Here is a 211,150-nt window from a genome sequence, read left to right on the forward strand (position 1 = left end):
AGATTGCGTGTGGGTGTGAATAGGTATGGGAAAATGGGAGTTGTACGAAAAAGAAGTTAAAAAAATTAAAAGTTACATAAAGTTCACAAAACGTCTTACGACATGAAAAGAATAACGTTGTATAAAATAATATATAAATATATATATACACATACACTATAGTTTGAAAATTGGTATACTCCTACTAAGTTATTGGTCCCGCTCTTCCATAACCAGTAACAGCCTGTGAATGTCCCATTGCTGGGCTAAGGCCTTCTCTCCCTTTTTGAGGAGAAGGTTTTGGAGCTTATTCCACCACGCTGCTCCAATGCGAGTTGGTGGAATACACATGTGGCAGAATTTCAGTGAAATTAGACACATGCAGGTTTCCTCACGATGTTTTCCTTCACCGACAAGCACGAGGTAAATTATAGTCACTGGTTAAGCACATGAAAATTCAGTGGTGCTTGCCCGGGTTTGAACCCATGATCTTACTCCACGGTAAGTAACTCATGAGTATTTCTGCAACGCACCTGAAAGCCCTTCGGAGTTACAGGTGTCCATGGACATCATCATCATCATGGTTCATCATCAATATTATATTGAATTGCGTTAAAAATTATCATATAATAAATAAAAATATCTAAAATCTAATTATAGAAACGAATACATAAAAAAGTAAAATAAAAAAAATATGACAATCGCATTAGAGAAACAGTTCCTTAACTACCTATATCGTAAATAAAAAAAGATAAGGTCGCAAATTGTGCTCAGTGCTTTGCTGAAAGTACTTCGATACACTTGTATATCTTGAAATGACGGGAGCACCTCAACTCGTGTTCAACAACGGCCGCACGTGCCCTGTCATCGGCTTGGGGACTTGGAAAGTGAGTAAAAAGTTTTTATATCGAAGCTAGGGGTGATAATATGTTAACATATACCGTTGTGTGAAAACTAAACATAATTGTTAGCTTTTATGGCAATAGTCGGTAATTAAATTAAAGAATAGGAAAACGGATAACCGGCAACGATTACGCTTCGATTCGATTGCGATAAAGGGACCATTTGTTAGTAGAATTGTCCCTTATTTAAAAAAAGACAGCGTGAGTAGCATCTTTCATGCGTTATACATAAAAATGCAATAATATTAGAGGAATCGAGAATTTAGTTGATTAATATTGACGATATTTTTTATATAATTTTTATATTATATATAGTATAGGCCCAGTGGTAGGAACGCGTGAATCTTAACCGATGATCGTGGGCTCAAACCCGGGCACCACTGAAGTTTTTCATGTGCTTAATTTGTGATTATAATTCATCTCGTGCTTGACGGTGTAGGAAAACTTCGGAAGAGGAAACCAGCATGTGTATAATTTCACTGATCAGCATGTGTATAATTCTGGCACATGTGTATACCACCAACCCGCATTGGAGCAGCGTAATGGAATAAGCTCGAAATCTTCTCCTCGAAAATGGAGAGGATACCTTAGCCCAGCAGTGGGACATTTACAGGCTGTTACCGTACCGTATAAATCTAATTGTAACACAGTGAATAATAAACACCGTGGTTCTCGAAGGCTAACTGCATGCGGAATTACTGAATAAATAATCAATAATGCCGTCATTAAAATGACGCAAAATAGTTCTCATATATTATTAATATTAGTAGCTAGCTGTCTGTTAGCTTAAAATAAAGATTTTATCTTAATTTTTTTAATAAATAAGGTATAAACATTCTCCAATTAATCTATTCGCCCACAGTAACTACTACTTCAGTACTAAGGGAATATAATATTATGCATACAGCACACGACCTGCGTACTTTACATGTATTAATTGGGTCCTGTCAACGGCTTCTATGTATGAGTGATGGCTCATCGTTCATTCATTACACGTTTTTATTCATTTATTAAGCCTTTACTTACAAAAATATAAAAGAACAGATATATATATAGTATGCAAAGGCGGCCTTATCACTTACAGTGATCTCTTCCAAGCAACCTCTGTGAAGAGAAACATATTTTTTGTTTTTTAGCCAGAAACATTAATTGGGCGTAGTGTGCGATCAACTTATAATTAAAAATTTATTAAATACTTGGAAATTTGATGAATATATGTAACATACATACTCTTATACATAAATATATAAAAACAGATACATACTTATATAACAAATAAATAACTACACACGCAACTCTTAAAAATGTGTACGTATTCAGCTTGATGATTTCTCGAGGCGGGGATTTAATAATAATAATAAACCGGGACATTATTCACACACGGCCATCTGATCCCAAACTAACCAGAGCTTGTACTATGGAAACCAGACAACTGATATACTACATATACTACTTTTCTTTTGTAAATACATACTTATATAGATAATTACACCCAGACTCAGAACAAACAGACATGTTCATGGACACAAATGGCTGTCCTGGGTGGAAATCGAACCCACAACCTTCGTCGTGAAAGGTACCAAATGGTTTGACTGCTTTTTTCCATGTATTTTTTTAGTACAACTCAGAGGAATCAGCAATTTATGATCTTGCTTAGAGCGCAAATTGATTGTGTATTTGAGCCAAGAAACACAAACGGCTCTTTGAGGTAAGTTGGAGTTTGAGGATGGTAGAGTATGGTATAAAGCGAAGAAAGGACATGTACATTTCGACGCAACTGTACACACTTTAGTGTTTTACGCTGGGAAATGTGATCTTACGTAATCCAAATATGAAGCGACTACACATGTTCTGCAAGCGCTTTAGTTTATTTAACAGTTCCTCAGAAATATTTAAATAAACGGAGTCGGCAAGGCGAGTTTGATTTTATACGGCAAAAACTTTTTACAACGCCTGAGAGAGCCAATGGTGGAGAAAAATTTTCGACTCACTTCTGCTACTTGAGGAACCCAAGAGAGCGACTTATCTATTACAACCACAAATGTTTAACCGTTGGGAGCAGTGGAAGCGCAATACCACTAAGAAGGATGGGATTCGGGACTGATTTTGTGCCATTGCTGGGAGCTGCTGATAATAGCAGCCTGCGATTTGCTCGGATTTATTAAAAGTCCATATGAAACCATACTGCAATTTTATAAATTTCGGAATTTAATGTTTGGATAGCATTAGCGACGTTGTTAATTGGTGTCGTTACGTATAACTGTAGATCATCGGCATAAAGATGATAGTAACAGAAAAGAAGTGATGAGACGGAATTAATAAAAAAACAAAATAGCAACGCTGACAGAACCTTGTGGTACCCCAGATTGTAGAAAACAATAAGAGGACAACATATTGTCAAAACTTACGTACTGTTGCCTATTACATAAGTATGAACGAAACCAATCAACGGTATCTGGTGATAAATTAAGCGCACGCAACAGTATGAGACAGACGTCTTGGAAACATGGCCCGTTATTTGTTTTTTTACTTATATTAACTGCCTATATACATTTGCAGTGGAAATGGGCAGGTCATATAATAAGAGGTACTGAGAAATGGAACAAAACTTTGGTTTTCTGGTATCCCAGAAACGCTAAAAGGAAACGCGAAAGACCGTTTCAAAGGTGGGAAGATGAAATTAAAGCAACAGCAGGGAATACATGGACCAGGACCGCACTAAATGAAATAGAATGGAAAGGATTGGAGGAGGCCTTTGCCAAATGTGGCTAACAGACTAAGTTGTCGATGTCAATTCACCAGAGTGATAATTTCAATAATGTAAAATGTAGCAAAAATGTGTCTGAATAAAGGCTTATTTATTTATTTATTATTATATACATACATTTGCATTTTAAAAAATATTATACATCCCTTATTTCGTCAATTCGCCACCAACCTTGGGAACTAAGTTGTTATGTTTTGTGCCTGTAATTACACTAGCTCACTCACCCATCAAACCAGAACACAATAATACCAAGTACTGCTGTTTTGCGGTAGAATATCTGTATTTTGAGAAGCTTTAATTATAATAATAATTTCCTCGCGGCCAACCTCAAGAGAGATTAACCAACTGCGCAGGAGAAATTATAGTACACAAGTGTGCGCACAAACACAGGTGCATTCTCTATTCCCTAGCTCTCATAATCCGATGGGGCGGCAATCGAACACGATCGGAAATACTTCAGGCTATAAGTATTATAATAAAATACTTAAATGATCATTCAATTCAGATTCATATTGACTATTATGTAAGATAGATGGTCGTTCGTTTATTCGTTGTTTTCTGTAATACGAATCAATTTACACAAAAATTGGTAAATTATATTTGACATTGAAACAAATTATCACACCTGAACATTCATAAATTCCTAAACAAATGACTGAATCGTTGTTTTTTTTTTAACGTTTATCTGTCAAAAATTTTGTGTTAAATGCAGAAGTTGCGATAGAGTTATTAATGGCTGTTTGGTGCAATCTTATATTCCAAGAATACTGAAAAGTGTTGAACACAGTTTTGTGTTGATAGGACATAAATAGTACCATGTTGTCATTGTTAATCAACTAAAAATATAAATATTGACAAAATATAATAATATAAATATGTATTTTTTTATTTAACTATCCACTTTTACTTGTTAATTCTGACAGTTATGCGACATAGACCTTACACACACGTGTGACATTCTGTCAATATTCTAATCAAAGGTATTAAGATTAAGCCATAAACAATTAACTAGTTTTTAAATGTTTTGACATAATCCACTAAATTTTTATTAATTTTTCATATCGTTATATTTTAATGAAAACAACCCTTTACCCAGTGGCGTAGCTATCATGGGCAAGAAGTTGAACCAGGTGGAGGGCCCTCACCAAAGTGGCATTATATGACATAGATCAAATTTCTGACTATTGTTTTTTATATTAAAACAACGAAAAAAGGTTGTCTAATGTTTCTATACTTTGATGGTATTTGGACGATGAACGAAACACTGCACCGGGGCCTTTAGGGTCCGTTCACACAGACCGGCTCGGAGAGCATCGGCCTGCTTTTTTCTTTTCACACAGACCGGGTCGTATACGCTTGGAATTGGCCGGAGCGGAGCCGCCAACTATTTCACATCGACCGGCTGGAAGAGATCTGAAAGCGGGTGCGAGCGAGAAAGAGCACGCAAGCGGAGCCGGTCGGCTCCTTTTATTACTTCACACGAAGCGCGTTCAGGCATTTTTAATGACAAAAAAGGTGCAAATGCAAAAATAAACTTTACTACAATCACTCAAAACACTGTTTCCAACGTGATAAAAATCTGCTCTCCTCTCCGAGCCGGTCTGTGTGAACGGACCCTTAACCACCTGTAGCCTTTTCCAAGCAAAAGATGAGTAAACCCAAATAAGCAACTTTGACACCGATATCATTGGTCACCGATATCAATTGACGCGATATCATTGGTGGATATCTTGAATAATATATGATATTCACTATGGATTCGCGAAAAAATTGCGTTTTCAATGTCCGCGAAGTTGTTATCGGAACTTTGAAAGTTAAATTAATGTGGTTATAACTAGTTAAGTGGAATAGTGTTGAATTATAAATAAAGGTAAATTAATCAAGAACTGTTTATATTGCGTAATACAGCAAAGCAATTAGAAAAACGCATGCAATTTATAAATCTATGGTTAGTCCACCTTTACTCCTACTCCGATTAGAATAGGGTATAGCTACGTTACCCTTATCCTGCGATAGATTCGTTAAATGATTATTTTCAAAGTAACTTTCTTTATCCTACATAAAAACTAACCAACAGGTATTATTTATCTCCTTCAATAAGATAATTTGTGAATATGTAATATTCATGGATTATATAATTGAAGAAAATAAAAGATAAATCCCGTCAGATAATTTGTTTTTATCACTAAAGTTAGTGTTTAAAATAGTTTTTATTTATGATAACATCGATAAGATAACAAAAAATATAGTGAATGTCATTCTGCAAAACGTAAATTATTATCTGTATCGGATTGCAAACGATTACGTCGTCAAATTTTAAATTTTCAAGGTCGTGAACATGAAACTTTTGCATCTAAGTTTCACGTTTGGACTTCTGTCTCTTTTATTGAAGATTTCCATTTAAGTTCCTACTGGAGGCCTTGGACCGGTTGCAGCGACGTGCAGTACGCATTATTGGCGACGTAAAGGTCACAAACACCCTTGAACCTTTACAATTGCGTCGCGAGATAGCAGCACTGAGCGCTTTCTATCGACTGTATCACGGCGAGTGCTCTGAGGAATTATTCTCTCTAATTCCTGCTTCCCCCTTCCTTCTTAAGTCCACGCGAGCTGGTTCTCGATGTCACCGCCTAACTGTGACATCAATTCCATCGCGCACAAAGAAATTTGGCAACTCCTTTCTTTGTCGCACTACCAAAAAATGGAATTCCTTACCAGCTCACGTGTTCCCCTCCTCTTACAACCCGGGTTCCTTCAAATGAGGCGTGAAGAGGCATCTTGCGGGCCGGCAAGGCGGGGACGGCTAGTACAGAACATTCTTCCCGATTGTACTGGCCGTCGTCGCGTTTGGACTCTACTACCACTTACCATCAGGTGGAGTAGAGTCATTTGCCACCCGGCGCATATAAAAAAAAAAGTTCAAGCTTAACAAGCACTTTTGAATTTTCATATGCTTTATATGTGTTTATAATTCATCTTGTGACCTTGTGTTTATGTAGGAATTAAACAGGAAAACAATACAATACGAGTTTGTTCAATATCATGGCGCCTATCATTTAAATGCTAGTTTATTAAAATTGTATATTATTAGTGTAATGTTTTAATTGTTACACTTAATTTAATTGTATAAGCCGAGATGGCCCAGTGGTAAGAATGCGTGAATCTTAACCGATGATCGTGGGTTAAAACCCGGGCAAGCACCATGTGTCTAATTTCACTGAAATTCTGCCACATATCTGGAATACAAATGGGGAGGGAGAGGAGGCCTTTAGCCCAGCAGTGGGACATTCACAGGCTATTACGGAACGGTTTTAATTGTTTGTTCACGGCCTAATTGGCCTATGGGTTTGTAAAGTGCGACTGAGTAGTCGACAACGTCGCCAGGCTAATCTAGTACAAACTGCTCCTAAATGTTATAAATTGTATTTCCTTTTCATGTAGTCCAAGGCCGGTGAAGTGACGCAAGCAGTTAAAGACGCGATCGACGCCGGTTACAGACATATTGACTGCGCCCATATTTACGGTAATGAAAAGGAAGTCGGTGAGGCTTTAAAAGCGAAGTTTGAAGAAGGTGTTATTAAGCGGTAAGTTTTATTAGACTTCTATTTATTTGTTGCTTTGAATATACATATCAAGCAGGTCGTATTTTTTTCTTTCTGATATTTGTAGATAAGCATTCATAAAATTCGATCAAGTGTAATTTCTTGCGTAATCGTTTTAATTAATTATATATACTTATACCTACCACAAAATGAATCGTACAATAGAATTAACGGTGGACGCTAGGCCGTCTTTAACCTATTGGAGGCTCTGGGCATATTCGGACAATATGACCGTGGCTTTGAAAGTTTTTTTCAGTAATAAGTATGGGTTATCGATTTGTAATCTCGCAGGGACGAAAGGACCCCTATCTAAGGCCCTGGGCACGTACCCAGAGTGCCCAATGGGAAAAAGGGGCTTGGGTGGATGACACACTTATATTACACCGAATTATTCCAGTGCCTCACGATGGAAGTTGTTCAATTCGATTTCATTTTCTTTGCTTAATACAACTGATATACAATAATCCAATATTTGCGTAAGAATATAGTCGAGTATGTGTGACGTAACTGGCAAGATTTAAATGTCTACGCGAATGAATATTTGACTATACTAAAAGTTATCTTATATTAAGCTAATCAACTTAAGATAAGTTGTGTCTAAAAAGTTGTCTCTTAAAAAATTATATATAGTTGGCAGTCAGTTTTAAATACTCCTTCTTGTTCTTCGCGAGGCGAAAAAGTTCGGCAGCACTCGCGATTCCCTTCCATTCACGGATGTTGCACAGCCAAGACTTTTTTCTGCGCCCAACAGCTCTCCTTCCGGCAACTTTTCCCATCATAATCAGTTGCAAAAGTTCATATCTTTCATGCCTTAGCACGTGTCCGAGATATGCAACTTTTCTCTTCTTGACAGTCTCCAAAAGTTGCCGTTTTTGGTTGACGCGTCGCAGAACTTCCACGTTCGAGACCTTTTGAGTCCAACTAATGGCCAACATACGTCTATAAGCCCACATCTCGAAAGCTTCTTTTGAAGTGTTCTTTAATTATCCACGCCTCGCATCCGTAAAGAAGTATAGGCCAGATGTAACAATGTAGGAGTCCTATGCGCACAGGGATCTTAAGTCTGCGATTGCAGAGTACTTTTTTCAACGTGCAGAAGGCACTTCGAGCTATTTTGATGCGAGTCTTTACCTCCTGTTCACAGCTCCAGGTGTCATTAACCCATGTCCCCAGATATTTGTACTTGCGCACCCTCTCAATTTTTTGGCCTGCTACAATGATAGCAATGTCATCGAAGCTATGTTTAGATAACACCATGATCTTCGTTTTTGATAGGTTCATCCTCAGACCAGCGTTTTCACTGCACTCATTAACATGGCTCATAATTAATTGCAGCTCTTCAGGAGATGATGCTATTAGGACTGTATCGTCAGCGTATCTGATGTTGTTAATATACCGGCCATTTATTTTGACTCCACATTCTTGGCCTTCAATTGCTTCTGCTATTATTTGTTCCGAGAACAAATTAAATAGCGTGGGTGATAATATACAGCCCTGTCGGACTCCTCTCTTTATTTCTACCTCATCAGTCTCCTTATTGTTAACTCGTACAGTAGCCTTCTGGTTCCAATACAGATTCTGGATAATACGTACATCTTTGTCATCTAAGCCGATATCATGTAATATTGCAATTAGACGGTCGTGCAGTACTCTATCAAAGGCTTTTTCGCAATCGATGAAACAAAGGAAAACGTCTTGTTGCAAGTCTCTGCATTTTTGTACGAGAACCTGCATTGCAAAAAGAGCCTCTCTCGTGCCCACTCCTATTCGAAAACCAAACTGACTATCTGCCAGATGTTCGTCGCATTTAGCTCTTATTCGCTCGTGGATGATATTCAGAAATAGTTTCAATACTTGGCTCATAAGGCTAATCGTTCGAAACTCTTCGCACCTTCTTGCGTTGGTCTTCTTAGGAAGCGTAATAAAAGTTGAGGTTAACCAGTCTTTGGGTAAGTGGCCAGAGTCGTATACCAAGTTAAAGAATTTAACCAGGAAGTCAATATTTTCGTCTTTGATAAGTTTGAGTACCTCTATGGGAACATTATCCGGTCCGGTTGATTTTCCCGTTTTAGCTTTTTTAAGAGCGTTTGTAACTTCATTTTTCAAGATAGGATAATCCCTCATTTGGATCACAATTTACCGCTATGCTTCGAAAATCGTCGGCAAACATTGATGAAATGTATTGTTCTCATAGGTGTTTTTTTCCTGATATATCTAATATGGGAATATTATTTTCATCCGTAAGTTGGTGAGTGGTCTTTTTGTGTCCTACCAAAGATTTTATTTCCTTATGCAGGTTAAATGCATCATGTTTAGCATAAAGGTCCTCCACAAAATCACACTTGCACTGATACCAAGCATCTCCAGCATAACGAACTTCACGCCGAATTTTCTTATCAATCTCAGTATACTTGCTATTGTCGGAATTCTTGTAGATTCTCCTTTCTTCGATAAGATCATATTTTTTTTCTGTCATCCAACTCTGCTTAGGAATCCAATCTCTTTTCAAGTGTGTCTTATTGATGTTTAATATTTTGTTCTTCATTGAACACCACTCTTCCTCCACCGTACGCATTATCCCAGGTTTCTCATCTGCTGCTCACTCGTTTATTTCTTTCGCCACTTTATCTTGGATGTTAAGTTCTTTGTTTCCTCACGTCTATTGCGTGGTACTGTGTTCTCTTCTTTAGTTGTTTGAGTCTACATGATATTGTCGCTATAACTGGATTATGGTCAGATCTTATATCAGCCCCAGGATAGGTCTTAGCACTTTTGACACAATTACGAAAGCGATTATTGATCAGGATGTAATCTATCTGATTTCTTATAATTTGCTGAGGGGTATGCTTAAGTGACGTCCATGTATACAACCTCCTTGGTGGTAATTGAAAATAAGTGTTTATGATAGCAAAAGAACACTCTCTTGGCAGAATTGTACAAAGGCATCTCCTCTCTCATTCCTTTCTCCAAGTCCGAACTTCCCGGCTACTTTTGGCACTTCTCCTTTCCCTACTTTAGCATTAAAATCGCCAATCACTAGATTTATTTCGTGATTTTTTATCATTTGGAGCAGATCTTCTATTTCTTTATAAAAAATTCTTGATCAGACCCATCTGTAGTGAGAGCATACACTTGAAGAATGTTGATATTTCTTGGCTTGGCTTCTATTTGAAGTAACATGGTTCGGTTTGATTTTGGTACTAAGTTAACGGGTGTATTAATGTATTTTGCGTTTATGATTACTCCCACTCCATCTGCCTCTATATATACTATATATATAACAGGTACCCTTATTAGAAACTTAGACGTAGAGACTCGCTGAGAACGGATTTTACGCAAATCCTATACAAAATACATTTTCCTTATTACCGTGCGATTAGCTAGAACAAAAAAAGAAGATAAATTATGCGGCAAACTTTATTTTTAATATCTTTTCATGAGCCCAACCGCTTTTGAGATAGATTTTACAGCATCTCTCATTCCGAGGTTGATCGATATTTTTGATAAACGTTAGCGACTGTTTGTATATTGTAAGGTCGTCGTAATGTCTTCAAATCAATCAATCAACAGCCAATCGTTGTCCACTGCTGAACATAGGCCTCTCCCAAGGTGCGCCAAAGCTCCCTGTCCTCCGCCTTCCGCATCCAGTTGGTGCCCGCCACCTTCTTAAGGTCGTCGGTCCACCTGGCTGGAGGGCGCCCTACGCTGCGCTTGCCGATTCGCGGTCTCCACTCTAGGACTCGTCTGCTCCAACGGCCATCGGTCCTACGACATACGTGACCAGCCCACTGCCACTTCAGCCTGCTAATTTTGCAAGCTATGTCGGTGACTCCGGTTCTTTTCCGGATAATCTCATTTCTGATCTTATCCTTCAAAGATACTCCGAGCATAGCTCGCTCCATAGCACGCTGAGCGACTTTGAATTTGTGGACTAGTCCCGCAGTTAGCGTCCACGTTTCGGCACCGTATGTCATGGCAGGTAAGACGCATTGGTTGAAGACTTTCGTCTTCAAACATTGTCGTAATGTCTTACTCTCTTAAAAATTTGATTTCTTAGTAAAACAACGTCAGCGATCTTATTTATCAGGTGTTGTCATCACGATGACGGATGGCTACGCATTGTTAGACGTATTTACTAATCTAACCATTTTTAATCGCAAACAGAGTGATTCATGTCCTCGTGTAATGTGTGTTTAGTTTTTGGAAGTGAAAATTACTTTTGGTGCGTTGCGATAGTTATCGTTTAGGATAGACTCGTGGCTTCGCGTCACAGACATGCTAATGTTAATATAATGAAATCGTTGAAAGTACAAACAATTTAAGCATTCTAGAAATTAATTAGGATAAAAATTATTAAAATTTATGTCAAGACTATCGGATATACAAATAATAATGTATTTTAAGTAATATTTATTTAAATTAAGCTGTATTAATATTTTGTACCGAGTTTGCGACATACAGTGTGTATTTTGATGAATAAAATGCTATGTAATAAAAAGGGATAGAACTATTACTTGAAGTGCCAATAGAAGTGGAAATTGAACAAATATATTTAATAGTTTCAAGTTTTCACTTCTATTAGCAGTCCCTATATCTGCCTGTTTTTTTATCTAATTTTATCGTAAGCTTAAAGTCATGTAGATTATCGAAATCATGTAAAAGTATATAAGATTTAAATAACTATAATTATTATTAAAAAAAAATTAAAACACACTGAACAAAATACCTAACTCCGCTCTGGAACCTGCAGAATGTAGAAATGATATTTATAGTGCTATATACAATTAAAATAATTAATACATATCAAACAATATATAAGTAACTAAAATTGTATTCAACTGTGTCGTAGCTACTAACGCCCTCCAATTCAAAACACACTTATTTATCGTTTGTTCAATGTAAAAATAAAATAAAATATAATTTAATTTAACAAAAATATAAAATTGACAAATACATTTTTTTAAACTGTTTATTATATTGTTATAGTCTAACATCATTTTAATAAAAAAAAAAACTGAATCAAATAAATAGATACCCACATATCAGGAATATGTCAAATAAATAATTAATAACTAGTAAATTGTCTATGGTACCATCTTATTTTTTATTTTCTTATAATATAGGTAGATGGACGAGCCTATGGGCCACCCTATGGTAAGTGGTCACCAATGCCCACAGACATTAGCATTGTAAGAAATATTAACATCACCAATGCGCCACCAACTCACCCTTCAAACCGAGACAACAATGCCAAGTACTGCTGTTTGCGGTAGAATATCTGATGAGTGGGTGGTACCTACCCAGACGAGCTTGTACAAAGCCCTACCACCAGTAAATGTCTTTGAATAATTATTATTGACTAATAAATAAGGCTACGTGTGAGTTGGTCTATGCCAGATAACTCTTAACAATTAACAAGATAATAGGAATTAGTTAAATAAACAAAAAAAGGGACAAATAGTGACAGTAAAATAGTTTCCTTATTCCATCGTAACTTTCAAATTTTTAATCCGATTTGGATTTATAGGGTGACATTAGTTTAATTTCATTAATTCATTTCAATCAAAGATATTAGGATAAAACCATAGACAATTTAGTACTTTTTAATGATGTAACATATTGATAAAATAAACTTACATACATTACATACAAACAAACACTGAAAATATTACACTCCCTTTTTGTACAGTCGTCTAAAAATATAATAATCATTATATTTTATTTAATTTTTTACATATAAAATTAATCATTTACATATAAAAATGCGTGTATTCGTAATTCCACTACTCAGATTCAGTCGAGATCGAGTCGAGTCGTAATCAGATTTAGTCGAAATCGATAGCACATACAAATTGACCACCATTTATAACGTCTTAAACAAAATCAAAAATCGTATAGTCTGTGGATGGCCTAGTTGCTGATAAACAGATTTAGTTTTTTTTTGATAAACAGATTTAGTTTTTTTAAAAATATCAAGGGTTCGAATTTTGCCCGTACGTAGTCTGACACTGCAGCTGGTTATACAATGACAATTGATCGATCGTATCAAACTCACGTCTCACCATAAAATCTTTATAGCTTTCCGTTTTTGACTGCTTTATATAATCTATAAAACACAAGACAATCAAATAATATGACGTAACCTTGCCTGAAGTTCATCCGATCACTCATTAGTGATAAGACGTTAGTACCTTCGACCGTGATGAACTAGTGTCTGTTAGGAATGTGTCAAAGCTATAAAAAGTACTAAAATTGTCTATGATCCCGAAATATTTCATAATTAATATAGTCCGCCTCGAGGATGCGTGTGAGTAAGGTCTTTGCCAGTTAAATTAGCAACAATTAATACGTAAATATATATAGATGAATTAAACAAGACAATAGACAAATAGTAACAATAATACAGCGTCTTTCGTTTTAAAACTATATTTATACGCGATTTGTATGTGATAGTGTTGATGGCCGATTGATGTCGACGAGCCGGTCGGCGTGGTTGGTAGGCCTTTCACGCCGAAGGTTGTGGGTTAGATTCCCACTCAGAACAGACATTTCTGTGCATGAACATGTCTGTTTGTCCTGAGTCTGGGTGTAATTATCTATATAAGAATGTATTTACAAATGAAAAGTAGTATATTAGTTGTCTGGTTTCCATAGCACGAGCTTTGCTTAATTTGGAATCAGATGGCCGTGTGTGAATAATGTCCCAGAATATTATGTCGTTTTCCTGAACGGATTTTGAGCACAGCGAACGTACAACGTCTGCCTTTTTGCAAGTACTTGCGAATGGGCACATTATGGTAAGTGGTCACCACCGCCATATGCACATGTATACTAATAAAATAAATGTTAAAGCAACTCTGTCTGTCTGTTGCGCTTTCATGGCTAAACGAACGACGACGAACAGATTTTGAAAATTTGGTATGTAGGAAAATGAAAATTCAAGAAAAGACGGATAATTTTAAACCTAATACCTTGCCACCAACCAACACCCCTGGGGCCGTATTTTAGGACATAAGCCACCCAAAAACGCGGTCGAAAACGTGTTCAAATGTATATGTTGCCATAATGCCGTCAACAAACAATAGAGAGGGTAGATCGGAAAAATGATTTAAAAATATATAAAGATACATAGGTATAAGTGTGTATATAAATAACAATTATGTTTTTTGAATTAAAATCATTCTAATCAAATTCGATAAATTTGTCACTTTTATCTTTTCTTTTGCTTTGGACTTTATATCACCACAAATATCCAACGACGAGTGGGACACTACGGCGACACAAATTGTTGTCAAATATTAAACGTAGCTTAGGAGCTACTAGGTAACAGATGAACATATTAACGTAAGAAGGCTAAAGCCATAACCTTTCTTTTTGCGTCGTATAATAAAAAATAATGTTGTTGAATAATATATATTCGGGTTCTAACCAAATACCGAATATCGTAACTCGTAGCCTTCTATTACGTAAGTTTCAAGCGAATGGTAGCACTTGAACTACGTGCCTCGTAGACAATTCTACTATCCGTAAAAGGATTCATTTCTAGAATATAGTAATTGGACTTTAATCTATTATGTTAGTACGTTGTTGTGTGATAAACTTATTTATATATCAGGGAAGATATCTTCATCACATCTAAATTATGGTGCACCTTCCACCGTCCGGACCTCGTGGAGGGAGCGCTGAGGACAACCCTGCAGGACCTCTGCCTGGAGTATTTGGACTTGTACCTGATTCACTGGCCTCAAGCTTTCAAGGTATGTTATTAAGTTAACAAAGAAAAAAAAGTGTTAAAAATGTTAAGTAGTAAAAAAAAATAGTAATTGTCTATGGAATAATTTTAATTTCTTTAATTATATACAGACGCCAGCTTTGTGTGAGTAGGGCCTATGCCAGCTGCCCTAATACTGTACGGTAAAAATAAATACGTATAAAAAGTCCTATTAGTATTAAGATATATATATCGGAGAATCGTTTTCCTCACGGTTACTCATTGTGGGCTATAGCGAGGATCCGGGCGGGAAATAAACTTTACAACATACGTACTTTAACTCAACGAACAGAAATGTAATATTCACAGTTCTACAATACATAGTACAGTTCCTAGTCTTGTGTTCTTTTTAATATTAAGGAAGGCTGAGGAGCATATGGTCCACCTGATGGCAAGTCCCCAACGCCCATAGACATTGGCATTGTAAGAAATTTTAACCATCGCTTCCATCCCCAATGCGCCACCAACCTTGGGAACTAAGATGTTATGTCCTTGGCTCACTCACCCTTAAAACTGGAACACAACAATACTAAGTACAGCTGTTTTTTTTATAGAATAGGAAGGCAGACGAGCATATGGCCACCTGATGGTAAGTGGTCACCAACGCCCATAGACATTGGTATTGTAAGAAATGTTGACCATCGCTTACATCACCAATGCGCCACCAACCTTGGGAACTAAGATGTTATGTCCCTTGTGCCTGTAATTATACTGGATCTTTCACCCTTAAAACCGGAACACAACAATATCAAATACTGCTATTTTGCGGTAGAATATCTGATGAGTGGGTGGTACCTACCCAGACGAGCTTGCACAAAGCCCTACCACCAGTAACTATGACGTTTGTGCGTTGTTGACGGCCACTATAAGCTGGATGTGACAAATATATATACATACAATAATTTTATAAACAATTCTTTGTCTTTCTCTTTCGAATATCAAATCAATGATGACAGCCAGAGAGAAAACAGTGAAAAGCTCTCAAATATTTGCTAAACAAATCTATAAATATGTAAGCTATCAGATATATTTTAAAGTAAAAATCGATTATTTATTATTTGATTATTATATTTTGATACGTGTATGCTGAGATGGGATCCGAGATGGCCCTGTGGTAAGAACGCGTGAATCTTAACCGATGATCGTGGGTTCAAACCCGGGCAAGCACCACTGAATTTTCATATGCTTAATTTGTGATTATAATTCATCTCGTGCTTTACGGTGAAGGAAAACATCGTGAGGAAACCTGCATGTGTCTAATTTCACTGAAATTCTGCCACATGTGAATTCTACCAACCCGCATTGGAGCAGCGTGGTGGAATAAGCTCCAAACCTTCTCCTCAAAAAGAGGAGAGGAGGCCTTTAGCCCAGCAGTGGGACATTCACAGGCTGTTACGGCGGCGGCGGCGACTGCTTCAGGCCAGTAAAAGTTATCCGGTATTTGGCAGTATCGAATAGTTAGGCCGTGTCAGATTGCCGTCCATCGGATAAGAACATAGGAGAACAATAGAAAGTGCAGCTATCATTTTACATTTAACATTCTCACTGCAAAACTGTGGAAAACTTTGCCCGAGCCCGTATTTCTTGATAAGTACAACGTTGGTGTCTTCATATCCAAACTAAACAGGTTTTTTCTAGGGATTATATCCTAGACCGTGTCGATGCTTTACATCAGGCAAGTCAACGGTCAAACGACTTATAAATGATAAGAAAAAAAGAGGACACACTCGTGCATTTTATTTTTAAAGTATGTCCGCGACTATCACTATAATTGTTTAATCTTACAATAATTCCTCTACTATTCACAGGAAGACGGTGAACTGTTTCCAATTGACGACGCAGGCAAGGTAATTCCATCCCCCGTGGACTATGTCAACACTTGGAAGGCTATGGAGACGCTCGTCGACATCGGCCTGACCAAGAGCATTGGTATATCTAACTTCAACAAGAAACAGATTGACAGGCTGATGGAAGCCGCCAGGATTAAACCAGCAGTTTTACAGGTTATTAAACTTTTTCTCTTAGTCGTCATCATCATAATCAACCCTTTGTGTCCCACTGTTGGACATAAGTCTTTCCAATGGCACGCCACTTTGCGTATATCGTCACTTCACCTAGCTGGAGGGCATCATACGCTACGTTTGCAATCTATTGCAACAAACTTTTATTTGCCTAATATTATAATTATTCAAGTAAGCCGTGATCATTTACTAGTGGTAGAGCTTTGTGCAAGCACGTCTGGGTAGGTACCACCGACTCATCAGATATTCTACCGCAAAACAGCAGTACTTGGTATTGTTGTTTCGGTTTGAACGGTGAGTGAGCCAGTGTAATTATAGGCACAAGGGATATATCATCTTAGTTACCAAGGTTGGTGGCGCATTGGTAATGTAAGCGATGGTTAACATTTCTTACAATGCCAATATCTATGGGCGTTAGTGACCACTTACCATCAGGTGGCCAATATGCTCGTCCGCTTTCCTATTCTATACAAAAAAAAAAGAATATAACCCGATGATAGAATATTCAAACCCGTTCGAACACCGGTGAATCTTCAAGAGCTGATTGATGTTTACAATTCATCTCAACGGTGACGGTAAACGCCGTGAGGAAACTTACGTGTATCAAATAAAAATCTACGCTATGTGTATCCAACATCAATACTTGGAACACCGTGGAATCAGCTCCAAATCTTCTCTTTCTTCTCTTCGAGAGAGGAGTCGCCAATGACGCTTATATACTTTACAAGCTCCAACTTAACCTTCTGTAGGCAAAACAAGTTACAAGTTAATAGTTTTTCATGTACTATAAGAATAATCGATGGACCACCAGCCATTGAATCTAAAATTGAATGTATATTTACGAGTATTTCAATCAGGTGTAATGGAAAGTTCTGGAACTTATTTTCAAATAATTTCTTATCAACTAGATCGAAGTTCATCCCTATCTGAATCAAGAGAAGCTTATTAATTACTGTCGTTCTCTTGGAATCACGATCACTGCGTACTCGCCGCTAGGATCTCCGGACAGACCCTGGGCAAAGCCTAGTGACCCTCAACTCTTGGAGGACCCTCTACTGAAGGCGATAGCTGATAAATACAACAAGACTGCTCCTCAAGTCCTTATCAGGTGAGATTTTTATATATATAATCTGTTTCCATCTATGTGTAATATCAGAAAAAGTACCAATTAATATTTAAACTAACTTTTTACGTTCGGCTACACGCTTTTAAATAAAAACAGTATCGCTAATTTCCATAGCTCTTTCTACAAAAATTAAGAATTTTCATACAAACTTTCATGCCCTTACTGTATATGTAAAAGAAACCGGTATGCACTCATGGCGCTTAGCCCCAGTAGCTTGGGCTGTTCGTTGGTATGTCAGTCAGACGGTTATTCTTTTAAATATATATATTATCTGTAATTAACTGTCAATTACACTATATAGGACTAGGATATATGTGGATTGGCTAATGTAAACTACTGATCAGCAATGCTATTCTATAAGTACTCACTTCACAACACCCACGAATTATTTATTGAAGGCAATACGCTATTTATCTAACATAGCCTTAATTTTTTTTTATAATTTGAATACGTATAAGTTGGCAACACTGACAAAGTAAACAAAACCGTTACTTTTAATATTTAATAAAAGATTATCAACAACACTACATATTTATGGCCTTATCTATCAACTTTGATACAAACATAACTTTACTATAAAAGCCGCTAAGCCCACAAATAGTACTTCAACAAGTTCATTATTAAACTTTAATGAAACAATAAAATTCTTCAACTTCGACGACTTTATTAAAATTTAACACCTGTTTTATTCACGAAGCCGTAAGCTTCGTTATAATAAATATAAAAATACCGGTGTGCGTGTATTCGTAAATTTTTTCCTACTAAACGCCTTGACCGATTTAGATGAAACATTTGTTTGTATCTATGGTGTCATCTAGATTATTTTAGCGAAAGTTGGACCGATAGGTGTTTGCTCTTTTTCTTGTATAACAAAACATATAATCCTTTATATTATTTTTATTATAAGTCTTTGTATATACTCCTATATACTATTAATGTAATAATTGTCACTCAGTCAACTGACATAGTGCGCACACGCAGACTGAGATGGGACTGTCAATACTTTTATGATCTTATGAAAGAAGTCAAGATGATATCATAGAAAATTTTTAGTATTTTTTATAGTTTTGACAAATATTTCTAACATCCTTAATTTTCGGCTTCCCAGAAACTCTCAATACTTGCTTAATTCAGTTTTTTAACATGACTTATTATAAATCTCTCATTGTTTTGTCGAGCTAGACGATGGCGAAGGTTATAAGAGTCTAGCTTTAAGAACTTCAGTAAGAACTCAAAATTTCTTGACATACACATTAATACTTTTACAGTGCAGACGAATCTACAAAATATCGCTCTTAAAATGTCAAAATATTTAGACAAAACCGCTATGAAAATAATATAAATACTCATCTTCATCAAATCTGAAATTGGTAGAATATTTTGCAGGTAACGAGCACAGAGCATACATGTCTCAATATAAAAAACCAGAGACAATTATCAACAGAAGGATAAATAAAAATAACGTTTCGCCACAGATACGCTATAGACCGCAACCTGATTGTGATCCCGAAGTCAGTAACCAAGAGTCGAATCATTCAGAACTTCGACGTGTTCGACTTCCAGCTGTCTCCCGAGGACATCGAGAAGATCGGCACCTTGGAATGTAACGGCAGACTGTGCACTATGAGCGAGTAAGTATTATGTGTTTTAAACTATTTTGTTCATAATGAGATAGCCCAGGGGATCTCGTAAATCAAACTCCGATTCTTATCCGGACAAACTTGCTTGCTTTATTATTTGTCTTTAGTCTTTGTTTATGTCATTTATTACATCTGCCACGTAGCATTGTGGCTACCTGTCATAGACAATTTACTAATTTTTAAAGATTTGACATATTCCTAAAAAAACTTTGAACGAAAACTCCTTATAGCTCGAAGTTTCTTTCGTAACGCAAGCGCTGTATGCTTATGGTATAGGCTCATTAAAATATATTAAAAAATATATGATATACACACTGAGGTTGATCTATAGTGTATATATTTTGATGATTGATTGTTTATTAAAAACATTTTTTTTTCTTTGTTACAGTTTTCATCACCCAGATTATCCGTTCGCGGATGAATATTAACATAAGCATTATATCACATATAAATAAAAGAAAAAATACAAATTGAAAGTTACTTTCACATTAAAACTAATAAATTGGTTGTTTTTTGGTAATGCCTAACTGAAGAAAACTATTAAACTTATACTAGAAGATGCAGCACATTCCGAAATGGTTTTAGTAATTAATATTATTAAATAAGTACCTCTCTGCATTTTGCAGTTTCACACGGTTTTAGTATAGAATATCGACGTGAAAAACGTGAATTTAATTTTCTTCAGTTTTCAGATCAAACCAACAGATTCTTAATTTTTTTCACGCATTATTTAAAATTCGTTAAAGGAGAAAGAGAATCACGTTTGAAGCACTAAGCCTAAATCAACAAAGCACCTTGTAGATATTATGTATTTACTTATTTACATAAGCTTCTATTGTTTGCGCATTTAAAAAAATATATCAGTATTTTTATAACTTGTAAGATTTAAAAATGGCGCTATTTTTGACACAATAAATTGGTTTATAATCTGTTCTGTATTTAAATTTAGTTAAAACTTTATTAATTATAGTAGTATATTCAATAAAATGTTCTATTTTTTTCATAATTACCATAACTTAATCTGTTTTACGAAACATTGAATTGAATTATTTAAAAAAATAAATGTCACTATAAATTACGTTACGTGTAAGATTTGAAAATGGCGCAATTTTTACAACAAAAATGTTGATTAATAATATATTCTGAAATAACCAGAAACTAAAATAAAATGTAGTTTATAGTAATTTTATTTTTTATAACTATTTAATAAATTGATGCTTTAATAAAAATATTAAGCCGTATCTTTGTGTTATTATTACTCAATTTTTTTTCTCAAAAGGATTGTATATTATTGTTAATATTAGTCTAGTCTTTGTATACACACCAATATACTTACAGGCGTGTCAGTAGACATATTAGGTAAATCCATCTTATGTTATAATTCAAACCAAAGAATAATTCAAACTTAATTAAAATTAACGGCGATCCGTCGACGACGTCCAACCACGATATATAGCTGTCCGTTTGACGTTGACGTTCCGCCAGAGTGACAGCAACAAAAGTCTGCTATCGCTCTCGTCTCAAATTCAATAGTCAACGACGGCGCCACAGTCTCGCCGACATACTATTACCGTATTAATTGTCACTGAGTTAACTCAGTCTGAGTCAATACTCTTAATTATCTTATGAAAGATATCAAGATAAGATCATAGACAATTTTAAGTACTTTTTATAGTTTTGACAATATTCCTAACAAACTCTTACTATAGTTATAAGTATCGCTACAAGTATTTAGTAATTTACTATCGCGAAGAACTAATAAATAAACTCAAAAATTATTTTGAAATTTTGTTACAGTCGATTACTGTTTTGAGCAAATAAACACTTATTTAAATACAAAATCGTACTATTTCGCAATACTTTTAATTAGAAGAAAATACAACATTTTTTAAATATATGACAAGCACACGCAGACATCTTGCACGTTCTCCCACGTCATCCGGTACGCCATGTCATCGCCTTACGAAAACCTCCTTAATTAGATCTTTGCAGCTATCGCTGACGGCTCGCCTCGACGTCCCGCGTAATTTATTATAAAGAAAGAGGCTCTTTATTCGACGGTGGCGCATGATAACGAATTTTATAAATTTTATTTTAATTTAAATTTTAATAATAATGCATCGAATATTGGAACTGATTTGATAATAATGAATTAATTACTTCCCCTTTCTGCCCATCAATTTGTTATTCTCTATAAAATGATTATCCGCTATGTCGTAAAAAAGGTTACTTTTTATTGTGTATCTTTTTGCTGACTGTACCGTTGTTTAAAAATATAAATGTCTAAAATGAAACGTGGTGTAGCGATCAGTGACCATTTGACTTTTATGAGGTTTATTGTATACACATTTGTTATTTTCAAATTTTTTTTTGTATTACGGTGACAGATAGGTACACGAAATGGTTGAAATTAAATAAAACGCACATCAAATATATAAAAATATTGCAATTGTCGTTTGGACGTACTGTATGAAACAGGGGACTATTCTAATAAAAAAAACTATCACTTTATCGTAATCTAATCGAAGCGTGGTCATTGCCGCTTATCTGTTTTCCTATTCTTTAATTCAATTATTGACTATTGGCATAAATTTTACTAATTATGTTCGACTGATACAAGGTTAAGATATATAAGATCATATCGGTTCGATTCCTATCCGAATAAATATAGAATAGTCATATATAATAATAAATATAGTTGTCTAATTATACGAAATGATTGAAATGAAATAAAACACATTAAACACAAAAAATATTAAAAAATATATTATAATTTCAGTTAAGACGTACTGTACGGAACGGAAACTACTGCCATGGTTAGTTAGAGTATGTGGGTAGATTTGGAGGCGCGCAGAAGCGGGCCAACCGTCGGGACGGCACGGTAGTATGCGCAAGTGATCCCGTGACGTCCTCCGACAAGACGGAGTGGGTACCGCTGGTTTTTCAGTGGGTATTCCGGCGCATTCAGCGCCGGCGAGTCCCACATATCCCCCCACTTCATGTGGGGGAAACACATATATGTATTTTTTCAGCGAGAAAAAAAAGAGTATGTAGGTAGGTGGGTAGGCCTCAAGTCTGGCTGAGCTGCGGCACGGGCCCCTTGTACCGGTGCACGGCCCGCATGTGCTTGACGGCGTAGTGGCGACAGCTGTAGGCGCGCGCGCACACCGCGCACGACACGCGCGCGCTGCTGTGGCACGCGCGCCGGTGCGTGTGCAGGCTGTTGTTGGCCTTGAACGAGGCCGGGCACTGCTCGCACTGGCAGCGACAGTGTTCAAAGTCAATAATCATCATTTTTTTTTAATAATAGGTAGGCGGACGATCTTAAGAACCACCTGATTGTAAGTGGTCACCAACGCCCATAGACATTGGCATTGTATGAAATGTTCACTATCGCTTACATCGGCAATGCGCCACCAAGCTTGGGAACTAAGATGTTATGTCCCTTGTGCCTGTAATTGCACTGGCTCACTCACCCTTCAAACCGGAACACAAAAATATAGGTAGGGTGTTTGTGTGTACTTGAGTGTGAGTACGGGTAAGCGGCGTTTATGTATATAAGAGGTTGTGCCTACATGGACATATAAGACTAGAACCTTGAACTGTTTCTCGGTGCGATGCGACTGCCTGTGCTGAGCGAGCAGGTACGCAGCGTGGAACTTCGCCCCGCAGGTCTCGCACACGAACGGCTTCTCGCCGCGGTGACGTCTCTCGTGATTCTAGTGATTTAAATTAATAAATTATTTAATTAATCTAGAATTTCGCAACCCGTGAAAGTACTAGGAAATCTATCATCAATGTATACATAACTTAAGAGTGACAGAGAAGGATAATAGTTATTCATACCCTCATAGCCATCACACCAGCGCTCTGGAATTCGCAGTAATTACATTTAAACTTCTCGTACCCATGCTTCGCTCGGTAGTGTTCGTGTAAGCGAAGCTTGTTCCCGAAGCGTTTGCCACAGTGCTGGAAAATACTAGTATCTTAAAACTCGACTTTAAGCATATCGTTATAAGGATCATATTACTGTTCGATGTTGAAAATACTTAAAACTAGAAAGATAAGGAATATTAATGGAAGTTAGTCACCAATTGAAACGGTGGGTCCACTTTGGGCGCCACTGTTGTTGTGTTGTTGTGGCGCCCAACGTGGGACCACTGTTTTCTGTAACTCGATTTAGTTATAATTTAATCAACGTTACTTTAATAACATAAATATTGTTAAAAATTTGGCATTAATATAATATTATGTACATATATGATCACATATATGCATAACATTGTACAGGTCATTTCATTAATTAAATAAAATTTCTCAAAGTGTTTGTTGATAATTTAACGTACATAAAACACATTTACAGATTTCTCCCAATATAGAATATACTTTAATGTACACCATAAAGATTAAAAAAAATGACATAACACATGAATACAACCTCCTTAGCATACAACTTTGGCAGCTTTATCGCTACATAGCGATCTCCTCCAGCCAACCAATATAACATAAACCTAACTGCCTTTGAAATTGGTAATTCTTCGGCAAGAATTAATTATATATTTCAAAAATTATATTATATATTATTGTCTATGCCAACCGCTACCACTTCCATCAACGTTGCGTCCTAAGATGATATGTCTCGTATCTATAATTACACTGACTAACTCACCACACAGAGACACACAAATTACTACAGAAATACTTCACTCAAGTAGACTTCTAAAAGTACTCTTGAATCGACACTTACAGGATTATTAAAACTACCAGCGGATTAGAATAACACGCCAAGAAAACGCGTTACGCGTACCACGGGAACAGTGGGGGGGGGGATATGTAGGACTCGCTGGTTTCCATGGCGCTGTACGCCCCGATCATCGGAATACCTACTAAAACACAGCGATACCCTCACCGTCTACCGAGACGAACGCTATGTCAACTGCTTAACCGATTAAATATCATAGATATGCTATGTACCTCGCAGACTGGTCCCAAGCCGGCGTGTTTCACCGCCTTGTGCATTCTCAGGCTTGCCTTCTGCATCTTCTTATGGCACACATCACATTCAGTGAGCTCACGACTCTAACACAAATTACACATATTTTAATGGCATTTTTTTAATACATAGTTCATAATAATATCTCACAATTAACACATAATATGATGGACCAGCGCTTAAAACATTAAATCAATTAAAATCTTACCGATTCACATGTTCTTCTTTTCTTTTTAAAGTTGCAGTTCGTGACGTGTTTCACTAATAACTCCTTGCTGTTAAACTCTTTTTTACAATACTGAAATAAAAATGATATTACACAATGTGAATAATTCACAATTTTGAAAAGCAAAGCTACCGGCAAAGTCAATTCATTCTTCGTTTTGCGGTTCGTATCTATAATTATATTATATTATAGAAAATGTTGATAAATAGGGCATAATATTCACTGCCTCGTTGGTCTAGTGGCTAGACGTAGGGCTGCAGCCTCGGAAGTTCTAGGTTCAATTCCCAGGTCGGGCCAATAAAAAGTTATTGGGTTTTTCTTTAAGGAAATTCTCAGTAGCAGCCCGGAGTCGCACGGAAAGCACGTAAAGCCGTTGGTCCTGCGCCTGAACTTTCCGGTCGTGTCGGATTGCCGTCAGATAATGAGAGTTATGGAATAGAGAGTGCACCTGTTTGCGCACACACTTGTGCACTATAATATCTCCTGCGCAATTGGCTAATTTCTCTTGAGATTGGCCGCCGTGTCCGAAATCGGTCTAGTGGACATTATTTTTTATTTTTTTAATATTCAATAAAAGTTTATATTAATGATAAAAAAGTGTAAAGTTTGTATACAATGTTTGTCATAAAACATTTTGACAGTTAACTACATATTTCATTTAAGATAAAGAGTAACTACTGAGTTTTTTGGCAGCTTAAGTGTGGTAGATGTCTACCCGGTAGGTGGCACTGTGTTCGGGTCCAGGATTTTTTAACAGAAATAAATAAAATACCCATTGAATTCACCGGATAGTTGGAAGCTGGACCCATGGCAAAAAAAGTTTGATGTGTGTCTACCTTCGCGGTCTCTCACCTGGCTCACACAATACGGACGGCTGGGGCAGCTGCTGAGAGTGCGGCTGTGAGAAAGCGGGAGAAATATGGCCCTCTTGAGTGAATTTTTTTTATTCATGCCACTAGCGTTCGAGACATCGTGATGTTGGGGGTCGGATTACTTTTATCATCGATCTATGTCGCCTTAGAGAGAGGGGATTTGACAGTCGCTCCAGGTCTTACTCGACGCAAAGGTTGTCTATTGCTGTACACCGTGGAAATTAACCGGCACAAAGGATGAACCGCTAATAAAATTCAATCACTATTAATACTCACTCTGCATTTAAAACTGTCAGTGCCATGTATTGATGTTAAATGCCGGTTCAAATTATCCTTCAAAATGTAATCATTGCACAATTCACATTTGATCCTAGTATTGTCCGCACCGGGATGATGTCTTGCCATATGCATGGTAAAGCTTCTCCTAGACAAGTTCTTCTGGCATAACTTGCAAGTAATTCTGGAACTATTATCATTATAATCATACAAAATATTTTCTTCTTTACCGACAAGGTCTTTCTTGTCTGTTACTTTAATATCTTGCTGTGACTTTTGTGTAATGGAAGTGTCGGTTAATAGTATTAATGGCTTATCATCATCATCGCCAGATTCAATGTTTTCAATTTTAATCTCAGCTTCTTTAAATATGTCAATATTTGGTAATTTATTTTTTAATTTATTTTGATTTTTATTGTTAGCTAATTCAATATTATCATTTGTTGTATGTAATGCTTTAGGTATTTTATTGGATTCACCTGTAGTTATTTCTACTTGTATTTTATATTTATTCTCTCTTTTGATAGCTAAGAGCTCTGTTTCAGCATTTTTACACTTTTTTCGGAAGTCCAAAATATTTTGTAGACATTTCAAGCAATATTTACACATGTTTTGGGGTAGTCCATCATTTATTACAACCTGAAATTTTTAGGAAATTATTTAACATTCAATTTTGTTTAATAAACCTTTTTGGAATTTTAATCTGAATCCTCTAAATACTGTGTAATTTAAATAAATATACAATTTCTATGGAGCTGTCTTATTATAAACATAATCACTTCAAAGAATATTATTATTTCACGGTTTCTCACCTTTACACCGGTTGCTGCGAAAAGAGTATGTACATCGATTGGATCAATTTTATTAGTAAATATCGGACTAAGATTATTCTTACATAGACAAGTCCTACAAATATTAGCAAAATCCATTTGTCGTTATAATTTTGTTTTATTTTTAAATAGTGACTGCTTCAGATAACTTGTGGCAAAATTATTTATTATTTTTTTAAATTCTTTCCTATTTTACTAATACGAAACCTATAAATCAAAAAATAAAACATTTTAGAATTTATGATTATTTTATAATTATCTAACATTATTATTCTAACAAATTACTTAATAGTATGTTGGTCTAATTATTTTTTCTTTAAAATTCAAATTGTTATCGTAAGAAAACTGTTTTGATGTTGACAAATATAATAGGTAACACAATTTATTTATTTAAATATTGTATTGTTAAATTTGACGTCCAATCAAATATAGAGTTGGAGCTAATCTACCGTGAAACGGAACGTTAATATCTAATATATTTCTATATTACTTAAAAATTACACATTTTGATAATTAAATTACAGTGAAATTGTAAAACAACATTTTTAATTTTATTACAAAAGTAATAATAATTAATTGTAACACATGGAGCTAAACCAATCATTCTCAATAGCGTCTAATATTTTAAAAGTTTTAATTCAATTTTAAAGAAAACACGTGCTTAGCACACTCTTTTATTATAGATTAATAAGCTTTTAATGTATAAGGTACAATAAAAAAAAATAAAAAAAAAGTATTTGAAAAAAGTATAAAAAATCAAACACATCGCTGTAATACGTAATTGAAACGTAAAAAAAAATATCCATTTCACGCAATGATCATAAATTTATAATTTACAAATTGTATAATTTAGCTGTAATATGCCAAATTAAATTCATTTTGAAAAATTGAGTTATTGCATAGTTAACGGATGTAGCCTATGAAAAATAATCGCTGCTTTAAAAAAATATATTTTACTTATTAACAGAATACCGAGAAGGTACAATGCGTGAATTGATAATAAAAGTCACTGTCACATTTCATTCTGACACGGTACAACGACATGAGTTTCACGTGTTTTTGAATGAAAATTGTGTATATTTAGAAAAGGGAAAAAATAAATAAAACAGTGTATATTTTATGATTGAATTGATTTTAAATACTATGTGATTGTTGTACAATTGTATATCAAAATGGTAATCACAGAGGACAAAGAAGTTGATATATTCGTAGCTAGTAAAATAGGATCTTTCAAACGTAAGTTATCGTATTAAATGTTTTATTTATTCGTACAATTTGTATTTTGTACAAATCTTTGACACGTTTTATTTCAATTGTTTTTCTTGTAGTTAGTTAATGTTGACGCAAGTGTTGGTATATAAACTTTTATTACAACAAATCTATATATATGTACTTTCTATTAAATTATATAAATCAAAACAATTGATACCAACAAAAATAATACTATAATTATTAACAATGATATTTTACAAATCTTTATATTTAATATCTTAATATAATTTAAACATTATTATCTTTTTAGATATTAAATACCACACAGATTCAACAAAAAATAACAAGAAATGCATAGAGAATTTGGTTGAAATTAAAAGCTTACAGAAGGACGATGGAATAACCTCAATGGTTTGGGGGAATGAGGAACAAACGGAAATCTTGATTGGAAAGAAAAATCAACAGGTCATACTAAAACAAAAATTTTAAATGTTTTTTTTTTTTTAAATCTTATCTCAACAAAGAGGCTTCAGTATTATCATAATCTTCACATATTCCTAACCAAACTGATCAACACAGTCAATTTCAAATATGAGATCTGACAGTGTGGATATGTATGCAAACACTTTTGCACTAACTATTCCCTCACTTTAATTTTTTTATATAAAAAAGGTATACCCTTTTCTTTACCCTATTCCTAAAGCTAATTTGCCATCAAGCTTAGGAACTAACAATACTAAGTACTGCTGTTTGGACGTAGAATATCTGATGAGTGAATGGTACCTACCCAGGCACAATGAGTGGTACCTAGCTTATACAAAGCTTTAATATGGATTGACCGATTGACAATGTGAAAAAGATTTACTATTTCTTACTCTACCAATATCTATGGATGGTTGTGACCACTCACTATCAGGTGGTACATTTGTAAAATTGCTTACCCGCTATTTTTATTTTAAGAAAACAGTCAAGCAAGCTGTTTAGACCTTACAGCTTCGAAAATAATTTATCTTTATTTGTGAATATTCCACTGCACAGCTAAGATCTCCGTCCTTTTAAAGAGAAGGCTCGGAGATTATCTTACGCTGATCCATTGCTGGATACACATAGCAGTATTTATTTGGCACATGAGACCTGGATGTATAGGATAATCCTCACTATGTTTTCTTTGAGGAGTCCCAATAGATGAAAATCCATATTGGCAGATAAAGAAATTATCTTTATTAATTATTAATAACTAAATTAATTTACTGGTGTGTGGTGTGGTGTGTTGTGTTCCGGTTTGAAGGGTAAGTAAGCCAGTGTAATTACAGGCACCAGAGACATAACATCTTAGTTCCCAAGGTTGGTGCATATTGGTGTTGTAAGCGATGGTTAACATTTCTTACAATGCCAATGTCTATTGGTGTTGGTGACCACTTACTATCAGGTGGCCCATTTGCTTGTCCATCTAACTATAATATTAAAAAAAATTAACCCACAGGTACAAGTATACAATACTCTCCAAGGCTTCACAAAAACATACACAGCGGACTTTGGTACTGGTGATATAGTCGGGCTTGGCAAACACAAGCGACGTCTGCTGGCCGCTCTTTCGAGCGGAGTGGTACAAATCTGGAGTAAAAAGGAAAATGTAGTTGTAAATACGGGTGGCAAGTTGGATAAGATGAAAGTGTGTGATCAAGACACCACATTATTCGCTACCGGTGAGTCGATCCATCATTTCACAGATTAAATAAACTTATCTATATTCATTCTATTTATATTTTTAGTAAATTTTTTTTTTAAACCTTGGTTTTAGTTTTTCAAATTGTATTACGAAAATTTAGTCACTTAATATTATGCATTTTTAACTTGTAATGTATTAACTTTTTTTTTTTTAAGTTTATTATTTATAATATTAGCTATTTAGTTATATAAGATGGATGCTGTGGTTTCCTATAATTATATATATATATATTATATAACACATAGCTGTATCACATATTGTGTGTAATATGTGATGTAAACTTTATTCCTTGTTGGAATGTGTAATAAAATAAAAATTAAATTATTGATAAAAAACCAAGAGAAAGGTTAGGAGATATAAAATTTCGTCAGAGCGTCACGGTAGCATACGCAAGCGATCCCGTGGCGCTCCTCGTTAAGACAGAAAGGGTACCGCTGGTTTTTTAGTGGGTATTCCAATGTTCGGGGCGCACTCGGCGCCTTGGACACCGGCGAGCCCCACATACGCCCCCATTGTTCCCGTGGGGAAAACGCCTAATGCGTTTTTGCAGCGTTAAGAAAAAAAGGACATAAACTTTGACATTCAATAAATTTTCAAAACAAAACATTGCCGAATTGAGTGCTTATTATATTTTATTTTATAAAAAGATATGTTTACAAAATAAGATGTATGACACTCAAATGGTGTCTGATTATTTTTATAAAGTTTTTTTTCAAACATTAAGGCGCCAGTATTATTATTATTATAAGTAAGTAAAGTGATTTCTCCTTAAGGTGGAGAAGAGAATGACCTTAAAGTTTGGCGAATTGGAGAGTCTGCTCCGTTGTTCAGTGCTAAAAACCTGCCCCATGATTGGCTGCAACTCAGAAGGCCAGTGTGGGTCTCGGATCTGACCTTCTTGACCCAGGAGCTGGTGGCTGTGTGCTCTAGGCATGGTTATGTTAGGTGAGCTTAGCTATATACCAAAATTTTTTTGTATATAAGAATATTTTCATGATATTGACAAAAGTTTTAATATTATAAAACTATTAAAACAAGACCAAGCATGTGGATAAAAAACCCTAAAGCTGTTCTGCTGTATTATGCTATAACTATAAACAGTCTAATTTTACTTCTAAAGTTCCGATTAAAAGTGCATAGACATTCAAGATGCTATTTTTTTTAAATATCATAGACCAATATCGCGTCAATTCGGCGTCAAATTTGTTTATTTGTCTTTACTACAACAATAGTTTAAATAATATATATATATTAATATTATATTAAAGGCTATACGACACAAGATCTCAAAGACGACCGGTCTGCAATGTTGAGTTTCAAATGGCTGCAACTTGTATGGCGCCTGCGTTTGATGACCGGTGAGTGAGCTAATTAATATTATGATTAGAAAATAATTGATTAATTTAAAAATTAAATACAATATTTATGATTATTATGTATTTTTGGAACATATAACAATAAATTATACTAGCATTTAATTTTAAGTAATGAGAACCATTTCAGTCACTAATAATATGTTATCGTTTTGAGAAACTGATTCCCGCTGTCATTATTAATATTAATTAATAATCTATTCATTTAAATTCAATTTACAATCGGCGACGAGAAGTAATAAGTAAAAACTTTTAGACCCCCCCCCCCCGAGCTTTTTACTAAATATATTCTAATGTTTATTAGTTACGTTTCCTTACCTAAACCACTGAACCGAATTTGATGTAATTTGGTATGTGAAGCAAGCTTGAATAACCAACAGCCCCCAATTGGGAGGCCCAACAAGTGAGCAAAGCCGCTCAGCTAGTTCGTAATATAACATTTATTGTATGTATTTACTGGTGGTAGGGCTTTGTGCAAGCTCGCCTGGGTAGGTACCACCCACTCATCAGATATTCTACCGCAAAACAGCAGTACTTGATATTGTTGTGTTCCGGTTTGAAGGGTGAGTGAGACAGTGTAATTACAGGCACAAGGGACATAAAATCTTAGTTCCCAAGTTTGGTGGCGCATTGGCTATGTAAGCGATAGTTGACATTTCTTACAATGCCAATGTCTAAGGGCATTTGGTGACCACTTACCATCAGGTGGCCCATATGCTCGTCCGCCTTTCTATTCTATAAAAAAAAAAAAAAAACAAAACTTATTCTGATATGTCTGTATGTTTTAAGACTGTTATATTCTTCTTAGACACGTATTGGTGGGATTCGGTCGCGGTCAGCTCCAGCAAGTGGACCTCAGGAGGGGGAAGCCAGACAAGGCGTACAAGGGAGCGGTGGGGGCGGTGTCGAGCGTGGTGGCGGCGGGAGGGAGAGTGATCAGCGCCAGTCTGGACCGACATCTACGAGTGCACGGGGGGGACACCAAGGATTTACTGTATAAGGTACACAAGTATAATACTGCAAACAAACTGTGTACATGTTTTTTTTGGGTGTAAATAAAAAATTATTATTATTATTATAATTACCAAAAGACAGAACTAAACGTTATGGCTCAAGAACCATATTATTTAACGGGGCACTACTCTACACTAAGAAAACACTGTCAAAGCTTGATTTGAGAATATATTTATGTAATCGTTTTTTGTTTTGTATAAAGACACTGATAATTATAATACAGATATATAAGAAATTTATGTAATTGGTTTCTGATATAAGTGAACTTGAGTTCTTGACGAGACATATACTTCTTACACCTTAATGTAGGGAGTACGCTATGATAGTCATAGAGTATATTATTTTTATTAAGTTATAATTAGAGAATACTAATTCATACTTAACTTGATTATTATACAAACGGGCCCTACACTAGGAGACATATTTTCTACCGTCATACCGGATTGAAGGATGACACAAGGGACATAACATTTCAGTACCCAAGGTTGGTGGCGCGTTGGTGATGTAAAGGTTAATATCTCTTACAGCACCACTGTCTATGAGCGGTGATTATCACTTACATCAGGTGTCCTAATTGCTCAACCGCCCAAGCTGCAGAGACAAGTGCAAGTGCATCTGCAACTATCTCCCCTCCTACACCATGTCTCAATCAATGTACTCCAATTTCCAGCAATACATGACTTCAAAGCTGACGTGCGTGCTGGTTCAAACCGCAACAACCACTCCCCTCAAGAGGGAGGATGTAGAGGTCAAAGAGGAGGACCAGGCTAAAGGCGCGGAGGTGAAGGAAGAGGACATGGATGATATATTTGAAAATATGGAAACTATTGGGTGGGTTATTAAATTATATGTTTTAATAAAAACCTATATTCAATATAGGAGTGTTACATCTTAGCCGAACCCTGACAATTGGGGATCGTGATCACCAGGAGTTGCTACAAGGCCGATCTTCTGCTATCCTAACTCCTAACCTCAACTGTGTAATATTCTAGATTATAAAATGTACAATCAGTTCGGCTTAGACCTGACTGGTGAAAACTTAGAAATTATATTATTCGCTCACCAAATCTCACTATAGTCAGTTATAACGAAAGTACAATCACAGATTCAAATCTATACAAATATTATAAATACGAAAGTATTTCTGTCCATCTGTTACAATACGTCATGGTCTTCTGTTACTAATAAGGAAGGACATAGATTACTTTATAATTTACACGTGTAAAGCCGCGGGCAAAATCTAGTCATATTTAGTCTGTAAGTCATACTTTGATTTACTCGCTGCATCATATACACGCCCATATTTCTATTGCTGTATTCCGGTTTGACACAAGTAAATCACCAGCTTATACCCAAGTTGTGTGTGTGTGGTACCTCACCATCATGTGGTCCAACTGCTTAAAATGTCTTAAAACTAAATAAAAACATTTATTTAATTATAATTACAGTGATAAACAAAGCAAGAAACGTAACGGAGATACTGGAATAACAGAAGCGAAGAAGATGAAGCCGTCAACAGAGGGCAGCACTGTAGATATAGAAGATAACAATGAAGATCCAGAGGACGCAATAGTAAAACTCTTACGCAGCACAGAGAAGCAGAAAAAGAGAATGGAAAAGAAGAAACGGGAGAAGAAAGCGAAGAGCGTGTTTCATAATGCCTAGAATAAATATTTCTATTACCAAACGTCGTTGTTACTTATGATTCTAAACCACAAAAATTTAACAAAAAGTATATTTTAAAGAATTTCAATACTTTTAATCCTATTCTCATATATATATATATATTAACAATTATATTTGAAAATTTCATATTTCAATAGACATAGACAGCCCGTAAATGTCTCACGACTATGTTCATATCCAATCCGATACATATTTAAAAATATATGACAACTTTTTTTAAATAATATTAGTTATAAAAGCCAAGAGCGTAAATTTTGCTGCCGATATAACATTGCACTAAAATGACTGTCATCTTTGTCAAGACAAAAGAAAACAATTTTTTTTTATTGTAAAATATTATAAATATACGGCCGTACTTATAAATCTATATATATTGTGAATATAAATATATATAATATTATGTTGTTTTATATATACTGATTTAAACATAATAATGAAATAGTAACAGAGTATCGTAACAGCCCGAGTATGTCCCACTACTACTCTAAAGGCCTCCTCTCCATCTTTGAGAAGGTTTTGGAGCTTATTCCACCATGCTGCTCCAATGCGAAAAATTAAATCATCTACTTTTAAAACGTCTTTATTTTCTGACTTACATCGGTCTATTGCGAAAGGAAATAGATAATAAAGATTGTTAATGTCTAGATCATTGCTAACCGCACTTATAGGGAGTCATTTGACGACATACGCTGTTAAACGGGAAATGGATAATCAAGCGTGTTAAAAGAAAGACTTATGTATATATAATCATATTTAATTCGGCGCGTGATTCTCCTTATCGGGCCATGACGGGTCACAAGCTGTCTTGACGAGATCCCAAAGCGCGTCACTGTTCGATTCCATTTCAAATGGTAGTAAAAGCTTCCGTGCTTCATTTTTCACATCTGGTTTTTACTAAGGATTATATTTGTATGTTTATCACACTATCTCGTTTTATTTTGTTATGTTATTTTAAAATCGGTCACTTAGTAATTGACACTATTATATGTAAAAGAAAAACATTTATATATGTATTGAAGAGATTTCTATTTGCAACCAAGAAGGAAAAATGATTTTAATGATAAATAAGAAGTAAACAAGTATAATCATACATAATCTAGATTTCAATATTCTTTTATTGCACTTGAAGCAATTGTTAATATTAACAAATATCTTATCTAACCTATCGTATAAAAATTACAGATAATCAAAAATTATACTAACAAAAATATCTTTATGAATAAATTTCATATTGGTTTGAGAACCTCCTTTATTGAAGTCGATTAAAAAAGGATACATCCCTTAGCAATGTTCGCTGGAGCACTGAAATCGAGCCGAATACCGGTCAACTCTTTTGCCAACTGAAAACTCTCCCTGTTAACATAAAAACAATTATTTACTCCGTCCACCGAGAATTTCAAACGACGCGTCAAGCCAACATAACATATCTCTGTCACTCCCATATTAATATACTGCCATCGAATTCGTGTAGATGCAATGAACACCCTCATCAGACATTACAGACCATTCGCACTGGAATATCAGGTTTATTACTAAATAAGGTATATATGCACCATCTTTGTTTATCTTCAATTCTTTAATAAAGACATACTTCCTTTTATTTTCTGCCAAACGATAAAAATAAAAGATTTCAGGTATTATATGTATATTTTCTTTATTGCATCAAATTTTTTTTAGGGCTTTGTACCCAAAAGGAACTTACTTAGCATTATCTAGCCGATGTTGATCACTGTCCGTGATAGTTAGACGTGACTCAAAAATAGCACACACCCGTTCCAATTCATTTCCTCTTCGAGTCAATTCGGCCATTTGTTGAGTTAACTCATTCTGGAAATTCATGATTATGTAATTAATAAAAAAATGTCTTAAGATATTACCATCAAGTGGACGGACCATTAAACACAAAAAAACCCTGATATGTTTCTATTTTATTTTTGAACCAATAAGTACATTTTTGACAACCAATAAGTCAGTAGAGTACTAAATTCAAATTTCGCTATGCTTAGTAGTCTTATGCTTGGCAGTGTAAGCAAACATTCTGAGCTAACATGGCCAAGAAGCCTGCATGTGTCAAACTAAAAACTGCAACATGTATACAACATGAACTAACCGATATTGGAGCAAAATCGAGTAACTTACTTTAAAATTTTCGCCTCTTTATAATATGATATATAACTCGTAACACAATAAAAATTGAAGATACTTTTGTGTAGCAAACAGAATGATAAGTGTTCGTAACTTACTTTGACTGCCAACTCTTGAGCGAGTTTATTTTCCAGTTCGTTTCTCTTCTTACATGCCTTTAACTGTTGTTGTCGCTTATCAATTCTGTCTGAAAAATTAAGAGCATGAACTGTTGTTCTGCCAAAGTAAGAATATTTATTATTTAATTGGATAGCTGTATATCCAATGTATAGCTGTATAGCGATATCAGTATATCGAATATTAGACAAAATTAAAATATACGTTATTCGAAACTCTTAATTCGAATTCGAAAATTTTAATGTGACAATTATGTGTATGTAAAACACCGGTGTACATCTCGGTAGTAATTACGACATATATGATTATTTACAATTAAATTTAGATATTTGAGCATGAAATCAAATATCGTCGTTTACTACTCGGAAGTTATTTTTATAAACTTAAATAAACCAAATGTATTGTCTATAAATGGTTTGACGATAAAAGCTTTGAATTAACATGACTGTAAAAGCTTAAATACATTCGAAAATAGTTTATATAGTATAATGTATATCAATTAATACCATCGACTTTTTTACAGAAAGCGTCAAATTCTTCACAAACTCGAAGGTACCACGGTTCTGACACATTCGCAGTAGTCATTTTTAAAGTATATAAATTTTTATACGTCTTAGATTTTTGTTTAAAAATAAAAATATAATAATCTTATAAGCAATTATGCGATATTCTTTTATGTTTGAATTTGAAAAACGACTTTGTTGTGTTGACTGTTGACATAAATGACATGAATTCAAAATACAATACAGTGTTGCCTGCTCAATTATTTACCTAATATATTAAATAATAAAGCGTGAAATAAACAAGATACAAGGAATGTATCTTGTTTAATTCACGTTGATATTTTGTATAAAATCAAAATATTTATAAAAATTTTATAATTTAGCTCTGCACTTTTGTATAACTCATGTAAAGTTGGATTTAAAAATAGAAGCAGAGTTAGATGATAGTGATAGTTCTCTCCGATTTCCTTATATATCAAGGAATTTAGTCCAGAAAGGTAGAAGTTAAACAAATAATATTTTGTTTCCATACTATTTAGCTAACATTGAAACGTACTATTTTTTTAAGACCTATTAATAAAATTCATAAATTGTACTAGAAACACTGAACAACTTTGCCAATACAAAAAAAAAGTCTTTTGGTGATGTAAAAATCGGTAATGAGACCATAAACCTAAATACCGGTTTTTAGCGGTAAGGAATTATTCCTTTTATTACATAAAATGCCTGATTTATATAAAATATGAAGATGCTAAAATAATATTATTCAAATAATTCTGAATGCTATTTACTATTTTCCTATTATTAAATAATGACATGTAGCTCGAAAGGTTCGTCTTATCAATTATCATTATCAGTGATAAAATGATAAGAACTATACATTGTATAATATTAACTTGAATAAAGTTTATTTGAACATTAAATTATATTTTTACTTTTCATCGCTTAACAATCGAATAAATATCTACATTGATATTAACATAAGACAGGAAAAGCAAGATAATTTCATATACCTAGTTGACGGTGGCGCTGCATATAGTCATTGAACGAAGTGATTTTGTGGCCATTTTTGTGATGGCGGCCGATATTTATAGATCGTAAGGGTGTTGTTAGTTTTCAATAATAAATGTTATAAAATGGAGGAGACAAAAGTTATTTATTATATAGACGACGAGGAGACGCCGTATCTGGTTAAAATACCGATAGCGCCTGAAAAAGTGACATTGTTGGATTTTAAGAATCAATTGAATAGACCGAATTACAAGTTTTTTTTCAAATCAATGGACGATGACTTCGGTGTTGTTAAAGAAGAAATAGTCGATGATAACGCTCATTTGCCGTGTTTTAATGGTCGTGTAGTGTCGTGGTTAGTGTCGGCAGAGGGTTCCAATCCTTCAGACGGTGCTTCTCAGTGTACCGACAGCAATGCTGGTAAAACGAAACAAAACATCCACGGAGCACCGACGGCGCCTCTCACAAGGGACACCTGCACTGACACGGATAGTACGATAAGCTCTCGACCTGGTCACAGGGCTTCGTGTGATAAATACAAATACAGAGGTCTACGGATAAACGGCCATTCCAAATATGGTAACCACGGTCTTGAGTACGAGACAGCTTCCGTTCTTAGCTCTGACTTGGACTCCACGAGCTTATTCGATAGTCAATCTGAGATTACGACAACTACAGGCAGGCATACCAACGCCTCAGTGGATAGGGCTCTTACAGAATGCAGCAGTGTGTCTCATTTGCAAGTCAGTTCAAGAAAAAGACCGCAAAGAAGACGAAAAAGGCCCCAGGTGATGTCAAGAACGTCTTCCTACTCCTCTATAACGGACTCCACAATGTCAATGCACATAATTACGGTGACTTTAAACATGGACACAGTAAATTTTCTTGGAATTTCCATTGTTGGGCAGTCTAATAAAGGGGGTGATGGTGGTATATATGTGGGGAGTATCATGAAAGGTGGTGCAGTGGCTTTGGATGGTCGTATTGAACCTGGAGACATGATTTTACAGGTAATCTATACAACCCATTATGTTGGCACAATGACTTGAACATTCTAAATATCTCTATTTTAATGAAATACTATTAGTTGTTATTCAGATAACTAAGAAATACTGCAGCCAAGTTACAATTAATTTAATTAATAAATAACTTAATTAATAATGTAAACCAAAAAGTTATTCAGTTTTCAAAATGTCAACTTAAGAGTCAGTCACCTAGCATAACAAGAGATCTGAAGCTCAAGAAGTTGCAATGTAATTTAAAAAAGAATTAGATATGTAATGTATTCTAAATTGGGTGAATATTTGATTCATAATAGTATTTAGATTAACTCAAACAATAAAACTAAATATATTGTGTTTTTTGTTACAATAAATACAATACGCTCTTACAAACACACACACACAAGTGCATTCACACAGACTCATTCATTAGATTGACATCTCTTAATAATTTACTATCATCTTAGTTGGTAATTAATATGTTTAAACTAATTGAGTAATCTTATTTTGGTTTTAGTTACATGCCATATAATAAGGTATGTATGTTATTAACTGTTGGATTACCAAATAGATAAATATTTATTATCGGTCATATGCTTATATGATTTGGTCTGAGATGACCCAGTTTTAAGAACGCGTGACTCTTAACCGATGATCGTGCGTTCAAACCCAGTCAAGCACTACTGAATTTTCATATGCTTAATTTGTCATTATAATTCATCTCGTGCTATACGGTGAAGGAAAACATCGCGAGGAAACCTGCATGTGTCTAATTTCACTGAAATTCTGCCACATGTGTATTCCACCAAACCGCATTGGAGCAGCGTGGTGGAACAAGCTTCATACCTTCTCCTCAAAAAGAGAGAGGAGGCCTTAGCCCAGCAGTGAAACATTCACAGGCTGTTACTTTACTTTATATGCTTATATATAAGATGTCGAAATGCATAGATTATGCAAAGGTATGGTGTCTTTTTCCAGTCAACTTAAGTTGATTAAACGAAACAAGATTACAACCTGAACTAATATACATAACTGGTATTAATAAAAGGGATTCGCAAAAATGAAACTGAAATTGTAATTAATACTTATCTTCCTAGTTCTTATCACATCTGTTATGTTACTTTTTTATCTGTTATGCACTGGTGATACTTGAAAATCAATAAATAATGATTCTATCTATAAATATATATAATAAACCGATGGCGACTTTATATTAAAATTTAAATCATAAAATGATTATTAACTAATACTAGTAAGGGTCTACTTAAATAAATTATGGTTTGACTTTAGATAGCAATAGAAACAGTTTGTCTACATTGAATAAAATTATCAAAGACTGCTATAGAAAAAATTAATTTTTGTTTTCTATTACTTATTTTATAACGCCCACAAAAACAAATATTTTCACGCAAACTTAAGTTAATATTAAATTGCAGGCACCAGCTAGTATTTAATAAAGATTTAGATTTCAACCCATACAAAAGAGTAAAAAGACAATATATACCGATTTATCTATTGTTAAAAAGTACAGTAGTACAGTACCAGCCTGTTAATGTCCCACTGCTGGGCTAAGGCCTCCTCTCCATTTTGAGGAGAAAGTTTGGAGCTTATTCCACCACACTGTTCCAATGCGGGTTGGTAGAATACACATGTGGCAGAATTTCAATGAAATTAAACACATGCAGTTTTCCTTACGATGTTTTCCTTCACCGTCAAGCACGAGATGAATTATAAACACAAATTAAGCACATGAATATTCAGTGGTGCTTGCCTGGGTTCGAACCCACGATCATCGGTTAAGATTCACGCGTTCTTACCACTAGGCCATCTCGGCTTAAAAAGTATTTGTCAGTAAATAATCTAAATGAACAAAATAATCTCTTAAGAAAATGCTTTTAAGCTTATAATAATAAAGTAATTTATTTCTAAATTTTGGGTACAATGAAACATATTGTGATAATGTTTAGACCAACAAAAAATCATAATATATCCTACAATTCGGCGTGCCTTTTGGCAAAGACCTACTCCAACTCCCTCTATTGTGCTCTGTCCTCTGCAACTCTAGTCCAGTATGGTCCCAAGGTGCCTAACCTTTAGGTATCGTCTTCCCATCTTGTTTTTGGGCTTCCTGTTTTCTAGACCCTTCTCTTGGGTACAGTAGAGTTAATTGCTTACTCCACTTGATTTTAACAAGCTCTATGTAATGCATATAAAAATCTTTTACATAATATGTAGAATGATAATCAATCATTTAATGCGAATAAACATTAATTATGGCTCTGCAGTTTATTACCGTAATATGTTTGATATAATAATAACACATTGATAATTAACGATCGCATAATAATTTATAATAGACAGCAGAATTATTGCTTATTACCCATGCCATGGTTTTTTGAACCATTTCTGAGATACACAAAATAAAATATGTACATATATATATATATATATATAGGAATTGTTCATTTTACATTATGTGTCCAGACATTTGAGTTTTAATAGGTAACAAACATTCAAACATAAAATGATTTGCATTTGTAAGTCTTCTGATCCTGAGGTCGTTCAAAGCCATGTGGGAGAGTTAACACTAATGCCTAAGTGAATTTGAAAAACCAAATGGTTTCGTACCTGACCTCTGGTCGTGTTGGATTTCCGTACCTTCGGATTAAAAGAGCGTGGGAATAGTGAATGCACCTCTTTTTCCGCACACGCGCAGTTGGCTAATATTCTGCACTTACAAATTACTTGTACATGTAAAACTAACGACAATGGTTCGTAGAAATGGGCGTGCGCGCATTAAACAGGTTAAATATATGCAAAGACCTGTTTAATACCATCCTTACTAATAATATAAAACCAAAAGTGAGTTTGTTTGTTACGCATTAACGTTGTAACTATTCAACCGATCATCATAAAACTATGCATACATACGTACATGTCAGGGGTATATAATCGATTAGATTTCGCCCGCGGCTTCGCTCGCGCAATAGCGGGAGTTGTTAGGTAAAAACGTCATTGTCCTTTCTTAGTGTTCAAGTTTGCTATACCAAATTTCATCAAAATCGGTCCAGTAGTTAAATCTTGAAAGTTACTTTCGCTTTTATAATATTAGTATTGATACCTTGGATCTCATTGTTTTTTGGTAAATAATAAATTTTCATTAATGGAAATACTTTTACTTTACAGGTGAATGATGTCAACTTTGAAGACATGACAAATGACGAAGCAGTGAGAGTCCTACGTGAGGTGGTACAGAAGCCAGGTCCCATCAAGCTGGTTGTGGCCAAGTGTTGGGATCCTAATCCGAAAGGCTACTTTACCATACCACGGACGGAACCTGTGAGACCCATTGACCCTGGTGAGTTAACAAAATAATTCCAATTCGTTATTTAGAAAAGGGTGAGGTTAGATTCCTATAATGTTTGTTTTTTTTTTCAGGTGCCTGGGTGGCACACACGCAGGCGCTACGCGAGGCGTATCCACCTCCCCCTCTGTCCACGCTCCCCGCTGCCTCTATCCCCGAGCGGGCCTCCGACGTGGGCTCATTACCTCCTGAACCACAATTATCTGTTGGAATGGACATGGCCCTAGTCGTGAGAGCGATGCTAAGGCCTGATTCAGGTAAGCAAAACCAAATACCGTTTCTGAAGCCGTACCATAAAATGGTCTACAACTGGGAAAAAGATGCCTCTCCCACTTTTCAAAGATAAGGCTCGGAGCTTATTCCTTTGTTCCACTAGGTGGATACTTTACTTTACTGGTGGTAGGGCTTTGTGCAAGCTCGTCTGGGTAGGTACCACCCACTCATCAGATATTCTACCGCAAAACAGCAATACTTGATATTGTTGTGTTCCGGTTTGAAGGGTGAGTGAGCCAGTGTAATTACAGGCACAAGGGACATAAAATCTTAGTTCCCAAGGTTGGTGGCGCATTGGATATGTAAGCGATGGTTGACATTTCTTACAATGCTAATGTCTAAGAGCGTTGGTGACCACTTACCATCAGGTGGCCCATATGCTCGTCCGCCTTCCTATTCTATAAAAAAAAAAAAAAAATATACTAGGGCAGCAGTTGCTACATGATGGTATCCTGACAGTTAATCCCATCACCGACAAGCATGTCACGAGCAAAAATACAAATTAAGTACTCAAAAAGTAAATGGTGCTTACTTGGATTTGAAAATAAGGACTTTAAAGTTCTTTCATATTCTCATTAGCCACACGTTGTAAGCAACGCGTGTCATTAATGACACACAAATGGTTGATTCATGTTAGTAGGGACAGCAAAAACATTATATTGTTTTATTTATTTCTTATTAAACTCGTATTTAATGAATAGATTATATTAGTTATGTAATGTGATTAAAGAGTTGTGCTTGTCTTTGCGTTGTTATATCAAGTTATATAAGTAAGTAAACAAACATTTACTTTGTAATTGATATCACATACATCACATTAAAATAGCATACTATTTAGTAGATGGTAGAGCTTTGTGGGTAGGTACCACCCACTAATCAGATATTCTACCACTAAACAGTAATACTTAGTATTGTTGCGTTCCCGTTTAAAGGGTGAGTGAGCCAGTATAACTACAGGCACGGCACGGCAGCCAGTATAAATACAGTTCACGAGCTTGGTGGCGCATTGGCGATGGAAGGAATGGTTAATATTGAGATGGTGGTGACAACTTTACATCTGGTGGCGCATTTACCTATTACATAAAAATGAAAAATGAAAACAAAATACTGTAAACTTTTGCTTCTAACCGTACAATGTTGATGAGAATAGTGTGCGAGTGAGATGGGTTTTGAGTTCACGAGTTGAGTTTTATATATTGTACGAAAATATTTGTTCTCGTAGGTTTAGAAATACGCGACCGTATGTGGCTGAAGATCACTATACCGAACGCGTTCATCGGCGCCGACGTCGTGGACTGGATACTGCAGCACGTGGCCGGCATCGCTGACAGACGCGACGCCAGAAAATACGCATCGCACATGCTCAAGGTGGAGTCAACCAAACAGTTTTAGGATTTTGTTTTAATTTGTTATATAATTGAACTGGATGCTTAATGGGCAAAGGCTTGCTGTCTTGAGGAGATATGTTTTTTAGCTTATTCCAGCTAAGCAGGTGCTAATCGTGAAATGTTGATCACAATGTTTTTCTTTATTATGATGTAGAGCTACAGGCAATTATCAGCCACAATCAAACTCTGAGGTGATTGTCGTATTCCAACCATTAGGTCACCTGGACCTGAAGATATTTACATTTATATATTATATAATAAAGTAGCAACACCCGCGGTCTCGCCAGTATCGAATTCAGTTTGCAAGTCATCCAGTTTACTGTACATAATGCCTCTTTGGGTTAAAATTTAATTTAATTAATTTTTGGAGTTTTGTATAACAATAATTGTTTATTGTCACAGGCCGGCTTCATCCGTCACACGGTGAACAAGATAACGTTCAGCGAGCAGTGCTACTACGTGGCGGGCGAGCTGTGCGCCGACCTCGCCGCCCTGCGCCTGCGCAGCGCCGACCAGGACAGCCTCGCGTCCGACACGCTCGCGCCGCTGCCCAACCCCAAGTGCGTACGCACACGCACACGCACAGCCGCAATATCCATTGATAAGACCATAGTGTTTACATCAGAGCTAATCTTTTTCTCTATCTCCGCAGCATGATGGGTCCCGGATACATGCCGTACGCAGGGTCGTACGGCTACCAGCCGATACCCTTCAAGTATTCCTCATGTGTCACCAGCGAGCATACCATATATGGGTAAGCGTCATGGTTTCTAAATCTTATGTGAGAATCACAAAAAAATAATTAAAAACAAGATTCGATGTCAGCAGCGAGTTTACTGGTGGTAGGGCTTTGTGCAAGCTCGTCTGGTACAACCCACTCATCAGATATTCTACTGCAAAACAGCAGTAGTTGATATTGTTGTGTTCCGGTTTGAAGGGTGAGTAAGCCAGTGACAAGCACAAGGGACATAAAATCTTAGTTCCCAAGGTTGGTGGCGCATTGGCTATGTAAGCGATGGTTGACATTTCTTACAATGCCAATGTCTAAGGGCGTTTGGTGACCACTTACCATCAGGGGGCCAATATGCTCGTTTACTGGTGGTAGGGCTTTGTGCAAGCTCGTCTGGGTAGGTACCACCCACTCATCAGATATTCTACCGCAAAACAGCAATACTTGATATTGTTGTGTTCCGGTTTGAAGGGTGAGTGAGCCAGTGTAATTACAGGCACAAGGGGCATAGAATCTTAGTTCCCAAGGTTGGTGGCGCATTGGATATGTAAGCGATGGTTGACATTTCTTACAATGCCAATGTCTAAGAGCGTTGGTGACCACTTACCATCAGGTGGCCCATATGCTCGTCCGCCTTCCTATTCTATAAAAAAAAAAAAAAAAAAAAAAAAAAGAACAAGTATAAACTTACAACCATCATTACCAGATTACACAGGGTTAGTAAGTCTTTTACGGGACAATGTACACGCTTTTATAACAGGACCCCATAAAATATTCAATTGTAAAATTTAAAAGAATTGTTAAGGAATGCTTGTGTGCTAAAGGATATTTACACAACCAATGACTTTTAAGATGATTGCACACCTTAGGAATGAAACGATCGACTCCAGGCCATTTCATTTAAGAATACAATTCTATATAATATAATTGAGTAAAAAAAATCTCGCCGAGTCTCTTTCGCAGGTTCTTCTCAAACCTGTAATATTTGTTTCCGAACCGTCGATAGATTTTTGACAACCAATAAGTGTATTGTTTCTAAATTGAATAAAGATTTTTAACTTTGAATATCAATCATGTTACAGATACAATCGAGAAGAAAGCGTCCTGTCGGGTAGTGGGGGTTCGAGTGCCGGATCAGATCATCTTACTGCAAAAGAGCCAACGGGTAATTATATATTAATAAAATTTATGAATCTACACTTAACTTACGATCAATAATAGTAAACGAGGCAGCTAAAGCATTTATTGTAACAACAAGTTAACACTGTAACTTGATTAATTGTTAACAGGTAAATAATACCTGTTATATAAAATAAATTATATGTATGTATTTTTTTTGCTAACCATACTTTTCAAGTTTCTTTCTACATCACCACCATCTCGTGTCAATTTCAAAAGAGAAAAAAAAATATAGAATTATTAGAACTCGGGATGCTCCACATTCTGCACGGTTACTACTAGACCAATATTAATTATATAATATGTTAAAGGTAACTTAAAACTCATCCATTTTTTAATTTAATTTTCAGCAGCGACCCGTGAAAACGAAGTGAAGTCAACGTCGAGCGGGTCCGGCGCCAGCGTCGTCGCGGACGGCGGTGGCGGCGGCACGCGGCGCTCGCACTCGCACTCCAGCGGCTCCGACCGCGCCAACGACCGCCCCGTGCTGTTCCTGTAACGGTCAGTGACCCCGACACTCGCTCAGCCTTACGCTCGCACTCGCACTCCAGCGGCTCCGACCGCGCCAACGACCGCCCCGTGCTGTTCCTGTAACGGTCAGTGACCCCGACACTCGCTCAGCCTTACGCTCGCACTCGCACTCCAGCGGCTCCGACCGCGCCAACGACCGCCCCGTGCTGTTCCTGTAACGGTCAGTGACCCCGACACTCGCTCAGCCTTACGCTCGCACTCGCACTCCAGCGGCTCCGACCGCGCCAACGACCGCCCCGTGCTGTTCCTGTAACGGTCAGTGACCCCGACACTCGCTCAGCCTTACGCTCGCACTCGCACTCCAGCGGCTCCGACCGCGCCAACGACCGCCCCGTGCTGTTCCTGTAACGGTCAGTGACCCCGACACTCGCTCAGCCTTACGCTCGCACTCGCACTCCAGCGGCTCCGACCGCGCCAACGACCGCCCCGTGCTGTTCCTGTAACGGTCAGTGACCCCGACACTCGCTCAGCCTTACGCTCGCACTCGCACTCCAGCGGCTCCGACCGCGCCAACGACCGCCCCGTGCTGTTCCTGTAACGGTCAGTGACCCCGACACTCGCTCAGCCTTACGCTCGCACTCGCACTCCAGCGGCTCCGACCGCGCCAACGACCGCCCCGTGCTGTTCCTGTAACGGTCAGTGACCCCGACACTCGCTCAGCCTTACGCTCGCACTCGCACTCCAGCGGCTCCGACCGCGCCAACGACCGCCCCGTGCTGTTCCTGTAACGGTCAGTGACCCCGACACTCGCTCAGCCTTACGCTCGCACTCGCACTCCAGCGGCTCCGACCGCGCCAACGACCGCCCCGTGCTGTTCCTGTAACGGTCAGTGACCCCGACACTCGCTCAGCCTTACGCTCGCACTCGCACTCCAGCGCGCTCGTGCCAATGACATGACATGACAATTTATAAGTATTTTTGAAAAGAGATTGTGTAATGAATAGAATACGTGGATGTTATTAAATATTTGCGGCTTTAAATCCAATTACTTCTTAGTTAACCTTTGTATAAATTATAAAATAATTCTACTTGTATTTTTTTTTAATCTGTATATTTAATTTTTTTATTTGCAGGACAAAGTTCTGAAGCGTCCGCCACTGCCAAATAATTATAGGAATTAACGTACGTATTAAATGTTATGAACAATACTATACATTGTATGATAATTATTATAAGTAACGTCATCGGACAGATGTAACCACGTAATGGACCAGTGATATATATGATTGATATCATGACGTGGAGTGACGACGGTGTGCGTTATGCATTAGAAACAACCGACATTTTAATTTATTTTAAATTTAAAATAAAAAATTATTAATTTTATATATTTTAGAATTAACACTGTTTTTTTTTTTTTTGTTATTTCAATATTTTATAGTGATAATGTTTGCATGCGCATTTCATACGTATTTCTATTTTTGACATTTAATTTTGTTAATCGGTAAGTTTTTAAAATGTGATCAGACTTTTAGTATATTCCAATGACAGGTGTAGGAAAGATAAACTACACTACAAATAGCTCTTGGTTAATTACTGATGGTAGGGCATTGTGTAAGCCGGTCTGGGTAGGTACCACCCACTCATCAGATATTCAACCGCCAAACAGCAGTACTTGTTATTGTTGTGTTCCGGTTTGAAGGGTGAGTGAGCCAGTGTAATTACAGGCACAAGGGACATAACATCTTAGTTCCCAAGGTTGGTGGCGCATTGGCGACGTAAGCGATGGTTAACATTTCTTACAACCATCAGGTGGCCCATATTCTCGTCCGCCAACCTATACTATTTAAAAAAAAAAACTACACCGATATTGATTGAAAACACCATTTTATCACAATGAATACCACAGGTAATTTACTCGACAATCTCGTTTCGTCCAATGATGTCATTTCAAGATCAAATTTGTTTATATATCTACTCCTGTCATTGGTATCGACTATATATAATGTAATTTTTTACAATTGTGATTGTGCCATTGTTTATTATATATATTTGTATAATTTGAAAATATCCTTAATACATATACGTGACATGATAATTTCAATTCATTTTATAACAAAACAATTATGTATGTTTTTAAAAATGTATTTAAAATCGATCTTATGTACTATTGTATACTATCTTTTAATATAATTTGACGTAACTAAAACATATTGCTAACTCTTTCTAATATATGGGAATTTTTTTTACCCCCTATCGTTAAATGGGGGTAAAAAGTTGGTTAAGCTAGTAACGTTTTAGCTCATGTCAAATTAGGTTAGTTACATTTTGTGCAAAAGGATTAACAAGCGGGTCAGCACGATTGGACGACACTCCCTTTTTACGCCTGAAATATTGAAGGGAGTCGAAATGTTAAATGAAACAAAGTAAATGCTTTCCACCATTTTTATATAATTTTAATTATTTGATACAATTAATTGATTAAATAATTAGATTATCATAAAAAATGCTGTTCTAGGTTATATACAAAGTAATAAATATTTAGCAAACGTGATTGAATAACGTGAAATATTTGATAAGCGCCATCTATCGGTACGAGTTTTAACATACTTACTTAAATGCTTTTTTGTAAGATTTAAATGAAAGAGCTTTCATCCATTGATCGCAGTAAATATAAATATTTTTAAATCAATTAAAAGTGTAATCATTTTAATTTGGAATTAATAATTACGTAGAAACGATTGGCTTGACGAATCGATATACGAGCGGAAAAGTCGAATTGAAATTTATTACATACAAAAACATAACATTTATCAAATCAAAAACAAAATTACCCTAACCTGATAAGAGCAATCCATAAAAAAATAATTCTTTTTCGTAAATATATATTGTAATACATATATAATAATGAAATTGTCACCGTACTCCATTATTATTTTTACCTTCAATATAAACAAACTCCGTAATAAGTTATGTCAATTACATTTATTGCACTTGTTATAATGCAATTTCTTATTTATCTGACGAAAATCATCAGCATTTATATCAGCTTGAGGGTATAACCCTGAGGGAGCAAGTTTATTTACAGGCACAAGGGACATAACGCCCTAGATCTCATTGTTGGTAACGCATTGGCGATGTAAAGGTTTTTTTGGTTCCCTTCAAATTTATGACCCCTTAGGGCGTGCTTCTATATAACTACTAAAAACCGAAGCTTTTTTTTATTGGGACGCTTTCGAATGACGCCCCGTCTATGATACCAGTAAGCTAAAATTAATTATTCCATGAATATAGTAACTCGACACACATTGAAGTATCTATGTTAAAACAATCATAACAGAAGAATATATTTGTATTATATAATAAAATACTCTCGTTACATAAAACAGGACGTGACTAAACCGATTTTGATATTATTGACGCCAATTATTAGTTAACGTAGCGACGCCATATATTTTAGTCTTTAGTGTACAATAAATATAATTGTATTCTAGTAATTGTGAATAGTTTTAGTGTTAATGTTAAATATATAGAGGACGTAAGCATGGACGCCAGGTAGGTGCTCTAGATATAGTATTTATCAAATGGAAAGTTGTATTTTTAATTTCTGACGTCAATTCGAAATGTAAACGTTCAGAAACTGTCTTTCAATATCTAATCTTTCAAATATATAACCTGTGACGTATAATTTTAATTATAAATACTACATAAATTAACAAGTATTTTTTTTTAGTATTTATGATTATTTATTATATATGATTTACGTTCGAATTTTCGTCAGAAAATAATATGAGTCGGATTTAGAATGTAGTCGGATTCTATTTTTCATACAAATAATATTACTCCCTTAAAACACTTTTGGACACCTTTAAAGAGGTATATTATTTTGACACCGCATTTCATTTACATTCTAATGGATCAAAATAATGGTCCTCTAAAATATCGTTTAATTTCAAACAATGACTCCAGTGTTCATTATACGTTTATAAACAGCTAATACTCAATTTATTTTTATTTATAATAATGATAACCACTTATATTTATATAATTTAACATAAACGCTAAAATATTTTAGATTAAATTAATTAAAATATATTTAATGTTTTGTATGAGGGTTGATATGACAAGACAGTTTTAATGGGGAGTTTTAACTATTATAATGGTATTCGGGGAGATTGAATAACACGGTGAATGGCAATACAGTGCAACGATTAATTAATTTATTCTAAAATTTGGCTTTAATAATTTTATTACTGGATTATATTTCAATGGCAGGACGAGTAGAGATTAAGCAATCATTGAATTTAAATATTTCATGCACCTTTGATTTGCTGTATTATGTATTACAATAAAAACAAAAATACCATAGACTATTTAGATATCCGACCAATGATATCGCGTCAATTCAAGTTGTCTATTCATCTCTATTCCTCGCAGTGCCGGCTCTGGGTCAGAGTGAGATAGCTATCACTCTACGTGGCAGGGTAGCAAGGCGCGAAAAGGTAAACAGAAAATCCACGTGGTACATTGTCGTTGTTCGATATTCATTTATGTGGCAATTATTTATATAATATGTGAAGTGAAAGCGTCACCTAAAGGGCACTGAAAGGCAATCTCGCTTAATTAAGATCAAGGACCGGCGTTGTGTCTGCCATTGAAATCGTATATTCAAACAACAGAATCAGCGCAGTTTTTTTTTTTTGATATACACGATATAACAAAATCATAAAAAATAGTTGTTGAAATAAATTTAAATTATTCGATAGTAATAAAATAATTTCTTCTAAATGACACGACAACGATGAGAAGATGATTGTTTAAATTGGCTGTTTTAATTTTTTTTATTTTTAAATGCAATAAACACAGATTAAAAATCCTTATCAATGTAATGACAGAGCAACTGTTAAAAAAGGTTAAGGTAATGTTCGGTGAGCTTTATTTTAAAAATAATAGGGCACACTTATAAAAGAATGTATACGTAGAGTTGATTGAATCGGAATTTATGTATGAGGGTAATAATGTACTTGTATTTAATATGTACTAGTTTTAAGTAACGTAGCTATAAAAAAAATATTTATGATTTTTCTTTTAGTACTCTGAATTACGCCCTAAAGCCTAGTTATATTGTATAATCTGTAGATTAAAAAAAAGTATTTATATGTTATTTTAAAATTAGTTCGAACATATCAAGTTGCTTTTAGCCATATTGGAATGCAGTAGAGATTTATTTTAATTGATTTTTTTCTCTATCCTGTGCTAGTACATTAAAATCAGTGACGTCACAATTAATATTAATAATTAACAATTGAAATTATTTTAATTTCATTTGTCACTGAAAGCACAAACAGTACGGTGTTAAATTCGTTAAATTTATTCTTAGTATCACGTATCCCATTTGTATGCGCCATATTGAATATTGTATGTCTATACAAAATCTATAATTTTTAATTTTTGTCTATTTTCTAGTCCCCGAAGGCTTTCTTCCCTACGAACTTTCATTATTATAGAGTATGCAAATTCAGAGTATTTTAATTTTGTGTTATGCAATATAATTTCACAGACTAATGTAATTTTTTTTATAGATTATTTATTTATCATCCGAATAACTTCATGTGCAATCACTTCGAATGCAAATAATCTTTTTTCGTAGAAAAATGTAATTTTGTCATTGAGATTTGGTATTATAAACAGAAACTAATGTTTTTATAAGTTCTTAATCTAATCGTAATTAATTTTTAGATAGTTTGATATTTAAGGTAAAATCCATTAAAAGTTTTTTTATATTAAGATTAGTCCCGACTTCGTATCGATAAAATAATTGTTTTATTCATTTTTGTTAAAAAAGCCTGTGATCGCAGCGCCACCTACCGGGTCCAATCTAAATCATCATGGAACCTACCCCACCCACCTAAACACATGTAAAATTTAATTAAAATTGTTCCAGTTGTTTAGGAGTTAAGTGACATATATACACACGTACAGATACATGTGCCTCAAAGAATTAAATGAATAAAAACTATTATATAATCAACAAAGGTTTTATATTATGTTCCGTGTTGAATTGCATACTTTATAATAATGGGTGTAAAATAAGCGTGTAATGGCCGACCTCGGTCGCGGATTGATAACAAATATTTTTAGATTTTGTATAACATATTGAAAAATGTATTTTTTAAACATTTTTTTTTATATTGTAAATAGATAATGATTATTTCAACGATTTTATTTCATAATACTCATACGGTCACATTAAAACGCATTTATTTTTCATTTTGTACGCCGCCATTTTGACATTAACATTTTAATGTTTTGAAAATGGCGGGAATACTGTTGTGATACTGTGGCAGCCTAAATTATTAAGTTGTGTATTTTTTTATGTATAATATTAATAATTGTCGTTATTTTTTTTGAGATAATTTTGATGGGCGATGTTTATGACGTGTAATTTTGAATAAACAAATAGCAATTTGTAATTTAATATGTTGTTTTATTAATTAACTTAAACCCAATTCACATACGATTTTTTAATCCAAAATATTTTACTTTAGAAATTTGATGTGGACATTTGCGTTACAAACATATCGGCTTTGATTATTATTAATTTATGTGTATATCATGTTAATATGCACCTGTGTATGGCGATAAGGACCAAATTAGATGAACCCGTGATTGTTTCATAAACTTTTAAGAAGCCGACATCTTCCCTTACTGGATGTAATATTCAAAATGAGCCGTTAGTAACATAGATCTAGATGCAAGTAGATTTGATAGAAAATTAAAAAAAAGTGCTCATGTAGTGCTCATCTGACATAAAAGCTCTTTTCGAATCAAATATAAACGTAATCACTGGCAAGTTCATTAAATAAAACTAAGCCACGTGCCGCAATAACACGACGAATGTTCATTTTTGAGTACACAGAAGCGATTGCGCTTCACGCATCAACGAAGGTTCATCAAAATTACTTATTACAGTTTGATTATTATTTAGAAATTTATTGATAACCGTTATTACGTTTTTCTTAACTTATTTAATTCGCAACGCTAGACGTCATAAACTATTATTTAATGTTAGGTTTTTTTACTCTTTTACTTACATTTTTTTACGGTAGTTATCAAAAAAAAAATCTATTAATAATTGAATTGTTTGACAAAGGTCCGACAAGAAGCGCGAACAAATACCTACGAATGTCATTTTTATATTTACGAAATTAAATAAGTTAAGAAAAACGTAATAACGGTTATCAATAAATTTCTAAATAATAATCAAACTGTAATAAGTAATTTTGATGAACCTTCGTTGATGCGTGAAGCGCAATCGCTTCTGTGTACTCAAAAATGAACATTCGTCGTGTTGTACGCTGTATTTGCATCTTTCTTTTTTTTTTTTTTCCAGCCATTTGCCGTCCACTGCTGGACGAAAGCCTCCCCCATAGAACGCCAACCATCCCGATCTTGGGCAGTCCGCATCCATCCCGAACCTGCCACCTTTTTTAAATCGTCGGCCCATCTTGTCACAGGGCGTCCTACACTACGTTTGCCTAAGCCTGGTCTCCACTCCAACACGTGTCGGCTCCATCGGCCATCAATGCGCCTGGAGACATGACCAGCCCACTTCCACTTCAGCGAGCTAATTCTAAGCGCGATGACTTTAGTTCTCTGGCGAATGTCCTCATTTCGGATTCTGCCAGAGAAACCCCAAGCATCGCACGTTCCATTGCTCGCTGAGCGACCCTAAATTTGTGGACCAGTCCTACGGTAAGTGTCCACGTTTCGGCACCGTAAGTCATTACAGGTAGGACGCACTGATTGAAGACCCTGGTCTTAAGCGACTGTGGGATCGACGATTCAAGAATATGACGTAACCTCCCGAATGCTGCCCAGCCCAAACGTATTCTTCTTTTAGCCTCCTTCTCAAAGTTGTGCCGGCCAAGTTGTATAGATTGGCCCAGGTAGATATATTCCTGCACAACTTCAAGTGGAGAGCCATTTACGACCACTGGTCTCGGGGATACATGACGGTTTGCCATAATTTTGGTCTTTTCAATGTTCATCCCGAGACCTACTTGTCTTGAAGAATCGCTTAGGCTGTTTAGCATCTCTTCCAAATCCTGCAGAGTCTCCGCCATGATGACAATGTCGTCGGCAAATCGCAGATGTGTAATGTGTTGGCCATTTATATTAATGCCGCGTCCGTTCCAATCGAGCGTCTTGAAGACGTCCTCCAATGCATTGGTAAAGAGTTTCGGTGATATTACATCTCCCTGTCTTACCCCGCGATGCAATTGGATTGGTCTTGTGCTCTGATCTTGTACTTGGACGGTCATGGTTGCGGCTTCATACAAACACTTCACCACCTGGACATACCGACAGTCAATTAGGCATCTCTGCATGGATTCCAGAACAGCCCAGGTCTCGATGGTATCGAAGGCTTTTTCGTAGTCCACAAACGCTAGGCATAGAGGCTGATTATATTCCTCGGTCTTCTGTATTATTTGCTTTAGTGTGTATGTGGTCTACGGTACTGAAGCCTTTTCGAAACTCAGCCTGTTCCACGGGTTGGAAGTCATCGAATTTTCGGGCAAGACCCAAATCGATGTCGGGAAGATCGTCTGATAGGTGGCGTGTTAGTCTGGCTCGTGGGTCATCCGCACTGTGGGACTCAGGTGGAGGTACTCGTGATGAGTATAAATCGCCATAGTACTTTTCGACTTCAGCTAGAATCTCTGGTTTTGAGGTGACGGTTGTGCCTTGTATGGTTCTGAGTTTTGTCAGGTGACAACAGGAGGTATGTGACTTTGCAAAAACCTTTGAGCCCCTATTGAGTGCTATAGCATCTTCAATATTCCGGGTATTCGCTCGTCTTGTGTCACGCCTTACTCTTAGTTTTTTAACCTTCCTGTTAAGTGCCTGATACTCAGATGACGTCATGTTCTGCTGTTCTCGTCTCCTCGTCATCTCGTTCAGAGTTTCGCCTGAGAGCTTCGACTTACGTCCATTGCTCTTTTGTCGAAAGTAATTTTGGCCTACCTCGCGGATGACACGCACCAGAACATTGGTGGCGTCGTCAATGCCCTGTCTGGTTATCAACATGGCAAATCGGTTCTGTAGCTGGAAGCTTTCGCAACCAGCTTCGACCTGAGGCAGAGTTGGTCTAAGAGTCGACTTCATTAACCGCGATCGTTCTATTTTAGTGTTAATATTCAGGGTGCCTCTTACCAGGCGGTGATCACTTCCAGTGTTTACCCTGTTGATCACGGAGACATCCCTAAATATTTGGCGCTTATTGGATAAAATGAAGTCGATCTTTATTCATCAGTATGTTATCGGGGCTTCGCCAGGTCCACTTCCTTTGGGGCTTTTTCTGGAAAAATGAATTCATCAGAAATAATCGCTGAGCCTCGAGGAAGTTTACCAGCATTTGTCCCCGATGATTTCTGCGCCCATAGCCGAATTTTCCTACCCTCGATTCACCATCTTCTTGTACTCCCACTTTGGCATTGAAGTCACCCATAACAATTGTGTAGGAGGTATTGGTACGAGACATAGCTTTCACTATGTCTTCGTACATGGCTTCGACCTCTTCGTCAGTGTATATAGACGTTGGGGCATACTCTTGTATAACCTTCACGGCATACCTCTCGGTTATCTTTAAGACAAGGTATGCCACCCTCGCCGACACACTGCCAACCTCCACGATATTGCATCTGAGTGACTTGTGGATCAAAAAGCCAACGCCACCTTGGGATGGTTGGTGTCCTTCTCGGAAGTAGAGTAAGTGACCGGCATCTAGTGTCATCGTGTCTTCGCCCTGTCTTCGGACTTCTGATAGACCTACTTTATCCCAGTTAATACGACTTAACTCTACTTCCAATTCTGTCAGATGTTCCTCCAGCCGCAGAGAGCGTCCATTATACGTGGCCAGAAACAGTCGCCGTTTGTGGTACCCTGCCGTAGCCCGGGGATTCTTAGCATCCCCCATCGCACCGTTACCATGGCCGGTACCGTGGCCAGGAATAGTGTGATTACCGGGAATTGGGGGCCGTAAATTTTTGTCGTCGCTCATAGGGGGGTTTTTGCCTTAGTCACCACGCTTGGCAGGCGGGTTGGTGACCGCAGTGGCTGGAAATCTTTCACTAATAACGCTGCTGCCCGCTATCAGGATTTGCATTTTCGGATTCCAGCATTTGTGTGGTTATACCGCCACGATTTCGGTCGCCAGAGCCTCGTTCGTTGATCAGCAGGATGTACCACGAGCAGGTGAGGTTGACGGTAGAGAGCCTAGGTTGTTATCGGCTCCCCTTATACCCTTCAACAGATCGCCTTGGCAAATAGACAGCGTTGTTCAGAAATGGTCCAACTCTAATAAATTCTAAATAAACATAAAATTTATTAAGATTTCAAAGAGAAAACCATTTTTATAGTACACATTAATTATACAGGGAAATGAAACAAAAAATGTTTTATTACTCATTTAATTACAATAATTATTTTACACTGGCAAATATACTATAATAAAAACAACATTACATCCATAACTTGATTGACATAAAAAACACATTTATAGAAATTAAAATATTACATTTACCAAACATCGCCGACACAAAACACATTCATGAAATTAAAAAAAGATCAATTTCATTAAATGCAAAAAAATAAAGATAAAAAATAATACTTTATAAGGAATTCATTTTTTCTTATAAACTAAGTGTGACAAAGAAATACTAATCCCTTTAAGAAATTAAAAAATATATCTATATTAATTAATTTAATTATAATAGGCCTTTAATTAGAATATAACAGAATCTACACATTACTTCAAACGGAATCCGTACATACAAATATATATAACATAAAAAAAAGATTTAGTATCTGAGATTGACAGACTTCGAAACCGTTTGACTGATCATCATGAAAATTGACATATACACACACACAGATGAGACAACGTTTTCTAAGTTCTATTATAACATAATAAAGAAACAGTTTGCATTTGAATACGTAATATAATTATGACGTCCCAACCGATTTCGTAATGGCGGCCATTTGTCAAATAAGTTTACGTACAAGACAACTGTGAGCAAATATCTTTGCAGAAATCAATTTTTTCATCTAGTATGCCAGCTGTTCCTGCTATTCCTTCAACACAAAAAATGACCACAGACACTATAGAGTGACTGATCGATAGGGGAACGGACGGATACAGAATTACCAGGTATTTTACCCGTTATAATTGCAACACTGAGAATTCATTTATTATTTGAGTGTTGCCATATTGAACTGTCAAATGTACATTTGGAATTTAAAAGTTTGACGCGAAAATAAATTATTTGAAGTCTACGTTGTCGCCTTAATTAGTTTGCGATGAGATGCGATTATGTGCGAACTTGTTTTCTAAGCGACGAGATGCGACCCAGTGTGTGTGAGTGTGTGAGAGTGTGAAGAGGGGGCAAACGAGCAGGAGGCTCACCAGATGGAAAGTGACTACCACCACCCATGGACTATGGTTAAAACAATAATAAATGGGGTTTCTAGAGCGTCTTTTTATACTTACTCAATAGTGTTGAGTAAAGTGTAACTTGTATGGAATTCCGATCATTATCACAAGACGGCGCTGTCTTTATTAGCACAAGCCACACTTTGATCTCCAGAAGAGGATACATGTCGCACTACGTCGCGTCGCGTCGCTATACGTCGCATCCCATCGCTCATCTTGGACAACGGGTGAAAGCGACAAAGCGATCGTGCGGCCACACTTTCAAAAGAAGTCTATTATGGGCCGAAGTAACTTCATCTATAAATATATATCTTAATTGCCATAGACAATTTTAAGTTAATATCATTATATTTTTTCGCGCACGTATGAAAAAAATGAGCTACCGGCTACCGAGCGCTAACATGTTTACACAAAAAAAAAAATCTTCAGAAATCATAGCAATACTTTAACATTTTTACATTGTATACAGATTATACAGTATTCGGTATTTCATAACATATTTTATTATATAAATGTAATATTTTCGAGACTTATGTATCTTTAAATATATATATTAAGTTCATATCACATCAAAAAATTAACACAAGAGTATAAATTAATAATGTGACTGGGTATAATAATATCCTGGGACATTTTTCCCACATGGCCATCTGATTCCAAACTAACCAGAGCTTGTGCTATGGAAACCAGACAACTGATATACTACATATACTACTTTTCTTTTGTAAATACATACTTATATAGATAATTACACCCAGACTCAGGACAAACAGACATGTTCCTGCACACAAATGTCTGTCCTGGGTGGGAATCGAACCCACAACCTTCGGCGTGAAAGACAAGTATCTACCAAACACGCCAACCGGCTCGTCAAATGATATATCAAATGGTATGATGTTGCCATCTCTCTCAAGCGTAGAGTATAAAACATAGATTAAAAACAAAAGAAGATCACTATTTTTCATTACAAAACATTATATTTCATCAAGCACAATATAATATTAATCTGCGTACACGTAATGTATAGATTCTCTTTGTATTTGAGACATAAATAAGCGTATAACAGATCGACCAGTTTTTAATGAAAACGAATTTAAAAGTAAATGTGATCCGGCTTATTAGAATTTTATTAATATAAATATTTATATAAGCGAAATACAACTCATCACGAGATCTCCTAAACTGTCCGCCCGATTGACTTGAAATTTGTCACAGTTACTCCTTTAAAGAACGGATTATACGCAAATCCCAACCAAAATATATTTTTCTTCTTATCAACCCATGCGAAGCCGATTGTTATTATACTTATAAAGTCGTTTTCCCTGACTACAGAGCCAAAATTAATCTAGAAAGCTGAAATGTGTAAAATAGGTTTATTTCATAGCGTCAGCATCCGCTAAAGAAACGATTCATGGAAATGTCAACCTTAAAGGTTAGAAATGGGAGGTGTAAGTTTGTATGACTGTTCGTAAAAAGTAAGGTCGTGTAGCTGGTTAAAAATAAACTATCACACAACAAATAACACGGCAATATGTCTTCTCAATTATTTCTAATTAGTTAATTAAATGTAAATTTCCTAGGTGTCTCCTTTTGAGGTGTTTTTAAGGTTACTCCATGCAGCTTTAATGTTGGTACACATGAAGACAAACGAGTAGAATAATGGACTACGAAAAATTTTATTATAACAATAATCTATTGACTTATGCGGCGCACGCCAGAAGACATATTTCAGCCAATTTACACCAAACCTTAATGAATCATACACCTAAACTTCCTCATGAATCACTCCACCCATAGGCGAAAACCGTATGATAATCGCTTCCGTAGTTTTGGAGCTTATCGCGTACATACAGACAGACACAATGGGAAACTTTGTTTTATAATATGTAGTGAAATATTAACCTTTTAAAATACACATAAAACAGTGAAATAACAATTAAATATTACAATAAATTAAAGGTAAATCTAATTAAGAAATGTCAATTTTAGAAATAATTACTAATTAATAACGAATGTATTCTTTTGATGTATGAAAAATATAAGCGGTGATTTGATTAAATATGTTTTTAGCTGTTTAATACATTAATATAATTTATTAATTATGTGTTTTTAAAAATGCTAATAAGACGTATTTTTATTTTAAAATAATCATTAAGGATTTTAGAGTAATTCATATTTAAATAAATTTATATGTTTCGCTTTTTTTGTAAGCGCGTCATGTATATATATACCCTATTCCAATAGAAGGAGGGGTAAAGATAAACAAACCTAAGATTAACATAGTCTCTCTGCTGTATTGTGCACTACAAAAAGTTCTCAATTAAAATATCTTTTATAATACAAACACTATTCCACTCATTTACTGGTGGTAGGGCTTTGTGCAAGCTCGTCTGGGTAGGTACCACCCACTTATCAGATATTCTACCGCAAAAAAGCAGTACTCGGTATTGCTGTGTTCCGGTTTGAAGTGTGAGTGAGCCAGTGTAATTACAGGCACAAGGGACATAACATCATTCACTAAGTTTTTTTTTTTTATAGAATACGAAGGTGGACGAGCATATGGGCCACATGATGGTAAGTGGTCACCAAACGCCATTAGACATTGGCATTGTAAGAAATGTCAACCATCGCTTATAGCCAATGCGCCACCAACCTTGGGAACTAAGATTTTATGTCCCTTGTGCCTGTAATTACACTGCGATATCCATAGATATATATGTTATATAATTTTAAAATTATATCAACAATGGCAGTTTCGAAGCATTATTAATATTCTTAATAACAGTATAATATCTCACCGGTTCTTCTTTGTAGAATCTACATTAAAAACCGATGGGTAACGGTTTACATATAATTCAATATGGGGAACAAATTCTACCAACAAATTGTCACTTTATCGCAAACGAATCGTTAACGTTGCGTTTTCCTATTCCACAACAATTCAGCTGCGGTTAGATCGGAATTGAATCGGGACCGTATCATAACTGTTACAAACCATTTTGACATGACAGTTATAAGAGCCATGCTACAGCCTATTCCAACCACAAGAGAAGTAAACCGAAATAAACAATTTTGACATCGATATCATTGGTCGAGATCTTGAATAATCTATGATATTCTCTATGGACTCGCGAAAAAATGGCGTCTTCAATGTCCGCGAATTTGCAATCGGAACTTCGAAAGTTGAATTGATGTGGTTATAACTAGTTAAGTGGTATAGTGTTGTGTTATAAATAAAGGTAAATTAATCAGGAACTGTTTATGGTGCGTAATACAGCAGAACAATTAGAAGATCGGATGCCATTTGTAAATCTACGTTTGTCTACCTTTACTCCTACTTCGATTGGAATAAGATATACATCATTTCACGTTTCTATATACTTTTGTTATTTATATGTTTAATGGGTTAATATATATTCCTTGACAGACGCAGGACCTTACGCGCACATCGCTTTACGTGTATTTCGAATCATGGCGGTGTTTACACTGCACAACTTCAAACTTCGCCCAGCTACTAACGTTTGACTGGTCGAATCGGGAGTTTTAACCCAACAGGGCCTGGCGACCAACGTCATTCATATACATAATATGTAATAAATAACAGAAATATGATAAATTCAACCTTGCATAGGTTATGTATATTGTAGAGTACAAATAAATAAGTAAGCTTGTTCTAGAAGTAGGGACGACAATGGGCGGAGAATTATGTATGCTATATACATTTGAACCACTAAAAATATATGTTTTGTTAAAGCATAAAAAGTAGGTAATTTAATATATTTGTGCGTATTCTTAATTCAAAAAATCATTTCCATCAAAAACCGGTCAAGAGTATTTTAAATACAGATGAATAAAACTATACTTAGCACAGATAACATTCAATATTACTAAAATAAAATATAAAAATAAAATTTCTTAAAACGATTTAAAATCAAATACGTTTTACAGTTACTTTAATATTTGTCCGATAAAAATATTTGATATTTTATATAATTTAAAAAAAAAAGCTCAATCAAAACGCGGATCCAGAGAAATAAAAACTCTATCTTTTCTTTATTATAATTTTGTCTGTAACTTCGTTACTAAGTCTAGGACTAAAAATAAACGGCTGAGCTGTTTTTTTTTTTAAATTTAATATACCTTATTTTGTTATGTATACCTTATATACCAGAGTCCGTAGTTAACATAGAAGACTGTATACTGAATTTTCGTATCTGGAACAAAAAAAAAAAACAAATAAAAAATTGTTTAAAAATTATTTTAAGTGTAAACCGTACTCACAGGTTTGTATGTGTGTGTTGTTGTAAGTTGTGTGGTGACGGTAGCAAGGTCTATTTGCTAAAGTGACAATAACCACCAGGAAAACGACTAGATCGTGTTCCTTCTTTAAAAAAAACAATAAATAAAACTGATCTCTCAGGGTCTATATTGTAGCATCCTGTTAATGCTATTCGAATGCGAATTAAGAGATATTTTTTATAGAATAAGTTGGTGGACGGGCAAACGGGTCAGCTGATGGTAAGTGGCCACCAACACCCATTTACATTCATGGCATTGTAAGAAATGTTAACCATCGCTTACATCGCCAATGCGCCACCAACCTTGGGAACTAAGATGTTATGTCCCTTGTGCCTGTTCACACTGGCTCACTCACCCTTCAAACCGGAACACAACAATACTAAGTATTGATGTTTTGTGGTAGAATGTCTGATGATTCAGTGTTACCTGCCCAGACGAGCATGCAACGCATGCAGGATTCCACGATATTTTCCTTCACCCATAAACAAACCAGTGATTTTTATCCGGATATAAGCCTACGATCTTCGTTTAAAAACCAAATGTTTTGCTCCAAGCAGACCCACTGGACCGAGGTCCTTCCCAGACCTAAAATCTGGATATACAAGACCCTAAAAACTTCACTAAAACATACCAACATTGCAATTATCGTCGATATCGAAGCGTGTCGCTATCCTTTATAGTTCTGATTTATTGAACGATTGCCGCAATCAGTTTATTAGATGTACATACAGATAACAATTACATTTGTAATAACATGATTTTATTTTACGCCGAATTTATTGCGTCGTTAATTTTAACGATTTTATCCATATCTATTTCAATCGAAGATGATGTAAAGATAAACAGACGTATGGACAAGACTATGTTATGGACTTAGTATTTTTTAATAGATTATCCAATTATCTTATATATTAAGTATAATATATTACATATTTCAGTCAAAAGTCAACTTTAAACTTGAAATAACAGTCAAAAATAATTTTACCCAATTGATCTGGTTAAAACTAGTTTTGTCTGGTTATATCTGTTCTGAACTAACCTTGGCTAGCCAATCGAAAGTGATTTTGACTGACGCCCTATTCGTTAAAAGTAGTTTTGACTAAGCGCGTTAGTTAAAACAACTTTTATCCGCAATTTTGCAGTCAAAGGCACTATTAATCAATGATTTTATATATATTTATAACAATTACCACTCAGCTATTTATATATGTTTTCATTTTCGTTCTATATTTCCGATACCCAATTCGACGTCATTCGCAACGGTATCGCGGATCCTTAATGAGTACAAAATAGTTTCCAAGATCTCGACCTTAATATCTATTATCTATGATTCTACTAAACCGATTTTAATAATTCACCGACAGAAAGGTACATTATAAGAGAGTACCATAGGCAAGTTTTTATTTTCGAAAAATTTAATTTAGGGAGATCCCTTACGAATATTGAAATAATGTAATTCGACGTATCAAAAATTTTCCTATAAGATATATAGTAAGATAGACGTTCAACCCGGAAGTTGTTGAAAGTAATGTTTTCCGTCACAAAATCCTCAAAAGCACGTAAAGCCTGAACTATCTTCGGATTGCCGTTCAATCGGATTATGAGAGCGAGCAAATAATGTGCACTATAATATGAGGTAGCAGCTCCGGGTGTGGAAGTTGGAAGAGACTACACTCCCGTGCCTCGGAAAGCACGTAAGGCCGTTGGTCCTGCGCCTGAACTATTTCCGGTCGTGTCGGATCGCCGTCCCATCGGATTATGAGAGTTAGAGAATACTCTGCACTATAATATGAAGTGAGCGTGTTAAAATAAACAAACTTATTAGCTTTATATGATAGAACTAGCAGCCCGCCCCGACTGCGTACGGGTAAATTCTTATTCCTAGGACATCCTGGGACATTATTCACACACGGCCATCAGATCCCAAACTAAGCACAGCATTCCGTGCACGTTTTAATCTATAATATGTGAACATTCGATCTATTCACTCAAACAGTAAAGTCGGTTTAGTAGTTTTTATATTTATCCATTACAAACAAACAAACAAAATCTCTATATATATATATATATTTTTTTTTTTTATAGAATAGGAAGATGGACGAGCATATGGACCACCTGATGGTAAGTGGTCACCAACGCCCTTAGACATTGGCATTGTAGGAAATGTCAACCATCGCTTACATATCCAATGCGCCACTAACCTTGGGAACTAAGATTTTATGTCCCTTGTGCCTGTAATAACACTGGCTCACTCACCCTTCAAACCGGAACACAACAATATCAAGTACTGCTGTTTTGCGGTAGAATATCTGATGAGTGGGTGGTACCTACCCAGACGAGCTTGCACAAAGCCCTACCACCAGTAAATAACAGAAGTATAGATAAAGGGTAAGCACCACAGTATTTACATATGCTTAATTTTTATTTATAATTCATCTCAGGAAGCAAACGTAAGTCTATTATCCAGTACAGTAGCATGGTGGAACTCAAAACCCCCTTAAAAGCATGCAAGGGAGTCATTTACTGATACTATAAAAAACTGTAGTGTAGGTAAGGTAAAACAGCCCGTGAATGTCCCACTGCTAGGCTAAGGCCCTTTTTGAGGAGAAGCTTTGGAGCTTATTCTACCACGCTGCTCCAATTCGGATTGGTGGAATACACATGTGGCAGAATTTCAGTGAAATTAGACACACGCAGGTTTTTTCACGATGTTACCCTCTACCGTCAAGCACGAGATGAATTATAATCACAAATTAAGCACTTGAAAATTCAGTGGTGCTTGCTCGGATTGAACCCATGGTCATCGGTTAGGATTCACGCGTTCTAACCACTGGGCCACCTCGGCTGTTATATATTTAAGTTAAATATAATCTTAATCATTGTTATAACGTTGAAAACATTAGAAATTCTAATAAAACATTAAAAACTACACACATTAATTAGCGATATTATCGTCAATGTGTTGTTATCGACGGAAACGTAACGTGCCGCGTTACTGATAACTCATTTTCAAACGAATCTAATATTTAGATATAAACATAACATTTTAATCTTTACAAAAATGAATAGATGAAATACAACCGATATGCTTAATGACTTTTTTTGGCACCACTGGACACTGCGCACCGCACTTTGACGGAGAGTGCTGCGTGGGGGCTCTAGAGGCATCCCCTGGCGGCGATAGTTGGGGGAGACCTCTCGCTGCCGAGCGTGATTAACGACATGCTTGGCAGCGAGAGGTGTTGAATATAAGTGGTTACCGCTCATAGACATTAGCGATGGAGAAATGTTAACCGTTCGTTATATATATATATATATATATAAGCCTTTATATATTGCAATATTATTTATACATAAGCATAGTCGTTTTGCATGTATGTTAGATACGTAATTAAAACTCTGACACTGATTAATTAACTGACTGAATAAAAATGAGTTATGAGTGAAAATTTGCTCGATCACATATGATGGTTTATTAAAAATTTGTCCGCTAGTGTTAAATATATGAAAGTTTATATGGATGGTCCACATTTTTTTATACAGTGTTGCCAACTTGGGGGTTTTCCCCCTAAATAGGGCTATGTCAGATGAAATCAAATAGGATATTTTCAGGTCAGACATTTTTTAGGAGGAACATTTTTTTAAAGAAATTCTCTCCGGGAATTAACTCTTCAGCTTCATTTAATTGAGTATATTTCAAGTTTAAGTTCAATGCGCTATCGACCTTGTGAACGAAGATGTTATGTCCCTTGTGCCTGTACTCTATACACTGGCTCACTCACACTTCAAACCGGAACACAACAATACCAAGTATTGCTGTTTAGCGTTAGAATATCTGATGAACGATTAATTCGATTAAGCTTTTGTGGCCACTTGTAATCTGCTATGTACACTAACATGACTATAAAACAGTTTACAAATTAACATATAACATTTAAATAACTGTTCTACAAGACACACCTCCAATCCCGTTTATATGAACAAAAAGCAAAAATAAATGTATAAAGTGATATATAAGGACACATTATATATCTGAAATATATTATGTATTATTACATTTATTACTATTATTATATTTAAAAGCAGAGATGGCCTAGTGGTTAGAACGCGTGCATCTTAACCGATGACCATGGGTTCAATCCGGGCAAGCACCACTGAATTTTCATGTGCTTAATTTGTGATTATAATTCATCTCGTGCTTGACGGTGAAGGAAAACATCGTGAGGAAACCTGCATGTGTCTAATTTCATTGAAATTATGCCACATGTGTATTCTACCAACCCGCATTGGAGCAGCGTGGTAGAATAAGCTCCAAACCTTCTCCTCAAAAGGGAGAGGCCTTAGCCCAGCAGTGGGACATTAACAGGCTGTTACTTACTACTATTATTATATAAACAATGAAACATGTATTTATCGCGTTATATATAATACGACGCATATTTAATGTACGACGTTTATTAACAGGTGAAAAGACGGCAACAGCCATCACAACAGACGATGGTAAGGTCACCGTCGTACCGCTGCCTAATATCTTTGTGTGTTACTTCGTGGTTTACGTTCGTTCCGTCTTAATTATATTGGCTTTCTGTAGCTTAATCGTGAGGCCGAGGTGATAAAACCGATGTGACGCAATGGCTTGAAGGCGTCAAACGAGGAAAGCGGGTTCAAACCCTACAAGCACCGCTTCATCTATTCAAGCCGAGATGGCCCAATGGTTAGAACGCGTGAATCTTAGCCGATGATCGTGGGTACAAACCCGAGCAAGCACAACTGTACTTTGATGTGCTTATTTGTGTTTATAATTCATCTCGTGCTTGACGGTGAAGGAAAACATCGTGAAGAACCTGCATGTGTCTAATTTCACTTAAATTCTGCCGCATGTGTTCACCAACCCGTTAATACGGGTATGGGCTTATTCCACCACGCCGCTCTAATGAGCAGCTTGGTGGAATAAGCTCCAAACCGTCTCCTTAAAGAAAAGAAGAGGAGGCCTTAGCCCAGCAGTGGGACATTCACAGCCTGTTACCGTACTGTACTGTACATGACTTGACAACTGCACTGTGGACTTTGTTTAGCGAACGATTTACAATCATTTACACTGATTTCTCCCTATCTACCATTATTGATTTGAAATTCGAGCGAAAAAGACAAAGCATTTTTAATTAATGTAAACAAAACTAAATAAGCAACAATTTGTCTTATAGATTGTATAATTACATTAGTGTTCGCTCACGGCTTCGCTTGCGTTTACCAAATTTCATCAAAATCGGTTCAGCGGCTTAACCGTGAAATCGAAACAGACAAATCGACAAGAGTTGCTTTCGCAATAACAATATTAGTATAGGACACAGGCTTTGAAAGTAAACTCTCTAAAGCTCTACAACTATTATATATAAAGAGGATAGATGTGTTTGTTTGTAACCGATGAACTCTGAAACTACTGAACCGATTTCAGAAATTCGTTCGACATTCGAAATCTACTTTACCCAGAAGTAATAGACGATATTTTATTTCAATAACAATAAAATTTCAGTATATTGTAACGCGGACAAAACCGCGGATCGAGGTAGTTCATAATATATATCCGTTTATAAATAGCGCTTATATTCTCGTTTAAAAAAAAAACATCGACATTTTAAAATCTGTACTTTTCTTCTAATTCCCACGCTTTAATTTTTTTTTAATATAAATACCGAGGCAAAGATTGAATTAATTCAACGTTATGCAAAGCTTACATCACACGCAAATGTAACGGGACCGAATTCCTGCCTTAGTAATTCGCGTCCATTAAGTGTTCTCAAGTGGAGATAAGCCGTATTATTATCGACCTGGGGTTCGAACCTAGAGCATTACTTTGTGCAACATTATATCTAGCCACTAAACCAACCAGGCAAACGTATGATTATATATTATTAAAAGTGTATTGAAGAGACAAGCGTGATTCGCGTGGTCTTTTACGGAATACATACTGAGAAATATACATTTAACACAGTGCAGATTAAGTCTCCCTAAATCAACCACTCTCCGCGTTTAAACCTTTTTCAAAGATTTCTCAACCAATCATAATATATTTTATTGAAGTAGGCTCTTATGCATATGTTTTTGTACATAAAAAAATTAAAGTTAAAAAAAACCATAATTATTAATAACGCACGTCTGGACACACCCTAACATCACGTATACCTGCGCGCGCGCAGGAAACAATAACACCAAGGCCGTCGGTTCACCTTGTCGTGATCGTCTGATGCATTTGTGATGTTTGATTAATTAATTGAACGCAATTATTATTATTTTATTAAAACAGCCTTCGGTTTCGAAAGTCATGGATTATTGACGGACACAAACATATACACATACTAGCCGCTCATCCCGACTTCGTACGGGTACGATTCATATAAATATGCATGTGTCTAATTTCACTGAAATTCTGCCACATGTGTATTCTTCCAACATGCATTGGAGTAGCGTGGTGGAATAAGCTCCAAACCTTTTCCTCGAAAGGGAGAGGAGGCCAGGCCCAGCCGTGGGACATCAACAGGCTGTTACTGATACTTACATATGTATACCTATATAGGTACATAGCGATCTATATATATAGACTAAAATAAAAGAACTTAATATATATATATATATATATATATATATATACAATAATGACGACGGAATGAATGAATCTGAGACAGATTGAGAATGACTATGAAGTGAATGTAATACGTGCATATCTTTATATGAAAAATTGCTTTTTTATTTTACATAGCTCTGGAATAATTTACACGAAATGTGTTATTTTACGACCATATGCATCGCAGATGTGATGCATTGATGACGTAACAAGACGAACCGGATATTACATCTGTGTTTAAAAAGAAACTCATCTTTTAATTACCCGCCGAACTGTTTAATTTTTTTCACGCAACAATTTGAAATTGAAAATATTGTACGAATTAATTCTAATTTATTTCTTAGACGCATTTCCTAGAGCTTTAATAAATAGTATTAAATGATGCAAGCGCTAACATCGCTAATCGATTTATTGTTTAAATTTAAATTACTTTTTAAATATAATACGCGTATAGTAACATAATAACTAGCGCTTCACCCGCGGCTTCGCTCGCTTCATAATTTAGAAATGCATAGAGTAGGGGATCATAATACGTAAAACGTAATTATTGTTGAACTTGAGCTGGGTGGTTATTCTTCAGAGCGTCACGGTAGCATGCGAAAGCGACCCCGTGGCGCTCCACGTTAAGACGGAAAGGGTAGTTTTTTAGTGGATTTTCCGATGTTCGGGGCGCTCTCAGTGCCTTGGACACCAGCGAGCCCCACATACCCCCCCCCACTGTTTCCGTAGGGGAAACGCGTAACGCATTTTTCCAGAAGAAAAAAAGGGTGGTTACTCTGCTTGTTTAATAAATATTGATTATAACAACACAAAACTTCTTTGGCTATCCTGGCTCACCTTTTGTTTCACAAGAGAAACTTAATTATTACTTCAATGCGGTTTAGTTGATAAACAGGCTGATATTTATATGCAAATTATCCCTTCACAAATTAAGCACACGAAAATTCAGTCACGTTTATCCGGATTTGAACCTGGAATCGGTTAAGGTTCTATTTAACCGCTGATTATATGAACCGGCTAGTCAAGCTGGTTGCTTATTAAATCGTGATTCATGGGGCAAAGCCTTGATTCATTATAAAAATTAAAAGGAAACGTGATCTTTAGAGAATTAAACGATGATTTCAGATTATCCACGATCGTATTTTAGTATTCAGAAGGCAGACGAACAAATGTTCTAAGAAGACTGGCAACGCCAGATTCTACTGTCCGTAAGTAAAACGAACAGTTTATTCAATGTCCAAACGTGTATAAGTCGTGAAACACAAACTTTAATTAACTATAAAAAAAACACGAAGCGAGTTTGTAACATTAATAAACATTTTGATATAAAAAAAATCTTAATTTTTTCCTGCTGCTGCTTAATACTTAGAATCCAAACCCCCCCCTCCGTCCTGACCCTGTAACCGTATCCTGTTGTGACTCAGTAACATAATCTGTTCGTCGCTTTGATTTCCCGCGATAGATTTTTTTTTAATTTATCTGTTTATAGTCATAATAAATATAAAGTTTTATCGAGTTTAAATTTTATAGTTGCAATTTATTTAACATAGTCCTGTGTATATGTATATATATATATATATATAGCTTAGCTATAGTATATATATATATATATATATATATACTAGCTAAACGGCCTTTGTACGTCCAAACAAACTTACACCTCCCATTTCTAACCTTTAAGGTTGACATTTCCATGAATCGTTTCTTTACCGGATGCTTACGCTATGAAATAAACCTATTTTACAAATTTCAGCTTTCTAGATTAATTTTGGCTCTGTAGTCAGGAAAAACGACTTTATAAATATAATGAGAATCGGCTTCGCACGAGTAGATATGAAGAAAAATATATTTTGGTTGGGATTTGCGTATAATCCGTTCTTAGCGAGCGTCTACGTCGGGGAAGCAGTAACCAATTTCATGTCAATCGGGCGGATAGACAGCTCTCGTGTTGAGTGGTATTTCGCTTATATATATGTATAGACCATAATATAAAAGAACCGCGATGACCCAGTGTATACAACGCGTGAATGTTAAGCAGAGATAGCGGGGTCAAGACACAGGAGAACACCACTGAGCCCATTTAGGCTATTTGCAACACCACAACCACAGGCTATTTGCAAGTGTTGACTGAAATTTTGCTACACGTGTCCCACCAACAAAAATGGTAATGATGCTCTAAATCCTCTCAAAAAAGATAAGGGTTTTACCCAGGTGTAGGACACTTAAATACATAAACGAAAATATTGAATCACAAATTAAAAAAAAAATGTACCGTCAACAACAAATATTATTATACCCACAAATCATCGTATATTTTAATATAAATATTTAATTATATAATTTTGTTGTCTATGGTACATAACGTAAAATGAAATTGATCTAATATCGTTGTGTATTATTTTGAAGTAGGAGTGTTTTTATCTTTATGAAACTGTTAGCCTTGATACAGAATATTAGTTTCTGCTTGACTGGGCTGTTCTAAGATTGGGGGCTTAGGAGACGGCAAACTATAAAATCCTATCCGATTTCATTCTCATTATTTCGATATAGAAAGATAAAGTGAAAGTAAAACCATATGCCTAGATTTTATTTATAAACTAAAAATAATATAATTTGAAAGAAGGTTTTCCGTATCGAAATTGTAATGTAAATAAGTATTAAGTTGTATTCATTTTAATGTCAAAAATGATGACGTGTTTTTTTTTATTTATTTTTTCTTCTGAAAAAAAGCAAAGATATTACTCATACGGCCATTTTGATTAGACTTCGTAGTTCCAATGCGATGGATTACACTTAAAGTATACGTATGCATATATATGAATATGCTGGTATCCATACGATGTGTTCCTCGCCACAGAACATGAGATACATAATAAAAACAAATTAGGTAAATGAAAATTTATAAGCGCTTGCCGGGTTTAAGGCCGTAATCGTCGGTTAAGAATCACGTGATCTAACCACTCGAACGTCTTGGCTCTAATGCCAATTTTACGAAGCGAATATAATAAAGGCACAACATAACATATTTGATCACAATGTGTCAAACATTGATAGTGTGAAATGCACGTGTTAATAAAGTATGACTTGTCAACAGATGACCTATTTGCTCGTCTGCCTTCCAAATATAAATTAAAATTAAAAACATTCCGTTTACTCTGTGGCCAGTTACATTTGTGCCATTGCATGTATAGATAAGGACAAAAAAAATTAAATGTTTAAAGTATGTAATAAAGGAAGTTCAATTAATAGGTCATACAAATTGGTCACTGGGTAACTCTTGATAAGATAATTTTGTTTAGGGAACAACAGAAATTATAAATAGAATTAGTCGTACTAAAAAATACTTCATCATCATCATCATCATCACCCTTTTCGCGTCCACTGCTGGACATAGGTCTCTCCAATGGCACGCCACTGAGCAAAAAAATACTGATGAAGATGAAATCATACTATGACAGCCATACAAGTCGTAAGAAAAAAAAAAGAAATCAAATATGCGTGCTGTTTAATGTGTGTACTCCCGTGCCTCGGAAAGCATATAAAGCCATAAGTCTTGCGCCCGATTTCTTTCCAATTGTGTCGGATTGCTGTCCCATCGGATTATGAGAGTTAGGGAATAGAGATTGCACCTGTTTGCGCACACACTCGTGCACTTTATGGCCTGAGCAGTTGGCTTATCTATCTTAAGACTAGCCGCCGTGGCCGAAACCGGTCAGGAGGACATCATGATAAATTAGGAAATTCGTTGATTTTCGTCCAAGATATCAAATGACAAAGACAAAACTATTCAAGAAATTTTCCTCCTCTGTTTGTTAAACGATTTTTTTTTGTTTGTTCGCTAGATATTAGCGAGCTTTAGTGTTATCATGTCATTATTATGTACAAAAAATATATATAATAAAGTAATTATAATATTAGAACCAAGCGATGATGGTCGGCTTCCCAGGTACTAACGATTATTATCGAGATTATTAGTACCTGGGCAGCCATTAAATCAATGGGCTAACACTAGTCATATATATGTAACTGCTTACAGTTATATAAATAATTATATCTTATTTATAAAAACAATTTCTTGCTAGCTCTCTAATTAGTATAATCTACACTCCAAACCCTTGTGTTCCATTGTGTTTTTAAATGTAGATTAAAAAATGTACTTGAATAAAGTATATTTTATTTTCAAATTTTCAAAACAGGTAACATTTATACAAATATTGTATAAATAATATTTCTTTATATTCTTTATAACTGAAAATTACTTTAAAAATTACCAAGTAAATGTCAAGGTGTTGTTATTTTTAAATATTTCAAGTTTAAACTAAAATAGTTTTGAAAGTAAAGAGGTTTTTATTGTAGTTTTATACTCTACAATTTACTATGTACAATTTGCTATAAATAACATGTTTTAACTGACAAAAGTGAAAACAATGGAATCATTATACATCTTATACTTATATAGAGTGAATAAGGAGCATGGAATGTTGCTTATATATTCTAAAGTAAATAATTATTACTTTGTAAAGTTATATATATATATATATATATATATATATATATATATATATATACATATTTATTTTCATTCAATGTAAAAAATTTTGGTCGTACATTACTGAATAATCAACTATCAAATTCAATTATACACATACGCAAAGACGCACGCATGCACACACACACGCCCAGGACAGACGCAATCACAAACAGACGCACGCATGTACACACACACGCCCAGGACAGACGCAATCACAAACAGACGCACGCATGTACACACACACGCCCAGGACAGACGCAATCACAAACAGACGCACGCATGTACAGACACACGCCCAGGACAGACGCAATCACAAACAGACGCACGCATGTACACACACACGCCCAAGACAGACGCAATCACAAACAGACGCACGCACGTTAGGTGTATACTTACTGCCTACTATATACAGCTTTACTTTAATAACAGTTTATAACATATATGTTTATTTTAATTATAAACTGTTTGATTACTAAATAAATTACAAATGTGATAAAATAAAGTATGTGTAGAAAAGAGATTTTGTATATTGTTATTATATTACAAAGATATAGCTCATATTATATAAGTCATATACGTTTCGAAATAACAACTGCCTTTATTTTATTACTTCAGTAATTGACGTCTACGCCAGAGAATTAACATAATAATCATAAAGCTGAGATGACCCAGTGGTAAAAACGCGTGAATCTTAACCGATGATCTTGGGTTCAAGCTCGGGCCAGCACCGCTGAATTTTTATGTGTTTAATTTGTGTTATAATTCATCTCATGCTTGACGGTAAAGGAAGTAAAAATCATAATCGTGCATTTGTCTAATTTCACTGAAATTATGTCACATGTGTATTCCACCAACCCAAATTGGAGCAGTGGTGGAATAAGCTCCAAAAACCTTCTCATTTACAGGATGTTACTGTACTCTATTGTACACAAAGTTTAGCATACATTAAAATATCATATCTCCAATAAAATTTATTCTTGGAATTGGAATATTAAATTAAATCAGTATCAAGTAGCTGATTATAAAAACTGATTATAATTTTTTTAATTTATTATCTATACAAGAAAGCCATGCTAAAGTGTATTGGTTAGTACCACCCATAGACATTCGGTTTGTAAGAATATTGGACTACATCTCGCAGATGTTTTTCTGTTGTGCAATGGGAACTAAGATGTTACATCCCATGTAATTTTTCTTTTTACTGGTAGTATGGCTATGTGCAAGCTCGCCTGGGTAGATACCACCCACTCATCAGATATTCTACTGCAAAACAGCAGTACTTGGTATTGTTGTGTTCCGGTTTGAAGGGTGAGTGAGCCAGCGTAATTACAGGCACAAGGGACACAACACTTTAGTTCCCAAGGTTGGTGGCACATTGGCGATGTAAGCAATGGTTAACATTTCTTTCAATGCCAATGTTCTATCAGCAGTGGTGACCACTTAGCATCAGGTGGCCCATTTACTTGTCTGCCTACATATTCTATATTAAAAAAGACACAGTAGATAATGCTGTAAAATAACTGATGAACAGATCATAAATAGGGATATTTAAATCCAATAAAAATAAATGATATTTGTGAGATAAGCTATACAGAATACTAACTGCACGTCTGATAATGAGATTTATTTCAACTAATAAGAAAATATATGCATAGTCTAGTCGTTAAAAATTTAATTTAAAAAAAAAAGTGAAAATTTTATCAAATCTGTTTTCAATTATAGCTAAGAACCACACCAGTGAGTCCATTGGTACAAAATCCATCGGCCTAGCAATTTTTCTCCTCGATGAGGAGAATTACCAACACAAGTACACTGGAGTTTTAATATATAGAGGAAGGTGAAGGTTACTTACTGTGATTTTAACACCTAGGGCATAGTTTGGCTGCCTTGCGCTCTTATGCTGCTCGTCCTCGACAATCTCTTCCCAATTGTCTGCACATGGAATCCGATATTCAACAATGCTTCGTGATCCAAAATTTTACGACCATCGAATATGTAAGCTGGCTTCATCATAACTTCATATATTTTCTTAAAGTCTAGAGATTTAAATTCGTCCCATTCTGTGCACAATACAATCGCATGGGCCCCTGATACAGCTGAGTATGCAGAATTGTGAATTTCAATATTCTTACGAACTAATTCTGGTTCATTTGTGACTAGCGGATGGAGTAATTCATAGTATATCTGATCATGTTCAACTTTAGGGTCGTAGATATGCAATTTCGCCCCTTCATCTAATAATGTTTTTGATACATAAATAGCCGGGGACTCGCGTGTGTCACCTGTATTTTTCTTGAAAGAAAATCCAAGCACAGCTATTTTTTTATCAGCGACAGTGTTAAATAATGATTCAATAACTTTACGTGTGAATCTTGTTTTCTGATAATCATTTAAGTTGACGACTTGCTGCCAATACGCAGCTACCTCTGGTAAATTAAGACATTCTGATAAATAGATGAGATTGAGAATATCCTTCTGGAAGCAACTGCCTCCAAAACCAATAGATGCCTCAAGGAATTTGGGACCAATACGGGAATCCCTACCGACAGCTCTAGCCACTTCAGATACATCGGCACCTGTAGCCTCACAAACAGCAGATAATGAATTAATACTGGAGATTCTTTGAGCTAAAAATGCGTTAGCGGCTAGCTTGGACAGCTCTGAACTCCAGGTGTTCGTTGTTAAGATGTTCTTTGCTGGAATCCAGTGTTCATACACCCAACAGAGCGCTTGTACAGCTTTTTGGCCCTCGGGAGTGTCTTCACCACCAATAAGCACCCTCTCAGCTTCAACGAGATCCACAATAGCCGTACCTTCAGCCAGAAATTCAGGATTCGACAGTATCTGATATTCGACACCGGGCTTCGTGTTGGCGCGTAATATTTTCATGATAATTTCAGCCGCTTTCACTGGCACGGTACTTTTTTCTACAACGATTTTGTTACTCGTAGCGATGTCTGCGATCATACGGGCTGCGCCCTCGATATATTTTAGATCAGCAGCTCTGCCTTTGCCATTCCCGATCGTTTTAGTCGGCGTATTCACTGAGATGAAAATTAAATCGGCCTCCACAATACTAGTTTCTATGTCAGTCGAGAAAAATAAATTTCTACCTCGACATTGCTTCACAACATCATCTAAACCAGGCTCGTAAATCGGCAATTTATCCGAGTTCCACTGATTTATTCTTTCTACGCTTTTGTCGCAAACAGTCACTTTAATATTAGGGCATTTTAACGCAATCACACTGCACGTAGGACCGCCGACGTAGCCTGCTCCGAGACAGCAAATTTTTTCGATAACCATTTTAAAATTCTTTTCGAAACGTCCTAAAGATTGATTTAAAGTAACAGTGTAGTGATTTTATAATTCGAGCTATACTTATAGACACGATATTCACTCTGCCGGAGCCTCGAGGCTAATAACGGGCTAAACGGCTATGCAATCATTTTATTGTGAAGTTGAAAACCAGATCTTCTTCGTATGCAACAAGCCTCATTCTCTCTGATGTCAATGACATTTGTACTGTAGCTTAGTGTAGTACCGAGTACGTCGCACGATACCATTGAATATAGTGATGTACTATTGTATTGTGATTCAGATATAGTTCATTGAACTATTCTTAGAAAAATTGCGGTATATGTAATTGGGAAATGTTTTATAATGCTAACTGATAAACATAAGGTGATTTTTAATGTTTTTGATAACACTGTTATATTTCTCAACTAAACAGATCACAATGCGAATTGTTTTCATTTTGTTTTGTCTATTGGCAGCATTGGTTTATTTTATGTTTTAATGTGGCGGCAAAATTTGACTAATATTATCCTTGGTTATCCCGACTATATGAATTTAAGCTTTGATGTAAACAAGGACAATCATTGTATAAAGACGAGAAGTAAATATTTAAATTTATAACACCAAGCTTAGAACTAACTGTACTAACTAACCGTAAAGTAAATAGAATTTATTGATTACCGCTTGAATTATACGCGGTAAGAGATTAAAAATTCATGTTAAAAATGTATATTATGTTATATATATGATAAAAATCGTGAAGTTAGTAATTGATACATAATGTTATTGTATAAAATATATCTTGTACTCAAAAAAAAATATGTTGCTTCTGAAACTCAAATAAAATAAATATTTTTAAAGTAAGATTGTAAGATTTTCATCGATAATCGACTTAAATCGTTAACATATTTGCAGTACATCTCTATTAATACTTTTACCATTACTAATGCATCTTTATTAAATCAAAAAACGTTACGTTTTACAGTTTACGTTAAATCGATTACATCGTAAGCCATACAAAATGATGGTCGGCTTAAAAAAAAAACGTTTTGTATAATACAATGATTACTTGTACCGTTCAGTCAATTTATAAATTACTTAACTTTTTTTTTAAATTTATTTACGGGTCTATATATTTCACTATTTTAAAATCAACAGATTATATTTTCCGTGGTGGTAGGTAAATTTTTGTGCAAATTAAATTTGTAGATATAAACTATAATCTATGCTAATTAAAAAGTATTTATTTGGTGGTAAGGTTTTGTGCAAGCCCGTCATATATACATAGCGTCTTAGTCGCCAAGGTTTGGGCGTATTGGCAAGTGCACCTCTATGCAGTGGCTCAGTGCCAAGGCACAAAATTTACTGTTACGAAATAAATAAAAATTTTTTTGTATGATTTATCTCGAAAAATATACGAACTCAACCGCTTCTTCAAGTATGAATCATCATGAGATAACTATAATCTGTTTTATATAAATCTTACTAGGTCTGTCCGAACTTTCTTTTAAAAAAAGTTAGAAATTTACCTTGCACACATCAATAATTGCTATAATATTAATTATAGTAATATTGATGTACGTGTACTTAAAATATGACATTTTAGATCAAAATAATAATTTTATACGTTAAAAATTTATTAAAGACCGAAAAAAACCTTTTATTCAAACCTTGAACGCGGAGTGTTATTACTATTTAAGCCAAAAGTCAATTTTAACTTCGAGTATATATGTGTACAAATAGACCTGACTTGGTCACCGTTCATAAAAAAACTTTTTTATATTTTATTTAAAGAAAAAAAATAAAACTCAAAACTTACAAATCTCTAGCCTTAATTTATTATAATCTTAAACAATAATTAAAAAATAAAATAACCCATTACATCAAATACTTTATTATCAATTTTAAACTTATCAAACTAAATCGGGGGTCCACAATTTAAAGGTCCTATCGTATGAGCATGTCGCTATATATTTATTGTCCATTGATATATCAGCACTCATAACCTGAAACAGATAATTAAAATTACCAATGGACATACAATTTTTGTTCCGTTTGCAGTTTAGACGGTTGGACCCTGGAATAATAGTGCAAAAAGTTTCATTAACAATATTACACCCTCTTATTGCCTCTACTAGTGACAGTACAGTAACTATTTTTAATTTTTATTTATTCAATTTGTATATATTCTGTAAACAATAAATAAAAAACTTAAATGAACTTATTATAATATATATACAAAACACACCCAGTCTGTTTATCTGACAAAATATTCTATAGACATAGAAACTCTTACCTTATTGTCATGACCGGATAATGTCCTCAGCGGATGCCAGCTGGGGTTCGACCAGAGCTTGGCACTCTTGTCGTACGATGACGTCAGCAGGAAGTGACCGTGACTTTTCTGGTATCTCACATCTATTAACATAAATAATGATATTTAAAACTTTAATTTTTTATTTTATTAATTTAAGATGGATTGTCCAATGATGATCATTGGATTATTTTATTGTGAGCCGAGCGATAACAGTAAACAAAAACTTATAAATTGTAAATAGATATCCACCATCCACCATCGGATAAGTTTGGTACCATCGTATACATTAAAACGTTTTGTAAACGTTTTTCGTTAATCAATATATTTTCATTTATAAGTGGAGGGGAGGGTTTTCAAGGTCATTTGAGTAGTTTAATAACCATTCGAGTCGAAGTAAATTATAAATTAAGAGAAATAAATCGCTCGTAAATAACAGTATACAATATTACCGCTTAATAGATGCGTGTGCGCAGGTATGGTGTAAATCGCAGTACGCCGACGTAGATCCCAGATTTTCGCCTGAAATTGGGTGTAATTATTGAGTGTATATATATAAATACATAAACGACGTTGTCACGTCTGTTTTGTTCGCTTTCGGATTTTAATTTTGTTTTTACAAATACACAAATTGGTTTACCAGGTATATATTTCGTGAAATGCTATTTGTCGATAAAATCATTAAGGCTTCTCAATGGTTCGGATGGTGTTGAGTGTAGCGAGTGAGCGCGCGGTGCCTGGGGGCGGTACCTGGTGGTCGGCGGCGGCGGTGGCGACGTGGTGTCCGGCGGGCGCGCAGTCGGCGCCGAGCACGGGCCCGAGGTGTCCCTCGAGGAACATCACGCAGCGCCCCGTGCGCGCGTCCCACACGCGCCCGAACGCGTCCATGCCGCTGCACAACGCACACGTCACGCCGCGCACTCGGCAACACTCGGTTACTCTCGTGCGACAGTGTTGTTTTACAAAAGCGTACCAGAAAGTGTTCAAAGTGCCTCTTTTATATAACATTTAATAAGCATATAGAATTGCTTCGCTGTCGTGTATATAAGAAACTGGTTCGACGATTTGGCTCAATTATTGTATTTTAGGTGTCATTCCTAAGAGAATTAAATTTTTCACAAAAAAAACTCGATTGTTATTCGAGCCGAAGAAAACTCCCGTTTAAAATTTTTCGAATTTTAGATTTACTAAATTTTTCGAGTCGATAATTTTTTTTTTTAAATAGTATAGGTAAGTGCATGAGCATATGGGCCACCTGATGGTAAGCGGTCACCAACGCCCATAGAAATTGGCATTGTAAGAAATCTAAACCATCGCCTACATCGCCAATGCGCCACCAACCTTGGGAACTATGATGTTACGTCCCTTGTGCCTGTAATTACACTGGCTCACTCACTTTTCAAACCGGAACACAATAATACCAAGTACTGCTGTTTTGCAGTAGAATATCTGATGAGTGGGTGGTACCTACCTAGACAAACTTGCACAAAGCCCTACCACCAGTAAAAAATGTCATGGAACTTGCATGATTACAGATAATAAATATTTTCTGATTCCTCACCCAGTTACAATGAGGGACCCATCACACTGAAATGCGACACTGTAAACAGGCTTCGCGTGTCCCTCCTGATGTAGAACCTCTTTTTCTGAAAAGTAAAAAATATCGAATTATAACAAACATTATAACTTTGCCGCTCTGTAGTTGCATCTGAACACAAGTTATATAAATCACTTCATACATCGTTAATCTGCTATCAACTTACTCCTCTTCAAACCGGAACACAACAATACAAAGTATTGCTGTAGAGTATAGAATAAGTAATGAGTGCTTGGAATCAAGTGAGTATTGTTTAAACCGGAAGAAACCGAGTGGTATACCCAGTTACTTATATAGTTATATATTATATAGTTATATATATATATATATATATATATATATATATATATATATATATATATATATATATATATATACATTTATATATATATATATATATGTATATATATATATAAATGTATATATATATATTTGAAGAATATGGTTTAACATGTGATCGAGTTGCAACGCAATGAAACAACTTACGCGTCTCAAGATCCCAGAGTCGCCACGAGTGGTCGAACACGGTGGTGGCGAGGAACCGGCCCGACGGGTGGAACTCCACGCGGGACACGCGGGACGGGCCGTGACCCTCCAATGACGCGAGGGGTTTGTCACTGGGGGATTGTTTTCACATTATTTTTATTAGTTACAATACCAGTATCAGCCTGTAAATGCCTCACTATTGGGCTAAGGCCTCCTCTACCTTTTAAGGAGAAGGTTTGGAGCTTATTCTACTACGCTGCTCCAATGCGGATTGGTAGAATACACATGTGGCATAATTTCAATGAAATTAGACTCATGCAGGTTTCCTCGCGATGTTTTCCTTAACCGCCAAGCACGAGATGAATTATAATCAAATTCACCACGAGATGAATAAAAAAAAAATCGAATTATATGCAAATTAAGCACATGACAATTCAGTTGTGCTTACCCGGGTTTGAACCCACGATGTTGTGGGAATTGGCAATGTTTTGTTCAATGTTAATTTCAAATTATGTGATGTTGGTAATCCAAAAATAAATAAGGATACCTGACAAAGTTCCACAAGTGCACGGAGCCGTCGTACGCGCAGGACGCCATCGTCACCGCCTTAGACGACTCGTCCATCGTCTCCATCTCGACGTCTACCTTCGTATCCACACCCTTGTTTTCTATCTGAAAAAAAAAACTTAACGTTCTTTAAAGTTGTTCAATGTCGACTTCGTGACACCCGCGTCTATATTTAACTTTTATTTTAAGAATTAAAAATAAAAAACTTTGACCTTGAATTGAAATGGTATCATTGCTAATTTGTAATCTGTGGTATTCATTGTGCATTCGTGAAAAAATTACGTTTTAACTATCGGCGTAGTTGTTATAGGAAATTTAGAAGTAATATTATAGTGGATTTAAGTAGTTAAGTGTTGTATTATAAATAAAGATATTAATCAAAAACTGTTTGTTGTTGTTTTCATTGGTGGTAGGGCTTTGTGCAAGCTCGTCTGGGTTGGTACCACCCACTCATCAGATATTCTACCGCAGAACAGTAGTACTTAGTATTGTTGTGTTCCGGTTTGAAGGGTGAGTGAGCCAGTGTAATTACAGGCACAAGGGACATAACATCATAGTTCCCAAGGTTGGTGGCGCATCGGCGATGTCAGCGATAGTTAACATTTCTTACAATGCTAATCTCTATGGGCGTTGGTTGACCATTTACCATCAGGTGGCCCATATGCTCCTCCGCCTACGTATAATATAAAAAAAATGTAATGTATAATACAGCAGAGCTGTTAGAAAATATCATGGAATATGTAAATCTAAGGTTTGTTTATCTTAACTCCTCTTACTATCGGAATAGAGTATGCATACCTTAGCTCGAAAGTGGTGCGGTATCTGCGCGTGGGGGTGGAAGGTGGCGGCGCTGACGTTGCACGTGTGCCCGGCTAGCGTCTGCAGCAGCTCGCAGTCCGGCACCGACCACACCTTCACTAGACCAGACCTGGGCAACGAAATTATAATATAATACAATACGTGATCACCACCCCCCATAGACATTGCCACCGTAAGAAATATTAACCTTTTCTGAGAGTCCAATGCGCCTTGAGAGATAAGATGTTATATCCCTTGTGCCTGTAGTTGCACTGGCCAACTTACCCTTTAAACCAGAACACAACAATACAAAGTACTGCTGTTCTGCGGTAGAATACGTGATAAATGGGCGGTACTAACCCTTATTGCCAAGTAATTGCGAAATTTTTATTGATATTTTTTTAACGAATAACCGAGTAACGTTTTCCAGTAAGGGCTCTATGACTTGATTGGCTCTTTGATGATACTTGACTCACCAGCTAGACGTTATCAACATCTGACTGTCCCCGCTGAACCTACAGAAGCTTATCGGCCTCGTGTCACCGATCTGAAATTATATATACATAATAAATAAATTCTTTATCAGACCAAAATCGCATTAGAATATTCGGTGCTTTGTTATCAGCTGATATTTTAGGAGTATGGTTTACCTGGCTGCAGTATATGGAGACGGCGGAGGCTCTCCGCTGTGACTCCTGCTTGGCTGCGGCTCGCACACTGCCCGCCAGCTGCAACTCCTCGCGAGCTTTGTTCAACCTGGAATATATTAATAAAATAATATTTGTAAAAGGTCTTATCGATTCGACTTAAAATATGAAGTTAGCATTTTTGGAATATTAAATATTTCAACTACATAGTGGGAACAGCGGAAGCAGAACTGGACATTGGTCCTTCGAGCCGGATTCGGCGGTTATACAAAATGTTTATATATTTTGTTGCTTTTTTGAAGTAAATATTCTCAAATGTAGGTATCGAGCTGGTGGGACAAAGATCTTCGGGTGGTATCAATAACAAATAACTCACCTATGTTTCGCTCTGGGTAGAGAGTACCTAGCTATCCACAACCTCGCCTCTCGGAGCTCGGGAGGTCCCTCGTGGTACCATGTACCTTCACGACCTCTATCCCTTTCTATTCGGGCTTCTTCCTCTTCCAACTTTTTGTGTATTGCATCTTCACCGAGGCTGGGAAACATTATTGATGGCTAGTGTTATTTGAAAGCAAAAAATGATTTTCGTTTCAGACAAAAGTGCCTATTAAAAATACTTTTTAGGAAATGTCTTGTTCTATTACACGATCTAACATTTACATTTAAAAAAAAAGATTTATTAGCATTAAAAAGGTTATCTTTTAACATCACTACTGGACATCATATATATACCGAGTGGGTTGAAATGTCCATGACATATATGTGTGTGCTTGCTGTCTACTTGTCCCAAAGTAGGAGGAGGGTGAAGAATGAAGATGATTAAATATTATTTATATTCTTGTATACACTGATACACTTTATATACTCACTAACTAAGTAAATCCCTTAATCTAACTCTTCTTTCTGCTGGACCTTCACCGAACAAACATACCGGCTCCCCTAGCTGTCTTAAGCTTCTTCTGACCTAAAATAATTTATCATATTACAATGTACATGTGGACATATTGATTGACTTTCTTTTGAGATTTTAATCAAAAACTATTGCGACAAATTATGATAAGCGTCACTGAATTTTCAAGTTAAGCAATTTATATTGAGCTCAGAAGTATAAATAGTATAATATAAAGTAACAGCCTGTGAATGCCTTACTGCTGGGCTAAGATATTCTCCCGAAACAACAGTCAATATTCACACTTCCAACCAATGAGCCATCTTTACTCATAATGCACGATAACATTTAAAACAACACTCCACATCTTTGATTTATCTATAATAAGAACATATATTATACCTCATCATCATCTGTGGATACATTCAACTGCCGAGCTTTTCTCCTTCTTTCAAACTCTTCAAGCAAAGCCTTTTTATCTCTTGATATTTCTTCCTCCAACTCCATGTATTCTGTAAATAATATTTGTTCATATTTATCTGTTAAAAATCTTCTCTTCTTCTCGATAAAGTCTAGATTCAGGTATAACTTTACGTTTAATATAATTCTGTTAAATAAAAATTTTATAATTTATTTTTTTTATGTAAATTTGTATATATGTACTGTAGGGTATATTTTGAAGGAGTTTAAGTAATAGTTTATTTTTATATATTATTTTATTTTTTTGTTTATTGCTAAACAACCTAAATCCTTACTAATATTATAAATGAGAAAATCAGTTTGTTTATTTATTTGTTTTATACTTTCATGGCTTTACTATTCAAACAGTCATCATGAAAATTTGTGCACAGGGAGCATCAGGGGTACAGAGAAGGATATAAGTCACCTAGCACCTGGCCCGTAGTCAAACTGCCGGAGAAACTATTAAGAAATAAACAAGACAAACCACTTGAAGTTGTAAACTCAAATCTTATTTAAGCAAAAGGCCTTTGGCAAGCCTATGCAATACGACCAGTAAATCTATGTAATCTATATTTTTTTCTGAAAAGAGTAACAACTGTTAAAATAACTCCTAAACTCACCATTAGAAATTTGTATATCTCCAAGCTCTTTTCCACTTTCCTCAACTCCTTCTCTGGCGGCCGCGGCCAAAGCCGCCAACCTTGCCTTTTCTTGTTCCTCCAGCGAGCCATAATATACTTGTCTGGGCTTTTTAACGATAATTACTTCTTCATCGTCGGACATTCTTAGGTTAGAATTTGAACTTTAATTTAAGACACTGTCTGAAGTTTTATGCTTTGGTATGCCTATGATATTTTTACATTAATGATCATTAGATTTAACAGTTTTAATAATTATTGTTTATTTTTTACACAAGGCGGCTCATAAGCATTAAACACTAAAGCAAAACAATAATGTTGCCATTATAAATGACAATTTGTCATTTGCCATTGCCTGTCTCCACTGGTCTTAAGCTTGTACTCTTTTATGTAGCTGTGTATGTTGATATTGTGATTTTATATATAATAATAATCATAAAAAAATAGAGTAAATTCAGAGGTTTTAGATTATTGTGTAATCTTCTTCATCTTAATCGACTTTAGAAAAAACGATAAATGATAATCGACAATTGTCTTGTTGATCTCGGTTCGGGTCTCTATTCTGATTCTGTATTTCTATCATTCAATGCACAGATTTAATGTCTATGATTATTGTTTACGTCAGATTTCTCAAAGTAAATGCAAATATAAGGCATAAATATTGCACTTTTTCTAAAATAATGAATTATCACAATCAAAACATTTAATTAAACCGTTAAGTATTTTAAAAATGTGTAAAGTTTTCTTCTAAATAGATTAATGTATATAACCAGCCACATAACCTAGAAGGTGTCAGGATTCTTCGTTGTGTTTTACTTGTATACAAATTTTAATTATGGCTTACCAGTTATCAAGAAGAGAGGTTGAAGATTTACGCTCTTCCCTCGACCGTGCTATTTACAGGACTATAGGAAAATCAGATAGCTCTTTACTTTCCACTGTTTCCTCTTGTCTCACAAATGGGTAAGATTATACTAAATTTAATTAAAAAGTTAAGCTTATTTTAAATATAAAATAATATAAGAATATAGGTAATATATAAAATAATATATATAAAATAAGAAAATAGGCGATATGTTTTTATTTATTGTAGATTCATTATCATTTATAGTGATATATTGTAGAATGCAGACCAATGGGCTCTGCTAGTTTAAATATTATGTTCTTCAGACCGCTTTCGACCACGGCGGCCAATCACAGAGAGATTAGCCAACTGTGCAGGACATATTATTGTGCACAAGTGTGTGCGCAAACACAGGTGCACTCTCTATTCCCTAGCTGTCATCATCCGATGGGGCGGTAATCCGACACGATCGAAAAGAGTTTAGGCGGCGTCACGTGCTTTCCAAGGCATGGGAGTGTACACACGTCCAACTTCCAGCCTCCGGCCTGCTACTGAAAATTTTCTGACAGTAAAACCCAATAACTTTTTATTGGCCCATCCTGGGAATTGAACCCAGGACCTCTGGCTCTGCGGAATCAAGTCACTACACGAGGTAGTCAAGTTTAAATATAAAGTATACATGGCCATTGTAATATATTTTCGATACATTTCCATTATGCTACCAATTAGAATCAAATATTCTTATATAGTTATATAGTGTTACAATTTGATTTAAGCCTGAGGTATAGAATGGTAGGCTTTATATATGTGATACGAAACAGTATTAGGATATAATCCTTTTCTCTCTTTCAATTTAAACAATATATAATATAAAGCTTGAACAATACAAGATGTCAAAATTATAAATTAAATTAATTCATTTACTTTTTAAACCAGGTACGAGCGTCGTAAGATAATAGACAAGATATCTTCACACATAGATTCCAAGAAAGCAAGCAAGCTAGCCGACAAGGTAATAGCTCTCGCACAAGAGCTGGTCTCCACATCGAAGACGCAGAAACGGAAACATGATGACAAAGATAAAGACAAAGATTCAAAGAGGTAATCGATATAATCACTTTATTTATAAATTATATAAAAATACAGAATGACTGAAAATTTTCCATATTTGGAAAGTAAATACAACAAAAATTATTGTATAGAGGAAGTAGATTTTCTTTAAATATATGTACATCACTTACCAAACATTGAATCCCAGATTATTTAGTCAATTCAAGGCCATGATTGAAAGAAAAAGATGATGCCATTGATTGAATTCATCTCAATATATTTGGTTTAGGTAGGTTTACTGGTGGTAGGGCTTTGTGCAAGCTCGTCTGGGTAGGTACCACCCACTCATCAGATATTCTACCGCAAAACAGCAATACTTGATATTGTTGTGTTCCGGTTTGAAGGGTGAGTGAGCCAGTGTAATTACAGGCACAAGGGACATAAAATCTTAGTTCCCAAGGTTGGTGGCGCATTGGATATGTAAGCGATGGTTGACATTTCTTACAATGCTAATGTCTAAGAGCGTTGGTGACCACTTACCATCAGGTGGCCCATATGCTCGTCCGCCTTCCTATTCTATAAAAAAAAAAAAAAAAAGGTTTTACCGATGTGGTTTTTTTTTTGTTAAATTTTAGTGATCGTGTAATTCTTATCAGAGGAAACTTAGCTAATTATTATGCTATGAGTCTCATCTTATTGTATGTATCCCTAAAAAATAAATTGAAATCGGTTATTAATGTTTCTATTGTGCTACATAATATATAACATTATACATACTTTCCAGATCCCGTCACGATGACAGACATGAATCCCGTGATGAGAAACGCGACCGGGATCGAGATAAGGATAAGGAGGATAAAGACAAAAAAGCAGATAACGGTATAGAGTTACCCTCCATACTCTCTGATGGGGAGACCATTGGCTCCAAGATGGCTGGTCTAAGTGCTGACAAAATTAAGGTTTGCAATTAATGCACTTGCTTTTTTTTTTCATTTTCATAGAAGAGGTAGGCGGACGAGCATATGACCTGACACCGCACACCTGATGGTATGCAAGAAAGAAGTATGTAAGAAGTGTTAACCATCGCTTATATCGCCAATGCGCCACCAACCGTGGGAACTAAGATGTTATATCCCTTGTGCCTGTAGTTACACTGGGTCACTCACCCTTCAAACTGGAATACAACAATACCAAGTTCTACTGTTTTGCGGGAGAATATCTGATGAGTGGGTTGTACCTACCCAGTTGAGCTTGCACAAAACCCAACTTCAAGTAAAACTATTTGTTTATGAAAGAAAGGCTATAAAAATATGAGATTTTTAGGAATCTCCTATTATGAAAATTGTAAACATATAAAACCAAAAATTGCACTGTTAGTTCATCGCTGGTTTGTGTCTGGTCAATTCCAAATGTTTGCTGCATTTCGTATAAAGAAATATTATTATTTAATTCTCGATGAGATTGTATATCGTCCGAGCTATTCTTTAAGCTTGCGAAATTGTAACCGCTAAGACAGGCTTGCCTAGTGCCGGTAGTTGTGACAATGTAAATCTTTTAAGTTAATGATTTTTTTTTTTACTTTTAAAGAGAGCAACAGAGTGAACAGTGTGCGAGTGAGATGACACAATGTATTCTTACGGGTTTTACTAATTAATAAATGTAATCTGAAAAGCAAACTTAACAATGAATACCCCTTCAAGGTGATGATGGCGAACGCTCAAAAGGAGATCGAAGAACGCAAACGCGCGTTACTCGCCCTGAAGGGGGAGACCCGTAACGTGAACACTGCAGCGGCCGCGGCACAGCAGATCAAGGTCCAGATGCAGCAGAACAATGCGATACCACCCCCTAGTGTTATCAAACCGGTTCTTTATTCTAAACCTGGTAAGTGGGGGAATTTATATCCCGCGCAAAAGATGTGGCAAGAATGATGTAAATGGCAACATTTTGTTTATATTAAAATTTTAATTCCAGCCGTACAACCCATAACTGCTGAGGAGTTGGAGAAGCAGAGGAAGATAGCAGAACTTCAGGCCAGGATACAGAGAAAGTTAGCGGGTATGGTCTTTAGTTCCTATTTATGATGAAAAACAGTGGAGTAACCACCAGACAGTTGTGTGTGGGACATTTCCTGGCTGCTACTTTTACATTATATCACAACGGCATACGGTTTAGGCGGAGCCCTGGCCGCGGCTGGCGCGTCCGGTCCGGCGCCCCTCATCCTGGACCGCGAGGGTCGCACCATCGACACCAGCGGGAAGCGGGTCCAGTTGACACACGTCGCGCCCACGCTTAAGGTTAATTTTTCGTTATTATTATCAGTCTAGGAAAATATTTCGTTTCTATGGGATATGGAATGAAATGAATGCTATCGACCCGGCCGTGGCATTGTAGAAGTGTCCCGTTCGCTAATCCGTGCCGGCGCCCGCAGGCCAACATCCGCGCCAAGCGCCGCGAGGAGTTCCGCGCGCAGCTGAGCGCGCACGCGGCCGACGCCGACGACGCGGCGCCGTGGCGCGACGCGCGCCTCGCCGCGCGCGCGCCCGCCCGCGCGCGCCGCGCGCTGCGCTTCCACGAGCCCGGCAAGTTCACGCAGCTGGCGGAGCGCCTGCGCATGAAGGTGAGGGCCGCCCTGCGCTGCTGCACTGTGGCCCGCTGGACACGCACGCGGTGTTGTGTTCTCCCGAGTTTGTCGCTGCCCTGCCCTGATCGGTGAATTTGTGGCCCGCAGGCGCAACTGGAGAAGCTCCAGAACGAAATATCTCAAATAGCTCGCAAGACGGGCATCTCGTCCGCCACCAAGCTGGCGCTGCTGGCCGCCGACGTGCCCGACTACGACCGCGTGCCCGACATCGAGTGGTGAGTGAGACCCCCCCCCCACTACCGCCGGGGGAGCGAGGGGGCAACGAACCTTAGATTTACATATCCCCCGCGATATGCCCCTGGCTCTACTGTACAATGCGTTCCGAGCGGTTCTTTACTCGATTGTGATAACTATGTTATGAAAGTAATGACTGTTTATACGGAAACCTTGAGAGTGAAACGATCGCCTCCAGGTAGTTTCAAATACTAATATAAATAATTATTGTGTTGAAAAAAAAAATATCCCCCTGAGTTTCTTTCGCCAATTCGCCTCAGGTATTTGAATCAGAATGATCTCGCTCTCAGGTGGGACAGCGTAATCCTGATGACGGCCGAGGAGCGCGAGGCGAAGCGCCAGCGCTCGGTCGGGGCCTCGGCCGACGAGCGCTCCGACATGCAGCGGGTGGAGGCCTGCAACCTGGGCGCCGACGACATCGTCGACAACGTCAACGAGGACGCCATCACCAACCTCGTGGAGCACCCGCAGCAGCTGAGGCCGCCCAGTGAGTACAGTGCGGTACCGTTGCGATGGTACCATCTCATCATTAGATTGAACATTGAAAGTTTTCAACACTTACTATACTATATGAGTCGAGGCAACTCAGTGATATAAGATAGCCTATTCAAATCCGGCAAGCATCTCTGAAACCCGGCTGTGATGTAGGTGGTTACATGTGTATCGACCATCCCCTCTTGGAGCAGCATGTTAGACTAAGCTCTAATTCTGGATGAGTTGAGGCATTTGAAGTTATTAAAGTAAAAAGTGTAAATTATATGAAGTAATGCCACTATATATAAAACTGCTAATAATTATGTATATAAGAATATATGAAACGTAAACAAAAATAGCTTAGAATAATATGATGACTTTGGGCTTGCTTAAAATAAAACATATCAAAATTACTAACATATATGAAGTATATTTAAATAATAATTTTAAAGGAGATTCATAGTATAAAAATACATATTATTAAAAAGTTAAATAAAATAAAACCGCAGATTATTTATAATCACTTCCAGGTTTTCCTATAGATGTTGTTGATTAGTTAAATGATGCCGTCTTCTTCTTTCTATGAAAAATTTATTACAACAGAAAGAGAGAAATATATGTTTAACTATACAGACTTCACGACGTGTACAAATAAGTCAGTTAGTTATTATATTATCTTAAATATATTTTTAACACAAATTTTATTACAATAAACTCTCAACCCCTCATTTTAATACACATATAACCCACCCGCTTATAATTTACCGCACAACCAATATAACTGCACAATATACAACCTTGTATAATCGTGGGTTCCGTACTCGTTGAATTATTATTTAAATTATCGTTAAAATCTTTAAAATCGTTCAAGTTATAACCACGTGTTAAGTTATTATTAATCGATGAGTTATTTATATTATAATGGTTATTATAGTTATATGGGTTATATGAATAACCATAATTGTAAGGGTATGTGCTGTAAGCGTTATTATATGCTGTACTGTACATATTATTAGATGTACTATTTATAGCTTTGTATATAGGATATTGATATCCGTTATAATTTAATCTGTTTCGGTTATAACTGGATGCATTATATCGGTTAACATTGTTATAATATTGGTACGCCTGGTTATTTATTATATCATTATTATTATTTATGTTATGTTGGTTATATAAATCGTTATATTGATTATTCGAATTAACGTTTAAGTTATTATATATTTTATTGTTTTCAATGTTCTTTGTGTTATTTGTATGTGTTATGTTATATACTTTGTTGTACATATTATTGAAAAAGTTCATAAATCCACTGTCCGGTGATGCTTTCCTCTTGAATCGATCTTTTTTTATTATTTCAATAATAGATAAGTTATTTTTTTGTTTGTTATCTTTATTTTTTGTCGTTAAATCGTGTCCTGCATTGGATATAACGATTGATTTAAGATCTTTAACTATTTCGCTTAGTTCACCTATAAATTTAGTGATTTCGTAATCATTTTCTATCGATTCTTTAGTAGTTTTATCAAAATCGAAACTCTCGGTTTCATATTTGTCATTTGTATAACGATATATTTTAATATTGTCTCGATTTAAATTATTTATTGGTTTTAATGTGTTTTCAACGAACAGTCTGATGTTTTCTTGGCTAATATTATCTAAATCTATATTTTCATTTTCAATTTTAGATATTATATCTAAATCAGCGATAGTGTCTTTTGATTCACTAAGTACGTTTTTATCTTTTAATATATTTTCCAATACAACGTGAGTAGTTTCCAAGTTATTGTTAATTGATTCTGTTATTGTTTCGTCGTCTGTTTTACGATTCACTTTAAAATTGTCTTGATTTACACGCGTATCTATTGGACTGTCTTCGTCTATATTTGATATTTCTTCAATAAATTGTCTAATTTTGTCTACGCGTGTATCCTCTACATCTTCGAGTGCATTTTTGAATGTTTTTTCTATTTTATCATTAGAATTATCTATTGATTTACTTATTACGATTTCATCGTTCAATATATTTTCCAATTCATCTAGAATTTCAATCGCTTGTTTGGTTTCGATGTCTTGAAGTATATCACTTATAAGTTCGCGTTTAAAGCGTTTTATATCGGAATCGTTCAAGTCTCTTCTCACACGGATGTCGAAATCGGGGTTTTTCGATGTTTTTATATTGTAATTGTGATTCTTAGCTACGATTTGAAGTAAGGCGACGACCACTATTATAGGTAGTAACATTTCGTTATTCGTATTCGACCGCGCGTCGCGATGTCAATTGTACTAATGTATGTATTATCCTTCTAGTTGTGTTACGTCATTCGCTTATCTTAATTCGAATATATGTTTATCGTTCAACTTTGTTTGGGTGTAATGTGTTCGTAGATTCTCTAGTATATTGGTTGACTGCCTCGTTGGACATGCTTCATGTAAGGCCGCAAACCCGGAGGTCCTAGTTTCAATTCCTAGGTCGGGCCAATTAAAAGTTATTGGGTTTTTCTGTCAGAAAATTCTCAGTAGTAGACCGGAGTCTGGAAGTTGGAAGCGTGTACTCTCGTGTCTCGGAAAGCACGTAAAGCCGTTCTGCGCCTGAACTCTTTGCGGTCGTGTCGGATTGCCGTCCCATCGGATTATGAGAGTAAGGGAATAGAGAGTGCACCTGTGTTTGCGCACACACTTGTGCACTATAATATCTCCTGCGTAGTTGGCTAATCTCTCTTGAGATTGGCCGCCGTGGCCGAAATCGATTGAAAATCGTATAACGTTTTGATTTCGTCCATGAACTTACATACAGAGTACTTAATAAAATAGTGTATGTTTGTGTATATAAATAATAATGTCCGCAATGATAATTTTTATATATTTTTTATATAAACAGATTATATTCTGTTACATTTTCCATATATATAGTGTATATACGTAAAAACTAATGGCGGAAGTCGCTTTGATAAGACGTAATTAAATTTGTATATGATGTATTTTGTTTATTAATAATATCGTTGTTTTTGGAATTAATTATATGTTGCTTATATATCTCAATGATTTGTACGACAATACATAATTTATGTTATATTAATATCCTGGGACATTATTCACACAAAACTCTGATCCCAAACTAAGCAGAGCTTTTACTATGGAAACCAGACAACTGATATACTACATATACTACTTTTCTTCTGTAAATACATACTACATTATTAAAGGAATTTATAATTAAATAACAAATAATAACAATATTATGGTGCAAAATAAATAAAAACATACTTTCGTTAATATAATAATTTATAGTAATAATTTCCGCCTGCGGATACGCGTGCGGAGTTGAGCAGGCGCTTGATAGCTTTTGTGTTAAGAAGGGGTAAAAGTACAAGGGTGGTTGATAATGTATTCACTTAAATAATCTTGTAATGTTACCCACAGCGGAACCATTAAAACCGACATACATGCCAGTCTTCCTCACGAAGAAGGAGAGGAAGAAATTGAGGCGACAAAGCAGGAGGGAAGCTTGGAAGGAAGAACAGGAGAAGGTGCGACTCGGACTCGAGGCGCCGCCTGAACCAAAATTGAGGTAACTTAATTATTTACTGGTAGTCGGGCTTTGTGCAAGCTCGTCTGGGTAGGTACCACCCACTCGTCAGATATTCTACCGCAAAACAGCAGTACTTGGTATTGCTGTGTTCCGGTTTGAGTGAGCTAGTGTAATTACAGGCACAAGGGGCATAACATCTGAGTTCCCGAGGTTGGTGGCGCATTGGTGATGTCAGCGATGGTTAACATTTCTTACAATGCCAATTTCTATGAGCGTTGGTGACTATAAAAATATATATATTTATACTCGCTACTTATGAGTTGTCCTGCAGCTAACTATGGTAACTCGATATGACAAAGATTAAAATTACATTATCTATACTTATGTTACACAGGATATCGAACCTGATGAGGGCGTTGGGTACGGAGGCAGTCCAGGACCCGACAGCCATCGAGGCGAAGGTCAGGGAGCAGATAGCGAAGCGGCAGAAGACACATCTCGAAGCGAACAAGGCGAGGGCGCTCACGAAGGACCAGAAACGGGAGAAGGTAACTTTATTTGATAACGTGACCATGGAGCAATAATATAATTAATTATATATTTCTTATAAATGCAATACGCTTAGAAAATATAAAAGAAAACGCTTAAAGACTGGTTCACAAAGTGCTTGATTGACCACGGTAGCATGGGCAAGCGATCCCGTGGCGCTCGTTAAGACGGAAAGGGTACCGCTGGGGTTTTAGTGGGTATTCCGATGTTCGGGGCGCACTCGGCGTCTTGGACACATACCCCCCACTGTTTACGTGGGGGAAACGCTTAATGCGTTTATCCAGGGATAAAAAGTGCTTGATTGATGACTTTTTCACGTTATAACATTACGTTAACATTATATTTAATTTCAGATCGACAGAAAGATACGTGAGGACACGTCGATGAGCGTCCACGTTGCTGTCTACAGGTATGTCCTCAACTGACGGGGTATTTAGTTTTTATTGAATAGTCGGAGACGGTTAAAATATATTGAATAATTATGGCGGTAATGAATGCCAGTTATTTGACACGCTTTGATCCCTGGTGACCACAACCACGTCTCCCCACAGGGTGAAGGACCTGTTCGAGTGCGCGTCCGCAAAGTTCAAGGTGGAGGTGAACGCGCAGCAGCTGCATATGACGGGCTGCGTCGTGCTGCACCGCGGCTGCTGCGTCATCGTGGTGGAGGGAGGACCTAAGCAGCACGCCAAGTACAAGCGGTCAGTAGATTTTTCGGAAATTAGACTTTACTATCCCCCATCCAGTAATCTATCTCTATAACCTAATCATCATTTGGAGCGAAGTTTCATTTACTGTGTATAATCTATTAAAAAAATAATTAATACAATTAAAAATAATAATTAGTGAATGTTTATATATTCTATTATTATTTGTCATAAACTATGAGCTCAAATGTCACGCTCGCCGCGCGTCTTTTAATATATGTTTGTAAACATACAGACACGCAAACTGCAGCAAAAGTGTCACGAGTCACGTCTCCAAGTCCTCCACTTATGTCGCCGAGTGTACAATGTAGCGTGCGATACAGCTTATATAATATAATGTAATTATCGTCAACAGCCTAATGTTGCATCGAATCAAATGGGAGGAAGAGATCATTAAGGACGCGGACGGTCAGCAGACCGGGAACAGCTGCCACCTCGTGTGGGAGGGCGCCACCGCCAAGAGGGCCTTCGGAGACATCAAGTTCAAAGTCAGAAATTGGTTCAGTCATCTTATAAGATGTTATATTAGTGTTTATTTATTTAAAGTTAAAGTATTTATTTATATAAAGTATCAAATAGGAATTTTAGAATAGAAAAACTTAATTGCTTGTTTAATATTTAGGAAGTGTTTTTATTGATTTTGAACAAACATTTTTTTTTTTTTATCAATGATATTTTTTTTCTTTCTCTAATCGATCTGTTCGTCCGTACTGTTCTAATGGGTGAGGCATCTTACAACACGCCCTACGTATTTTAACACGTATTTATAATATTAGTCGTGATTTGTCATTGATGTCACCAGGTGATGCCGACGGAGAAGCAAGCGAGAGAGCTGTTCCACAAGCACGGCGTAGAGCACTACTGGGACCTCGCCTACAGCGGAGCCGTGCTCGGGGCTGGCGCGGAGGAGCCCTAGACACAGGCTAGGCACAGGAGCCCTAACGGAAGACAAGACCCCAAGATACTGACATGCAGTTTTAAACACGGCGTGTAAAATATTAAAAATAAATACATAAAACGTGTTGCTTTTGTTTCATTTAATTATGTATTTCCCTTTAGCCTCATTACTATACGTCATTAATTTGAAACCACGAGTTTCATACAAATAAAGTGGTATCATCATTTTAAAGAAGAGAAGAACCACAAGAAACTTAGAAGTTTCTCACTTTCATCAAGTATATACAAGTAATAATTATCTAGAATTATATTCTATGTTTCTTGTATCAAAATCAACGAAGACTAACTCAAAGGTCTTTTATCATAATGTATAATCTTTATAACATCTTATTTATTAATGTTAAATATATAGCGATTAATTAAAATAATCATCTGTCTATAAGCCGAGATGGTCCAGTGGTTAGAACGTGTGAATCTTAACAGTGGGTTAACAATGATCGTGGTTTCAAACCCGGGCAAGAACCACTGAACTTTCATGTGCTTGATTTGCGATTATAATTCATCTCGTGCTTTACGGTGAAGGAAAACATCGTGTGGAAACCTGCGTGTGTCTAATTTGATTGAAATTCTGCCACATGTGTATTCCACCAACCCACATTGGAAAAGCGTGCACCATGCCTTCTCAGTGGGACTCACAGGCTGTTACTGTAACTGTCTATACGGTTTAAGCTTTGAGTAAAACAATGAGATGGGTTTTAAATTAAAGTGTGATATATAAGAACTATAAATATGAAGTAAAACGTCTTCGGGTGAGACGTGAGTAAATTCTTTAGGTAGCTTTTTTTAGCTTTTTTTTTCTTTACAGACCCGGAGGTCCTGTCCTGGGTTCAATTCCCAGGTCGGGCCAATGAAAAGTTACTGGGTTTTTTTGTCAGAAAATTCTCAGTAGCAGCCCGAATTCTGGAAGTTGGAAGTGTGTACACTCCCGTGCCTCGGAAAGCACGTTAAGCTGTTGGTGCTCCTGAACTCTTTCCGGTCGTGTCGGATTGCCGTCCCATCGGATTATGAGAGTTAGGGAATAGAGAGTGCACCCGTGTTTACGCACACACTCGTGAACTATAATATCTCCTGCGCAGTTGGCTAATCTCTCTTGAGATTGGCCGCCGTGGCCGAAATCGGCCTGGAGGACATTATTATTATATATAACGTTTTTGATATATAAAGATTGATTTATTGTTATTTCCTATTAAATAACTTTGGGTCATGTCTGTGAAGGTGAACCTTATGAATTTACATATTTAAATATTATTTATATTTCTATATACCAAGTATATTGGTAAAAGTTAAGGGTTTAAGGAAAATACAATGAATTTTTCAATTGTTTATTTTGTACAGCGATAGAGACACCGTCTCGGCCACGTTTGCTCCAACGTTGGTCCAAACACGTAACGGCGTATTTACATTGGAATTTAAAAAACATTACCCTAAGAACAACATTCATCGTTAAATTTAAACTACAATTCAACTAACCGACGTGAACAGCCACGTGACAAAACTTCATTCCGTACGAAACGTCAACGAAACACGAGTTTACACAACCTCCTCGATAAAAAAAAATAAAATGCATTTATATTACCACGGAACCCTAATGGCTTCAATACTTTCGTCTCCAATGTTGCCAGCTTAAAATTACGTCACGTAGTCGTCGGCCGTAAAGGAAAAAGAACCGCTTTATTTACAATTTATTTACAGAAAAGGGAGTCATTCCCGATTGTAACCTATATGTTAGAGAGAGACATCCAGCTGGTTATGTCTCTCTCGCGCATAAGGGCACAGAGCGAGACGGCTCGCTCACAAAATCCCTTTAAAATAACTAGAGATCGACTTAAAACTACCTTCATATCACAATCAAATAAAATATTAAACTTTTATTGAACACGTTTCAATTAACAATATTATACTTAAAGTAGTAAGAAAGCCCCCCCTCCACAAAGGAGGTTAGGCTAGTAGACACGCTAATGGTCGATAACTCGTCAGAATCGAACAGGTCAAGTTGCGTCGTGTCCAATAAAAAGTTAACTTCAATCTACCGACTAGATAAATCAATTCTTCGTTGTCGGCGTGCCGATGTTCAGCAGGCCGCTGTACCCTCGGAACTGACTGGTCATCAGGTCCCGGTACATGGCCAACTGGCGCTGGTCCATTGGCCCCAAGCTGTTGTAGAACGCGTTCATGTACATCGGGTCCATGAACGGGTTGAGGTTGGGCACAGTTTTCTGCATTTCCATGATTTGCGCCAAGTTCTGACCCTTGAAAGCGTTTTGAAGCATATTGTTCTGAGTTTCCTTCGCTGTGGTCGAACTTGTGGGCGATATGTCTTCTCTGCTCGGTATTTGGTAATTGGGGACCACTATTGGGGGCTTCTTTGGGGACGGGGAGGGGTAGGGCTTGGGGTAATCTTTGGGAGGCGTGGGAGTTTTCGCGGACACGAATTTCCCATTCGACGAGCGCTTTTGCGGCGGTCTCTTCGGTGGAGTTTGGGATTTAGAATTAACTAGGGTTATTTCTAAATTCGAGCCGACGACTGCTTTCCCATCTAAAAGGGTGTAGTTTTTGCTCAAATTCTGGGGGGCGTTTGGGGTTTTGGAGGGGGACGGCGCCGGAGGTATCCTGACTATTTCGACGGCAGGCTTCTGAGTTGGAGTTGTTTGAGTTTTGCAAGTTAAATCTAAAATATCTTGTGGTGCTGTCGTCGGGGTCTGGATACTTCGTTGTGGTTTAATTGGAGTGCCCTGCAGCACATGTGGGGGTGGCATGAAAGGGTCCTTAGGATTGCCGTACACTGTTTTTTCTGGTCCAGCAGTTCCGAAGGCACTGGACGCTTGGATAACTTTGGGCACCTGAATACCATTTGGATAATTTGGTGGAATTATATTGTACATTTGGAATATTTGAGCTTGGGTCATAATCTGGTGTTGAACTGCCGGGTTTAGGATTATAGGACTGGGGTTTATTAGGGGCGTAATGGGGTTGGGAATGGGAGCCGCCCAGACGGGGCCCGGTGGTACGGCGGTCACTTCTAACCCCCTCTCTTTTAGGATTTCTAGTTTTTTCTTCTTGATACCTTGAGGACTCTCTGGGTATTCGTCTAAGTCGATAATTTCTGGACTTTTCGGTTTGTAGGGAACCTGGAAATTATGATAAATATTTGGTTAATATAATAACACGAAAACTATTTGAAGTTCTCCCTTAAGTTACGATTTAAAAAACTACCGATGTACTTAGGTAACTTGTAATCGGAGACTTAATTGTATATATATTAAATCATATTTTTTTCAAGTCATGTTATGTGATTATTTCGGTAATTAAGTAAAAACCTTATTAAATTTATGGATTAAATAAATGACAACTTGTATGACGACGATTGGAATGTATGTTCGTGGAATCTACAAATATGAATCGACAAGAAATAAAAAATAAATTTATTTATTATATACAGTAATTTAGTGGTGGTAGAGCTTTGTGCAAGCCCGTATGGGTAGGTACCACCCACACAACAGATATTCTACCGCAAAACAGTAGTACTTGATATTGTTGTGTTCCGGTTTTGGAAGGGTGAGTGAGCCAGTGTAATTACAGGCACAAAGACCATAACATCTTAGTGCCCAAGGTTGGTAGCACATTGGCGATGTAAGCGATGGTTAACATTTCTTATAATGCCAATGTTAATGGGCGTTGGTGTCCACTTACCATCAGGTGGCCCATATGCTCGTGCGCCTTCCTGTTCTATAAAGAAAAACATCTTTTACTTTGTGACAAACTCTACCTCCACAATTTCATCATCGCTGTGGTTGGCGGGCGGCGGTGGGTGGTGAATGCCGAAGTTGTTGATGGTCGTCGTAGCGGTTGTCGTGATGGGGGGCGGCACGATGCCCAGTGGGGGGGAGGACGACGCGGAGTCCGTACGGAGAGGAGGTATCGGTGCTGTTGAAAAAATACAATTTTATTTAAGTTATTAATACAAGTGTCATATTTGTGTTATAATTTCTATATAAACTGCTTTATTTTTGAACGTTTTTTGGAGTGCATGTTAGACATACTGTGGGAAATCGTTTCCCGGTGGTACCATAATTCGATGTACCACAGCGAAACATTACCTTACAAATAGAGTAGTTAAAAATTTCAATGGCGGGAGAAGTGAATAGGTGACACAACGTTGACCTTGAAATAACGTGACGTCATTGTTCGAGATATAAAGTGATAAGTGGGGGGGGGTACTCACGCGTGGCGGCGGGGGGGCGCGCGGGCTTGACGCGCACGGCGCGCAGCGAGCTGCGGCCCGCCGGCCGGGAGCGCTGCGGGGCAGTGTTCGTTTATAATAGTTGCGAGTCCTTATAACTACGAATCGATGTATCTCTTTGATAATAGCAAACTTCGATATCGTTGAACCGATCACGTAACCTTTATTTATGATATAAAAGCTATTATTATTATTTTATTAATTAAAGATAAATACCGAATTATTGTAATATTAATGTAATAACTCCTTATATACTATATTAGGTAATATTTCCAATTGCATGACTTTTGACCTAGCATGTCTTACACGCGACCAAAACCATTACCTTTCTAATCTAACTTCTTATAATAATTCAGATGTTTCAATTTGTAATTTATAGCCGTTTCGAAGATCACCCCGGACAAACAGACAGATAAAAGTAAAAACCTGGTTTAGGCGATTCGCAAATTAACTTTAAAAGATGTAATTATTTTGAAATCACAGACATACACTTTAATTATATTTATATGTATAGATTAATGGGTTTTTTGTGCGTATATAATATATATATATGAAATCTTACCACGTCAGTGTTATTAGCGAGGTTGGTGTGTCCGTTTGTGTACTTGTCGCCGAGGGTCGAGAGGCTCGAGAGGCTGTCGGTGGGGGGATTCTGCGACAGCTGCTGGAGGAATCTCGTGTCTGTGTTGCCTGGAAATTAATTGTATATGGCCATCATTATCATCATCAACCCTTCGTCGTGCTACTGTTGGACAGGCCACTTAACTCCATCTTCAGCTCTCAATCGCTCTCTCATATACTATAAAATATAATATTCAATATTTCGCATAAATTACCAAAGTGATTGATGTAACTCACCCAAGTTCAATTTTTGTGCTAATTCGTTCAGAAACACGGACCCGTCGCCTGGCTTGTTCCCCGCGTCCGTTATCACTTTGCTAGAATCCATCGTAATCGGTTTAGTCAGATCAGACGAACTGTCTTGTAACAGCTTCAGGCTCGGTTCTATCAGTTTCTCTACTGGTTTCACGAAGATCTTCCCCTTCTCCTCCTCTTTCGGATTAGGGAGGGAGTCTAGGAACTCCCTGTTCAACTCCTCAGCGGGTTTCGATGTTACATTCATCTCCTCCTTTGTCAGTTCCCCCGTTTCATTGTCTAGGATTAATTTCTCAGGTTTAAGTTTCTTAGGGGATGGGGTCCGGAGCCTCTTCTCTGGGAGGTCCTTCTTCACGTCCACGTCACGGATGGGCGAGTCCGTGACGTCGATGGTATCTATGGTGCTCGGTTCCTCGATTTTCCCGTTCGGCTTCGGGTGCATCAGGCCGTTCCATCTTTGGTAATGTTCGTACTGGAGGAGATATCTGCAATAGATAATATTACATAAAATATTTCAAATCTTCATTAATTACGCCGAAGTCGGCGTCGGGCTGACTAAATGTTACTGGGTTTTATCCGTAAACACTACTTCAGTGTATGTCCCGTGTAAGTAAACCATTTTTCGGTGCGTGTATGTGACCGTGACCTTGAGCATGAGTGTGTGTATGTGAGCGTGCGTGTGTCTGTGTGCGAGCGTGCGTGTGTCTGTGTGCGAGCGTGCGTGTGACTGTGTGTGAGCGTGCGTGTGTGTGACCGTGACCTTGAGCATGAGTGTGTGTATGTGAGCGTGCGTGTGTGTGTCTGTACGTGAGCGTGCGCGTGTGTGTGTGTGAGCGTGTGTGTGTGCGTGTGCGCGTGCGTGCAGCGCGTGCGGCACCGACCGCTGGTAGAGCGCCCGCAGCGCGGCGGCGCGGTGCCCGTAGCGGCGCCGCCACAGCGCCGCGCGGCACGCGCCCAGCCCGCCGCGCCGCGACACCCACGCGAACACGGCGCGCAGCGACACTGCAACCGACCGCGGCGTTACTGTACAGGCAGCCCTGACACTAGAAGTACGATAACGCCTAGGAAGCCAAGATCGAGCCTTCGAGCGACTTTCAAACCCCTCCACATTAAACTGTTAACGCCTAATATTCAAATCGTCATCATCATATCCCGACAAACACCATATCAGTGTATTTAGTCAAGGTTACTGGGTGGAAATAATAACATCATGAGGAAACCTAACGCTAAACGCTTCCTGTCTGCCTATTGTCTACCTATGATGTGCCCCCCATCTGCATCTCTCTGCCCACTATCAACTTATCTGGTTACCTGCTCCCTGTAACTGACTCACCGTTTTTCAACGAGTGTGATATCTTAAGCGAATCGTTTTGACTCTTGAGAAACTCCCTGAGCTGTTTCAGGAATGCTTCGTCTTTGGCTATCTCTTCTGGTTTCCTCTCCACCTCCTCTTCTTCCTCGCTCTGCTTCTCCGCTCCGTTACGGAGTGACAGTCTCCTTGGTGTCTGAAAGATAGAAAACAAATTATAATCGATAATTCTTTATAATATTATCATATTTATATTCAAAGTGTACATTTTTGCTATTTTAAAAATTTTATATGGTACTTATATCCGAGTTCATATCCGTTTTAGCCGCACACGACATGAAAGCCAAGTTTTGTCCATGCTGACGATTAGCCAGGAACCATTAAAGTGCACAGTCTGTGCTCAAGCACAGCACGCTTTCTATTTCTCCTGTAATAAAATTCAGCTATCCGATACTTCAGGATACAGGAGAGTAAACACTGACCCACTTTCAGACTCCTGGGCTACTACTGACGGTTTTGAGCCCAAGACATCGGGACCTACAGCCTTAAAGCTAGTCACTAGAGCAAAGACAGTAATATAATATGGTAAGCTACCCACTCACCCTCGTGTCGGGTGTATTTCTATCACTGTCACTGGAACGCGAGTCGGGCGACCGGTCGGGCGATCTGTCCGGCGACCGGTCGCGAGACCGCGCCGCTCGTCGCCGCCGCCCGCGCGGCCTGCCCTTCAGTTTCGGAGCTAGATGATTACAGACGAACTCGTGGCCCTCCAGTTCAGGGTATTCGAATGTATCCTGAAAATATAAAACTTTATTTTCAGCTTGGGAATAAAATGTTCCATTGCTAGGAAAAGATGTTTGTTTCTGTAAAAGTGAACGTTTGTAGTTCATTCGGCCACGACGCGAGAATGCCGGCTGATGGATATTCATATGGGTGACATACAGACGAGAAGTGTAAGCAAAAATCATTGGGGGTAAATTCCACTTGTTCTATCCACTGGTCGATCTCGAGTCAGCCAAAGAAGAATGTGAGTACAATATTTACTATACCATAATAAAGCTTGAGAGGGTTTTTTATCTGATGGAGTAACAAAGATCCAAGCGTACACTGTGTAATATCAGTGGGATAGATTTTTATCGCCACAAGTCATTATAATGGAGGACATGAAGTTTGCTACAGCAATCCACTCACCTTACAATACAATATTCTAGTATTCTTGGTGGGGGCGGCGTAACCGCCGAGGGCGGCCACCAGCGAGTCCCGAAGCCAATCCGCCTGGATACCATCGAGACGCGCGAGCAATGCCCGGTAGCGGCAGTAGCGAGGGTATGAGAACACGACAACGCCTGGGTCTTCTACTTCTACTGCTGAAAAATACAAACGTATCTAACTAAAAACTTGGACCACATGTTTGATATGCAGATCGTTTATTGGAAATCAGAGACAATATTAAATTTTCCAGGGTATATAAGAAACCCTATAGGGTAACTCAGCCCTAACTTGCCAAATTTAAAAAATAAAAAACACAACAACCAAAACACTAACAAAAAAGGAATTAATGGGAATAAAAATAAAAAGCAGTCGATGATCGTTCAAATGCAAAAAAACATCGTTACTTTGTGGTAGGGCTTTGTGCAACACGTCTGGGTACCAACCAGGTTTGAAGGGTGAGTGTGCCAGTCTGACTATAAGGACAAGGGATATAACTTCTAAGTTCCCAAGGTCGACGGGTCATTGGCTATATATAAGGTAACGTTTTAACTTCAGCTGGTCCATATGCTGCATTGGCCTTTTATTATATAAATAAAAAAAAACGTAATATTTGAGAAAAATACTCACTTATAGAACACTTTTCTTTCTCTACATCACTGAAGTCGAGCTTCGTGTGGTGTAAGGGTGACGTGACGCAAGGGGCGCTGGGGGGCGCGCAGGCACCTCTCCAGACGGCTCGGAGCCCCCATCTCCACCCGGCTCCATTGCACACCCAGCTGAGCAAGTCTTCAGCTCGGAGCACGACCTTTTCGTTGATGGCGAGAACTTCATCCTGGAAAACAATAACTTTATTATATATTAATCGATAAAAATAGATTTTTATATCTATATCAAAATATTACTTCTATACATGCTTTGTATATGTATATCAATAGTCACAGCGATCGGTTGAACGATATTGAAGTTTATGATGTCGCAGCGCCATCTAGGGGCGAGTGGCAACAAAGTATTACATAAAAACCTACTCGAAGGTAAAGTACGTATATATTAGACAATCAACAGCCAATCATTGTCCACTGCTGAACATAGGCCTCTCCCAAGGTGCGCCAAAGCTCCCTGTCCCGTGCACCTTCTTAAGGTCATCGGTCCACCTGGCTGGAGGGCGCCCTACGCTGCGCTTGCCGATTCGCGGTCTCCACTCTAGGCCATCGGTCCTACGACATACGTGACCAGCCCACTGCCACTTTAGCCTGCTAATTTTGCTGTGCAAGCTCGTCTGGGTAGGTACCACCCACTCATCAGATATTTTACCGCAAAACAGCAGTACTTGGTATTGCTGTGTTCCAGTTTGAGTGAGCCAGTGTAATTACAGGCACAAGGGACATAACATCTGAGTTCCCAAGGTTGATGGCGCATGGCGATGGTTAACAATTCTTACATCGCCAATGTCTAAGAGCGTTGGTGACCACTTACCATCAGGTGGCCCATATGCCTTATATCTAACCATTTATAACACCCCCCACCCCTAATACGCGGGAGTAAACTATTATTATATACAAAAAATAAAAAAATAAATTTCAGAGATCGACCCGAACAAACAAACAAACAGACGCCACGTATAAGTCTTACGTTTCTTTTTACGAAATAATTCGGAAACGCACACATTAACATTACAATTTTTTATAATAAATACACACATGTACATATATATTTTTTGTGTACGGATATAGAAGCTATTAACACATACGTAACATACATGTATGATATGTCTCTGTAGTTGTGTTTGCCTCAAACAAGGTGACTGTATACAGCGTGTTCGAATATGTAAATAATAATAATAATTTTATTTTTAACATTCAAGGTCGTTTCACGTTATCGTTATATATAAATTGTTGTTTATATATAAATAAGAATAATTAACGTAGACACATGCACGGAGTATATTATCACAAAGTGACCTCTAAGAGATTTATTTCACAGCGAATTACGGAAATGTACAATTAAATTTTCATTTATTTAAATTAATTTTTTCACTAACAATTAGTTTCGTTTCGCGTGTGAGGGAGGGGAGATATCCATAATATTGGTAAAGATGACACGATGATGTAATCCTATCCTCGGAAACTAGCCAACTCCGTAGAAGATATTATAGAGACAAGTGTGTGTACTGGAAAAGGAACTTCTTCACGTGCTTCCCGAGGCAAGTGATTTCAGGCACTAGGTTTTTGACTCGATGTTTGGAACCAGATCCGCAATATCAGACATATCGTGACAGTCGGAGCAAGAAAACAGCCAATCATATATACAGTGAAGCCGTAGATTCGTAAGGGCTGTTATAGTATAATAAACAAAAAAAGGCGCCGATTCAACGAAAAAGTTACGTAACAACCCTACTCTGTTTCAAGAATACTAGTAAAACAATAATAGTAATTCTGGATCACGTTGCGTATACAGCCGCGTGTAAAACGTTAATATATTTATATATCATGTTATGTAGCAATAACATAAATACAGATATAATAGATTAATTTAAAAAAAAAAACACAATGATAACATATATACATTATGCATACATATTTTTTTTCTTTAACAGGAAAATAAATTAATAAAAAGAAATATTACCTACATCCATACAAATGTTAAGCTATTAATAAAAACAATTTAACGCCCATGAATTATACATAAACATTGTCCAGTATTATTGCTAACATTGAGACATATATACATAAATAAAACAGTATTCCGTTACATAGGATAAATAAAAAAAAACGCGATAAATTTTAAATAAATTCGATATACGCAAACAAAACCGGTGGATTCGTCTCGTATCGCAAATAGTGCTAAATTATAATCACCATGTACACGACACACATACACGCGCACACACAGACGGAATTGATAGCGAGCGATCTATTCGGTGCAACAACCCTGGGATAGGGCGCGCACACACGAGCGGATTGTACTCAAATATACATAACAATAATATTTTATTATTAAACATATACCGTTATTAAAATACTTAAGTGTTTGTATTTTAATATTATTTATGTTTTAATATCGTATAAGGTCGTAACGTTAGCATGTGTAACGTTTAAAAAAAAGTTTTAAACGTAGATTATTGTGATAGCCAAATTGGTTATCTGTTACCAACTACACTAAAAGGAAGTTTATCAATTCGGAATTATTTCTCTTTTGTTTTGGGTTGTTTCTTTAGAAATTGAATAAATAACTTGAGCATACATATCAAATGAAATAAATTAATTCAATTTAAAAGAAGGGTACAATTAGGCGGGAAAATTAGGACATACGTCACTGGTTATGTATATTTTGCGTGCTTATTATAATAACTTATGTGGTGGTAGGGCTTTTTTGCCTGTCTGGGTACCACCCACTCATATATTGTACCGCGGAACAGTACTCGAAATGGTCGCGTTCCAGTTTGAACGTTGAACCACTACAGAACTACTCCATTTGAAGGTTATAATCTTCAGCTAGCCAGCAGTTCAGCAGCAGCCAGGCTGATTTAATAAAAACCCGGTTCTATCAAATGACAGTCACAATTATTGTGTCACGATTTAAATATTTGCATGTTTAACTAACTTTAATTATTCACTGATTGAATATTGTTAAAATTTTAATTTGCAAACAGCGCCGTATATATTTTCATTATAATGTTAGCTGTTTTCGAATTGTTAGTTTGTTTGGTTCAAAATTATAAACTGAATTTAAACCGATCCACACAACCGATTGAGTTGAAATTTTACGTACAATTTTAGCACTTTTTATATACTACATAGTATACTAATTATCGTAATTTGTTAATTTATATAAATAATCTATGCCATTAAACGAGGAAACGTTTTTTTTGTAATGCCTAAAGAAAAAAAACTAAACCAATTTACATAAAACTTAAAGAAGAAGCCACAGCGCGTTTCGGACAAGGTTGTGTATATAATATTATATAACGCTGTTACGCTTCTACTACTGAAATAGCAACCGTGATTACTTTATTATATATTATACGTTTAATTGTAAGCAATAAAATTATGTATACTTTATATATGTAAGCGATGGTTAAAATTTCTTACAATGCCAATTTCTATGGGCGTTGATGACCACTTACCATCAGATGGCCCATATGCTCCTTGCTATTTTATAAAAAAAAAAACAATATGACCAAATTAAGCATTTTTAAAAACGTTATAAACAAAGCAACGACAAAACTTATTAATATTGTTTATATTTTATCACATATAATACTTAATTTCCTAACAAATCTGAATCGAACGATCTTATAGTTACATATATAAAGTAAATAACCCGTTCCCTAACGACCGTCAACTCGTAACAATATATCAACTTTGTTATGTTTAATTATTGAATCTAGGTCGTGACAATTATAATATATTTTTTCTACGTCTCGTGAGAATGTTTTCAATACAGAAACGTTTCACTTTGACCAAATTAACGACTTTCATTTTTTTTTTATTTCATATTATTATAACACGCGACTCTGTCTGTTTCGAATTTTTGTTTAGTCGGGAAGTAAACAGACGGACTTTTGATTTTTGCTCATGATCAATGTCTCTGTATCCTGGATCAAGTCTGACGTATTTCAAACCGGTGGTAGAATTACGATAATCAATCAGCAAGTATAACGTTTTTAATTTATTAATAGTGTGAACTTGACTGTACTTTAATTATAGTTAAAAATAAATGGATATCATTCTGATACCTAGAATAAGTTAATTTACATGAAATTGATTTAACCCGGACGCGATCAATTATTGATGTTCTTTTAATAATACAACAATGATAAATCTAAGATTAATTGTGCAATGTAAAGTGACCGGAGAATGACTGGTAATTAAACCAAGCTACGTATGATAAGCAAGCTTATATTAAATACCTTCGCTAGACATAAATATATATGAAACTAATTCCGCTCGCGGATAAGACCACGTGTGATGGGATGGTGTTAAGTATCCCATATCCTATTCTGTGTCTGTTAGATCGGTCGAGTAATTAAGAAGTGAAAGTGTAACAAACACTTTTTCTCTGTCTCTATCTCTGTCTGTTTGTCCTGAGTCTGGGTGTAATTATCTATATAAGTACGTATTTACAAAAGAAAAATAGTATATGTAGTATATCAGTTGTCTGCTTTCTATAGCACAAGCTCTGTACAAGCTTAATTTGGGATCAGATGGCCGTGTGTGAAAAATTTCCCAGGATATTAAAACAAACAAATTAACTACCGTATTTATAATTGATGACGTAAATGCTTCACTGGGCCAATTGTGTGAGCTTTTTCAAGACAAGATATCCCGTCCTACTTTAAAAAAGTTTTTTTTTATAGTATAGGAAGGCGGACGAGCATATGGGCCACCTGATGGTAAGTCACCAACGCCCATAGACATTGGCATTGTAAGAAATGTCAACCATCGCTTACAACACCAATGCGCCACTAACCTTTGGTACTAAGATGTTATGTCCCTTGTGCCTGTAATTACACTGACTAACTCACCCTTCAAACCGTAACACAACAATACCAAACGAACCAAACTGCTGTTTTGCGGTAGAATATCTGATGAGTGGGTGGTACCTACCGAGACGAGCTTGCACGAAGCCCTACCACCAGTATATCTTATATACCAGTATTAATTGTTATCAACAAACAACCGGACTGTTTCTCTCATTAATTAAAATAATAAGACAAATAAAATAACAAATATATCGTTAAAAATAATAAAATATAATTTCCATACATAATTATTGTTATAATAATCTTCTATTCCTATCGTGTGTACGTCGCCTTAGCGACATAAATTCTCAATAACGCAAAATGGCGGCGCGGGGGAGCGAGAGGGGGGAGGCAGGGACGTACTCCGTTTAGTTATTATTATCATTGTTTTAATTAAATAAACTTCTTTTTTCATTTTTAATATGCGATATGAGATTTTTGATGTTATATTATAATTACTAAACGAATCGTATGTACTAAAATTATTTATTTAACAATCCGGTCAATCAATAACAAACACTTATCTGTGTACATATGTTCGACATGTTTCGATAAGACTGTGTTTATCAAACTTTTACTCGGCGATAGGAGAGCCCAAGCCCGTCTGGTTGCTTCTCTTCTCTTCTGGTTGCCAGTCACTCATCAGATATACAAAACAGCAATACTTATTGTGTTCCTCAAAGGAGTGAGCCAGTGTAACTACAGACACAAGAGACATCTGAGTTCCCAAGTGTGGTGGCGCATTGACGATGGTTAAAGTTTGTAGTGCCAACGTCTATTTGCGGCGTTGACAACTATGTCGTGAAGTAATCAAAACACATTTGCAATTACTTATATATATAGCGAGTTAAAAATAATTCGGTAATTTTACAAGATACACATAAACAATATATACAATACTTTAAAGAGTACGTGCAACGTAATGCACGTGACAAAATGTAACGTTCAAACGTCACGAACGTTTCACTCCAATGTTTCATAGAAAAGTTGCCCGAAAAAGTTTCAAAGATGGTTAACTTAAAGAATGTTAAGCTGTTTATATAAGAAATATATACAATACAAGTTTTTTTTATTTAACATTATAAGCAATATGTATATTTTACAACAACCTGCCACCTCCTTAAAAAGAGGGTAGACCTTTGCTAAGCTGTGGGATATTTAGGGGTTTTATTTTAAAATGTATTAATTTTCATCAATTTAAACTAATAGTTTATGGATAATTTGTAGCAATTATTTAAAAAAAAACATTTAACACTTAAATATTTATTGACACTAAGGAAATAAATTAATATTTATATAACAACTAGTTTGTCCGTCCGGACATCGTGAAATGAAATACGAAATATATTTACTTTGCGACTACAACGCCACCTATCGGATCCATCAAGAGTACACACAAAAGCATTATCAAAATCAGTCCCGCCTTTTCGGTTATCGTTAGTATGCACACGTACAGAATAATTATAGAAAGGTTATTTGAATATAAAATAATTATTATTATTTCAAACGACATACATAAAATTGGGTCAGTAATATAATTTAAAACTTGAGGCTAATGTTGGTTGATAGTTCATAAAGTAAAACAGCAGATCTAGATATCATTTATATACTCATCATCTTTGATATCTAAATCTATCTAAATAGGCGATATGGCCCAGTGGTAAGAACGCATGAATCTTAACCGATGATCGTGGGTTCAAACCCGGGCAAGCACCAATGCATTTTCATGTGCTTATAATTCATCTCGTGCTTAACGGTGAAGGAAACATCATGAGGAAACCTGCGTCTAATTTCAATAAAATTCTGCCACTTGTGTATTCCACCAACCCACATTGGAGCAGCGTGGCGAAATAGTCTGCAAACCATTCAACATTCGCAGGCTGTTACATCTTATATGTGATGAAGCTATTTACAATGCCACATGGAGTCGTCGAGTCGTAATTACTGAGTCATCTGTCATAGCGCGCGTTAGCATTTTTTAAATATAAAATCAAATAAAATAATAACTTCATACTGTACAAAACAACTTAATATATAATGTATGTTATTTATAAAAATCTTCGCTAAGATATATAATTAAATAATTAATAATTTTAGTAGTTACGATACAGTATAATTGTATATTGTAGTTAATATATTGTTTATGATATGTTTAATTTGTTCAAAATAAAATAAATAAATGACCAAGGTCAAGTGAATCCATGCGCTCGATCTTGTGTTACAAACAGCTTCGTAACAATGTAACGTGCATTCGTAATACCACCGGGAAATCAATTAAGTTTCAAAACTGAGGAATAATTAATCTAACTGCATATATATATATATATATATATATATATATATATATATATGTTTATATATATATGTTTATATATATATGTTTATATATATATACACAATCGTATCACTTTGTTTCACTTGTTAAACTCTTTAATACTTATAACACATATTGAAAAACTTAACATAATATATATTGCATATTATACATTAATATCGCTTAAAACGCATACTTATATTAAATTGAGGTGCTTAACGATAAACTTACGTAGTTTCCGAGGTAAGGTTCCGAGTGCAAACAAACTAACTTTCAAGCTCCGGTCTGCTAAAGAGAATTTCTTTTTCACTTATTTTAGTTTTTAATTCATTCCTAAAGACTCTAACATAAAAAGGCGAGTGACATACGTAGTTGTATATTACAATATTACATTATACTCATCATGTTATGTCATGTTTTACTGGTGGTAAAGCTTTGTGCAAGCTCGTCTCGGTAGGTACCAACCACTCATCAGATATTCTACCGCTAAACAGCAGTTTGGTTCGTTTGGTATTGTTGTGTTACGGTTTAAAAGGTGAGTGAGGCAGTGTAATTACAGGCACAAGGAACATAACATCTTGGTTCCCAAGGTTGGTGGCGCATTGGTGATGTAAGCGATGGTTAACATTTCTTACAATGCCAATGTCTATGGGCGTTGGTGACCAATGACTGTGGGTTCAAAGTCAAAATGTGTCGAAATAAAACCAAAATGGTCTCCTCAAAAGGCAATGGTCTTAGCCCAGCAATGGGATATAAACAGGATGTTACTTAACTTACATTTAATTATACAATAACTTCGTTAGTACACGTTCGCGAATTTTATAACAATTTATGAACCGAGTTAGTTTAATTAAAATAAAAAATAATAATAAAATTAGTGTAACGGTAAATTAACCGCTGCATTTGAATTCTTTTATTTAAACACAACTTAAGATTACATGAAAAAATATCTGTAAATGAACAAGTTATACCGTGGACTCGAAGAGTTTGTTTCGTTGAGGGCACTAATCTCAGGAAGTATTGGTCGTTATGGATTTTTTTTTTTTGCCTTTTTGCGTTAAAACACAAGTGGTGTTTTTCCCGACTACCATCTTAGAATAAAATTATTTAGTTTATAAAAATATTTAGTCACTATTATAACTACTATTATAAATAATAACATTTAAGAAACTTAACGTAAATAAAAAGATATTATTAAAATGCAAAATATATTATTTATAAGTAAATATTAAATAACTTTATTATAATTTAAAATTACAAAGAGGTTTTAGTTGCCGCTTTAATTGAACGTAAAAAAAGAAATAAAACGTTAGTTATGAGTCATTTTAAAAATTAAAAAAATAAAAGCATCTATTAAAGTTCGACCCTGGCGAAAGCAGTGAAAGATGAGAGCGGGTCAAAACAGTGACGGGACAATTTTGATACTTTTACATTTGATTAAATATATTATTTTGTGACATTTTTTTTTTTTTAAATAGATATATAACTAAAATTCAAATTTCGAATTTTTATTATTATTTCATTATCAACAAACTCGACTGTTATATAACGATGTTAATGTTAAGTTATTCCTTATCTTTTAAAAACTTTCCTACCAATATGATATTTCATAGAAATTAATACATAACCGTAAATAATATTGTAATGAATAGTACAAAAACATAGAACGATGAAAATATATTATAATTAACAAACAACAAATTACCTAACACTCGTGATTTCGTTGCCAACTAAATCGACAAAACACCTATTTAAATTCGATTTAATTTACAATAATTTACAAACTAGTTTTAATCGGTTTTGCTTTCATGTGTGCGAGTTTTGAGGTAATGATAACCTTTTTTTATCTCTGCAAAAACGCATTACGCGTTTCCCCCGCGGGAACAGTGAGGGTATGTGGAGCTCGGCGAGTGCGCCCTGTACATCGGAATACCCACCAAAAAACCAGCGGTACACTTTCCGTCTTAACGAGGAGCGCCACGGGATCGCTTTCGCATGCTACCGCGACGCTCTGACGAGGTAATGAGTGGCCTATATCATCCACCATTAAGTTATATTATATGCAAAAATCGCTTTGATTAATCGCTCCGTTAATTGAAACATAACCAAGAGATCAGCCAGCAATTATTATAAGAAGGCGAAGAAGTGATCATTGAGGGATTATCAACAAACAGATAGATCGATTCATTTATATATTTATCACAAATTAAAATATATAGCGACGTGAAATGATCCAACAATGAGTCATAAAAACAAATGACATTAACACGATAGAAAAATAAACAAATCCTGTTAATTGGATAAACAGCAACACGGTGAATTATTGTTATATACATATTTACATAATTCGTAACGTTTTGATGTATTTTATTTGATGAAACTATTTATCTCTCGTAGTAGGTACTACTTAGTACCTTAGTTATTCCTTATGTAGACTAGGAAAGCCATTTATCACATAACCACACAGTCATGATTAATCAGCGATCCGACATAGCGTTTCATTTATTTATTTTTCACATAAAACGTTTCAATGTTTCCGTCGCAGATTTCGCTTCTTTGTCATTTGTATATATAATCGTTTTATAAAAACGTAAACAAGAATAATTATTATATGTTATTAAATAATTATGTGATGACTAAGACGTCGACAAACGAACAATTTCAAAACCCATAACAAAGTGTACGTGTGTTATAATGTTTTATGTGATTTAAATGTCACCATCGCATATATACTTCAAACGTTACAACAGTATTGTTGCTATGTTGTATATGTACATAAAGCGACGGGACCTGCGCCTGATCACTCCGATCGTGTCGGTTACGCGTCGTACGCAGAGTGAGAAGTGAATAGTACACCTGTGTTTACGTACACACCTGCACTATATTTTAATAATATGTTTTCCTTACAAATAATTGCACCTAAACATATATATTTTCATTTACAGACGAGTTATACAAAGAAGTTGGTTGGTTGGTATATTCGACGTGTATATATTATTAATCCCCAACGCAAAACGAGGGGTGTTATGAGTTTGACGTGTGTGTCTGTATCTCTGTTTGGCTGTCTACATGAGATCGTAGCTCTCGAACGAATGAACCGATTTTCATTTAGTTGCTTTTGTTTGAAAGATTTTTTAGTCGAGTGTTTTAGGTTATGTTTGAAGAAAATTGAATCAGCTGTTTAATAGTTATGGGAGTGGAAGAGGGGATGAATGACCGATAGTATGCGAATATATCCGAGTGGGGTATCAATTGAATTTGATTTGTGTATTACAAAATTGGCTGTTTGAAGCGGGAGGGTGGTAGTTAAGGGTAAGGGGATGAATTGTCGGTTTTTTTTTAATTTTTAAATCAAGTTTTATTAAATATATATAAATATATATGTTTACCGATTTGTTTATTTAGATGACGTCAATTCTAATGAGATAGATGTCCAAATCTCCTCGATTTTACATTTTGGTTAGTAGTTTTAGTGTTATTGCAAGATATTTTAATAAATATATAAGAAGTAAATGCATGGCGGCTTCAGTGAGATGTAGATAAAAATTAAATTACTTGCTTCTAAATACCTTTTAACATTTTCATTCTACCAAACGCAACATTGTCAAGAAAAAATCTAATAACCTAAATTACTGTAAAAATTCTGCTTGGATTATATACTGACTTCTATATTTACATAAAATATAATAAAAAGATAACTTAAAAGTTTTACGAGGGCTAGATTAAACGATTTCATTTAAAAATAGTTTTCATTTGTTCAAAAAAATGCACAATCTTTATCTTAAGTCCACTCATTGTTATCAATTAGATATCTTGTACTGATCTCATCCGATTTATTCACTGAACGATCAATAACCAAACCTACAGTATCATGTTTCATACATATCGTATATTTGCATTAAAAATACCTATTTGAATGTACTTATACCCAAGTTCCTCGTACAAAGCAATCAGTTTCCCCATCATTTTCCTACAACAAAATCAAGTTTACCTTAAAAATAAAATACAGAGAAAAAAAAATTGTAACAGTAAAAAAATATATATTTAGATATACTTTATCAACTTTATACTAGTTATACGTTTCTCTTTAAACGTGTGTCTCGAAAACCTGTTTCCGATGTACTTGTTTATACTTACGTATTCAAATAAGTGAATAATTTCATACTTAACAATAAAGTAAATTCTATAATCGCTCGATAAAATATTTTTATTTCGACTTGGGTGTTAAATTAATGTGTGGGTTCAACACATACGATTACGGGACCTTGACTATACTAGAAACAATAAGACTCATATATAATGTTATATATTATATAGTTAACCAGTATCATTTGTAAAACTTTGTCTATTAAAACATTACATATATATATATATATATATATATATATATATATATATATATATATATATAAACTATACAAGACTAAATATATGATAAAACAAACTATGGAGTCAGTTTTCGTTGATTACCATACAAGATATATAAATTTAATTGTATATAATTGCTTATGTATTTCATTTGAGAAAAAAAGAGTAATTAATAAAATTTTGCCGATTACATTTACATAAATTACATCTTGTAATACGAATCAAAAGTGCTTATACATCATTAGAGTACATTATAATTTTTTTGTCAATCATTATATATACTGTTATATAAAAAACCTTAACATATAATTGGATGATAATATAAAATAAACGTTATTTAAGATCTTTTCGTCTCAACGGCTGGTTCGACCCTAACTCTACCACCATCTCGCTCACACACGATCTTAAGCTATAGCAACATTAATAATAATATAAAGACAATATATACATATATAATGCATTAAATATAATGGGAAACAAACAGAACGTTCGCTATAGTAAACAAACTAACTAATTTACTAGCAATAACAATTTCAAGAAGGTCAACGAAATTATTTATTATAATTCTGTTTATATGAGTTCAAACCATGCGTTCAATTTGACCTTTGTTACGAACCAGCAAGATATATTTAAGAGTAATTAAAAGACTTGTGTTTCACGCGATCATTATTCGTGGTGTTGCTATTTTTAAATTATAATTTGTATAAAAGTCGTTACTTTTAATAATGCTTATGTAATTAATACATTAGCGTATAAAAAAAATTAGTAATGTATCTTTTTCTTGACCTTTACCAATTAATTTCGAATTCTAGACTTGCTAATTAATATATCATTCAAAATGCTTATATAATCACGTACTTATATATAATCATTTCAAACATCGCTAACAAATAAAACAAAAACAGACAAACAAAAAAAAAAGACTAATAACAGCTAAAATATCAAGACTACCGATCCACTGTTAACTGTTCACGAAGTTTTGAACGTTTAATGAACAAAAGGGTGTAACTACGAATTCATTTTAAATTATACGAGCGAAATTAAACTTTAACTTTAGGATTATAGAGCTGAAATTAATTATATTATTTGTCTAACTTATTAATGCCGGCTTATATAGAATTTGAAGATTAGGAAATCGTATTTTTTGCCTTTTTTTATTCAATGTATATTTACACTTGTAGCGTAACGCGACGTTACTTGAACTATCATTGCATACAATAACAGCTTAATAAATTGTCTGTCTGTATGTATGAATGTTATGTTATTTTTAGTATATAATTTAAAAAAAATATGTTACTTTGACAAATCATTTATACGATGCTTTTTTTTAAATTTATTCACATATAATGTAGATAAATCGGCAAAGGGCAACTTGATGGTAGGTGGTCACCATCACTCATATACATATTTAGGTAGAAATATATAACACACTGGCTAACTCACGCTTCAAACCGGAACATTGAAATATAAATTATTGTATTTTAGAATAATTGAATAACGGGTGGTAACTACCCAAAGACTTAAAAATTAAATAACTTTTATAATAATAGGAATCGAATCCACACCCCTGATATAACGGGGTTGGCGTTACGACGTGGTTGCCATGGCGACGTGATTTATTAATTACCAAGACAGTTCCGTTTATTGGAATACTGTTTAAGTTTTTTTTTTAAATACCTATTATACGATATTGAGAATGCCCAGTCGTAACAACGTGTGGATATTAAACGGAGATTGTAGGTTCAAATTCGGCATTGATTTCACATGTGATACTATTTGTCGGGCACCTATGAATCCACCAACCCTTGTTAGAGTAGCGTGGTGGAATATTCTCACAAAACGACTCTTCAAAATCCAATTATAACTAACACATATACATAAATAATATGTTTTTTTTTATTATTATGATATATTTATATTTATTTATATATATATAATTTTATTTGAACAAACAAACTTTCGTATGAAACATATAATGTCACATTTAGTCGAGTTTATCGATTGGTCCTAACTAATAATAGCACGGCCGGTGTCTGGTGCAAGTTACGAGCGAGCGTTTATATATTACATAACGATATTGTTATAACATAATATTATAATGCTATATAGCGAAGAGTACAATGCTGAGGTTTATAGTATAAATTATAAGATTTGATTTAAATAAAAACAAAATATATATATATATACATTCAAATTGTATATTCAAGTTTCTGCACCATCAATTATCATTTGGCGAGCATAATTTAATTCAAAACTTAATGATCGATTGATTAGTTAAGACGTTATAGCGTAACAAACGAAAAAAAGTCAGTATTGCATTTAGAATTTTAGTTTTCGCTGATGCTGACTGCCTCGTTAGTCTAGTGGCTAGATAAAAGGCTGCAGACCCCGAGACGGTTCAAATCCCAGGTCGGGCTAATAAAAAGTTATTAAGATTTTCTGTAAAAAATTCTCAGTAGCAGCCCGGAGGCTGGAAGTTGGAAGTGTGTAGGTATACTCCCGTGGCTCGGAAAGCACGTAAAGCCGTTGGTCTTGCGCCTGAACTCCTTCCGGTCGAGTCGGATTGCCATTCCATCGGATTATGAGAGTTAGGGAATAGAGAGTGCACCTGTGTTTGCGCACACACTCGTGCACTATAACATGTCCTGCGCAGTTGGCTAATCTCTCTCGGGATTTGTTGCCGTGGCCGAAATCAATTCGGAGGACATTAATATGACAGAAATATAGTATGTATGTCAAGGTCAATCAATTCACTATTAAAAATGGCGGTATCCAGTACGAAGTTATCAAATTGGTAAGTTAGCATGTTGCTTCAATAAGACATACATATGTATATTGTTATAATAAACAGCCTGTATGCATACCACGGCTGAGCAAAGTCCTCATCTCTGTTTCGTTGAAGATATAAGCCTCATTCCACCATATTATTGAAATATATCCAAGATCCAACCCATCCAATCCATCGAGCAGCCTCGGCTCTCGTTTAAACGTACATTAATATCATTCTATCATTACATGCAAAAAAATATATAACAAACAAAAAATGAAATACGTAATAAAAATTCCAATCGCGTCCGCTTATAAACTGGCCAGTTTAAACCACCTACAAGCGGAATGAACTGGATTAAGGCGGTTCCCAGTTGATTTTAGATTTACGAATATTTGCTAAACAGGGGTAAGGTTTATTTACCTAATATCATATGTAATTACTTTATGTATTGTAAAGTCACTTTTAAAAAAAATTGTACATATCTCAGACGTTATCATATAACCTACAACAATTCCAATCAAACTTTCACTATTCCATATTTATTCGGATCGGAACCGAACCGAACCGATATGACGTTAACATATACCGTTGTGTCAAAACCGAAATTAATTGTTAACTTTTATGCCGATGTCGATAATTGAATCAAAGAATAGGAAAACGTATAAACGGCTCCGTTAGCGATAAAGTAACAATTTGTTAGTAGAATCGTCCCCACTATTTTCGTCATGTGAGTAACAATCGTGCAAACATACTTTTAATAGTCGTATATTTTTGTACGTCAATAAGCGAACAGAATGATATGAATCATATTCACTGGTCAAATTAAATATGGAACCGTCGTATTTTGTAGATTAATGGATTTTTAATCTATAATTAGCGCACGATAATTAATGACTACACTGGCTATGAGTGGCTACACTGGGCTTCCTTCAAATAACTTTATTTTATATCTTAAACATATTGGATTTTATCAAAATTAATAAATCAATTGGTGGTAGGGCTTTGTGCAAGTAATCTGGGCAGATAGCACCCACTCACCACACGTTCTATCGCCAAACAGCAATACTATGATTGTGTTCCGGTTCGAAGGGTGAGTGAGCCAGTGTAACTACAGGCAGACGGGACATAACGCCTTTCTAAAGTTGGTGGCACATTGTTATTGTATGGGTTGGTTAATATGTCTTATATATCATAGAGTTGTTTGCCGATGTTTTTATCAGTATATATTAAATTAAATACGACATAAAGACAAGATGCACTTACGTTTATAATACGTATAATTTATTGTTAAATTTTATCTTTTTAATAATAAAAAAAAAACAAAGTAAAAAAATGGCTTCCTTATTTAAAAATATTTAATTAGGAATAAAAATTAACATAACATATTATATACAATTATATATACTGACACTAGCTTCCGACAGCGGCTTCGCTTGTTTGTGTAGGGGCCGTGTTAGGTATCGTATATCCTTTTACATACCCCTGATCCCATCGTGTATACAAAGTTTCATGATTATCGGTTCAGTATATAAGTTAAAATCAAGTGTATTTTACTTAATTTACCAGATGACATTTTCTAACAATAAGATGAGATGATGATGAGATTTTAGCTGACCGATTTCGGCCTGATGATGATGGCCACAGCGGCCAAACTCAATACCGACTATCCAACTATACACGGGACCAATTCTACTAACAAACTGTTACATTATCGCAATCGAATCGAAACGTGATCGTTGCCGTTTATCCGTTTTCCTATTGTTCAAAATCAATTATCGAATATTGGCATAATAGTTAACAATTAATTTCAGTTTTGACACAACGGTATATGTTGACGTCATATCGGTTCGGTTCCGACCCGAATAAATATAGAAAAGTCAAAGTTGGATCGGAATTGATAGTAGAATTGGTCCCCAGGGCATATTATAGTCAAAAAGTGTGCGTAAACAGATGCACTCTCAATCCAATGGGACGGCAATCCGACACAGCCGGAGAATTCGAGTGCAGAACGGCTTTACATTCAAGGCATGAGAGACGAAATACAAATCGAAGACAAAAATAATGTACACCGACCACAAATATAATATAATAATTATTATATACTAACATATGTATTACTCCCGTGGAGCCTCTCCGATTAAGGAGAATGTAAAGGGGCTTCAACTGGCTACTTCGCTGCGGTTACGTAGATGCGCTTGTCTCTCGAGACGCTTTAATCATACTTTCGTCGACCACGAGATAAATCTGTTCGATTCGGTACAATTATAATTCTATCCATTCAACCCTATATCTTCTCCAATGAATATGAATGTTCGTATGTCTGTATGTCCTTTATGCGTTCCTGAGCTACTCATCCGATTGTGGTGAAACTTTAGTGGATTGTATAGCGTAGGCCCGAGAATGTTACAAGCCTATAAATGCATAGTTATTTTTTTTTTTGTATGTTTGTCCTCAAACATTAAAGTTTCATGCGGACCCTTATTCTAAAAAGCTTTTTATCATACATGTTCCATTATAAAACTAGCGAACCCGCGGCCTCGCCAGCGAGGAATTTGGTTTGTGAGGAAAATCTTTTAAAATCTGTCATTTTAACGCACATTTATTTGCCAATTTGAATAATGCGTATAAATTATTAGAAACCAGCGCTAGTCTGAAATAAAAAAAAAAATAAAAAAAATGTTTTACTTTTGATAACTCACAAATAACCATAATCACTTAAAAAGGCAGTTAGTTTGAAATCACAGACGGACGCTTTAATTTTATTTATTTCTATTAATTTAATTTAAATTTAACTTGTTGTACAATGAGTTTTAAAAGGCGTTCGTATTACTTCCAGCGATCTCTTAGAGTCAACCTTGGATGAAATCATTTTTAAATTAAAAAAAGGGCGGATTTAATAAATTTCCTATATAATGTATAATCATGTTCATATATTTTTTGGTCACTCGGTTGATATCAAATTAATAATAATAGTTACCTGTAATTGTAAAGTGCAATTAATCTTTTTTATCCTATATCATGTGTTATGTTGATATATTATTTTTTTTATGTTAGTAGTCTAATATTAAATAAATAAATATATATAAAGTATCAATACCTCTCGGTCGCGCTACAGGACGGAATCCAACGTCGCGCGTCGCTTACGAAATGTTACAAGGGTTTAAATTGTTAAGGTTGTTTGTGAATTTTTTTTTGTTATTAATTATGTATTATAAAAAATATATGATCGGTGTCCGTGTAATTATGACATTTTAACTGTTTCGGACCGTTTGTTGGTTTTTCGTACGTATATATGATATTTAATTATTCCTTAGTATCTAAATTAATTGAAGTTAAAAATTCTTTAGGTTTCATTCTTAGGTTCGCCTCACCGACATGATATTGTTAAATATATCTGCAGCTATGAGTGTCACGTGTTACGCTTGGTCTGCTATGAGCGTTTATATCTCTAACATCATATACTGATATCAATTTAAAAATAATCAAATTTAAATTATATACACTAAAAAAAACAAAAAAACACCGTTCATTGTTTTCAATTTTCACTTAAACCGGCAGTTCCCATGACTACTTATGTTTTACATATAATAACGCAAACAAAAACAATATTTAATTATTATAAATACACAATTACAAAATAATACATTATATATAAATAATAATAATTACAAAGGAACAAAGTAGCAACTTTCAGTATCGTCCTTCTGCAGCTGAGCCGTGCTAAGTAAAGCAAGCAAACGAGGCAAACCCGGGGGCACAGGGCTGTCACATATCCCATAAATAATATAAAATAGTCAAATTAATAATTTAAATAAGTTAAATTATAATTTTATTTATATTTATATTTTATTTATTTGTTTCATAAATTAAGAAAAAAGTTCACCTATCTAATGATAACTTTGTAGTTAAATACGTACTTATGTATTGATTATGTATTAAAATAATAAAATATCTAAAACTATACACATACTTAACCATATAATAACTTCGATAACAGACATACAAAAAAATGCAATTTTTGTCGCAAAACATAACAACTTGGTATAAAAACGTCATATAATGACAAAATTTCTTTGTCTAATTAGTAGTATCCCACTTTTTTTTTAATTACCTTCTAATTAAGGTAATTCCCCGCGTCTCTATAATGAACTACATACATTAACTTTAAAATATTAAACGAAGTAAAGCGACCTAAGATACTGTGCTTGTTAGAAGTTATTACTTTTGTACGAAACATACGCTTGTTAACATTAATCATGAAATTACATTTCTAAGTTTCTTGCCGGTCCTTCTCGGTAGAATCTACATTCCGAACCGCCGGTACCTTTAAAATTAATTAATCTTGTAAAATTATAATGTTTTCATCTTTTTAAATTGATTATTTATACAATAAATAGTCAAGTATAATCAGTTACGTTTATATAATTATATTATTTTTTTTTTTTATAGAATAGGAAGGCGGACGAGCATATGGGCCACCTGATGGTAAGTGGTCACCAACGCTCTTAGACATTAGCATTGTAAGAAATGTCAACCATCGCTTACATATCCAATGCGCCACCAACCTTGGGAACTAAGATTTTATGTCCCTTGTGCCTGTTATTACACTGGCTCACTCACCCTTCAAACCGGAACACAACAATAACAAGTACTGCTGTTTTGCGGTAGAATATCTGATGAGTGGGTGGTACCTACCCAGACGAGCTTGCACAAAGCCCTACCACCATTTAAAAGTATATAAGAATTCCAGCTATTTATATTACTAGTACTATTCTTCTTAATCCAATATCAAATATTATTTAAGAGAAAGAGACAAAACATAAGGAATTTTCAACGTATCGCGAAAACAACTTAAGAAAGAAAAGAAAACTAATTCTCATCGTCTGCACTTATAATGGTTGTTTTCGAACGCGGCGACAAAACGCTCTTAGTAATGCGTCTAAGTAATATTTTTATCATAATATATAGTATAATTTAATTAGCAACTTATTTTATATAATTGTATTTTATATGACGTTTAAATTGATAATAAGAAATAATCGTTTTATTATTTATAATCAGATCGTGGTTAGTTACGTGAACCGAGTCAAAATTTGAATACAAATAATAACGGCCTCTTCTTCGACTGCCAACCTTCGCTAGTCGGAGTGGCGCGCGAAGAAGAAGAAGAAGAAAAAGAAGAATAACGGTTTATGTATCTAAGGATGGCTTGTAACACCAATTAGTCTTTCCGTAACCGTAACCGTAACAGCCTGTGAATGTCCCACTGCTGGGCTAAAGGCTTCCTCTCCTCTTTTTGAGGAGAAGGTTTGGAGCTTATTCCACCACGCTGCTCCAATGCGGGTTGGTAGAATACACATGTGGCAGAATTTCAGCGAAATTAAACACATGCAGGTTTCCTCATGATGTGTTCCTTCACCGTCAAGCACGAGATGAATTATAGTCACAAATTAAGCACATGAAAATTCAATGGTGCTTGCCCGGGTTTGGACCCACGATCATCGGTTAAGATTCACGCGTTCTTACCACTGGGCCATTTCGGCTCGTTTTTAAATTAGTCTTTCACCAAACTGTATTACATGTTTAAAAAGTGAGGTTAGTTTACATTTCTTCTTTCTACTTCTCGGGACTTATCAGATTTTTCTCAAGTCTGTGTTGTTTATTTCCGAACCGGTGGTAGATTTAACACAATAAGTAAGTGTAACGCTTCTATATAGAATAAAGATTACTGACAGACATCTGTATGTCAGATATTGTTTTGGACGTATTATTGTTGGTGTATTTTGTGGTTAATATACAGTGCCAATGTTTATGGGGTGATCACTTGCCATCAGTGGAATGATGCGCATCTGTTTGAAAAAAACCTTAACAAGACCTTGCAAAAGAAATACATAATCAAAAACATAATTTAATGTTCGAAATTTACATAAACAAAGTCACAGCTCTGTCATTCTTACATATAATATATAATTATTGTTTTAAATCGGTTTATAAATGCATACGCATCGTTTGTCTGATTTTGTTGAAAATTTTAATAGTTGCTGTCGGCACTATGAACGTTCAATATACAGCGCGCGAGACAAATTCGATAATTTGTATAATATTAGATTACAAGGAGAAAATATTTTATTTTTTGTATGTTTGTTTGTAATGGATAAACTCAAAGTCTACTCAACCGATTTTAAAATTTCTTTCATCTATAGAAAGCTACATTATCAGCCAGTGACTCAGGCTAAATTTTATTTAAAAAAAAAAAAATAGATATCCCTACGAAATTTGCAATAATGTAACCTAAGTTATCAATTGTATCCGGGCGAAGTTGAGACAGGCCGCTAGGTTCTCATAAAATTAAAGGAGCAACTGTACTGTGGTCATTAGTTAGTGTATAAAAATATATTTATGCGGAAACACATTTAAACAAGTGTTTCGATATTGATGAGCTGTTTTAATAAAATTCACAACTTCAAGACTTAACAAGTACATTAAAATATTATTATTTAAGCAAGCAATGCATGCAATTGTGATTTTTCTATGTATAAGATTAATTAAATACGTAATCTCGAAGACGTTTAGATTCTACTGAGAAGCGCCGGGAAGAAACTTACTGGTTATAAAGAATAAAGAAACTAATCGAATATAAATGATAATATTAATTTTAAAGTATTTTTTTTAAATATAATAAAATATATTTAATTCAGCAATAATAAGGCGAGTGGCAGCCCTGACCGCTCGGCAAGTATGCGCCCGGCCGATATTTTTTCACTGCAGAACAGGAAACGATCGAGTCGAATTACTAATATATTTTTTATTTATAATATTTTCGACGATGACTTAAAATTTAAATGTTAACGTTTAAATATAAAATTTTATTGATTAAATGCTGAATACGATTAGTTCGAATGTTACAAATATTTACACTAATAGGTGGATTATAAATTAAGGTGTCTTTGTGGAAGCTCGTCTGGGTAGGTACCACCCACTCATCAGATATTCTACTGCAAAACAGTACCGCAATACTTGGTATTGTTGTGTTTCGATTTGAAGGGTGAGTGAGCCAGTGTAATTACAGGCATAAGGAACATATCATCTTAGTTGCCAAAGTTGGTGGCGGATTAGCGATATAAGCGATGGCTAACATTTCTTACAATGCCAATGTTTAAGGGCGTTGGTGATCACTTACCATCAGGTAGCCCATATGCTCGTCCGTATATTCTATAAATATAAAGTGGTGGGTGGGTTAGTATGTCTTGTACAAGGACATGTAATTCGAGCTAGTCGCGTCAATAGTTTTAATTTAAAATAAAAGTGTGAGCGCAGCTGTTCGTATTATATATGTATAGTTATTTTATATAGAGAACGTCAATTTTGTGAGTTTGTTTCTATGCGAAAACTACGAAACCTTTTTAAAAAAAAACTTTTGCCATGTAAAGCGTAGAATATTCAAGACATACTTTATATATTATGTATATTTATAAATTAGGTAAAGAAATCGTGCGCCTTGAAAACTTATATTGCTTGCGCTGCTTTTTAATAATAGTTAAAGATCCAAGCAAATGTTGTATGGCTGAATATATAACTTCATTTTATAGTCTGAAACCATTGTTATTGTTAAAAAAAATTAATATATATATAACGTCAATCGTTCCGACCCTTTGACCTGGACTTCGAGATTTACTAGACCAATGTCGCATTTAGCGTACTCGGGAATGGGCTACTTGTATGTGATACACAGATAATCAAAACCGTATAACAAACATTACTTGAATGAATTCAAAAATTCAAACCTAAAGACCAAAAACACAAAAAAGAATACTGTATACAATTTTTTTTTTAAACAAATCATAAAAGATATAAAGACCGAGAAACTCAAATCATTAAAAAAACTTTATAAATTAATTATAATTTAAGACAAAAAAATTATATAATTAAATTATTCGACCAAAAAATTATAATCACCGAACGACTCCACGGCATACGTAATCGGACAGCGATCGTCCCTCTCGCTCGCACGTTAATTCCGTCCCCCTCCCCGTGCGGGGGGCGCGACGCGTTATTGTATGTAACCGCCAACATTTGAATTAAATATATTTATAACAGCGGTTGCTTACGACGCGATTTATTTTTTATATAACATCCATTTTATATCAAATACAGTAACTCGTATGATTATTATGATATTTTTGTCATTATTATATATAATTTCGTAACTTAAATATAAATTTAATATACGCATTATGAAATTGTATTTCTTTGTATATAACTTTGGCTTCCTAAAAAATAAATAAAAAATACGGCAGCATCGCAACGCGTAAGAAGATTATGAACAAATAAAAATTATAATCAATACTTAAAAGTAAGAAAACGTGACAGCTAATAACTATCCCACAGCTGGGCTAAGACTCTAGATAAGATAACGGTAATTACTTGAACAAACACAATTATCTAAAATTGTAATTATCAATCTCGTAAATTGTCTAATAAATCATTTCAATATAAAATTATTCTCTCTTCTGGCCCCCTTTTTTTAATAGTATAGGTAGGCGGACGAGCGTATGGGCCACCGGATGATAAGTGGTCACCAAAGCCCATGACATGGCGATGTAAGAAATGTTAATGCGCCACAAACCTTGGGAACTAAGATGTCATGTCCCTTGTGCCTGTAATTACACTGGCTAACTAACTGCTGTTTTAATATCTGATGAGTGGGTGGTACCTATCCAGACCTCATGAAATCGTAGAACCGGTAATACTCTGTAGTAACTTCTCCCACTGCTATTACTCGTTAAACGGATTACTACCGTACCACTCGTTTGGAATATTGTTAATATTTATACGAGCCAGCTACTTACCCGAGCGCTACAGACGCCGTATTGGAACCATGTGACCGTGTGACGTATAGTTTATTATTATTATTATATATATATATATATATATATATATATATATATATATATATATATGTATATATATATATATATATATATATATATATGTATATATGTATTAATATTAAACAGACATTAAGTATTTCGTTCGTTTGTTTGTTTGTATTATATATATATATTTTAAGAGTTTCGTTAATTGATAAAACCCGGAATACGTTGAACGTCGAATTGTATACAAGTCGAAGTGTTACAGTGCCATCTAGTGGTCAAAAATATTACTCATATCATTGTTTTTTATATAAGAATTAAAAAAAAAATATTTGGTTAAGAAACTAACGGCAAAAACTATAAGCCCATAAAAATCGGTCCAGCCGCTTAGGAGACCACATTTTATGGCCTAGTGGTTATAACGCGTGAATCTTAACCGATGATCGTGGGTTCAAACCCGGGCAAGCACCACTGAATTTTCATGTGCTTAATTTGTGTTTGTGTTTATAATTCATCTCGTGCTTGACGGTGAAGGAAAACGTCGTGAGGAAACCTGCATGTGTCTAATTTCATTGAAATTCTGCCACATGTGTATTCTACCAACCCGCATTGGAGCAGCGTGCTGGAATTAACTACAAACCTTCTCCTCAAAAGGGAGAGGAGGCTTTAGCCCAGCAGTGGGACATTAACAGACTGTTACTGCACACCACAATACATATATATAAGTTATATACAAAGCCATGAAAACAAGATTAATTAGTATTATTCGTTCATTTATATTTATAATTGCTCCGAGTTCGGTTAAGGGTGTAAATATTGTCACACGTAATTCACCAACTCCCTCTAGAGCTCTAGAGTAGTGGGGAGGTGGAAGGCTCCTCACCTCCTCGACAGATAATAATAATAATGTCCTCCAGACCGATTTCGGCCACGGCGGACAATCTCAAGAGAGATTAGCCAACGCAGGAGATATTATAGTGCACGAGTGTGTGCGCAAACACAGGTGCACTCTCTATTCCCTAATTCATAATCCGATTGGACGGCAATCCGACACGACCGAAAGAGTTCAGATGCAGGACCAACGGCTTTACGTGCTTTCCGAGGCACGGGAGTGTACACACTTCCAAGTTCCAGACTCCGGGCTGCTATTGAGAATTTTCTGACAGAAAAATTCAATAACTTTTTATTGGCCCGACCTGGGAATTGAATCTAGGACCGCCGGGTCTGCGGCCTTACATCAAGCCACTAGACGAACGATGCAATCGACAGATCAGGACTTTGCTAGTGGGACATTTGCAGACACTTTTACTAGAGCTTTGTGCAAGCCCGTCTTGGGTAGGTACCACTCATCAGATATTCTACCGCAAAATAGCAGTACTTGGTATTGTTGTGTTCCGGTTTGGAGGGTGAGTCGGTCAGTGTCATTGCCACACAAGGGACATAACATCTTCGTTTCCAATAATAAATTATTACGGAGCTTGCGACTAGTTAATGACGCTTTTTTTTTTCTTTTTTTTCAGCCTTTTGCCGTCCACTGCTGGACGAAAGCCTCCCCCATAGAACGCCAACCATCCCGAGAATGCCAACCATCCCGACGATTAATTGTTATAAATAAATATTTTTTCATAAATAAATATTTTCACGACATACACTAACAGCCTATTAATATCCCACTGCTGGGCTACGATCTCCTCTCCCTTTTTGAGGACAAGGTTTGGAGCTTATTCCACCACGCTGCTCCAATGCGGGTTGGTAGAATACACATGTGATAGAATATCAGGGAAATTGGACACATGCCGAGCACGAGATGAATTATAAATTACAAATCAAGCACATGAAAATTCAGTGGTGCTTGCTCGGGTTTGAACCCACGACCATCGGTTAAGATTCTCGCGTTCTCACCGCTGGGCCACCGCGGTCCGTGTAACAAAATACAATATTACTAAGTTAACTAAGTAACAATAAAGTTTTTATCTTTTCGAGCGTGCCGTCCCTCTCTAACGTTGCGTTAGAGCGGGACGGCACATCGGTTATGTAATCAAAGTCGTCACGTCAGTCACAAATAGTGTGAAACTGTGTCGGATTAGATTTAATTGTAACCGACATTGAACGAAAGACAGTTCCAACTTTACACTTAGTTGAAACCCCGATACTACGGGAGGCCTTTTTTTTCTCGCAGTGGAAACCTTCATAAAGGTACCCGGGTCCCATGGGGGTGGAACCGGGTTATGTGGGATTCTTACCCACTAAAAGCACTGTGATGGCCGTCCTCAGCGCGGATCGGAGAGGCTGCGGGATCGTGATAACGCATCCGTGGCCTCTCCCGTGCTGTGATCTGCTCGTGGCTCGGCAGAGCTCTCCTCAGGGAACGAAGGTAATCTCGCCCTCCGGTCTCCTCGCTAGTGCGTACGGCAGCGTGAGACTATCCCGGCTGCCGTTCTCATCAGGGACTAAAAGAGGCCTAATGTAAGTTAAACGTGTGTCCATGTGCATCGTAGCTCCTAAGTTAATAATTAGTTTCTTTTTAATCTGACTCTTCAATCATGGGACTTGGATATGATCGAGAATATTTTTTGCTATGATTATAGGAAATATATACCAATGGTGGTAATCTATATCATCAGCTTTTATAATTGTCGAAGAGAAGCGAATTCGAATAGTCCAATCAATTCAAATATTAGTATCCTGTAATGATTTTACAATATCACGGTGACTGAGCATGTTGTTACACTGGCTCACTCACCCTTTAAATCGGTTACAACAATTATTGCTGTTTGCCGGGAGAATATATGACGCGCGATACCTACCCAGAGAAGTTTACACAAAACCTTAATAGAAAGTTATATTTAAATTATATATATCTTATATACGTCCTCGTCGACATAGTCACGTTATTATAAAACGATTATTGTGTTTGTTTACGACACACAGACCATTCACTTTTTAATTAAATAATAACAATATCCTGGGACATTATTCACACACGGCCATCTGATCCCAAACTAAGCAAAGCTCGTACTATGGAAACCAGACAACTGATATACCACACATACTACTTTTCTTTTGTAAATACATACTTATATAGATAATTACACCCAGACTCAGGACAAACAGACATGTTCATGGACACGAATGTCTGTCCTGTATGGGAATCGAACCCTTGTGGGTTCGGCGTGAAAGGTTATCTACCACGCCAACCGGCTCTTAAATATAACCTTACAATAGAGTCCAATACAACATTAAATTAAAAAATATGTACCAAATGTCCCACGGCTGGGAAAAATCCTCCTGAGGAGAAATACATATGTATGAAATACAACATGAATGAAGTACATGAAATATCAGTAGCGCTAGCCCGGATTTGAACCTGTAATAAATTAAGATTCAAATGAACAACTAGATCACCTTGGCTCTTAAAATATATTATATACGCTTTTATATATTTCCATAAAAAAACTTTTAAGGCATATATTAATAAATCATTAATATATTATACATAAATATGCCTTAAAATATTTATATGGTAAAATTAATATGGATTGAATTTGTCTGTCTGTATGTTACGCTTACAAGGCTAAACCACTGAACCGATTTTGATAAAAATTGTAATGAATTAGTTTCTTGTAATTTATAATATTATAATTAAAAACTTACGTTCTTACGTAAATAATATACATATATATATATATATATATATATATATATATATATATATATATATATATATATAATACATATATAAAATTTCAAATCTACTCATTATCAAGCAAAAAAAACTATCAATTTTTATTGGAACAAAGAGATAAACTGTTGAAATTTGAAATTGGCACGAATTTATCGTATACACCGCTACAGTATTATAGAGCCTCCGCTCCCTTTTTGAGGAGAAGGTATGGAGCTTATTCCACCACGCTGCTCCAATGCGAGTTGGTGAAGAACACATGTGGCAGAAATTCAGTGAAATTAGACACATGCCGGTTTCCTCACGATGTTTTCCTTCACCGGGCACGAGATGATTTATAAACACAAATTAAGCACATGAAAATTCAATGAAGCTTGCCCGGATTTGAACCCACGATCATCGGTTAAGATTCACGCGTTCTAACCTCAATGCCATCTCGGCTTTTTTTATAATACAACACTATAACACTTAACTACTTATATACATTTTAATTTTATTCCCGAAGTTTCGATAACAACATCAATGACATACAAAACGCCATTTTCATAATTCGAAATCACGACCAATGATAGCGCGTCAATTCAAGATTCTTTATTTGTACAACAATTAAGAAAAAGAATTTCAAATTTCGAATAATATTCGAAAGCGCCAACAATCCTTTGCACATAAGTCTTTATAATATCGAAACGAACGAGCCAATTCAAATTTCAGATTCGAATTCGATCATCATTTTTCAAAAACACAAAGTTGCCAGTTAGCAAAATAAATATTAAGAATTAAAAAAAAAAAGATATTAAAAATAAATACAAGTAAATCCTCACGGTACAAACTATAGCGCGGAGTGAAATTACCTCGATTGTACATTGATATTTATGCGGCTCACAGCGACACTGATGTAGCTCGTAGATGATTGAATTTATATATTTTATATGGTCACGGGTGGTGACCTGATGGTCGACCATGAGATGGTCACCACCATATTAACCTTTGCGACTCATTAGTTCGCATGGTTAGTGGCGTATTGGCCAATCGTTTGTGCCTGTAGTTACACCCTTCGAACCGGAATACAGCAATGCTAAATTACTGTTTGGTTTGAATATCTGATGAGTGGGTAGTACCTAAACAAAGCACTACCAACTTAGTTTCTATTTTTTAATATACATGTTAGATTAAACTAAATTAATATATGTTTTCATTCAATGTATTTTTAAGCAAATTCTGTTGTTTGGACGTGATATATAACGAGGTTGGATTTTTGGTGGTTTTATCAAAGGTTATTATATATAAAATATAACTAGCTATCATTGTTTAAACACGAGAAGTAATTATATAACTCAAAGTTTGTTTATGGACAAGGTACTGTACTCGTTTCTATAAAAAAAATAAAAATAATAGTATTAAAACTTATGTACAATAAAATAATACATAGATGATAAAAAGGGTTAATTTTTTAATTAATAAATTGTTAGCACTTTTATAAAAGTAACGTTTGATATTGAAACGCACTTCAAAATATAATATCAAATTAAATTAAAAAAATCACCAATAAATTTCTAAACGAAATCCGATTCGAGTTACAATATTACACCACTCAACCGAACAACCTTTAATATACGCACACAGGAACATCTAATTTTATGGTCACAAACACATGGATAACTCAACAACAAGCGCGTCATGTTTAAATTTCAACCATATCGTTTCGACGTAAAGCTCAAAATCGTCTAAAATTTCATAGACTTATTACCTTCTGTCATTCGAAGAACGGACGTGAGTCGAATCTACGAATGTTGTTATTGTATTTACAACTCTATGTATTAGAAATTAAGATATAAATTAATTCCCTCAATACGTTTATATATATTTTTGAATTCTATTTTTAAACACATAAGGTGTATTTTCCTTTGTTCGCACGGTGACGTAATAATCAATTAATTTTTTAAGTTTATTTCTTTGATATCTGAGCCTAGGTCTGGAATGAGAAAATATGGATTTTTGCATCGAGTTATTTTGTTTAGATTTTAATAAGTACTGTAATATTAAATTGTGGTCATTCTGCCGTCGCGCAGCTGATGCAGAGCCAGTTTAATTACGGGACTTTCTATGGTGTCTTGACAGCAGAATGTCAACGTGGTACCACTCACCGTCAAGTGTAACCTTCTGTATATAAGTAAAACAATGAAACGATAACTTAATAAGTTATTGTTGTAAATACGGTTCAAGTCTACTATCTTTTATTACACTATATGAATTGTCTGCCTCGTTGGTGCAGTGACTCGATTATAAGCCTCCGAGGACCTGGGTTCGATTCCAGTCGGATAGTTGCCTCGGAGAGCTCGCAATTCCGTTGGTACACCTGAACTGTCTCCGGTTCCGGTGCATCTGTGTTTAGAAGCAAAGAAAGCGCATTTAAAAATGGCCGCCGTGACAGTAATCTATCAGGACATCATCATCAAACTGTATAAAGTCACAGATTCGAATCCGTTTGTGTAAAATTGAATTAAAAAACCTTGATTGAGGAAAAACATTAAGAGAACTTACGTGACTAGAATTCCGAAACATGTATCCGCCTCGCAGAGGACCAATATGACACATTATAAACTTTCCCTTAGGATATATTTGCCCAGCCGTGGGACAGTGGTTATTATATACAAACGTATACATAATAAAAATATAAACTGTAATCGCATACATAACAATTAAATTAATAAATTAATAAAATCCCATTAAAAACTAAAACTAAGTAAGTAGTCATTTCTTTTATAACACATACATTACATATGTATGATATATATTCATTAATTCAATATATATAAATAAAAAGAAATAAAATATATATGTAATTAAAAAAAAAAACAAGTTTATTTACTTAAATAAACGAATTATTATTATTAATACGATGCAAAGCGGCCAAGGACGGGCACACTCGTGTCGAGAGAAAAAACTTCAGCTCTTACCCGACTACGACGCAAGGGAACGTAATGCGTTTGTACTGCTTAAACATTATATAAATTTTATGCATTTAGTTAAAAACGGTTTGGAAATTATTCCAAAAAATAATAAATATATTTTCATATAACACTAGCAATCGCCTAAGGCTTCGTTGGCTTTAGGTGCGTCCGTCCAAATTTTATCCAAATCGGTTCAGCAGTTAAAAAGTTACATACAGACAAAACTTACTAACTCATTTATAATATTATTACAGATCTAAAACTAAGTTTAGAAAGTATAAGTTGAGCGTTTAATAGCTGACGTAATTAGTTCCACCCGACTTTGCATGAATAACTATTATGATAACTACACAGTGTTATAGAGGGGAAAGTGCGTGTGTCGGTTTGTCCTTTCACGCAGCAATATCACAACGGCGTTGTTTGGCGGAAATTTTACGAGCTTGATATCGAGAAAGGCTTTTTTATGGAAGAACTATGTTTTTTTACGTAAGAGCAGACAAACTGCACTGGTGGTAGGGCTTTGTGCAAGCTCGTCTGGGTAGGTACCACCCACTCATCAGATATTCTACCGCAAAACTGCAGTGTTTGGTATTGTTGTGTTCCGGTTTGAAGGCTGAGTGAGCCAGCGTTAGTACAGGCACAAGGGACAATACATCTTAGTTCCCAAAGTTGGTGGCGCATTGGTGATGTAAGCGATGGTTAACATTTCTTACAATTCCAATGCCTAAGGGCGTTGGTGACCACTTACCATCAGGTGGCCTAAATGCTCGTCCGCATAAAAAAATATGGGCAGGAGGCTCACCTAATACAAAGTGACCACCGCTGCCCATGGACACCTGCTTGCAGGTGCGTTGCCGGTCATTAAGGATAGGATTCCTTGAAGGTTTCTACATCAAATCAATTCAGTAAAGTCGAGGGAAGGAGTACATTAAAAATTGCGCTGTTGTGGGTTTCTAGACCTCGAGGTTCCACAATTACCTTCCCCATCGGGCTTAAAATTCCGCCCGCCACTTCAACCGCGTGTGATGGGGGTTGGGTGCCCATTTTCTGTAACACCCCGACAACGTGTCTGCAATATTTTATAACGATCGGTTGAGAAGTTAAAACGAGGAAGACAAATTAAGCTTAAGCTTAGTTAAGCTTTTGAGCTTAACCCCGAACAAACAAACAAACAGACAACACAAGTAGTCGTATTTAATAATAAGCAATTATGAAAGGAAATTATTATGTAATAACAGATAGACGTTTTCAATTTTATTCATTTGTACCTTATATATAGATTAGACCAAAATATAAACTGTGTTTTATTCAAATCTATCAGACAGCGATTTAGATGAAATTTGCTATTAAAGAAGCTTGGATCCCAGAAAAGGATATAAGCTATATTTGATATCCTAAGCCTGATGGCTGATACCAACATACCCCACAACACGCAAGCAAAAGCAAAGTTTTGTGTTCCCCTCCTCTTACAACCCGGGTTCCTTCAAACGAGGCGTGAAGAGGCATCTTGCGGGCCGGCAAGGCGGGGACGGCTAGTACAGAACATCCATCCCGACTGTACTGGCCGTCGTCGCGTTTGGACTCTACTACCACTTACCATCAGGTGGAGTAGTCATTTGCACTATAGGCAAATATAAAAAAAAGCAAAGCCGCGAACGACAACTCCATATGTATCATATATGAAATCAATGCATAACAATTCCAAAGTATTCAATGGCAGATATATACTCTACACGTATATATTCATGCAAAATAATATGTTCATAGCATTATTATTCAATAAATCATAGCATACACATTCCGTAAAGTCGGTTAATACCATCAAATTAAGTTTCGTATCAGAAACAGTCGGTACCCATCGATTACATAGACGGCGACGCGGGGCCGCTTATATCGCACGATAGAATGTCTTGAGGATCGTGTGGTGTAAAATTAGCTGGTGAAGTGGTGACGTGTCACTGCTGAGCTTAAACCTCTATTTTTTCGAAGGTTTTGCATTCCACCATGGTGTTATTCATTTATATTTAAATGTGGTTGCGATGCTCTACAAGGAATCGGCGTGGAGACTTCTTCTCCTTTGTGACATTGAGACCTTAATTATTTTTTTTTGTAAGTTTCGGGTAAACGGTCATGATGCTGATTCAAAGTGACCACCGTCACCCATAGACACCTGCAACACCGGAGGACTTGCAGGTGCCGGCTTTTAAACAGACAGAGGCCTTACAAGCCCTGGCTCCTCGGAGACGACAAATTCATAATGTCGGCCCTTACAAAACCGGACGGTCCTACATCGTGAAGTGGGGGCACGTAAGCTGGGGACCTCGCATGTCCTGCGTAAGGCACAGAGTGTAGCACGGCTCGGGAGAGGATGCGCAAATGATCACGACCTCGAAACCTTTCCAATCCATCTTACTCGGTGAGAACCACATAATCCGATACAGGATCCCTAGGACCTGTTCATCTTTCCAAGTATAGCAAACGAAATTGTGAATTGCACAAGTCGAAGACACGTGAATTAGGTATTCACTATATTGTATATAGACACAAGTATATAAGCACAATCATAACAAATTAAAAGATTAAAAAGTACAGCCACATGTGTATTCTACCAGTAGCAGCTGTACTGGTAGCACGTACACATGTGGCAGAATTTCAATGAAATTAGACACATGCAGATTTCCTCACGATGTTTTCGTTCACCGTCAAGCACGATATGAATTATAAACACAAATTAAGCACATGAAAATTCAGCGGTGCTTGCCCGGATTTGAACCCACGATCATCGGTTAAGATTCACGCGTTCTAACCACTAGACCATCTCGGCTTTTTTATTAAATAAAAAAGTACAAAATATAAAAGTTTGCTATACATTAAAATATCATCATTTCATAACGAAAATATAAAATAAATAATTAAAAAAAAAAAACACACACACATACAACTACATTACCTATACGCGATGGAAGTAAAACATTTTACGTCATTAACGTTTCGAACGAAACGTTGCATTCAGCTCGACCTTGGAAATCATCATAGCATTTTAGTCATCACGGCTAAAACAGCGTAGGGCGCCCTCCAGCCAGGTGGACCGACGACCTTAAGAAGGTGGCGGGCACCAACTGGATGCGGAAGGCGGAGGACAGGGAGCTTTGGCGCACCTTGGGAGAGGCCTATGTTCAGCAGTGGACAACGATTGGCTGTTGATTGATTGATTGATTGATTGGCTAAAACTTCAAACGTCAATCGAGGAAAAAGGAGACCTCAATCTAAATACTTGTATAAGGGCAAGGGGGGGTTGCCCTTCGCGTGACTTACTCAAGTTTCTAGTCAAAATGGTTATGATTATTTATCTGATTAAATTATAAAAAATATATTAACTAAGTAAATTACTTGAGATATTTTAATGAACTCACGTTCGTAAATACCCATTCCGCCATGACACCGACCGCCACATTTATACATAATGACGTCATGACACTCGGGGTTGACGTTTTGTATGTATTAATTTAAACTTTTCGGATCGAGATTAGTTAAGTCTAATTAATAATTATACATATATACAAACATACACAACTGTACTAAGGCGGCGTACTTTTAACATAATATATTTAACTAGAAACGCGTTCCGATTTTGCACGAATAGAATAATGGTCAACATAAAACGTTTATGGCGATGAATAAAATGAATATATATAAATCTTATTATTATTATATAAAAATATATAACAACGAAGTATTAAGTACACGCACGCACAGGGAAGCATACCTCCCCCGCGGTTATACGAATGTCGTTTGACGTCACGGCACACGAGTCGATATAACCCGCGAGGCGTTCCAATAGATATTTCACATTTAAGAAAAAAACTCATTGAAAACTACTCTTAAACATATATATAACTTTTAAGCGAACTAAAAAACAGATATACAGCGTTGAAACATTACTTTTAATTATATCGCAGTCGGATGAAACGTAAGGCAATTGAACTAATTTAAAAAATTCTAATTCAAATTTCGAACGATAAATCGGTTCTATCTTTAAAAGTGTAATCCGTGAACGTTGGCAGCCCTGTTCTGTGTCGCTGTCAAATAATTGCTGAATTCGGGTGACGTAGAGTCGAATCGTACTTAAGTATTTTTAAAATTAAAATTAAATATAGAACACCAATTGTTCTATTTTTTAAAAATAATTTAATGTTCAACACTAATTTTCAGACAATAAAAGAAGTCGTTTCATATTAGGATAAACTGTTTAACGCTTTTAATACATATTTTTTAACCATAATCTTAACAACCTTCGACCGAATGTGTCAGTTCCATGTGCCGGAATATATTTAAAAAAAAGAAAAGTGCGTCATCGCCCGTCATTGAAGAAGAATATCACTTTTGGCGCGAAGTTTGGGTGCTTCGAACATACAATTACTTGAATTGACATTTTTAGTTGGTTTTGTCAGCATTTAATGTAATTAATGATCATTTTGTTTGTTATTTGTGTATTTCTTATTCTGAAGTAAGCCGAGATGGCCCTGTGGTAAGAACGCGTGAGTCTTAACCGATGATCGTGGGTTCAAACCCGGGCAAGCACCACTGAATTTTCATGTGCTTAATTTGTGATTATAATTCATCTCGTGCTTTACGGTGAAGGAAAACATCGTGAGGAAACCTGCATGTGTCTAATTTCACTGAAATTCTGCCACATGTGAATTCTACCAACCCGCATTGGAGCAGCGTGGTGGAATAAGCTCCAAACCTTCTCCTCAAAAAGAGGAGAGGAGGCCTTTAGCCCAGCAGTGGGACATTCACAGGCTGTTACGGTTACGGTATTCTGAAGTAAATTACTTATTTATGTATTCTTTTTAAAAAAAAGTCATTTTCACTTCTGGTTCGTAAGAATAATCAGTTTTTTTACAAAATTACTAATGTACGAGAAATTGTAAAAATTCACCCACGTTCTCATACGAGTATCTACCACGTAATAGTGTCATTGACCTCGTAAAGTTATCGGTATATTTCATTTCTTTTTTATGATACAACAGACATTTCGATACTAGCACTCTCATCCCGATTTCGTTCGAGATAAGGACGAAATAAAAAAAAAACTATTTAATAATATTATTGTTGATAAAACGAAATATTAATTAGGTTTATTGACAAGCGATAAGAGATGTCAGAATTATTTTCCAAGCTTCTGTATCAAATATTATAAACTCAACACCATTTAAGGTTGATCATTGTTTTAGATTAATAAAAAAATTAATACTTTTACTGATGGTAGGGTGGCCCATATGCTCGGCCTACCTATTCTATAAATAAAAAATATTATTTATTGCACGCATGAACGGTAAACAATAAGAACCCCAGACAAAGCCTTAGGGTATGACTTGTTGTGTTTCATTAGTTTTTATTTATATTAATAAATAAATAATTCAATTATCGTGTCCGAGCGCTTGTACTTGTCATCTTTATGTCTACATAACTGATATAGTGACGATTGTGACGTCACTCAATTAATTCTACTGTTAAAAGAAATATAACGATATTTCTTTTAACAGCATTAATTTAACAATTCATATTAAAAAAAACCGTATTATACAAAGTAAAAGTACTTTAATTGTAAAATCAATTAAAATAACACCCATAACTTAAGATATAAATTACTAAATATAATAAATCAATGCTTGTTTAATACAAATATAAATGAAAAGTTAATACATTAGTTTGAGGAGCGCTGTGCGACGCGGCTTATCGCTGCGGACATTAAAAAAGGTATTCACATCGTTCGACTTACAAAATATCATTATTATTACTTTGTTGGACGGTCGCGAACAAAAATTGAAATATTTTAACATTAATACGGAGACGCGGCCGTTTGATTCGTACTCACTTTTATGTTAGATTTTGTATTACATTCCTTTTTTACATTCACTTGGTGGTAGGGCTTCGTGCTAGCTAGGGTGGTACTTAGTATTGTTTGTGTGTTTATAGGGTGAGTGAGCCAGTGTTGTTATATACAGAAGGGCACGGGAGATACTTCTTAGTTCTTAATGTCGATCGCGCATTGGCGATTTAAGAGAGAAATGTTTAATACTATTTAAGGCGGTGATGACCACATAACGACTATATATAATAAAATAAAATTTCAATTAATCACCTGCAACTATTGTGTTACTATTGCGAATATGCGTCGAAAATCATTGATCGTCAGGAATGTTATTGAAATTCGATATATCAATTACGAGTTATAGACTATGGAGGTCGTATTTTACACGCGTTGAGTCATTATTGTCATATATTAATTTAAATAAATATCTTCAATAATCTATCTGAGGAGTAATATTATTTTATATACTATAAATTAGTTTTATATTTAGGTTTATATAAAAATTGATAAAAATAATAATATAGTAACAGCCTGTGAATGTCCCGCTGCTGGGCTAAGGCCTCCTCTCCCTTTATGAGGAGACGGTATGGAGCTTATTCCACCACGCTGCTCCAATGTGGGTTGGTGGAATACACATGTAGCAGAATTTCAGTGAAATTAGACACATGCAGGTTTCCTCACGAAGTTTTCCTCCCCCGTCAAGCACGAGATTAATTATAATCTCAAATAAAGCACATGAAATTTTAGTGGTGCTTGCCCGGGTTTGAACCCACGATCATCTATTGTTTAGAGATCTTAACTCATAATATATAAATAACTAATATATGTTAAAGCCATTAGCGAATTTTCATATTTATGTACCCCTATAATCAGCTGAAACATAAAAGCAAGACATGCCATACAACAAACATTTCCATGTGTATTATCACATAGGCCAGTAGACGGATAAATAAAAACTATTATATAAAAGACAATACATAAATAATAGAAACTAAACTATTTAAAATTTCATTTCGTCTGTACCGCTCGTTTGTTATCAGTTATTTACACAGAGCCAGCCCACGATAAGATAAACATATACGACACTCGTCAATAAAGACGATTTGGTTTCGCTTGTATTATATATCGAGACATTAACATATACAACAAGTACTTAATCCGTTACAAAAAATAAAACAATCAAATTCGAAACAACCTTCAAAAAAGATTCATTTTACCGCGTACAAATACATATGTGAGCGATAAATATTTATTTACAATAAAAATCCATACATATATAAAAAAAACATTATATATTAACACTGATAAACAGTTGCGTTTGTAAAAAAATCCATGAGTATGAACGCATCGATTAAGTAATTTCAAAAACGATAATTACTAAAAAAACCTCATTAACGAAACATTTCCTTGCAACTTGGCCGTGTCGTTATCATTCCTTACAATTAAATACAATAAAAATTCAATGACTATGAAATATCACAATTGAATAATATATACTCATAAGAATCGACTGCCTCGTTGGTCTAGTGGCTTGATGTAAGGCCGCAGACCCGGAGGTCCTGGATTCAATTCCCAGGTCAGGCCAATAAAAAGTTATTGGATTTTTCTGTCAGAAAATTCTCAGTAGCAGCCGGGAGTCTGGAAGTTGAAAGTGTGTACACTCCCGTGCCTCGGAAAGCACGTAGAGCCGTTTGTCCTGCGCCTGAATTCTTTCCAGTCGTGTCATTGCCGTCCCATCGGATTATGAGTAAGGGAATAGAGAGTGCACCTGTGTTTGCGCACACACTTGTGCACTATAATATCTCCTGCGCAGTTGTTAGCTAATTACTCTTGAGATTGGCCGCCTTGGCCGAAATCGGTCTGGATGACATTATTATTACTTATAAGAATAACTAGCGAGTTTTTTTGCACGTTCTCCGTAGGATATGCATACCGAATCGCGAGCACAACTTTGTTTTAATAATATTGTAAAATAACAATCCAACAACTCTTGGATGAAATTCTACATGATTAAAGTATATTGTTAAAATATCATAACGCGTATATGTCGATAAAAATATCGACATCGTATTGACAAATACGAAACGTGACTTAAAGCTACTTACATAATATAACCGTTTATCAAAGTAAAAGAATATTTTAACATATAATACGTAGCCAAATATTTATATATATATATATATATATATATATATAAAGCAAGTTTTACCATTTACAATAATTATTAAATCAGTTTTAATATTTATATCAACAATTTTAATTAACTAGGTCTAACATTATACTTAGCAACAATATGCTAATTACAATACCGTATTTAAAATATATATTTAATTTTGATAACGAATAAAAATATTAAATATGTTAAGAATAACATAACACGACTCCACGGATTCTTGTTCATAAGGTTTGAGCGCATCGCAGCAAATGTATTGTATACCCGGTTGAACAATCTTGATCTTTTATTATTTTTATTTTTCATACTTCCTTAAAAGAAAGTCGTTTCTACAACGCTCTAAGCAACGCTTATTGAATTTCAGTTAAGATATTTTGTTTTCTGAACGGTATATCCGTTTTAATAGAATTAAAAACGTATCGTACTAAGTGACTTGCTACATATATATATAAACATATATTTATATATTTCTGTCTGTCTATCTGTTATGATTTCACAACTGATCAACTAAGCCGATTTTGATGAAATTCCTTAGTAAAACCCTAAAGAAGACAATACAGGCTTTTTTATAACTAACTTCATATAAAATTCGAAATCGGCGCGCGAAATCATGTAGTACATAATAAAATATATAACATTTAATATTAGTATTATTTGTAACCTCCAAGATAAACTGGGTGAAATTTATAAAGGTGAAGATTACCCGCTGGAGTCTGGTGGACATATATACTGATTTGAAACCAGTACACAAAGTATATATGCAATATAAGTTTTAAGTACGTATTTAGATGGGTCATGTTATACTTTTGAAGCCAATTATAAGCTATTTCAATTTAAATACATATATCACATTAAACGATGTTATTCACATCGTAACGCGATAAGTTATCTATACTTCAGGTACTATCGTGCACGTTTGGTATATACAGGCAAAATCCTGCGATTTCGGTTGCTAACTCTTTGAGGTGCGTATAAATCATTACTTTAAATAAAATTTTATATATTTAACTTATATACTTCAATAGTGAATTTATATTGAACTCAGAGAATATTACATAATTTCCGTTAAGTTATTCCATTTCTATATATATAAATGAATATTTATTGTGTTAATATTGATGAAAATTAAATAGTCCTGCGTACAGAGGCAAAGGTTCCTGGCACAAAGAAGATGACCTTTGTATATTTATCTTTGATATACACTTTTTATGTACAACCTAATTCTACGGGTAGCTAGTACATTATATACATTCGGTTTTTATATAAGTTAATTACAAGATACAAAAACTACCTGTCATGGACATATTTATATACATAAATATAATATATAAAAACGTTTAAATATAAATCTGTACATTACTGTCGTGGTTGTAAAATACATAAATACAAATAATACAATTTTATCTGAGTGTCATCTGTTGCATATCAATCAATCACAAAGGTCAATAATAGATGCGTGTCCTATCATGATGTAACAAAACGAACCACATACATGCTATCGACTGCAACATCGTTTGAAATATTAATTTGTTGCTTTTTATTACTTACATAGAAGCTTTAAATGTATAAAATATCATGTTTGATTAAAAATCGTTACTCTTCTCTCACGTGTACTACAAGCATTTATATATATATATATATATATGAATATACATATATATTAAATAATATATAACTCACTGTTAACCTCTAAAATTAAATAGCAAAAACATGTTTTATCTGTGTCAAGGATGAAACTAAATTAAGGATACAGAACCAAAATTGATATTTCCTTTAATATAACGTGAAAATCTCACGCATACAATATATTACAGCGATAAGAACATATGATAGGTCAGCCTGCCTTTCGTAACTAACTGCAAACGCTTGACAATCATAATTGATTTCATAATATATAATATGAATTAAAGTCTGCTTGTACGTCGGTGTTAATTATATTAAATAATTTGATATAATCATAAAATACAGTTTTATGACAAGCTTTTTTTTATAGAATAGGAAGGTAGACAAGCATATGGGCCATCTGATGGTAAGTGGTCCCCAAACACCCTTAGACATTGACATTGTAAGAAATGTCAACTATCGCTTATATAGCCAATGCGCCACCAACCTTTGGAACTAAGATGTTATGTCCCTTGTGCCTGTAATTACACTGGCACACTCACCCTTCAAACCGGAACACAGCAATACCGAGTACTGCTTTTTTGCGGTAGAATATCTGATGAGTGGGTGGTACCTACCCAGACGAGCTTGCACAAAGCCCTACCACCGGTAAGACAATCTAACCCGTTAAGCAATGTGATAAAGTGAAAATTATTATTTATATATTTAGTTCAACTGTAATTTAAACTAACATTATAAAGCAGTGTAAGGGGTTACCATACGTAAGGAGCTCAGAGTTACTAGTTAAATAAACTTGCTTCATCTTCTATGACACCCACGGCATTTTAATAGGCTGTAGTCATTAATCTGCTGTCGATTATACATTTGGCAAGCTACCAGTTTTATACGGAGCACTTGTCAAGATGTGTATCCGCAGCCAAGGGCGAACCGGTTGTATGACATATTACACTTAATTATAAAAGGAAATTACATTTAATTATCAATTTCATTAAAAAAATATCATCATTTTTAAGGAAATTATACGAACAGATGCACAACCTGCTAACAATTATCGAGCCCTTAACGTAGGTTATAGTTTTTACTGTGAGTCAAATGCTTGAGTTAACGCGTGTGCGTCACACAGCACACTCCAATGACAAAGCATATATATATTATACCATTGTCAAAGTCAAAATTCTTTATTTTATATAGAAGAATTACACTTACTTATTGATTGTCAAATTTCACCGCCGATTCATAAACAAAAAGAAGCTAAAGAAACAAAGCGATCATTTTCAACCATTGTTGTTAACTATGTATTTATATATATATATATATATATATATATATATATACGTATTATCAGTACTTAAAACGGCACGAAGACTATAATCATATTCCCAAGTTTTGTTACATCCTTTAAAAATACAAACGTACCTTCACGTTACTTTTTAAAGTTTAATATCGATTAGTTTGTATTTAATAATTATATAATTGTATTAGGATAAACGATTGTGAACAAACCTTATAAATAAACAAAAAATATGTATACATATATTCTGTTTCATAAATATATAAAAAAAAATGAAGTTTAGAAATAATTTAGTACCGTAAATATTTATATGTTTATAAAAAATATCATCTTCAAATACTTGGAAGCAACAATAACTGCAAATATTTATCTCGACAAAGCTTAAACTGTTGCCAACTTTTGTTATTTTGGCGAATACTAGCGAAAACACTAATTGGATCATTCCTTCGGCCATGATATTAATATAGAAAAATAAAAACGTCTGCACGTATTATTCTAATAACATACGAACATATAAATTGTTAATTGAAATTTAAATACCACAAAACGAATTAAAAAAAAAAAAAACAACAAAAATGGATAAGTATCAAGACGAGTTATTCACCGTATAGTTCCATAACGTACTACACAATTACTTGAAGAGTCGTGTATTTAAAATTCAACTTTGCGTCTCGAGTAATAAGATACGTTTTCGGTTCAACGTGTAGCAATTGTGTTGAGGTGTGGTCCAAGTGTTGAATAAATATTTGTGTTTTATATTTTTCATCATAATTATTATTATTATATTTTATTGTAAGCCTTAGCCGTTGTTTAGGGATATTTATTTGACGAGCCGGTTAACGTGGTAGGTAGATACTTGCCTTTCACGCCGGAGGTTGTGGGTTCGATTCCCACCCAGGACAAACATTTGTGTGCATGAACATGTCTGTTTGTCCTGAGTCCGAGTGTAATTTTCTATATAAGTTTGTATTTACAAAAGAAAAGTAGTATATGTAGTATATCAGTTGTCTGGTTTCCATAGCACAAACTTTGAACAAGCTTAATTTGGGATCAGATGGCCGTGTGGGAAAAATGTCTCAGGATATTATTTATTTTTTTAATTTAATTTTTGATATATTTCTGACTTACTAAGTTTACATTCAACATACAAAAATTGTTAATGTTAAACTGTTAATGTTCTTATGTAAACAACACCTTAAAATACACTAATCAATAAAAATATTATATTTACGAAACAAAATAATACTAATAAAAATCGCTACCGCTCATAACTCGCGCCGTACACTCAGTAATTTCATCCATGAAATAGTTGGCGTTACCAAATAGGGCTTAGAGCGAGACGGCGCTACGGGTGCGAAAGAGAGGACAATATTCGTAGAAACTCAGGGATTTTTGAGGTTTTAGAAGGTTTTTTTTTGTAACATTCGCGCCCGTGTCTTTGTTTGCATAAACATTTTTTTTTTCTTAAAGCCGTTCGTAATACCATTACTGAATATATTTTAGCTTTTTATTTACATGATGTTTTTTTCTACAGTTATGTGTAATAATTTCTTTCTATTATATTATTTATATATATATAAATAAAATTTCCATATTAAGCTGATAGTCGAAAATAAAAACTACCTCCAGTTTATGTACCTATACTAATATTATAAATACGAAAGTAAGTCTGTATGTCCGTCTGTTACGGTTACACAGCTGAACCGATTTTGATGTAATTTGATAGGCAGCTAGCTTAAGCAACATGGAAGGCCATAGGTTACTTTTTTTATACCTGGGCAGGTGTCCTACCCGCCAACAAGCGGGCGAACACTAGTATTGTACATAGGATAGAACGAGAAGACAAAGTGATATTTACGAAACTTAAATAATACATAACAGTAACAGCCTGTTAATGTCCCACTGCTGGGCTAGGGCCTCCTCTCCCATTTGAGGTGAAGGTTTGGAGCTTATTCCACCACGCTGCTCCAATGCGGGTTGGTGGAATACACATGTGGCAGAATTTCGATGAAATTAGACACATGCAGGTTTCCTCGCGATGTTTTCCTTCACCGTCAAGCACGAGATAGATTATATAATACATAAGTATATATAAATATCTGTTTATTAACCGTTTTTTTTTTTTGCTATTGTCTATTAGAATAATATTAATATAAAAGCGTCCACCGACTTCGTCCGTGTTGAATCATGGTGGTATCATCATTTCATTGGTGGTAGGGCTTTGTGCAAGCTCGTCTGGGTAGGTACCACCCACTCATCAGATATTCTCCCGCAAAACAGCAGTACTTGATATTGTTGTGTTCCGGTTTGAAGGGCGAGTGAGCCAGTGTAATTACAGGCACAAGGGACATAACATCGTTGTTTCCAAAGTTGGTGGCGCATTGGTGGTGTAAGCGATGGTTAGCATTTCTTACAATGCCAATGTCTATGGGCGTTGGTGACCACTTACCATCAGGTGGCCCATATGCTCGTCCACCTACATATACTATAAAAAAAAAAAACAAAAAAATCATTGATACCTTGGGTTACATTATAGCGATTTTCTTAAGGATCTAATTTTTTTGAAAATAAAATATAGGCTATATCCCACGGTGATAAAGTACCTTCATATTGCTGAAAGAAATTTTAAAATCGGTTAAGTAGATTTCGAGTTTATCCATTACAAACGAACACACAACAAAACTCTTCTGCATATAATGTTAGTATAGACATAAATTGTTATTAAGATTAGAGAAAAAATATGATACAAACAAATTTAAATATATTTCCCCCCAAATTCCAACGATTATGGACTTATGGTCGAATCACTGGGAGTTTTTGTTGTCTTGTTTTTTTTTTTTTTTTTCTTGAAAACATAAAGCGATGATCGAACTTAGTCAGCTTAATATTAACTTTAAATTCGTTGTACAAGCAACTGTTTGCGATGTTAATTCTAGCCCTTTACGCTATAAATCAATTCTAACACAATAGTAAAATTTTTAAAATATAATATTATATATATTTCCATAACACTAAACACGCAAATATTTTAAGATATGGTTGCCTGTACGATGACGTTTAATACCACACGGTAGCGATAGATGGCGTTGATTGAAACTGTCAAATTCCTGAATCGCGCTTTCTAGATTCGCTACTGAGAATATATAGTGTGGAAGTGATTATCTTCAAATGATCAAAGAACTATATTAGTGGGCACAGAGGAAAGCTCTTCCTCAGTTTCGTTTACCGTTTCATCTCCCGAAACTAGTTCAGCGAAAACACCACCAGGCAAAAGATATAATATTGGGAGGCGTACGGGCAAATGGGCTACCTGATTGTAAATGGTCACAACCCATAGACTCGTGATGTACGAAATATTAACCATTCTTTAATCGCCAATGCGCCACCAACCTTGGGAATTAAGATGTTATGTCCCTTGTAATTGCACTGGCTCACTCACCCTTCAAACCGAAACACAACGATACCAAGTACTGCTATTATGAATATCTGATGAGTGGGTGGTGCCTTCCCAGACGGGCTTGCACGAAGCCCTACCCAGTATTTACAAGCATTTATCTATCTAATGTTTATATATTTGTTTAGATCGAATCTTTTAAACTGAAGTAGAACTAGAAATATAACATATTGATTTTTACTGCTATTCTGTATGAACTCATTTCATGTCCCGTGAAATGTTGACAACCGACTTACGGTGACACACTATTTTGATACCGTAACAGCCTGTGAATGTCCCACTGCTGAGCTAAAGGCCTCCTCTCCGTTTTTGAGGAGAAGGTTTGGAGCTTATTCCACCACGCTGCTCCAATGCGGGTTGGTGGAATACACATGTGGCAGAATTTCAGTGAAATTAGACACATGTAGGTTTCCTCACAATGTTTTTCTTCACCGTATTTTGATACGTAATATTATAATTATTATGGTCCATATCGTATATGTGAGTTTCGAGTACGTTCTAATAGCTCTACAGTTCCGATATCGCAATGCATTTGTATAGTAAGCATGACTTACTTCTCCAGGATATCTCTTGACGACAGAACTCTTAAACGAACAACAGCATAGACACGATTTTTTATATATTTATTTATACAAAGGCATGAGTTATACAACCTAAAATATATGAGGAATAAAATGTATACTAAATACTTTTTGTATATGACCACTTCATCTTTCTAACTATAAATGGAAGGGTATATGTGTGCTGTGTAAATAAATACTTCATGCATACATAGACATATACTTGAAGGCAAATATATGGTTCACTTAAAAACATCATAACGGTACGAATTTTCAAGGAAGTGCTTATTCCTATTCACCCTTCCAGATAAGCGTAATGTTTGTTTTAGGAGTGGACGACAGTGGCGCAAGGTGAGGCTGTTGAGGTTATATATATGTAAAAAAAATATTATCCTGAAAAACGATCACCAATCATTATTTTAAACAGATCATAAAAAACTCACCTCCCCATGGAGACCTCTGCCATCGGGTGTATTTTCCGGCAGGAAGTATAGCCTTAGGGAAACGAGGGTCTGGTCTGAGACCCTGTCCGTCCAGAGGAGTTGCAGTTCGCCTGATAAAGGATGCATACAATTAATTCTCCATAATTCAGTTCCGTGATAAAGATACTTCACGATGAGCACGTAGGCTGAAACTGTACGAAAGACAAGAAGCTTGACCGAACATAACAAAGCTCTACGAGATCCGAGACGCAGAAATATGGTTGAGACTTGCTGATTAATGGTAGTGTGAAAGGTGGTAGGAAATACATTAATTATTGCTCTTTGTTTTGGCCTTTGTTTTTTCCAGGAGAGGAGGATTTCTGCCCTATAGGCCGAGTAGGCCGGGGCCTAGGCCGGCAAAATTTGGTGACATTTTATTTAGTAAACGTGTCCTCTGTGAAACCACACATCAACGTTTAGAAACTAAAATATGTGTCCATAGCATGTCACCAAAAAAAATACCGATAAAAAGATACCGATTATGGTATATTAAGGTATGAAATCCGCCCCTGGGTATACCAGTGTCAATATTTCACCAGCTTATTCAGTAATAGAAGAACAATCCCTTACCAATAGACACCAGTTCTGAATCCTGCCATATCCTCACGAAGAAGAAATCACCGATGGCGACTATCCTCTCCTTGGGTCCTGTTAGTCTTATGGCCTTGTAGAACGTGTATTGACCGTGTTGACCGCAAGGCACACCGACCAGCTGAAACAAGATGGTTGTGTCATCAAATATGGTAACAAATCATTAGTAACCGTAACTAGGAGACCTAGCAAGCTGCTTACTTCAGACCTTTAGGGCACAGGAACACACTATTAAAACATTAATACACAAATAAACTTGCAATTAATTAGGACAGACGCCATGACATTGATGAAACTCGTGTCGTATTGTTTTCATTCCTACATAATAATGGGAACTAGTTTTATTACACTTTTGAAGTTTGTGTTGTGTGTCGTTTGTCTTGCAAGAAAATAAGTTTGGGGGGGACGCTAAATTCAAACCTTGCTAACGGCACCCATGTTCTTTATTCAAATGTTTGTTAACGGAATTTGTTCTTTTTTTTAATTTGGCATTTGCTGCTAAATATAGAAATAAGAACAGAACAACAAATGTTCATGAAACATGCAAACTCATAAATATATGATTATGATCCAATGAATTTCGACCACTCGGCAAACACTAGCATATATGTATGTATGTGAATGTATGTTGGTATATCTGTTCGAGGCTGATATATTGCAACACCGTTTGACCGATCACTATGATAATAGGCTCATGTATATTATACTATCCACTTTGTTGTAAGCCGATAGATGGCGCTGCAGAACAACAACCTGAGACACCAATGGATCGCCACGATAAACACACAGTGGAGACAGTCTGTCTACTAAGTTCTTCTCTTACGTTTGAAAACACTCGAATGAAGAGTACATCCGTGAGCGTCTATCGCTGGCAACCCCGTGCCGTTCACTCAGTCACACTATTCGCAACCCCAACCCCTTTCTTATTATTAATGTCATCGTTTATGACTTTATTAACACTTATCGTACATTTAATACGAATAATTTTCTATATATAATTCAATCTAGTTTTTGTGACGTCACTCGCACTTATAAGGGGGGGGGGGGGGTGGTGTACGAGTACGATCTATGGATAAGGACAGGATCAAAAGTCAAAATCCTCCTCATCGAGGGAGGAGGGGGAGATTGCCAGTCTGAGGACATTAAATGTAACTTTAATCTTTACTTGAATCTACATAAATATTTATTTATATATTGTGTTAATACTTAATACAAGTTCGTATCGAACACTCAGAGCTATTTTCGTACCAACTCCCACGCTTATTCGGAACAGCGCCGTGATACACGAGAACGTTCCTGTATCCAGGGAAAAAAACACTAAGTACATATTACAGTACAGTAACAGCCTGTGCATGTCCCACTGCTGGGCTAAGGCCTCCTCTCCCTTTTGAGAAGAAGGTCGCGCTTATTCCACCACGCTGCTCCAATGCGGTTTGATAGAATACACATGTGGCAGAATTTCAATGAAATTAGACACATGTAGGTATCCTCACGATGTTTTCCTTCACCGTCAAGCACGATATGAATTATAAACACAAATTAAGCAGATGAAAATTCAGTAGTGCTTGCGCGGGTTTGAACCTACGATCATCGGTTAAGATTCACGCGTTCTAACCATTAGGCCGTCTCGGCTTAATTAATTACTAACTACCTGTCCCTTCTTCGCTCGGGTAGAATGAGGGTCTACATACCGTTTATATTGAAGTCCACACGTTTTCTTATGTTATGTGACGGGCAATTGGGGTAACTGATGATAAGTGTTCTACCATAGACATTGGCAATGTAATAAATGTTAAGATTTCTTACTTTGCCAACGTCTATTACCCATCTGCCAGTAAACTACCTGCATTATAAAAATAATCTAGCTAAATCTCGATACTCGCCCTCCCAACTGGTGAAGCCGTCGATATCAACATGGATGTCAGATAAATCATTTCGTTACAGGAACTCTTAGGAACCATGAGATTCTGTGGCTTTATCTCGGAATTAAGATGACTTCCTTTAAAATCCACGAAAACATCGACTTTACTGAACGCAATAAACTCAAAACTACCGTCTAATATTAGAGAATATTTTAAACTAAAACGCTCAAATTTAAATGGAAATGGTCTTAAGTCTGGTAGGGTTTTGTGGTTAGGGGCCTGGGTAGTTAGGTGACGTATAATTTGACTAAAATCTTCCCGTGATATTGTAATTTAATTACAATATTCCGTCCGCTGACAATTTTATTAACCACAGTAGCTATTTACATCCAATGCGATATATATTATATTGCTATATAATATATATAATGCTATATAATACACTAGCTGACCCGTGCCCACTCCGTTTGATGGTAAACATTTTTACTTGTGATGAAATTATGATTGTGGTTCGGTTAGTACCGAGTGCTATGATTTAGTTCCAGACAAATAATGTGGCTTTCTATTGGTAGAAGAATTTACAAAATTGGTTTAGTATATCCAGAGATTACCCCCTAACAACCTCACAAACTTTACCTCTTTATAATATAAGTATAGCTACAGCATTGGATTACACATATATATTATACACCGTTTAATTAGTTTTTTCGATTAAGTCTGTCGTTTTTCGGCAAACAATACACGTGCAACATTTTTCAGTAGATTTCTAACTGTCACGCTCTTCAATCCTCTGTGTCCCACTAGCGACGGCGTTGACTACACTGGCCTGTGGGAGGTGCTTGGTGCCCATCGGACTCGAGGCACCTCCACTATGGGAGGGAGGCATATTTTTGAGCTGCCTCGTTGGTCCAGTGGCTAGTTCAAAAGATCGCAGACCTCGAGATCTTAAGTTAAAAAAAATAACTAATAAAAAAGTACTAGATTATAGTATCGAGAAGCTCTCAGTAGCAGCCCGGAGTCTAGAAGTAGGCAGGCAGTGTTTACATCCTGAACTGATTAGCATTCTATCGTATTTTGAGAGTGAGGGAATACAATAATTTAGGCAAGCGTGCTACATCTTAGGCCGTGTCGATGCTTAACATCAGGCAAGTCAACGGTCAAACGCTGGCCTATTAATTGTAAAAAAAAATACAGATAATTTTGTTAGCACACACACAGGCCTACACCGTAATATAGTATATGTCCAGCTATCTTTGACAATGGCCGCTATGACTGTAATCGGTCAGGAGGATCATAACAACAAACAACAACCTATATTTTAAGAAAAATTAAAAAAAAATAACACGACTATACGACCGGTCATACACTGGGTTCAGATTGGCAAAATGCCCAAAATACTGGCAAAATTTTTTCCTATGGATAAATTCCTATTCGTGGTCCTCCACGACTGTACTAATTAACTGACATCTCTTCGGTTCAGGAGCTAGCATATAACGCGGTAGATCTAGAACTCATGGGTTTAAATCATACCATGTGCCCTCTAATTGTCCCACTGTTGGGCTAAATGTCTTAGGTAGGTTAGAGCTTCTACTATCGGAAATTAAATAACGTAAAACCTATTAACAGTTCGAGGGAAAACGAATTCTTCTAACTTAGAAAAACTGCACTTATTATTAATTAAGTCATTAAGCAAGTCTAATAATAGTATTTAGGTTAGTAATTGTCTAAGTTACACTTGAAATCTTACGCACTTCTTACTTGTAGACTTTGCTTAACAGGTTAAATTAACACTGATTTCTCTCTTTCCGTCATCACTGATTTGACATACGAAAGAAGAAGACAGTATCGTTAAACTAATCACCCGCTAAAAAGCAAATATTTATATATACAAATATATATACAGGAAAAGACGTTAGTTAATATCGTATTTACAACAATAATAACAAAGTTTAGTTAAATTTACTGAACGCACTAACAATTCTGACGCCGGATGTTGCCATTTTGTCTGGTACAGATAGCAAAATATTTTTTTTTATTTCAGCGACACAGAGATTAGCAATCGAGATATATTTAACATTAATTCAAAAATAACACCATTCGCACGCCACATATACAATTGCCAAGCAGTTAGTATTGTTGTGATACGTTTTGAAGGGTGAGTGAGCCAGTGTACCTAAAGGCACAAGGGACATAACATCTTAATTCACAAAGTTGGTGGCGCATTGATGATGTAAATGTTTCTTTCTTGCAGTGTCAAGATCTTTGAGCGATGGTCACCATTTACAATCAGGAGGCCCATATTCGCTTTCCTATATATATATATATATATATATATATATATATATATATATAATGCATGTAGAACGGATTTGATTTAAATTTGAAATAGAGACAGCTTACACTCTGACTTAACACATATTCTACCTAACAGCTGCCTGTACCAGCACATGGTCGCGAAAACTAATCATACATAATTATATATATATATATATATATATATATTGTGTATGTTTGTTTGTAAAGTTTAAAAATCATCAATTACATTGATTACCTACAGAGCTCCACTCACATACTAATGTGTATCAAAATATTAACAACAAACGCCACTTACAAACACAACGACATTAGTGTTTAAGATAAATCATCATCACAGACATTAACGTATCTGTCTATCTTGATACAATTATACAGAATCTACAAAGGTATGGTTTAGCATATTAAAAATCGATTTATAATATTGTTTATACTTTTATAGTTTATTAAGGAAATATTTTTTATAGTTTATTAAGGAAACTATGTACAGTCATTTTTATAATATATAAAATAAAAATAAAAAAACAAAATACACATTACAAATTTATAGCAATAAACACGCCGGCTAAAAGATTGTAAATGAAGTGGATTGAATTGAGCTGGCTTCCTTAAAAGAGAAATTATATAAAAACTTTTTTTTTTAATATCCTAGCGCTTAACTTTATCACACCTGATGGAAAGTGAAGATACAGTCTAAGGTGGAGCGCGCTTGACTAGAAGATGCATATTCACTCTTGACTTGAAGGTACCCATATTGTAGGTCGTGAGGAAAACGGAGGTCGGGAGGGTATTCCAGATCTTAGCGGTGCGTATCAGAAACTTGTCAATGTATAACGCAAATTTGGCTTAATTAGTAAATAACTTGAAAAACATTACATAAATTCGTGAAAAATTATAATAAACTATATCATTCCACGCGTCACGATTTGTACAGTTGCTATTTTTAATATTTATTTATATATATATATATATATATTATTATACACATATTTATTTATATTTATATATATATATATTATATAAACACTATAAGCGTTTTGACGTCATCACATCCGAGGCTTATTTATCAACGAATTGGAACTCATTTATCAAGATTAGTTGAAATTCGAATCAAATTTAAACATATATATGTTCAAATGACAATGACTGGACATAAAATAGCATTAGACTTTTAGATAAATATATTTTATGTGTGTTCACACAAAACGCGAACACTTAAATTTTATACAAAAAAGAAAACCATATTACTATGAATCATAAACATTGTTATGTTATAATAATAATAAAATATAATTACAATAATTAATTTACAAATAATGAACCCCAATTAGTTGTGATGATAGCAATAGATAGCAATAGCGGTCGAGCATTGTCGCTGCTCTCCCGGTAACGGGGACGGGCCCTTTTGTGGCATGCCATATGCCTTGACACATTGGTCCCGTCTCATATACGGCACAAATATTCGTCTCTAAATCGAAATGATAACTTTTTTCCGTATGTACATACACACACACACACACAGCTTGCAGTAGTAGTTCAAGATTTTTTTTATAAAACATATAACATATTCACAAAAAGCCCAGATGGCCCAGTGGTTAGAACGCATGAATGTTAACCGATGATCGTGGGTTCAAACCCGGGCAAGCTCCACTAATTAATTTCTGTCTATAATTCATCTCGTGCAGGTGACGGTAAAGGGAAAACGTAAGGAAATCTGCGTGTGTCTAATTTAATTTTTAATTTTAATTTTTACATCGAATCTTCTATGTAAATAATTGTTATATGATTATATGACAATTATTGTATATGTGTGTTTTTTTTTTAAATAATAAATTTAAAAAAAAAAAAAACTTGTAATATTTTTTTCACCTGTCGCTACAAACGGGACGAGCACGGAATCAATAAGTATAAAATTGAAATAGCCTCGGCATACGTGCGAGCGAGACAGCTACATTATTAGGGTAACGACCCAGTTCATATAACTAAATAAATAATAAATTCAGATTACATAATGTCTCTTTAAATAAATAATTAAAATTGTTATCAAGAATTTTTAATCTCAGATTCATAAAGACGGATATTACAATGTGAACGCCTTTGTCTGTCTGTTGGTGGCATTTGAGCCTCTAAACAAATGAGCGATGCGGTTTTTATTTCAAAACCGGTTTAATCAAATCCTTAATATTATATCCAATTGTAGTTGTGGTAAATGGCAGTTTTTAATTGCAATTTATTTACAATATTATTATTGTTATGAATAACGTCTGTCAAATTATTTATCGCGAAGTGAGCGATTGTATATTGCTTTCCTTTAGAAGTGAGAAATTACTGAACCGATTTTGATAAAAATATAAAACATTATGCACACTTTATATATAACGTTGATTTTACTTTATATATAGAGGTAAGAAGACGAGAATCTTAACCGATAATTCAAGTTCAAATCTGGGCAAGCACAACTAAATTATCATGCGCCTAATTTGTGTTTATTATTCATCTCATGCGATGCGATTAGCACAGGACCGGAAAAATTGGCGCACCTGTGTGGAGACATAGGCCTCCATCCATCCATGATTATGATGATTCATCTCATGCGCGATGACCAAGGAAAACATCGTGAGGAAAAATACATGTTTCAGATGAAAATCTGCGACATGGATCCGACAATCCACATCCGAGCAGCGTGGTGGAATAAGCGCTAACCTTATTGAACGGAGAGGAGGCCTTAGCGTAGTGGTTTATTTACATAGTGTTATTTTACTTTACTGTGTGAGTTCGTGAGAAACAATAATAGAAGATGCATAGTAACAGCCTGTTAATGTCCCACTGCTGGGCTAAGGCCTCCTCTCCCTTTTTGAGGAGAAGGTTTGGAGCTTATTCCACCACGCTGCTCCAATGCGGGTTGGTGGAATACACATGTGGCAGAATTTCGATGAAATTAGACACATGCAGGTTTCCTCACGATGTTTTCCTTCACCGAAAAGCACGAGATGAATTATAAACAGAAAGAAAATGAATTATAATAGAAGATGCATACAGACTTCAAAAATATTTGAAATAAGCCGTGTTTAATATACACGCAAACAAAAGGATAGAAGACGCCAAAAAAAATAGTTCCTGAGATTATCATTTTTTTTAAACGCTGGAAAAGCGCGTTACGCGTTTATCCCACGGAAACAGCGGGGGGGGGGCGGGTGTGTCCAAGGCGCCGAGTGCGCCCCGAAAATTGGAATACCCACTAAAAAACCAGCGGTATCCTTTCCGTCTTAACGAGGAGCGCCACGGGATCGCTTTCGCTTGCTACCGTGACGCTCCTGTGATTAACATTACAGCTGGCTAACATTACAGTAGTGTTTCGATATAATACACATATAGAAGCGAAGCCATGTCGCCTGTCTTGTGTAATTACTGGCTAATTATAAACATAGCACTCGTAAACGAAAACGCGCCACGAAAACTATTTTTATAACAACCAAATAATATTATAAATAAATCTTTGCTATGGCTTTTATCAATTTTAAACATTATGACAATCACTTGATCAGAACTATTTATTTTTTTATTATTACTGGTGGTAGGGCTTTGTGCAAGCTCGTCTAGGTAGGTACCGCCCACTCATCAGATATTCTACCGCAAAACAGCAGTACTTGGTATTGTTGTGTTCCGGTTTTAAAAGTGAGTGAGCCAGTGTGATTACAGGCACAAGGGACATAACACCTTAGTTCCACAGGTTGGTGGCGCATTTGGGCGTTGGTGAACACTTACCATCAGGAGGCACATATGCTCGTCCGCCTACCTATTCTATAAAAAATAAATTAAAACTCACCGTGGTGGCCCAGTGGTTAGAACGTACGTCATAACCAGTAACGTCCTCACTTCATTACTCGCCCGTGAAATGTTGACAACCGAATTATAGTGATATACTATTTTGGTGCGTGTATTCTTGTAATGCTATAATTATAACGGTCAATGTCGCATGTCACTTTATGGCACTTCACGAACATTTTCTGCGGGGAATGTACATTTCCGTCTCTCGGAAACTCCTGAACTCTTTCCGGTCGTGTAAAATTGCCGTCCCATCGGATTAATTAAGGAACGGAGAGTTAATCAGTTAGCGCACACACTTGTGCACTATAATACGCCCTGTGCAGTCGGTTAATCTTGAGATTGAGATTGGCTGAAATCGGTCTGGGGATCAATTCCACTAACAAATTGTCACTTTATCGCAATCGAATCGAAGCGTGATCGTGGCCGTTTTTCTATTATTTATTTTAATTATCTATATTGGCATAAAAGTAAACAATTATGTTTACTTTGGCACAACGGGATATGTCAACATCATATCGGTTCGGTTCCGGTGAAAATAAATAAAGAACAGTCAAAGTTGGATCGGAATCGAGTCGAGAACGTATCGTAATCGTTACGGATTAGTAGAATTTTTAAACGCGCTCCACCTTAGACTGTACCTTCACTTTCTACCGGGTATGATAACAGTCAAGCGCTAGCTTATACATTAAAAAAAAAAAAAGAATTGGTCCCCAGCGAATCGAGATTTAGACGCATAGATATAGCACGAGTATATAATAAACATATACAACTACCCCCATAGTGACATTTTGGAATATCAAAATGGTTGGCTTCAATTCGAATTTAGTTCGTTAAATTCTTTTATTATGATTATCAGTGTAACTACAGGCACAAGGGACATACAACTTACCAAGGTTGGTGAAGCATTGGCGATGATGACGATTAACATTTCTAACATCGCCAATGTCTATAACGGTGACCACTTAAAATGGTGTCGGACCCGCCAGTCTGCCTACCTTTAATATTTAAATGTTCGGGCAAGGATTTTATCTGCCTATTTAGGTTAATTCATCTCATGCTCGAAAAACATCGTAAGGAAACCTGCACGATTTAGAAAATCTGCCACATGTAACCATTAACCCCTATTCCAGCAGCTTGGTCGAATAAACTCCAAACCTTCACCAATACCAACCATAGGAGTAGTAAAGACAATTAAACAAAGACATTAAATTGACACGTCATCATTGGTCGAGATCTTTTTTTTTATAGAATAGGAAGGCGGACGAGAATATGGGCCACCTGATTGTAAGTGGTCACGAACGCCCATAGACATTGGCATTGTAAGAAATGTTGACCATCGCTTACATTGCCAATGAGCCACCAACTTTGGGAACTCAGTTATGTCCCTTATGCCTGTTATTACACTGGCTCACTCACCCTTCAAACCGGAACACAACAATACCAACCAAACCAACCAAGTACTGCTGTTTAGCGGTAGAATATCTGATGAGTGAGTGGTACCTACCCAGACGAGCTTGCACAAAAGTCTACCAATCTTGAACGAAGATACACTTATATTAATGAGGAACTGTTTGTGGTGCTTAATATCAGAGATATACAGTACTAGTGGCGGTGGGACACTTATATAAAAGTCACAGGTTCGACCCTGGGCTAATGCCCCAACTCCTAAGCACAAGCTGTATACTTAATCCGATGGGAATAGTAAATAGGTATGTTAGTAACTAATATTTGAACAGATATTCGGGAGAGAGGGGTGAATACTAGGTAGCCTATGTCCGACCTTTGGATTTAAGCTTACTTCATACCAAACTTTATCAAAATCGGTTCAGTGGTTTATCCGTGAAATCATAACAGACAGACTTACTTATTTAACAGTTACTTTTGCATTTATAATATTATTTGCGATTGGAACCGGATATAAAAGTTTTGAGACAGCCTGTATAAAGAATATACTATATATATTTATATATACAACAGATAGACAAAACCAACTGAAGCGACCGTTAATGTGTGTTTATTAAATAAATATTAACAATAATATATAGAACCCACAAATTTAAAACCAATTAAACAAATGAACCCTTTACGTCGACACGAACTTGATTTCAAATATTAAAATATCTTGTTAATAATTTCGTTTTAAAATATACCTTATCGCTTTATGTATAAGGATGAATTTTATGCTGTAAATGATTTTTTTCAAGTCAAATAAGTAAGACGTATGTCTGTCTCGCTTGCGCTCGTGCTGTCTGTATCGCTATCTCGGTCTCGTGTTAAGGGACGATAAAGCCGTTAGGGTTGGTGAAGTTTTTATTTAATTATTTTTTTTGTAACTTATGACCTTTTAGTATGTATATTTAAATGTATAATCTCATTCAAAATTAAGTATTTTGACGGGCCGATTGGCATGGTCGGTAGATACTTACCTTTCACGCCGAAGGTTGTGTGTTCGATTCCCACCCATGACAGACATTTGGATGTATAAACGTGTCTGTTTGTCCTGAGTCTGGGTGTAATTATCTATACAAGTATGTATTTACAAAAGAAAAGTAGTATATGTAGTATATCAGTTGTCTGGTTTCCATAGTACGAGTTCTGCTTAGTGCGGGATCAGATGGCCGTGTGTGAATAATGGATATAAGGATGAGTAGAAATGTTTTGCTACAAAATCTTAACTCATAAAATAGTTTCTCCTTACTGACAATCAACGCATAAAACTATTAATTTATTCTTATAAAATAAGACGGGAAATGAGTCACCAAATACCAAGGTTGGTGGCGCATTGCTGATGTAAGCGATGGTTAACATTTTTTACAATGCCAATGTCTATGGTGACCACTTACCATCAGGTGGCCCATATGCTCGTCCGCCTTCCTATTCTATGAAAAAAAAAACAAATAGTAAATCACCACCACCATTGTCATCGGCGCTGCATTAAATATTAACCATCGCCACACACACATTACACATCGCCAATGCGCCATCAATCTTGGCTATTTGAATAACATATGTAAAATGTATAAATTATTGGATAGCGGTAGTCTAAGAAACAATGATTGTTTTCATTTTGCTGACTCGCAAATAGACATATTAAAAATAAGCAATTATTTTGAAACCACAAACAGACACTTTAATATAATTTATTTTTTTAGATAAATTACAAAATTGATTTCGTAATAACGTCTAGTTTTAGATTTCTGGTGATCGATGTCGCATTAATAATAATAATAATATAATCATTTATTTCGTCTAAACAGGGATCATAAATACAAAAAAAATAAATAGTAAAAAGACAAAAATTACAATAATAACATTTTACAGATTTTACATATTATAAATAAGATATTATATTATATATTATTTATATATATATTACGATATATACGAAGCAATAAAAACTAACATACATATAAAGAACGCGTTAAATATCACAAATTGCAAATTTTACAATTTCGTTATTTCTAGTTTGATAAGCAATTTGGGTCAATTCTGTCATGTTATCGTGGGTGGACTTGGTTCCAGGATTATTGTCATATGTACATATATATATTAATAGTTTTCGCCCGCGTGTTAGGAAGCAGGTGTTAGGTATACATGTAACCTACGCCATCTCTTGGGGTTCAAGCTTTATTTATACTAAATCGCATCAAAATCGATTCAGCTTACATAAGATCGACTCGTGTGCCGTGACGACAAACGGCATGACGCTCGTTTATACCGTCCCGCCCCCTCACCCCGCTGCTCTCTACTCCCTTATGTGTACATGGCGCGTATATTATATACTTCAATATTTTCTTCATTATCAACAACAACAAAAAATACCAAAAACTTTGATGTCCCACCAAAAATCCTCAAAAAGGAAATTGGCGTAAACCGCAGCCAGTTTGAAACGAAAAAACGAATAAAACAATTATAAATCGTAAATAATAATCAATTACATAATCTACGTCTATTCTAAATTTTATCGAAATCCGTCCAGCCATCCGAGCGTGACGGCGACGAACTTTCACAAAGCATCAATTACGCAACGCGGGCAAAACCGCGGGTCCGTTTGACCTTTATATAAATATACTATAGTAATTAATTTGTTAAATAAAATATAATTAATTGTTCGCAGGTCGAAGAAAGTGAATCCGGTCTGATTATTATATTTTTTTAAATATTTCTCAGACAAGTATCCGATACTTGAGAGTAAATTTTTATAGACGAATATGTTTTGATGAACGTGACGCATTTTTCGTTAAATGAAAGAGAAGAAAGATATGGCATATATGTAGAGTGAGAGAGAGAACTATATATTTGAAAAAAAAACCTTCTATCATATCGTATACACGCAATTTTTCATTATTTTTATCTATAACCCTGTGTGTTACGCTTTCACGGCTGAACCGCTGCATCGATATTGATGAAAGTTGGTGTGAAGCAAGCTTGGACCCCAAAAAAGGATACAGGATACTTTTTTTATATACCAACACCTGCTCGTCTCCCTAACACGCGGGCGAAGCCGTGAGCAAAAACTAGTAATATACATTTGTTTAGTTTCGTGGACAACCCTATCCCAACCCTACAAAATAAGACCTGTTGTAAGGGATAGCGAGACGTGGTTCTCAAACTTTAGTCATATTTATATTTATATTAAATGAAAGTAACGGAGGTCACGTTTAACAATGAATAAAGATAAATAATATGATATGAACAGTGAAAAAAAAAACAAATTGATTGGTAATCGCAATTAAGTTACATCCTTATATACACAGAAATATAATAATATTAAAACATAATATAAATATTTTATACATAAATTAAGATAAATCCTGTATTTTGTAAGCATGTTTTTTTACGCAAATGAATATCTATTATTTTTATTAATGTAACTCTGTTAGTCGATGATTGCCTATAACAAATTGCATGCTGTAATTACCTGTAAGTAATAGAACAATTGAAATGTATTACTAAAAATTACTGCTGTACACGAATTATTGTATCTTTTGTTGGTAGTTCTAAAATAAAAAAAAAAAAAAAAAAAAAAAAAAAAAAAAAAAAAAAAAAAAATTTAAACAGAAACCGATTGCACTAAGTAAACCATGTAGACTTCACCAAGACCACGAGCTCAAAACAATCCATAAAATATTTACGCATCGATTTTGATGAAACTATGAATGATAGACTTTAACTTTAACAAAGAAGTGACAATTTGATGAATACTATAAATAGAAACTCAATCATTGTATAGTGTTACTATAGTAGCAACAGCCTGTGCATGTCCCACTGCTGGGCTAAGGCCTCCTCTCCTTTTTTTAGAAGAAGCTTTGGAGCTTATTCCACCACACGCTCCAATGCGGGTTGTTGGAATGCACATTTGGAAGAATTTCATTGAAATAAGACACATGCAGGTTTCCTCACGATGTTTTCCTTCACCGTCAAGCACAAAATGAATTATAAACACAAATTAAGCACACGAAAATTCAGTGGAGCTTGCCCGGTTTGAACCCACGATCATCGATAAAGATTCACGCGTTCTAACCACTAGGCCATCTCGCATTCAATCACTATATAATAATTAATACATAACATATGTGCATATTTAATCACGTTTATGTTTCCCCGCGGATCTGTTGTTATTATTACATTATATATTATTATCGTTGATTTGTCGAGCACTCTTATCTCGCGATAAAAGTCGAGTTAACGCATGCCAAATATAGCGTTACAATGGATTTTAACTGACAATTTTTAAACAATTTCAATTTACCATTAAATATATATACGAGTATATAGACATTTATATGTACAGAAAATTTTTGCAATTCATCTTATTTATATACCGTTTAATTTGTACCTACACGACTACACTATACATAGACGCTTTATTTGTCACCAAATTTATTTATATATATACTTAATTCTATAAATGTGTAAGCCTGTCTCTTAGAGCTACACCACTGAACCGCTTTGATTATTCATTAATCATTCAGAAAGAAAAATAAAAACAAAAGAAGTATATTTGGAAAAACATGACGAGCTGTACAACAATAACAACAATTGATTTTACTGTGCACTGTGAATTTATGAACAGAATCAAAATTAATATTATATTAAGATTATTTGATTGTAATTATAGACAAAAGGTTCTTTAGATAAAATATATGGAACAGGCTTCAACGTTGAACCGCAAGTATGGACATGGACTAATTTATTATCTAACTAATAGTAAACTCATAGAAACGACATTATTATTTATACATAAATATAAATAATAATGTCCTCCGGGCCAATTTCGCCACGCCGGTCAACCGCAAGAGAGATTAACCACATGCGCAGGACATATTATAGTGCATGAGTGTGTGCGCAAGCACAGGTGCACTCTATATTTCCTAACTCTTACAACTGGATTATAAGAGTGCACGAGAGCATCCCGAACGGAAAGAATTCAAGCGCAGGACCAACAGATTCTTTTGCTTTTCTCGGTACGGGAGTGTACACTTGCAACTTCCAGACACCGAGCTGTTACTTAGAATTTCCGACAGAAAAACCCGAACCGGAAAACTTTTTACTGAGGTCTTACATCTAGCCACTAGACCAACGAGGCAGTCAAATATAAGTTTATAAATCCATCCAACGAAACCACTTACAAAACTGTTAATTGGATACAATTGAACATTACGCAAAACGTCAAACATTGTCGAACTATTGTGATTTCTGATGGGGATTTCGTAAGGGCTTCGGACGCCGTGAACTTTTTTCACGTCTTATATACAAATCGACTTGACAGATTTAGTATTTTTTTATTTATATGTAACTAGCTACAAGACCCGACTTCGCACGGGCAGAATAACGGTCTACATAGAGTGAATATGCATCTTCTAGGCAAGCGCGCTCCATCTTAGACTGTATCATCACTTTCCATCAGGTATGATAACAGTCAAGCGCCAGCTTATATATTAAAAAAAAAAAAAAGAACATAGAATGTTTATATCGTATCGTAATACTATAACACTAGTGGTTATGTTCTCAATCATTTATCGTCGTATTTCAGTCAATTATCACAAAACCTTAATAAATTATACACTTAAACCTTCCTGGTGAATCACTCCATCTATTGGTTAAAACCGTATCAAAATCCGGTTGGTAGTTTTCGAGTTTATCGCGTATAAAGAAACAGACGCAGCAAGATACTTTGTTTTATAATATGTAGTGATAATGTAAGATCAAGTTGATTGTAATTGTATTGATCCAGAAATAAGGTGTGTAAATTTATTAATAACAAGTTTAATATTTAACATAAAATAAAACATTACCAGAGAGCAAAACGCAAATAAAAAAACTAACGACTATAAGGGGGAACAGTTTGAGAAGTTGTGCCAGAAACTAATACAATAACGACAGGCTGGAGTTTTACTGCTCGCTAGTTAAGATTCTCTGTATTTACTCGTTATTTATACTAATTGGAAATATATCCTTATTATGTATCTGTTTAATATATACATATCACAAAATTATTAGAAATACATACACGCCGCTTATATAACTCTGTGAGCACATCGTTTATAAATCACGACACGATGTATATATATATATATATCTAAATTTATATACTAATATTATAAATATATAAACTAGAAAAGTTTGTTTGTTTGTCTTATATCTAGCATTATCTCGTCTGTTTTTCTGTTATATTAAAAAAAAATATTCATAAATAAAATAAATACAACATTTTCGCTAATATTATAAATGTGAAAGTAACTCTGTCTCTGTGTTACGCTTTAACTGCTAAACTACTCAACCCATCAATATGAAATTTTGCATACACGTTGTCGTGAATACCGAAATGATAACTAACCTAACCTAACCTAACACCTGCCCCCCCCCCCTCTATCACTCAAGCGACGCCGCGTACGGAAACTAGTATACCTATAAATGAAAGTTTGAGAAACGCACACATGCAGCATCTACGGAACCACAACGTTACTACTAACATTACTTTATGAGCGCCGTTCACCGCTGTTACAATGTAAATACTGGGTTCGATTCTCGATTAATAACAATATTCTCTTATTTTGATTATCTTATTAGATTGAGCCGAGATGGCCCAGTGGTAAGAACGCGTGCATTTTGACCGATGATCGTGGGTTCAAACCCGGGCAAGCACCACTGAATTTTCATGTGCTTAATTTGTGATTATAATTTATCTCGTGATTGACGGCGAAGGAAAACATTGTGAGGAAACCTGCATGTGTCTAATTTCACTGAAATTCTGCCACAAGTGTATTGTGGAATAAGCTCCAAATCTTCTCCCTCAAAAAGAGGAGAGGAGGCCTTTAGCCCAGCAGTGGGACATTCACAAGCGGTAGGGTAAACTATGATTATTTATTTACATACTTATTTATATAATAATTAAGGTAAAGTCTAACGATGATAAGTCTCACGATGTTTTCCTTCACCGTAAAGCACGAGATGAATTATAAACACAAATTAAGCACATGAAAATTCAATGAAGCTTGCCCGGATTTGAACCCACGATCATCGGTTAAGATTCACGCGTTCTTACCACTAGGCCATCTGGGCTTTTTCGTATTACGCTTAAAATTGTAAAATGGCGAATTAAAAGTGCTTTCAAGAGCCTACTTGAATAACGTATATTTTGACGTCATCAATCGTCACGAAGCTTGTCAAAGTAGCACTAAAACAATGCATATATGTTAATAATTACATAAGTAAAACACTGTTATCTCTCTTTCCATCATCATTGATTTGACATATGAAAGAGGAAGACGGTATGCAACAAATCACTGTCTGAAATGCATCTATATGTAAAGTCGTAAGTATTTAAACATTATAACAAAGAGCAGAGAGTTGTACGGAAGTGTTAGGTAAAGTAAAAAAAGTTGTTTAAGTGAAATAATTGACGTGACTCGTGCGCCGTGACGGCGAACGGTGTGACTCTTACGTAATGCCCCCTCTCCATTCGAATTCTACTTTTTAATGTGTGTGCGTATTGCGTATATTATATATATGTATTTGCCATATATCATTATAGAAATTGGAAGTGTGTACACTCCAGTGCCTCGGAAAGCAGGTAAAGCCATTGGTCCAGCGCCTGAACTCTTTCCGGTCGTGTCGGATTGCCGTCCCATCGGATTATGAGGGTTAGGGAATAGAGAGTGCACCTGTGTTTGCGCACACACTCGTGCACTATAATATCTCCTGCGCAGTTGGCTAATCTCTTGAGGTTAGATAAAAATGTAATAATTATTATTTTTATCATTTTAATAAAAAGAAAAAAAAATATTAAAGAAAGTCTATATTTTAATTTATAATACTTTATATTTATTTAGCCAAAGCTAAATGGTAAAGCCAAAGGGTTTACCCTTAGCCACGAGCGGACCTAGTGTCCGCGTTTATGTGGGGGATGATTTAGATACACTATATTCTTTTCTGTACCTCTGATAACGTGTATGCAAATTTTCATGATCCGTTGAGAGGTTAAACCGTTAAATCGTAACAAACAAACAAACTCACATTCGCATTTATGATATTAGTAAGAATTTCAATGTATCACATCTCAAATATCACATTTTTCATTGAAAAACTTACTATCAACCATTTTTTTAAATCTTCCCAACCGTTATTCGCTGTCTTCCGAACGTAAGTAGTTTCTTAATTACGCTTCGTAGACTATTCCGATATCCGTAAAACGATCCGTTTCTTGAATATCAACGCGCTTTGCAAGAGTCAATAAAAATCTGAACATTCAAAGATTAAAATTACAAGATCAAATTTAATTCAACGTTTTTAAACGAAACGCTTATAACGTGGACCGTGCTGCAAGCACCTTTTTTAAATCCAGATAATAATTAAGACATTTAAAAGTTCTTAAACTTTATATTTCTTTTTTTTTATAGAATAGGAAGGCCGACGAGCATATGGGCCACCTGATGGTAAGGTTTTACCAACGCCTTTAGACATTGGCATTATAAGAAATGTCAACCATCGCTTACAGCCAATGCGCCACCTTGGGAACTAAGATTTTATATCCCTTGTGCCTGTAATTACACTGGCTCACTCACCCTTCAAACCGGAACACAACAATACCAAGTACTGCTGTTTTGCGGTAGAATATCTGATGAGTGGGTGATACCTACCCAGACGAGCTTGCACAAAGCCCTACCACCAGTGAACCTTTTCTTGGATAAATAATAATTTGGTAAAAGAAGCAAAATAAATAAAATTTTCACCTTAAGTTAATTTTATTTGCATTCACCGCGCGGACCTCGCGAGGACTGGACGTGTTTTATATAGCTCCGCTTGTTATTGTTCGTAAAAATAATTAAAGCGCTCCTAGAACTTTAAAATTTTGCATAAAGCTACTTATATTATAAGGAATTTATTTAACAAAATTTATAAATAATCATACATTTATATCACTTACATAAAAATAAATATTTGATTTAAAAAATTTATATTGTTTTTCGAAGCTTTATTAGCGCTAGGAGTAGCAAAAAAGTTTTTTAATTTTTCTTCAAGTTTTCAATAATGATTACGGTTTAGTTTCGACCACTTTTTCGTTTTTTATATATATCAGGAAAGCGGACGTAAGATACATAAGAAATATTTAATATCCCATACGTCGTATTTATCTTTAAACCGGAACACATCTGACTGTTTGGCGGTAGAATGTCTGATGAGTGTGTGGTACCTACAGATGAGCTTGCACAAGACCTTACCACCAAGTAAAGATTAGTCACAATATATGAATAAGTGCTTTTTCTAAAAACTCGCTCACGAATATCGCGATGTCATTTCCAACACACTTAATGTTCTTAAGTATAAACACACAGGACTCGACAAAAAAATGAAACGCCATAATGCCAAAGAATGGCTTCCGTAGGGCGGAGAACGTGTCGATAAAATTATATTCTTTTTATCGATAATATTTTTTTTAAGTCAAATTTTTTATTTATTTAACAAATGTGATTAATGTTATTAAAAACATAATATATATCATATATTTTAATAAAAGATTCAATAAATTAATCTATTAACACTAAACTTTATATTAATAGTTAGTAATATTACAAATGAAAAAGTGAGTTTGTTTGTTTGTTACTTTCATATCATAACTACTCAACCAATTGTCATTCAATTTTGTATACACGTTGTGTGAGTTATAGAAAAGGACAAAGGATAATTTCATACATCCCCGATCATAAAAAAATAAAGAGCTTTAATTCAATTCGAAACTAAGCCACGTAATCAGCATCTTTAAAGAGTAATCATAATTCCAGCTCAATCGCTTGTCTGTAACCGTTTTAAAATTCAAACAGACTAAACCCACACACGCGACCATCTGAACTACAATGAGAACTTATGAAATCATTGTTTACATATTTTTGCTTATTAAAGTATATCATACCTCGTCTTTATATTTAGACGAAGTTTCGATTCCATTTCGGGTATGTCTGACCTAATTAACATTGACGAAGCGATGTTTGGTGTTATTTGATTGTAATTTACACGCAGATCATTTTAAGCTTTATTAAATGGGCGTAGGGTTCAATTTATAAAAATCATATTGATGTAACATATTTATAATTACACATAAGCCGAAGACAATATCGTTTCATTAAAAGATAATAATTAATTTAAGATTTATTGTCAGTTGTAGATCTATGTAGTTATGTATTTTATTTTCCGCATTATATACTTATGTTTGTAATGTAAATAGGAACCACGCAATATATAACCCTTGTACTATAATGATGATATCCTCTTGACCGATTTCAGCTACAGCGGCCAAACTAAAGAGAGATTAAATCTGCGCAGGACATAAGCACATGCGCAGGACATATTATAGTGCACAAGTGTGTGCGCAAACACAGGTGCACTCTATTCCCTAACTCTCATAATCCAACACGACCGGTAAGAGTTAAGGACCAACGGCCTTACGTGCTTTGTACTATAATTATGCATAAAAGTACCGAATAATTGAGAACAAAGTTAACGGTTCGAATGAAATGAAACAAAAAAAAAGGACAAACAAATCCTCTGAGACAAAGACGTCTGTGTTAAGAAACGATCTTAATAACTTGGTTACTTGAGAACATGATAAGCTGTAATAGTGAAGGACTAGGTAAAAAGCTATAATGAGGTCGAGGCGGGGGGCAATGTCACGTGACACCAAAAATGGTACACACACATATAGATAACAGATATATTGTAATTGAGAAACACGAATATTCTCTCGGGCCTTATGGGGAATAAAATATGTCTTACTTGAATATATGGGGGGGGGGGGTAGCGTTGTAAGAGGCTAAACAGGAACCACGTGGTTTACAAAAGCTGGTTACGACGTGAATGTCACACAGCGTGACAACTTTCCTTTTGAGGTTAGGTTTGTTCTAACCACTGAACCATCACACATACCTGTAGCCATAACAAATACTATTGTATTGTGTTCAATTAAACATAGACGGTAAATTGCTATCCCAAAGGGTTTATATTTAAATATTGGGTGATTAGGTAAACAATGCTGTATTCTTCTTTCGAATGTCAAATCAATAATGATAGAAAGAGATAAATCTGTGTTTACAATTTACTCGCTAAATACATTTATAAGTAAAACAATGAAAGAAAAAAAAAATATTATAACGATTCAATATAATAGTTATATTGAAACATATAAACTCACCTGGTATTAACATTAACAGTTAAATTTAACTCATTACCATTCCAAAGAAACTCACGATAAATTTAGAAAGAGATGGCACGAGTGTGCGTGACGTCACGTAATGTATTTACGTAAGTTTTATTTAAACTGTTACAATCTATCTATTTTATATATATATATATATATATATATAACAGACATATTGTTTCAACCGTCAGTTCTACTAGAATACCTTATTAATTATATATATATTTAATAAGAACTAACAATTGAATACACAAATTCAAAATAAATAGAAAATGTCATACAAATCGCATTATGTGAATTTTGACAACAAATGCGTCATATCACAAACAGCTTAGGGAACATTCGTCGTATACTCTACATAATATTGTACATAAGAAATTGATTTTTACAATCAATAAAAAGGATAATATAACATATGAGATCTATCTAAGATCACCATGAGTACCTTTAATATATAACAATGGGTCGTATAGTTTCTGCAAACAATCAAACGCACCAGACGATATGCTAGCCTCTTGTAAGTCGGTTAAAAATCTAAAAACATTTAAGCAATAATCGAAACGTCTTCGATTCAATTATCTCAATTATATATCATTGATAATAGTTATTATGTCAAACAAAATGTATTATTATTATCTCCACGTGCCCCGCCTACACAGATTCCGATAAAACTTTGATAGATTCCAATATGAACTATTAAAGTATATAATTGTTAGTTTTTTATATGTGAACAATTCAATCATAAAATTCATTAAACGATCATAAACTTCTGGTACGAGTCGTGAGTTGCTATTTATAAATAGACGTTCTGATTCAGTTTAATGTACTATGTAAGGGTATATTTACACTGTAACATTAAGATGCTACATCCGAAAGGAGCCTTAATTAAAGAAAACATGTAAATATTATCACAACAAAGTAACATGATTAATTGTCTATAAGTAATTCGGTTATTTTTAAACTCGATAAAAAATATATGCAATTAAGAACATCACTAGTTATAATTTAATGCATGCGAAAAAAAATCGATATCGATATTTCCGAATAAGGACAAGTACAACACTAGCATTCGCTGATATGGCGCACAGAGGCAGGGTTGGACTCACTAATAACACTTCGATCCAATTCTAATTAAAAAAATATTATCTGTGATTAAACTTGGTAACAATTTAACATAAAGAGAACAATGGCTGACGTCACCACGTAAACGCATGAATCTTTTAATATTATAATTTGAATTAAGAACACTTTAAAAAAACATAACAAATAAAACATGGCCAGTTTAAAGTTCAATCAATATTGAAATCACATCGAAGGCTAATTAGGCATTTATATAATTTAAATTACCTTATAAGACGGTTTCTCCATAGTAAATAAATCCAATCACACAAAACTCGACACCCACATTTCGTTAAGTTGGTACGAAAAATTTCAATACACAAAACATTTTCACTTATATCATATATAACTAATTTTAAACTAAATTAAAACACAAACAATTATAATTATAAAAAACAATCGCAACAATTAAACACGACGCGACAACAATAATAACATAAAAAATATTGTTAAAACATTTAAATTAATGTCAATAAAAATGTGACAACATGGCGCTCGTGAACATTTTTTTGAAAGAAAAAAAAAAAGCGCGGGAATAATGACGTCACACGACCGTTCCGTTCGACGGTCGGGCCGTATCTGTGTTATACTTCTTACCCTCTCACACGCGCGCGATAGGGCTGCGGAATAATTTGTTTTATTAATTTATTAACAATTAATTAATATATATGTATATATTTTTTTATAATGTAATCTATCTATCTCGTAGCTCTTACGTAATTTACAACCATCGATACATAAAATAATTAAAAAAAATCAAAGTTATAAGCTGTAGGCGTCCCATTGCATTTATTTGGTTATTGAGAAATCAATAATAGTCTGATTTATTATACATTTTAGTATTGTCATGGAAGGTAGGTATAAGTGTAATAACTTTAATGACGTCATCATATTTTAATTCTAGTGCCTAGCCTATTGCGTTAATATAAATTAAACACAATTACGGAATATATTAAATTATATCAATTCATAATAATGCAATGTCAACATGAAGTTTTTTTTAATTTTTTTTTTATTTGAAATAGGTAGATAAGGGACCCACCAGTGTTAAGAAGGTGGTCCCTACATAGGTTTGCACAAAGAGGCCATTAATCGAGGTTTAAAAATGAACACTAAAATTTCATAGGTAATAATAATTATAATAAAAATTAAATTAATATTTTTAAGACGTGACCTGACAACCCTAACATCTCAACAACATAAAGTCGAGAGTACAATAAACTGTATTTTAATAGATTAATTATTTTTAATTTTTTGTCGAATGTTATTTAAAATAATATCGATTTAAGTCACGAAATTATTTGAAATTAAATAACTGTTTGTCACAGGTTCTTTGTCCAATAGATCAGAATAGACAACAAAATTTAAATATTTATTTTCAACAATTGTTTCATCAATTTAAAAAAAAAAATTCAGCACTACTTTTTTATATTAACAAAGTTTTTCATAATATCATATATAGCGCTATATAAATAATATTTAAGATGCATAAATATAATTCATTTGATAAAAATTATATAAAAGTGTAAATAAAATAATTTAATATTATAGAATAATAATAATAATCTCCATTATGAACGAAACTTTACAATCCTAACTCATACACATGTATATATACACACTATGTCAATTCTACTTATTTGTTGAATTTAAAATTCTTGAAATTATACAAGATTATTATCGCGACTCGGCTTGTTTATTATTAATTAATTTAATTATTTATCAAAATTTAATGTTTTTATTACTTACATATCTATATATATTAATCTAAATTAAGGTTTTGAATAATTTTTAATATAAAGATTTTTATTAAACAGAGGCATTACTTAGAAACATTGTTTAGTGATTATTTAGTTTAACACTGATTTCTCTTTCTGTCATTATTGATTTGTCATTCGATGGAATGAGACACAGGATTGTTTAACAGCCGCTAAACAACATATATATATATATATATATATATATAAGAACGACCGTAGAAGTTAAATTTTAATACAAAAATAAGCCAATTATATAAACGTAACATATTATTAAACGTAATTCATTCGACTCGATGTATATAAAAACCATTTAATTGTTTTTACTATTATCGTCAATTAATTCCAAGAAGGAATGTCCACGTGAGAACGACTTCAAGACTTCATTGTTGCAAATAAAGATATCCAAATTAAAAGTTATTTTACCTGGAAATTATTTATATTATCTTAAGTTTTTTGCTGTCGTTATTCACGACGACGGCGAAATTGTTTTCTAAAGGCTTATATGTGACTTTTTAATTAATATAATTACATACAAAAGTTTTACTTTAAAGTTATTCTGTTTTGTTTTTTTTTTCATCGCCAGTAATTAATATAATTAAAATGTTAGCATCTCTTTCTAAATTATGATGTTAAAAAGAGATAGCACTATTTTCCTAATATCTACTAATAGTGTAAAAATATTCAATAATAAAATCACCTAATGTGTTCCGGTATTACGCACACATTGACAATGTATTCGTTTTCAAATAATCTATGGATAAAAATTATATGAAAATCTACTTTAGCTGAAAGTAAATAGAGTTCCTTTTCAATCGTAACATAATTCTTATTATCACTTACACAAATGTATAGAATGGGTCTGCATCAAAACTAGGGTACATTTTGTGAAAAAAAAAAACATAAAAAATTAAAAAAAAGTCGTGACGTCAGATTCGATGTTTGAATTTTAAGCGATAAGGATTTGACTAATGTTGGGAATTTGTTCGCTTTTTTTAAATAAAGAACGCGAATGTTTATAACGTGTGCACAGATTGCGTTATAATGAAAGATTGATTAATTCCCAAAACCTTCTATATTTGAAAGACACTAGGCAAAGATGTAAATTATTCTTTTTTTTTTTACATTACGATTTTTTTCTTTTAAATGTTATTTAATAATTTTGATGTAACTTTTATAAATAAATATATACTTTAATAATACTTCAATATTCATAACAAGTAAAATACGACAAAGCAAAAAATTACAGCCACTTAATCTCTTCAATTAAATTGATTCATTAATTTCTGATAAAGACTCAAGTAGTCAGTTAAAGTAATTAACATTTTAAATAAACAATATTCATACAACAACGACAATATAACAACAACAACAACAAAAAAAAAACAAAACTATAAGTAACTAAAATTTGTGTTGGCAAATAATAAATACGGAACAAACAAACGTACCAACGTGTGCTCGTCCTTAACAGCAATTTCGACAAAACGAATGCGGTGCGATCGATTCACACTTCACGTTTTTTATTTAAAACACAACAAAAACAATTTAAAGTTAAATCTGCTCTGTTATTGTTATAATTGTTTTTATTATAAATAGATAGTCGTTTTATGTTCAGTACTAGTGAGAAGGGCGTGTCATGTCCCCCCCATGTCCTTTTCTATACTCGTGACATATATGCAAAGTTACATAATAATCGGTTGAGTAAATGACAAAAGTCAAACAAACAGACACGAACAGGCATATTGAGTTATGATTAGGATTTTTAATCCATAATATTTCAGTTATTAATAAGACCTAGGGTTGAAAAAAAAAAAAATATATATATATATATATTGAATACTACTGTTGCTCTTGGAAGGATAGAACAAGAAACGAGAAAAAAATCACATTTTAATACAAACGGAAGGGATAGGACACTGGTGGTAGACTTCAGCAAGTCCGGTATCAGTTCTTGCACGTGGAATCAATATACCCTAACAAAGTATTCCAGAACGATTCGAATGGTGAGTGACTCAGTGTAATTTCTTGCAACATATATCTCATATCTTAGAGCCCAAGTTTGATAGTTCTTAGGTTGTAATGTCTAATGTTAAGGATAACTTATCTTGTGGATTGCCTAACCAGTTATATGAAGCAAGTACTTTTAAGAAATATTTGAATATATATACTTTAATCATAATTACATAATTATCATTTTATACGTATACTATTTATCACAAAAACATGATAATATATTATCGAATGTGATAATATGATGATTTATACAAAGCACGTCTTAACTAGCTCTGCCCCAGTAGTTCACACACGACAAATTTGGATTATACATTTGTCAATGCGCCATCAACCATTTTTTTTTATAAAATAGGAAGGCGGACGAGCATATAGGCCACCCGATGGTAAGTGGTCACCAACGCCCATAGACATTGGCATTGTAAGAAATGTTAACCATCGCTTACATCACCAATGCGCCACCAACCTTGGGAACTAAGATGTTATGTCCCTTGTGCCTGTAATTACACTGGCTCACTCGCCCTTGAAACCGGAACACAACAATACCAAGTACTGCTGTTTTGCAGTAGAATATCTGATGAGTGGGTGGTACCTACCCAGACGAGCTTGCACAAAGCCCTACCACCAGTAAGATGTAATGTCTCTTGTACTTCATCACTATTTAAACCGGAAACACGTTAAGCTGCTATTTCTTGACACAGTAACTTGTAAGGTTCCTCAGATCTCAGCCAAGGCTATGGACATTTCCAGAATCCTAAAACTCAAGATGAAAAGACTATAACGAAGCAATTCCTGTCATTTACAATTCTGAAGTCGAATTGACAAGTTGTGATTTCGTTACATTTTTTTTTAATTATAAGAAACATACAAAGTAAAGATTGTTATAGTTAAATTTCAAATTAAATAAAGAACATAAAAAAACAACCCCGTGTGATCACGCAGACTGTAACACGACTTGCTTCTTTCAAATGAATATGGCGTACGAATACACTGGTCGATATGTAATATTGCAATATATTTAAACACACATATACACTTATACATATAAAGTAATTATATCCTTTGCGTTATTGCGTAAAAAAATTGCTGTGCCAAGATAATTGATGTTTAATTACATTAACGCACTTACAATAACAAATATTACGCTGACGTCATCTGACGCTCGAAATCTTACGCTAACGTCATCTGACGCTCGAAATCCTACGCTGACGTCATCTGACGCTCGAAATCCTACGCTGACGTCATCTGACGGTCGAAATTTTATGCTGACGTCATCTGACGCTCGAAATCTTACGCTGACGTCATCTGACGCTGGAAATCTTACGCTGACGTCATCTGACGCTCGAAGTCTCAGTAAGTTACGGGTTACCGAGCGCAAGCTGCTTACACATCAATAATTAAAAAAGTAAGAGAGCAAGGCTAAGGCCTCTTCTTAAAAAGGTGAGGCGAGCTTCACCACGCTGCTGAAACACGCAGACTTTTATAAACACGAATTAAGTACACCTGCTTAATAAAATGTGTGATTGTGATTCCAATAATTAATGCATGTTATGTTTTGTACCAAAAGTATGGGCCTTGTTGCTTGAATAATTAAATATATTATTATTATTAAAATAATTAAATGACTGCCTGTCGCACCACACAGCCCACCGTATCTAACTCATAATCCGATGGGACGGCAATCCGACACGACCGGAAAGCTTTCCGAGGCACGGGAGTGTGCTCACTTCCAACTTCCAGACTCCGAGCTGCTACTGAGAATTTTCGGACAGAAAATACCAATAACTTTTTATTGGCCCGACCTGGGAATTGAACCCAGGGCCTCCGGGTCTGCGGCCTTCCAAGTAGTAGACCAACGAGGCAATCTTTATATATAATACGAATGTCAACATTCCACTCCATTTTTGGGTTGTTAAAAAACACTTTAAATTTAATATTTGAAATATACATATTATAGTAATAATAAATATTAACCCAACTGAGGGATAAAGCCGAGATGGCTTAGTGGTAAGAACGCGTGAATCTTAACCGATGATCGTGGGTTCAAACCCGGGCAAGCACCACTGAATTTTCATGTGCTTTCAAACATCATTTTGTTTATTTAATATTTTAATTACATAATGATTATTTACGTAAAGTTTTGAATATATACTAATAAAAATATAATAAATATAAATAATATTTTTAAAATTATTATTACAATATATAACACAAGTCACACGTAAACACGAATACAATCCCTTTTGCGACGTAATCGGTTAAAAGAGGGTAGAAAGAGAATTCATTGAAATACATTCTGCTGGAACAGAGCGAGTTGTGGAGTTGACTTCGTTAGCTTTTAATTTTAACATAATAAATATTATGTAAGTAATATATGAAAATGTAATTTAAATTCTATTTTAAATAATCCACCATAATTTATTTAGTTTTAATAAACACTGCTACAGATAAAAAATAACAATTGATCGTTTAATAAGAAGCAATTGATTCATATTTTTATTGAATATCTTCAATGAAAATTGTTTCAAATAATGTATTAACATTTTAGACAACGAATTATTTGTCGAACAAAAATAAATTTAAAAATACTTTAACAATTAACCGGTTTATATTTTTTATATTTGGCTAATTCCTTACAATGGCTTAATACTACCAAGTAATTGGGCAAGGGCGTTCATTGTCACTTGAGGATTTGCGAAGATTATTTATTACATAAATCGATGAAATTTTAACTTAAAATATTATTTATACGTAGTAATAATATGGTAGTTTAAGTTGGTCAGAAATAAGACCCCGTTGTCAATATAACGTTATTTATTCTCCGATATAATCTTAATGCAATTTTTTTTTTATTTTTTAATATTTTTTTAATATCATTGAACATTTTTCACACACGGCCATCTGATCCCGCACTAAGCAGAGCTCGTACTATGGAAACCAGACAACTGATATACTACATATACTACTTTTCTTTTGTAAATACATACTTATATAGATAATTACACCCAGACTCAGGACAAACAGACATGTTCATGCACATAAATATCTGTCCTGGGTGGGAATCGGACCCACAACCTTCGGCTTGAAAGGCAAGCATCCACCAACCATGCCATCCATCTCGTAATTAATTCGTTAGTTCCTCCATTTCTTAATAAACCGCTACCATGACAGTTGTCCTCTTCCATAATGACAGTTAATGGCCAGACGTGATGTTACTACCAGTTATATCCAACCGACCAATACAGGTAATCAATTAAATGCCAACAGTAGTGATGTAGCAAGCTTAAAAACGTGTCCTGACTTGATGCGGTTTTATAAAAGTGCACAAGTGTGTGTGCACTATTCCAACAATTTTTTTTTTTTTAATAATTGTAAGTTATTCCTATATTAATATTCTCATTAACACTTCCGATTAAGTGTACAGCTTGTGTTAATAGACAGCTCAAACATTAATATCTAATTTCAACTCCTCAAATGAAATATGTGCTCCGCTTGCAATTGAAACCCAGCAGTAGCAATGCAATAATGCATTCTTGCCATTTTATGGTTTGTATATTTGCTATTTTTAATATTGATCTATATACTTATTTAAATCGTAAATATACATTATATTTGACTTTTAAATAAAATATACCAAAAAAAAAAAAATCGTTTCCACAGCACTCTCTGTTCCCACCCATCCTTTCCCTCAGAAATCCTACGCGACGAAAGTTTTAATTATATCCCTGTCTCTTTCTAACGTATCATATTTAACTCTCCGCCTGTCTCGCTCGCCCCGTGTAACGCCGTCTCGCTCGCACATCACTTCGACCTGACTTTAATAAAGCTATTCTTAGAACTATATACATTTTTGATAATAATTATATATTTATCCATTCGTAACGTAGATTTATTGTGACGTATGTATTATGACGTCATCAAACATTATTTCTCGTGATTTTAGTTTAAATAATAAATATTATGTAAAACTTTTACATAATTTCATTTTTTATTACTTTGTCATACATATATATATATATATATATATATATATATATATATATATATATATATATATATATATATGTACCGAACACATATGATCAATTTATTTACTTTTAATTCATTGTTGTTCATTCCGTGTGTTCATTTGTCAGATATTACTGGTGGTAGGGCTTTGTGCAAGCTCGTCTGTGTTGGTACCACCCACTCATCAGATATTCTACCGCAAAACAGCAGTATTTGGTATTTTTGTGTTGCGGTTTCAAGGGTGAGTGAGCCAGTGTAGTTACAGGCACAAGGGACATGACATCATTGATGATGTAAGCGATGGTTAACATTTCTTACAATGCCAATGTCTAAGGGCGTTGGTGACAAACCATCAAGTGGCCCACATGCTCGTCTGCCTACCTATACTTTAAATATATATATATTAATACTAAAATATGGTTTTACGTGAATATTTATCGTTGCTTATATCCAAAATTTTTAAACACCTATTAAAATAAACGCTCTCCAAGCTTTTCTGTAGACAATTACTAGACTTACAAATCCGAGTTGAAAACTTTTCGTAAATCTCTAGTTTTGGCAACGTTCGCTTTGAAATGTCAAATATCATATCCAACTACGTTTGTATCTCTATATATATACAACATATAAACATGCTATATGGCGTTGGAAATCTTGTAACTATACTTATTACAATATGAAAGTTACATGTCAATCGGTTTAGGAGATATAGGAAAATCACCGAATAACAATTAATTCTGTTATATTCTCGAAGGGTGAGCGACCCAGTGTAATTACGGGTGATATTCTTCATTTCAATTGCTCCAATAATCTTATTATTAATAAAGAAATTTCAAAAATTTAAGATTTTAATTATAATTTACTTTGGTTATTTATTTTGTTACTTAAGTTAAGGTTGTTTTTTTTTTTAGTTTTTCGTCAATTAGAGAATATTTTATTTTTTGAATGTCAAGTTTATCTATAATTGTTATATATTTTGCTTCAATATTTTTCCGTAATATATAACGTTGGCTTAATAAAAACATAAATATCATTATATTATATATAATTCCAAAACCTAAACACATCTGATTGCCTCCAACTGCTGACAAGACGGCTGGAGACGAATTCCACTAACAAATTGTCACTTTATCGCAATCGAATCGAAGCGTGACCGTTGCCGTTGTCCGTTTTCCTTTTGTTTAATTTAATTATCGGCATAAAAGTTAACAATTAAGTTTGATTTTGGCACAACGGTATATGTCAACATCATATCGGTTCGGTTCCGATAAAAATAAATATAGAAAAGTCAAAGTTGGATCGGAATTGAATCGGGATCGTAATACCTACATATTAGTAGAATTGGTCCCCTAGTTAATTTTTCGCCCCGAGGATCGGAACTGCAATTGTGATTCAACTTTATAATTTGTACATTGTTATTTCATTTGTATATATTAACATAAGTCCTCAATGTTTAAATACATTATATATTGTATATAAATGTTTTGTTAATATTTTTTTCACGCTTATAACGTCAATAGTCAAATTTTAAAACGGATGAAACTACGAGGCGTCTACCTAGATATATAATAATATTATATACTAAGACCTCCATGACGCGCCACATCTTCTGGTAATAAAGTATATAAGTATGGTATAATAGTTTTTCATTCAGGCATTACAAATGTGCTCATTATTTATTCATATATATTATGTACATAAAACTTGCTGGATATGACAGTGTAGAAGATTATACTTCATGATAATACAGCGTTTTGCATTTAAATATCTTTTTTTTATATTAATTAAAGATAAAAAAATATATTAAGTAATCGATATAAAATAATTTCGTATGGCCGTATACATTTGAATCTTTGCCATTTTATTTCGAATAAATCTTTAAAATGACAAAAAAAAATTATAATACACAAAATATTTTATTAAAACTTATATTTGAATATTTAAATAAAGTTCCACTTTTAAATATTCGAATATCGAAGTAAAGCCGTAGCATCGAACTAGCGTTCGAGTTTATGAAACAAAAAATATATAATTCATGGCGGCCACGTTTAGCGCTAAATCGGAAAATTGAGTGTAGCGGGAACGTGAGCCGTTGATACTTGCTAATATAATATTTTTATTATTTAAAATAAAACTTTAAATTAATTTGTTGTAAAATATCAAATTAAGCTGTTATTAATGAAAAGTAATCGAATGGTTTAATTGAACTAATATATAAATATTATATAAATTGTATAATTATCAAGATGGGAATAAAATTAATTTAAAACACGTAAAATATGAAAAATCAAAATATGATATTATCTGTGGAATTACAAAAAATCTTGTGTAAAATATACTCATTATATACTTTTAATTTAATTATTATAATTAATTTATAAATACATATATATTTTCCTGTAATATATTATTTGAAAAGAAACGATGTACATATTAAAAAAAATGTCTCACAAAAGAGATCTATAATGTTAAATAAAACATATTAATATTATTTAAAATTTTAATACATCAAGTATCAAAACATATCAGCCTCTTCACCTAGCAGGTCAATATTGTGTGTATGCCAACGCTGCATGTCGTAACTACTCTGTATACATATACATTTCTATTCCAACCAACTAACGAACACACTAAAGCTTACACCGTGTCCGAAACTCCCTGAAATTTTACACACAGGCACATCAGTTGGAATACGAAAGAACGTGACGTTGAATTCGATTTGGCGACTCGATCGACACCGTGTCGCACTGTGTTCATTTTTGTATGATAAATTTCGACACAGAATGTTTATTTAAAAACGTTTCGAGTGTATACAAAGTTATTTTTTCGTTCCTTAAAATAGATTTTGAATCTTATTTTTATAAAAATAAGATTCAATGTTGAATGTATGAATTGTTGAAATGGTGATGTTTCAAGTTCCACGTTCAAAATTTTAGAATGTGTGCGTTATAGCTATAAATTTTATGTAAGTGTGCGTCTCTTGTAGTCATATGAAACCGGAATGTCTTTCCTCTTTAGCGCTAGATTAAAGTGATAAGGCTTAATTTATTTTAATTGCTTATTTAATTCAAGTAATTGTAAAAAAAAAAATATATTATTCATGGATCTACTTTTTATTTTTATGAATTATAAACGTGATATAAGTAGATGGCGAGGAAATGATTTGATTAGTATTATATTAATTAACTAAAAAAAACTATAACTACTTCAACTTTACTAAAGATATTCATCGCACGATTAAAAAAACAGGCATTTAATTAACAATATATTTAGTCTTAGTGTATTAATAATTAAAAAAAAAAACGTATAATTAAAGTTCAAAAATGATTAACATTCGAATAATACAAAATATTTTATTAAAGTTAATAATAATATTCAAGTCTTATCTATATTTTTCCAACGTAACACACACAGACCTAGATAAGCCTTCGTTCGTAAACACTCGCGTATATGAATGCAGATTAATATATTTAATAGACGTGACAATTAAAATTTTAAAAATGCAATTATTTTTAAATATTATTTTATTTCATAATTTTGCCATTGTTATATGTAATTTACATACAAATTTTTTGCTTCATTATTTATTATCAATGCTTTATTTCAATAAGGTATATTTAATATTTCCTTAATTATTTTACAATCTTATTGGTATTTTTGTTTATTTCGAATAAACATAATTTTGAACGATAAAATAGCTTCTAAGCATCTTTAACGTTATGTTAAATAAATATAAATCAATCAACAATAAAAATGGATTCACATCAAAAATTACTGCAATTACTGTGTTATTTGAGACTTTATTACTAATTTATCAAAATCATTAACGAAAACTTAAAAAATTTACGTGTATTTTAAAAAATAAAAACAAAAAAAATTAGTTTGCCGTGTCTGAATTTACATAGCTCTATAAAGTTCAGAGCTTCGTAGTTAAAACTACAAAAAAACTTCAACTATGATCACTTGAACCATTATAATTAAATAAATATTTTATTTAATATGTAGTATATAATAATTGTTTGTTTCTCAACATAATTAAATTAATCATTAACTATTTTGATTACTAATTACAAAAAAAAAAAAAACAAAAAAAAGTACATTGAAATGATTTAAAGTTTTATCAAAATTGGACCAGCAATTTACATTTTTGATACGTGTGCCCTTTAAGTGTTATCTATAGTTATAAAATCGTTTCTCTTGGCTGACTGTCAACACACGCAAACCTACAAGTCTTGAGAGCTGAAAAATGTAACGCAGGTGTACTTTATAACAAAAGCATACATTAGAAAAAAATTTAGAAAATTTCAACTTTATTTGGGGGCAATTGGGAGGGGTAACTTTTGTATGAATTATACGCGAACGAAGTCAAGAAGGGTAACTAGTATTTATACAATGTTAAACAATATATACGAACAATGTTAAGTTATGTATTTTGTCATCGAAAATTGAGTTTTTATGTAAATCAAAAACTTAATCAAGTTGACGCTTTGCTTTGTTATATTAGTACAGACTGACCAGGCCTGATGACCCCTTCACGGTAGCATGTTCAAGCGATCCCGTGGCGCTCCACGTTAAGACGGAAAGGGTACCGCTGGTTTTTTATTGGGTATTCCGATGTTCGGGGCGCACTCATTGCCTTGGACACCGGCGAGCCCCACACACCCTCCCACTGTTCCTGTGGGGGAAACGCGTAACGCAATTTTCCAGCGATAAAAAAGGGGGGTTCATACCTATGAACAAGAGGCATGTTTCCTTCCTGGGGTATTCAAACTTACTTCAAAACAAATTTCATCAAAATCGATTCCGTAGTTCAACAGTACGCAGTCAAGTCAGTACGTCAACGTAACAAGCAGACAGAGTTTCAGAAGAAAGTTTCTACCGAGAATAACCGACCAGAAACTCAGACCCACCAAATAAAAGACAAAGACTGAGAGACAGTACAAAGATACATTTCGCAATTAGAAATTCATTTACATTTTATGATCATTTGATTGAATAGAATAATGCGCATGCGCAGACGACCTTGGACAGGCGTACGCGTCTATCAATACATAAGCGTTAATACATAAGGTATATAAATATAGGAATAAAATGTGTGCGTAAAGTGTGTTTGTTGACTTTAATATTATAAATATCAATAATTGTAATGGTTTATCATATATGCATGTAATTTGACTGCCTCGTTGGTGGTATCCTGGGTTCAAATCCGATGTCATTAATAAAAGGTTACTTTTTTATAGGCGGACGGGCATAAGGGCCATGATGGTAAGTTGTCACCAATGCCCTTAGACATTGATTGCCATTGTAAAAATGTCAACCATCGCTTACATAGTCAATGCGCCACCAACCTTGGGAACGAAGATGTTATGTCCCTTGTACCTGTTTACATTGACTCACTCACCCTTCAAACCGGAACAAAACAATAGTAAGTACTGCTGTTTGGCGGTAGAATATCTGATAAGTGGGTGGTACCTACCCAAACGAGCTTGCACAAAGCCCTACCACCAACTGCAATATATTGATTTACTACTATAAATAAATAAGACTCCTTTATATTATTTGGTTGAAAAATAAGTATTTTTTATATATAAAAAACTCGATTTCTCACAATATTTATACCAAGCACAAGATGGTTTATAAGCTCAAAAGCGCATAATTCATTGCTTGCTCGGTTTTGAACTCGGGACCATCGGTAGAGATTCACGTACTAACCACTGTCTCGCCTGAGAATCGATTTAAATAATATGTTATGTAATTATATTATATATAAGCTGTTGGAGTATTTAATAAATATAATAGTCGTATGACAGCTCACTCTGAAGGGCGTACCCTTAAGTAATAGTCTGTAAATGTCCCACTGCTGGGCTAAGGCCTCCTCTCCCTTTTTGGGGAGAAGATTTGGAACTTATTACACCACGCTGCTCCAATGCGGGTTGGTGGAATACACATGTGGCAGAATTTCGATGAAATTAGACACATGCAGGTTTCCTCACGATGTTTTCCTTCACCGAAAAGCACGAGATGAATTATAAACAGAAATAAAGCGCATGAAAATTCAGAGGTGCTTGCCCGGGTTTGAACCCACGATCATAGGTTAATATTCACGCGTTCTCACCACTGGGCCGTCTCGACTTATTTATACTTAATACTACCCGTATTAAGGCGTAAATAAATAATCTATAAATGCGAAAGTAACTCTGTTTGTCTGTTACGCATTCGCGGCTAAACTACTGAAGCGATTTTGATGAAGTTTGAGACGAAACAACCATGAAACATATTTTAAGTAAGCCCCTGCTCGCCCTCCAAAACTGATGAAAACTAATTTAAAGTTGTAAAATAATATGTTAACACGATTATTTATAATACAAACTTGAAATTGCTAAACCTATAGCTTTCTAATGGGAAGGAACACCCCCCCCTCCATAAGCCACGTGCATAACACCCAGATATTATTAAACATTCTAGAAGTATTGGCACTCAATACATAGTAATATCATCATATAATGTTCTGAAATCCATTATATGCGAGTGCAGTTGCGAATAAAACCCATTTTACAAAAGGCCCCCCGACAATGGGGGCCTCAAGTTTTTTAAGCCAGTATAGTATATTTTTTCTATCGTCAAAATCCAACATCAATCAACAGGCCCTCATCTGGGGGGCTTTGGTTTACATGATAACAGTTAGGTCACACAAATCTATTAAGTCTTAATACAACTCGGAGACCCTGGAAATGATTCCGTACAGCAAATTGGCTTACTCCTCTAACGTTTGTATGAGATGTAGAGTAGCTGTACATTAGATAGATACATTTAATATTATTTTTCATTGAAATATATACTGTACTCTTTTGGTTATTGAATATGTTCTTTTATTTACAACTATGGTTGTTATTATGAAAATTAAGTTTTAATTGTTCTTTATTAATATTTGTTTAATGTATATGCGAAGCTTAGTTATAAGTAATAACTGTAGCTAAGATATAATAGCGATCAAAAACCATCTACACAAAGGGGCCTTAGATCAAAAGTGGGCTATGTACAGACTGTTATTTAGTAATTACAATTTCTAGCTAAAACATCAATGAAAAAGTTATACTTTTAATGTAAGAATTACTTCAACGAACAAACATTAACAATATATTAAGCCTGTATAAATATAATATTAAAATGTTATCATAGCAAAACATAAGTTTTAAATAATAAAATAAATTAATAATAACAATAATAATCACTCTCTGTTCACTAGTTACTCTATGTCCGGTCCTTGAAAACATTAGGGCTTGTACACATAAAGACTTCGTGATCAAAATATTAATGATTTAATTTAAATAATATTTTTTTATATATTTTTATCCAATTATATTAACATATGAAAAACCTTTTAAATGTATTATTTTAACTGATTCGCTGATTTTTTGGTCATATGTCATATAAGTGCGGAGTTATTGAGTATTTCTTTCAACAAATTACTTATAATAAATCAGTTTTAATCAAATTTTCAATTAAAAATAATTTAATAATATTCAACAAAAACTGTCATTATCAATATGTACTATAAATACTATTTATATTAAACAAATAAATGTATTAAAAAACAATACGAATTGTAAATAAAAAAATTCTTTTTTAATATGTAAACATTAGCGAGTGACTATAATAAAAAAATGTCTGAAAAAATGACAGCACTGTGTCCGTACCTTTACTCTGCTAATAATAATACGAGCATACCTCGCGCGACTCTCCCCGCTAACACGTAGGGATTGACGTGTATCGACAGATAATATCGATATAATTTATATTTATAATTTTATTGCAATAAAACAAAAATGAAATTATAGTCATTTTTAAAATAAAATATGTTATTAATAATATCTTTATATAATAAATAAGTATAACCAAGTTTTAATGTTGTATCAATTTTATTTTAAAGTAAAAAAAAATTATCACAAATAATTCCAACAATTACTTTAAAAATAAAGGTGAAGTTAATCGTGTCACAGATCATATTTAATTATATAAATGTTATCACTATTAGACAGATTATGTATAATTTCATAATAATTTATATGTTTTTTTTCTATAATTTATTCATATTGCACATTTCATTATAACAGACAAATTGTTCCGGGTGTAAAGCTATAGATTTTCTTCTTAAGCTACTCAAAAGCAATATGATTATTACATTTTCTTTGTTCGACCATCCAGAATACACATTTCTAGAAAAACAAAAACTATCGATACATCGATGTCTTTTTAATTCCGTCACGTCCCTCGTAACCGTATCCATTTAGTTTGACAAGCATTCGGTTTCATATATCCGTTGTTTGAATGTGTTTGTGTTTGCGTACGTGTGAGTCAGGGCTGTGTGTAACTTATAATAATTTAAGCAGTTTAATCTATTTGTAAGATTACATTATTTCGTAAAAATGTTTTTGTTATTGAGTCTAAGAATATTTTTTATCATCTTATAATTCTATTGAAATAGAATTGTGAGTTATTAAATTAAGAAATTTTTTTTCCAAGTAGTAATAATAATTATTTTATTACAAAACAGCACTGCGTTTATCTACATAATAAATATTTTAGGTTTAATTTTAATATCTAAAATTATAATGTTCTATTGAAATAAAAAATAAATAATAATGTAAGTTGCTTCATATCTTATTTAGTTATTTCTTATTGTTTACGTCAGTCCTTGTGAAAATTTAAATATTCGATATAAAAAAAGCAATGAATATAAATAATAATATTGAATTATGATAAATGACAACCCTAACTTTTAGATCAACAAATCACAATGTGTGCTATACGTGTAACAGACGACGCACACAGATAACGTATTACGATAATTTTTATGAGTAACAAAAGTTTTATTACTTTACAAAGATCAATATTTCATTTAAAAAATTTTAACGAATTCGAATTATGAATTAATTTTTTTTGAGATATTTAGAATAAATTAAATATTATATTCTACCTTTGATAAACAAAAAGTTCAACGTGTATGTCACAATTAAAAAAAATAACAACACAGTTTCCCGCCAAAACCCGTGTCATAGTAGCAAAACGTAAATTTTAATCTTCATGAAATTGTCTTTAATTGCTGACTCACTGCATAACTTTGTATTAGATTAAAACTTATTTCTTATTTTTATAAGTAATTTACTTTAAAGCATAAATGTGCTTATAATTATAATTAATGTTATACATTAACATGATAAAATATAAAGATACCTCTAGGCTCTAGCACACACAGCCATGGTATCAACCATCCGTGAAAAAAAATACTTATAATAAATTAATAATATTTTTTATCATGTTATGTTATCCTAAAAGGTTTTACTGGTGGTAGGGCTTTGTGCAAGCTCGTCTGGGTAGGTACCACCCACTCATCAGATATTCTCCCGCAAAACAGCAGTACTTGGTATTGTTGTGTTCCGGTTTGAAGGGTGAGTGAGCCAGTGTAATTACAGGCACAAGGGACATAAAATCTTAGTTCCCAAGGTTGGTGGCGCATTGGATATGTAAGCGATGGTTGACATTTCTTACAATGCCAATGTCTAAGAGCGTTGGTGACCACTTACCATCAGGTGGCCCATATGCTCGTCCGCCTTCCTATTCTATAAAAAAAATAAAAGGTATATACATATATATAATTGGTCTTAATTGGCCAAATTAATAAAACTTAGAATGAGTCCGGGGTCGATTGGTTGAATTTGACAAAACTGTTATTATGTACAAAACGCAGATCGTTAAATTTCAAGCTATGCGTTAATAGACAATCCACCATTTTATATGCCCGACGATTAAGCAGCCATGTTTATTGATGTTGCCTAAATCAGTCAGGGCATTATCATCACATTGCACAAATTACAATGTTATGATAAATCGTTATATATTTTTTATTTTGTACTTATTTAAAACCTTTTTTGAAAACGCCATTGTTTTTTATATATGAGATAATTTTGTTTCTACATTTAGTCGATTAGGTATACATGTTGTTGAGTACAAATTTTAAATAATTTTTATTCTGTTAATGATTTTATTGCTTATTAATTTTATATGCAGTATGATTGGTATTTTAATTTACTTTTTTTCGTATTTCACTTATTATTTGTATTTGTCTTTAGGTAATATATTTTTAATTGATTTTAGAAATATATTGTCGGTTAAGTTTTGTTAATACTTCTTATATTATTTGATATAATTGTAACTTAAGTTTAAAACAAAACGTTTATGGCTTAAAATCCGTTCATTAATCATCGTGTGAAAGAGAAACAAAGATACATCCATCCTTGCATTTATGATATTAGTAGGATTATAATAAGCTTTTATTAAAGCTCACCTGTTCAGTTAATATGAGCGGGTCTTATTTTGCACCTGAATAATAATATAAGCCACTTCCACACATCCTGAAACTTTGCAGAAACTTTTCGTTGGTAAACGATACGGAAGTAGATACATTTTTAGTTAAAAAAACTTAGAATCATTCTCTATATAGGTTAAGCACAGGAATTAAATATCGAAGGCTCCTAGACACTGATATTTGGGCCCATAAAAGCGGTAGATTATATTATTTTTTGGCTGATCGGCAAGATCGACCTTGTAAGTCTTGGCATCCGGCGTTGATTGAGCATTAAGTAACTCATTCATATTTATTTATTTTTTCACCATATTTATTATCTATCGTGATTGTAAGGCCCCCACCCCACGCGACTCTCCCCCGGCTTGCACCTGTCAATTTTCTTTGCATATATTACTCACCTATATATATAGAATTTGTATATCATTACACATGCATGTATATCTTTAAGAAAATACGAGTGATAGACGTAGGTCATATATATTATTTTATTATAATATTATTTTAATTATTTTTCATAATTTGTAACGTCAAAGTATGTATAAACGTTAAAAACGTATTTTGTACAAATAGAGACCGCGTTGTTGGCAAGAATGCTGGCAACATTTCCCAGTTAAATCATTACTCCGATTCACCGGCCAACCTAACCGTCCTGTCGCCAGTATTACTGCTCCTAATTAGTATATTATGTTACAGATAATTAAAATAGTATCTTGCACGTTTCCTGTTAAATATTCTCGGTTGTTTGCGCGAATTATATTCTAGTTTAGTTTATTTATATTCTGAAGTACTAATACACATTTTTATCCAAGTTTGAAATTGCGGGGCTGGGCTGGCTGGCTAAAAAATATCAAAGTTTTTTCAAAGTATAGTCCACACTTCTGGTGACCCAATAGAGCTTACGTAGCCTAAAGAGTTAGCCTAGCGGTTCAGAGACGGAAGTGCCAGCGCTTTTGGTACAAGGCCACAGGACAATCTTATGGATTGCGTGTTGTTGTCTATATTGTTTCTTTTTTATTGTTATTGTATATTTAATTGTTATTCAAATATGGTAATAAATATGAAGTATTATTATTTTATTTTTTAGTATATATATATACCACCATGAAGTACCACTCATCACGAGATCTCCTAAACTAAACTGTCCGTCCGATTGATTTGTCACAGTTACTGCTTCCCCGACGTAGACGCTCACTATGAACGGATTTTACGCAAATCCTATCGAAAATACATGTTTGTTCTTATCTACACATGCGAAGCCGGGAGACGATTTAGTTATAAATATAGAAGTGTTCTTTGATTGTAAAGTTTTCATTTACAATTACATAGAGCCGTATGTCTGTTAATCACACTAATGGGCCGGTCCGTGTCCCGCTGTTTTCCTTTGCACTTTCGGTTCCAGTTAGAAGGGTTACCATGTCATCGTGTCAAAACAGGACAAGATTACAGTCCGCGAAGTTTCAAACAGGTTTCCGAAGTAAAACTTCGGTGACACACAGCTGGAGTAAAATTTCAAGGTCATTTTTAGTGAAACGTTTCTATTTGTAACGTTTATAACACGCAAAACAGTTTCACTTTGGAAAGTATAGTTAGTTATACGATAGATTTTTCTAGGTGGTAAGGTTTGGGTAGCTACCACTCACTCATTAGATATCCTACCGCTAAACATGAACACTTAGTTTTGTTGTCCGGTATGAAGGGTGAGTGAGCCAGCTTAACTTGGTTCCTAAGGTTGGTGGCACATTGGCGATTTAAAGATTGGTTAAAAATTCTTACAACTTCTTACACACAGGTGTATGAGCGGTGGTGACTCACCATCAAGTGGTCAATTTGTTCGTCCGCCTACCTATAAAAAATGTATAGTTGCGAACAATGAAAAAAATATTTCCATCAGCTTAGTAGCACACAATTAGCACGGTTAAATGAAAAGAGCATGCTAGTTTAGATAACGCTACTTAATCAAAAGTCGGTTTCAAGTATTCTCTCGTACTACCTAGCAAATACTTATTTATGGTGTAGCATACACCTTAGTATATTATTATATATAAGGTAATATACCTTAGTATATTACCTTACCATACATAGCAAAAAGCCGAGATGGCCCTGTGGTAAGAACGCGTAAATCTTAACCGATGATCGTGGGTTCAAACCCGGGCAAGCACCACTGAATTTTCATGTGCTTAATTTGTGATTATAATTCATCTCGTGCTTTACGGTGAAGGAAAACATCGTGAGGAAACCTGCATGTGTCTAATTTCACTGAAATTCTGCCACATGTGAATTCTACCAACCCGCATTGGAGCAGCGTGGTGGAATAAGCTCCAAACCTTCTCCTCAAAAAGAGGAGAGGAGGCCTTTAGCCCAGCAGTGGGACATTCACAGGCTGTTACGGCATACACCTTGACCCTGTTGAGTATATAACCTCCTTTTAATGTTGATATGTTTAATTTTTGTTTAAATTTAGATTCCGAGAATGTGACTTATCAGCAACTATCTCATTTACTGCCTCAGTCATTCCACGACCTGACTCTTCATGACTCCTCTTCATTAACTTATATATTCATATTTTTGAGAAGAGAAATATGAATAACGTATTTTTTTATGAACTCGCGTTTTCACTGCGTCTGCGCATTAATTTATTAAATACAATATACAAATAATATAAAATATTAGTAAATCCAATTTATTTCTTACAATATTTTTTTTTAATAAATGGACAGAAAACTTATATCAGAAATTTCATGTTTACAGAACATTTAATTCAATCTTGTAATGTCTAAAGATAAGACAAGAACAAATAATAAAACATAGAATGTTTAAAAACATAAAGAATTCATTATTTTCGCTGATACACACGACAGACAAGCGAATATTCATATATTAAGTCGATGTCGACAATTTATTTCAAAATACAAGCAATGACTCGCGAATTAACCTTTTGTGAAGAAGACTTCGGAGCTTATTCCAGCACACTACTCCAATGCAATTTGCGTGTTAGTTTGTATATATAGTGATATATATACTTCAGTTTCATCTGCATCTTTACAGTCATATATAATAGCTTTATATATCAAATAGAAATATATATAGGTACATATGTTGTATTAACATACATATTGTATTGAAATTAGATAAATTAATAAAACATTTTCGCTTCGTAGAGCGTGAGTTGTCACATTCTATTTTGGCGCCATTTTGTTTCGTTAAACGCGTCGGTCGAACAATTATTGTGCACAGATAAAATCTAGGTATCTAAAATAAGCAAGGATTGTTACGTATTTAAATTCGTTTAAAAATTACCGATGTATAGTCTGTCGGTCACCTTGATTTTTTCAACCAATTGAAATTAATTAGCATTAAAAAAAAATTACGTTTAAAAGTACAAAATAAAAAAATACGTTTTTGATAAAAGGCAGACTTTATAAAAAACCTATTAATATAATTTACTAAATGTGCTTTACTTATATATTTTCGAAATAAATGATGATGTTTTCCTTCTTACAACCCTTATCTACCCACGGCGTCGTTTTCGCCCCCACAAAAACTACTTTCAGAACTAAAAACTACAAATCGGTGTTACAGAACTAATTGAAGGTCTTTAATGAACAACATAAGTGAGAATTAGAAACCGTGCAAAATATTCCAGACATATATGAGTTAAAAATATTACGAATTGACTATTATATATAATATAAAATTACTATATAATGCAGAGAGAGATGACCTCTCACGTTTAAGAGGATAAACACATACACGGAGGGCTTAATGGTAACTGAACATATTTGGTTTAAGAAAAGAGGACCTTCGGCAAAAACGTTAGTTTAAAAAAAAAAAAAACAAAATGTTCTTTATTCAAGTAAGCTCTCACAAGAACAATGGAGTCGTCGATATACGAGATTGTATTTAATTTTAAATTAAAACAGCTTCGCAATTTAGATTCCACCGAAAAAAAAACGACACTCATAAGTAAGTTTTCAACAAATTAATTACATGTTAATTGAATACAATTAAATTCTTATTATTTACCTTGTATGAAAATCAACGAATGCTATTTTCACGCTTTTTTATCTTATATGATATTTTACTGTTTATATAATAAACAATATATATATATATATATTGTTTTATATATATAATGGGTATAACGGGTCTGCCTGATGTAAGTGGTCACCACAGCCCTTAGACATTGACGCCGTGAGAAACTTTTCCTACCGTTACATCGCCAATACGCCATCAACCCCTATAGTTTTGTCTCACTCACCCTTCAAACTAAAACACAACAATAGTAAGTACTGCTGTTTAGCGGTAGAATATGTGATAAGTGAGTGGTACCTACCCAGACGGGCTTGCAAGTACCACCGCCAATGTTTTCTTACAATAAATTAACTGAGCTAAAATCTAATCGCATTAAAATCGTAATTATAAAACAGCTGTCATGTAGATGCGATGCTCACTCGACTCTTGCCTTTTATTATAATGTTTTAAAAAAAAAACACTAAAAAGTATTTATATATTACATCTAATAATAAATCTACAAAAAAGATTCTTGTCTGTGAAATATTTCACAGATAATATTGTAAATTTACGAAAATAGCTATCAAAACAATATGTCGTCGATGTGGAGCTATCTAGTCGGTTTGTGGAAAAAAGATGGCGGCGGGAAACAAAATGGCGTAACGACGGAAAAGAAAAAAAAACTTTGTAACATATTTCCTTTGTATTCATTGATTAATAATTTTAAAAAAAATATATTTTATTTTTATTTTTGTATAACAGTTTAAAAACCACATGAACAAAAACATGGATTTTTCTAACATTTTACGACCTTCCTTATATACGTTCGCGGTCGTTTCGTTAAACAGACATTTCTCTCTTTCTTTCATTATAGATTTGACATTAAAAGAAGAATGTCTTCTTCTTTGTCTATCATTATTGTTTAACTAACCACTCGCTAAGTAACATTCAAAAGACGGCATCTCATTTATTAGTAAATTACCGCCTCTAATGTGTAAAATGATAATATATATTCGCTATTGTAGACGGCAAAAATTAAAAATAAAATCGTGGGACAGAGACAGAAAGAAGAGAAATCAGCGTGTAACTAAACGGCTTAGCAAAGTTTTTAAGTAAGGTTACTTTGTTGTTTTTTTTTCTTTAAATATTTAAGTAATTTTAGCCTGGATTTTATTGCTGTATTAAGCCAAATTAGTTGTTTTATTATCATAATATATCGATCGCTATTTTGGACCAGAGTTTTATGAACGAAGCTTCGATGGTTAATCAGATTAATTTTCTATATATTATACACAAACCTCATTTATTTGTATATATGAATGAAATAGAAAAGCTTCTTCTCAAAGGGCGAGGAGGTTTAAGTCCAGCAGTGCGACATATACTGAATGTTAGTTTGTCTGTTACTTAAATGAGCTTTAATAAAGTTTCTTGTGAATCCTTACTGAAACCGTAAACAAAAACATAATTATTAATCATTTTAATTAATTAATTATATAATTTACATTAATTTATTCATTAATTCATCCATTGTAACTTGCGAGCCTCGTAATTATTTAAATTTATTTTTAAAAATAATATACATTATAAATTAAATAAATATAAAAAGCTAAAATCTTACTTACACCACTTCTCCGATATCTCAAATAGAACCGACCCTAATTCGTTACGTATGTGTGTGAGTGAGACATTTGTCTATGTGTGCAGAGATAAAGGTAGGGTTGGCAAAAAAATATTTTATCATTTTAATAAATTTTCTAGTAAGTATTAATGTTTAATATTATATGTGGTTAATAGATGTGGTAGGACTAACGGGAGTAAGGGCAAAGACGAGCTGTGTATTTTTTATTTAATTTTATATAGTAAAAATGCTACATATGAAAAATGTCTGTCAGTTTAGGGCAGACGAAAAGCTTTCTTAAACTGTTCCAGAAATAATTAAAAAAAAACGTTCCGCTTAAATCAAATAACATCACCTTTCATCTCATTATTTAAAGTATTTCAGAAGAAGTATATGTTATACCAAACTATATCGTGTGCCCTTTTCACCATTAATTAATAAAACATTAAAAACGTAATATTACAAAGGTATATGAACGTATTTCAACCCTGTACCGTTTAGTTTGCATTCCGTTCACCGACACGCACGCCACAATCAAGCACAATACCCGGACGGATAGAATAGAGGAGATACGACTATTATATATAAATATATATATTATAATTCATCTCGTGCTATACGGCGAAGGAAAACATCGCCAGGAAACCTGCATGTGTCTAATTTCACTGAAATTCTGCCACATGTGTATTCCACCAACCCGCATTGGAGCAGCGTGGTGGAATAAGCTCAAAACCTTCTCAAAAAAACCTCAAAAGGGAGAGGAGGCCTTAGCCCAGAAGTGGGAAATTCAGAGGCTGTTACGGTATATGAATATATAATATAAAAAATAAAATCACGCTTATCAAATAGTCTATATTTAAGGCAGTTGAAACTACGAAGCGCATCTTCTTATATAATATTATTATATACTAAATCCTTCTTCGAACTGCGCTGCATCTTCTTGTATGAGTTTTATCCATATTGGTTTAGTACAATCAGTTTAGACGTTATAAGGAGAACGCCTCGTCATTTATTAGTATAATTAACACTATTTATTTGAGTATATTATGTGTTTTTACTAATAAAACTAATATTGTAATGGATATAATAATTGATTGCAACAACAAAAAACACTAAGAAAAGTGTGTATGTATATTTGTTTGTTGTTAAAGATTATTTGTTACCGGGCTTACGGTATTAGACTAGGAGGCCTGTTCTACTAACAAATTGTCACTTTATCGCAATCGAATCGAAGCGTGACCGTTGCCGTTATCCGTTTTCCTTTTGTTTAATTTAATTATCGGCATAAAAGTTAACAATTAAGTTTGATTTTGACACAACGGTATATGTCAACATCATATCGACTCGGTTCCGATAAAAATAAATATAGAATACTCAAAGTTGGATCGGAATTGAATCGGGAACGTATCGTAATACTTATGGATTAGTAAAGAGCCGAGATGGCCTAGTGGTTAGAACGCGTGAATCTTAACCGATGATCATGGGTTCATAATTTGTCTCCTGGGACGAAAGGAAACCTGCATGTGTCTAATTTCATTGAAATTCTGCCACATGTGTATTCCACCAACCCGCATTGGAGCAGCGTGGTGGAATAAGCTCAAAACCTTCTCCTCAAAAGGGAGAGGAGGCCTTAGCCCAGCAGTGGGACATAAACAGGCTGTTACTGTTACTGTAGTAAAATTGAGCCCTAGGTCTTCAAACTTGTATTACTTTACTCTTCGATGTTTGTATTCAGACAAAAAGATAAACATAAAATGTTCCGCTGTCATTCGACATTAACGACAATTAACTTTATTGACATAAGTCTTAATTGAAAATATTTTCCGCTTACGAGTTCGCTCGACTTATAGGGGGCTTATACGTATGAAAAAGAATGTGAGTTCAAGCTTGCTTCATATCAAACTTTATCAAAATCGGTTCAGTGGTTTATCCGTGAAATCATAACAGACAAACTGAGTTACTTTTACATTTATAATGTTAGTATAGACTGACTGCCTCGTTGGTTGAATGGCTTGATGTAAGGCCGCAGACCCGGAGGTTCTGGGTTCAATTCCCAGGTCTGTCCTACTGAGAATTATAATATGACAGAAAATCGCAATAAAAACCTATTGAGGTTTTCTGTCATATAATTCTCAGTAGCAGTCCGGAGTCTGGAAGTTGGAAGTATGTACACTCCCGTGCCTCGGAAAGCACGTGAAGCCGTTGGCCCTGCGCCTGAACTCTTTCCGGTCGTGTCGGATTGCCGTCCCATCGGATTATGAATTAGGGAATAGAGAGTGCACCTGTGTTTGCGCACACACTCGGGCACTGTAATATCTCCTGCGCAGTTGGATAATCTCTCTTGAGATTGGCCGCCGTGTCCGAAATCGGTCTGGAGGACATTATTAGTATAGTTTCGTCAATGTTATAATTGCATTTTATTGTTTGTATATTTTATTTCGCTCCACTTATTATTAATATAAATTCTAATACATTATATATACATATAGAGATACATATATGTTATTCATTTATTTACAATTAAATTCATATCAAAAGCCGAGATGGCCTAGTGGTAAGAACGCGTGAATCTTAACCGATGATCGTGGGTTCAAACCCGGGCAAGCACCACTGACTTTTCATGTGCTTAATTTGTGTTTATAATTCATCTCGTGCTTAACGGTGAAGGAAAACATCGTGAGGAAACCTGCATGTGTCTAATTTCATTGAAATTCTGCCACATGTGTATTCTACCAACCCGCATTGGAGCAGCGTGGTGGAATAAGCTCCACAACCTTCTCCTCAAAAGGGAGAGGAGGCCTTAGCCCAGCAGTGGGACATTAACAGGCTGTTACTGTACTGTACTGTAAATTCATATCATGCACGAAAATCAATATTAACTAACGTTATTACGTAATCTTCGTAATTTTGTATATAATAATAATTACGGTTCATATATTAATATTTAGTGCTATAAGGTCCACAATATTCCTTTACACGCACACATGCAATAGTTTACATTATATAAAGTCGGTATATACACACATATGACGCGGGTTTTAATTTTAAAATCGTATGAACGCTTACAAAATATATTCATATATCTGAATAAAAATAATTCTATTAAATACATTTTAAAATGTTTATTTGTTCGTCTGTTCTTTTGATATTTTGATATAATAACTTGCATTCTTTTTTTAAAAGTAATTTAATGATTTTGTCAAAGGTGCAACGTTTTACGGCCTAGTGATATGAATGTCATTTTGATGCGATTAAACCTAATTAGTATATTACTATTTTCTTTCAAATAGTATTATATCTCCTTTTGTTTCAATATAAACTATTTCTATACTTAAAATATTATAACTCTTTTCACTGTAATTATTACACTGGCTCACCCAGCCCCGCAAACGTGAAACAGCAACAATTTTTAAGTATTACTTACGTACCAGTATTATTTTTGCATAGTATTTAATTATTTATCACTAATCTCAACTGATTTTGAAAGAGCATAAATAGCATTAATTATTTGCTTCAAACCTTTTTGGTAACAAACAAACAGCCATAAAAAATGACATTTGATATCAAGAACAAAGTCGCGAACGAAATAGAGTCGCTTTAATGAAATGGAGTCAAGGTTTTTTTTTTATATGTCACAGTTAGTATGACAACCGGTCAATTTTAATAATGACCGGTTTAATATTGATACTTTACTAGAGAAAACTCATTGGAAACTCAAAAGTAGCTCTTTTATACGTATTATAATAGATACTTGCTAATTTGATAAATACAAAAGTGTTTGTTTGTTACGCTTTCAACTCTTAACTACTCCGGAGGTTAACTTGATTTAATATTGTCTTTGTAAATTCAATATGAACGGTAGAACTTTAGGCATAAGAGTGAGTCATGTAATTATAACAGGAGCATAACGACACACATTGTCAATATAATAATAATAACTACTCTAAGCAAAGCTTGTACTATGGAAACCAGACAAATAATATACCATCTGTACTACTTTTCTTTTGTAAATACATACTTATATAGATAATTACACCCAGACTCAGGACAAACAGACATGTTCATGCACACAAATGTCTGTCCTGGGTGGCAATCGAACCCACAACCTTCTGCTTGAAAGGCAATCATTTACCAACCACGCCAACCGACTCAATATCGAGATGACACTTTTGCCAACATTATCTATCATTTAAAAAAAACTAGTGCATACTACTAGTTTACGACATCGGCTTTGCGTACACGAGCGGAGGTGTTAGATACCGTATAACCTTTTCTGTATTACTTACAACGTTTATGCAAAATTTCACAAACAAACAAACATACTTTTACATTAATAATATTAGTAAGAAATATTATAATAAATGAAACAATAATATTAAAAGTAAAAGTTGCCACTAATAATAATATAAATATATTTAATAACCTTTTAAAATAAATTTAATAACACCTAAATTATAACCTTTCTGTTTAAATAAACGTAAAGCAAATAAACGGAAGTATGTTTATTGATTAATTTCTAAACGGAGCAAAAACACGAAACAAATTAATATAATAAAAACTAGTAATTTCTTAAAATTACTCTCTAAATCTGTAACTGCAGCGAATATTAAACACAGTACATAACAAAGCTATGGCTTGGCTATATATATACATACGTTTCGGCTTTCACATTGGCTTACATGTATCTTAAACTCTTAACTGAATTTGAAGAATTAACGCATAATATTACTGCTATAGAGTTTTTAACATAATTTTAAAAGTTTAATTTTCTTACTACTTATATAAGCAGTAGCTTATTTTAAATGAGCATTTTTGGTATATATATATTAAGTACCCAGAAACCAGAAACTTATTTTACAATATCTCGAATCAGTTTTTTTTTAAATAGAACACCTAATAATATAAATTGATTTAAATTACTCACTCAATTACTCCAAAAATACAAATAAAAATTGTACACAATCGACAAATCACAAATCGCGCCAGTAATGAATTAATTACTTTCCCTTTTTGTCTACCAACAAAATGGCGCGCGTCTTTTTTTTTAACAACGCTGTTGTATCATGGAATTTCCTAATTATATTTTATATTTTAAAAAACACGACTCATACTGCCAACATATTAAATTAAAAAAAAAAATATATCAAAGCCAGTCACTCTGGATGATGTAAGGATTAAATCGATTCCCTACATCCAACTATGTTTAAGTTTATATTATGGTGGAATCAAAAAACTAATATACACTTCTCTGAAAACATCAAACTCCTGTTTGGGAAGTCGAATATATTAAAATAAAAAACTGATTGCCCCTTATCTCGTTTCTTATGTAAATGGTACTGAATAAACTCTACGGTGTTATGCCTTTGCTAATATAATTATAAACATAAATAAAATAAATTATTTTATTAGAACTTCATGTAATCCTATCTCAAGCAAGCGAATACCTTGATAAACATGATGCGAAGCGGACGATAGCTTGTAGCGATTCAAATGGAATCAATAAGTGTAATAATATTTATGACTACAATTTTAATGTTACGTACACCTCCATTTTCTTTTCTTTATTTTTGACTATTAGTTAAATATTTTGTATTGTATTGTTGTATGCAAATGTTTTAAAATTAGGAATCGCGTCTTAAGTATGTTTTGTATGTATCCAAAACATATATTATTACATATAATGAAGACATCATACTTATTTATATTAACATTTATCATTATATAATTAAAGTCTATGTGTAAAAAATATACGAAAGTCTACGAATACGTAAATTTTTTTTTCTTGTCTTTAAATTATTACTAGCGACATCTATTAATAATTGAATGAGTAAGAAATCTAGTGCGATAGATGGCACTGTAAACAATAAATTCTTCTACATGATTATTCTTAATTACTTACATGATTTATTTGTCAAATATAAAATAGAAAATTAATAATAAAAAAATACCTATTGCAAATTCTTGCCAAAAAATAAATTAAATCCTATAAAATTATAGTAGTTTCAGAACGTGTCGTGAATTTGACATTTAGTTAAATGGACGCAAAAATTTTGATGTTTTGTTGAAATATCATGTTTATATTGGAATATCATTGAATATATTGTCGCTCGTAGTATTTAAAACGGTAAATAATTTATATAAGAGTGTGGTAAATATACACATTCGCCGTGGATCCCAACATTAGCGGTAAATATTGCTTTTTTTATTCATACTCCGGTTTTACCGTACTACCGTACAATTTATAGTAACTATTTTTTATATCAAATAATCACTATTAAGACATGTTATCAAAAATAAATAATTAACCCTGAATTCTCTATGGATATTAGTAAATGTTATAATAATATGTAATAATAGTTCAGTCCTACCAAATACACTTAATACGCACTAAAATGTAGATCACGTGATCAAAACATCATTATTCAATTAACATATTAACAATATTTCGATTCTCCTAGCGTTAAATAGCTGCTGACTTGTGACAATGGTATGAATATGCCCAGAATTTATTTGAATCGAAGCAAATATTCGCTATATTTGCTTCGATTCTTAAATTATGATTATCGAAAATACGAAAATTCAATAATATTTTTGATGATAAATTAAGCTTTATAGTTAAATTTAAATTTATACATTTTGGAAACGGCACTATCATTGATTCCACTTAGAACGCTACATTCTTAATTTTATTGAATTTTGCAATGTTTTATATAACACCCTCTCTTATTTCAATAAGGTAAAAGTTAGAAAAATGTTTAATAACCTATAGTATTACCTAACAACCCTATCAGCTGTTGGCCATTGTTCACTATCATGGCCAAAGGTTCAAATTTTAAGGTTATTCCACCAAGCTTTTTCAGTGCAGGTTGGTACATACCGTTGAATTCCATCTGATTCATGCCGTTTTTCTAGCAATATTTTCTTCCAAAATTGTACATGAAGAACCTCTCTGTTTTTCAAGCACAACAGTCGTTTGGTCGCTGGTTCTACCCACTGCATCCTCTCAACTCTATGTAATGTTTTATTATATAGAGTTGTTGAATATATATTTAACTGTCTGTAGTGGAAATGTGCACCGGGGAGGCGTGGCGGGGTGCGGGGGTGGCGCGCTCGCCCTCCCATGAATCGGTGACCACTGAGTTGTCCCTGTTTAGTGTATCTTCAGCTGCTTCAGATGCTCGGGTACTCCGATTACTAGCCTGTAAAGTGAGTATTTAGCGTTAGTAATAACTTAATATACATACATATATAACTTCATTGTTGAGCTATTCTTTAAGAAAAAACTCAAACACAAGCCAGCTGACATATTGCACTCCAGCATAAAGCACTCCAATAATCTGACTAAGATTTATACTGTAGTTTTATTTTCTAGGCTGGACAAGGACCTGATCCGAGTTTGAGGGTGGCCAGTCCTAATCCTGAGGGAAAATTGAAGTGAGTATCTGCTTAAGTAGATTTAGTGGGACATTATCATATTGTAATATGCCACAGCTGGACAAACCTACAGGCTTATTCCACAACACTGCTTCAATGTGGATTGGTGGGCACATATGTGGATTAATAAGAAGCTGTGGATCATTTAGTGGTTATTATTGTTGTCAAATTGAGGAACATTACAAGTAGTTATAAACCCAGACGCGGCTCGGGCGCGCTGCAGGCGGGTGATGCGTGTCGCGAGCTGCTGGCTGGCTGCGCCGCGCTGTGCGCTCAGCTCGGGCTGCGGCGCTCCTTCAGCGCCGGCGACGTGGCTGCGCCCGCAACCTTCGCCCCTGTGCGCAGGTAACACTACCTTTGTATTTCTCTGAACCAGCTCAAAGATCTGAACTTACCATTACGTTTAAAGTTACCATGAAGCTGCCATAATTTTTCCTTCTTAAAGTCGGTCCCTTCAATGCAACTTCGCCTGTTAATAAATTTAAATGTTACATATAAAATTACATGAATATATAAGGCTTTCTATACAATACAAGAATATATTAAAGACGAAAATGCTTATATTCTAATGTCTATTTACAGTGCTACGTCGGAAGTGGGTCTATGCGCAGCTCTGGAAGCGATGACGCTGTCTGCGGCGTCCCGCTCGTGCAGCACCTGGGTGGCTGGTGAGTGTGACAGCCTCAGTGGTGTACTGGGTAGTTATAAGACTGTAGATCTCAAGGTTCATGGAGAAACTCTCAGTTGCAGCTCACAGTAACATCCTTAATTTTATGATGATATAGAAAATAAATTAAAAATTTAAACAATCTTAGTAGTGAGTAGGCTTAGGCACTGCATGTACCTTTATTTTGTACCAAGTTAATTCTATCACATATCAGACGTCAATACAATTTTTTATATACCTGCAATATATACTGTTTTATATTTGAAATTGAACAATTTCAGTAGGAGGCTCGCAGTTACCATCGCCGCAGAGGTCACATCCGGTTCAGCCTCCGCATAGATCTCTACCCAGCGATAATAAGAAGGTATGTCCGGCTCGAAGGACCAAAACTTATACTTTTATGTTTAACTAGTTTAGGCTCTTTAACATTCAAATAAATTTTAATAAACAAAAATAGTAATTATCTGATTCAATAGAAATTATTTGTAAAGAAGAATATAATATTTGAAACATTTATTTTATTTTGTTGAAGCTTGATGGCTCAGTGGTTAAAACACGTGAATCTTGACTGAAGAGTGCATTTCGTTCAAACCGACAAGCACCATTGAATTACTATGTGCTTAATTTGTTTTCAGTTCTGCAGCTATGTGTACTTCGAAAAACACTTAACCCCATGTGTATTCACTAATCTGCTTTAAATTCAAGCCTCTACTAAAGGAGAGGCCTAAGCCTAGCTATGGGGTTACTGTAATGAAATAATAATAATTTCAGGTCCGTCAGAACTACATCAAACGTCGTTTGCTGACCACATACCGAGCTCTGGAGAGGATGTCCCAGTCGGAATTCAATCTGGACAAACTGGAGGTTTGAATTATTTATATTTGTATATATGTTACGGTACGAACTGTTCATAATCAATGTAGAAATATTGTTAACCATTGACAATTTGATCAATTTGTGTCAAGACACCCATTAAAGTTACTTCTGCCGTATCTGTTGAATTTTAACTATAGAAAGTAATATTCTTATAGAAAGTCTTTAAGAGAAAACATGTTGTACATAATAATTTTGCGACTCACGAAAAAGGGAACAGATTATTTTATAATTTAGCAAGGAGTACAGTGTTATACACATCTGATTGGAATTAAATTAATAACAAACATAATTGTAATATTTACTATGTTCAATCTCTATTATGAATAAATATATATTATTATTAAATAAATAAAAGCAACCTTAAAATAATAATAATAAAAATAATATTAAAAGTAGTTGAATGCTTTATTATATAATACCTTATTTGTTAATTGGAATACATGAAATGTTTGCATTTGTTTAGGCGGCTGCGTCGGTCGCTGTGTCGGGACCGGGCCCCACCACGCTGGCGGTGCCCACCAAACCTGCCAAGTTCGTGCATCCAGGTGTGTTAAGTTGCTTAACCAACATATTATAATAATAAATTCACCAACAAAATCATTAATTAAACAAATTTATTGTGAAATGACTTCAATTTCTTATCTGTAACAAAAATTATATAGCATTATTTGCAACTTGAAATTTATAGAAAAGTAATAGTCGCTGCAGTTTTAACAGACGTACACTAAACTATAATATTCCTGTTGAAGGAGAAAAGTTAAACAAAGATATATATCCCCGCTAGATGGCGCTGCTACTTTTACAGTGTTCACACTGTCATGACAATTATATATACACAGGCAGATGGCAGGGTGTAGACCAATCAATTACAGCCATTATTGGAGATCTGAATACAGATCACCAGCTCCTCATCCCATGTATTAATAGTATAATATATATATTTGGATATAACTTTTACTTGGTGGTACCACTCATGCATCACATATTCTACCATCAAGGAGCAATACTTACTACTAACTGGCACAAGGAACGTAACATCTCCATTTCCAAGGTTGGATTCATAATTATTCACTGTAAAATGTCTATTGGAGGTGGTGACCAGTTACCATCAGGTGGCTCTTTATAGTCTACCTATAAACGATCTTGTAGGCAATTTCGCTGAAACAGTACCAAGTACTTGCCTATATCATATTTACTGAACCGATATGTGTGTAACTCCAGAAGCGGCGAACCTGGCGCTGACGGCGGCCGACCTTGAGCGCGAGCGCGGCCGCCCGTTGTCCAAATACGAGCGGAACATGATCATCTTCAACTGGCTCCACACCCTGGACGAGGCGGCACCCTTCTAGAGCTTTACGAACTGATTGGCGCGTGTGGTACTAAATTAACTAAAATTGGTGAATATTTATATATATAAAGTTATTACAACCACCAAATGTATTAATTTTTTTAAATTATATTATTAGAATCGGCGTTGCAATCAAATGAAATCCGCTTAATCTTTATTAAATTTAATGTAAAGCATGTTAACTGTCTAATCTAGATTCTTTACTTAAGAACCGGTCAGGAACTACGATAGTTACTCATTTTCTTTAAACAATAAGAATACTCAATTAGATATATATAAGAGTTTTATACATAATCAAACTAATATTCTTGGTGGTTGTAACAACTCTTAGCAATAACCGACAATTTCAAATTCATCTTCAAATTTAATTCATTTAAGTGTCAGCTTATTATTTCTCAAACGTGTGATTATATAACACAATTATATACACTAGCAGCTTTGTATGTCTATATGCTATACCGATGGGCTGGTGTAATGGTGAATAGCTTTGAGCTTGAACTGACCCGACCTTATCCGATACACAATTTACAAAATGAAGACTTTCTTGATCATTTGGTTACTTAGCCAGTAGTTCACCGTGTATTGGCACTGGATGGTGGTGCACTTCATAATGTTCCACTGGGCTAAGGCCTCCTCTCCATTTTGAGGAAAAGGTTTCGGATCTTATTCCACCACACTGCTCCTACTAAGATGTTATGTCTGTTATATATGCCTGTAATTACACTGGCTCACTCACCCTTCAAACCGGAACACGACAATAATCAAGTACTGCTGTTTTACGGTAGAATATCTGACAAAGCCGTACCATCAGAAAAACTCATATCCACATTAAATTTCAACTTCGTCGACATTTAATTAATACGTCATAACAATTCAAGGTCCTTGTGTATATCTGTGCTCTTTCTGCCATTGGTATATACTATATACATATCTCTCTCTCTCTCTTCACCATATTTTAGTTATTTATAACTATCACGTCATTAATTACAAGTTTGTGTCGCTATATACGGTCCTAATATATAATTTGTATAATATTCTTAGTACTATATGCAATTGATATATGTTATTTTGGTTTTAAATTATCATACATAGATTAACTTTAGATAAATATTTTCAATTTTAAACTTTCAAATATATATTATAAATAGAAGAAAGCTTGAAGTCGAACTAATACTTTACTTATTTGGATTAAATTGTACGTAAAGCTAACAACGGTTTGAAATATAGATTCTACCAAGAAGAACAGATAAGAAAATAAATGTGACAGCTATTTCTATATATACAAGCTACATATGTATAATTAAATTTAGATATATTTGTTTATGTATTAATAATGAAAAGCCGACGGATGAACTTATGTCATATTTATATCTAAAGCTTCTCATAATAGGTCTTTGCTCAACAATGGGATAATTATAAAATATCATATATGTATCGATGACTATTGATAATGTTTTTTTTTTTTAAATAGGAATCTTTTTGCGTCCGTGTGCATACCTGCACAATAGCTATAGCTGATAAGCTGCTATTACACATGATTGAATATTTTTAAAATGTTTCCTTCTGTCTCTAGTGAGGCTATTTCCTCTAGGGGACCATACTTAGAATCCCTATTTAGCTTCGCTTCTATAATGTCCGTATAAAACCAAAAATAAATATATGTGAAAAAAATGTACTTATATATTTATTATAGAATATTAATTGTTTAAGAAATCTATGATCTCATACAAAGCTTCTCGCTTGACACTTCCCAGAAATGCTATTTATTTTATATTGCTATTATAACATTACATAATACACGGTTATATAATGTTTCACAAAAAACATTTGACAAATGATAATTAAAAAAAAAAATTAACAAGAAACTCCACATGATAAATATATTCATTCTGCGAACATGTTGTTTTATAAAATATCATTTGAGGGACACTCAATTTGCAATTGTGCTGAATGTTAAAGTTTATGTGGTCTAACTAAACTAATATTAGCATTATTACATTACTTATAAACGCTGCTTAGCAACTATTTAGTTAAACGCTGATTTCTCCCTTTCTATCAATATTGGTTTGTAATTTGAAAGAAGAAGACAGCGTTGTTTAACAAATCAACGCTACACAATGTTTATGAGTAAGGCTGTTAGTCAATAGTTGTCAAATGATATTTTATGTAATAAATATTAAATAAATTATATTTGTCAAATGAATTATTTATAGAATCGTTTGGTTTTTTTTTTTATCAAATGTTAGATAGATCCCTTAAAATAATATATTTAGTATAGACAATAAATATGTATACTTTTATTATTTTTTTTAAGAAAATTTTTGTTATTTTATGTAATTATTGATAAAGCTGTAATATGTGTGTTCTCTTTTGCAATTATTTCAGAAGTGTGCCAATTTCATTAGTTTTGTTTGTGAAAACATTATCAAAATCGGCATATCCTATTTGTGTTTTATGTCCAAATGCATGCACAAATATGTAATATCATTCCTATTGTATATAATATAAATAGTTTGTAAGAGATGTTTAACAAATATTTTTTGCAAATGGTAAATTAATTCATAAGAATGTAACTTTTGTTTTTGATTTGCACTAGTCAAGTTCCTAATTAAACTAATTTATTTGAATCTCATTCGAACCGGGCTATGTTATTTAAAAAAAAACGATTCGTTTAGCTTACGGATGGTAAAATTATTTTAATAACGAATCATTTCTTGAGCATCGGGTCGTTGTTACATCGGTTACCTGCAAGAAATTATTGATTGCAAAAATAATAAATACACCGTGTAAATGTTTGTCGGTCTCAGTCGGTGAAGCGTGTGTGTGAATATGTGACACGACCACTACATATGCAACTAATATTATTTAAAAAAACATTATTAATCTTACGGAATAAATATCTGAAAATAGATTTTTTAAATAAAACGTGTGGTACTTTTAAAATTTACATTTGTATAACAATAAACTTCACCTATTGGTATAATAGATTAAAAATTTTCAATTTTTTTTTGTATGCTACTTGATATTTGTGAAATAATCTGTGACATGACATACCGTTAGGCGCTCAATGAATTGGAAACAAGCTTGTCATAATATTGTAATTCGATAATATAAGACAGATTTAAGTAATCAAAAGTTGAGTACAGCGGTGCTATTCTGTAAGACATCGTGACATGCTGAAAGACTGTGTTTCGCCATTTTAATTAGTGTCTCATTTGTGTGATATATATATTATAATAAAAATCGCATATCTCTGAAATTTCTGGATGTTCTTACAGAATAGCTAAGCTAAAAGTGTTCTTGCAGTGAGCCAATGTAATGATATGAGTTTTATCATTTTTTGTCTATCCAATTATTATATTAAGGCAATACAGTATTCTCTTATAAGCTATTGTACAATTAATTCCTTGGAGGTGAAGTGTTACATATGAAATAAATGTTATGTGAATGAAGTTCATTGTTTTATTTGTTTAAGAAATTACATCTCCAGTAAATGATAATCCCATCAAAGACATAAATGTGAAATGAGAGTCAAGTTCAATATTATGCTAATGCCTTGGTTGTTGACTTCAATGACAAGAGATCTAAATGGGTGCCAAGTTCAATGGTCAGTCCTAAAATTTATTTATAACAATATAAAATATTTTATAATTTAAAATATTATTTCTTTTTATAACTTAGGACAATATATTGAAGCTAAAGGTCTGACTTGGCTAGTTTTCATATACGAATTATATTATAGCCTTTGCAAGTTCTAAAGCTGTAAGTTCTTATTTTGTCTTCCAAAAATTTGGCTTGTTATTCGAAATTAGGCATCGATTGTTATTAAGTACCTACCTAAAACAGTCATGGAATAAAATGTTATTTTATATTACCGTATGTTTAAAAATGGCGGGAAAGGTTGTATTAATGAAAACTCATTTCAATCCAAATCAGTTTTATTTAGAATTTTACATCCTTGGATTAAGCAAACCCTTTTTACATATGAACAAAATGTTATTATATATTACCAAATCGAATTATCGGAAGAGTCAATCGGCGATACATTTGATAATTTTATATTTTCATATGTAAAAAATTACTATTCTTAGTGACTATTATAAGTACAAAAAATTATTACTGGACTTTTAATTAGTTTTTAAAAACAAACTTTTTTCAGACAAGAATCTGTTGCCGAAAAACAAATAAAGTCATAATTTGTAGGTAACATTTTTTTATCTCACAATTAAACTTTCAATTATTAAAAAAAAAATTTAAACAATTTCATAATATACTAAATTATAAAAACGTTGGCAAAGTATACCATATCAAGATTTTTTATTCACCAAAAATATTTTGTGGTAACTTATATAACAGTAAATAATTACAATATAGTAATATTTTTTTTTTGATACATACAAACTTTTAATCAAGACAAAATTTCAACATAATGATTTTTGCCTTTTCTGCAGATTTGATATGAGTCAAATAAAAAAGTGAAGTATTGTATTTTACAAATATAATATTTAAATGTCGGAAATAAGAATTAATCTTAACAAATGACAAAATCATCCAAGGATTACGAGTTATACATATGTTTTTAGATCTAATATTCACAATTTTAAATTAAGTATCAATAGGAGAAGTACAATTTAGAATTACAATAGAAAATAAATACAAATTCATGGTATATACACGTGGGAATGAATCTATTTGATTCTCGTTTTTAATGTTATATATAAAATTAAAAAATATATATAATTTTGTTCTATCTTTCTGCCAAAGATATTATATAAACAGAAAAATATTTGGTTTTAATAATCTTTCAACCAGGATATTTGTATGTGGAAATATATATATGTAACAGAATATTACGTGTTTTATTGTAACATAATTTTCATTTAGAAAATCTGGAAGAGAAAATATTTTTTTGAGAATTGAATGCATGTCTTCTGTATGCGGTTTCCAAATTCGTGACATGACAAAAACTTTTTCCGTCGTTCTGAGAATGCGACTAGACTAGACGGTTCAAAGAGTTCTTTTGTTATCGGAATGTGAATTATTTTTGCATTAGATTCATTCAATGGGTGCGGTGTAGTGACAAATCAAATGAAGTTCATTCGAGTACGATTCGTATTGCTGCCGGAGCCCCCGCGCGGCGCGTGTGCGCGTCTTACACTAAATATATCACATATATGCAACATTTGTATATTATTGTATATGGTCTATGGAGACATACGGTACAGAGAGCGGTTTTGT

At 34.7% G+C, this 211,150-nt stretch overlaps 10 protein-coding genes across 14 annotated transcripts; 5 read left to right on the forward strand and 5 right to left on the reverse strand.

The window, feature by feature from the left end:
* The first annotated feature begins 758 nt into the window (after positions 1–758).
* LOC126779611 (aldo-keto reductase family 1 member B1-like) lies at positions 759–20,737 on the forward strand. Its single transcript, XM_050503758.1, has 7 exons — positions 759–866; positions 7,090–7,232; positions 14,866–15,007; positions 16,830–17,024; positions 17,951–18,150; positions 19,644–19,799; positions 20,197–20,737. Exons 1-7 carry the CDS (start codon positions 795–797, stop codon positions 20,234–20,236), a joined length of 948 nt encoding a protein of 315 aa, XP_050359715.1. The 5' UTR covers positions 759–794; the 3' UTR covers positions 20,237–20,737.
* A 1,875-nt stretch (positions 20,738–22,612) lies between these two features.
* LOC126779540 (zinc finger protein OZF-like) lies at positions 22,613–27,148 on the reverse strand. 2 transcript variants are annotated; one of them, XM_050503624.1, is made up of 7 exons: positions 26,988–27,148; positions 26,176–26,814; positions 25,010–25,099; positions 24,783–24,887; positions 23,655–23,777; positions 23,405–23,527; positions 22,613–23,066 (listed from the first exon to the last, which is right to left on the reverse strand). In XM_050503624.1, the coding sequence occupies exons 1-7, from the start codon at positions 27,102–27,104 to the stop codon at positions 22,878–22,880; spliced, it is 1,386 nt and encodes a 461-aa protein (XP_050359581.1). In that variant the 5' UTR covers positions 27,105–27,148; the 3' UTR covers positions 22,613–22,877. The 2 variants fall into 2 exon arrangements, with proteins under 2 accessions (XP_050359581.1, XP_050359582.1); XM_050503625.1 differs by lacking the exon at positions 25,010–25,099.
* An 891-nt stretch (positions 27,149–28,039) lies between these two features.
* Positions 28,040–34,060, forward strand: LOC126779559 (WD repeat-containing protein 74). Its single transcript, XM_050503661.1, has 8 exons — positions 28,040–28,241; positions 28,528–28,682; positions 29,701–29,923; positions 30,720–30,891; positions 31,215–31,304; positions 32,128–32,320; positions 33,004–33,164; positions 33,782–34,060. The coding sequence occupies exons 1-8, from the start codon at positions 28,178–28,180 to the stop codon at positions 33,996–33,998; spliced, it is 1,275 nt and encodes a 424-aa protein (XP_050359618.1). The 5' UTR covers positions 28,040–28,177; the 3' UTR covers positions 33,999–34,060.
* Positions 34,061–34,752: 692 nt separating this feature from the next.
* On the reverse strand, positions 34,753–36,969 carry LOC126779662 (uncharacterized). The gene is made up of 5 exons (XM_050503816.1): positions 36,788–36,969; positions 36,263–36,351; positions 35,722–35,846; positions 35,296–35,372; positions 34,753–34,903 (listed from the first exon to the last, which is right to left on the reverse strand). Exons 1-5 carry the CDS (start codon positions 36,864–36,866, stop codon positions 34,773–34,775), a joined length of 501 nt encoding a protein of 166 aa, XP_050359773.1. The 5' UTR covers positions 36,867–36,969; the 3' UTR covers positions 34,753–34,772.
* An 843-nt stretch (positions 36,970–37,812) lies between these two features.
* Positions 37,813–52,673, forward strand: LOC126779490 (segment polarity protein dishevelled homolog DVL-3). 2 transcript variants are annotated; one of them, XM_050503511.1, is made up of 9 exons: positions 37,813–38,805; positions 41,983–42,154; positions 42,235–42,417; positions 43,656–43,801; positions 44,224–44,381; positions 44,474–44,575; positions 45,634–45,716; positions 46,081–46,231; positions 47,335–52,673. In XM_050503511.1, the coding sequence occupies exons 1-8, from the start codon at positions 37,921–37,923 to the stop codon at positions 46,227–46,229; spliced, it is 1,878 nt and encodes a 625-aa protein (XP_050359468.1). In that variant the 5' UTR covers positions 37,813–37,920; the 3' UTR covers positions 46,230–46,231; positions 47,335–52,673. The 2 variants fall into 2 exon arrangements, with proteins under 2 accessions (XP_050359468.1, XP_050359469.1); XM_050503512.1 differs by having other exon boundaries at positions 46,084–46,231.
* Positions 52,674–56,801: 4,128 nt separating this feature from the next.
* On the reverse strand, positions 56,802–76,646 carry LOC126779532 (UDP-glucose 6-dehydrogenase). The gene is made up of 2 exons (XM_050503595.1): positions 75,000–76,646; positions 56,802–61,909 (listed from the first exon to the last, which is right to left on the reverse strand). Exon 1 carries the CDS (start codon positions 76,451–76,453, stop codon positions 75,014–75,016), a length of 1,440 nt encoding a protein of 479 aa, XP_050359552.1. The 5' UTR covers positions 76,454–76,646; the 3' UTR covers positions 56,802–61,909; positions 75,000–75,013.
* Positions 76,647–78,322: 1,676 nt separating this feature from the next.
* LOC126779515 (U4/U6 small nuclear ribonucleoprotein Prp4) lies at positions 78,323–85,166 on the reverse strand. The gene is made up of 14 exons (XM_050503564.1): positions 84,825–85,166; positions 84,145–84,254; positions 83,723–83,817; positions 83,230–83,388; positions 82,857–82,962; positions 82,683–82,753; positions 82,207–82,336; positions 81,389–81,513; positions 80,842–80,972; positions 80,320–80,404; positions 79,509–79,650; positions 79,211–79,280; positions 78,741–78,862; positions 78,323–78,450 (listed from the first exon to the last, which is right to left on the reverse strand). The coding sequence occupies exons 1-14, from the start codon at positions 84,985–84,987 to the stop codon at positions 78,358–78,360; spliced, it is 1,602 nt and encodes a 533-aa protein (XP_050359521.1). The 5' UTR covers positions 84,988–85,166; the 3' UTR covers positions 78,323–78,357.
* Positions 85,167–85,442: 276 nt separating this feature from the next.
* Positions 85,443–95,898, forward strand: LOC126779474 (U4/U6 small nuclear ribonucleoprotein Prp3). Its single transcript, XM_050503479.1, has 15 exons — positions 85,443–85,805; positions 86,623–86,787; positions 87,521–87,695; positions 88,437–88,620; positions 88,711–88,794; positions 88,912–89,033; positions 89,168–89,356; positions 89,468–89,595; positions 89,905–90,101; positions 93,512–93,659; positions 94,015–94,168; positions 94,523–94,578; positions 94,721–94,870; positions 95,232–95,364; positions 95,679–95,898. The coding sequence occupies exons 1-15, from the start codon at positions 85,678–85,680 to the stop codon at positions 95,790–95,792; spliced, it is 2,127 nt and encodes a 708-aa protein (XP_050359436.1). The 5' UTR covers positions 85,443–85,677; the 3' UTR covers positions 95,793–95,898.
* A 1,243-nt stretch (positions 95,899–97,141) lies between these two features.
* Positions 97,142–172,377, reverse strand: LOC126779452 (uncharacterized). 2 transcript variants are annotated; one of them, XM_050503420.1, is made up of 13 exons: positions 172,046–172,377; positions 149,981–150,122; positions 149,372–149,481; positions 104,098–104,302; positions 103,450–103,622; positions 102,861–103,052; positions 102,283–102,454; positions 101,831–101,951; positions 100,932–101,434; positions 100,636–100,763; positions 100,056–100,128; positions 99,600–99,757; positions 97,142–98,961 (listed from the first exon to the last, which is right to left on the reverse strand). In XM_050503420.1, exons 1-13 carry the CDS (start codon positions 172,064–172,066, stop codon positions 97,876–97,878), a joined length of 3,084 nt encoding a protein of 1,027 aa, XP_050359377.1. In that variant the 5' UTR covers positions 172,067–172,377; the 3' UTR covers positions 97,142–97,875. The 2 variants fall into 2 exon arrangements, with proteins under 2 accessions (XP_050359377.1, XP_050359376.1); XM_050503419.1 differs by having other exon boundaries at positions 103,450–103,625.
* Positions 172,378–201,627: 29,250 nt separating this feature from the next.
* On the forward strand, positions 201,628–209,364 carry LOC126779631 (uncharacterized). 2 transcript variants are annotated; one of them, XM_050503782.1, is made up of 9 exons: positions 201,628–201,773; positions 202,651–202,793; positions 202,960–203,021; positions 203,223–203,366; positions 203,604–203,689; positions 203,970–204,052; positions 204,460–204,552; positions 205,028–205,109; positions 205,786–209,364. In XM_050503782.1, exons 2-9 carry the CDS (start codon positions 202,656–202,658, stop codon positions 205,911–205,913), a joined length of 816 nt encoding a protein of 271 aa, XP_050359739.1. In that variant the 5' UTR covers positions 201,628–201,773; positions 202,651–202,655; the 3' UTR covers positions 205,914–209,364. The 2 variants fall into 2 exon arrangements, with proteins under 2 accessions (XP_050359739.1, XP_050359740.1); XM_050503783.1 differs by having other exon boundaries at positions 203,973–204,052.
* The last annotated feature ends 1,786 nt before the right edge of the window (positions 209,365–211,150 follow it).

Source organism: Nymphalis io, chromosome 29 (assembly GCF_905147045.1).
Source record: "Nymphalis io chromosome 29, ilAglIoxx1.1, whole genome shotgun sequence".
NCBI lineage: Eukaryota > Metazoa > Arthropoda > Insecta > Lepidoptera > Nymphalidae > Nymphalis > Nymphalis io.

What these genes read in the sequence shown, in the direction of transcription:
- LOC126779540 (XM_050503624.1), bottom strand. Translation starts at nt 27,104, where the DNA reads ATGGATTTTGCTAATATTTGTAGGACTTGTCTATGTAAGAATAATCTT. An exon ending in TCGCAGCAACCGGTGTAAAG is followed by an intron (nt 26,815 to 26,987) that starts GTGAGAAACCGT and finishes TAAAAATTTCAG; the next exon opens with GTTGTAATAAATGATGGACT. An exon ending in GCTTGGGACCAGTCTGCGAG is followed by an intron (nt 23,778 to 24,782) that starts GTACATAGCATA and finishes AGTATTTTCCAG; the next exon opens with CACTGTGGCAAACGCTTCGG.
- LOC126779532 (XM_050503595.1), bottom strand. Translation starts at nt 76,453, where the DNA reads ATGGTTATCGAAAAAATTTGCTGTCTCGGAGCAGGCTACGTCGGCGGT.
- LOC126779474 (XM_050503479.1), top strand. Translation starts at nt 85,678, where the DNA reads ATGGCTTACCAGTTATCAAGAAGAGAGGTTGAAGATTTACGCTCTTCC. An exon ending in CCGCCTGAACCAAAATTGAG is followed by an intron (nt 93,660 to 94,014) that starts GTAACTTAATTA and finishes TATGTTACACAG; the next exon opens with GATATCGAACCTGATGAGGG. An exon ending in GTCCACGTTGCTGTCTACAG is followed by an intron (nt 94,579 to 94,720) that starts GTATGTCCTCAA and finishes GTCTCCCCACAG; the next exon opens with GGTGAAGGACCTGTTCGAGT.
- LOC126779559 (XM_050503661.1), top strand. Translation starts at nt 28,178, where the DNA reads ATGGTAATCACAGAGGACAAAGAAGTTGATATATTCGTAGCTAGTAAA. An exon ending in TAAAATAGGATCTTTCAAAC is followed by an intron (nt 28,242 to 28,527) that starts GTAAGTTATCGT and finishes TTATCTTTTTAG; the next exon opens with ATATTAAATACCACACAGAT. An exon ending in TTGGAAAGAAAAATCAACAG is followed by an intron (nt 28,683 to 29,700) that starts GTCATACTAAAA and finishes ATTAACCCACAG; the next exon opens with GTACAAGTATACAATACTCT.
- LOC126779631 (XM_050503782.1), top strand. Translation starts at nt 202,656, where the DNA reads ATGTGCACCGGGGAGGCGTGGCGGGGTGCGGGGGTGGCGCGCTCGCCC. An exon ending in GTGCAGCACCTGGGTGGCTG is followed by an intron (nt 203,690 to 203,969) that starts GTGAGTGTGACA and finishes GAACAATTTCAG; the next exon opens with TAGGAGGCTCGCAGTTACCA. An exon ending in TGCCAAGTTCGTGCATCCAG is followed by an intron (nt 205,110 to 205,785) that starts GTGTGTTAAGTT and finishes GTGTAACTCCAG; the next exon opens with AAGCGGCGAACCTGGCGCTG.
- LOC126779515 (XM_050503564.1), bottom strand. Translation starts at nt 84,987, where the DNA reads ATGTCCGACGATGAAGAAGTAATTATCGTTAAAAAGCCCAGACAAGTA. An exon ending in TTAAGGGATTTACTTAGTTA is followed by an intron (nt 83,389 to 83,722) that starts GTGAGTATATAA and finishes AATGTTTCCCAG; the next exon opens with CCTCGGTGAAGATGCAATAC. An exon ending in CCGCCGCCGCCGACCACCAG is followed by an intron (nt 79,281 to 79,508) that starts GTACCGCCCCCA and finishes ACCCAATTTCAG; the next exon opens with GCGAAAATCTGGGATCTACG.
- LOC126779611 (XM_050503758.1), top strand. Translation starts at nt 795, where the DNA reads ATGACGGGAGCACCTCAACTCGTGTTCAACAACGGCCGCACGTGCCCT. An exon ending in GAAGAAGGTGTTATTAAGCG is followed by an intron (nt 7,233 to 14,865) that starts GTAAGTTTTATT and finishes TTTATATATCAG; the next exon opens with GGAAGATATCTTCATCACAT. An exon ending in TTAAACCAGCAGTTTTACAG is followed by an intron (nt 17,025 to 17,950) that starts GTTATTAAACTT and finishes CTTATCAACTAG; the next exon opens with ATCGAAGTTCATCCCTATCT.
- LOC126779662 (XM_050503816.1), bottom strand. Translation starts at nt 36,866, where the DNA reads ATGACTACTGCGAATGTGTCAGAACCGTGGTACCTTCGAGTTTGTGAA. An exon ending in TTTCTGTAAAAAAGTCGATG is followed by an intron (nt 36,352 to 36,787) that starts GTATTAATTGAT and finishes TTAATTTTTCAG; the next exon opens with ACAGAATTGATAAGCGACAA. An exon ending in CATCGGCTAGATAATGCTAA is followed by an intron (nt 35,373 to 35,721) that starts GTAAGTTCCTTT and finishes TTATGTTAACAG; the next exon opens with GGAGAGTTTTCAGTTGGCAA.
- LOC126779490 (XM_050503511.1), top strand. Translation starts at nt 37,921, where the DNA reads ATGGAGGAGACAAAAGTTATTTATTATATAGACGACGAGGAGACGCCG. An exon ending in GCGCCGCTGCCCAACCCCAA is followed by an intron (nt 44,382 to 44,473) that starts GTGCGTACGCAC and finishes CTATCTCCGCAG; the next exon opens with CATGATGGGTCCCGGATACA. An exon ending in TACTGCAAAAGAGCCAACGG is followed by an intron (nt 45,717 to 46,080) that starts GTAATTATATAT and finishes TTTAATTTTCAG; the next exon opens with CAGCGACCCGTGAAAACGAA.
- LOC126779452 (XM_050503419.1), bottom strand. Translation starts at nt 172,066, where the DNA reads ATGGAGAAACCGTCTTATAAG. An exon ending in TCGCTAATAACACTGACGTG is followed by an intron (nt 100,129 to 100,635) that starts GTAAGATTTCAT and finishes ACTGCCCCGCAG; the next exon opens with CGCTCCCGGCCGGCGGGCCG. An exon ending in GCGATGATGAAATTGTGGAG is followed by an intron (nt 98,962 to 99,599) that starts GTAGAGTTTGTC and finishes CATAATTTCCAG; the next exon opens with GTTCCCTACAAACCGAAAAG.